Source organism: Schistocerca serialis, chromosome 4 (assembly GCF_023864345.2).
Source record: "Schistocerca serialis cubense isolate TAMUIC-IGC-003099 chromosome 4, iqSchSeri2.2, whole genome shotgun sequence".
Lineage (NCBI taxonomy): Eukaryota > Metazoa > Arthropoda > Insecta > Orthoptera > Acrididae > Schistocerca > Schistocerca serialis.
Genome location: NC_064641.1, coordinates 111,661,235 through 111,949,592, shown reverse-complemented (window position 1 = coordinate 111,949,592; position 288,358 = coordinate 111,661,235). Strand labels below are relative to the sequence as shown.

The 288,358-nt window shown below is 40.6% G+C and overlaps 2 protein-coding genes across 2 annotated transcripts; both read right to left on the bottom strand.

Annotated features, from left to right (window-relative positions):
- Nucleotides 1-111,307: 111,307 nt before the first annotated feature.
- LOC126474297 (piggyBac transposable element-derived protein 3-like) lies at nucleotides 111,308-112,408 on the bottom strand. Its single transcript, XM_050101762.1, has one exon. The coding sequence runs from the start codon at nucleotides 112,406-112,408 to the stop codon at nucleotides 111,308-111,310; it is 1,101 nt and encodes a 366-aa protein (XP_049957719.1).
- Nucleotides 112,409-148,610: 36,202 nt separating this feature from the next.
- Nucleotides 148,611-287,072, bottom strand: LOC126475105 (neprilysin-4-like). Its single transcript, XM_050102684.1, has 19 exons — nucleotides 286,926-287,072; nucleotides 266,957-267,057; nucleotides 266,782-266,853; nucleotides 263,133-263,294; nucleotides 262,895-262,978; nucleotides 257,140-257,345; nucleotides 240,421-240,618; nucleotides 235,249-235,362; nucleotides 228,812-228,953; nucleotides 224,492-224,609; nucleotides 210,224-210,320; nucleotides 193,053-193,229; nucleotides 187,951-188,051; nucleotides 187,768-187,826; nucleotides 187,389-187,440; nucleotides 169,590-169,657; nucleotides 169,027-169,175; nucleotides 154,885-155,049; nucleotides 148,611-149,056 (listed from the first exon to the last, which is right to left on the bottom strand). The coding sequence occupies exons 1-19, from the start codon at nucleotides 286,946-286,948 to the stop codon at nucleotides 148,880-148,882; spliced, it is 2,265 nt and encodes a 754-aa protein (XP_049958641.1). The 5' UTR covers nucleotides 286,949-287,072; the 3' UTR covers nucleotides 148,611-148,879.
- Nucleotides 287,073-288,358: the final 1,286 nt, after the last annotated feature.

Here is a 288,358-nt window from a genome sequence, read left to right as displayed (position 1 = left end):
CATTGTCTTGGGATCGATAATTAATTGCTGGGGCATAACAATATTTGCTTTTGACTTATTGCTGTAAATGAAGATGGGTAACGTCATTCATCATGAGTCAGCTGTATGTAGCAAGGTTATGAAACAAATAGAGTATATGTGATCACATTCATGAATGACACAGGTTTAATGACCAACAGCCTATAGCTCATTAATTTCATGACTAATTTCTCCTGCAAAAAATACAAAATGGATTATTAAGCTGAAAGAAGAAACGCATATTATGCTGAAAAGTAGTGGACTTCGAATTAACAGGTAATGAAATGTGTATTAAACATATATGCTCTCTAGCTGTCCTTTCCAAAACCTTCAGTCATCATACCAAGCGACATAAGACATACTGTCAAGACGAACTGCAACAAATACCTAAATAACTACATAGCATAAATACATAAACTTCAACATTATCCTCATCTGCAAAGAAAAACTTCATTATCATTACTATCATCACATGCAAAGAAAAACTTCTATATTAGCATATTCTTCATCACTATTCATCATCATTCATTATCATCTGCAAAAAAGTCACTTCATTATTCATTATACAACTATTCATAGTATAGAGTTCCTTATTTCTAGCATATTTCATCACTAAAACTAAGATGTGTAGTTTTGTCTGACAGCCTGCATCAATCGCCTCGTATTCTGAAAGAAAAAATTAGTTAAGACTGCTATCATACGATGTGTGTAGTATATTGTTGTTAATGCTTGTTAATTCTGATCCATTTACTCTTAGTGACGAGGTATTGCATCTTCTTTCGTTCATTCCGAAGGTGAAATTCCCATTTCATAGTAATCCACTGTGGTTTGTTTAATTTATTTCTTTTACACGTTATTTCTTTCTGAAAATGATAAACAATGATTAATGTCTTGCATTTAAATCATATACCCATTAAATAAAAGCTGGTTTATAGTGATATAATTGAGCATACAGCATAGCATGACAGAAAACGTAATATGTCAAAAACATAGACAGCGTGCAGGTGCAAAAATGTACACAGAGTATCACAATGTAGCAGCAAAAAAATGTAAAATAGTCATGATGTTGAGATATCATAAGGCAAAATGTCAAAATCAACTGGTGTTTGTTACATCTTAAATATTTCATAGTGCATACAAACAAAACAGGAAAACAATCATACATACATGAAAAATGGAAAATGTACACGGTCTGATGTGTAACGACAAGAAAAGCGACCTGTTAACCTTACCTTGCTGAGCACTTGCCAAGAAAAAATACGATAATCATAAGTAAGTGTTCATGTGAATATAATTTCATAAGTGGTCATAAAAAAAATCAGGAAATGGCATTACAGTGTGATAAATCATAAAGTATGTTCATTCAATAAAGGGTTTGATGTTGGAGATATGGTGATTGCCTTTGGTTTTTCTGGTTTTCAGAGTTTCAACGTGTCCTACATTGGGGTGAGGAATGCTGCGAATTCGATATGGACCTGCATATAGAAGCTCAAATTTACTACATCTACTTTTTCCTCTATTAGATAAATAATGTGTGCGTACTAATATTTTCTGTCCAATGTGAAAGTCGCGGCATGTACAAACCTGTTTTTGCTGTCTTCTCCGGCGCTCTGCGGCACGTTTGATGTTGTTCAACGCAATGTCAATTATTTCATAGTGTCGTAGTCGACGAGATGTAGGAAAGTTTACTAATTCTTTAATTTTGTTAGGTGGTTCAACATTTTTCAGTATAACAGACGGAGATAGCATAGTAGATTCATTTGGAATGGAATTAATTACATCCTGGAATGAGAGTATGTGTGTGTCCCAATCAATATGTTTTTTTATGGCAGTATATTCTGCACAGTTTACCAATTTCTTTCATTAATCGTTCACAAGGGTTCGAAGAAGCATGGTCCCTGGATATATAGATCGGAGAAATGTTTCTAGCTCGTAACATACGTGTCCATATAGCAGATCGAAACTGTGGTCCATTGTCGGAAATTACTTTCAATACATGCCCTACATGAAACAGAAAATGTTTTACAAATGCTTTCGAAACAGTTCTAGCAGTAGCTTTGCGTAATGGAGTGAAGGTAACAAATTTTGAAGTGAGTTCAACAGCGACAAAGATGTAGCAAAAATCTCTATTAGTTCTGGGAATCGGACCAAAAATGTCTACAGCTGCCATGTGTCTCAATTTAACAGGTACAATGGGATGTAATGGAGGAATATGTGAAGTCGTATCTGACTTAGCTTTCTGGCAGATTTTACATGACGCTAAAACTCGTCGAATACGTTTCTCCATGTTGGTAAAATAACAGTTCTGTCTCAGTATAAGAAAACATTTTCTGTCTCCGTAATGTACGTAACTTAAATGAGTATACCAGATTAATTTGATAACAAGTTCGTCAGGAATGCATAATAACCAATTGTTGCTGTCAGGGTGAGAGCGGCGAAACAGAATGTTATAGCGTACAGTGTAATGGTTTCTAATGGTACCATTATTCCTATCTTGCCAAAGGTGTTTAATTTCTTTCCATACGTTGTCTTTACTCTGCTCTTGCGCTATGTCTTGTAATGACGACGAAATGAAATTCTCAAATGCAACTTGTTGAATGTACATGACGCTGAAATTTGCTTTGCAGAAGTTGGTTGCGATGTCTTGCTGATTGTTGCTGAGAGAACGCGATAGTGCGTCTGCTACAATATTTTGTGTACCGGGAATGTGAACAATTGTAAAATTAAATTCCTGCAAATAAAGTTTCCATCTACTTAATCTGTCGTGAGTAAATTTTGCGGAAAGTAAAAACCGTATAGCTCTGTGATCTGTGTAAACGGTAGTGTGTCTTCCATAAAGAAAATGCCGAAATCTCGTAAATGCCCATACAACACATAATGTTTCAAGTTCTGTAACAGAATAATTGCGTTCAGCAGGTGACAGAATGCGACTTGCAAAGGCGATGTTTTTAATTACTGTAGTGCCATCTTCTTCGATTTCCTGAAAAATGTGTACGCCTAAAGCAGTGTTAGAACTGTCGGTGGCAATGGAAAAATTTCTAGTAACATCTGTGTATGATAAAAGAGGTGCATTCAACAAAGCATGTTTCAAATAACATTTTCGTGAACAAGATTCTGTGTATCTGAAGTATTGCTTGCGTTACTGGAACATGCAACCTGTACTGTATTTAGTCAAATTCTATCTGACGTGCTATTATTTTCGGGAGGATGCTGTGGCATTTCCACTATTTGTACTGTTCTGTTATTTCTTCCTGACGTATTTCGTTCGGGATGATACCTACTGTCTGGTTCATTCATGACAATATGTTGTTGCGGATGATTTTGCTGTTGGTAAGACCGACTGTTATTAAACGTACGCTGAAAATTGTGTTCATTACTTTTACGTCTGTCATGATAGTCATTTCTATACGGTGCATTGCGATAGGAATTGAAATAGTGTGTTTTCTGCACGTAGTTATTTCCTTGTTGCTGTGCGTTGCTATTTGGTGGAGTGACGCCATACGCGTAGGCGGCGAAACATTAAAGCTTGGTTGACCTTGTACATTACATTGTTGGTTAGGTATGCTAACCGGTTGGTTTTGTTGCTGTTGATGGGAAAAACCTCTATTGTTACCAAAATGCTTTCGCTGTTGCTGATAATTTTACACATACTGATGATTAAATTTTTGTCTGGTATTAAAGTTCTCGTGAATGCTATTTCTGGAGCGTCTAATGAAAACTGTCACTTTCGGTATAACTTGTCGTATCAGGTTTTCTTTTACACATTTATGATTGTAGATAGATCGATAGTTGAAGAGCTATTCTGATAGATATAAAGGATAGTAGAAGAGAAGGCAACAGTGCAGAAAACTAAAGATGAAACAGCACTACTACGGCTCGGGGCCCTGTGCACGCTACGGCACATATTCATTAAAGCGTAATGAATCCCCTGAGGTTAATTACGCGCTGCAAATAAATGTTAGTTTCTGCGTTACAGGCAATGCTGGTGAAAATAGAAAGGCAAGTTGTTGTATCCAATCCAATTCTAGTTTCTGCGTTACAGGCCAAGCTGATAAAAATACAAAAGCAAATTGTCGTATCCAGTCCAAAGCGTGTACCTGTGCTCTGTCATTTTTAAATACCTTAGATTTTTTTACGGATAAAAATTGCTCGTAGTCAACGTAATCGTCTCTGAATTTGTAAACAGATTTAGGTTTGCGTGAGAATCTGTTTGTCTGTGTCACTTCGTATTCTAAGTCACGTACTCTCTGTAAGTTACCTAAATTATACTGGCTATGTGAGTGTGAGAAATGTTCGGAATGTGCCGTATGCTGTGACGTGTTATTGACTGAAACATTTTTCGTCTCTGTTACTTCTTGCTGTAAAGTTGACAATTTTCTACGTTATGTATTATTGGACGAATCTATCTCACTGATCGTCTGCTGTAAATTTTGTAATTCAGGTGTTTGATTAAACGAAATCAGTGAAGTATCGTCTGATTTGCTGTCATTATTACTTTCAATAACGTCAATACGACTGGCCAATTCATCATATTTTTCAGTCAGTATTTTTACCTGATCATCGTTTTTAGTGTCACAAGCATTAATTTGTTTTTGTATCTTACGTGTGGTTTCGTTCAATTTTTTAACTTCTGCTTTCATGGCATCGGGATCCTGTATTCATTCTAATTCTTCAAGTCTGTCGGTCACTGACTGAAAGTCTACGGTGTGTGTATCTGTTTTTGATTTAAGATCGGAAATTTCATCACGCAATTCGGTGTTCAACTGTTTGATAGTATTAATTTCGTCTGATACTGTAGCAATATTGTTGTCTACGTATGTTTTTGCTTTCGTAAACAATTTACGTTTATCTTCCTGTCTCTGTGCGGTAATTGTTTCCATCACTTGTCGCTTTACTTTATTCTGTTCCTGCATAAATTTACGGTAACGCGTTTCACTGTTTTGTAGGTGGTGATTAAAGCGTTCGTCAATTTGGCTGTTCTGTTGTTCAAATTTCGCGTCTACTTTTGCATCCAGTGTGCGCGAAAGTTCTGCTGACATTAATTTAACTCGTCGCGTAACTGTGTTGCGTTTTCAGAGCATTGTTTACCGACTGCACTAATTTCGTCTCTAAGTGATTCTGTTGTAGCTGCTTGCGTATTCCTTAATTCTTGAGCAACAGATCTAATTTCTTCACTACTTTTCCTAGCACAAGCCTTAATTTCCTCACGTAATTGTTCTTTAGTATCATGACACTGCGCGGCAACGGCTGTAATCTGTTCACTAAGCTCTTTGGAATTGTTATCTAATTTTTCATTAAGTTGTTTGTTCTGTTCACTAAGTTGTTTGAAATTTTCATTAAGGTTGTCTTGTTTTTCACTACGTTGTTTGTGATTGTTGTCTTGTTTTTCATTAAGTTGTTTGAAATTTTCATTAAGGTTGTCTTGTTTTTCATTAAGTTGTTTGAAATTGTTGTCTTGTTTTTTATTATGTTCATTAATTTGTAATAACAGTGCCATAATTTGATCCGAGCCAAAATTAGCAACTCTATTCTCTGTCCAGTGTGTTGGTGTACCTGCAATTGTCACGTTTTGTGCAACCATTTGGTTATTCTGTGATTCATGACAATGTTTGCTAATCGGATGTGCACTGTTGGTCACTACAGGGAATTAAATAAATCTGACGTATTTTGACTACATTGTTCATCTTCGTGAAAAAAATTTATCTGTTCACAATTCAAATTTTGCAAATCGGGTGTGTCAAACTGCGCAGCGTTCATTGTATCGGAACATGCCGCGTCATCAATTGTCGTTAAATTGACAGAGGACATAATTGAATTTGTATGCTCATCATTAGCATTAAAATCATTACTAGTGGTCGGTACGCACTGATTGTCTGTAAATGGAGGATTACCATCATTACACTGAGTGTCGCAAGTATTATCGGTCAAATTTTTCGAGTCGGCTATTTCACTCATTACACATCGCGATGTACTGTTAACAGTTTTTCGCGGCATTTTTTACAAATCAAAATTAAGCACAAATGAAACAAGGACAATGCAAAATACAACAAACACAATTACAACAAAGAGCAATAAATTGCCGATGATCTGTGAAAGAAAGAGTGACAAATTAGTAAATGCGTTGCGCCAGATGCAAACTACGTTTAAGTAAATAAGAGCAGATATATGACTACTTCTCAGAAGATTCACAAAGAAATACGATCCTGGCCGGATGTCGCCAAGTGTAATCTCCCCACCGAAATAATTAAAAAAAATGAAAATGAACCATGTGTAACCTCTCAACAAAATTATTAATTAAAAATGAACCAAGAATAAACTCCCCACAAAAATAATGAAATGAACCATGAACCAAGTGTAACCTCCGCACAATAATAATAATTAAATGAATTTTAAATATTGTAACCTCTGAACAAAATTGGCTCCCATTTATAATCTCTGTGCAGAAATGCATTCACATTTAATGTTCCCACAAAATTCTTTTCTCATTTAATGTTAAGTTCGAAACAGAAAAATTCCTAAACACCAAGATAATAAAAAAAATTCAGTAACCTGGTAAATTTTATGACGACAGCAGCGCTGCGCCTCGGCCCTGTATTCTGAATAAAAAAAAGCAAAAATTCTTACCTCAATAAAAACTGCGAATATATCTGCTCTTACAAAAAATAGTCCTGGCACAGCTCCGTGCAATGCTGGCCTATGCTTTGTGATTCGTGAAAGGAATAATTATTCATAGGATAAAATCTTTAAATTGAAATGAATACTTTAAAAAAAATTACTTTATATTATAAAAATTATTATTTGGGCATTTTTTTAAGAAACTGATGACAGTTAATATACATTACTAGATATGCGCAAGGCTGCTTCTTTACCTTCTACAATAATACCCATCCTCCAGAGTCTCGACCAGAGCAGACTCCCGACACGCGCCGACACGCGCACACAACTGCCGACTACTGCCGACTCACGCAGACTACAGAAGACTACTGCCGACCAGCGACAAGCAACAACTAACTACATACTGCTCTCTGGTCAGAGACTCTCCTAAGTCTTGCCTGTTGCAGGCAGCGCATATAGCGCATACCTCTTACACCTTTCAACAACTGTATCATCTGAATTGGGAGGTCGGTAAAAGGATCCAATTATTATTTTATTCCAGTTGCCAGGAATGACCTCTGCCCATACTAACTCACAGGAACTATCTTCTTTAATTTCGCGACAAGATAAACTACTTCTAACAGCAACAAACTCGCCACCGCCAACCGTGTTTAGCCTGTCCTTTCGGAACACCGTTAGATTCTTCGCAAATATTTCGGCTGAGCTTATATCCGGCTTTAGCCAGCTGTCAGTGCCTATAACGATTTGAGCATAAGTGCTTTCTATTAGCGCTTGGAGCTCTGATACTTTCCCAAAACAGTTACAACAATTTACAACTGTTATACGCTCAGGTGACGTCGAATGTGCTACTACCGTTGAGTCATTATTGACGATAGGGTAAGTCAGGGAGAGGTGGCGAACATTAGCAAAATCGCATATGCCAAGTCCCATGGCGCACCTTTAGTAAGAATTTTTCTTCTAAAACTCAGCACATCAGTTGTCTATGACATTCAACTTTTTTTGGTTTTTTTTCAATGTAGCATTTAAACATAAACATAATATTTGACCATGAAAACATGTTTACATTGTGGCGTCTATCCCTTATTGTATCGGTGATAAGCTGCATCCTAAAAACTGTAAAACTCTCCTGTTTTTTAAGTCAAATCCTGCACATATATATATATATATGAAGAAAAAACGATGAAGTGTTAACAATAGCTTTTTAATAATATCTTATTTATATATCAAAGTAGTTCACTGGTTTAGATAACTAGTTTACTTACTGATAATTGAACATTAAAATTAAGCAGATAATCCATTTATCTTTAGTTACCAGACTCAATAATCCCTGGTGAGATATTGAATCAACGACAGAAGTAAGATTTGCAAACTTAGTTCGTTTGGTTTTCTTTCTACTTTCTGGGCCACAATCGACATAAAACATATCAAAAATTGTGCAATTTTCGTGTAACCAAAAACTTACAAGTTTCGCAAAGCGACCGACCACATTTTTTTGTAGTTTTTACGTACAGTTCTCCGTACTCCTTGCACACATCTAGAGGCACTTTGATTCGTTTATGTTGTCATCGTGTATTCTGGCAAAAGCCTCCTACAGTTTTCCTGGGTCCCAAACACCACGAGGTTTGGCCCTTGGTTTTCGTTTGTAAAGAAAGGCTTTTTTATTAAGTCTAAAATAAACCACATATAATTATTAATTTGATTAGGGGTTTTACTCTAAAAGATAAGGATATAATTTAATTTACAAAATGGGTAGACTTTTTTTGACAGTATAATAAGTAAATTTTAGGTAATTGGATACTGTATACATTCGGAATTATTGAATAATATTGTGCATGGATCTTCATGAGACTGTCTCTCAAGCCTCAGTAGTGTGTTTACATTTTGCGGCTTGCACTTAACGGGTATAAAGCTAAGTACTGACGAAGTTATTTGTGCACTGTTATAAAGTTATTAAATTTAAGTTTTCAGCGGCGTTTGGTGCCGTTTGTGGCAAAATATCAATTTAATAAACTTTTGGAAACGTTCGCTCGACGTGATTTTTAGAGTGTTCTGTGCGTTGAAATCGATTAGTAAATCTCGTCCTTTAGTCTTCAGCTGACGTTTCTTATTGTTTCTAGTGAAATATTTCAGTAAAACTTTCATTCAGTGTTTTAACTTCGTTGGGTGTTCGAGTGGACGCTTGAATTTGTGGTTTTAGCTAATAATTTTGTGAAGTTTTGTTGCTATTGGTATTAGCTGTGGTGTAGTAGTATTAATACAAGTAGTTGCTCTCTTAGTAGACAGAGAATTTCGAGACCGCTATTGTTAGTTCTATAAATAATTCTACTGGTGTAAAGTAGACGTACAGTTTTTTTTAGTTGTATTGTTTTTTATCAGTAACTGTTAAATTTTACCATGAGTGAGAAGTGTGGGCTCTGTCATAGGTTTGTGAGTAGTGGATTACGGTGTGGGATTTGTTCAAAGATTTTCATTGGGGGAATGCAGTGGGGAAGCCAGTGGGCATTCTAGCGAGATCCTCTCCTGGAAATGCAGAATGTGTAGCAGAAATAAGTTGATAGAGGAGCAGGAGTGTAAGATCTGTGCCCTTCAGGTGCAGTTACAACGCGCAAAGGAGGAACTAGATAGGTTGAGGACGGTGAAGGGTACTGGGGAATGGGAACGGCAGTTGGCAAGAAGGCAGCTAGGAGAAGTTGGTATTCAGACAGTTACACTTTGCGTATATGCAATAGATTTCAGCAGCTGCCAGAGTTGAGTGGAGAGGAGCCTCTTGTAGCTGTAGATGTAGGGAACGTGCAGCAGTCCTCAGCAGTCAGGAGGCCTAGGTTAGTTGCAAAGTCAAACAAAAAGAAGAAGGTTCTGCTGCTAGGTAGTTCGCACGGAGAGGTGTGGGCCAGCAGTTGCAGGAAGTGTTGGGGAGCGAGGACCAGGTCGCCAGCATTGTGAAGCCTAGCACGTGGTTGGATCAGGTTATTGACAGCATAGGGGAATTATGTAGGAATTTTAGAAGAGAAGATCAGGTAGTGATACTGGGTGGATCGGGGAACAGTCTTGATAGGGACGTGGAATATGATGGAGGTGGTGACCTGCTAAAGATAGCTACCCAAACTGGAGGTACTAATTTGCATTTCGTGCAACTGTTTCAGTGTCATGATCGGCCTCATCTTAATGTCGCTATTAGGAGCGTTAGCATGGGGCTGGAGAGGGCGCTGATGGCAGAGGGCATGGGTCACATTTCAGTGGTGCCAGTTGTGTCTATCAGCAGATCAGGTTTCACTAAGCATGGCATGCACCTCAATAGGTATGGGAAGGGGAGGAAGGCAAAGCTTATAGGTGACACTGTAGTGGATGGTGGTGGATCACTCATGGAAAAATTCCTGTAATAGTTGGAGTTAGAGGTACTCCTTTTTTAGATTGAAGCCAGCTTACAGGTATACCTGCTTAACAGAAGTCGCTTTAACTAAGGGCTCACATTCAGCGGATGTCATGTTTCCAAGCAGAGAATGAATTAACATGTTTCATCAAAATATAAGAGGTATTAGAAATAAAGTTAGTGAACTGCTTACAGATGTTGACTCTGAAATTATTGTTATGTCGGAGCACCACTTAAATAATTTGATAATTCAGAGGCTTCCTTTACCAGGATACAGATTAGCTGGCTGTTTTTCAAGGAGTTCCTTGCGGGGTGAGGGAGTGGCTATGTACGTAAAACACTGTATTCCATTTGAGTCCATAGACCTATCACGGCACTGCAGTGAGAAGATATTTGAACGGTGTGCAGGAGCAGTTGAATTTAATGAAACTAAACTTCCGATTGTTGTTGTTTATAGGCCCCTAACTCTGACTTCAGAGCATTTCTGCTTAAGCTCTTGATTCACTTTGTAAGAAGTACCAAAAATTAGTTACATGTGGTGACTTCAATATAAATTTTGTCTGTGATGGTGCAAGAAAAACGATGTTGGTAGATCTCCTAAATTCATATGACCTGATGCAGACTGTGTTTTTTTTCATTTAGGGTGCAGGGGAACAGCAGCACAGCCATAGACAATATTTTTATTCGTTCTTCATTACTAGATAGGCATTCTGTTAGTAAAAGCATGAATGGCCTTTCAGACCATGAGGCACAAATTTTAACACTAAAAGGCTTTTGTACTCAAACAAATGTCACATTTAATTACAAAATATGTAGGAAAGTTAATCCAACAGCAACAGAGAGTTTTTTAAAACTTGTCAAGGAACAAGAGTGGCAGGATGCTTGTAGTGCCGATAACATAGATGAAAAATATAATGATTTCCTTAACACATTTCCCATGCTCTTTAAGAGTATTGTAGGGTGCCTAAAAATTTTATTAGGAAGACAAAGAGTATGTCGTATGAAAATAGAAAAGCTAATTGACAGGATAAAATTAAAACCATATGGTCAGTTGTGATGGAAGTGTCTGGTCAGCAGCACAAGGTCGACGATATAAAGTCAGTTTGTAGTAAAAATATTTCTGTTACTGATAATTCAGGTATATGTACAGTATATAACAATCGTTTTCTGAGCATTGCTGGTGAATTAAATAAAAATTTATCTTCTATAGGGAATCATACCACTCTCTTGGCAAACGGCTTTCCGAGATTGATGTCTGAAATACTCCTCTGTGATACAGACAAGAGTGAGATTGAGTCAACAATTAAATTACTTAAGACTAAGGACTCATGGTTATGATGGGTGCGTAGCAGAATATGAAAGTACTGTGCTGCACATGTTAGCCCTCTATTTAGCCATATTTGTAATTTTTCCTTTATGAATGGTCAGTTTCCTGAATGATTAAAGTACTCAGTAGTAAACCCGCTTTATAAAAAGGAAGAAAGGGATAATGCAGACAATTTTAGACCTATTTCTATACCACCGAGGGTTTCATAAAGTTATTGAAAAGGCTGTGTATGTAAGGATAATTGATCATTTTATATCAGACGATTTGCTATCAAATGTACAGTCGGTCTTTAGAAGTCGCTTAACAACTGGAAATGCTATATTTTCTTTTCTCTGTGAGGTAGTGGATGGGTTAAACAAAAGGGATTGGACGCTAGGCATATTTTTTGATTTAACTAAGGCGTTTGATTGTGTTGATCACAAAATATTACTCCAGAAGTTGGACCATTACGGAATACAGGGAGTAGCTCACAGTTGATTCACCTCTTGCTTTAACAACAGACAGCAAAAGGTCATTATTCACAATGTTGATAACGGCTGTGATGTAGGATCTGAGTGGGGTACTGTCAAGTGGGGGGTGAGGGGTGGGGGGTGCCCCAGGGATCAGTGTTGGGGCCACTCCTCTTCCTTACTTATATAAATGATATGGCCTCTAGTATTACAGGTGACTCTAAAATATTTCTATTTGCTGATGACAGTAGCTTGGTAGTAAAGGATGTTGTGTGCAACATTGTCTCGGTTTCAAATAGTGCAGGTCATGACCTAAGTTCATGGCTTCTAGAAGATAAACTAACGCTAAATCACAATAAGATTCAGGGTATTTACAGTTTCTAACACACAATTCAACAAAACCTGACGTTCTAATTTCATAGAATGGGCATATGATTAGTCAAACAGAACAGTTCAAATTTCTAGGTGTTCAGATAGATAGTAAACTGTCGTGGAAGGACCACATTCAGGGCCATGCTGCCATTATTACTATTCGAACGGTATGTGAAGTGAGTGATCTTTCTACACGAAAATTAGTCTACTTTGTTTATTGTCATTCGCTTATGTCGTATGGTGTCATATTCTGGGGTAATTCTTCCCATTCTAAAAGGATATTTTTGACTCAGAAACGAGCTGTTCGGGAAATAAGTGGTGTAAGTCCACGAACCTCTTGTCGACCCCTGTTCACGAGTCTGGATATTTTGACATTGGCCTATATTTCCTTACTGTCATTTCTTGTTAGCAATATTAGTTTATTCCCAAGAATAAGCAGCTTTCACTCAGTTAATACTCGGCAGAAATCAAACCTGCATTTGGATGGGACTTCCTTAACTCTTGTGCAGAAAGGTGTGCAGTATACTGCTGCATACGTTTTCAACAAGCTACCACTCAAATTCAAAAATCTTAGCAGTAATCCACGCGTTTTCAAATCGAAACTGAAGAGTTTCCTAATGGATCACTCCTTCTTTCCTGTCGAGGAGTTCATTGAAAAATTAAGCTGATGCTTGTTGTATTGTTGATTGCGTTTACTTAAACTTATGGACAGACTTTTTTCGGGTTCATAAACATTTCATTTTTATCTGTTATTACTTTGATGTAGTAATTTCATGCACAGACACGTTCCATGACCTTGGAGATTTGCTCCTCAATGTGATCCTACGGAACTTGACGTATAAATAAATAAATACCCTATAAAATGCATGCTAAGCCATTTTAACGAAAATACAAACAAAACAGAAATGTTTTCACTTATTTCAAACTGTTATTTGATTTGTGCGGTAAGTATCACTAAAACAATGTGCGGCATATGTACCGGATTTTCTTGCGGCATGTATCCAGACCCGTAAGGGAAAAGACTCTTATAAATTTATTAGCTTTATAGCCAATGTAGCAGTACTAGAATCAAAAGTCCCCCAATAGAACTTGCTGTTAATACAATTATTGAAACATTTGGAAATATCTGACTATGGAGCATAGACTTAGAAATAATCGTGACACTGAAAAGGTTTTGAAGGGATATTTATCGACTTACCTCAATTATTCCTCCAGAGCTTATGTAAAACTTACTCGATCGAAACGCAGTCTACACCGCATACGGCGCATCTCGCGGATGTTCCCTGTCTATCTCGCTTGAATCGTCGTTTGGTCTCTCCAATTAAATAAGCAATAACTGCTGGATTTTTCGTATGTTCATGCTGAACTAGTAAATCTTTGCTACCTATTCAGTGCGATTACATTTGCCAGACAGAGAACTCCTTTGAGTTTGTAATTGAACATTCCAATACATCCGTTTTTTTGTGTCTAAATATTACTTTCATTTGGGTAGTGTTGTAAACTTTATTTTCTAATAGGATCTTTTATCCTGTTAATTTGCACTTAAGAGAAGTCTATAGTTAATTATGCTAGTCAGTTTGAACTGAAAGTTGATGATTAGGTCACGGTTAGGAGGCTATCAGGTAGATCTCCAGTTAAGCAGGATCTTAGAGCACAGGAGAGAAAGTAGTGGAGTTTAACGACCACAACTAACCCCGATTTTCTTACAATCCGTGGGGAATACTGAGGAAAGCTTTTGATTACGTCTTCACTTAGCCTAGGTCTTTCGGCGTATTCTCTCGCCGGATGTCGGAAGCATCCGCTATTGTGAAATTTTAATCTTTGCTTTGAAATTGCAGTGGCTGTCACGATGTCTCTTGCTGTTAGAGTCTGACTTCCTGTATGTCGGAGGGAGGATACGTATTGTGAAAGAACTACATGCATCGTAAACGGTATATGTCTGTCATCGAACGAAAAATCAGCTGCAGATGAACATTGTAATGAATAGACCACTGTGTGGATTACAGCATCACTGAAATGGTGACATCCAAAGCATCCTTCTTGGATTCAGTCATCAAATAATATATCGAAATCTGTGTGGTGAATGAATTGTTTAGCTGTAACGACGTCTTCAGTTTGGGTAACTCAGGGAAGTCAGTGTTCTTAACGACAGTAGTACAGTGGCCCCATAGATAATGACCAGAAATATGACCAGAGTTTGGGCACGAAGAGAGGACTATCATCCGAGAGGCTTTTGCTCGCATATTAACGTTTAAGCCGCAGGCAAGTTGACACAGCACACTGGGTTGTAAGGTGGAAAAAAATGGCTCTAAGCACTATGGAACATCTGCGGTCATCAGTCTCCTAGACTTAGAATTACTTAAACCTAACTAACCTAAGAACATCACACACATCCATGCCCGAGGCAGGATTCGAACCTGCGTCCGTAGCAGCAGCGCGGTTCCGGACTGAAGAGCCTAGAACCTCACGACCACAGCGACCGGCTGTAAGGTCGAACCAAGGACTGTACTGGAAGTCTTCGCTGGGACAGAAGTTGACTGGACGTTTCGCAGCTGAAATATGATGAGGTCGAATGCAATGATTATGACTGCCAAGAGGGAAAGGCCGACTGTCACATGGGCCTGGCCACAAACTTCAGGGTGAATATAAAAACCCGGACCCCGGGCCACTGGAAGACATTCCGAATCGTGCTGTACTAAATTCTCCACTCTGCTCACACTGCACTTTGGTGACTAGGTTGTCTACTGGATTTCATTTGAACTACGTTTGAATTATTAACGGATTTGCTTGACCCTGGATTATTTGAATTATTATCTTGATGCGCTGCACGATTTACGACAACCCTAAGCGGACTGGAATTGCGCACTATCGAGTGATAGCATATATATCACTAAGAAGAAGATAGATACTGCCTGCAGGAAAATTAAAAAGACCTATAGAGAAAAGACAACCACCTGTATGAATATCAAGAGCTCAGATGGAAACCCAGTTACAAGCAAAGAAGGGAAAGCAGAAAGGTGGAAGGAGTATATAGAGAGACACTCTATGTGGCAATGTACTTGAGGACAATATTATGGAAATGGAAGAGCAGGTACATGATGATGAAATGGGAGATATGATACTCCGTGAAGAGTTTGACAGAGCACTGAAAGATCTAAGTCGAAACAAGGCCCGGGAGTAGACAACATTCCATTAGAACTACTGATAGCCTTCGGAGAGCCAGACCTGACATAACTCTGCCATCTGGTGAGCAAGATGTATGAGACAGACGAAATGCCCCCAGACTTCAAGACGAATATAACAATACCAATTCCAAAGAAAGCAGGCGCTGACAGGTGTGAAAATTACCGAACTATCAGTTTAATAAGTCACAACTGCAAAATACCAACACGAATCCTTTACAGAAGAATGGAAAAACTAGTGGAAACCGCCTCGGGGAAGATCAGTTTGGATTACGGAGAAATGTAGGAATACGCGATGCAATACTGACCCTACGATTTCTCATACAAGATAGGTTCAGGAAAGACAAAACTACGTTTATAGCATTTGTAGACTTAGAGAAAGCTTTTGACAATATTGACTGGAATACTCTCTTTCAAATTCTAAAGATGACAGGGGTAAAATACAGGGAGCGAAATGTGTACAGAAACCGGATGGCAGTTCTAAAGAGTCGAGGGCCATGAAAGGGAAGCAGTGGTTGAGAAGGGAGAGTGACATGGTCGTAGCCTAAGCCCAATGTTATTCAAATGGTTCAAATGGCTCTGAGCACCATGGGACTTAACTTCTGAGGTCCTCAGTCCCTTAGAACTTAAAACTACTTAAACCTAACTAATCTAAGGATATCACATACATTCATGTCCGAGACAGGATTCTAACCTGTGACCGTAGCAGTCGCGCGGTTCCAGACTGAAGCTCCTAGAACCGCTCGTCCACCGCGGCCGGCCCAGTGTTATTCAATTTCAATGTTGAGCAAGCAGTAAAGGAAACAGAGGAAAAATTTGGGTATCAGAGTAACTCATGACTGTCGAAGTAATGAGGATATAAAATGTATACTGGCTATAGCAAGGAAAGTGTTTCTGAAGTGGAGAAATCTGTTAGCATCGAATATAGATTTAAGTGTCAGGAAGTCGTTTCTGAAAGTATTTGTATGGAGTGTAGCCATGTATGGAAGTGAAACGTCGATGATCAATAGTTTAGACAAGAAGAGAATAGAAGCTTTCGAAATGTGGTGCTACAGGAGAACGCTGAAGATTGGATGGGTAGATCACGTAACTAATGAGGAGGTGCTGAATAGAATTGGGCAGTAGAGGAATTTGTGGCACAACTTGACTATAAGAAGGGATTGGTTGGTAGGTCACGTTCTGAGGCATCAATGGATCACCAGTTTAGTATTGGAGGGATGCGTGGACAGTAAAAATCGTAGAGGAAGACCAAGAGATGAATACACTAAGCAGATTCAGAAGGATGTAATTTGCAATAGTTACTCGGAGATGAAGAGGCTGTACAGGATAGAGTAGCATGGAGAGCTGCATCTAAACAGTCTTTAGACTGAAGACCACAACAACAACAAGTGATCGCAGTGTATTTTTCTGTGTAATAAAGAGTGTGTTGCGCACTAGCGGCTGTAAACTTGATGACTAGGACTAGAACTTGGCCCATGTGTCAGGACAGCATGCTTATTTCAAGCACCATGGATCCGGAATTCACGAAAGTGTGACACCAACAGCTGCAACTTCAAATAAAACAACAACAGCAGCAACAGCTAACACTACAGCAGTGTATCAACCTAGAACAGTATCCACCACCACTGCTCGCACCATTTCATCCACAATATATCTGCAACTTCACTTCCAGAAAAGTAGCGCAAATGATGTCGCTAAACAGAGCACTTTACTGCTTCTTACTAATCACCAATGTACTGTGTCTCTACGAAAATTACGTCTTCCCTACAAACACAAGTGATCGTTTGTCTGACATCCGTAGCCGATCTCTAAACATTATGACCAGCAAACACATGTTGTAGCAGCTAACCTCACATTTTTTCGTTGGCGGTAGACGTCGTATCAATCAATCATCCGCTGCGTGGGCAGCTGGTTTCAAAGGTCTGAACCGTGTCAATTTTTGTGTGAAAATCAAAACTGAAAATAGTACTATGCTGAACAGCATATTGCGGTGCGTGATGCAATTATTATGTATGCATCCGATAGAGAAGTTTGTGCACAGAGACTGAAATTAACAATTCTTACTCTCAAAGGACTGTCAACATTAGCAAAAGCTTTTGAAATGTCAGATGCAGCACACCATTATTTCGTGCAAAAGAGCGTATCTTCTTTGAAACTGCTAAAAATATCGAATGAGCAGAGAAAACTTTTAATGAAAGTGAGGTAGATTCCTCGAAACGACGTCCCCAGTCACGCCACGGTAAGTGTGATTTCAGTCCATCACGTTCATCTCCCTCAACCGATTCGGGATTCAAACTGCAACGTTCATTTAAGGACAAAGACCAAACACTAGATCTGCAGTGGCACGTACTCCCCTCACAGTTGTCCCGTAGTGCCTCTAGCGCCTACCCTCGTCATACCAACAGCAGGAAGCGGTGTCCAGGGAACCCAGACTGTTTTGCTAAACACCCGTGCAGACAGCGCCCTTATAGGGAAACGTCCTGTAGGCAGTGCGGTAAACAAAGATATTTAGCGCAAATTTTGAAAACTTAACAGCGACCGCTGCTGCGTGAACAGGATACAGACAGCGCTGAACCCTTCCACAGAGCAACCGCAAAAGTTCTCTCAATAACCAGTTAAAAAAATTTCTTGTGCATAGCGGTTCATCGGTTTCTATTACAAATGAGGAAATGTATTCTCAGATTGGGTCTCTCTCTCTTCAGCCGAGAGCACAAAAGTTACAGCCCTACAGCAAGTAGGCATACTTTTGTGCTCTAAATGCACAGTAATGGCGTTCTACAGAACAGTCAGCCGTCCGATTACTTTCTTAGTTTTGTCATCACGTCAGGCACAAGGCTTTTTGGGATGAACGCTGTTTCCTCTTTGTGTTGTAAAGTAATGGACGACATCAACATTGTCTCAACAATTGTACCTTCGATAATCTTGATTCGCAGTACACCGAATTTTCAGATCAACGCTGTCCAGTCACCGCCTATATTTGACGTCAACGTGCAGTAGCCACACACTGATGACAGGTGGCAGCACTAGCAGTGGAGGGTATACACAGCGTGTCGGGGAGACGCAAAAAACAGCGCGGTCGTTCTCGTAATGCAAAAACTGGATACGGAAGTACTAAGGAATGAAGAGATACGCTTGAAGTTCTCTGAAGCTGTAGATACCACGATAGGGAATAGCTCAGTAGGCAGTTCAATTGAAGAGGAATGGACGTCTCTAAAAAGGGCCATCACAGAAGTTAGAAAGAAAAAGATAGGTACAAAGAGGGTAATGTGAAAAAATCACGGGTAACAGAAGAAATACTTGAGTTGATCGATGAAACAAGTAATTAAAACAATATTCAGGGAAATTCAGGAATATAGAAATAAAACTCACTTAGGAATGAAAAGCCATGGCGAAATGGCTACATGAAAAATGTGGTGAAATCGAAAATTAAATGTTTGTCGGAAGGATTTACACAGCATATAGAAAAGTCAAAATAACTTTTGGTGAAATTAAAACAAAGGTTGGCAACAGTAAGAGTGCAATGGGAATTTCCCTGTTAAAAGCAGAGGAGAGAGCAGATAGTTGGAAAAAGTATATTGAAGGCCTCTATGAGGAGGGATACTTGTCAAATGACGTGCCAGAAGAAGAAACATGAGTAACTACTGAAGAGATAGGGGATCCAGTACTAGAATCAGAGTGTAAAAGAGCTTTGGAGAACTTACGATCGAATAAGGCAGAAGGGATGGAAAACATTCATCAATATCTATAACATCATTGAGGGGAGTGGCAATAAAACTATTATTCACGTTGGTGTCTAGAATGTATGAGACTGGCGGTATATCATCAGACTTTCGGAAAAACATCATCCACACAACACCAAAGACACAATGAGCCGGAAATGAGAAAATTATCACACAATCAGCTTAACATCTCATGCATCCAAGTGACCAGAATAATAAACAGAAAATTTGGGATATGTTACATGACGATCAGTTTGGGTTAAGGAAAGCTACAGGTACCAGAGAGACAGTTCTAACGTTGCGGATGGGTATGGAAGCAAGACTAAAGTAAAACCAAGACACGATCATAGCATCTATGGAGCTGGAAAAAGCGTTCGACAATGTAAAATGATCCAATATGTTCGAAATTCTAAGAAAAATATGAGTATGCTTTAGGGAACTATGGGTAATATGCAGTAAGTACGACCCACGAGGGAATAATAAGAGTGAAGGACCAGCAACGAAGAGCTAGGACTAAAAATAATATAGGACAGGGATGTAGTTTTTCGCCACTACTGTTCAATCTAGACATCGAAGAAGCAATGACGGAATAAAAGAAAGATTCAAGAGTGGAATTAAAAGTCAAAGCGAAACGATACCAGTGTGAAGATTCGCTGATGACATTGCTATCCTCAGTGAAAGTGACGAAGAACTAAAGGATCTTCTGAATGGAATGAACAGTCTGAGTACAGAATATGGATTTAGAGTAAATCGAAGAAAGACGAAAGTAACGAGAAGTACCAGAAATGAGAATAATGAGAAAATAAACATCAAAATAGTGATCACGAAGTAGATGAAGTTAAGGAATTCTGCTGTCTAGCCAGCAAAATAACCCATGAATGGCGGAGCAAGGAGGACATAAAAAGCAGACTAGCCGTGGCAAAAGCGGCATTCCTGGCCAAGGGAGGTCTACCAGTATCAAATATAGCCCTTAATTTGAGGAAGAAATTTCAGAGAATGTACATTTAGAGCGCAGAATTGCATGTTAGTGAAACATGGACTGTGGGAAAACGAGAACAGGAGATAATCGAAGCATATGAGGTGTGGCGCTACAGAATAATGTTGAAAATTAGGTGGGCCTATAAGCTAAAGAATGAGGAGGTTCTCTGTAGAATCGGCGATCAAAGGAATGTATGGCAAGCACTAACAAGAAGAACGGACAGGATGGCAGGACATATTTTAAGACAACAGGGAATAACTTCCATGGTACTAAAGGGAGCTCTAACAGGTAAAAACTGTAGAAGAAGGCAGAGTTCGGAATCCATCCAGCAAATAATTGGGATGCAGGTTGCAAGTGCTACTCTGAGATGGTTCAAATGGTTCAAATGGGTCGAAGCAATAAGGGACTTAACATCTACATCTACGTGATTACTCTGCTATTCACAATAAAGTGCCTGGCAGAGGGTTCAATGAACTACCTGTAAGCTGTCTCTCTACCGTTCCACTCTCGAACGGCGCGCGGGAAAAACGAGCACTTAAATTTTTCTGTGTGAGCCCTGATTTCTCTTATTTTATCGTGATGATCATTTCTCCCTCTGTAGGTTGGTATCAACAGAACTTTTTCGCAATCGGAGGAGTAAACTGGCGATTGAAATTTCATGAGAAGATCCCGTCGCTGAGAAAAACGCCTTTGTTTTAGTGATTGCCACTCCAATTCACGTATCATGTCTGTGACGCTATTTACCCTACTTCGCGATAATACAAAACGAGCTACCCTTCTTTTTACTTTTTCGATGTCACCCGTCAATCCACCTGATGCGGATCCCACACCGCACAGCAATACTCCAGAATAGGGCGGACAAGCGTGGTGTAAGCAGTCTCTTTAGTAGACCTGTCGCACCTTCTAAATGTTCTGCCAATGAATCGCAGTCTTTGGTTTGCTTTACCCACAATACTATCTACGTGATCGTTGCAATTTAGGTTATTTGTAAGTTAATCCCTAATTTGTTGTTGTTGTTGGGGTCTTCAGTCCTGAGACTGGTTTGATGCAGCTCTCCATGCTACTCTATCCTGTGCAAGCTTCTTCATCTCCCAGTACTTACTGCAACCTACATCCTTCTGAATCTGTTTAGTGTATTCATCTCTTGGTCTCCCTCTAAGATTTTTACCCTCCAAGTTGCCCTCCAATACTAAATTGGTGATCCCTTGATGCCTCATAACATGTCCTCCCAACCGATCCCTTTTTATTGTCAAGTTGTGCCACGAACTCCTCTTATCCCCAATTCTATTCAATACCTCCTCATTAGTTATGTGATCTACCCATCTAATCTTCAGCATTCTTCTGTAGCACCACATTTCGAAAGCTTCTATTCTCTTCTTGTCTAAACTATTGATCATCCACGTTTCACTTCCATACATGGCTACATTCCATACAAATACTTTCAGAACCGACTTCCTGACACTTAAATCTATACTCGATGTTGACAAATTTCTCTTTTTCAGCACCGCTTTCCTTGCCATTTCCAGTCTACATTTTATATATATCCCTAATTATTTAGTTGAATTTACAGCCTTCAGATTTGTGTGACTTATCGCGTAATCGAAATTTAGCTGATTTCTTCTAGTACTCATGTGAATAACTTCACACTTTTCCTTATTCAGAGTCATCAGTCCCCTAGACATAGAACTGCGTAAACCTAACTAACCTAAAGACATCACACACATCCATGACCGAGGCAGGATTCGAACCTGCGACCGTAGCAGCCGCGTGGTTCGGGACTGAAGCGCCGTTTTTCTTTGAGATAAAAAGGTTGGCATAGGAGAGGAATTCATGATGGACCACAGCCAACCGGACAGAAACCGCAACAGGACTTTCATGAACGGTGACAGGTGGCCTTTTCAGATGAACCACATTTTGTCCTCCTTCGGACAGATCGCCGTTGGAGCGTGCGACGAGAAGCGTCTAAAAGCAAACACCCTGCAACAATTGCTGGAAATGTCCAGGTCGGAGGAGAGAGTGTTATGGTCTTTCGTTGCAGTCCCTGCATGATCTGGTCATTGTGGAAGGCACAATGGATCATGAACGGTGACAGGTGGCCTTTTCAGATGAACCACATTTTGTCCTCCTTCAGAGAGATCGCCGTTGGAGTGTGCGACGAGAAGCGTCTAAAAGCAAACACCCTGCAACAATTGCTGGAAATGTCCAGGTCGGAGGAGAGAGTGTTATGGTCTTTCGTTGCAGTCCCTGGATGATCTGGTCATTGTGTAAGTCACAATGGATCTTGAACGGTAACAGGTGGCCTTTTCAGATGAACCACATTTTGTCCTCCTTCGGACAGATCGCCGTTGGAGCGTGCGACGAGAAGCGTCTAAAAGCAAACACCCTGCAACAATTGCTGGAAATGTCCAGGTCGGAGGAGAGAGTGTTATGGTCTTTCGTTGCAGTCCCTGCATGATCTGGTCATTGTGGAAGGCACAATGGATCATGAACGGTGACAGGTGGCCTTTTCAGATGAACCACATTTTGTCCTCCTTCAGAGAGATCGCCGTTGGAGTGTGCGACGAGAAGCGTCTAAAAGCAAACACCCTGCAACAATTGCTGGAAATGTCCAGGTCGGAGGAGAGAGTGTTATGGTCTTTCGTTGCAGTCCCTGGATGATCTGGTCATTGTGGAAGGCACAATGGATCATGAACGGTGACAGGTGGCCTTTTCAGATGAACCACATTTTGTCCTCCTTCGGACAGATCGCCGTTGGAGCGTGCAACGAGAGGCGTCTAAAAGCAAACACCCTGCAACAATTGCTGGAAATGTCCAGGTCGGAGGAGAGAGTGTTATGGTCTTTCGTTGCAGTCCCTGGATGATCTGGTCATTGTGTAAGTCACAATGGATCTTGAACGGTGACAGGTGGCCTTTTCAGATGAACCACATTTTGTCCTCCTTCGGACAGATCGCCGTTGGAGCGTGCGACGAGAAGCGTCTAAAAGCAAACACCCTGCAACAATTGCTGGAAATGTCCAGGTCGGAGGAGAGAGTGTTATGGTCTTTCGTTGCAGTCCCTGGATGATCTGGTCATTGTGGAAGGCACAATGGATCAACACAAGTATGCATCTGTTCTTGGAGACCATGTCCACCTCTACATGCAGTTTGTTTTTTCTCGGCACGATGGCGTCTACCAGCAGGACAATGCAAAGTGTCACATGCCTGGAGCTAAGATCACTAGGATTAGTTACCTTACTCCTCTGGCCATCAAACTCCAGTCGAGATTTTGGGTGAACGCCTCGATCGGACTGTTCACGCTATCGATCCTCAACTCAGAAACCTAGGGGAGCTAGCCACGGCACTGGGCTCGGCATTGCTTTACATCCCTTTCGGAACCTACCATAACCAGACTGACTCTCTTCCTGCACGTCTTGCAGCGGTTCGCCCTGCACGAGCTGGTTGTTCAGGCTTTTGACAGGCGGTCACATTAATGTACCTGGATGGTGTATTTTCAAAAATATCCGAACAACTGTCACATCCAGTGAACCACTGGTAGTGTTACGAACACCAAATAACTCCCTATGTTATTGTGGCGACTTTAAATCAACTAAAAAGGTGTACAGTCAGAGACTGACGTCTATCCCAGGACAGAAGAGTTCATGTCAATGCTATCATGTATACAATACTTTCCCAAAATTGATCTATCCGAAGCTTATTTTCAATTGCCATTAGACGAATAGTCCCGCCAGTTCATGGTGATCGACACTCCATTTGGTCTGGTCAGGTACAATAGCTTACCTTTCAGCATTGCGAGTGCACCAGAAATTTTCCAACGTTCCTTAGATCAACCGACTCAAAACATTCCGAACAAAGTTAATTATATGGGTGATACATTATTATGTAGTGCTACAAGTGCTAAAGGAGAGAAACATCTTGCGAACTTACGGGCACAAGAAAATGGACTAATGTGCGACCTAAGAAAGTGCAAATTCAATCAAGAGGAAGAGGAGAACTTGGATGACATACTGAATCGTAAGGGACTTCAGCCCACTAAGCAACGCGTGGAAGCCATAAAAAACATTTCAGAAGTTCCTTAGAACTCAAAAGACCTTAGTTGTTTCTCGGCAAAGTAAATTATTATCCAGAATCTATACAAAACGCAGCCCAGATCTCAAGAAACCTTAATCTATGCAAGAAAGGTCCAAAACAGAAATGGTCACAGCTTTTTACGAGTTAATACATCATCTAAAGTCCGCTCCATTCCTATAACCCATCAAAACACCTTGTCCTGGTCACCAACACGTTTGAAAATGCCACCTGGACCGTTCTTTTTCACAAAAGCGATGACAAGGACGAAGAACCCGTCCGCATACGCGTCTGAAATGCTCGCTTCCCCCGAGATCAGTTACCCCTAAATCTGAAAAGAACAGCTGAGAGCCAAATGTGGCCTCCAAATATTTCATATATTTCCATACAACACAAAATTTCAGTTGATTACTGACCATAAACCATTAATGTTCTTGATCGGTCCCAAGAACCGACTTGCAAAAAATGGCACACCGTCTACAACGTTGGACCCTCTTCCTCAGCAATTAAAATTACTCAGTTCAGTATCAGCCGGCAGCACGGCATGCTAACGCCAGCGGTATATCCAGGCGACCTTTAAGATCAGACCCCACGTTTGACTCTCAGGAAACACTGTGCTTGCGAACAGATCACACCTTACAAAAGCATCTACATAAGTTTCCTGTCACTGTAGCCCTACTAGAAATGATACAACTGAGCACTGTACGCTCAAGAATGAAACGCATCCGGTTGCCCAGGTTGCCTCCAGCCCCACTCCTTTCCAGAACTCTGCACATATTACTCCGTAACTAATAGGAACCAGATGGTACAGGGAGCACTTATGCCGACATTGGACGACGACGGTGGCTGCCAGGTGATCACCCCTCTGCGACTGCGTCAGCATCTTCGTGCATGCTCACTACAGGCGGAATCACACGCGTTTAAGGCAGTGGCACGCCTACAGGCCCGGCGTTACGCTAGACTGAGGGGACAGCCCACTCCTGCGAGACCTGCTCATCGATCCAGCCTGACCATCACCACATCGCCCGTGGGAGCGCGTCCGTGTGGACTTCACCGGCCCCTTCCTCATTTTCCAGGCTTCCTTATGTCAATAGACTGTCAAACACTATAGCGAGGGAGACAATAAGCGCCTTGCAGGAAGTATTTGCTATTGAAGGGGCCCCAGAGACAATCGTTTCGGTCAGTGGCTCTCAATTTCAGCCAACATGTTGCAAAATTTCTGCTCTCGGGAAAGCGTAACGTACCTGACAATGGCGCCGTTCAACTTCGCCACCAACTCTCAAGCTTTCGTACTGCTGCGGCGCGGTTCTTTCCGTCCCTTAACGACGAACCTGCACCTACCTGTGAACAGTATCTCAGCAGATCATCAGTAGGGAAGCCGAGCGAAACCTACTGTGCTTCGACGTGACCCGGGCTGCAATTACAGTCACTAATCTACGTTTCGGGAGAGAGTTTTCATACGAAATGAAAGGTTGGAAATTTTGTGCTCAAATAATATATTCTGAAACTTAGGTGAACAAGTATCATTGCCAAGCCCTGCTAGCCTTAACACAGTCACTCACAATCCATTTCACTCACGTTAGCAAGTTTATGGTTTTGCATTTCCCGAAAACGTAATAGCTACAAAAATACGGATTGTTTTTGATTGAGAATGCTCGCCAAATATTAAGTCTGTCGGTACCTAATGCAGTCACAGTTTTTAGCCACCGACCTGCTCAATACGCCACGCGGAATTTATGTCTTTTCTCGTCACAAAATTCACTTAAAAATTCCGAAATTTCTACACGCCCATCGGAATAAGCATGCCGTCACTTTACCACACTTTTGATGTATGAAACACTGCTAGATCCGGCAACTTCTCATTTCCATCGGAACTATTACTACTACACACGTCCGAACTGTTTCATGGCTAGGCTCCGACTGCTCCCTAGAATACTCTAAGTCTGCTCTACCAGCAGAGAAAGGCACGCGAGAATATTGCTTTACCATTGATCAGTTTATTCAACAGCCAATAGCAAAACAACACTCTCCCGCGTCAGTCCGCGCTTTTCATCAATAACCAATCGCAAAATAGCAAACCTAACGACTGCAGTTTTTACCGACGTAATTATCTAATACGCTGAAGTTTTGTTTATGCATAAAGTTATTTACTATTGTTATTTATACCTGAATTAATTTTCCCTTTACCATAAACTTACTTTACAAATCTATTCTGCAAAAATCCCATTTGTCCATATCCATACTTCTTCGAAATGTACCCACACTAAATCCTACTAAATAACTCGTTAAAGAATTATCTTCATATTAACCTTAAACCACGCTCACGCATCATTCATACTGCTAAAACACATTTATAACATTTTACATACTGCTAAAACACATTTATAACATTTTACATACACAGAAAGACATAATAACACTTTGTGAAAATACTAGAACAGTTTATAAAAACATTCTATTACTTTAGTGCAGGGCTTCCCAACGTGTGGTCCGCGGACCCCTTAGGGGTCCGCCGGCTCTTTCTAGGGGGTCCGCGGCCACCCTTCACCAAATCGTGTAAAATAATGAGTAAAATTATTGAATAAAAATGTGAAAATCAAATTCATCACTTTTTTTCGTGCGAAAAACATGTGCACTTTTACTTCAGGTCGTATTCCCAAGCAGCCTTTGCGGTTCCTAAGTGAGAACGCATACACAATTTAGTGCCGGAGAATGCGGCTTCTCTGATCGACTGTTTCGCAACAATACAGGGGTCGTTTGTGCACCGGCTCACGGCGGTAGATGTGCTGATACCTTTTACGCATGCGCGGAGCGAGCTTTGACGACCAATCATAGCGCTTACTGACACGTATGCGGCCCCAGGCATCATTAAATGTTAAACTTGCTTTGTCAGTGCACTACCTATTTCATAAGTCGATTTTTGGCCTTCAAATTGTTTTCATTCATCTCTAAACCTAAGACTGTTGATACCTTGGTGGGGGGGGGGGGGAGAGGGGGGGTGTCATTGGGAACATGGAACTGGCATTAAGAAGCTTTCAGTTCCCATGGGTTTCGCTCTGAAATTTATTGTTACTGTGCTCTTGACTGACTAGGTGTCCGCCATGGATTTTCGACTGAAGAAGGGATCCACCAGCTGAAAAGGTTGGGATGCCATGCTTTAGTGCACTCTAGTGGGCACAATCGAAACTAAAATCACAGTCCCCCTATCCAATATTGTCCTCTATCGGCTGATACATAAACTACGTGCGCGTCCAGTCTCGCGTCACCATATGTCACTATTCAGCTCTGAGACACATTTCCCACTTAACCGCCTCCAAGGCAGGATCGTTATACGGCGCTACGCCTCAGTACCTTTAAGGTGCTGATGCGGAGTATGCTGTCAACTGCACACGAGGCCGCGGTCCTGTCCCACCTGCTGCCCTCCTACAGGACCACACCAGTGCAGGGGAACAGTCCAGCGTAAGCGCTTGACCACTGCCGACACCGGACGCTCTGGTACCTCCTGCAGCCTACAACCACCCACCGTTCGCCCACCTCTCTGCAACGCTACTCGATGGGCACGCAGCTTTGGACTCGCAACTTCGGGAGGCTCCCAGGGTAGATACTAGGCGTCATCAGAGCCGCCCTAGGACCACAAATGTTCACACTTTACTCCAATGGCGCTCGCACTTAACGGTTTCCACCTCGAGACAACCACCACTGCCACCTGAGACAGCTCACTACAACTTCAGACCCCTGGCAGGTCCACATCCCCAGGTTCAGAGCCATTGGAGCCGCTCCCCCGTGGAATAGGACCCTTTTAAACCTCCATCACAGACTTGTAGGCTGGAACACCAACTCCAGCATCAGCACAAGCCCCTGTCACAAGCAGAGAGCACAGCAACAAGGCACACAGAGATCGACAGCGATCCTTTACTTGGCTTGCCCTTCCGCGCCTCCTCCGTAACCAGTACGACGATCACGATACTGCTCCAACACTTCTGCCTCTATTCGCCAATTAAAGTGGGGTGAAATGCTATATCTTTCCAGATAGCGTGTCGAGTAGCGATTTCCGGTATCAACGACTCTTCCGGCGGCCGTAAGAGGCGACAGCGGGTCGTCTCATGCACCTCAAACACATCAAACCTGGCCGATGGGCCGCTGCGAGAAACTTCGAATTGGCCTGTGCTACACTCTCTACCGTGCTTACACGGTACTTTCGTGGCCTGGTTGTACACGGGATTCCAACTCAACTTAGTGTCCGCCCACGGTAGCTGAGTGGTGCCGGCACGGTAGCTCAGCGCGTTCGGTCAGAGAGCCGGTTGGCCTCTGTAATAAAAAACTGAGTGGCAGGATCAACCACCGAACTAGAGCAGTATGTCTTCCGACGTCCGCAACGACCCAACACAACCATCAACAAAAAAAAAAAAAAAAAAGAAACTGAGTGAACGGATCAACGAACAACCTACACTAGTGTCATCGGACGTCCGCCACACACAAATTCAACGAATAATATAAGACAAAATGAGATTAGAAAAGTACCAGTCTGGTACACATTTTGCCAGCACGCTAGCTCACCATGTTCGGTCAGAAAGCTGGTTGGCCTCTGTAATAAAAAAAAAAAAAACTGATTGGAAGGATCAATAAACGAACTTAAAAGGATGTCATGTGACGTCCACAAGGACCAAACACAACGGTCAACAAAAAACAAAATGAGTAAAGAAAAGAAAAAAAAGTGGTCAGCGCGACAGAATGTCAATCCTAAGGGCCTGGGTTCGATTCCCGGCTGGGTCGAAGATTTTCTCCACTCAGGGACTAGGTGTTGTGTTGCCCTAATCATCATCATTTCATCCCCATCGACACGCAAGTAGCCGAAATTGCGTCAAATCGAAAGATTTGCACCCGGCGAACGGTCTACCTGACGGGAGGTCCTAGTCGCACGACATTTACATTTAACTCAACTAAGTTATGGATTGCTGTTTTACGGATTATTGACAGATTTGCATGATCCTGGATTACCTGGTTTATTCTCTAGGACTATTCTACAATTTACGACGATCTACAGCGTACTGAAATTGTGAACTAGCAACTACCTGAAGTGTATCCACACTTCCCGTGTAATAAAGTGTGTGTTGCACAATAGCGGGAGTAACACCCAACATTCCCGAAAATACACTCACCTACAGCACCCACATATAATATCAAATGTCAAAGTGGAAACCGCCAGTTAGGCATAGACAAATACTCTCTGTACACTTCCCTGAAACGTCCGATGCTCTCTTTTTTAGATGGTGATATGATCATGTGCTTATGAAAAATAGTCGGAATTGCTGAAACGGCTTTTTAATGAATGTGTCGAGACAAACAAAACTCACATTGAACATTTGGCTTAGCAGACGATAATGAAAAGCAGTATATCTGCGTTCGAGGCTGGGTCTGACATTGATTTTGATTAGTCACTAAGTAGTTACTATATAGGAGTTGTAGCCTTTGTGAGGCGAACTGAGGAGCTACTTCCTTGAAAAATGGCGACTCCGGTCACGTAAACTGACGTACGGTCGGGAGAGCGGTGAGCTGACCACATGCCCCTCCACGTCCGCATCCAGTGACTCCTGTGGGTTGAGGATGACAAGGCGGCCGGTCGTTGCCGTTGGGCCTTCATGGCCTGCTAAGGCGGACGTTAGTTTTTTATAGGAGTTGAGGATTTTTGAGTGTTACATCAATGGTTCCATTGCATCTCCACAGCTTTCATCCATATTGACGTATTAAATTCATTTCAAGGAATGTGATTCATTTGGTACGTATGGCTTGTCGTAGGGTACGCCACATTCATCCACCAAACCCATTCCCCTAGGGGGTCGCTATTCCCACATACCCGTTGGAGGAATCCCAGGTGTAATTTGTTTAATGTTATTGGCTTTTCGCGTTTGCCATTTAGGCAGGGGAGTGAGTAGCTACGAATTGTTATTCAACATCACGTATACAACATACATATTCCATACTGCCCTCATACAATTTACGCTACATGATATATTTTGTACAGCTGAAAGATATTATTTCATTTCATTGCTTGGAATATCACAGTAACAATGAGGAATACACTGCCTAACTGAAAGTATGCTGAAACCCCTGTGTATTTTGCAATTGACCACTAGATGCCGCCAACGGTGGACCCGCCAGTGCAAAAGGAGGAGGAGAGCAGTAGCAGCAAAATGGGTGTCTCAAGAGGACACAGCGGACCTGTCTTTCGATGTCATATGAGTAACAACTGAAGAGGGGCATTTCATCCCATATAAACTGAAGCGCCGAAGAAACTGATACAGGCATACGTATTCAAATACAGAGTCGGTAGACAGGCAGAATATGGTGCTGCGGTCGGCAACGCCTACATAAGACAACAAGTGTCTGGCGCAGTTATTAGATCGGTTGCTGCTGCTACAATGGCAGGTTGTCAAGATTTAATGGAATTTGAATGTGCTGCTATGGTCAGCGCAAGAGCTATGGCACACAGCATCTACGAGGTACCGATGAAGTGGAAATTTTCCCATACGACAATGTAAGGAATATACCGTGAATATCAGGTATCCGGTAAAACATCAAATCTCCGACACCGCTGCGGTCGGAAAAAGATCCTGCAAGATCGGGACCAACGACGACTGAAGAGAATCGTTCAACGTGACAAAAGTGCAATCCTTTCGCAAATTGCTGCACATTTCACTGCTGGGCCATCAACAAGTGCCAGCGTGCGAACCATTCAACGAAACATAGTCGATGTGGCCTTTCGGAGCCAAAGACTCACCTGTATACCCTTCGTGAGTGCACGACACGAAGCTTTACGCCTAGCCTGGGCCCGTCAGCACCGCCGTTGGACTGTTGATGACTGTGTAAGGTGTCAGGCAAATCCAACACCTTCCATGAAAACACTGACATGATAAGCAAATCCAGTAATATGTCACATAGCTCTGAATAAATCGTGACATTAAATTAACCAAAGTAATACGAGTAACGAGTGAGCAAATATAATACCACAGACTAACACAAGAATGGCCAAATGCATGTCATACCTTCCCACCGTGAGACAGACGCAGTTCCGAGGGGAGAAACGAGAACAGAAGCCGAGAACAGAACCGTGTTATGCTGGAAGGCCCTACGATAAGGGACGGACACCCACGTCGCCAGCTAACCGCTAGGACCACACCCCAGCCGCAAGTTTTAGTGTGAGACTTTTTCGCGTCTCTGTTACGTCAGGATCACCCCCCAGCCCATGTTAAAAGCTACAGCTCTCCAGAAGAACAGTATAGATATTACGATAACACAAAAAGGGCCACCCCCAGCCGCAAGTTTTGGCGTGAGACTTTTTCGCGTCTCTGTTACGTCAGGACCACCCCCCAGCCCATGTTAAAAGATAGAGCCCTCCAGAAGAACAGTATAGATCTTACGATAACGCTAAAAGGACCACACCAGCTGCAAGTTTTAGCTAGAGACTTTTTCGCGTCTCTGTTACCTTGCAAACTTTAAAAACATTGCCCCACCACGAAAAGTATAACGTTTCTCGTTGGATAGACAGAATGTCTGTAGGCGGAGCTTATGGTTAACATTGAGACCCTGATTGGTCAGATTAAAACACAACCAAATAGTTTTTTTTAAACCAACTTCGGTAAATTGTAGCAAGGATAAGTTAGGAGAGAGTTGCTTCCGAGACGGCGAGGTGAGCAGAGCTGTGCTGCCCGCGCCCCCTGACGAACACCGACAAGGTAATGAACGCATGCGATGCCGCATAACAGCGCATAAAGCTTCACTCAGAACTGCAGAAGTCTCATCTGTTACACCCCCTTTTTGCGTAATACTAGTGTCGATCGTCAATTAAAGCTCATGGTGTTCACATTTGCCACTTGAAGTAAAAACCTGAAACGCGATGATTTTTCTGTTATATAGTTATTGAGAAGCCACATCAGCCACTGTAATTCACGACAAGTTAGATAAGTAATTAAAGATAATTGAGGGTCACTGTAGGCCATTTTGATAGTTTTCTCTCTTGTGAAACTTAATTTAAACCTAGATTATAGATGTGATATGGCATAGGTCATCCTTCGATCCATTGCAGAACTTGGAAACCCACTCAGTGAATATTCGTTCACATTTTTGTTGAACGCAGTTGGTTTTTATCATCCTGTATTAAAACATTTCCTCTTATCAATAGTGCAATTTGTAAACAATGTTTTGTGAGTAGAATAAAATTTCCAATGGTAAACTTAACTGCTTTTTCGACGTTATTTTACCAGCTAACTAAAAATAGGAAAGCCTTGAACCACTTCCACTAAATTTAGTTAGTATTAAGATTCTTTTACAGGGAGTGCAGTGTAGCTGACGCTGAAATCATTAAGTATTTGGTTATATTATCGCTAGTCTCACTGAACTCTTCTAAATTCTACATGTCATGTGTGGTCTGGCGTCTACTTACCAGCAACAGGTCCCAGGTTCAAACTAGTCAATTCCCTAAAAAACACGCTCAGAGCGTCGTTGCGCGAAAGTGGTAGGGAGACACGATATAGAACATACAGACAGCACGCAGAATGTTAGAACTGGAAACAAGTTGCCTGGTAGGACGAGTCTCGTTTCAAATTGTATCGAGCGGATGGATGTGTACGAGTATGGAGACAACCTCGGGAATCCATGGACCTGGTATGTCCGCAGGGGATTGTTCAAGCTGGTGGAGTCTCCGGAATTCTGTGGGGCGTGTGTAGTTCAGGTGATGTGGGACCCCTGATACATCTAGAAACGGCTCTGATAGGTGACACGTACGTAAGCATTCTGTCTGATCAGCTACATCCATTCAGGTCCATTGTGCATTCCGACGGACATGGGCAATTCCAGCGGGACAATGCGACATCCCACATATCTAGAATTGCTATAGAGTGGCCTCAGGAACACTCTTCTTTGTTTAAATACCTCCGGTAAGCACCAGAGTCCCCAAACACAAACATTATATCAGGAATTCCTTTCAACGTGCTGTACAGAAGAGATCTCGGCGTCCTCGTATTCTTACGGATTTAAGAACAACCCTGCAGGATTCATGATGTCAGTTCCCCCCAGGATTACTCCAGACATTAGTCGAGTCCACGCCACATCGTGTTGCCGCACTTCTAAGTGCTCGCAGGGGCGCTACACGATATTAGGCAGATGTACCAATTTTTTTGGCTTTTCAGTGTAAAGCCACTCAAGGTGACGGTTGGTAATGTGACTGTGAAGTGGAAACGCCAACTAATAGCTGGAGCTAAACCGAGGCCAGGCAGACCTCATGTACTCACAGACGGCTACCAGTGAACATTAGAGAGGGTGGTTGTAAAAAATCTCGTGAAATGAGCGGAAGGAAATACTCGTGACTTGTAACACGCTACCAGCAGTCCAGATAGAACAGTGACTGTGCGTAGGAGAATGGGGCACGATGGTCGAGCAGCTCCTCATGAGCCACTCATTTCAGTATTCATTGCTAAGGGAGGCTTGAAGTAACGTAAAGAACGTCGCGACTGGACACTGAATGGCTGGAAACGAGTGAGTTTGTGAAGCTTCGGATTTGCAGGCTGCCTGGATAACATTACCTGCCATCATGTGTAGTGAAAATGAAAATGAGCTTTTGGCGTCATTGGGCTGGAGGCCCCTTACGGGACAGGTCTGCCCGCCTTGGTGCCACATTGGCCGACCTGCGCGCCTGATGCGGATGAAATGATGAAGTCAACACAACACCCAGTCCCTGAACGGAGAAACTCCTCGACGAATCGAAACCGTGCCCGCAGGATGACAATCTGTCACGCTGACCACTCAGGTATCGGGGTGGACATCATGTGTAGTGCGAACAGTGAGGTACAGATGAGGAGGTGTTGCAGAATGGGAGTGCTTTTAGTGATTAGGGTGTGGTCGCCATATTGAGCTTAACAAAACACTAAATGCGGAAGGATATGAACACATTATACAAACTGTTTACTGCATACAGTAGAGGAACAGTTCAGAGACGATGACTGTATCAGCTTGAAAATGCGCCCTGTCACAAATCATAATCTGTGAGGGAGTGGTCTGTAGACAACAGTACTCCTGAAATGGACCGGCCTGCTACGAGTCCCGACTTGAACCCAAAGGAACACTTTCGAGATGAGTCAGAACGTCGATGTTGCTCCAGAACCCATCTTCCAACATCACTACCTCCTCTGGTTTCAGCTGTTGAGGAAGAAAGGACTGCCATTCCTCCACAGACATTCAGTCACCCCATTGGAAGTGTCCTGAGCAGAGTTCACGCCGTCATAATGACGAAGTCTGGACACACTCCATATTAATATCCATTAATAGGCGTCCGGATACTTTTGTAAATTTTGACAGGCCCTGTAGAGAGTCCTCTATATACACTGAAGCCCTGAAGAAACTGCTACACATGAATAATATCGTGTAGGGCCCGCACGAGCACGCAGAAGTGCCGCAACACAGATTAGCAAGGACTCCACTAATGTCTGAAGTAGTGCTGGAGGAAAATGACATCATGAATCCTGCAGGGCTGTCCATAAATTCGTAAGAGTACGAGGAGGTGGAGATCTCTTCTGAATAGCACGTTGCGAGGCATCCCAGATACGCTCAATAATGTTCATGTATGGAGAGGTTGGTGGCCAGCGGAAGTGTTTAAACTCAGAAAGGTGTTCCTGGAGCCACTCTGAAGCAATTCTGGACGTGTGGGGTGTCGCATTGTCCTCCTGGAATCGCCCAAGTCCGCCACAATGCGCAATGGACTTGAATGGATGCAGCTGATCAGACAGGATGCTGTCAGAGCCGTTTCTAGATGTATCGGGGTCCCATTACACTCCAACTGCACACGCCCCACACCCTCACAGAGCCTCCACCAGTTTGAACAGTCCTCTGCTGGCGTGAAGGGACCATGGACTCATGAGTTTATCTCCATACCCATACATGTCCATCTGCTCGATACAATTTGAAACGATATTCGTCCGACCAGGTAACATGTTTCTAGTCATAAACAGTCCAATGTCCGTGTCGATGGGCCCAGGCGAGGCGTAAAGGTTAGTGTCATGCAGTCATCAAGGGTACACGAGTGGTCCTTCGGCTCCAGACGCCCATATCGATGATGTTTCGCTGAATGGTTTGCAGGCTGACACTTGTTGACAGCCCAGCACTGAAATCTGCAGCAACCTGCGGAAGGATTGCATCTCTGTACATTGAAAGATTCTCTTCAGTCGTCGTTGGTCCGTTCTTGCACGATCTTTTTCCGGCCTCAGCGATGCCGGTGATTTGATGTTTTACCGGACTCCTGATCTTCACGGTACACTCGTGAATGGTCGTTTGGGAAAATGCCCACTTCATCGCTACCTGGGAGATGCTGTGTCCCATCGCTCGTGCGCCAACTATAACATCACGTTCAAACTGACTTTAATCTTGATATCCTGCCATTATAGCAGCAGCAACCGATCTAAGAACTTCGCCAGACACTTGTTGTCTTATGTAGGCGTTGCCGACCGCAGCACCATATTCTGCCTGTTTACGTATATTTGTTTCTGAATAAGTATACCTGTACCTGTTTCTTTGGCGCTTCAGTGTACATCGGGTCTGAGTAACTTGACACATGAAGTCCCATGGACACTGCACCGAAAGGTAGCCGCTCACCCGACATCAATAGTGTACTGCACCTCGCCAGTATCCGTCTTGCGTACCACTGAACTTCTCACCCTTTGTTCTAACTGGCGTCGCAACGATTTATCTTTTAGCATAGTGATATCATCTCTCTGCAGTCAATTTTCCTCTATTTTTGCGTCCGCATTATATCTGTATAACAGTTTCTCTCAGAAACTGTGCAGTACTGACATTTCCAGAAAGCTGCAGTACTGACATTGTTTGCCGTGGACACCTGTCACAGACTTGGATTGGAGACTTTCTGCTTTTATGAAGCTTTAGAGAATCATACGCCATTGTCTTTATATCGCGTACACCTTACAAGGGAACCTCCCCATCGCACCCCCCTCAGATTTAGTTATAACTTGGCACAGTGGATAGGCCTTGATAAACCGAACACAGATCAATTGAGAAAACAGGAAGAAGTTGTGTGAAACTGTGAAAAAATAAGCAAAATATACAAACTGAGTAGTCCATGGGCCACATATGCACATCAAAGAGCTCGTGAGCTCAGGAACGCCGTGGTCTCGTGGTAGCGTGAGCAGCTGCAGAAGGAGAGGTCCTTGGTTCAAGTCTTCGCACAAGTAAAAATTTTACTTTCTTTATTTTTGCGTAGTTATTATCTGTCCGTTCGTTCATTGACGTCTCTGTTAACTGTAATAAGTTTAGTGTCTGTGTTTTGCGACCGCATCGCAAAACCGTGCGATTAGTAGACGAAAGGACGTGCCTCTCCAATCGGAACCGAAAACATTTGATCGAAAGGTCATAGGTCAACCGATTCCTCCACAGGAAAACACATCTGATATATTCTATACGACACTGGTGACGGCATGTGCGTCACATGACAGGAATATGTTGTCGACCCACCTAACTTGTACACTTTGCGAATGGGTAAAAAGATTCTTCTACCTTGCCCGATTTAGGTTTTCTTGTGGATGTGATAATCACTCCCAAAAAAGTGATGAAAACATAAGAGTTTGTCACATAAACTGAAAAAAAAATGAAGGTTTCCACTCGATGGAAGATTTGAACCAAGGACCTTTCATTCCGCAGCTGCTCACGTTACCACGAGACCACGGCGCTGCTACAGTCCCAGTGTCCTTGATGTTGCCTATCTTCCCATGAACTACGTAGTTTGTATATTTTGCTTATTTTTTCACAGTTCCACACAACTTCTTCCTGTTTTCTCAATTGATCTGTGTTCAGTTTTTCAAGGCCTATCCAATGTGGCAACTTATAACTAAATCTGAGGGGGGTGCGATGGGGAGGTTGCCTTGTTAGTATCACACTGTTCCTCTGACGGTAGTACTCGGAGATCATAGATGAGAGCATCAGCGACAGCGGAAATTCCAGTGAGGCCTGGAGGCGCGCTCAGGTACCCTACAAGCGAAGGCGGCTACCTGCGAAAAGTGGGGAATGCTGGTTCGGGTTCCAGTCTGGCTGTATTTCCAGCTGTCGCGTCAGGTTCATTAAATTGGAAGTTCACAATTTTTGATTGGTTAGCACCGATGTAATTTCATATCAGTGCGTTTTCATTGATGTCATTTCCATCGATTCAATCACTTCATTTCAGTGGTTTTCTTTCTTTTTTTTTTTAATTTCGTGTACTAACATTCAGCGTTGATGAAAATGTGGTCCCTGTGATGTCGTCCAATAACTTGTAATCACCGAGTGTAATGCGATCGCCGTTACTTGTTTGTGGCGCTTTGTGGCCGCGGGTCCATTATCGGTTTTCCGTATCGGGTCACTGCACCTGTTTGCCTGCCCCGATTGTAAGGCTGGGCGGCGGGTTTTGTCCGCTGATGAAGAGAGCCGGCGATCCGGCACTGCGCTGGCCAAGTGTCGTGTGCGCGCGCGGACAATGGCGGCCGCCGGCATTATGAGCGCGCCGAAACTCATTGGGACGAAATTGATGAAAGAATGTGAGCCCCGCTCGCGCTAATGCTGAGTGCATTACCAGCGGGCACGAGACAACCGAGATGGAACGCAGTGGGATAGAAAGAGAGGAGGGGGTGGGAGTGGGGGGAGGCAACCGCGCGATGGGCGAGGAAGAGCGGGAAAAAAAGCGAGTGACGAACGGGGGAGAGGAGGCAGCGCAGCGGGCGCGCCCGTCTTTTGTTCGCGGCAGCGGCAGCACCGTCATGTGATTACTAGCGCTGCGCGCGGCCGCGGGCGGCACTAACAATGTGCGGCCCGCGGCGAGTTTTGACAGGCGCTGCGCCGCCGCTGCGCGCCCGCTGCCTGCATATTAAAAAAACTCGCTGCTCGGCAGAGACGGCAAACTGGCTGGCGCGGCGCCCCGCGGCCAGAGGTGCGCCGCTCGCTGCTCGCTCATCTTTGGCGCGGGACTTCCCCGCTGTGTCTGCCTGCCCGCCTACGTGCCTGCCTCGCGTTGCTGCCGCTGCAGAGATAATACCTGCCCTCGCGCCTGTGCGCAACACTCCTTATCGTAAACTACAGTCCGCGTCTATTCGCTGCTGCCTGCTACGCTATTCGCCTCCGTGTGGAGAGAGTCAAAAAATCCTAGTCGTGAGGCTATCATCCTTCACCTCTGTAACCAGTGAAGTACGTGAGCTTTTGCGTGACTCTCACACGCGGTCCTCAGTTAGGACGCAGAATATCTGAGCATATCCTTTTGCGAAAAATTTTCAGAAATTTCTTAACTCCAACCAACCAAACAAAAAGGACAACATTTCAGTATGAAAATCCAACATCACATTAGATAATATCTCAGTTAATACCAAGCGCGGATCCAAGGAAGTGGGCAGTGGTCATATACGGTTATGACCTCTTCATCCACAAAAAGTTTTTCTAGGCAGAATACACACAAATTACAAAAATATTTATAAGTACGTATGTATGTGTGTATGTATGTATGTATGCATGTTCTACATCTTCTCGTAAACCAATAGATCGATTACAGCCAAACTTTGTACACGTATTATTCACTGACTGAAGGAATCGCTGCGGGCGTAACAACTACCCACCTACCAAACGGGTGATGGAGCGGTAGATAAAGCACTGTAGCTAACGACGCGAGTATACCCATACTGTAGTTATTCAGTATTTGAGAATGTGAGCAATTAGAGACATGCAACAAACCTTAACTGCAATATCAAACCCTTAAGAAACTTTTTCTCAGTGACGATTCCACCAAACGATGAAAAAAGTTTGTCACTTACTACATTTTCGCTGTACATACAGTGAAACTGCCACATGAAACATGACGTTTTCATTTATTACTTCTTTACTACAAACTGTATTCGTGACACATTTTATAGACAGCATTCATACATACCACTGACTGTACCAGAAAAATTACATCATTGTCCGAAACTTAGTTCGAGGGAAGACAAGACGTCATAAACATTGAATGCATGAGAAACTACCGGATCATGGAAGGCGTTAAAATTTACTACTACGTTGCCATTAACTCTATTCACAACACTTTTTGCAGACAGCATACACATTTGCTGCTGAATGTACACTCTTTGACATAAAACTCGACCGGCGGCCTGCCGCTGCACAGGCTAAGTCCGCGCCGATCGCGACATGGGACAAATAAACTGACCAACTCGCTAATTCTCTAAGTCTGGCTATCTGCACAATCTGGCAACACTGTAGACTGCTGCACTTCCTGGAAGAAGTCTTGTCCGATGTTAGAGAAAACGTAGTCCGTTTACGCCCGTGGTCTAGTGGTAGCATGCGTTCTTGATGTCTATGGATGGAGACCAGCTGGGGTAAAACATTTTTATAGCCTCTTCTGTCTGAATGCTGAACACGCGAATTTAATGGTAGTGCAGATTCAATCTATTTTACTTTCTGACATACCGATAGCAAAATTTTATCCAGTAAGCATTTTGCGGCAGATTTCTCGCAGACTGTCCTCTGGACGCTGTATGCGGTAAAGCTCCGGGATCCACTTGCTGGCTACCGGCAGCGGCCGTGGCGACAGCAGCGGCGCTGCACTCCGCCGTTCTTTATCGAAAGCGCCTGCTACAGCTCATCGCTTTTGATAATTTAAAACCCTTTATTATTATTAAATGTTGCTCCACAGAAAATTTCTACGATTTCCATTCACACTCGAAAGCAACGGAGATTACTGTATTACATTAATCGGAAAGAGCTGAGTATAGCCCGAAATTAATTTTATAGACTGGGACGAAATTAAACCAACACACTACATTCGATGAATTTATAAATGTTTCATACCTCACTTCTTTTTCTTCCAAAGTCGATTATTTGTGCAACTTTCGTCAAGGCAGAGTGAGCTTCTGTGGTGTAAAGTGTATTACCGTTCCTGTTTCATTCCTAGTGGTATGTCTATGCGATAAACTGTGTGAATACCTTGCAATGCATGCTTTGTAGCAGTGCAGGAACACTGCATATTTCGAGTTCGATGCATGGATGCATGAAGTATTAAACGTTGATCGGAAGTGACATTTAATGTGATCAAATTTAAACCAGAAAGAGTTATTGTTTTTGAGGTTTCAGAGAACGGAAAGGAATTGCTAACGCCGGTGTCAGAAAATCTCTACAGTTAAATGCTATTGCAAAAATTTAGAAGAGAGGAAGTATATTAATCAACATGTTCACTTCATAAACAACCTCCTGACATGTTAGACCTATATGACAAACAAAGCTCAAATTCGTATCGTTGACAGTCGGTTTGAATCTGTTCCGAAACTATTTTAGAGAGAAGCACCTTGGCATTTGCAAAGTACACATCCGTGATATTAACATAATTTACTAAGTCGAAATTGCACAAAGATTTGTGTGTAAAGGCATTCCTCAGATTTCGTGTAAGGAATTTTTATAGCAGTTTCCAACTCCATTAATTAAAATGGAATATAAGGAGGTCGTATTCAGCGGCTTTCTCCCAAATTGGAACTGCCATCTGATGTAGCACTATCATCGCAATGCATAAGGAAACCACTGAGCTAACGACACACTGGCCGTAACAGCCGGACTATAGTCATTGCGATATTGCCTGAGCCTCAAAGCGCAACATTAAACACACAAACAAGTGTTACTTATGTGAAGAACGCCGTTCTTGGAGTCCAGAAATTATATATACTTTCTAAGTGTCTCGTCTTACAGTGGTATATATCGTATGAGTCTTCGATGTGAAATACGAACGCCATGTGAATTTAGCGAGGTAATACCGGGCTTCACCCGGAAGTAAATGCACTATCACAGTGTTGACAAATATTTGCTATGACGCAGCCTATTCTCAGCTCTCTTACGAGGCAGCTCTTCAGCGAAATGCTTGTCGTGATTGTCCGATACGTTTCTTCACATGGTGACGCGCGCGCATGTTTGGTTTTTATGCGACGTTCAAATGGTTCAAATGCCTCTGAGCACTATGGGACTTAACATCTGTGGTCATCAGTCCCCTAGCACTTAGAACTACTTAAACCTAACTAACCTAAGGACATCACACACATCCATGCCCGAGTCAGGATTCGAACCGGCGACCGTAGCAGTCGTGCGGTTCCGGACTGAGCGCCTAGAACCGCTAGACCACCTCGGCCGGCTATGCGGGGTTCTCTCCTAATAGTTTCTGAGGTCGCCTTGTGGTCTATGTATACATTTGAGGCATTCAGTTATCATTAATCCAGAATGATAGAAGTTTCAGCTTCCGGCGTGGGAAAAGGCTGTTGACAACTGACATTATATCATTTCAACGTAGGAAATCAAAACAGATGATTCAGTGTTTCTCATTCAGCATAAAGCATGTAAAATAATTTTCCGTAACGTTCATAATCATCTCAAACTACAGACGAAGTAAAAATACATCTTAAGCTTATTTCAATTGAGTATAATGTAAGATATCAAATGATCTGCACCTCGATGTCGAATGTGTCCACGTGCAATCTTTTGCAGCATACATATAGAATGTCACGATTAACACGAGAATGAAGAGATATTTTGGTAGGGATGGAAGCAAAAAGAGACACGGTCAACAAATATTCGATTCCTCATGGTATTCATTTCATTTGAGATTTAAGAAGAGGTAAAGCGGGATATTACTTTCGTTAACACGAAAGACATGTCGCACATATGTATAACGAGGAAGTCTGCGTCTTCATACGTTTCCTACTTGAAATCTGTATGCTCTCTTATATACTAAGTAGATTGACCATTGTTTCCATAATGTTTCCATAGCCTCTTGTTTGGCCCCTAAATGATCAATAGATTCCAAATGCATGTCTTTGCAAGAAAGTAGTTAATTTGAACCCTTCCTGTGTGTTTTTTTGCTTGTAATTCATGAAGCAGACCACTGTGCCTCAAACGCCCCTCACCCCCCCCCCCCCCCCCCCTCGATGGTTAGGTCTCAAAACTAAACCGTTTATTATCCAATGGCATAATTTACTCAGTCAACACAAAACTATCAAACAAAGTCTTCCATTTACAGTTGCAACACTCTAACCAGCAGCTGACCCAAGTGTGATCAACTGTCATGGTCTGAAATTAGGAGCTCTCTGCTACTGTGGCAAAGTCCGTACTTATTACATTTTCGATCCCGCAGCACTAGTTTTTCTGGTAACACTGTGTTAAATCAAAAGGAGTAGTTGCAGAGTTGTGCCAGCGTATCTGTGCTGCCATTGTCAACTTTATGTATCTCACTTCTCCTGTAGCGTTGACCACGAGGTGCCGAAGTATAGGAGTGTATTCTGCTTGACGTAACATTCAGTATTCCCATCTTTCATAGCCATTCTTCAAGTGCATCGATACCAAATAGGGATGTGAAAACTCTTGCGAGTGAGAAGATAACAATATAATCGTAATAAGATCGAGCAAATAATGAGTTGCAATGCAGAATGAGAATGGCTGTGAAAATATAAATCTATAAAGATAGGTTGATCGTTGAGTTGGCACAATGCAAATATCTTCTCAGCATTTTATTACTGAATTTAGTTCTGGATGTTTGCAGAGAAAAAGGAAAGTTCGGTACTTCTCGCTAGAGAGCACAACAGTCACGGACAACAACACCCGTCATGTCACACCCACATTCTCACCACACCAAGTAAGAAGGAGAAGCGCATTAAAAAAGCGCTAGAACTTCGTTCCCAGCTGAGGGTTCAGCCCTCCATCATGTGCGTCGTCGTCGTCTCGCTAGAGTAATATAATGTGAACCAGCAACTACGCTTTCCTTAGAACACGACTCAGGCATGTCCCCAAGTAGCTACCAAGGCATTGCTGCATTCTGACCCTGACATTGCTCTGATGATGGTTAATGCAGATAGTTCCGATTATGAAATACAAAACTTATTGCAGGTTAGTTCCTAGGATCGTAATATTAAATTTGTGATGTGAAGACTATCGAGATTACTCGTCAATATAAAAAGACAATATTATGGGAACTGAGCATAGTCCCTTTTCCACTTCCTCTTTTCCACCCGTTATAGCCCCTTTGCTGGTATTCTTTCCACCAGCGTCTAGCTATTCTTGCCAGTACTCCATACTTGACGCGACCACTCGCAGCATGTGGCGTGATTAGCAGTTTGCTCAGTCACGTGTTGTTTGTGTTGGCGAAACAGGAACGCTGCAGCAGCCACTGTGATGTAGAAATAGCAGTCGGTCTTGACCAACATCACATCACTCGACTACCCAAAAACTGGCTCCCATTCTCAAATCCAACGAAGCTAGTGAAATCTGTGCTACTCAACTTTTTAACATCACAAATCACCCTTCCCATACGTTACCAGACTCGAAAGCATTCATGAAATGAGTTTTTCGAAAAGCATAAATCACGTCTGCATCTTGTGACGTAATACATGGGCGTTGTTACTGCCCAGAGTGTTGTATTCCAGGACTTGCTGCCAGCAGGCCCTTATTCAGAAGTGGTCTTTTGTATTTTCGGATCGATGCTCAAATGATTTGATGTCCTACATCAAGTCAGAGCATTATGGTTGTCTAACTTACGATGTGACTAACACACGACATAACGCTTTAGGAAATCTCTAAGGTAGGAATCAATGAGAAAAGTTCGAAAACATTTTAGTGCGTCATCAAGGAATGGACTGAAATTAAAATTAGAGATGGCCGCAAACGGAACGCTACCTAACGTGACCAGGTATTCTATCAATTACACGTTGGAAATAGTTCTCACACGAGTACACTGATGTTTTTGTGTCAAGATCACATTTTGGTATATCAGGAACTAAATGCGACGGAAACTGGTCTAACTTCGCGGCACTACATCAAACCCTCCCCACCCTCGCTATGGTCAACTTGCTCCTCTTAATATTATTGTCTTTCATTCGGTCTGGAGTGTGCTGCAAATTGAAAGGCTCGTTCAGCTGTTCTGAGCGCTTTTATAAGCACAGTTTCCTGATTGCATCGCGGTAAACATTACACGTAGATGTTATTTCTCTTTCGTTGGTGTATAGCCTTTAATAAAAGGGTAATGAGCAGTAGTAAAATTAAGTAAGGCTAATCAGAGGAAATGAGACGATGGTAGTCGTAGGCGTGGTTTCCCATGTGGACAGCAAAATAACTGCTGCAGCAGAAGTAAGAAGAATATGAAATGTTGTCTGGAAATAGAAACAATAGCTTTACTGAAAACGAAAACCTGCTACATCCGAAAATTAATTCAAATATCAAGGTGTATACTCCGAAAGAATTTCTCTCATTTACTGCTATTATTTGATGATGTAGCTAATAAAAATGGTTCAAATGGCTCTGAGCACTATGGGACTTAACATCTATGGTCATCAGTTCCCTAGAACTTAGAACTACTTAAACCTAACTAACCTAAGGACATCACACGACACCCAGTCATCACGATGTAGCTAATAGTCGGTAAGCATGAACAGTGGTAATAAATGGGCTTTAACCATGATACGAGTCACAGACTTGGGAATATTACTCAGAGGGTTAACAATTAGGTTTTCTGCTCTTTTTAGACAGGTAGGCATACAGCCATATCTGTCATTCGGATTGCATTGTATCCCCATCCGTTCGCGAAGAATTCCTGCTGAGAAAACGGAATCTTCTTGCCACTAACATAGTCAAGGACTCACGACGTCGTACGCCTTATTTGGCAACTGTGTTAGTATGAGAATGATTTGAGGCTGTGGATCTGTGTTTTATCTGCTACATCCATTTAATATTTTCTTGTCATGTCGATCAAATATTGTGAATAATGACCACAGAAGGAGTGGTTCTGAGTTAGGAAACGTATTTCAGTTCAAAATGGTCGCTTCATGCAAGATGTGGTCCTACTCTCATGTTTCACGTTGCGAGCTGTATACGTCAGCAACGATTATGGTAAGGGCAGTATTTACTACTGTGAGAACAAGGCACTGCTACAGTAAAGTGCTCAATTTACATAACTATAGCTATTTTTTCATTAGTTCCAGTTTTTATGCAAAAGCTTTATCTTATCGATTCCTTCCGCTACTGCTCTTTTTTAAGTTCTAGCGCCTAAGGGACCAAACTGCTACGGTCAAAGTCCCTAGACGTAGAAACTACTTACACTAACTACCTTATTCTATGGGTAACACTCATTTCCATGCCCCGGGCAGGACTAGAAGCTCCGGCGGAAGCGGCCGCGAAATCTGTGACACGGCGCCCCAACCAGCACGGCCACTCCGCGCGGCAACTGCTATTCAAAAGGTCACAACTGCGAGACTGTTCCAAACCCTCCGATTCATATGTGTTCTGGAAACCTCTCTGGATTTGCGACAGTAGTATTCTTCGCGAATACCGATTTACATCAACAACAAAACAAGACTAACCCCCGGAAGAGACTAGAATTAACTACCAGTGACACGAATTTGTGTTGTTTAGACCGCGTGACCGCTACGGTCGCAGGTTCGAATCCTGCCTCGGGTATGGATGTGTGTGCTGTCCTTAGGTTAGTTAGGTTTAAGTAGTTCTAAGTCCTAGGAGACTGATGACCTTAGAAGTTGAGTCCCATAGTGCTAAGGGCCATTCTTTGTGTTTACATCATCTCGGTGTCAAACAAGAAGGTAACAGTTACTGAAGCAATAAACGAGGTTACCATTGATGTATTAAATATGGCAGCTATGATCATAAAAACGTATTAAACTACACATTAGCGCATTTCCCCCTTGTTTCCTTTCTTCTTCAGTAATCTATTACATTCATTGTGAATCCGCCAAATGATTTCGATGTGTTGGACTATTGTCCATAATAACACCCGATATTCTAGCCATGTATAACAAATTTCACTGAAGCTGATCAGTATCAGTACACAATTCATTCGTAGAATTCAGTGGTGTAATGTGCTATCGGGTTGGCGTCTGGCAGCGCAGCTCCGCCGCTCCACTAGGGCTGACACAAACAGTCTGTGGATAGCAGTGAGGCCTTTCTGATCTGTAAAATTATTCCTTCATATTGCTACTGTCTTTGGAACTTGGCAGACCTTTCGAAAGTGTTGGGCACGCCTGTGGTCATTCACTCTCTTTCAGCATTGGTGGCGTGGAACAATGCTCAATTCCCATAATTTTGTCTTTTTACTTTGACGAGTAATCTTGATACTCGTCACGTTCATGTGCCATCTACATCGCAAATATAACATTACGATCCTAGGAACTAACCTGCAATAACTTTTGTATTTCATAATCGGAACTATCTGCATTAACCATCATCAGAGCAATGTCAGGGTCAGAATGCAGCAGTGCCTTGGTAGCTACTTGGGGACCTGCCTGAGTCGTGTTCTAAGGAAAGCGTAGTTGCTGGTTCACATTATATTACTCCAGCGAGAAGTACCGAACTTTCCTTTTTCTCTGCAAACATCCAGAACTAAATTCAGTAATAAAATGCTAAGAAGATATTTGCATTGTGCCAACTCAACGATCAACCTATCTTTATAGATTTATATTTTCACAGCCATTCTCATTCTGCATTGCAATAAACTTCACTCATTATTTGCTCGATCTTATTACAATTATTATTGTTATTTTCTCACTCGCAAGAGTTTTCACATCCCTATTTGGTATCGATGCACATGAAGAGTGGCTATGAAAGATGGGAATACTGAATGTTACGTCAAGCAGAATACACTCCTATACTTCGGCACCTCGTGGTCAACGCTACAGGAGAAGTGAGATACATAAAGTTGACAATGGCAGCACAGATACGCTGGCACAACTTTGCAACTACTCCTGTTGATTTAACACAGTGTTACCAGAAAAACTAGTGCTGCGGGATCGAAAATGTAGTACGGACTTTGCCACAGTAGCAGAGAGCTCCTAATTTCAGACCATGACAGTTGATCACACTTGGGTCAGCTGCTGGTTAGAGTGTTGCAACTGTAAATGGAAGACTTTGTTTGATAGTTTTGTGTTGAAGCTGTCTGAGTAAATTATGCCATTGGATAATAAACGGTTTAGTTTTGAGACCTAACCATCGAGGGGGGGGGGGGGGGGGTGAGGGGCGTTTGAGGCACAGTGGTCTGCTTCATGAAGTACAAGCAAAAAAACACACAGGAAGGGTTCAAATTAACTACTTTCTTGCAAAGACATGCATTTGGAATCTATTGATCATTTAGGGGCCAAACAAGAGGCTATGGAAACATTATGGAAACAATGGTCAATCTACTTAGTATATAAGAGAGCATACAGATTTCAAGTAGGAAACGTATGAAGACGCAGACTTCCTCGTTATACATATGTGCGACATGTCTTTCGTGTTAACGAAAGTAATATCCCGCTTTACCTCTTCTTAAATCTCAAATGAAATGAATACCATGAGGAATCGAATATTTGTTGACCGTGTCTCTTTTTGCTTCCATCCCTACCAAAATATCTCTTCATTCTCGTGGTAATCGTGACATTCTATATGTATGCTACAAAAGATTGCACATGGACACATTCGACATCGAGGTGCAGATCGTTTGATATCTTACATTATACTCAATTCAAATAACCTTAAGATGTATTTTTACCTCGTCTGTAGTTTGAGATGATTATGAACGTTACGGAAAATTATTTTACATGCTTTATGCTGAATGAGAAACACTGAATCATCTATTTTGATTTCCTACGTTGAAATGATATAATGTCAGTTGTCAACAGCCTTTTCCCACGCCGGAAGCTGAAACTTCTATCATTCTGGATTAATGATAACTGAATGCCTCACATATATACATAGACCACAAGGCGACCTCAGAAACTATTAGGAGAGAACTCCGCATAGTCGGCCGAGGTGGTCTAGCGGTTCTAGGCGCTCAGTCCGGAACCGCACGACTGCTACGGTCGCCGGTTCGAATCCTGACTCGGGCATGGATGTGTGTGACGTCCTTAGGTTAGTTAGGTTTAAGTAGTTCTAAGTTCTAGGGGACTGATGACCACAGATGTTAAGTCCCATAGTGCTCAGAGGCATTTAAACCATTTGAACGCCGCATAAAAACCAAACATGCGCGCGCGTCACCCCTGTGAAGAAACGTATCGGACAATCACGACAAGCATTTCGCTGAAGATCTGCCTCGTAAGAGAGCTGAGAATAGGCTGCGTCGTAGCAAATATTTGTCAACACTGGGATATTGCAGTTACTTCCGGGTGAAGCCCGGTATTACCTCGTTAAATTCACATGGCGTTCGTATTTCACATCGAAGACTCAGACGTTATAACCCACTGTAAGACGAGACAGTTAGAAAGTATATTTAATTTCTAGACTCCAAGAACGGCGTTCTTCACATAAGTAACACTTGTTTTGTGTTTAATGTTGCGCTTTGAGGCTCAGGCAATATCGCAATGACTATAGTCCGGCTGTTACGGCCAGTGTGTCGTTAGCTCAGTGGTTCCCTTATGCGTTGCGATAATAGTGCTATTTGAGATGGCATTTGAATCTCGAAGAATGCCGCTGAACACAACCTTTCTATATTCCATTTTAATTAATGGAGTTGCAAACTACTATAAAAATTCCTTATACGAAATCTGAGGAATGCCTTTACACACAAATCTTTGTGCAATTTCGACTTAGTAAATTATGTTAATATCACAGATGTCTACTTTGCAAATGCCAAGGTGCTTCACTGTGAACTAGTTTCGGAAACGATACGAATTTGAGCTTCGTTCGTCATATAGGTCTAACATGTCATTCGGGAGGAGGACGGTTCAATCCCGTCTCCGGCCATCCTGATTTAGGTTTTCCGTGATTTCCCTAAATCGCTCCAGGCAAATGCCGGGATGGTTCCTTTGAAAGGGCACGGCCGATTTCCTTCCCCATCCTTCACTCACCCGAGCTTGCGATCCGTCTCTAATGACCTCGTTGTCGACGTGACGTTAAACACTAATATCCTCCTCCTCCTCTAACATTGTTGTTTATGAAATGAACATGTTGATTAATATACTTCCTCTCCTCTATATTTTTGCAATAGACTTTAACTAAATGGTTCAAATGGCTCTCAGCACTATGGGACTCAACTGCTGTGGTCATCAGTCCCCTAGAACTTAGAACTACTTAAACCTAACTAACCTAAGGACATCACACACATCCATGCCCGAGGCAGGATTCGAACCTGAGACCGCAGCAGTCGCACGGTTCCTGACTGCGCGCCTAGAACCGCGAGACCACCGCGGCCGGCAGAACTTTAACTGTAGAGTTTTCGTGACAGCAGCGTTATCAATTCCTTTCCGTTCTCTGAAACCTCAAAAACGATATCTTTTTCTGGTTTAAATCTGATGACCTTAACTATCACTTTCTTCCCAGTCTATAAAATTAATTTCAGGCCATACTCAGCTCTTGCCGATTAATGTAATACAGTAATTCTCCATTGCTTTCGAGCGTGAGTGGAAATCGTAGAAATTTTCTGTTTAGCAACATTTAATAATAATAAAGCGTATTAAATTACCAAAAGCGATGAGCGATAGCAGGCGCTTTCGATAAAGAACGGGGCAGTGCAGCGCCGCTGCTGTTGCCACGGCCGCTGCCGGTAGCCAGCAAGTGGATCCCGGAGCTTTACCGCATACAGCGTCCAGAGGACAGTCTTCGAGAAATCTGTCGCAAAGTGGTTACTGTATAAAATTTTGTTATCGGTGTGTCAGAAAGTGAATAGATTGAATCTGCGCTACCATTAAATTCGCGTGTTCACCATTCAGACAGAAGAGGCTATAAAAATGTTTTCTCCAGGTGGTCTCGATCATAGATAGAAAGAACGCGTGCTACCGCTAGACCACGGGCGCAAACAGGCTCTGCGTTCTCTAACATCGGACAAGACTTCCTCCAGGAAGTGCAGCAGTCTACAGAGTGGCCAGATTGTGCAGATAGCCGGACTTAGAGAATTAGCGAGTTGGTCAGTTTATTTGTCCCATGTCGCGATCGGCGCGGACTTAGCCTGTGCAGCGGCCGGCCGCCGGTCGAGTTTTATGTCAAAGAGTGTTCATAGAAAAATATCACCGTACGCCACATTGTTCAGGGGATATGACATGCTAAACACATAGATGCTTGGAAAACTAACACATGAGGTATGGCGTTTTAGTTTGTTACTTCTTTGCTACTAACTCATTTAGCAAAACATTTCGCAGACAGCACCCACATATGTCGCTGAATGTATCAAGAAAAATGTATCACTGTACGACACATAATTCGAGAGATATGACGTGATAAATACTGAGAGGTGTGAGAGATTGCTATATCATGCATGATGTTCAGCTGCTGTAAAGCTGCATGCCCTCGGGAAAAATTAGGGCTGTAGTTTCCCCTGGCTTGCTGACTGGAATACTGGAATACTCTTGACTGGAATACTCTCTTTCAAATTCTAAAGGTGTCAGGGGTAAAATACAGGGAGCGAAAGGCTATTTACAATTTGTACAGAAACCAGATGGCAGTTATAAGAGTCGAGGGGCACGAAAGGGAAGTAGTGTTTGGAAAGGGAGTGAGACAGGGTTGTAGCCTCTCTCCGATGTTATTCAATCTGTATATTGAGCAAGCAGTAAAGGAAACAAAAGAAAAATTCGGAGTAGGTATTAAAATCCATGGAGAAGAAATAAAAACTTTGAGGTTCGCCGATGACATTGTAATTCTGTCAGAGACAGAAAAGGACTTCGAAGAGCAGTTGAACGGAATGGACAGTGTCTTGAAAGGAGGATATAAGATGAACATCAACAAAAGCAAAACGAAGATCATGGAATGTAGTCGAATTAAGTCGGGTGATGCTGAGGGAATTAGATTAGGAAATGAGACACTTAAAGTAGTAAATGAGTTTTGCTATTTGGGGAGCAAAATAACTGATGATGGTCGAAGTAGAAGGATATAAAATGTAGACTGGCAATGGCAAGGAAAGCGTTTCTGAAGAAGAGAAATTTGTTGACATCGAATATAGATTTAAGTGTCAGGAAGTCGTTTCTGAAAGTATTAGTATGGAGTGTAGGCATGTATGCAAGTGAAACATGGACGATAAATAGTTTGGACAAGAAGAGAATAGAGGCTTTCGAAATGTGGTGCTACAGAAGAATGCTGAAGATTAGATGGGTAGATCACATAACTAATGAGGAGGTATTGAATAGAATTGGGGAGAAGAGGAGTTTGTGGCACAACTTGACAAGAAGAAGGGACCGGTTGGTAGGACATGTTCTGAGGCATCAGGGGATCACAAATTTAGCATTGGAGGGCAGCGTGGAGCGTAAAAATCGTAGAGGGAGACCAAGAGGTGAATACACTAAGCAGATTCAGAGGGACGTAGGTTGCTGTAAGTACTGGGAGATGAAGAAGCTTGCACAGGATAGAGTAGCACGGAGAGCTGCATCAGCTTTGTATCAACAATGGGTACAACTACAAGAATATACTGGAAGATGGTTGGAGGCTCATAAACGAAAACAATTATTTTAATAAAAATGAGTTTTTAATACACCACGTTTTTAAACAGGATTAAAAAGAGTAAAATAATTTCTCCTAGCCTCATACAGACTCCTAACCCAATACAAGCAATTCTGAAAGTTTCTGATTGTCATTTTAGTAGCTATGAATTATAAAATTTAAAACGAAAAACGTAGGGCACATGCAAAAGAAACTAGTAAAGAGGTGAACTGTTCGTGCACTAATTAGCAACTAATATGACATTAAGGGGATGAACTATTCATGCATCAATTATGCACTGGGTGCACCCCACGTTTGCCATTTTAAATCTTACGAACATTTTCATAGCTATTAAAAATACACAGACATAAATTTTACGACTGTATGTATGGTCTTAGAAATCTGTTTGGAGCTAGGAAAACTATCATATTGTTAGTCTCAGTTAAAAATGTAGTATTTCAATTATGTAAATAATTATTTTCTGCTTTTTCGTCTTGTGTGTGTCAAGCGGGAGCAGTTTCTCGTAGCACACTGATACCCGGAACTGTCTCACAGAAGCGTCTTGCTGCTCCTGAGGGGTGCTGATCGAGCAGGGCGATGTCCGACCGTGACCAGTGTGTGTTTCCTGTTGTGCTGTTCTCGGCTCCCAGGCTCTGCTGCTGTTCATCCCGTTACACTATTGATATACGTTGTAGCTGAAACAAACTAGCAAAATTAGCACAAAGAAAACATCGAGTTAGAAAAATGAGAGCCATCTTAGTGCTCTGCTAATGACGATTCACCTTCATAGCTGAGTCTTAGCTTGTATATACACCGTCGAGCAAAAACATTATGACCATCTCCCACTTAACAGCGTGTTGATGCATCTTTGGAACGCAGTACAGCAGCGACTGCGCGTGGCATTTCCGGAGCATTGTAGCACCAGGTGTGTACCAAGACACAGTACACGTAGTAAATTATGGGGCACTGGTTTGTAGGCGGGAAGCTGGCACCTGGTAGCGTCCCAGATGTGCTTCATCAGGTTCAGTGAAACCTGGTAGTCAAGGAAGGTAGGATTCGGTTACGATTGTGGACGGGGCCGCAATCAGTTACTATTGGTTGGCTCTTCTTTTAATCACACACAATTTATTTAAAATCAACAACAAATTAAAATAGTGGCAATAGCTTTTAAAAAAATGGTTCAAATGGCTCTAAGCTCTATGGGACTTAACATCTGAGGTCATCAGTGCCCTAGACTTAGAACTAACCTAAGGACATCACACACGTCCATGCCCGAGGCAGGATTCGAACCTGCGACCGTAGCAGCAGCGCGGTTCCTGACTGAAACGCCTAGAACCGCTCGACCACAGCGGCAGGCTGCAATAATTTAAGAATTGTTTCACGGCTGAAGGCCTTAATGGGAATAAATTAAGAATTGTTTAACTTGTCGTAAGGCCTTAAACGATAAGAATGGCAATTATTAAAAAAATTAACAAACATACATAAAATACAGACACAGCAAATAACGTTTTGAAAACAAGCCAATGTGGTCGCAATAAGAATTTTAAGGCAAGTAACCACAGTTACGGCTGAAGGCCTTTAACGCCAAGAATGGCAATTACTAAAAAAATTTAACAACATAAATAAAACAGCAAATATAATAAAAAAGGTTAATTCGAAGGACAAGCAACTGATCACCAAACAGGTGAGACAAATGACGTTAACTTGGTAATACAGTAATAAAATAATAACACAATAAAAAAACACAAGGGCCAGTCACAGACGGTGCTCCGGGAATCGACCTCTGGTTAGGACAGGCCAGAAACACTTTCGCGAGCGATGAGAAAGGCAGCCAAGAGTTGCATTCACTTCACAAGGTGGTAACTCCGACTAAGGACAATCTAACGAATGACTAACTATAATGTGCTGAAGCTACCTAAAGTCCAATAACCAATGCAATAATGGAACACTGCGCCAAAGCCGGAACAGGCTGTCAGCACTACGTCCTCAAGATGCTGTGTTTAGAACATCCGAAAGGAGAAATGAACCACTACAACCAGAGTAGAAGAAACACCAACCGACATACAAATCAAGGAAAATGTCAAAACTACACGCCTTACCATACAGCAGTGGCAAGGCGAGGAAACGTACACTGTCATTACATACACTAATTTCCAGGGCAGGTCTGCGGCCTTAGCGGCCACCAGACGGGATAAATACCGCTGGTTGAACTTAAAGTAACACATAAAATGGAGCAATTAGTAACAAGAATTCGAGAAAAGCTAATTAGCCCGCCGGGGTGGCCGAGCGGTTCTAGGCACTACAGTCTGGAACCGCGCGACCGCTACGTTTGCAGGTTCGAATCCTGCCTCGGGCATGGATGTGTGTGATGTCCTTAGGTTAGTTAGGTTTAAGTAGTTCTAAGTTCCAGGGGACTGATGACGTCAGAAGTTAAGTCCCATAGTGCTCAGAGCAATTTGAAAGCTAATTAGATCCGCCTTCCCCCAATCGCTCCACTCGCTGCTCTTCGTCTCGGCGACACTGCGAGCAGCAAAACGAACCCAAGTCACTGGAGATTCGCAAGATCTCGCAGTATTGGAGGTTTCACTGCTAGGATTAAAATCCACTAAACTTAAAGCTTGTTGGGTCCGGTTGACAACTAGGTCGTGTACCCTCGCGACCACAGAATTTCCATCCGGCAGTGCATGCGTGCTGCCAGCGGTCCCGGTGTGTCCCCGCACTGCCCTCTTGGCTCCACCAGAGTCCCCAACTGAACTCCGACTCACACGACCCGGAAGAACAACAACGTCACCCCAAAGATAGGGCCACAGTTACTACATATCGATAACGCCGCTGCTGCCACTAGCAGACAGGCGACGCTTGTGAAACCAAGTGGCGCCAGTCAACACAAGAAGAATACAAACAACCGCAACCATGTCAACTAAACGACACAGTCTGGCCTCCAGCAAAGGACGGAAACCTACAACAGCACCATCGTGAGCCGCAGCACGGCTCATTCAGATCAGGCGAATTTGGTAACCACGACAGCAAAGTGCCACTCAAACCACTCCAGCACACTACTGAGCGCGTGACACGGGCAGTTATCCTAATGGAAGATGCCAGCACTGTCAGCGAACGTATCAGGCATGGAATCGACGCACGGTACCTGCAGTAATGTTCACATAGCTGTCGTAGTACCTTCGATTACAATTACAGGTTCCTTAGATGCACAAGTAAATGTTCGCTACGGAACAGAGCTTTCCCTCCGGTCTGCGTCTGTGTTCGCGGTGTGTGTTTCGGCGAGCCTTTTTCCTGTCTGATGGCGTACCGACGACCAGATGTAATAAGAAACGTGATTCATCCGAGCAGGCGACTCGTCTCCACTGACCCACCTGCGCCCACTGCAGTCGTAACTGACGACGTCGTGGCAACATGGGAACACGTATGGGTGTTCTGCTGCGGAGACCATTGTTGAGCAACGTGCTCTGAGCGGTGTGTTCCCAGACACTTCTGCCTGCACCAGCTCTGTACTTCTGTACTCTGCCGTCAGATATGCCGCAGATCACGGCCTACCCTGCCTCACAGTGAGGGCAAGCCACCGACCTCAACGTCCTGTTATGAGGTGTCGACGTCCAACACCTTGTCGCTTACGCGTGATTTCGCCGTCTTTCAACCACTTTCTGTAGATGGCTGCGACAGTATCATGCGAAGAGCCGACCATCTTCGCCGTTTGTGCGATGCTCGTTCCCAATGCCGGGCCATAATAATCTGTCCTATGCCAAAGTCGCTTGTGTCAGTGAATTTTCCCATTTTCGGCCTTCTCCATTGGTCTCTGCTCTGGTTAAGTTCCCTCCTTAGTGCGTCATGTGCCCACTACGCCACCAGGCTGGGCAGCGGTCATAATGTTTTTCATCATCAGTTTGGGCTCAGCGCAACGTAGAGAGACGCAGTGCTGTGTTTGCACAGTGTAAGATTTGCGGTATTCTCAAGGAACGCGACAGCGCCGTCAGATGTTAAGGCAAAATCGCCGCCTCAGCCACCATCTGACGCTGCAAGTACAGGGGAACAATTACTGATATACATGAAATATAATCATCAGAACTTCTGAACGATTTGCGTTAGGACCTTCACACTGAACGGTTGGCCGCGGGACATTATGGGAATTAGTATGTGCGTGCATAGTTTCATTTAGCGATGAAGTTCACTTTGATTTGGATGGATTTATCAATAAGCAACGTTTGGGGGACTGAGAATCCGCATTTCGCGATCGAGAAGTCTCTTCACCCTCAACGGGCGATTGTGTGGTGTGGAAAGTCCAGTCACGGAATATTCGGAGTGAAATTCCTTGGTGTCACGGTGACTACCAAACGGTACATGGATATTTTGGAAGGTGATCCTATCGAAGCAGGAGAGTGTTTGATGTCCTGGAGGAGCACTTTAAAGATCCCATTCTTGCTCTGGGGTACCCAGAGACCACTGGCATGGGCCTAGATTGGCCACCATATTCTCCGGATCTGAACACGTGCGACTCTTTTTTGTGTGGGTTCAAAATGGTTCAAATGGTTCTGAGCACTATGCGACTTAACTTCTGAGGTCATCAGTCGCCTAGAACTTAGAACTAATTAAACCTAACTAATCTGACATCACACACATCCATGCCCGAGGCAGGATTCGAACCTGCGACCGTAGCGGTCGCTCGGCTCCAGACTGTAGCGCCTAGAACCGCACGGCCACTACAGCCGGCTTTTGTGTGGGTATATTAAAGACTAGGTCTACAAAAATAACCCCAAATCCGTTGGTTAGCTGAAAACAGCCATTCAGAAAGTTATCGACAGCGAGTCATGCAATATTTCGCTACTCGTCTGCGCCACATCATTGCCAATGATTGCAGGCATATCGAATATGTCATAATCTAAATCAGTATATCTGTAGTGACGTTTACATATTGATAAAGATAGTGAACGCTGTATTTTGTAACTAATTTACGCTTTCTTCCACATAGTTCAATAATTATGAATTCCCTGCGTCGTATAGACGGTGAACAAGCTAAGATCTTTACCTCAGATATTCCCTTCGACGTATAACATATGATCATTCTGTTTTCACCCAGATAAATTGTGAGAAATTCACCACTAAACCACGTATAGTATCTCTTCATTATGGAGATATACACTATGTGATCAAAAGTATCCGGACACCTGGCTGAAAATGACTTATAAGTTCGTGGCGCCCTCCATCGGTAACGCTGGAATTCAATACGGTGTTTGCCCATCCTTAGCCTTGATGACAGCTTCCACTCTCGCAGGCATACGTTCAATCAGTTGCTGGAAGGTTTCTTGGGGAGTGGCTGCCCATTCTTCTCGGAGTGTTGCACTAAGGAGAGGTGCTGATGTCGGTCGGTGAGGCCTGGCACGAAATCGGCGTTCCAAAACATCCCAGAGGTGTTCTATAGCATTCAGTTCAGTACTATGTGCAGGCCAGTCCATTAAAGGAATATTATTGTCGTGTAACCTCTCCGCCACAGGTCGTGCATTACGAACAGGTGCTCGATCGTGTTGAAAGATGCAGTCGCCATCCCCAAATTGCTCTTCAACAGTGGGAAGCAAGAAGGTGCTTAAAACATCAATGTAGGCCTGTGATGCGATAGTGCCACGCAAAACAATAATGGGTGCAAGCCCCTTCCATGAAAAACGCGATCACACCATAACACCACTACCTCTGAATTTTGCAGTTGGCACTAAACACGCTGGCAGATGACGTTCACCGGGCATCCGCCATACCCACACCCTGCCATCAGATCACCACATGTGTACCGTGATTCGTCATTCCACACGTTTTTCCACTGTTCAATCGTCCAATGTTTACGTCCCTTACACCAAGTGAGGCATCGTTTGGCATTTACCGGCGTGAAGTGTGGCTTATGAGCAGCCGCTCGACCATGAAATCCAACTTTTCTCACCTCCCGCTTAACTGTAACAGTGCGTGCCGTGGATCTTGATGCAGTTTGGAATTCCTGTGTGATTGTCTAGATAGATGTCTGCCTACATCTGCATCTATATACATACTCCGCAATCCACCATACGGTGCGTGGCGGAGGGTACCTCGTACCACAACTAGCATCCTATTCCACTCCCAAACAGAACGAGGGAAAAATGACTGCCTATATGCCTCTGTGTGAGCCCTAATCTATTTTATCTTATCTTTGTGGTCTTTCCGCGAAATGTAACTTGGCGGCAGTAAAATTGTACTGCAGTCAGCCTCAAATGCTGGTTCTCTAAATTTCCTCAGTAGCGATTCACGAAAAGAACGCCTCCTTTCCTCTAGAGACTCCCACCCGAGTTCCTGAAGCATTTCCGTAACACTCGCGTGATGATCAAACCTACCTGTAACAAATCTAGCAGCCCGCCTCTGAATTGCTTCTATGTCCTCCCTCAATCTGACCTGATAGGGATCCCAAACGCTCGAGCAGTACTCAAGAATAGGTCGTATTAGTGTTTTATAAGCGGTCTCCTTTACAGATGAACCACATCTTCCCTAAATTCTACCAACGAACCGAAGACGGCTATCCGCCTTCCCCACAACTGCCATTACATGATGTCCCACTTCATATCGCTCTGTAATGTTACGCCCAAATATTTAATCGACGTGACTGTGTCAAGCGCTACACTACTACTGGAGTATTCAAACATTACAGGATTCTTTTTCGTATTCATCTGCATTAATTTAAATTTATCTATATCTAGAGTTAGCTGCCATTCTTTACACCAATCATAAATCCTGTCCAAGTCATCTTGTATCCTCCTACAGTCACTCAACGACGACACCTTCCCGTACACCACAGCATCATCAGCAAACAGCCGCACATTGCTATCCACCCTATCCAAAAGATCGTTTATGTAGATAGAAAACAACAGCGGACCTACCACACTTCCTTGGGGCACTCCAGCTGATGCCCTCACCTCCGATGAACACTCACCATCGAGGACAACGTGCTGGGTTCTATTACTTAAGAAGTCTTCGAGCTACTCACATACTTGGGAACCAATCCCATATGCTCGTACCTTAGTTAGGAGTCTGCAGTGGGGCACCGAGTCAAACGCTTTCCGGAAGTCAAGTAATATGGCATCCGTCTGATACCCTTCATCCATGGTTCGCAAGATATCATGTGAAAAAAGGACGAGTTGCGTTTCGCAGGAGCGATGCTTTCTAAAGCCGTGCTGATGCGTGCATGGACAGCAACTTCTCTGTCTCAAGGAAACTGAGAATATGTTAGAGAATGCTGCAACAAACCGATGTTAAGGTTATTAGTCTGTAATTTTGAGGATCTGTCCTTCTACCCTTCTTATATACAGGCGTCACCTGCGCTTTTTTCCAGTCGCTCAGGACTTTACACATTACGACCCTCTTCAACTGTCGGCGGTCTCTGTCAGTCAACAGACGAGGTCGGCCTGTATGCTTTTGTGCTCTACGTGTCCCTTCACGTTTCCATTTCACTATCACATCGGAAACAATGGGCCTAGGGATGTTTAGGAGTGTGGATGTCTCGTGTACAGACGTATGACATAAGTGATACACAATCACCTGACCATCTTCGAAGTCTGTGAGTTCCACGGAGCGCCCCATTCTGCTAGCTCACGACGTCTAATGATTACTGAGGGCGCTGATATGGAGAACCTGGCAGTAGGTGTCAGCACAATGCACCTAATTTGAAGAACATATGTTTTTGGAGGTGTCCGGATACTTTTGATCAGATAGTGTAGATGTCAAGTTTGCCTTTTCAAATGGGTCTGTAGGAAGTTCGTTGTTATTATAGTTGTTATGAAAGAGACAACTCCAACGGCGTTTCAGTCTTTAAAATCGGATAACTAGTTTGTGAGAAATTACAACATTTATAACGTGGGCTTTACCTGTTTCGAACGTGAAACCGAGTGCTGTCTTATTTCCGAAGTTCGTGTTGTTATACCGAACTGTCACGTCAGGCTGATGAAGCACTCCAGTTCATGCAGCTAAGAGAGTCTGTTTAGGAAAACGGAGTAGTGCAGGAAAGTTTAATTTGAAACTGAGTACTAATCACACCTGGCTACAAAGTCGTTAAACCAGCGCACCAGTTGCATATCAAACGACGTGGCATCTAAGTATGATTCACCATTTAACTACGGTAAAAGTTCTGAGCAGTCTCTTCTACCAGAGCCTAGAAAGAAAGGTGTACTTAATAAGTTGAATGGTTTTGGAAACATTGAATTGAGGCATAAAGATTGTTAAATAATAACTTCGGGTTATAGGTTTAACGTCAAGAAACACTTACATTGTAAGAAATTACAAAAGGATATATTCAACAGCACTTCCTTAGAATTTCATCAAATGCTGTTAACATGCACAGTGAAGATACTGCTAATTATGATACATATTTTTTTTCTTTCCTACTTAATTTTTTTCTGCTTCATTTGCTCTGTACGTATGTTTCTGATGGCCTAGAACATTTTTTTTTATTTTGTTCTATTATATGAAATGTTACTATATTTTGTTTTATAGGTACTGCTACAAGAGCCTGTTTTACTGCCTATGCAAAAGTTTTTCCTTTGTGATGCTTGTGTGCAATGCGCTGTGTAAAGCGAAACGTAATTTGCAGCACTGTTGTATGAATTGCGATGCGAGAGCGATATCCATTCTGCAGTCGGATAGTGAAGACAGACAGAAGGTACGCAGCGACGTGACGAACGTGTGCGTTACGGTGTGTAATCGTGCTAGACAGAATCACACGAAAATCATGGCCGGTTCTTATTTTTCCGTCACTGCATAGACTAAATTTCAACGTCCGCGTTATGGGACAAAATGTTAGACTGTAGTGAATATTGTGGAGTACTATAAACGGCAGTGACAATGCTTGTGCGAACGGACTGATTGTCGTTGTGAGGACCGAACTGTTTGCAACTAAACGGACGGCACGTACTAATTACTTTGAATTTATTGTTTCGTGAAGAACTCAGTGAGCTGCCGCGCACACTAAAACATTAACTGACGCCATGGAGACCTGCAAACTGATTGTGACGTGTGGCACTGTTTTCGCCAGGACTGTAAGTTCGCGATCGTGATTGCTAAAAGTGTACGGACTGTAATATTGCCATCAGCGGGCTGAATTGAATACCGTACTGTTTTAAAACTGTGTACCGAACGTTACAAACAGAAATGTGTGTGAATGGAACGTCGTAATCGCACACACGCAAACGTGGAGTTACACGTAAACAATTACGTCGTACCGGCCTGTGACGTAGGGAATGCAACGAAGAATTGAATAATCGCCTGGAGGAATACAGTCCGAGAAAGAGATATGACTAATGACACTGCGCTAGTTACGTCGACTGCACCAACAAACTGCCACTGACGTCACGAGACATCATCTACAAGCAGATAAGCTGCAACGCCGAGCGCTCTCCCCCTGTATAAAGTCTCAAAACATTTCAAACTGTTCGATTGTAATTTCTTTTTCTTTTGTAACTAACTTTTCCCAGTATTTACTTTCCTTACAAATAAAGGCAGTTTCTGTAAATCGTGTGCGTAAATCAGTGTTGACATTGTTGTGCCCATCCTCAACAGTAGTTATCACTATTTATTTTCTCCGTCTTATTATTTTGTTTTGTTGTAGTTCTAATTGCATGTAAAACTTCCTGCCAGATTAAAACTACACTCCTGGAAATGGAAAAAAGAACACATTGACACCGGTGTGTCAGACCCACCATACTTGCTCCAGACACTGCGAGAGGGCTGTACAAGCAATGATCACACGCACGGCACAGCGGACACACCAGGAACCGCGGTGTTGGCCGTCGAATGGCGCTAGCTGCGCAGCATTTGTGCACCGCCGCCGTCAGTGTCAGCCAGTTTGCCGTGGCATACGGAGCTCCATCGCAGTATTTAACACTGGTAGCATGCCGCGACAGCGTGGACGTGAACCGTATGTGCAGTTGACGGACTTTGAGCGAGGGCGTATAGTGGGCATGCGGGAGGCTGGGTGGACGTACCGCCGAATTGCTCAACACGTGGGGCGTGAGGTCTCCACAGTACATCGATGTTGTCGCCAGTGGTCGGCGGAAGGTGCACGTGCCCGTCGACCTGGGACCGGACCGCAGCGACGCACGGATGCACGCCAAGACCGTAGGATCCTACGCAGTGCCGTAGGGGACCGCACCGCCACTTCCCAGCAAATTAGGGGCACTGTTGCTCCTGGGGTATCGGCGAGGACCATTCGCAACCGTCTCCATGAAGCTAGGCTACGGTCCCGCACACCGTTAGGCCGTCTTCCGCTCACGCCCCAACATCGTGCAGCCAGCCTCCAGTGGTGTCGCGACAGGCGTGAATGGAGGGACGAATGGAGACGTGTCGTCTTCAGCGATGAGAGTCGCTTCTGCCTTGGTGCCAATGATGGTCGTATGCGTGTTTGGCGCCGTGCAGGTGAGCGCCACAATCAGGACTGCATACGACCGAGGCACACAGGGCCAACACCCGGCATCATGGTGTGGGGAGCGATCTCCTACACTGGCCGTACACCACTGGTGATCGTCGAGGGGACACTGAATAGTGCACGGTACATCCAAATCGTCATCGAACACATCGTTCTACCATTCCTAGACCGGCAAGGGAACTTGCTGTTCCAACAGGACAATGCACGTCCGCATGTATCCCGTGCCACCCAACGTGCTCTAGAAGGTGTAAGTCAACTACCCTGGCCAGCAAGATCTCCGGATCTGTCCCCCATTGAGCATGTTTGGGACTGGATGAAGCGTCGTCTCACGCGGTCTGCACGTCCAGCACGAACGCTGGTCCAACTGAGGCGCCAGGTGGAAATGGCATGGCAAGCCGTTCCACAGGACTACATCCAGCATCTCTACGATCGTCTCCATGGGAGAATAGCAGCCTGCATTGCTGCGAAAGGTGGATATACACTGTACTAGTGCCGACATTGTGCATGCTCTGTTGCCTGTGTCTATGTGCCTGTGGTTCTGTCAGTGTGATCATGTGATGTATCTGACCCCAGGAATGTGTCAATAAAGTTTCCCCTTCCTGGGACAATGAATTCACGGTGTTCTTATTTCAATTTCCAGGAGTGTATGTGCCGGGCCGAGACTCGAACTCGGGACCTTTGCCCGTTCGCAGGAGAGCTTCTGTAAAGTTTGGAAGGTTGGAGACGAGGTACTGGCAGAAGTAAAGCTGTGAGGACGGGGTGTGAGTCGTGCTTGGGTAGCTCATTTGGTAGAGCACTTGCCCGCGAAGGCAAAGGTCCCGAGTTCGAGTCTCGGCCCGGCACACAGTTTTAATCTGCCAGGAAGTTTCATATCAGTGCACACTCCGCTGCTGAGTGAAAGTCTCATTCTAATTGCATGTGTTTTACATATCCTTTTCTAGCGTGTGTGTTCATGTAGGTGGACAGTATTTTGTCAGGCATATTTATATGTTCCGTTATGGTATAAGTGTCCGCCCCGATAGCTGAGTGGTCATACTATCAATCCTAAGGGCCCCGATTCGATTCCCGGCTGGGTCGGAGATTTTCTCCGCTCAGGGAATGGGTGTTGTGTTGTCCTACTCATCGTCATTTCATCCCCATCGACGAGCAAGTCGCCGAAGTGGCGTCAAACCGAAAGACTTGCACCCGGCGAACGGTCTACCCGACGGGAGGCTCTAGTCACTCGACATTTACATGGTATAAGTCAGCCTGCGTAAGCTGTGGTGTCCGCCATCAAATTCCGAGCTGCTCGCTCGCTATTGGTGCAAGGCACGCTACCGGCAAAATGTTTGATTTTGACAGTTGTCAACTACGTAAACAGTGTTTACATTCACTAAGAAGTCATATTACTGGCTTTTACAGTTACAACTAAACAAAATTATAGTCGTTTACTTAAATATTTACGAATTAACATACGGGAGTTTTCATGTTATATGTTCTTTTGCTGTTTGTTGCCAAATTATGACATGGCTACTTTCGTTACCTTTGGGGCGCAAAACGGGTTTCTTTTGAATTTAATAATCGAAATTCACAGCCGGCGCTTCAGATTGGAACCGCGCGACCACTACAGTCACAGGTTCGAATCCTGCCTCGGGCATGGATGTGTGTGATGTCCTTAGGTTAGTTAGGTTTAAGTAGTTCCAAGTTCTAGGGGACTGATGACCTCAGATGTTAAGTCACATAGTGCTCAGAGCCATTTTTTTGAAATTCACAGTCAAAATTACGCAAAGTAGATCTCTGGGAATCGTTTTCTTCACACCACGGTCTACTCAATCACGTTTAGAATCACTGGTGCAAGGACTTCTGCACAGACTGAAGTGATTACTTCGACAGCATGCTGCAACAGTGCAATGTTTCACGGTTTTGGGCCGTCAGAACTTGCGCATAGACCGTAGACCCCAGGGGAAAAAAATCGGGTGGCATCAAATCAGGCGAACGCGTAGTTTAGCTGTTCACGCCCACTCCGCGACCAGAAAAAAAATGCCTGAGAGATTAGCGAGCCGAGCACCATCCGTGCTCGTACCGCATGCATGCACGTACTTTCTCTAGCACAGCTAGTAGCACTTGAGACAAGCAACTACCCGTTAAGGTTTTTTACTGTGCTGTAAAGACCAATCCCGTAGTCTCCTATAATGAGGCACCAAATGCTTACCATCCGATTTTCAGCCTGTTTCGTCCAGTACAGATTGTCACCGATCCGGTATGCATGTCTTACATTCAGCTCTCCATGATTTGCAAAGGTAGCGTCATTGTGAAAGATAATTCTTTGCAGAAAGAACAACAAATTTGTGTGAATTTCTAAGGGACCTCCATTAGAACTACTGATAGCCTTGGCAGAGCCAGTCCTGACAAAACTCTACCATCTGGTGAGCAAGATGTATGAGACAGGCGAAATTCCCTCAGACTTCAAGAAGAATATAATAATTCTAATCCCAAAGAAAGCAGGTGTTGATAGTTGCGAAAATTACCGAACTGTCAGTTTAATAAGTCACAGCTGCAAAATACTAACGCGAATTCTTTATAGACGAATGGAAAAACTGGTAGAAGCCGACCTCGGGGAAGATCAGTTTGGATTCCGTAGACATGTTGGAACACGTGAAGCAATACTGACCCTACGACTTATCTTGGAACAAAAGATTAAGGAAAGGCAAACCTACGTTTCTAGCATTTGTAGACTTAGAGAAAGCTTTTGACAATGTTGACTGGAATACTCTCTTTCAAATTCTAAAGGTGGCAGGGGTAAAATACAGGGAGCGAAAGGCTATTTACAATTTGTACAGAAACCAGATGGCAGTTATAAGAGTCGAGGGACATGAGAGGGAAGCATTGGTTGGGAAGGGAGTGAGACAGGGTTGTAGCCTCTCCCCGATGCTATTCGATGTGTATACTGAACAAGCAGTAAAGGAAACAAAAGAAAAATTCGGAGCAGGTATTAAAATCCATGGAGAAGAAATAAAAACTCTGAGGTTCACCGATGACATTGTAATTCTGTAAGAGACAGCAAAGGACTTGGAAGAGCAGTTGAACGGAATGGACAGTGTCTTGAAAGGAGGATATAAGATGAACATCAACAAAAGCAAAACGAGGATAATGGAATGTAGTCGAATTAAGTCGGGCGATGCTGAGGGAATCAGATTAGGAAATGAGACACTTAAAGTAGTAAATGAGTTTTGCTATTTGAGGAGCAAAATAACTGATGATGGTCAAAGTAGAGAGGATATAAAATGTAGACTGGCAATGGCAAGGAAAGCCTTTCTGAAGAAGAGAAATTTGTCAACATCGAGTATAGATTTAAGTATCAGGAAGTCGTTTCTGAAAGTATTTGTATGGAGTGTAGCCATGTATGGAAGTGAAACATGGATGATAAATAGTTTAGACAAGAAGAGAATAGAAGCTTTCGAAATGTGGTGCTACAGAAGAATGCTGAAGATTAGGTGGGTAGATCACATAACTAATAAGGAGATATTGAATAGAATTGGGGAGAAGAGGAGTTTGTGGCACAACTTGACTAGAAGAAGGGATCGGTTGGTAGGACATGTTCTGAGGCATCAAGGGATCACCAATTTAGTACTGGAGGGCAGCGTGGAGGGTAAAAATCGTAGAGGGAGACCAAGAGATGAATACACTAAGCAGATTCAGAAGGATGTAGGTTGCAGTAGGTATTGGGAGATGAATAAGCTTGTACAGGATAGAGTAGCATGGAGAGCTGCATCAAACCAGTCTCAGGACTGAAGACCACAACAACAACAACAAACTGCTGAAGTCATCGGTCCCTTGACTTACACACAACTTAATCTAACTTATGCTAAGAACAACACACACATTGCCGGCCGTGGTGGCCGAGCGGTTCTAGGTTCTTCAGTCCGGAGCCGCGCGACTGCCACGGTGGCAGGATCGAATCCTGCCTCGGGCACGGATGTGTGTGAGTCCTTAAGTTAGTCAGGTTTAAGTAGTTCTGAGTTCTAGGGGACTGATGACCTCACATGTTTCGTGCCATAGTGCTCAGAGCCATTTGAGCCAACACACACATCGATGCCCGAGGGAATACTCGAACGTCCGGCGGGAGGGGCCGCGCAGACTGTGACATGGCGTCTCAAACCGCGTGGCTAGAAAGAACCTAATGGAGCGATGTCGCGCCAGACCATAGCGACACAATTCTGTGTGTCTTCTCTAATCCCGTTGGTTGTCCCGCTGGTGAAGTGACACAAGACAGGGATGGAAGCCGTTTCCACACACAACGCAGACAATAGTGGGCTGACTCATTCCAAAGGCATTCGCAGTTTCTCTGGCGCTAACATGTGGCCTACGAGCAACAGTTGCCAGAGCACCCACTCCGTTCGTATTGCTGTAGGACGCTTTTTCGTCAGTCTCTGCTTAGTATTCCAGCGTCCTTCCAATAACAATTTTTTGCACTTTCACTGACTTGTCATTCTTGATGGAGACCGTCTGTCGGAATACCTTTGTGGATACAACTCACTTATCCTTTACGTATCCCTTCTGCATTATCCGTAAATAAGTACCATGTGTAGTTTTTCTTGGCTTATGAAACACATTTATTTTTTCAAAGTAACCAGTACTCGATACACTGCATGACACAGACCGAATAAAAGCTAAATTTCCTCTGTGTCCCTTTTACACAGATATCTTAGCAATGCAGCACTGTTTCCTCCTTATCCGACGTGTCACATTTCATTACTCGGGTATGAAACCTTTTCTTTTATAGCTATGATACTAGCATTAGAAATAAGTATTGTTCCACCTGAAAAATTGAATTTTATACCGTTATCTATGATGTGAAAAGAGACTGTCATATGTCGGTTAGTGAGGACTTTCTCACAATTAATCTGGATGAAAATAAAACTACGATATTTCGATGGGTTCTGGAAATGTTTGAACTGAAGAGCTTTGCTGAATCTCCCCGTACTTTAAGATTGGAAAAAACACAGCAAATTCGTTGTTTTCGGTTCATAACTGGTTAAACGACTTTTCTGGTTTCTAGTGGGTCATTACAACAAAGCCACGTATACTACTGGCCTTTAAAACTGCTACACCAGGAAGAAATGCAGATGATAAACGGGTACTCATTGGACAGATATATTATACTAGAACTGACATTTGATTACATTTTCACGCAATTTGGCTGCATAGATCCTGAGAAATCAGTACCTAGAACAACCACCTCTGGCCGTAATAACGGCCTTGATAGGCCTGGGCATTGAGTCAAACAGAGCTTGGATGGCGTGAACAGGTACAGCTGCCCATGCACCTTCAACACGATACCACAGTTCATCAAGAGTAGTGACTGGCGTATTGTGACGAGCCAGTTGCTCCGCCACCATTGACCAGACGTTTTCAATTGGTGAGAGATATGGAGAATGTGCTGGCCAAGGCAGCAGTAGAACATTTTCTGTATCCAGAAAGGCCCGTACAGGACCTGCAACATGCGGTCGTGCATTATCCTGCTGAAATGTAGGGTTTCGCAGGGATCGAATGAAGGGTAGAGCCGCGGGTCGTACCACATCGGAAATGTAACGTCCACTGTTGAAAGTGCCGTCAATGTGACCAAGAGGTGACCGAGACGTGTAACCGATGGCACCCGATACCCTCACGCCGGGTGATACGCCAGTATGGCGATGACGAATACACGCTTCCAATGTGCGCTCACCGCGATGTCGCCAAACACGGATGCGACCATCATGATGCTGTAAACACAACCTGGATTCATCTGCAAAAATGACTTTTTGCCATTCGTGCACCCAGGTTCGTCGTTGAGTACACCATCTCCTGTCTGTGATAAAGCGTCGAGGGTAACCGCAGCCATGGTCTCCGAGCTGATAGTCCATGCTGCTGCAAACGTCGTCGAACTGTTCGTGCAGATGGTTGTTGTCTTGAAAACGTCCCCATTTGTTGACTCGGGGATCGAGACGTGGCTGCACGATCCGTTACAGCCATGCGGATAAGATGCCTGTCATCTCGACTGCTAGTGATACGAGGCCGTCGGGATCCAGCACGGCGTTCCGTATTACCCTCCTGAACCTACCGATTCCATATTCTGCTAACAGTCATTGGATCTCGACCAACGCGATCAGCAGTGTCGCGATACGATAAACCGCAATCGCGATAGGCTACAATTCGACCTTTATCAAAGTCGGAAACGTGATGGCACGCATTTCTCCTCCTTACACGAGGCATCACAACAACGTTTCACTAGGCAACACCGGTCAACTGCTGTTTGTGTATGAGAAATCGGTTGGAAACTTCGCTCATGTCAGCACGTTGTAGGTGTCGCCACCGGTGCCAACCTTGCGTGAATGCCCTGAAAAGCTAATCATTTGCATATCACAGCATCTTCTTCCTGTCGGTTAAATTTCGCGTCTGTAGTACGTCTTCTTCGTGGTGTAGCAATTTTAATGGCCTGTTGTGTACATATTCTATTTCATTACCTGCACTGAACAGGCCTTATCAAACGTTTTCGTAGGAAAGTAAATCGCTTTCCAACACAAATCAGTCGGCCGACATATTCTAGAATACTGTTCAAGTGTGTGGGACCTGCGCCAGAAAGTACTAACAGGGGGTTCTGAGCAAAGAAGGGCAGCATGAATGATCATAGGTTTGTTTGACCTGTAGAAGAGCGTCACGGAGATGCCAAAAGATCTAAACTGGCAGACGCCTGAAAATAGATGCACACTACCCCACCGAAGCCAACTTAGATAGTCTCCACAACCAAGTGTAACCGATGAATCTATGAATATGCTGCAACGCCCTGTGAATTGCTCCCATAGGGATAGCGAAGACAATATTCACAATGCCCACAAAGCCAACTTAAGCAATCATTCTTCTCATGCTGAATAAATGAGTGGAAAGGAAAAAAGCCTCAACAACTGGTACAATGGTGCTTACCCTCTGCCATGCACTTCACAGAGGTTCGCAGCGGATGGATATAGATTTTTACGTAGAATTATTTCTACACCTCTCTTTCCCCCAGTCCCATTGCATAAACTTAAAAGTGGATTCTACACCTCCATTTCCCATTCCATATCTAACCACCACAACACACAACTCCCTTTCGAACCCTCCCGCACAACCCACAGCAAGTTCATGTAAATACATTTCCCATGTACCCACACTCATCCAATATACTTGTTTATAACTGCTATTGCGTCTACATCCATCGTCGTGTCATCATCCTGCTCATCAAAAGCTCATCAAATTTTTTGACCCGTTATTTTGACCTTCTTTCCGTATTATAAATATTGGTATGGGTTTAAAAATCACGAAGGCTGACGAAATAGTGGTAGGTGACAACTCGCTCTCAGAATCAAATGATCAATGTTGTTGTTGTGCTATTTGCCTGAAGACTGGTTTGATGCAATTCTTACGCTAGTTCATCCTGTGCTAGTCTACCCATCTCTTTATAACTATGCAACCTAAGTTTGACTGAAGCTCATTAACTCCTTTTTTATCACGGAATTGTATGATTTCCAAATGTATCAAATATCAGCGATCACAGATAACAACTGTAACAGCAACTTGCAGCTGACATTTCTGGAACGAGGTTTTTACTGTGGTCGAACAATGATCCCCTGGGCAGGTAAGGCCGTACACTACTATTGAACAGGAATAATCAAAATAAAAGGTATTTTACGCTACTCGTTGTTTATTGATAATGAGACATTGTTTTACAAGTTATAAGCTATTAAGTAATCAAAAAAACATAATATAATTGTGCGCGAAACTCTGCAAAGCATTTTTCATACAAATACACCTTCCTTTTGCCGAACGATTTGACAGTTTCATTTTTACAAATTTCACATTTTGTTCTAACTTGACCCGTGATAATAATATGTTGAACTAAATGTTTTCTTAGAGAAAGACGTACTGTGATCCTCATTTGCGGCTGTGGCCGAGGCTGAGTTTTAGCATTGCCATATTTCTGGAGGCCTGCCGAGGGCTAGGTGCTATCCGACCGACATGTATGTTGCGCGTTCCAGCGCCTCGTCCGGTCGCAGCAGGGTCGTTTTGGGCATACTCATATATTGGTTAATACAATCAGACCTTGGTCTCTTATCTACAATTTTTTTCCCGCACACGTGCCTTCATTGCCAAGTTGACGATTTGTTGATGTTTCATAATGTGTGAGGTTGTAGCATAAGTCTTCTGTCTGACCATTAGATTTAGTGCCTCCTCATTACTCATCATGCCTACTCATCACATTATTCCTCTGCATCGTCACATTTCTTAAGTCTAAGACCTATTCTCGTCAGAACGGATTATTGTACACATTTGGCTCCCGTACAAGGCTACACTTCGTACAATTAAATGACATCAGAAAAGAATTCCTAGCGTTTTAGTTAACATTCAATGTTAACAAGTTCCTCTTTTTCAGAAATATTTTCTGGAGCCAGTAGAAATTTTATATCGTTTATTTCGACCATCATCAATAATTTTGTTCCCAGAATAAAAATCTCATTAACTACTTTTAGTGTCTCTTTTCCTAATACAATTTCCTCCGCAAAGCCTGATTTATTTCGAATAGATTTCGTTATCCTTGTTTTGCTTTTGTCGACATTCATTTTATAACCTCTTTTGAAGACGCTATCCATTCCATTGAACTGCTCTTCCCACGTCCTTTTCCATCTCTGCAAAAATTATGGTGTCTTTCGTAATCTAAGACGGTCCTAAATTTTTGGGATATTCGTGATTATAAACATCGCATCTAGTTACGTACTTAAAGAGACCTTGCGCACGGATATTATGTAATGCACAGTTTGTAATTGGTATTGTTTTAGGGTTTCGACGACAGGGAGGAAGTATAGAGCCAACGGTAACGTGCCGATGACCTCCGTACTTTGCAGAAGAAAATCGCTGTCTTACAGAAAGGTGGGGTCGGCCAAAGATTGAACAAGATGCGTCCGGTCGCCTTCTGCGGAAGTTACGATTGTTACGCAATTTGAATAATTTTAAGAAACAATAAAAGCCCTGTTCGTTTTGCAAGAAGCTGGTTTTAGTAAGTCGATACGGAGGACTCACGCTCAGTGGCTGAGGGTCTGTGTGTAACGTTTGAATTTAGTATCAAGAATTTGCACCTGACGCCTGAGTAGATAAGTGTCGGACGACTCTCTGGATTCCTCGTACATCTTCAGTAGGACTCTGGACTGCACAGAAGGTCTAGTAGTTATTTGGCTGCGACTGTAGAAACCGATACGATAGTAATATCATTCAGAAGAACGCTGTCATTAATTATCACTCTTGAACCGGTAATATACATCTTAAACAGGTCCTGAAATGGCTGTTTAGTGAGGAACTGTTTTAAGCAATTTTCTCAAAACATGAATAGCACTTTCATAGTTTCGTGACCTGCCTTGTGGAACTATCTACTAAATATTATATGACATAGGCTAGGAAGCTGTTTAGGTAGGAAGCTAACTCCTCAAATGGTGAACTTTATTTTTGTTTTACCAAAAGGATGACGGTAACGATTGGTGATTTTTGCCGAATTTTTTGTTATTATTACTGATCGGGTCAAGTGGGCAGGTAGCGAAGTTTTATAGATGACAATTCGCAAAAGTCCATATGCTGTAAACAAAATTTTAAATAAAACGATTTTATGTAGTTTCAGTCTGAAATCTTGTGTGTTCTCTTCATTATTGTATTCTACTTGAATTGATCCTATTTAAGGGAAGAAAACAGAAAAATACAGTCTAATCGTTTTTTAAAAAGAAAGGACAAATCAAAGATCGTAGTCATATTTTAAAAAGAATATTTGCAAAGAGACTTAAAAAGTAGGTGCGAAAGAAATTATTAGTTCCACAATTTACTCAATTTTCAGAGATATAATTTAACGCAACGTTAACTGCGGTAATACTCGATGAGATTTGATGAAATATCCACCGCTGATACCCGTTATTATAAAAATTTTCTTTCCTATTATGATGGAAATACACTCCTGGAAATTGAAATAAGAACACCGTGAATTCATTGTCCCAGGAAGGGGAAACTTTATTGACACATTCCTGGGGTCAGATACATCACATAATCACACTGACAGAACCACAGGCACATAGACACAGGCAACAGAGCATGCACAATGTCGGCACTAGTACAGTGTATATCCACCTTTCGCAGCAATGCAGGCTGCTATTCTCCCATGGAGACGACCGTAGAGATGCTGCATGTAGTCCTGTGGAACGGCTTGCCATGCCATTTCCACCTGGCGCCTCAGTTGGACCAGCGTTCGTGCTGGACGTGCAGACCGCGTGAGACGACGCTTCATCCAGTCCCAAACATGCTCAATGGGGGACAGATCCGGAGATCTTGCTGGCCAGGGTAGTTGACTTACACCTTTTGGAGCACGTTGGGTGGCACGGGATACATGCGGACGTGCATTGTCCTGTTGGAACAGCAAGTTCCCTTGCCAATCTAGGAATGGTAGAACGATGGGTTCGATGACGGTTTGGATGTACCGTGCACTATTCAGTGTCCCCTCGACGATCACCAGTGGTGTACGGCCAGTGTAGGAGATCGCTCCCCACACCATGATGCCGGGTGTTGGCCCTGTGTGCCTCGGTCGTATGCAGTCCTGATTGTGGCGCTCACCTGCACGGCGCCAAACACGCATACGACCATCATTGGCACCAAGGCAGAAGCGACTCTCATCGCTGGAGACGACACGTCTCCATTCGTCCCTCCATTCACGCCTGTCGCGACACCACTGGAGGCGGGCTGCACGATGTTAGGGCGTGAGCGGAAGACGGCCTAACGGAGTGCGGGACCGTAGCCCAGCTTCATGGAGACGGTTGCGAATGGTCCTCGCCGATACCCCAGGAGCAACAGTGTCCCTAATTTGCTGGGAAGTGGCGGTGCGGTCCCCTACGGCACTGCGTAGGATCCTACGGTCTTGGTGTGCATCCGTGCGTCGCTGCGGTCCGGTCCCAGGTCGACGGGCACGTGCACCTTCCGCCGACCACTGGCGACAACATCGATGTACTGTGGAGACCTCACGCCCCACGTGTTGAGCAATTCGGCGGTACGTCCACCCGGCCTCCCGCATGCTCACTATACGCCCTCGCTCAAAGTCCGTCAGCTGCACATACGGTTCACGTCCACGCTGTCGCGGCATGCTACCAGTGTTAAAGACTGCGATGGAGTTCCGTATGCCACGGCAAACTGGCTGACACTGACGGCGGCGGTGCACAAATGCTGCGCAGCTAGCGCCATTCGACGGCCAACACCGCGGTTCCTGGTGTGTCCGCTGTGCCGTGCGTGTGATCATTGCTTGTACAGCCCTCTCGCAGTGTCCGGAGCAAGTATGGTGGGTCTGACACACCGGTGTCAATGTGTTCTTTTTTCCATTTCCAGGAGTGTATCTCCAGAAAGAGTAGAAATTCGAATTCCCACTTACATACGTGGTCAGAAAATGATTATCTAAGCTACAAGTCGAAGTACATGAGTATTCGCTGTATTAGGCGTACACAACCTGCTACGTTTTCAGTGGAATGGAAAACTCCTGCCCATCAGTTGCTGGCTAAAACTTAATATAGTAACCTCAATTAATTATTTCTTTTGCTTGTGCCTTTTCCCACAGTTAGGCAGGGTCGGATTGGTTAATCGAATTTGGCAATGTTAGTGGAAGGGATGGCCGGATGCCCTTCCTGCCGCCACCCAGTAACCCCCCCCCCCCCCCCCCTGGTACGGAATTAGTGTACCCCAAGTGTCTGCAACTAGCGTAATCCATGGAATAGTACGAAAGTGTTCAAATGTCTGTGAGCCGTGTAACTGAGGCGGGATGTGGGGACCAGCCCGGTATTCACCGAGGGAGATGTGGAAAACCGCCTAAAAACCACATCCAGGCTGGGCGGCACACCGGCTGTCGTTGTTAATCCGCCGGGCAGATTCGATCCGGCGCCGGCGCGCCTACCCGAGTCCAGGAAGCAGCGCATTGACTCTCTCGGCTAACCTGGCGGGTCTAGTAACGCCAATTAATGCATGCTCTGAATACAAAAAATTAAAAAATATCTTTGGAAATATAGGAACATTATTCGGTATTTTATTGAATGAATTACCCAGTCTGGACTTAAAAATTAGTTAGCTACTAGACCAGAGGTAGTCAAGCAGTTCCAATCAAGTATTTATACGGCCAGCGGTTCTCATCCGTATTTTGTAATAATATACATCTAGCAACTAAGAGCCGAGTCCAAAAGTCACCTAACGTCAAGATCTTAAGAGTGTAGTTTTCCTCCTCAATAACGAACAAAAATACTTACAGATGCAGTAGTAGTTCAAAATCTGCTTAATTTTAAGTGACGTTGGTGAATTCGGCTGCTAACGTAATGGGAACAGCTCGGCCACTATGAGGTTGGAGGGTGTGAGAGGGAGAATGCTTTATTGTTTGTACCGAAACTCACGGGCTCGCGCGTCTCGTACCGATCACCTGCTATGGCATAAATTTCAAAGGGAAGTAACATGGATTTCAGAATGCACATTGTAAAGAGAGTCGTCTTCAAATGCGGTACATACAGGATGAATTCGTTATGATATTACAAACTTTCAAGGATGATGGAGAAGGGTTAATATATCCATTTGAGGTAAGAGACCCTGGTCCAGAAACGACCGACACGGAGGTCATAAGCGAAAATCATTTTCATACCTCTGACAGTGGAATACATGCACCGGTGCTGTAGCTGCTAAGATTGTAGGGTAGGCAACTTTCAGAGGTGGTCGTATGGACCAAAACAAGGGAAAGAAGTTCAATAAACATGGGCTCTAAAATGCATATGTTAAGAGCTATGGGCAGTTGTTAAGTAGAAGGAATATGTTTCACAGTAGCGAAGGTGAACACACATCCATGGCTCTTAAGGTATGCATTTGAGAACCCATGTTTACCACACTTTTTGAGCCGTGCGCGGCTCGTGTTCATGCCGGTTATTGCTTGTCATCTTGTCCTTACGCTTCGGTTGTCTCGTTTCTTATTCGATTTTCTGGCGTCACTAAGTTGCTGGCTTGCCTGCCCGTGAGTGGCAGCAGCAGCGCGAATCGCTAAGACCACTGTCGTACTATCTTTGTAGTGACCGTTAGTATTTCCGGGTCGCTGTGTGTCGTGAGTTCAGTCGGGACGGGAGCAGCAGTGAGTTTGGGACAGCTAGTACTCGCCGACAGCTGGGGACACTCATGTATTGTTCGACGGAAGGAGACTGGAGCGGGAACGACCGTTGGTTGGTCGTTCGGTCGGTCATCTCATCGGGTGACGTGTATTTGGTCTTTTGACCGTTTCTGGGCCTCGTAAGTTGGTCATCTTGCCGGGCGTGGGCAGGTTCCTTCCCTGTGCAGAGATGTAGGGTGGCCAATGGTCAAGAGTTACCTCTGCATGGTTGGGTCCGAGCCAGTGTGCCCGGGTCGCCGCGTCTCCGAGTTCCGAATGGTTATCAATGGAGTCGGGATGGAGCTGCAGTGAGCTCCGGACAGCCATAACTCCCCCGACCGTTGCCGACACACATAACTTGAGTGGGGATGACCCTGGTTGGTCGTTCGGTCGGTTCTCTCATCAGACGACGTGTATTTGGCCGCCTTTCGCTTATGAGTTATCTGTGTGTCTCGACTTCTGGTTCGTCCTTGTTGTTCCACAGTGGTTGCTTTTAGGATTGTTCGAGTTCTTGTGGAAGTGTTTTCGTGCAACTATGTCAAGCTTGTGTGATTTCGACTGAGCAGTTGTGTTAATGCTGCCCGCGGACTGCAGTTAAGGGTTGGTCGGTTGGGACAGGGTCCGGCACGGCGTCTAGTTCAAAATGGTTCAAATGGCTCTGAGCACTATGGGACTTAACATCTGTGGTCATCAGTCCCCTAGAACTTACAACAACTTAAACCTAACTGACCTAAGGACATCACACACATCCATGCCCGAGGCAGGATTCGAACCTGCGACCGTAGCGGTCACGCGGTTCCAAACTGAAGCGCCGAGAACAGCACGGCCACACCGGCCGGCACGGCGTCTAGTTCGGCAGCCTTTGGTGTTGTTCATATTTTTGAGTGGTTATTGCGCCTTGACTGTAATTAGACGTCAATATTTGAAGATGTAGTGCTGCTGGTATCTTCGTCCTCGGTGACATTTTCCGTTGCCGGCCGGAGTGGCCGAGCGGTCCTAGGCGCTACAGTCTGGAACCGCGCGACCACTACGATCGCAGGTTCGAATTCTGCCGTGGGCATGGATGTGTGTGATGTCCTTAGGTTAGTTAGGTTTAAGTAGTTCTACGTTCTAGGGGACTGATGACCTCAGATGTTAAGTCCCATAGTGCTCAGAGCCATTTGAACCATTTTGAACATTTTCCGCTTTCGTGCCGTTGGTCGGGCGGAAGGGAATTGGTTAGGTGGTTGGTCGGTCCTTCAGCCGTCCGTGGGTCAGGTAGCCATCCGATTATTTAATCATACTTTTGGCTGCCTGTCTCACCTAAACTGTTGTTAGAGTTTCCTCTCCAGGCCGACTCTTGGAACAGTTCTGAGCACCAGTGTTCTGTTGTTTGTGATTGTGATTTACTTTTGTCACAAGTACTGTGCTAGGCCTTTAGCGGTGTATTAATTTTGTCTGTTCTGTGTTCAGTATATGGCCTTTAGCCGAACCTTATGTGAATTATTTTAAGATTAGGCCTTCAGCCGCGTTTTATTTAAAAATTCTTGTTTGCTCTGTATCTAGGCCTTCAGCCGCGTTTGTTTTAAAATCTGTGGTTTTGAGCCGTAGTGTGTAAATTCCTATCTGTAAGGTTTCGCTTTAATTATCTTTAATTCTTAAAATGGCCTTCAGCCGTACTGTGTGAATCCTTATCTTAAGGTTTGTCTTTAATTATTTTGAATAATTGGTTGGGCCTTCAGCCTTGAAGATATTTCAAGTTTTCTTAAGATGGTTTTCTGTTGTACTGTGTAAATGCTTGTCTTTAAAGGTTGCTTTTATTATGTTGAAATATTATTGGGCTTTCAGCAGAGGAATTAATTTCAATTTTCCTTAATATGGCTTTTAGCCGAGATTTGTAAATGCTTGCCTTTTAAAGAATTTCCTTTGCTGATCTGAAATATTATTTGAGCCTTTAGTCGAGAAGATATTTTAATTTCACTTAAGTAAGGCCTTCATCGGTTTGTCTAAAGTCTTGTGTTTGTAAAAGGAATTATTTAAACTTTATTATTGGGAAGTTACTTGGGCCCTCAGCCGTGAATTGATCTTTGTTTTTTTAAAGAGAGAACTGTGCAATGGATTTCGAGGTGTTCTTGTGTAACTTACAGTAACTGGTCTTGGCCCCTTTCCACAACTTGATCCGCCCTGTCCTGCGAACCCAGATTTCACTTTTGTTGTTGTTTTGGTCCATACTGCCACCTCTGAAAGTTTCCTGCCTTATAGCCTTAGCAACAACAGTATCGGTACACGTATTCCAGTGGCAGAGGTATCAGAATGATTTTCGCTTATAATTTTGGACCTGGTCCTATCCGGACCAGGGTCCTTACCTCAAATTGATACATTTACCATTCTCCATCATCCTTGAAAGTTTGTAATATCACCATCCTGTGTTTGCAGCAAGGAATATACAATTAAATTAAGGCTCTTTTAATACTACGCAATGAACAGGAGGAAATTAACATTCAAAACATTAATTTTGGTAAACATTTGTGACCGTGTCTCATATTGCAAATGTATTTAAATATAATTACTGTTATTAATCAATTAATCATCCGCTTACGCAGACAACACAATAACACTTCGTCCGGACTTTCCAGTGTCACAACTTTGGTGTCGCTGAGGTTGGCAGGAATCTGAAACAGAACAGTTGACACGAAATGTTCCGAATGATGCCGACTTTTAATGACAAGTACTTGGTGGCCGGCCGCCAGCTTATCCCTTATCCCGTCCTTACTAGAGTTAGTTTATTAGGGGCCCGTAACATACTAATTTACATACGTTACCAATTAATAACAAGTTCGGTACATGTGCCGCCCGAGAGACCGCCACAGAATGCCAGTATTGGCTGCTCTCGAACAAAAAAGTCTGATGACCACCGTGCTCGACTGTCAGTTATAAAAGGCAGAGTGTTGTTTAGTGGGTACAGTCTGTATGTACGTAAGTCACATAGCGTACTACAGTACTCAGCGGGGGAAAGGCACGTACTGTGTCTTCCAGTCAATAACAGCAAGCGTACGGGGAGTTTAGGTGGATAAAATCCCAAACATCTCAAAAAACCGATTGTGGGAAAAACCCGCCATCTTGGAAAAACCGCCGCCATCTTGGAATTTTCGAGTTTTCACCATACCCACTGATGCAAGCGTCAAATTAGATCAATTTTTGCGGCAAATTAATGAGTTTACGCACCGCTATCGCCAAAAACGATAAAATTGTTTACTATAGTACATCTTTATTATTCAAGAAACATTAATATTTATTTTAACTCAACTAGTGTTGAAAAAAATGACCTACAATTTTTCAACTTTTGATTGTACGTTGTTGAAGGTTCAAATGGCTCTAAGCACTATGGGACTTAACATCTGAGGTCATCAGTCCCCTAGACTTAGAAATACTTAAGCAGGATTCGAACCTGCAGCCGTAGCAGCAGCGCGGTTCCGGATCGTTGTTGATTTTTCCGTTAGTTACGAGTAATGCTGCACCGTAAAATAAAAACAAATCCAATTTAAATAAATTGCACAAGATGGGAAAGAGGGGAGAGTTATAAGCTCGAATGGTTCACCGAAGCGATGCTCACTCAGGGGCCAAAAATTTATGACAGGAAGTCGTTAGCTGACGAAAAACTAACTTTAGATTTGCTTGTATAAAAATGAAAAAAAAAAAGAATGGACAGGACGTTTTTACATTTTGCGGTTATTTTCCGTTCTTATATAAACGCGTCAGTCGAAGTTTCGACGTCGTCTTAGATGTCAGAGTCTGCACCCGTGGCGAGCGCAGTAGCCGCACATACTTGTAGAACGAGAGCAGCTTGTCCTGTATACGCACTTGTTCTCGCAACCAGATCTGCAGTTGCAGAATGTGATGTGAAGTACGTGCTCCGGTCCTGGTTCGTCTTCAGTTGGAACTAGTTCAGGCTGGCCCGCATGCACACCCTATACCATTCTTTGCTCCGGAATGTGATTTCCCGTCCAATCTTGAACCTAAAAGTAAGGATGTAAATCGGTTAGAGATACGAGGGTTTGTGTTTACATTACACGAAATTAATGAAGTTACCGCCTTCCTCACCGGTGGCAAACTCTGTCAGGAGTCTCGATAACAGAGCGATAAAGCGCAATTTGTTTTAACCTCAGCCAAAAAGGCTCCTCGAGGACATGTTGATGGCGTATCATCGTCAGCTACAGTCTCTACCGCTGCTCTCCGCGTGTTTCTCTTTGTATGTTCTTCATCCTTGGTATTTTGAAAGTTATAGTTGTCGAAGACCACAATGGCGTGCTAACCGACGATATTATTGTCGTACTGGAAGCAGAGTTGGCTGAAATTTGCTGGACATCTCTTCAGGAACGTCGATTAATGCAGACTTCGTCAAGCAGCGTAGGGAGCCTTGCTGCTAGTTCGTATTTCAATATTCTCCAAGGTCATCACCACTGCAGACAACACACAGCAGTCGATGAAAAAGTTGATTTGATTTTATTTCGACGACAGCATGTTTTGTTTTGGCCATTGCAAACCCAGAGACAAGAGTGGTGACTTTTATTTTTTCTCTTTAAGTAGACGTCATTGAGTCGCTGAGCGAGAAAAATCACACCAGTAGACATGGGCACGGCAAGGTATGCCGAGTGTTCATTATTGCTTTTAATTACAAAACAAATATCTGCCAAAGATACGGTATATTAACTCTTTCTGATGCGATTTTGGATATAAACACATTAGAACCGATTACTTTAGCTTCTATATTTTTATATTTATTTTTCGTTACACTAGATGGCAAAACAAACAGCTTGGCGCAAAAATGAAGCCAGTTCGACGCTTGGTCAGTTAGTATGGTTCAAATTCGAAAATTCCAAGACGGCAGAGTTTTTCAAAGTTGATTTTTGAGCACTTCTGGGATTTTGATCTGCTCATCATCCTTAGCGTTTCTGCGAATTTTCAGCTTCTTTTTTAAATTGCCCTGACTGTAGTATTTTTTTTTTTAATTTGCCTCTACTAATATACCATCACCGGCTGTCAGTTCGAAGCGATGAATCGACGAGGTAGCGATGCCCAGACATCTCAAAAACCGAGAAAAAATAGTGTGTTTTAATAGCATTTTAATTATCAATTACCAGTAATAGATTTTAGTTGAGTGATCTGTGTGTAGCATTGTGGAGTAGTATTGCGTCTGACATTGGTATTGTAACATATTATTTAGTAGTCAGAAGGTGAGTTCAAGGACCAGAGGTGTGATCAGTTATTTGAAATTACTGTCCTAATGTCGGAATTATCAGCAAAAACGGATAAAACAGTTGTTGCTCCAGCTAACTACAAGTTGAGAACAATTAAAGGGTCTTGATGGAATCCCAGAGAGACAGGAGAGACATTTATAAAGACGTTATTAAAAATCACGAGCCAGTCAAAAGTGAGGTAGCAGCTTTAGAAGGAAAAGTAAACGAACTGAGTTCACTTCCTGGACATGTTACTGAATTAAAATAATCCCAGGATGTTACCATAGCGCTGTTGCTGAAGGATTTACAGAACAAATAGAGGAGAAATGTAGTAAACTAGATGAAAATATTAACGTATGATGGTCAACCAAATGGAAATAGACAGGTGGAGAAAAGCAAATAGATCGTTTATTGTTTCAAAAGTAATTGCCATGCATTTATCTCACTGTGAGAGAAGACGGTCAATGCCTTTATAGAAAAATGTTTTCCTTTACCTATAGAACCATGGTTGTATCCAGGAGTGCGCCTCTTCATCCGAAGCACATCGATGGTCACGAATGTCTTTCTTCACCGCTCCAAAATATGGAAATCGCATGATGAGAGATGGGGCTATCCAACGAAACTTCTGCAGCGTAGTCGAACTATCTTTGGCAACGTGTGTGAGTGCATTTTGTTTCTTTCCACTACGCTGCAGAAGTTTCGCTGGAAAGTCCTCATACTCGTACATCATACAGTCCCAATCTCTCCTGATGCGAATTCTGTGTTTTTGGAGCGCCGATGAAAGCCATTCATGGGCGTCGATTTCCCTGGGACAAAGGGGTCCACACCTGGACACAATCATGGTTCCGTGGGCAACCGTAAAAATTTTTCCATGAAGGCATTGACCGTCTTGTCTCACAGTGAGATAAATCTATTAACAGCTTTGGCGATTACTTTCAAATAATGAACAATTAATTAGTTTTTCCCACCTGTCTCGTTCTCATTCGAGTGGCCTTATGTATCAGAGTGAAATAGGTGGAATAGCGTCTTAACGAAGAACTTTATTTCGATAAACTGATCACGAAAATTCGCTTATTAGAAGTATTAACAACTAGGTTACTAGATCGGGTTAGGTAGCATCATGTGGGAGAAATCTGGACACATGCTCGACCATTATTAGAGCCTCTGGACAAATTAGACTATTTCAATATATCTATGGAGAGGACTGAAACAAAGGTCACCCACTGGACAGATGTTCAGAACAATGAAAATATAAATGACAAGGCAGAAGGTCGGTATCAAAAACAAAAGCTTACGCAGAATTGTGGCCTGCACAAGTATGATAATAACAGCAAAAGCAGTGAACACCAAGGAAAGAAATGGGGACCACCTAGGAATAACAATAATAATAATACCTGCAACAGTCATATATCTACACAGCAAGTTAATGATCAAAGAGGTTAGCAGGTACCTCAAAGGACCAGTGTGGTTACAAAAGTGAGATATCAGGAAAGAAAAGCTTGGAGTGATGAAATATTATTACAAAGGGAGAACCCAGAGCGAAAAATTTCAGCCTTAGTGGTGAAAGGTTCTATTTATTGAAAAAATTTACGAAAGTCCCTTCTGGGGAGCATGTGCTTCGGTAAGTGCCAATGGGATAAGAAATACCACTCAATCCATGATAAGAAGATTGCAGCACTGCATTGATACCAAAGTTTTTGGTCCTGTGATAAATCAGAAGGCACTTTGTCAGACCCAGAGAAAATAATAGCGACAGCTTTCAGTCCGAATCACTTTTGAGTGAATGGTATGTTTTTTGCAGGACATATATACTGAGTGTCAGTATGAACTGCCCGCTTATACACTGAAGAGTGAAAGAAACTGGTACACCTGCCTAATATCGTGTAGGGTCCCGGCGAGCACGCAGAAGTGCCGCAGCACGACGTGGCATCAACTCGAATAATGTCTGAAGTAGTGCTGGAGGAACTGACACCATGAATCCTGCAGGCCTGCCCATAAATCCGTAAGAGGGGGTGGAGATCTCTTACGTACAGCACGTTGCAAGGCATTCCAGATATGCTCAATAATGTTCATTTCTGGGCAGTTCAGTGGCCTGCGGAAGTGTTTAAACTCAGAAGGGTGTTCCTGGAGCCACTCTGTAGCCATTCTGGACGTATGGGGTATCGTATTGTCCTGCTGGAATTGCCCAAGTTTGTCGGTATCCACAATGGACGTGAATGGATGCAGGGGATCAGACAGGATGCTTATGTACATGACACCTGTCAGAGTTGTTTGTAAACGTATCAGGGGTCCCATATCACTCCAACTGCACGCGCCCCACACTATTACAGTGCCTCCACCAGCTTGAACAGTCACCTGCTGACTTGCAGGGTCCATGGATTCATGAGGTTGTTTCCATAGCCGTACACGTCCATCCGCTTCACACAATTTGAATGTATGATGTGGAATTCTGGAGGACAGAATTATAGGCCCCTGTTTTATCGAAGGAAATCTTAATGATAGTAGGTACACCACATTCCTGCAAGAAACATTAGGTCCGTTATTGGAATAAATACCTTTAGGAACAAGGAACAGAATGTGGTATCAACACGATGGGTGCCCGGCATATTTTTCGCTGATGGCTAGAAATGAGTTGCAGAGGCAATTTCCAAATCGTAGGATTGGACGCGGAGGAGATGTGTCGTGGCCGATTCGTCCGCCAGACTTGACGCCTCTGGATTTTTTCTTGTGGGGATTCGTAAAAGACATTGTTGATAAAGACGTTCCAACTACACCTGAAGATATGCGAGAGAGAATTGCCAGGGCATGTGCTTCGGTAAGTGCCAATGGGATAAGAAATACCACTCAATCCATGATAAGAAGATTGCAGCACTGCATTGATACCAATGGTCACCACTTCGAACACCTTCTGTAAATGGACGTTCATGCCACCTTTGTGACCTTCGACGACCTTCAAATAGCGTACTGTTACACATCATTGGTTTCGTCTCGATAGCCGCTATCAGAAGATAAGTACCAAACTATAGTACAACATTAAAAAAAAAAAGTTGTCCTTCATATATCTGACGCGACCCCACCTAGAAATAACAAAATCAACGTCATATTCTGGTTCCCGTTGTCGCGTGCATCTTTTGTCCCACAAACTTTTCAGCTCCTATCATACTCTCGGAGTTATTCTTGGTGGCAACAGTTAGTGACCCATCCTGCATAGTGTGCTGGTAAATTTTAAAATAATGTCAATTATAATTTTAACAATTAAATTCATCTAATATTTGTACTGTTACATGTGTTGACAATTGTAAAAATATAAATACAGGAGATGTATCACGGGTTACGACAAAATAATGAAAATTATGCGATTCTAGATCCTCGAACTCCCACAAAAGAAACAAGTAGCAGGACTGTGTCTGTGCGACAAGAGAGAAAGCACGTTAGGCAGTCAGTGGCCATCAGTCGCATGGTCAACACCGCAGGTGCCAAGTGAGGCGTTCTGATATCAAATCTATGATGGAACGGCGTCGGATGTTGTTCCAGCTGTAAAATGGTGCTCTCGCATTTGGAATTGCTCTAAAAATGATTAACTCGTCGCCAAGAAGAAATGAAATAGAGCATTAAACCGCCTGATGGAAGCAGATAGCCGCCACGTGCTTGCCACCACTATTGCGCAACTGTTTCAACGACTTTGGAGAACAGAGATGTATACTAGTATGAACCAGTGTGCTTGTGTGTGTTTTTGCAATAATAGTTGAAGTGGTGCAAAATTTGTGTTTCACCATTGAAATTGTCCTCTTCATAGTACCAAGCAGGGTCCTGTCCTAAAAGTGCTAAAGACCGAATATCCTGTTTATGGAGAAATTCTAATTTGTTTCTATTTCAGTGTGTCTAAGTTTCAGTTTTAAAGCATATAAAAGTTGCTGGTTAAATCATTTGAAAGTGGCAAAGTTTTAGTACTAACGAACATAAATGTGGTTACTTAAAATCACTTGCTTCACAAGTGGTGTTATAAGGCACTTAATTTTGACCCTATGTGAAATTTAGCTCTAACTTGAAATCATTTTGAAGCTAATTAAGCATATTGTCAGGGCATATGATTATAAAGCATTGCAAGATAATTAATATCAAATGGGATTGGAAATCAGTATTGTTGTAATGAAAAGTGTTTCTGTAAGGTGTGCATAGTTGATGATAAAGGAAGGAACAGTTTAAGGGCCCCCCACTTTAAAGTTTTGCCAGCAACAGAAAGTTAATTTGAATCTGGTTTTTGGTCATGAATCTGAAAAATTACCACTGTGGAATGAACATGAAATGTGTTACTTCAGTGATATATTATTGCCTTTGTGATGTGTTTATGTGTGTTAGTCAAACATGAATTCTTGTCAGGTGCCACTTAGTCTCGTCTTGTCTTTGGGAACATTTTTTGTGATGAATTAGTTAAAGGTTGAGGTGGTGATTGTAGTTAACAGTGAGAAAGTCTCTTTCACGTTTCTGTGATTGCTAACCTATACTGTTGATAATTACTGCTACTTACCGTGTACTTCGTCTGGTTGTTGTAGGTGTTCATTGCACATTATTATGCCCAATTAGGCTGGCGACCGTTTTTGATTCATTTACATGAACTTTATTTCTTTCATTTTTTACAAATTCGTAATATTTCTGCTTTCTACTAATTGCCACCCTGGCGAAATTCATGTTAGGTTCCCTCTGTCCGTTAGGTTAAAGCACGGTCAGACATTTCAAAATTCCTCCCAGAGGGTAACGCTTACTGCATGTTGAGGTTATATTTGGCACATTTAACAATCCGCGGTTGCGTTATACTTGGCTTTCCTATGACAGGACTAGAAGTTCGGTTATTGGGAAACAGGTAGCAAGCAACGCCAGAAGTGTTACAACCTCGGCGCCAGTTTTGGACAGTGCTATTTTGCCATGCACGTTGTACTTTAACCACGGCGGTACGCTAACAGTTTACGACCTTAGCCATTTCGGAAATTCTTCCACCCTTGGTCCAAAAGCCAATGATCATGCCCTTTTGGACGCCAGATAAATCGCTCTGTTTTCGCTTTACGACAACGACTGCACAGCTTTCCGCGACCCCCGACTCGCTCTGCATGCCCTCCACTGCTATTGCTGCCACCTGCCGTCTGTGAGTGGTTGACATCCAACACTGTCGGTTGTCACAACAATGTCAATGGACTCTCCATTTAGAAATTGTGTATTAGATTTCAGTAAAAACCAGAAAAGTGCTGAAAGCTACACAGTGTTATAATACTTTACCCAACTAATTGAACTGGATGAGACATCGGCTCAGCTATAACGTCTGTTTTACGACACTAGTTGGGTACTTATTTAGAACAGGCTAATCAACTTCTTCCCTGGCCTCTAACTTAGCATTCGGGAGGACGACGGTTCAATCCCGCGTCCGGCCATCCTGATTTAGGTTTTCCGTGATTTCCCTAAATCGCTCCAGGCAAATGCCGGGATGGTTCCTTTGAAAGGGCACGGCCGACTTCCTTCCCCGTCCTTCCCTTATCCGATGAGACCGATGACCCCGCTGTCTGGTCTCCTGCCCCAAACAACCTAATCCCAACCTCTCACTTACGAGGGCTGTTCGGAAAGTAAGGTCCGATCGGTCTAAAAATTAAAACCACAGTGAAAATCAAAAAATTTTTATTTGCAACAGTTAACCACACCTTGCAACTACCTCTCTAAATAGTCTCCGCTCCGACTTAGAACTCTGTTGTGGCCATGTACAAATTTTCCAGTACCCTCATTACAGAAAGCAGCCACCTGTGCTTTCCGCCAATTCTCTACGCTGGTCTGCCTTTCGTTGTTTGTGCCAAAATATTGTGTTCGCAGCCAGCGGTCCATGTGAGTAGAGATGAACAACGTAGGGAGCCAATTAAGGGCTGTAGTGCGGGTGATCAAACACTTCCCATCGAAAATACTGCAGGAGCGTCTTCATTGCCCCTGCAGAATGCGGCTGAAAATTGTCTTGAACAAAGAAACGCATGACATTTTTGTTACGTGCGATGCATAGCTTCAGGCGAAATCCCTCACCAGATCCACGTACACTATGTGATCAAAAGTATCCGGACACCTGGCTGAAAACGTCTTACAAGTTCGTGACACCCTCCTTCGGTAATGCTGGAATTCAGTATGGTGTTGGCCCGCTCTTAGCCTTGATAACAGTCAAGCGAGGGGTCCTTTGACATTTACCGGCGTGACGTGTGGCTTAAGAGCAGCCGCTCGACCATGAAATCCAGTTTTATCACCTCCCACCTAAATGTCATAGTACTTGCAGTAGATCCTCGTGCAGTTTCGAATTCCTGTGTGATGGTCTGGATAGGTGTCTGCCTATTACACATTAGACCCTCTTCAGTCAACAGACGAGGTCGGTCTATACTCATTTGTGCTGTACGTGCTCCTTCACGTTTCCACTTCACTATCACATCGGAAACAGTGGACCTAGGGATGTTTAGGAGTGTGGAAATCTCGCGTACAGACGTATGACACAAGTGACAGCCAATCACCTGACCATGTTCGAAGTCCGTGAGTTCCACGTAGCGCCCCGTTCTGCTCTCTCACGATGTCTAATGGTTACTGTGGTCGCTGTTATGGAGTACCTGGCAGTAGCTGGCAGCACAATGAACCTAATATGAAAAACGTATGTTTTTGGGGGGTATCCGGATACCTTTGATCACATAGTGTACTTGGAGAGAGACACTGTTCTTTTAGGCATTTTTATGTGATCACTTTGCGTTCTGAACTGAAAAGAGCGACGTGAAGAGATCAACAGCCACACTAAAGACACTGCCCAACACATCTGTGCAAAGTTCTATGGGATATTCACAGAGGTTTCCATTCCGCGCCTAATCGGATCTTACTTTCCGAATACGTATCTTAGAGAAAACAGATGTGCCACCAGAAGGAGTACAACGTGGGATTAAAACGTATAGTTAAATGTGAACAGGTGAGTTCTTCAAGTCGCTGATCTCATAGCTATCTCCATCAACCCGATGTGCGTAAGCTCGAGTGTTATCGTCCGTGCCTGATGCTAAAAGCCCTGCAAAAGTTCCCATTTTATAGAAGCATTTGAACTACAACTTCCCAAAGCTTGTAGAAACCGACATCTGATATTAAAAGCCGTTAAAACCTTTAAAAAATAATGTAGGAAGGAGGTTGCATCACGTAACTGCATAATACGGCGGCCCAAGTTAGCCCCCGGGGTGCACGTGCGCCTACCGAGCAGGCAACCCAAACGGCAGCCGTGCGGCGCGGCCGGCGTGCGGAGGGCGCACAGGCGCGCACAATGGCGCTGATTAGCCGCGGGGCCGGCCGAGGCGGGCTTCGATTAAACCGGTTAGGCGCCGGCCGGCGCACAATGGCGGCCGCAGGGCGCAGCTCATTACGGGGGCACACATCGATCCGCGGCCGTCCGCCGGCCACCGGTGGCCGCCCGCCGCTCGGCGCCGGCGTATGGCGGCTCACACACCGCCGAGCACTCTTAGTAATTTACTTCACTCCCACTACCGTAGACCGTGGCCTGGGTACTGTGTAACAGGACCAGGAAATATAACGACTCCCAGTATCGATAGAGTTTTTACATTAACTTTTTTACATCTTTATGGACAGTTATGGTACGCAAATGAACTTATTTCGCTGGTGAGCTTGCTTTCTTATTCTCCCAAAACCTACAGCTACATCTACATACATACTCTGCTAGCCACCAAGCGGTGTGTGGCGGAGGGCACAATTCGCGCCAAAGTCATATCCTCTCCCCCCCCCCCCCTCCCACTCTCTGTTCCACTCGCGGATCACGCGAAACGACTGTCTGAACGCCTCAGTACGAGTTCTAATTTCCGTTATCTTTGAATGATGATCATTACGCGATTTGAAAATTGGTGGTAATAATATATGCTCTATATCCTCGGTGATGATTGGATTTCGGAATTTAGTGAGCAGCCCCTTCTGTTTAGCGCGTCGTCTATCTGCAAGTGTGTCCCACTTCAAACTTTCTATGATATTTGTAACGTTCTCGCGATGGCTAAATGTACCAGTCACTAATCGTGCCGCTCTTCTTTGGACCTTCTCAATCTCTTGAATCAGACCCAACTGATAAGGGTCTCATACAGACGAACAATACTCTAAGACTGGACGAACTGACGTATTGTAAGCTATTTCCTGTGTTGAAGGACTGCATCGCTTGAGGATTCTACCAATAAACCGCAATCTAGAGTTCGCTTTACCCGTTACTTGTGTAATCTGATCATTCCATTTGACATCATTTCGAATAGTCACACCCAGATACTTGACTGATGTTACCGCTTCCAAAGACTGATCATTTGTTTTGTACTCATCCATTAATGGGGATTTTCGCCTTGTTATACGCAGTAGGTTACACTTACTAATATTGAGAGATAACTGCCACTCATTACACCACGCATTTATTTTCTGCAAATCCTCATTGATTTGTTCACAACTTTCGTGTGATACTACTTTCCTGTAGACTACAGCGTCATCGGCAAACAGTCTAAGGCCGCTGTCCATACCATCAATCAGATCGTTTATGTCAATCGTAAAAAGCAGAGGACCTATTACGCTGCCCTGGGGCACACCTGAAGTTACTCTTGTTTCTGTTGAAGTTACCCCGTTCAGGACGACATACTGCTCCCTGTCTGTTAGTAAACTTTCTATCCAACCGCATATGTCATTGGACAGATCGTAAGCGCGCACTCTTCATCTTCTCACTGTGGTTTCTCTTACGTTCTTCCGTCCAAACTGCAGCCCGCAGGCCGCATGCGACCTGAATCAAGTATTCGTGCAGCCCTCAGTTCTCAGTCGTATCTTATAGCGACATATAGCAACTAACAAGCGAAACCAAAGAGGTCAGCTAACGTAAAGAGCTTCTGAAGAGTGTGGTCTATCTGTTCAGTAACAAACAAAAACGCTAATAGCAGTAGTAATATTTTAAGATGTGCTTGTCTTTAGTTGACATTGATGGATTCAGCCATGAGTTACGTGAAGCTGGCCGCTTATCCCAGGGATGGAGGGATAAGTAGTGTGCTTACTGCGAGGTTAGGTGTGAGGGAGAATATTTTATTGTCACGGGCGTTCTCCACTCGTACCGATCAGCTGCTGCTGGGGTAAAAATTTTGACAGGGGAGTAACACGGATTCATGAAAGCGCCTTACAGAGACAGTCGTGTTCAAATATGGTCTTTACAGTGTGACAATTATTGAACTACATGAAATAAAATCGTCATAACTCCTGAACGGTTCGTGTTAGGACGTTCAAACTACAGGCTTGGCCGCGGGGCACGATGGGAATTAGTATGCGCGTGCGCGCGGGCGTTGTTGCTGAAGCCCACTTTCATTCGGATGAGTTCGTCAATAAGCAAAATTGGCGCATTTGGAGGACCGAGGATCAGCACTTCGTGATCGAGAAGTCTCTCCACCCTCAACGAGTGACTGTCTGGTGTGCAATGGCCAGTCACGGAATAATCGGTGCGATATTCCTTTATGGCACGCTGACTGCAGAACGGTACGTGAAGGTTTTGGAAGATTATTTCATCCCCAATATCCAAAGTGACCCTGATTTCGACAAGATGTGGTTCATGCAAGACGGAGCTCGACCCTATCGAAACAGACGAGTGCCTGATGTCCTGAAAGAGTACTTTGGGGACCGCATTCTACCTCTGGGTTACCCACATGCCTCAGGCATGGGCCTCGATTGTCCGCCATATTCTCCGGATCTGAATACGTGCGACTCCTTCTTATGGGGCTACATTAAAGACAAGGTATATAGCAATAACACCAAAACCATTAATGAGCTGAAAACAGCCGTTCAGGAGGTCATCGGCAGCATCGATGTTTCGACACTTCAACGGGTCGTGCAGAATTTCGCTATTCGTCTGCGCCACATCATCGCCAATGATGGCAGGCATATCTAATATGTCATAACCTAAATCCGAATATGTGTAGTGACATTTACACGTTGAATAAAGTGATTACACGCAGCAGTTTGCAAATAATTTACGTTTTTTTTTCATATAGTTCAGTAATTGTCATCCTGTATTTGCGGCAAAGAATATGAAATGACTGCTGTTGTAATGCAACGCAGTGAGTAGATGAAAAACGGCATTCAAAATATTTAGTAAATATTTGTGATCGTGTATTATATAATGCATTTAAATATAACTAAAATACTGTTATTAATGCCACACAGGCAACAACACTTCGTCACGCAATTACTGTGTCACAACTCTGGGGTGGCAGCAATCTGAAACTGTCGACACGAAAAGTTCCGAATAGTGCCGACTTCTAACGATCAGTTCTTGGAGGCCGACGGCCATTTTAGCGCTCCCTTGTTATAGCTACTCTGCTGTTGGCTCGTAACACATTACTTTATCAATAATAAGATAGGTGTATGTGCTGCCCGAGGTGCCGCCCCACGTCGTTATTGGCTCTTGAGCAGAAAGGTTTGACGACCACTGTCTTAGATCTGGCATTTGGTTCATTTTTAAACTGATGCTTGTCAGTCAAAGTTTCAAATGCAGCTCTGTCCCGGAGAATTTTGTTTGTAATTCCTGAAAGTGCCCAGTATATTCTTCAAATTTTGTTGTAACTCGTTACTCTTCCATCTCATTCAGATTCCTTCAACACAAGTGGGACCGATAATCTTCTTTAGTATTTTCCTTTCTTCTTTTCGGTGTCTTTAGTTAATGATCTGCCTATCTGCCTACCTCACTATAGTCTGTGGCGCGTATAACGCTTCATGATTGAATTACAGTATTTAATGTTTTAATTTTGCATTACGAAATATTCAATTTTATTGTAAGTATTCCATGTAATTCTGTAGCCTTTTTACAGTATAATGTTTCTCTGTTTTCTTCACGTTTCAGTCCAGAGCGTTCGGTGATTTCTCGTAGGTATTTAAATTTGGGCGCTTGAGATATTTTGCCAAACTGCATGAACGTGGGTTGCCTGTCTAGGTATCGAGGAGAACATTCCATGTATTGGGTTTCTTCAGAAGAAAGTTTCGGTGCACGTTTAGCTGCTACTTCACTCAGTTTTTCCAGGGATTTAGTCGCCTCTTCTCTGATGTTTGAAAGGGTGACTAGATCGTCTACATAAGCCAAACATCATAAATGTTTTTAGTTTCACGTAACCTGCCACTAGGTACTCCTTTTACTTCTTTCTTTTAATTACTTTTTGTAGTGCAATATTGTACAGTAAGGGGAACAGTCCGTCTCTCTGTCGGAACCATATTTTTATATCAAAAAAATCAGACAGAATTTAAATTTTGAGTGGGAAGCAGTTAATTTTGCTTTAATAAACTATCTTGTCTGTCCATCCACTTTAAATTCTTCTGGAACTAGTAGCTGGCACGTCACGAAGACGCGAACTAAACAGAATGGGAGCCAGGACTAATGCTTGAGGCAAGTCACTGTTAAGGGTTCATTGTTGTTGTGACACACAGCCCGAAGACTGATTTGATGGCGCTCTCTAAGGTAGTCTGTTTTACGTATTCATTGCAAACCACTGTGAAATGCGTGTCGGAGGGTACTTGGCATTGTACCAGGTGTTGGGGTTTTTCCCCGTTCCAGTCACGTGTCGAGCGCATTCACAGCGCTGGTACCTTCATGCGTGCTGCAGCTAGCCTATTCTTGTCTTCTCAGTCTCTACTGGAGCGAAACGGAGGGGGCTGAAGTGTACCTCCAAATTCTTCATTTGACCCTGGTTCTTGAAACTTCGTAAGTAGGTCGTCGCGGAACTTTGGCCGTCTCTTTTCAAGCGGCATTTCCGTAACGCTGCGCCATGAGCCAAGCAAACCTGAGACCATTCGAGCTGTCGTTCTTTGAATACCTTCAATATTTCCTGTTAGTCCTATTCGGTGTCGGTCCGACAAACGTGAGCAATATTCTAGGATGCGTCGCACAATCCATACATTTTATACAAAATGGACGCACTCGATTGTATACATGTTATAAATCTCTTCCTAAACCACTTGGCCGATTTCAACCAAGCTTGGTACTGTCTGGAGAGAACCGCTGTGGGGTTAAGAACCACTTATTTATCAAAGGGATGGGTACTGGGATGAAAAAGAAGTGTAGCGCACGACCTCGAGATTACCCGAATTTTATTCATCCAGTATTTGAGAATGTGAGCGCGTAGTGACTTGCAACAGACTTTACATTTCTTCGCTAACAACCCCTCTCATACATACATTCATACATACATACATACATAATTACATTAATCTTTGTTCCATAGATCATGAATACGAAATTTCGTATTGATGTGGGACGTGTCACTTTAACATAAGTTTTCTTTACATAAAATAATTAATCAATTTTCTTTGTTTTACAGCTACTACTTCATATCTAAGAATTCATCTATTGAGTAGAAGGAGTTGTCATTCAGAAATTCTTTTAGTTTCCTTTTAAATGTTGGTTGGCTATCTGTCAGACTTTTAATACCATTTGGCAAATGACCAAAGATTTTTGTGGCAGCATAATCCACCCCTTTCTGTGCCAAAGTGAGATTTAATCTGTGAACGCGGGGTTGATCTGCGATTCTGTTATTCTGCGCAACGGATTAATCTGAGATGTACCCTTTACCCTGTGGCTCCTGCAAGATGCAATTTCCACCCCCACACTACCACAGAAGTCAGACAGACGCTCCTAACGTTCTAAAGAGAAATGCCTGAAAAACTTTCGGCAATAAATATCTTCTGGAGTCGTCCGCTGTAAGGAAATGACACAAAAATTCACAAAATTTCTTACGTAACTAGTGGGATACTTGGGTACTGGAGTAGTGCTAGTTAGTGTAAGAAAAACATGAAACTAACGAAAGTTATTATTTATTTTGCAAAAATTCTGAGAAATCACAATGGCTCTATTAGTTATGAATTGAACAAGTTACACTCCTGGAAATGGAAAAAAGAACACATTGACACCGGTGTGTCAGACCCACCATACTTGCTCCGGACACTGCGAGAGGGCTGTGCAAGCAATGATCACACGCACGGCACAGCGGACACACCAGGAACCGCGGTGTTGGCCGTCGAATGGCGCTAGCTGCGCAGCATTTGTGCACCGCCGCCGTCAGTCTCAGCCAGTTTGCCGTGGCATACGGAGCTCCATCGCAGTCTTTAACACTGGTAGCATGCCGCGACAGCGTGGACGTGAACCGTATGTGCAGTTGACGGACTTTGAGCGAGGGCATATAGTGGGCATGCGGGAGGCCGGGTGGACGTACCGCCGAATTGCTCAACACGTGGGGCGTGAGGTCTCCACAGTACATCGATGTTGTCGCCAGTGGTCGGCGGAAGGTGCACGTGCCCGTCGACCTGGGACCGGACCGCAGCGACGCACGGATGCACGCCAAGACCGTAGGATCCTACGCAGTGCCGTAGGGGACCGCACCGCCACTTCCCAGCAAATTAGGGACACTGTTGCTCCTGGGGTATCGGCGAGGACCATTCGCAACCGTCTCCATGAAGCTGGGCTACGGTCCCGCACACCGTTAGGCCGTCTTCCGCTCACGCCCCAACATCGTGCAGCCCGCCTCCAGTGGTGTCGCGACAGGCGTGAATGGAGGGACGAATGGAGACGTGTCGTCTTCAGCGATGAGAGTCGCTTCTGCCTTGGTGCCAATGATGGTCGTATGCGTGTTTGGCGCCGTGCAGGTGAGCGCCACAATCAGGACTGCATACGACCGAGGCACACAGGGCCAACACCCGGCATCATGGTGTGGGGAGCGATCTCCTACACTGGCCGTACACCACTGGTGATCGTCGAGGGGACACTGAATAGTGCATGGTACATCCAAACCGTCATCGAACCCATCGTTCTACCATTCCTAGACCGGCAAGGGAACTTGCTGTTCCAACAGGACAATGCACGTCCGCATGTATGCCGTGCCACCCAACGTGCTCTAGAAAGTGTAAGTCAACTACCCTGGCCAGCAAGATCTCCGGATCTGTCCCCCATTGAGCATGTTTGGGACTGGATGAAGCGTCGTCTCGCGCGGTCTGCACGTCCAGCACGAACGCTGGTCCAACTGAGGCGCCAGGTGGAAATGGCATGGCAAGCCGTTCCACAGGACTACATCCAGCATCTCTACGATCGTCTCCATGGGAGAATAGCTGCCTGCATTGCTGCGAAAGGTGGATATACACTGTACTAGTGCCGACATTGTGCATGCTCTGTTGCCTGTGTCTATGTGCCTGTGGTTCTGTCAGTGTGATCATGTGATGTATCTGACCCCAGGAATGTGTCAATAAAGTTTCCCCTTCCTGGGACAATGAATTCACGGTGTTCTTATTTCAATTTCCAGGAGTGTATATCCTGGTTCTTTTCGGAATGTGAAGTTACCTCTCAAGGATAGGATTCGCTAATGAAATTTCTATACAAAGTTTAAGATTGTTTTTGACTTGGCAGAATGGCTGAGAGGCACGCCTACTCAACTTGAATGATTATCCTTCAGAATGTTGCTAGGTACAGTCGAGGCCGTCGTGTGTGAAATGCAGTGAAGTGTACTGTTGTGGAGGAAATATGGGGCTCGCAATAGCTGTAGCGCACAATACCGTAAGCTGCGATGACTGCTGTCTGCGCCGCTCGCTGCTGACAAATAAGATAACTCTCGTTCTATCTGGATTGACCTTCGCCATTCAAAAAGTCAATGATTCCTATTCGCCCCTAGTCTAACTATTGGCGTGGTACACCGTCATATAACCAGTCCCACCGCGATGCCACTCAAAAATTCGCTCGCATGCGTTTAACTATAACTCTGTCCGTTCACTCCGCACAATAAGTGTGTCGGCCAACACAGTGAACAATGCTTAATCGCAAGGACTCAATATAGAGTCGCACTTCGATTCGCTCTCGACAGAGGTGCTCTCCCAGTGAAGCACTGAGGAGAGACTTGTTCCTCGCTCCAAGAGCGACAATGGAACGGCGCCTCTCCACGCCAGACGTGAAGGGGTATATCTTTCAGTCTCTTCCATTACTCCTTCAGCTCAAGGCGTCATAAATATCGTCTGCCAATCAGCATTGCTCTTCTAAAACGGGAGAATGACGTTTCGTTTAAGGCGACCAATCCGGAAATCTGTAATATCGGCGTTTGGCGTTTGCTGTCTCCCTGAGAAAATCTCTGAAACTGCGTGCTATGTGTAAAGAATGCGTAGGCTGGCCGCTCCCACACAATGTAGCGGAATTTGCTTTTAAGCCGAACACGGGGTGTTCCTCCTTTCCCTCGGGCGAACGCTGTCCGCTCCACGGGCAGCCACCAACCGACGTAGATGGGTTGGAACTGACCTCCTGGTGTGCGGTTGCCTCTCTCGAACTAAAAGCTCCTGTGACCGTCATGTCTGGAATGTATGTGTGTACGCCAGCCTCGAGTATTTCAACCACAGTGCGCGCTTGCGATTTATTAGTTATTTGCAAATCGTTTACATGAATTCATACAAGATTGACTTTATCTTATCGAGTTTGGGTTCGAATGAAGCGTCTTGATGTGAGGGCGGAATATGTAAGCAATGAAGGTCAGGAGACCACGACGTCTTACAAATCCAGAATAGTGAATATCATCCTTTCTTCTAGTGTTGTAGCTATGCACTTCGCTGTTATTTTTTAATTGGGATGGGTTATTAATGACAAATTTCGTAAGTGAATTTATGTATTGCAAAGGTACTGTGAATATCCCGAATTCCTTAAATAAATGTCTGCAAGGTGATCTTGGGTGGGCTCTGGCTATTATTCTGATTACACGCTTTTGTGCAATGAATACTTTCTCTCTTAATGACGAACTGTCCCAAAATATGATGCCATATGAAAGCAGTGAATGAAAATAAGCATAGTAGGCTAATTTACTGATATGTTTATCACCAAAATTTTCAATAACCCTAATAGCATAAGTAGCTGAACCTAACCGTTTCAGCAGATCATCGATGTGTTTCTTCCAATTCAATTTCTCATCAATGCACACACACCCAGAAATTTTGAGTATTCTATCTTAGTAACAGACTTCCATTCATAGTCTATATTTATCAATGGTTTTATGCCATATACTGTACAGAATTGTAAAACTGTGTTTTCCCAAAATTTAGTGAGAGTCCATTTGCAGAGAACCACTTAATAATTTTCTGAAAGACATTATTTGCAATTTCCTCAGCTGATTCTTGCTTCTTGGGTGTGATTACTATACTTGTATCATCAGAAAAAAGAACTAACTTTGCATCTTCATGAATACAGAGTGGCAAGTTGTTAATATATACTAAGAACAATAAGGGACCCAAGACTGAACCCCATAGGACACCATTCTTGATACCTCCCCAGTTAGAGGAATCTGCTGGTTTTTGTAGACTATCTGTACTGTTAACTTCAACCTTCTGCATTCTTCCAGTTAAGTATGAATTAAACCATTTGTGCACTGTCCCACTCATACCACAATACTTAAGCTTATCTAGAAGAATTTCATGATTCACACAATCAAAAGCCTTTGAGAGATCACAAAATACCCCAATGGGTGATGTTTGGTTATTCATTGCATTTAATATTTGATCAGTGAAAGCATATATATCATTTTCTGTCGAAAAGCCTTTCTGAAAACCAAACTGACATTTTGTTAGTACTTCATTTTTAAAATATGTGAAGCTACTGTTGAATAATTAGATGAAACAGACGGAGCGTGAGAGGACGGGAGGTGGGGTGGTTCATGCGAAAATTGCAGAAGTTGAGAGGTGGGTTGGATGGATGGGGGGGGGGGTGCTGCTGTCAGCGAAATATGACATCAAAGGTCATTTAAAGATTGTCTTGTTCTCTCCTTGCCCTACTACTGAGATGAACAGAGGGGAAAGGAAGAGATGGACATAGAAACGAAGGAGGAGGAGAGGGAGAGAGGGGTGGAAGAGAAGGAGAGGGACAGGGAAAGGAAAGGGGAGGAGATGAACAGAGAGAGGAGGAGAAGCAGATAGATAGATAGATAGAGGGGAAGGAGGGGGATATGGACAGCGAGGGAAGGAGCAAATGGACATGGGGGGAAGAGCAGGTGGACACAGGGAGGGAAGAAAAGGAAATGGATGGAGAGGGTGAGAGGTGGAGATCGACTAGCAGAAGACTGCAATAAATCCACACCAGGCCAACGCCAGGTACTCAGTTGTTTCATAAGCTGTCTCCTTTGTTCACTAACTGCCTTCTCTTAGCGTCCTAGCGGTGAACAGAATTCTGCTACCTGATTTATCCCAAACTGACAAGGGAACAGTACAATCTGATATGTTGAATATGCCCTGAAATATTTAATACAGGCAGAATGCAACGAAAGAAAGGCCCTGTCAAAATTTTAGCTGCTAAGACGCACTGTTGAAAATGGCCAAGTTCTTAACTCACCAGGTGCCTGGAGAATTACACACCGCTCCGAAGCTGCAGCAGATTGTGCATACGCAACATGGCAGGTGATACCCATATCCTTTGATGACGACGCATCGGTAAACGGATAACACGATACGGCGCGATCGTAATTTGTAAAGCGAATTTCAGTTTTCGTGGATAGTTTCTCTGAAACAATTGTCCGCAGTTACTCTTCACTCAAATTTGCAACTCATTTAATATCCCTAATAATTACCAGTTCCTTTTGTGGTAGCGTAATAAGTTTCCTTTAATTTATGTCTATCGTCACAAACATTTTTTTAACAGATTACCGGTTTCGGATTTTATAAAACAGATCTGATGATGGTCATTATAGACCGAAACCGGTAATCTGTTAACAATAAGTTTGTGACCATAGACGTAAATTAAAGGAAACTTATTATATACGGGTCACTGTTTTATTCGCGACAATGTCGCAGCTCATGAGCGTAATAAGTGTTGACAATGGAGATAAAACTGAATTAATATTCATTGTGTTTAACGTTAAAATCAAGCAGTGTACAAACCCGATTTTACTTCGTAAAATCTGACCGTGATCTGTATAAATGCAAGAATGACTTATGCAAAGTGATAAATACGCGCCAAAATGAAACTCGCAGAACTGTGAAAGAAAACGTATCTGAGAGACTAACTATACAGGGTGGCCACAAAGTCCTGTTATCCCTCATTAATAACCAACATACACCACTGAATAAATAACATGAACAACAGTTCTTTAGGAGTCTTCTTGAGATATGAACCATGTAGCGCTTCTCGTGAGAGGCAATGCACCTTTACCGGTGGAGATGTACGAGACTGGGCCCTCCGAATAGCAAATGAAATGAACATTCCTGATTACAAGTCTTCTTCGACCTGGTTAAGCAGATTCAAGAAATCATGCAGTATAGGAAGTCGCAAACAACCAAGTTTACTTCAACTAAGGATGTTCACAGTTGATGCAAAAACGAAGCTTGCTGTTATTCCCGTATCTGCTGTGTCTAACGCCAATCAGTCAGCTTTCGTAAAAGAACTGTGAGTAAATTGCGAGGTGAAGAAGGGGAGAGGCTGTTGTGCAATACATTAACGCTACAGCACATTCATATACAACAATGACAGTGGTAAGTATGAGTGGATGACTACGTCCACAGCTTTATATCTGTCTTCAGGGACCTCAAGACACATAAAAACCAAAAACAAAAGTAGAACTAGAATGAGATTTTCACTCTGCAGCGGAGTGTGCGCTGATATGAAACTTCCTGGCAGATTAAAACTGTGTGCCCGACCCAGACTCGAACTCGGGACCTTTGCCTTTCGCGGGCAACTGCTCTACCATCTGAGCTACCGAAGCACAACTCACGCCCAGTCCTCACAGCATTACTTCTGCCAGTATCTCATCCCCTACCTTCCAAACTTTACAGAAGCTCTCCTGCGAACCTTGCAGAACTAGCACTCCTGAAACAAAGGATACGCGGAGACGTGGCTTAGCCACAGCCTAGGGGATGTTTCCAGAATGAGATTTTCACTCTGCAGCGGAGTGTGCGATGATATGAAACTTCCTGGCAGATTAATAATGTGTGCCCGACCGAGACTCGAACTCTGGACCTTTGCCTTTCGCGGGCAAGAAGTAAAGCTGGCAGAAGTAAAGCTGTGAGGACTGGGCGTGAGTCGTGCTTCGGTAGCTCAGATGGTAGAGCACTTGCCCGCGGAAGGCAAAGGTCGCGAGTTCGAGTCTCGGGCGGGCACACAGTTTTAATCTGCCAGGAAGTTTCAAAAGTAGAACTGTTTAGTGGCAAAAATCTTGTGATCGATCTATCAAAACCTGGAAAATATAGGAAAGAATAGTTTTTAACAGCTCATTCGAAACGGTTCCTAATCAATTGTAGAAATTAATTCCATGCTTTTGTTGAACTCTTGGCCTGGACATAGCTATACCTTTGTTTTTCAGGAGGACTATCGAAAGACTGTTGATGTGATTCAGATTCCACCAGGAACAACCAATGTGACTCTCGATAAAGAATTTTTTCGATTGTGGAAAGTATTTTAAAGTAATTGTCAGACAGTATAATTCCCAGCTGCTCCGTGTCATTTGAAGTTTGGCAGGAGAACAGTAATATTAGATTTCAGTCATTTGCGCACAATAAGCAGAACGACGGCCAGCACCGTTTCTTACTCCATTGCCATTCGGTCTAAATAAAGCTATTAATTACTTTCACATGCCTGAGACCACTAATTTTTCTTTCCTCAGGTGTGCCTTGTATAAGGAAAATGTTTGTTTTTGTGCAATCCTGCCCACTCGTCTCTTATAGGGTACCTAGGAAGCTGTTTTCTCGGATAGCTAAACAACACACAACACAATCATATTAATGGAGTTCATTGCAGTGATTGACTTGACAATACTCAACTTTGTATTTACAACGAATTCTCGGAAGCAATTGGCGACATGCAAATAATCAATGTCTTCGCTATATATACTACTGGCCATTAAAATTACTACACCACGAAGATGACGTGCTACCGACGCGAAATTTAACCGACAGGAAGAAGATGCTGTGATATGCAAATGATTAGCTTTTCAGAGCATTCACACAAGGTTGGCGCCGGTGGCGACACCTACAACGTGCTGACGTGAGGAAAGTTTCCAACCGATTACTCATGCACAAACAGCAGTTGACCGCCGTTGCTTGGTGAAACGCTGTTGTGATGCCTCGTGTAAGGAAGAGAAATGCGTACCATCACGTTTCCGACTTTGATAAATGTCGGATTGTAGCCTATCGCGATCGCGGTTTATTGTATCACGATATTGCTGCTCGCGTTGATCGAGATCCAATGACTGTTAGCAGAATATGGTATCGGTGGGTTCAGGAGGGTAATACGGGACGCCGTGCTGGATCCCAACGGCCTCGTATCACTAGCAGTCGAGATGACAGACATCTTATCCGCATGGCTGTAACGGATCGTGCTGCCACGTCTCGATCCCTGAGGCAATAGTTGGGGACGTTTGCAAGACAACAACAATCTGCACGAACAGTTCGACAGCATTTACAGCAGCATGGACTATCAGCTCGGAGACCATGGCTGCGGTTACCCTTGACGCTGCATCACAGACAGGAGCGCCTGCGATGGTGTACTCAACGACGAACCTGGGTGCACGAATGGCAAAACGTCATTTTTTCGGATGAATCCAGGTTCTGTTTACAGCATCATGATGGTCGCATCCGTGTTTGGCGACATCGCGGTGAACGCACATTGGAAGCGCGTATTCGTCATCGCCATACTGGCGTATCACCCGGCGTGATGGTGTGGGGTGCCACTGGTTACACGTCGCATTGACTGGACTTTGAACAGTGGACGCTACATTTCAGATGTCTTACGACCCGTGACTCTACCCTTCATTCGATCCCTGCGAAAACCTACATTTCAGCAGGATAATGCACGACCGCATGTTGCAGGTCCTGTACTGGCCTTTCTGGATACAGAAAATGTTCGACTGCTGCCCTGGCCAGCACATTCTCCAGATCACTCACCAATTGAAAACGTCTGGTCAATGGTGGCGGAGCAACTGGCTTGTCACAATACGCCAGTCACTACTCTTGATGAACTGTGGTATCGTGTTGAAGCTGCATGGGCAGCTGTACCTGTATACGCCATCCAAGCTCTGTTTGACTCAATGCCCAGGCGTATCAAGGCCGTTATTACGGCAGAGGTGGTTGTTCTGGGTACTGATTTCTCAGGATCTATGCACCCAAATTGCGTGTAAATGTAATCACATGTCAGTTCTAGTATACTATATTTGTCCAATGAATACCCATTTATCATCTGCATTTCTTCTTGGTGTAGCAATTTTAATGGCCAGTAGTGTACAATGTCGATGTAAATTAATCACACAAGTTGATATGGATCACAAGTCACGGCCCTTCTAGTCCGGGCCTACTAGTGTGCGTCTTCTACTGTCCAGCCGAGGCTAATTTTTTTTTTCTTTATTGTGATTTCATTCCCCTGCCCCATATGGGCAGGGCAGGGCTGTCAGCGGCACAATCCGCCGCTCTTCAGCCGAGTGACATGACAACTAAAACAAGAATAAAATGATACACACATAAGGAGATAAAAAAGGGGAACATAAAACAGAGTAAGGGGAGAAAATGGAGGTAAAAAAACACTGACTTGTAGATGCTCATGGGGGACAGTTAAAAAAGTCACCAGAAAGTTAAAAAACACAGTTGGCGATTCTTGAAACGCAGAGAAGACACTGAATGCTCATGCACAGGTTAAAAGTTGGCCACAGTATTAAAAACACTCTGAAACAACACACTTAAAACCCACTTGGAGCACACACGATGAAGAATAAAACTACCAGGTGGGTCCTGCCGAGGGAAAGGTCAGAGAGGATGGAAAAGGAGGGGAGAGCATGCGGCAGCTGGGGAAGTGGCGGGATGAAGAGAGGAGGGGCAACAGTGGGTTCACGAAGAGGCAGGAGACACATGGGGCGGGAGAGGAAAAGGGAAGACAGGGCAGGAGGGATTGCAGAGACACTGAAAGGAGGCACAAGAGATGGAGGGGAAGTAGGAGGGGAAAGCCGCTCAGAAGGAGGGAGGGGGAGGAGAGGGAGCACTGAGGAAGAGGCAGAAAGAGGGGGTTAGAGTTGGTAGGAAGGGTAGATGTCAGGACAAAGCTCATCATCCGGGAGGGATAGACGGTGAAAGTTGTGTTGGGAATGGAGATGGAGGGTGTGGAGATGGAGAGAGGGAGGGACAAAATGGTAAAGTCGCGGCAACTGGTTGGGGTGGAGAGGAAGGGAGACACCAGGGGGTGAGGGGGATCAAGGCGGCGGACAATATATAGTGTGCGGATGTGTTCAAGGAAAAGGAGAAGGTGGGGGAAGGGGATGAGGTCATAGAGGATGCGCGTGGTGGAGGGAAGGCGGATACAGAAGGCGAGGCGGAGTGCATGGCGTTCGAGGATTTGGAGGGCTTTATAGAACCGGGGAGGGACAGAAATCCAAGCTACGCTGGCATAAGAAAGGATGGGGCGGATCATGGATTTGTAGGTGTGAAGGATGGTGGAAGGATGCAGACCCCACGTCCAGCCGGACAGGAGTTTCAGGAGGTGGAGGCGGTTGTGAGCTTTGTTTTGGATGGTAAGGAGATGGGGAATCCAGGTGAGGTGGCGGTTGAGTGGTAGGCCAAGATATTTGAGGGTAGGAGTGAGGTGGATAGGACGGCCATAAATGGTGAGTTAGAAATCATGGAGGCAGAAGGAGCGGGTGCTGGGGCCTATGATGACCACCTGGGTCTTGGAGGGATTAACACGGAGGAACCACTGGTTGCACTAAGCGGTGAATTGGTCAAGGTGGGTTTGGAGGGTACGTTGGGACCGTTGAAGGGTAGGATAAAGGGCTAGGAAGGCGGTGTCATCAGCGAACTGGAGAAGATGAACAGGAGGGGGAGGTGGCCAAGGCTAAGCACGGGCAGCGCTTATATTCTCTTCGGCTAGAGGCCGCTCTTGTCATGGTGCGGTCCGAGTCAGCGTGTTATTGGCTGACTCACCCTTCTCTGCGGTTACGTTCTTAATCTTCGTGTCAGTGCTTGTCGTTAAACCGGAACAGTTCCCTTCGTTCAAATGACACCTCGCTTTACTGTGATCACAATGAGTAACAAACAAAGAACTCTTTCATTGAAACTTCTTGGCAGATTAAAACTGTATGCCGCACCGAGATTCGAACTCGGGACCTTTGTTTTTCGCGGGCAAGTACTCTGCCATCTGAGCTACCCAAGTACGACTCACGCCCCGTCCTCACAGCTTTAATTCTGCCAATACTTCGTCTCCTACCTTCCAAAGGTCCCGAGTTCGAGTCTCGGTCCAGCACACAGTTTTAATCTGCCAGGAAGTTTCATATCAGCTCACACTCCGCTGCAGAGTGAAAATCTCATTCTGGAAACTCTCTCATTGTTACTAAAATATACGTTATTCAAAAATTATCAAAAGAATTGTGCTACAGGAACTGTTATAAAATGATGTACGTGCAAGAAATATTTCATTTCAATAAATTAAAGTCCTGATTGATGGAAATCGTCTGTAATGTAACATCAAATATTGCCGTAATTTATTTTCCTCTGCTAGTCACCTTTGTAAAAACTGCATATGCAAGAATTTAGCTGTCGACACGAACTGCCCCTTGCTCAAAACAAGTGCTTCAGATTTGCTTGTTTCACTCCGGATATGTGCATTATGCGGCACTGCGCTTCCTTGTCACAGCCGACCGCGAGCTAGGCAGGAAGAGCTGTCCAAACCGTTTTCATAAGCGGCTCTTCGTGAGACAAAAACGAGTAACTTCAATAATTTTTAAACAATACTTGCAGTGCATCTTAGCGTAACACTACCGGCCCTTGCCAAATTGGCAAATTTTAACCTTCTGTGAAGGGTTTAGCCTGACCCCGACTGTACCTAATAACAAGGAATCTGACTATAATTTCGTAACCGCGAAGTAAGTGAAACAGTAACAACAGCAAAGCTCAGTAGAGAGGCGAGATGTATCGCTAAATCGTACGTGGGGGCGTCAATATTACTGACGATCGGCCGTAACGGAACCTCTTTTTTATGGATCTTCGGAAGACCGTATAACCTGGTCGCCCTCACGTATGATTTGGCGATACATCTCGCCTCTCTACGGAGACCTTTTGTGTGGAAGTGCGCGTATCATGTTCGGAACTCGGCTGACTTTATCAATAGACCGAAGTCACTTCAACTTGGTGAAACTGACTTACTAGTCCGCTTCGATGTCATCTCACTTTTCACTAAGGTTCCTCTTATGGATTCTTTGTCGCTCATCAGCAATACGTTCACGGCCGACATAACAGCACTTTTCCATCACGTCCTTTCCTCAACCTATTTTTTATTTAACAACGAATATTCTGAGCAGACTGACGGTGTTGCCATGGGCAGACCTCTCTCGCCTTTGGTAGCAAACTTTTTCATGGACGACTTTGAGGAAAGGGCACTAGATTCGGCAGAACTTAAACCGAGAATTTTCTGGCGATATGTAGATGACACTTTTGTAGTGTGGCCCCATGGTGAAGAAGAACTGTCACGGTTCTTGCAACATCTGAATACAATCCACCAACACATCCAGTTTACGATGAAAATAGAGAAGGATGGTTGCTTGCCGTTTTTGGACGTCTTCGTTACTGAGAGAGTGGGTGGGTCATTAGGGCATTCTGTCTACCGTAAGCCAACACATACGGACCTTTACCTGCGAGCGTCGAGTTGTCATCATCTTGCACAAACTACCGGCGTCCTCAGAACGTCAGATTAGAAGGAAGATACGTGACCACCCACAACATCAAGAAGATAAGGAGCTATTCAAGTCCAGGGTGTTCCTTCCATACGCCGGCATCGTTTCATCTCAAATAGGCACGACCCCTCCCTACACACACACAAACACACACACACACACACACACACACACACACACACACACACACAATTCTCTCGATTTTTTTAAACTAATTTGTCCTCGATGCCATACAATATATCAGACGGACGTATGTCTTTCTCAGCAAATATGTACTATAAAGCCCTTTTACCACCGAGTCGATGTAGTAACTATTAATTAGTTCATCAGGTTACCCTCCACTCAGAGGCTGTTGCACGCACGTACCGTTATTTTGATTTGTAAATAATATATTTCAGCTATCAGTCGTCCTTTGGAATATTTATTGGCAGATCTAGATTTCGGCTAGCAACTAGCCATTCTCAATGCATTGTCCTTTTTTTGGTCAATGCATGTAATGCCTGTCGGTCTGGCTTTGTACACAGTTCCAGCAATTGTACATCAATAACCCCAAAACCATTGCTGAGCTGAAATAGCCGTCCAGGAGGTCGTCGACAGCATCGATATTCCGACACTTGAGTGGGTCTTGCAGAATTTCGCTATTCGTCTGCACCACATCATCGCCAATGATGGCAGACATATCGAATATGTCATAAGCTACATCCAAATATCTGTAGTGATGAAACTTCAAAAAATGGTTCAAATGGCTCTGAGCACTATGGGACTTAACATCTATGGTCATCAGTCCCCTAGAACTTAGAACTACTTAAACCTAACGAACCTAAGGACATCACACACATCCATGCCCGAGGCAGGATTCGAACCTGCGACCGTAGCAGTCGCGCGGTTCCGGACTGAGCGCCTGAACCGCGAGACCACCGCGGCCGGCGATGAAACTTCCTGGCAGATCAGATAGAGCACTTGCCCGTGAAAGGCAAATGTTTCGAGTTCGAGTCTCGGTCTGGAACACAGTTTTGATCTGACAGGAAGTTTCATATCAGCGCACACTCCGCTGCAGAGTGAAAATTTCGATCTGTAGTGATGTTTACATGCTGAATAAAGTGTGTGCAAGCTGTAGTTTGTAACTAATTTACTTTTTTCATATAGTTCCGTAATTATCACCCGGTATGCTCAAGCATTTATTTGTCTAGAAGTTTCCTTAACTTTATCCAAACCCTGTGGATGGCTCCATCACTCAGTTACAGGAAACTCGTACCTGAATATGTTGGAGATCCGGGTTTCTTCCGCGTTTACGGGTACATGCCTAAAATTTCATTTTCCAAGTAGACGGCACATCACCATGCAGGTACCTGTATGATGAACATTGATTAACAATGAGCTGCTTCGGCGATGCATTGGCCGTAAGGGGATGCATCGCACCGCTGGCCTGCAGCGTCGCCTCGCGTCACGGTTTGTGATCCTCTCCTGAGGAGGCTCGTGAGAGACTGCTCTATGTGCCTCCTAACAACTTTGCGTCAAATGTGACGTCCCATAGCAACAGCGATGAACGTAACATCAGGCACGCCCGCGAAAGTGTGGGACGAGTTTGCGTATCGCCTTCACGTTTGCCGTGCATCCAGCGGACAGCACACTGGACATTTGTGAGAAAAAAAAACACTCCGTCTTCAGGCCACGAGAGGCCTACCAGGACCATCCGACCGCCGTGTCATCCTTAGTGGAGGATGCGGATACGAGGGGCGTGGGGTCGTTATGATGGAATTCTTGACCGAAGCCGCTACTATTCGGTCGAGTAGCTCCTCAATTGATATCACGAGGCTGAGTGCACCCCGAAAAAATGGCAACAGTGCACGGCGGCCTGGATGGTCACCCATCCTAGTGCCGACCACGCCCGGCAGCGCTTAACTTCGGTGATCTCCCGGGAACCGGTGTACCCACTGCAGAAAGGCCGTTGCCCGAACATTTCTGAAAGGCAAACAAAATCTTTAATCCTACAACTGTGAAAAGTAGCGTGAAGTTGTACAAATATGTGCATGCATGCAAAATATATAAAACGAGCTACTCGTCCAAACTTTGCAGGCCCAAGGGATGTCGGTGGCCACCTTCGCATCCTCAGCCTAAAGGCATCACGAGCGTGTGGCTGGGGGGATGTAGGCAGCGTACCACATCTCCTGGCCATTTTGCCCACTTCCCAAATCGTTGAGCGGCTACTTCAGCTTGTCAGCTGGTGTCACGAACTTGATTGCACCCCGTACCAGTCCTCCCACCAAGTAAAAATCCTTGTAGATACCGGGAATCGAGCCAGAGTCCTCTTCATGGCAACTGTCTGTGCTGACCACTCAGCTACGGATTCGGATTGTAGAAGATATGCCCTTGTAATATTGTATAGTTCTTTGGAAATTGATAATGCATGTAGAAAATGCAGTCTTGTGAGATCGGAACAGTGTTTTTGAAACACCCTGTACTTGCAGAAAAGACTTCCTAACACTTTCATATTCGTTGTTAACAAATTTATCAAGAGCTTTCCTTCCTAATCCAATTTCCTCCGAATCAACTGATTTGCACTCTAACCTTGTTTCACTTTTATTCTTATTCATACCGTAACCTATTTCAAGACATTATAATTACGCTCATTTTATCTTCTCTGACATTTTATCTTCTGTCATCCGCAAACTTCAAAATTTCAGGGAGTGTGTTCCGATCAACGTCGTCGAAAGTCGAACGGGTTTGCAGTAAAGTAAAACTGTCCTCGACCCGAATGTTAGTGTAAAAACGGCAGCGCTATGAATGCGGTGTGCGCTTGTCTTCCTCCGCCATTTGAACTGACACGCAGCCAGCTACAGGGGGAACAACAGTTTGATGTTTACCCCGAACTATGGAACAACTTGACATTTTTCTGCAAAGCAAAAACTGTGCCACTTCATGCGGGCACCAAACGTTCTGCAAAAAATGAAGGAAAGAGCACTTGTATAGGCAGGTCACGTGGCTCACATGCCTTCGGGTTGGCAGACAAGGGAAAACGTGAATGGACGAAATTATGAAAAACCTAGTACAGAGAAAAGGGTGGGACTAATCAAATTGGACACAAGCAGCTCAGCAGAGCTGTCACTGAGAGCAGACTGTAAGGTCAGCACATGACCTCCAATATCGACAAGTAAGTGTAATTTTCTGTATCGATTCCAGCAACATTTGCTTTCCATATCAGTCTTTTGACCTTCAGTAATTTTGTGCTGTATTTCCCGAGGATATGCCACTTTACTGTATGGTTAAATTATGATGCAATTCTGTTAGGTAAAATTGAACCCCATTCGGATCCACAAGTGATATTTCCATTATCAAAAACAAATCACACATTCTATGAGGTGAGGCTTGGAAAGCTTGATCCCTTGATTGGATAGGTAGGTTGGACAATGTATAAAGATAAACAGTGAGACGTGGGACAGGGGAAACAGGATTTCTGGTCAGGCCGGTAGAGAATTATCAACAGAAAATCAGCTATGGGTAATGCAGTACAGCGAACTCATTATCATACTCAATACAGCTACATCGCCAACAACGAACACAATAGTACAAGTGTATATGCCCACAAACTTTGCAGGTGACAGCGACGTGGAAAGAATGTATGATGAGGCAAAATAAATCATTCAGGTAGTTAAGGGACATGTAAATTTAGTTGTATAATTCAATTGAAAGAAGCAATCGTATGTGGTTTTCCTGCTGGATTACGTTTTTGCAGTGTCTGTTTTTCTTTACAGTTTGTCATCTGCAACCACATACAACTTAGTGTAGAAAAAATATTTACGCAAAAACTATAATTTGTAAACTGTTATGGCTATGCCGGAAATTAATTAATTTTATGTGAAAGGTTATGAGTGTGTGTGTGTGTGTGTGTGTGTGTGTGTGTGTGCCTTTTTACATTATGTTTCACTTACGTTCTCTCTTTTCCTCATCTTCTTCACTGTCAAGTTCTGTGTGTTGAGTTGTCGCTGCCACTGTTTACCCACTGTAAAAACGAGATGGCGGACGGTAGAACAGTTGTAAGTGCGGTTACAAGATGGCTGACAGTGGTACAGTTGAAGATGTCATTGGCGGTTGTTTTGAATCTCTCAAAAGTGTGTGTGTGTGTGTGTGTGTGTGTGTGTGTGTGTGTGTGTGTGCAAAAAAGAGAGAGGGAGAGTAGGTTTGAGAATTTATCATTATTTCTATAATTTAGTTTTATGAGTGTGTATGTATGTATGTGTCTGTGTGGGGGGATCTATGGGTTGGTGTTACCAAATAATTCCCTGAGAGCAGAGAAGATAGTTCCATTGCATTTATTACTTGCTTTTCTTCAACTATGGCTTTTTGTATTTGATAACTTTCTTCAATTATTAGTTTTTGCGGGGGGCTGTTGCTGCATTTGAGAATTTTAAAATCAGTATTGAAGTCTGTTGGGCTATGTTTTTTGTCCATAAGGTGTTCAGCAAATGTGGAATGACAGCTGTTACTTTTTAATGCTCTTCTGTGTTCTGTCTCTGGTATTAAAGTTCCTGCTTGTCTGTCCTATATAAACTGATTTATTTATTTATTTTGATCCAACATCAACTGATAACTAAAAAAGTTTTTTTTTGTTCCAGTCTTCTGGATAAGTCAGAGCCTTACTAACTAGAGTTACATATTACTGCCTGGCTTTATTGTCTGTACAACGTTTTCTAAATTTCGCTGAGAGAACAATGTTACATACATGGACTACACATAAAAACAATTTGCTATTGCAATACATGGGTTAAGAAATTTAGAGTTTGTGACACAGTCTTCAGATCTGAGATTCAAATATTTACTGTTTGTGACACAGTCTAAGATCTGAGATTCATATATTTTTAGATAGATGGTCTTCCATCATATGAGTGTACTAAATCTAGAAACTCACCTATTGAATACACAGGATTGTTTAGGAGTCATAATTTTAATTTCATTTTTAGTTCTGAAATGGGCAATTTGGAGATATTAGGATGGAAGCAATTCAGTAGTTTTATGCCTGCATAGTGAGGGCTTTTCTCACAAAGTGTTGTTCCATGAGATATGTTGTGGGGTCTCTCTCTACCTCTAATATTGCTATCGTGTATTTCTTTGTTAATTGTTTTGTTACTGTTTACTGCCATAATGAATATCTTAAGTACATACGGGTTATGAACAGTTAGTATTTTAAATTTCCAAGATGTTACTCCAGGCAGGCGTAAACTGAATGGGCACAATGGAGAATAATAAACGCTAAAATGAAGATTTGGCTCTGTCTGACTACCCCCTGAAGCAGATCTTAGGATCTCTTAATTATATAAATTACAATCTAAACATAAATTAATGATGAAGGCAACTAATCCTAGTAAATGATAAATGTTGTTCCTGCTTATATATTTATTGCAGATTAAAAATACCCTTATATTACAAAGTTTACAGTTCCTAAGTAAAATTACTAATCAATTGCCCAACTCTGCCCCTTTTTATGACTGCGCAATCTAATATCAATAACGCGAAATGACTAACATCATCTATGTACCAAACACTAGAAGACACTACTTTCAAAGATGGTCTACGGTGGTGTGGAACCTCAGTGGGAATAAACTAACATGATCACAGCTGTTTAGCTTTATAGCTCTAATAAGCCGAAGCAATTTGTGATATCACCAAACATACTGTGTCTGGTGTGTCAGCGTGCTGGTCTCGTACACGTCTGCGTCGATGGAAGAACTCCAGCCACAAAAATAAAAACTCTTTCAAACAGTAGGACGGCAGAAGGCGGTCCTCTGACTAATATACTCTAATACTGTCTTCTCCTCTCTGTGTTCTACAGGCGAGAAACGCGAGCTCCCAGTCACAAGGATGGAGTTCACATAACGTCTCAACATATTTATAGACTGAGGAAGTGCTCTCAATTACTGAACGCTGTGTACTCAACGACGACTTCCAACCCAGAGATGAAGTCCAGAATCGTATAGCCCTTTCAGACCCCCACACAAACTTGAAATGAAAATTTTGAAATAAATGCATTTTCGTAACTAAAAAAATATATAGAATCGTGAACCAATTGCTTAGAAAATTTTATTTCTTAATTTTGATACAAATTTTTAACCCACACGATTGTGTGGGTCAGGATTATCTTACATATTTATGTCATTTCTTGCAGTGATATTCCCGAAAGCAAATACTGTCTTTTGGCATAAATAAATATTACACTTCAGACATCTTGTTCTAGTCCTCTTCTTGCATTTTTTTTTTTTTTCCTACAGCAACGAGCTTAAGGCAAATCATCAACAGTTGGCCAGTGATGATATCCGTCTAGCCGCTTCTCATCACATGTTGTGTTTGCTGGTTTGAACATTTTATTTGGTGGCTCTTCAACGGATTCACTTTCATGTTCCTGTCCTGAAGAAGAAGAAATTAGCGCTTCCCCAAGCACTTGTCGTAATCCAAGAACATCTAAAGTGCTTTTCTTTTGTACTTTATTGGCTTCGCATTCAACTTTGTATTGTAACCAGGAATTGACGCAAGCCAAATCAAGTAAATGAATCAAAACTTTTAAAATCCACTTTTTTGTCTTCAAGAAAGTCCTGTAGGTCTCCATCATTTGGTCGCAGAGGTCCACTCCTCCCATACACAGGTTGTACTTCACTATGACTGCAGGATATGGCACTAAGATGTACTTCTTTTCTAGTTTACTCCATCTCTCAACATTGCTTACAGGTTCACATCCTGTACAAGTAGAGGCAAGGGTCACAGCTTTTGAATCTTTCCACTGGACAATGACTGTTTTATCACCGTCCCTGCAGAATTCTTCCATATCTCCTCTATTCAGTCTTTTTTCTTCTGTCAGGTGAACTGGTTTTACTCTGTTTTTCATTATGGTTACTGTTCCTTCCAGCCCTAGGTCAAGTAACTGTTGCAATAATGGCAAAGCTATAAAATGTCTGTCAAAATATAGTCTTGAACCTTGAGGTAATGTTTGAGCAAGGCGAAGTATTACAGATGGCCCAAGACCGAGGCCAACATCTGGCAGAGGTGTTGATTTACCTTGATAAAATTCAAAATCAAGTACTAAACCTTTCGTTGTTGCCAAAACAAAGTTATTAATTCCCAAAGGGCGCGGTTTGTTTGGAAAATACTGAGACAATGTGCAGCGTCCAGTAAATGGTACCATTTGCTCATCAGTAGAATAATCATTTTCAGAGGGGCGTGGAGGTCTCAAACAAGCACTGCGTACAACATTAATTGCAGGTTGTACTTTCCACAATCTATTAGTTTCTGATTCACGTGGAATGTTGTTAGCGTCCACAACATACAGTGTTGTTCTGAGAGTGAAGAACCTGTCTCTAGGCATACAATCTGCAATAGTTGGCATACGCAATGACTTCTGCAGTACATACAAGTACGAGGATATCTAAAGCAGCCCATAAGTACATGCATGCCATACAGCTTTTTTATCTCTTGAGGATTTGTATGAAACAACTTCCCTTTCTTCGAAAAGTAATAACTGATAGTGCAGTCAGATGCTAACTGAAAAAATCTTCTGGGTAGTACTCGCTGAAATAGCTCATTGGAGTTTTAATTTCCTGTCCTACCTCACTCTCTGAGTGCGCAAAAGTTTTGGAGGTGAATGGTCCTTTCTCTAAGTGGACAAACGACGATGTGTTTCCAATGTTTTTTTTTTTTTTTTTGACCAAGTTGCATGCGAAGATCAGAAGAACGCGAAATCCCGAAAGATTGGCTAAAATTTGCAGACGCGCGGGATTTGGCACGGACTTCAATGCGAGATGCCTCTAATAGGTTCCACAACGAAACATTGTCTCGAAATTTGGTAGAAAATCCAAACAAATTCTGGTCGTGTGTAAAGTGCACAAGCGGCAAGACGCAGTCAATACCTTCGCTGCGCAGTGCCGATGGTACTGTTACCGACGACTGTGCCGCTAAAGCGGAGTTACTGAACGCAGTTTTCCGAAATTCCTTCACCAGGGAAGACGAATGGAATATTCCAGAATTTGAAACACGAACAGCTGCTAGCATGAGTTTCTTAGAAGTAGATACCTTAGGGGTTGCGAAGCAACTCAAATCGCTTGATACGGGCAAGTCTTCAGGTCCAGATTGTATACCGATTAGGTTCCTTTCAGATTACGCTGATACAATAGCTCCCTACTTAGCAACCATATACGACCGCTCGCTCACCGATAGATCTGCACCATACAGACTGGAAAATTGCGCAGGTCGCACCAGTGTTTAAGAAGGGTATTAGGAGTAATCCATCGAACTACAGACTGTATCACTGACGTCGTTTTGCAGTAGGGTTTTGGAGCATATACTGTATTCAAACATTATGAATCACCTCGAAGGGAACGATCTATTGATACATAATCAGCATGGTTTCAGAAAACATCGTTCTTGTACAACGCAGCTAGCTCTTTATTCGCACGAAGTAATGGCCGCTATTGACAGGGGATCTCAAGTTTATTCCGTATTTCTAGATTTCCGGAAAGCTTTTGACACCGTTCCTCACAAGCGACAACTAATCAAGCTGCAGGCCTATGGGGTATCGTCTCAGTTGTGCGACTGGATTCGTGATTTCCTGTCTGGAAGGTCGCAGTTCGTAGTAATAGACGGCAAATCATCGAGTAAAACTGAAGTGATATCAGGTGTTCCCCAGGGAAGCGTCCTGGGACCTCTGCTGTTCCTGATCTATATAAATGACCTGGGTGACAATCTGAGCGGTTCTCTTTGGTTGTTCGCAGATGATGCTGTAATTTACCGTTAGTAAGGTCATCCAAAGACCAGTATCAGTTGCAAAGCGATTTAGAAAAGATTGCTGTATGGTGTGGCAGGTGGCAGTTGAAGCTAAATAACGAAAAGTGTGAGGTGAACCACATGAGTTCCAAAAGAAATCCGTTGGAATTCGATTACTCGATAAATAGTACAATTCTCAAGGCTGTCAATTCAACTAAGTTGGTTGGTTTTGGGGAAAGAGACCAAACAGCAAGGTCATCGGTCTCATCGGATTAGGGAAGGACAGGGAAGGAAGTCGGCCGTGCCCTTTCAGAGGAACCATCCCGGCATTTGCCTGGAGCGATTTAGGGAAATCACGGAAAACCTAAATCAGGATGGCCGGACGCGGGATTGAACCGTCGTCCTCCCGAATGCGAGTCCAGTGTGCTAACCACTGCGCCACCTCGCTCGGTTAATTCAACTAAGTACCTGTGTGTTAAAATTACGAACAACTTCAGTTGGAAAGACCACATAGATAATATTGTGGGGAAGGCGAGCCAAAGGCTGCGTTTCATTGGCAGGATACTTAGAAGATGCAACAAGTCCACTAAAGAGACAGCTTACACTACACTCGTGCGTCCACTGTTAGAATATTGCTGCGCGGTGTGGAATCCTTACCAGGTGGGATTGACGGTGGACTTCAAAAGGGTGCAAAAAAGGGCAGCTCATTTTGCATTATCACGTAATAGGGGAGAGAGTGTGGCAGATATGATACGCGAGTTGGGATGGAAGTCATTAAAGCAAAGACGTTTCTCGTCGCAGCGAAATATATTTACGAAATTTCAGTCACCAACTTTCTCTTCCAAATGCGAAAATATTTTGTTGAGCCCAACCTACATAGGTAGGAATGATCATCAAAATAAAATAAAAGAAATCAGAGCTCGAAGAGAAAGGTTTAGGTGTTCGTTTCTCCCACGCGCTGTTCGGGACTGGAATAGTGGAGAGATAGTATGATTGTGGTTCGATGAACCCTCTGCCAAGCCCTTAAATGTGAATTGCAGAGTAATCATGTAGATGTAGATGTATCTAACAATTCGTCATCACTACTGAAGACTTCCACTTCAGAGTCATCTAATATGGTTAGAATTTCCTCATCAGTAAGCCCTAAAACGAAACAAACAAACGAACTGTGAAAATAATGCCTAAATACAATAGTAAAATGACTTATCTATTCCGTAATCTGTTCCGAATCGTAACCACAAACATCGACCGAAAACGACCATATGCCGGTAAAATAGTCCCAACACGCACAATTATGCGTGTGGATGTTACAATCATTGTAGCTGTGAAAGTATTCAAATAATTGTGGCGTACATATTTTTATTTACTTCTGTACACCTTTCGGAATCTCAAACACATTTTTCCACATGTCAAAACGCAATAAATAAAGCACAATAAACATTTGTACCCGTGGTCTAGGGGTAGCGTCTTTGATTCGTAATCAAAACGTCTTTGGTCCCGGGTTAGATCCCCGCCACTGCCTACATATTGATAAATAATCAGCATTGGCGGCCGGAGACTTCCGGCATAAGAAGTCAGCCTCATTCTGCCAACGGCCTTGTCAAAGAGGGCGGAGGAGCGGATAGAGGTTTAGGGCACTCTCTTGTCCTAGGGGTGGGAAATTGCCCCTAAAGGCGGAAGAATCAGCAATGATCAACGACATGAGGATGCAGAAGGCAATGGAAACCACTGCATTAAAGACACGTAACGTGTATCCACAGGGCATGTGGCCTGTATTTGAAGAAGTGTCATGATGATCTCTCCATTGGCAAAAGATTCCGGAATAGTCCCCCATTCGGATCTCCGGGAGGGGACTGCCAAGGGGGAGGTAACCATGAGAAAAAGATTGAATAATCAACGGAAGGATAACGTTCTACGAGTCGGGGCGTGGAATGTCAGAAGCTTGAACGTGGTAGGGAAACTAGAAAATCTGAGAAGCGAAATGCAAAGGCTCAATCTAGATATAGTAGGGGTCAGTGAAGTGAAGTGGAAGGAAGACAAGGATTTCTGGTCAGATGAGTATCGGGTAATATCAACAGCAGCAGAAAATGGCATAACAGGTGTAGGATTCGTTATGAATAGGAAGTTGTGGCAGAGGGTGTGTTACTGTAAACAGTTCAGTGACCGGGTTGTTCTAATCAGAATCGACAGCAGACCAACACCGACAACGATAGTTCAGGTATACATGCCGACGTCGCAAGCTGAAGATGAACAGATAGAGAAAGTGTATGAGGATATTGAAAGGGTAATGCAGTATGTAAAGGGGGACGAAAATCTAATAGTCATGGGCGACTGGAATGCAGTTGTAGGGGAAGGAGTAGAAGATAAGGTTACAGGAGAATATGGGCTTGGGACAAGGAATGATAGAGGAGAAAGACTAATTGAGTTCTGTAACAAGTTTCAGCTAGTAATAGCGAATACCCTGTTCAAGAATCACAAGAGGAGGAGGTATACTTGGAAAAGGCCGGGAGATACGGGAAGATTTCAATTAGATTACATCACGGTCAGACAGAGATTCCGAAATCAGATACTGGATTGTAAGGCGTACCCAGGAGCAGATATAGACTCAGATCACACTATAGTAGTGATGAAGAGTAGGCTGAAGTTCAAGACACTAGTCAGGAAGAAACAATACGCAAATAAGTGGGATACGGAAGTACTAAGGAATAACGAGATACGTTTGAAGTTCTCTAACGCTACAGATACAGCAATAAGGAATAGCGCAGTAGGCAGTACAGTTGAAGAGGAATGGACATCTCTAAAAAGGGCCATCACAGAAGTTGGGAAGGAAAACATAGGTACAAAGAAGGTAGCTGCGAAGAAACCATGGGTAACAGAAGAAATACTTCAGTTGATTGATGAAAGGAGGAAGTACAAACATGTTCCGGGAAAATCAGGAATACAGAAATACAAGTCGCTGAGGAATGAAATAAATAGGAAGTGCAGGGAAGCTAAGACGAAATGGCTGCAGGAAAAATGTGAAGACATCGAAAAAGATATGATTGTCGGAAGGACAGACTCAGCATACAGGAAAGTCAAAACAACCTTTGGTGACATTAAAAGCAACGGTGGTAACATTAAGAGTGCAACGGGAATTCCACTGTTAAATGCAGAGGAGAGAGCAGATAGGTGGAAAGAATACATTGAAAGCCTCTATGAGAGTGAAGATTTGTCTGATGTGATAGAAGAAGAAACAGGAGTCGATTTAGAAGAGATAGGGGCGAAAGGCTACAGCCTTGTCTTACACCCTTCTTAATACGAGCACTTCGTTCTTGATCGTCCACTCTTATTATTCCCTCTTGGTTGTTGTACATGTTGTATATGACCCGTCTCTCCTTATAGCTTATCCCTACTTTTTTCAGAATCTCGAACAGCTTGCACCATTTTATATTGTCGAACGCTTTTTCCAGGTCGACAAATCCTATGAAAGTGTCTTGATTTTTCTTTAGCCTTGCTTCCATTATTAGCCGTAACGTCAGAATTGCCTCCGTAGCAGTCGCGCGGTTCCGGACTGAGCGCCTTAACCGCGAGACCACCGCGGCCGGCGCTATAAGGAGAGACGGGTCACATACAATATGTACAACAACCAAGAGGGAATAATAAGAGTGGACGATCAAGAACGAAGTGCTCGTATTAAGAAGGGTGTAAGACAAGGCTGTAGCCTTTCGCCCCTACTCTTCAATCTGTACATCGAGGAAGCAATGATAGAAATAAAAGAAAGGTTCAGGAGTGGAATTAAAATACAAGGTGAAAGGATATCAATGATACGATTCGCTGATGACATTGCTATCCTGAGTGAAAGTGAAGAAGAATTAAATGATCTGCTGAACGGAATGAACAGTCTAATGAGTACACAGTATGGTTTGAGAGTAAATCAGAGAAAGACGAAGGTAATGAGAAGTAGTAGAAATGAAAACAGTGAGAAACTTAACATCAGGATTGATGGTCACAAAGTCAATGAAGTTAAGGAATTCTGCTACCTAGGCAGTAAAATAACCAATGACGGACGGAGCAAGGAGGACATCAAAAGCAGACTCGCTATGGCAAAAAAGGCATTTCTGGCCAAGAGAAGTCTACTAATATCAAATAACGGCCTTAATTTGAGGAAGAAATTTCTGAGGATGTACGTCTGGAGTACAGCATTGTATGGTAGTAAAACATGGACTGTGAGAAAACCGGAACAGAAGAGAATCGAAGCATTTGAGATGTTGTGCTATAGACGAATGTTGAAAATTAGGTGGACTGATAAGGTAAGGAATGAGGAGGTTCTATGCAGAATCGGAGAGGAAAGCAATATGTGGAAAACACTGATAAGGAGAAGGGACAGGGTGATAGGACATCTGCTAAGACATGAGGGAATGACTTCCATGGTACTAGAGGTAGCGGTAGAGGGCAAAAACTGTAGAGGAAGACAGAGATTGGAATACGTCAAGCAAATAATTGAGGGCGTAGGTTGCAACAAGTGCTACTCTGAGATGAAGAGGTTAGCACAGGAAAGGAATTCGTGGTGGGCCGCATCAAACCAGTCAGTAGACTGACGACAAAAAAAAATAAAAATAAATAAATAAATAAATAAATAAATAAAAAAAATTACCTCGACAGACATGCTTCCGACCCGCCATCTTGAAAATTACCAAAGATTAAGACACAATATCTCGCGTCTGTAACGAGATATCGATATAAATCGAGTTGTATGTGAAACAGCGATTCCTGCACACTCGTGTGACTTGGGACTCAACTGCATAGCGGAATAATGTTATGCTGCAACGCAAATAAACTGCGCCCACACAATTGTGCGTATCGTGTCTGAAAGGGATAGGGTCGCAACAGTACAGTGCCTAACTGTTCTAACTATAAACTCTCCTGAGAGCAAAGACACCAAGTCCGTCTGTCCCAACAAAGCTGATATCGAGCGACCGTCACAAACGGATGCTCACAACGGAAGACGTCTCTCTAGCGCTGGCTTCCCAGCTAGGCTAGGCTCCACACCACTGTAATTCCGAAAACGAATCATATTCCCGAAACCACGGAATATTCTCCCTCTCTACGGATTCTTCCGAATGCCGACCAACCACATCTTAGTCTTTCGGCGTCCAGCACAGAAAGTTTGCGGGAAGAACCTATACTCGTACAATGGTATGCTGCTGAGTAAAAATCCTTGGAAATAACCCGGCCTGTGAGGTTTCCGAGGTGTCGCTTCTTCGTTCCTCTCACTTGCGTCCTAGATTTTCAGCGTTCGGAAGTATTATCCGGTTATCCTTCCGGCCCCTACTACATAGCGGCCAGCCATCACCCTATTGTGCTCCTGAGCTTAGGTGTCACGGCGCCTGTCTAGCTACTTCCTGTGTTTAAGCAGGACCAACACCTGTCACCCAGAGCTTGAGTTCTGCCTGCGTTTCATGTCCACTGGCGTTCCAACATCTACTAGTAAAGCAATCATTCGTTACGCCATTTTTGTAATAAAGCCACTCTGTCACCTTCCATGCAATAAGCATTAACAATTATTTACAAGACGTATGTGACAATGTCAGTCTCCTTTATATATTCATATATACGATGTACAACCTGTCACATGATACCGAATTGTGTTTGTAGATCACAGCAAAGTATGTGGATGAGTTCTTGTAAGGTGTGAAATTATAGCCACCTTACAAATTCTTTAAACAAATTTCTGCAGGACTCCCTGACTCCCTGGCACATTTATTTCCCATAATTCTAAGTCCCTTCTTTTATAGGGCAAGGACACTTTTCGTATTACACAGGTCTGCGACATAAAAATTGTTTCATATTTATTAAGTGATTTTTATAGTGTTTTCAACGCTGATGTCGGGAAAAATAGAGGAAAAAGTCCATCATGTACAGTTATTTTCCAAACTGCTTGTCTAGTTTTAGCTTTTTTCGATATTTCAGCACTCTAGTGAACTTGAATTTTGGTTTTTAGCATCTCCATAAACTGTTATTTAGACGTTTTTATATTAGATATGCGTAAAATAAAGAGTAATTAGGAGAAACCAGCAGTATTTTAGGTCAGTACCTCTCTGTCGCACTGCCCCTTACCCCCTCTATCACCAAGCAGTGAGCCTCTGCTTCAGTCCATAGTACCTCTTCACTCTCTGCTGTTCACGTGTTGTTGTTACTAATGCTTTAAAGTAGTGACATTTCTTGTGTTGTGAAGTTGTTTTATGGACAATGGACAATGGCGACCAGAAAATGTATAAACTCACCTGATTGTTTTTGCTACATTTGTGGTAAGTATACAGGTAAAAAGCAACAAAGAAACATTTCCGATTTTGTTGAATTGTATATTTCGCCCACTTTTCCTATAAAGTTAAGTGATCAAGATAAGCCTTGGGTCCCACACAAAGTTTATTCAATGTATGTTGAAGAACTGAGGCAATGGTTTCAACGTAAAAAGCAGTCCTTACGTATTGGAATACCTATGGTTTGGAGGGAGCCCAAAAATCTTAGTGATGACTGCTATTTTTGTTCTTGCAATGTACGAGGTTTCAATTTGAAAAACAAAGCATTCAATTAGCCATTCACCCCATTCCTCATGAACCTGAAGTACCAATACTCTCTGCTCCAGATTCTTTGGATGATATAGATGATCACGAACCGTTTGCTCAGGAAGGTGATAGTGAAGAAAGAGATTGCTACGATGCTGGCACAACCGATCCCATTCCATTCTCACAATTTGAACTGAACGACTTCGTTAGAGATTCTAAAGAATCGGAAGAGGTTTTAGGATCTAGATTGAAAGATAAACATATATTGGCTCTGGGTACATCCTTTTTTTGGTATCGATCGAGGGAAAAAGAGTTTGTATCTTTCTTCTCTCAAGAAGGTGACCTGGTGTTTTGCAGTGATGTTCCTGGACTTATGGCACGTTTCAAAATAGAATATGCTCCTGATGAGTGGAGACTTTTTATTGATTCTTCAAAAAGAAGCCTTAAAATGGGACTTCTACACAATGGCAATAAGTACGCTTCTATACCAGTTGGACACTCGGTTCACTTAAAAGAATGGTACAAAAATCTTGAACTGGTTTTAATAAAACTGCTATTCAGACCACAAATGGACACTATGTGGTGATTTAAAAGTGATTTCAATGCTGCTTGGTCAACAAAGTGGCTATACAAAGTTCCCCTGCTTTCTCTGTGAATGGGACAGTAAGAGACAGAAAGAAACACTACATAAAAAAGCTTGGCCCTTGAGAAAAACCTTACAGGTAGGGGTTAAAAATGTTGAGAGGAAAAGCCTTGTGGATCCCAAAAAGGTGTTACTTCCACTACTCCACATTAAGTTGGGGCTGATGAAACAATTTGTTAAGGCATTGCCAAAAGAAGGGGAGTTTTTCAAATATCTTCGTGGACAGTTTCCTGGTTTATCCAAGGCAAAAAAATCTTTGTCAGACCAGACATTAGAAAGCTAATGACAGATTCCAACTTTGTGGACCAAATGGAAACAAAACAAAGGCAGCATGGACATCTTTTAAATTAGTTGTTACTGGTTTCCTAGGAAACAAACAAGATCCAAACTACAAGACAATTGTCGCAGACATGCTTAACAACTTTAAGTAGCTGGGCTGTAACATGAGCATTAAAGTTCATTTTCTCCACTCACATCTTCACTACTTCCCTGCATACCTTGGTGATGTAAGTGAAGATTTTACCAAGACATCAAAGAAATGGAAATAAGATATCATCGAAGATGGAACATCAACATGATAGCGGACTACTGCTGGATGATAAAAAGAGATGATCCTCAATGAGTCCACACCCAGAAAAGCAATTAAAGAAGTTTCAACAGAAGGCGTTATTATAAGGACTTATGAGTTTAAAGAGAAATGGAAGTGTATTGGAAATGTAGTTTAGAACATGATTTATAAATAAAATAAAATTTTATAACGTTGGAAAAAATGAGATAAATTGCTTAAATTTTGTTATTATACCCAAAAATACTCCCTTTTTGTGAGGAAACCTGACGCATTAGAAAAAAATGTATTGCATTTTTTAAATCAGCGCTGAAAAGTACACGGAAGCCAATTATCAAATTTCAAACAACTTTCAAAAAATATTTTTTTGGAGACTTGTGTTACCGTTACTGCTGGATCCCCACACTTCTATCCCATAACTTAGATGGGACTCAGATAGTGCAAAAAATATTAGCCTCCAAGTGATGATTTTACAAAAAGGTGTCACTTTCCTTAGGGAATGTATATAGCTTTTCACAAATATCATTTACATGATCAGACCAGTTTAACTCTGCATCAAGTGTCAGGAGAAGAAATTTGGTCGAGTATTGTTTTTCAATGTATTCATCGCCCATTAAAATTTGGGAGCTTTTTGCCTCCCAAGATCAAATTAAATATTTTTGTTTGTTTTCATTGAAATACTACAGAATTATGCCAGCTGCAGTATTGGGTTCCACTTCAAGCTGCAAATATCTTGGATTGCGGCATATTAATGAGGTATCATCTGCATATAAGACAGTTGTAGCAGGGTTTGTTATAGACTGGACATCATTAACATAATAAGAAGAAGTGGTCCTAATATTGACCCTTGTGGAATACCAAAATTAATGTCAGCGGTGTCTGATTTGTATGCTCCCTCTGTAGTACTAAAAGACACAAACTGCTTCCTATTTGTCAAGTAGGATCTAATCAGATTATGGGCTGTGCCTCAAATGTCATAGTTCCACAATTTATCCAGTGATATAGTCATATCAAGACAGTCAAATTCTTTTTGCAAGTCTAGAAATATGCCGTAAATATATTCTTTACTATCTATTGCTTGAGTGACATCTTTGATTAATTTGGATGCTGCTGTAATGGTGGATGACCCCTTGACAAACCCATACTGCCCCTTAGAAATCACTTCTTTGCTTACCAAGAAGTTCCAGATTCGTATGTGTATTACTTTCTCAAAGATTTTGGCTATTATTGGAACAACAGATATGGATCGAAAGTTTTCTACTAGATTTCTGTTTCCTTTTTTAAAAGTAGGCACAACTCAAGCAATTTTCAACTTATCTGGAAGTAGACCATCTTCCATATGAAAGTCGATAATCGCTGAGACAGGTGTTGCAATTTTATGAATAAAATTCTTAAGAGTGTCTAGACTAAGACCATCATATACTGCTGCATGAGAATTCTTCAAGCTACTGACTATTTTAATTATTTCTTCTTCACTTGTTGGTATCAAAAATATAGTTCCTGACACTGCTGTTCCTCTGAACTTGTATTTGTGATTTTTAAGCTGATTGTTTATGCAGAAGTCAACAGAAGCAAAGTAATTGTTAAATAGATCTGCTGCCTTATTCTGATCAGTTTCTATTGTGCCATTTATCAGCAAGTGATTTTCATTGTATGTTTCCCAGATTTTCTTATTTCTCCATTTACTAGTGACTGTGATGTTCTGGAAATATTATTTGAGTTTTGAATGATATTTTCAAAATATTTCTGTTTTTCAGAAGTTAGGAGGTCTATACAGTATTTCTGATTTGTAGTCCTGACATGTTAGTTGGTAAATACTAGATGTGTTGTGTTTGTATGTGCTTGTGTTGGTTGTCCTTAGTTTATTAATTAATTAATTTAAGTGCATTTGGTAATAGTTTACTTACATATTAGTTTCCAAAACATATTTAGTGTCCTTTTGCATCTGTATTTAATACATTAGCGCTATCACTTAGTAAATCTCTCAACTAATTTCCAAACTACAATGGATACTAAGTGTGTGGGCTGCAGTAGGAAAGTTAGTTCAGGGGTTTTGTGCAGCTGTTGTGACAGGTGGTTGCATTGGGGAAATTGTAGCGGCATGGGGATTGGGGAAGCAAATGAGACTCTTCCATTCTTTTGCAGGGTTTGCTCAAGAGATATGATTATAGCTGAACAGGAGGAGAAAATTAGAGCCCTTCAGGCTGATTTGGACAGAGCAAGGGGGGAACTGATGAGGTTAAGGGGGGAGGAGTGTAAAGAGCGGTGGGAAGTGATAGCTGGGAACAGGGGCCACAGAAAGAGGACAGTGTCTGACAGTTTCCCAATTGGCACAACCAATAGATTTGCCTTGCTACCACAGTTAAGTAAGGAAGAGGCTCCAGTAGCTGTAGATGTAGTTAAGATGCAACAGAATCTCACTAGGAAACCAACTGTTTCAAAAAGAAAAGTAGAAAGTAAGAGGGAAGTTCAGTTGCTAGGTAGCAGCCATAGAAGAGGTGTGGGCCAGATTTTGCAGGAAAAATTAGGTGACAGGTACCAGGTCACAAACTTTTTCAAGCCAAGTGCAAGTCTTCGCCAGGTGGTAGAGGATATAGGTTCTTTGCGCGAGGGTTTCACAAAGCAGGATCATGCGATGATAGTGGGTAGAGTTGGAAACAGTATTGATAGGGATCAGGGCTACGGTATTGAGTGTGACCTGGTGAAAACAGCCTCGGCAATGACCCATACCAACATTGGGCTGATGCTTGCTTTCGTACGGCATGATCAGCCCCAGTTGAACCGCTCTGCCAGGAGGGTAAGTATGGAATTGGATCGGTTGCGTAGGGCGGCCACTCTGGCAGACATTGGATTGGTTCCTGTCGAGGTTATTGATAGGGGGGGTTTCACAAGGCATGGCCTACACCTCAATAAGAAAGGGAAGGGTAAACTGACAGGGTTGTTAGCGAAATCCATAAGGGGGAACACTAGTACTCATGGATATACCTCTTTTTTAGACTAATATCGGTGTCCAGTGAGAAGTTCAGGTAGGCAGGTGCTAAAGAGGTCCAAAACTCACAAAATTCTCACAACAGGAAAGTAAATAATAATGTTATCATATTTAACTGAAATACTGGTGGATTAAAGAAAAGTAAAGTAAAAAATAATGTTACCATTTTTCATCAAAATATTCCGGCATTGAAGAATAAACTAGACGAGCTCCTGGTTTGTTTGGATGACATTGAATCTGATAATGTAATAGATATACTATGCCTGACTGGGCATCACATTGTGTCTTATATGGAAAAGGTAAATATCAGTGGTTATAAACTAGTTGCACATATGTGTAGAGAGAATAAGGTGAGAGGAGGAGTTGCCATATATGTCAAAAGTTATCACGGCATAGAAAGCTTACATACAAAAATGTTTTGTGTACAGCAACATATAGAAGCATGTCCTGTCAACTTAAACTGAAGGAGGGCTCTTTTACAATTGTAACAGTATATAGGTCCCCTTCAGGAAACTTTCATTTATTCCTGGAAAACTGGGATGCCTTGTTGTGCTATCTGTCAGATAGCAGAAAGCAAATTATTATTTGTGGGGACTTCAATGTTGATTCACTGAAAGAGTGTAATAGGTAGAATGACCTGGAAGTCTTGCTTGGTTCTTTCAATTTGACATCTGTCATTAATTTTCCTACTTGGGTAGTAAAGGACAGCAGCACATTGATAGATAACACTTTTATAGACCAAGATAGGTTTAAAAACATAAATTCTTGCCCTGTTGGAATGGGCTTTCTGATCATGATGCTCAGCCAGTTACAGGGTATGTCATAGCTCCATTCAGTAATTCAAAACTACCCTCCAAAGTTGTGCATTCAATTAATGACTCAACAATTAGAAATTTCAGAGAAAATCTTCAGCAGTTAGACTGGAATGAGGTGTACAAGGAACCCAATGCTAATTCAAAATAAAACTTATTTCATGATACACCTGTAAGAGAATTTAAAAACTGTTTCCCCAAGAAAGTAGTTAAATCTAATTATAAGAAACCATGCAAAAAAAACTTGGCTTACTAAAGGAAGAAAAATATCTTGTAACCATAAAAGGGAACTGTATCTAACAACAAGAAAGAGTAATGACCCAGAAACAGCCAAATATTATAAAAACTACTGTGCTACATTAAGAAAGGTTATTAAAAAGTCCAGAGGCATGTGCATCATGTCTGGGATTAATACCTCTGATAACAAAATTAAAACAATTTGGAATATTATTACAAGGGAGATAGGGCAACCAAGAGTACAGGATGATGGCATCACCATCAAAGTGAATGGAAACTTCATAAACAACAATTCAGAAGTCGAAAACATTTTGAATAATCATTTTTTAAATGTTGTAGAGAAAATAGGATCTAAATGTTCATTAGAAGAAGCAAGGCAGTTAATGGAAGAGGCCTTACCCACACCATTTGATACAATTGAAATTCCACCCACCTCTCCTACTGAAATTAGGAAGATAATAAACTCTCTCAAGAATAAAAGCTCACATGGAATTGATGGCATTTCCAGCAGGATAATAAAAGCTTGTTCCCAAGAAATAAGTGGGATTCTTAGCCACATATGTAATAGTTCTCTGAAGCAGGGTATTTTCCCAGATAGACTGAAGTATGCCATTGTTAAACCACTGCATAAAAAGGGGAACACGTCTGATGTCAACAACTACCGCCCAATCTCTCTTCTGACTGCCTTATCCAAAACTCTTGAAAAAGTAATGTATTGTAGAGTAGCTTCACACCTTTGTAAAAATAAAGTTTTAACAAAATGTCAGTTTGGTTTCCAGAAGGGTTTTTCAGCGGAAAATGATATATATACTTTCACTAATGAAATATTAAATGCTCTGAGTAACCGGAAGTCACTCGTTGGGATTTTTTGTGATCTATCAAAGGCTTGTGATTGTGTAAATCATGGAATACTTCTAGATAAGCTCAAGTACTGTGGTATGAATGGGACAGTGCTCAAATGGTTTAAATCATACCTAACTGGAAGAGTGCAGAAAGTTGAAGTAAGCAGTTCACATAATATGCAAAAAAACTGGTGATTCCTCAAACTGGGGAACAATCAAGAATGGGGTGCCACAAGGTTCTGTCTTGGGTCCTCTGCTGTTCTTAATATATATTAATGACTTGCCATTCCGTATTCACGAAGATGCAAAGCTGGTACTTTTTGCCGATGATACAAGTATAGCTATCACACCCAACAGACAAGAATTAACTGGTGAAATTGTAAATGATGTTTTTCAGAAAATCATTAAGTGGTTCTCTGCAAATGGGCTCTCATTAAACTTTGACAAAACACAGTACATACAGTTCCACACAGTAAATGGAATGATACCATTAATAAATATAGACTTCGATCAGAAATTGGTAGCTAAGGTAGAATATTCAAAATTTCTAGGTGTATGCATTAATGAGGGGTTGAACTGGAAAAAAAAGACACTGAGGATCTGCTGAAACGTTTGAGTTCAGCTACTTATGCTATTAGGGTCATTGCAAATTTTGGTGATATACATCTGAGTAAATTAGCTTACCATGCCTATTTTCATTCTCTGCTTTCGTATTGCATCATATTCTGGGGTAACTCATCATTGAGTAAAAGTGTGTTCATTGCCCATAACGTGTAATCAGAATAATTGCTGGAGATCATCCAAGATCATCCTGCAAACACTTATTTAAAAAGCTAGAGATCTTCACTGTAGTCTCACAATATATATATTCACTTATGAAATTTGTTATTAACAATCCGATCGAATTCAAAAGTAATAGCAGTGTACTTGGCTACAACACTAGGAGAAAGGATGAGCTTCACTACTCAAGGTTAAATCTAACTTTGGCTCAGAAGGGGGTAAATTATGCTGCCACAAAAGTCTATGGTCACTTACCTAATAGCATCAAAAGTCTGACAGATAGCCATATAGAATTTAAAAGGAAATTAAAAGAATTTCTTAATGGCAACTCCTTCTACTCATTAGATGAATTTTTGGATGTAGTAAGTAAGTAATTTCCCCAACCTCCATAAAAAAATTAAAAATATTAAGTGTCATGCAATATTTTGTGTAATGTAATATCTTGTACAGACACCTTTTATTAACGTGACACATTCCACATCATTACGAAGTGTCGCATTCATGATCTATGGAACAAGTACTAATCTAATCTAATATTTTCTCTATGTTGAGTTGTCTGTCCTGTAGGCTATTTTTAGCCCTTGTTTCCTGAGTATGTTGCCTATTCTGTGGGCTGCTTCAACTGTTCTGCCATCTGCCATCATGTTTTTACACTTGTTAAACAATGATAGTCACAACTCAATTCACAGAACTTGACGGTAAGAAGATGAGGAAAAGAGAACGTAAGTGAAACATAATGTAAATACACACACACACACACACAAGCTTTCATATAAAATTAATTAATTTCAGGCATAGCCATAACAGTTTCGAAATCATAATTTTTGCGTAAATATTTTATCTACATTATGTTGCATATGGTTGCAGATGACAAACTGTAAGGAAAAACAGACACTGTAAAAACATAATATAGTAGGGAAACCACACCATGTGGTAAGAAGGTATGATTACACAATTTTAAATGCTCTTCAAAAACCTGTAATTACGATTTAAAAACTAATATTCACATGTATATGAACAGTAAAGAACATTCCTTATGTTTAACAGCCATAAAATAGAAAACCCGCTGATGATGCTGCAGCTGCAGTGGAACATGTCTGGTACAAAAAACAAAATTGTGTTTTGCTAAAGCTGGACCCCACCCAAAATATATGCATTGTTAAAGCAAAGGCAGACAAAAGAGCTTCAACCTCAAGGTGATTATATGACTGTAGTCTCTGGCAATCGAAGCCATGTTGAACGAATAATCTAATCTAATCTAACACTCTGCCACTTGCTTGAGACAACAGTCATATGTGTGTGAGTTGCATTTGCATCAGAGTGAATGATTTGTGTGTGTGTGTGTGTGTGTGTGTGTGTGTGTGTGTGTGTGTGTGTGTGTGTGTGTGTGTTTTTTTAATGAAGGCCTTGCTGGCCGAAAGTTTATTTGCAACAATATTTTTGTTGTGCCTATCAGAGACTAAGCATCTCCACTGCACAATGAGTTGTAACTTTCCTTTTCATAATATTGTTACATTCGATCCTGGAATAGGCAGAAAAGTGGAGAAAGGAAGACACTAGAACATGAACTGAGGAACAAGAATTAAAGAGGAAGTCGCTTGGTAGAATTTTGGGCTTAGGCCTTTTAATCAAGGCTAGCACTTGGTTTACCACCAGTAGAAGATATCTAGGGTCACCGAGTGTTTTCAGAAAGATTTCAAATGGGAAGGCAGGATTTCGAAACCAGATTTTAAACTGTAAGACATTTCCAATGGGTATGTGTGGCCTCTAACCACAGTTTATTGGATATGAACTGTAAGTTAAAATTTGAGAAATTGCAAAATGGTATAAAATTAAGGAGCTGGATCTTGGATAAGTTGAAAGAACCAGAGATTGCTGAGCATTTCAGACGGAGCATGAGGCAATGTTTGGCTGTTGCAGGGGGAGGGAAGACGAATGGGTAGCTTTGAGAACTGAAATAGTGAAGGCAGCAGATCAGACAGGCAATACGACAAGGTTCAGTAGAAATGTGAGGTTAATATGCAAGATATTGAATTTAATTGACCAAAGGTAAAATATAAAATTGCAGCAAATGAAGCAAGTGAAAGATAAAGCAGACATCTAAAAAATGAGACTGACTGAAAATGCAAAATAGCTAGGCAGGAATAGCTACAGCAAATATGTAAGCTGTTTAAACATGCATGTCTAGCAGAAAGATAGATGCTGCCTATAGAAAATTAAAAAACACCTTTGGACCAAAGGGAAGCAGCTGCATTAATATCAACAGCTCATATGGCAGTTAAATGGGCATATGAACGTCTAAAAAATGAGAATTGCACAAAATATAAAATCGAAAACTACGAATGGCTAGAGAAGAAATGCAAAGAATAGAAGCACCTGTATGAATGATTAGAGCTTGGGCAGCAAGCCAGTACTTCACAAGGATGGATAAAAGTGAAAGGTGGAAGGAATATGCAGATGGGTCATACAAAGGAGAGAAACTGGAAGACAATATTACAGAAAGTGAAGATAAAGTGGATGAGAGATGTGATGCTCCAAGAAGAATTTCACAAATGACTGAAAGACCTAAGTCAAAACAAGACACCTGAAGTAGATGAGATTTTCTAAGAATTATTGTGATGCTTCTTGCGAAAACCAACCACAACAGGACTATTCCACATCGTGTTTATGTTATACCTGACAGGGGAAATAGGCTGAGACTTCAAGAAGAAAGTAATAATTTCAAAGAAAAGAGGTGCTGGCAGATGTGAATATTACCAAACTATCAGTCTAGTACATCATAGTTGCAAAATGCTGACAAATTATTTACATAAGAACGATGCATCTGGTAGGAGCCAGCCTTGGGGAAGATCAGATTGGGTTCCAGAGAAATGTAGGAACATGAATGGGAATACCATCTTCATTCACACAATGAAGAAAAGCAAACCTGCATTCATAGCTTTTGTAGATTCAGAGAAAGCCTTTGATAGATTTAACTGGAATACACTCCCTGAAATTCTGAAGGTAGTAAGGATAAAATACAGGGAGCAGAAGACTATTTACGACTTGCTCAAATGGTTCTGAGCACTATGGGACTTAACATCTATGGTCATCAGTCTCCTAGAACTTAGAACTACTTAAACCTAACTAACCTAAGGACATCACACAACACCCAGTCATCACGACGCAGAGAAAATCCCTGACCCCGCCAGGAATCGAACCCTGGAACCCGGGCGTGGTAAGCGAGAATGCTACTGCACGACCACGAGCTGCAGACTTTATGACATGTACAGAAACCAGACTGCAGTTATAAAAGTCAAAGGATGAGAAAGGAAAGCAGTGGTTGAGAAGAGAGTGCGACAGGGTTGTAGGCTTTTATTAAATATGTATGCTGAGTCAGTTGCGTAGGAAACCAAAGAGAAATTCATAAAACGAATTAAAGTTAAGGAAGAACAAATAAATTCCACGAGTGACAGCAGAGGATTTGGTATATCAGCTGAACAAACCGAATACTGTCTTGGAAAAAGGTTATAACATGAACATCAAAACTAGTAAAACAAGGTTAACCCTGTGGTGCATGGTCTCCACTCTAGTGGACGGCTGTTATTGGCCACTTTTACCTACACTGCGACCGTGTTTTTATGTCATCAATGCATGCAGTCCACTCCAGTGGACACTCTCCACCTGGTGCTGCCATCAGCAGGGCGGTAGTGGAACTATAAGAGCATCTGTTTGCGAGCAAACATGACAAGTCACAACTCACAATTGATCAAGATGGCGTCTAGGAAGCGTGGCTATGGACCAGCATGTAGTATTTCAGCGAAAGACTTCTATGGGCGTTCAAGATGCAGGGTAAGAAAATTTGTAGTGAATCTGCTCCATTTCTAAATAATCAAAGATCGCCGAAACATATTTTTACGACTACTATGAACCAAAACTATGTGTCCACTGCAGTGGTCATCATGCAGTAATGGCATTGGGGATGAGCTGTCTTACAACATGACATAATAACTCGAAACATTTAGTTTGTTTCTTATTTTACAGTTTGTAGTATAGTTCCTTAGTTTAGCACAGATCTTATAATTTACTGCACAAGAAATCCTATAATTAGTCCCAAAATTCCGAATTTCAGGAAGATTTCGAAGATTTGCCATCTCATTCAGATTGCACACTGGCAGCAAAACTGAAGATGAATTCGGGGAACCACAGTCATCGAGAAACTTAATTGTGGAAACAAGTTCCAGCTCTGATGACAATGGTTCTGATTCTGATGATAGTGAGAGTGAAATTCCATGTGATACTACAAGTTCCCAGCCAGTGAAAAGAACACAGTTGTCAAAAAGTGGCAGCAGATCAACAGTAATTCTGTATCAGTATCAAAATATACAGGTGAGGAAAAAAATAAATGTAACTGGAGACAGTCCTGTTGATTTCTTCACAGAAATAATTTCTAACGAAATGTTGGAACACATTGTGATTCAAACTAATCTGTATGCTCTTCAGAATGGCAAATTGAATCTTGGACTGACAGTTCCTGAACTGAAAACATTTCTAGGTGTGAACATAGTGATCAAGTACCCTTGTACCCAATCATACTGGTCATCAGATGAAGGTCTAAGGATTGATTTAGTAGCCAAGCCGAAGAAATGGGGACTGAAAGTCTGGGTGAGAGCTGGTTCTTCTGGTTATGTGTACCGTTTTGAAATATACCAAGGTGGATCTGGTGGGAGGTGGCCCGTTAGTGAGTTTGGAGCTTTTGCTAATGAGGTTCTATTACTTTGTGGTGATATCAAGTACAAGAACCACAAAGTAGAATGAGATTTTCACTCTGCAGCGGAGTGTGTGCTGATATGAAACTTCCTGGCAGATTAAAACTGTGTGCCAGACTGAGACTCGAACTCAGGACCTTTGCCTTTCGCAGGCAAGTGCTCTACCATCTGAGCTACCCAAGCGCGACTCACGCCCTGTCCTCACATCTTTACTTCTGCCAGTACCTCGTCTCCTACTTTCCAAACTTCACAGAAGCTCTCGGTCCGGCACACAGTTTTAATCTGCCAGAAAGTTTCAACCATAAAGTATTTTTCAACAACTTATTTACAAGTGTCTCACCACTCCAGGAGCTAAAAAAAATGGCATTTGGGGCACTGGGACATGCCGAGCAAACCGGCTTCGAGGTGCTCAGTCAGTGCTTCCTTCAGACAAAGGGTGTACAAGGGGACTGTGCATCTGTTGTGTGTAAAGTGGGCATAACCTTTACAAAATGGTTTGACAATAAGTGTGTTCATATTGTTCCTTCCTCTGCTGTTGCACAGCCCATATCACAAGTTCAGTGCTGGAGCAAAAAGGAGAACAAGACCATCAGCATACCTCAACCATTCAGTGTCACTTGTTACAGTTGTCATAAGGGAGGTATAGACAACATGGACCAGTTTCTAGCATTATATTCACCTTGTTGACAAAGCAGGCAGTGGTACCTGCATGTCTTTTTTCATTTTATTGATGTGACCAATGTGAACTCTTGGTTGCTATATAGGCAGGCAAGTAATGACATCCATCTCCTTGATTTCAAGGTGTCAGTGGCATGATCACTCATAAACCTGGGAAAACATGAACAGTCACCAGTAAGGAGAGGAAGACCTGTTTCTACTCAAAGATTCCAGAAAAAGAGACCAGTTTGTAAAGCAGCAGATAAGGTGAGATATCATCAAGGAGGTCACTGGCCGAAACTTTTGGACATAAAAAATGCAAACAGATGTCATAGTCAATTGTGCAAAAGGAAAACAAAGTATGTTTGCACTAGGCCTAAATGTAAGGAACCTCTATGTCTCTATTTGTTTTGAGAGTTTCCATACAAAAAGAAATAATTAACAGACACAGACCTGGGAGTTCTTAAGTACATACTGTCCACTCCACTTTTTTATAGCGAATTTGAATAAAACTTTGTATTTTGTGATAATGGGCATTGTTCTTTAGATATAAACCCCATTTCAAAAATTTTGTCTCATGTGCTAATAATTCATACATCACAGGGTTAATGGTTTAATCAAATTAAGTCAGGCGATACTGAAGTAATTAAGTTAAAAAATGGGACGCTGAAAGCAGTAGACGAGTTTTGTTTTTTGGGCAGCAAAATAAATGATAGATGTCGAAGTACAGCAGTTATAAAATGTAAACTGGCAAGAGCAAGAAAACAATTTCAGGATAAGATAAATGTGTTAACATTGAACACAAAATTAAGTTCTATGAAAACTTTTCTGGAGGTATTTGTCTGGGGTATACCCTTGTGCAGAACTGAAAACACAGACTTAAGAGAAAAAGAGAATAGAAGTTTTTGAAATGCGTTGCTATAGGACAGTGGTTGCCAACCTTTCTGCAACCACTACCCCTGAGTGTAAAGAGGTATTAGCTAGTAACCTCCTCTATATTCAATGTTTCGACATTAGCACCTAACTAAACTTCAGAATAAAAAAGAATTTTCTTCAAACATTTTAAATTTTGAGATAGCGAAAGGTAAATTATACTTAGTTTTCGTAGACTATTTACAGAACCATCAACAAGTCAATGAGACAACTAGTACAGCTTATTTCCAACAGCCTTTTTAACAGAATGATGAAACAATTGTCAGTCACTGTGAGCGCTCCCCACAGCTGGCTGGTCCTCAGAAGAGAAAGCTGACTGTCTACATTGAGGGCCGACATTTCGTAATAAACATGCTTCCTCTGAACCACATCTTTCCTTAGTGACACTTGTTTCGAAAATACTCTGCATCCCCGTTTAAAATTGAACAAGTTAAACTGTGTGTACTTGTCTGTAAATCACTTGATTGCTGGACCTTTTACTCCTGGACTAAGAGAAATTGGATAAACTTCATACTGCCATTGTTTTGTTTCTGATCACTGCCACTAATAATAATAATAATAATAATAATAATAATAATACTATCCAACATGCTAAATAATTATGGATATAATATTACTGGAACATACCCACACAAAATCACACATTTGCTATACATAGATGATCTAAAACTACTGGCAGCAACCAATCAACAACTCAACCAATTACTAAAGATAACAGAAGTATTCATCAATGATATAAATATGGCTTTTGGAACAGACAAATGTAAGAAAAATAGCATAGTCAAGGGAAAACACACTAAACAAGAAGATTACATATTGAATAACCACAGTGACTCCACAGAAGCGATGGAAAAACAGATGCCTATAAATATCTAGGACACAGACAAAAAATAGGAATAGATAACACAAATATTAAAGAAGAACTAAAAGAAAAATATAGACAAAGACTAACAAAAATACTGAAAACAGAATTGACAGCAAGAAACAAGACAAAAGCTATAAATACTTATGCTATACCAATATTGGCCTACTCATTTGGAGTAGTGAAATGGAGTAATACAGACCTAGAAGCACTCAATACACTTACACGCTCACAATGCCACAAATATAGAATACATCACATACATTCAGCAACAGAAAGATTCACATTAAGCAGAAAGGAAGGAGGAAGGGGATTCATCGACATAAAAAACCTACATTATGGACAGGTAGACAATTTAAGAAAATTCTTTCTAGAACGAGCAGAAACTAGCAAAATACACAAAGCAATCACTCATATAAATACATCGGCTACACCACTGCAATTTCATAACCACTTCTACAACCCTTTAGATCACATAACATCAACAGATACGAAGAAAGTAAATTGGATAAAGAAAACACTACATGGCAAGCACCCATATCATCTAACACAGCCACACATCGATCAAGATGCATCCAACACATGGCTAAGAAAAGGCAATATATACAGTGAGACGGAAGGATTCATGATTGCAATACAGGATCAAACAATAAACACCAGATATTACAGCAAGCATATTATTAAAGATCCCAATACCACAACAGATAAATGCAGACTTTGCAAACAACAAATAGAAACAGTAGATCACATCACAAGTGGATGTACAATACTAGCAAATACAGAATACCCCAGAAGACATGACAATGTAGCAAAAATAATACATCAACGACTTGCCATAAAACATAAACTAATAAAACAACACGTTCCCACATACAAGTATGCACCACAAAATGTACTGGAGAATGATGAATACAAATTATACTGGAACAGAACCATTATAACAGATAAAACAACACCACATAACAAACCTGACATCATACCCTCCAATAAAAAGAAGAAATTAACACAACTAATCGAAATATCCATACCCAATACAACAAATATACAGAAGAAAACAGGAGAAAAAATTGAAAAATACATCCAACTGGCTGAGGAAGTCAAGGACATGTGGCATCAGGATAAAGTTGACGTTATACCGATTATACTATCAACTACAGGAGTCATACCACACAATATCCACCAGTACATCAATGCAATACAGCTGCATCCAAACGTATATATACAACTACAGAAATCCGTAATTATTGATACGTGTTCAATAACCCGAAAGTTCCTAAATACAATGTAACATACACCATACAGTTAAAAGGAAGTCACGCTTGATGAAGGTCCGCGTCACTTTCCATTTTTAACCAGACCTAAGGTCTGAGAAAAATAGAAATAATAATAATAATGTATTGAAGACTTGGTGTAGTATCAAGACTCCTGAGAATGCATGCATGGTGTCACAGTCGTTTGCATATAGTTCACAAAAAAGAGACCAGATCATGCCACATTCACTATAATTTAATAGACTCTGTGAAGTGGATACTCAATGCTCAGAACATCAGACCACGAGGGGTGAGTGCTGAATAATGTTGCCCTGAAGTATGGTATCCCTCTCACCTACTAGTTCTCCATAGACACTGTGGGACTGTGCAATGCTGTTCACATCATAAGCATACAAAACCACCCCACAATTGGTGTCTTCATAGATCATGTGCCCATCTGGTAGCACTATGCCAACCTGTTAAGTTCTGATACTGAAATAGCTTGAATGTAAACTTAACACCAAGGGGAGTTGGGGACTTTCCTGTAGCATGCTTTAGGGAAAAACCTTACATGCGGCAGCAAAGAGGTGCATAGTAGAAATGACTCTTGATCTTGATGCAGACAGTTTATGACGCAGTTTTTTGCTGGGCAGTGTGTCGTCTGCTACAGCACAAGATTGTCTGCCGGGAGGGGGGGGGGGGGGGGTAGATGAGAGACATGCATAAATGCATAGTAGTGTTTTGCCACCTGGGCTTTTCAATGAGCTATATCAACAAAGCAAAAAACATCTATTAGCTCTCTATAAATTTCATCTCCATGTGCTATTGATAGGTCTTAAATTATGAAAATTTCTTTACACAAATTATTTCCAGGTAAATTAACTGAAATATTGACATCAGTGATTGAGAAACTGTATTGTGTATTATTAATTTTAGTGGATATGATGTTAAGTATTTTGTACAATTGTTCTACATGTGTTCTCTATAAATATGATCGAATAAATATGGAAAATGAGCCACTGAAACATATCAGGTAGCGGCGGTACTCCATGTTAGGGGCGGCTACCAAAGGTGTCTGTGTCCCCATGTCAGGGGCGGCCTGAACGCGTCTTCTGGGGCTAACAACCTCAGTCGTATAACTGGACGGACATGAGCCGTCCCATCAAGCATGTTTTTAGCTCATGGAATGGATCGCACTACGGAATCAAGATTACCGCAGGGAGACAATCTGCCATTGACCAAGGTCGACGCAAGCAGGCATTCGGATTCTGGGGGACCTGCCAAAAAGTGCATAAGGGAAGAATCGGAGCTCCCAAGAACCTCAAAGAAGATTAAAACTAAAAAGACTTTCAGAATTGGAACCATAAATGTACAGACAATGATTAAGGCTGGTAAACTTAAACAGGTAATAGATGAGATGAAAGAGAGAAGCACTGGAATATTAGCGATGCAAGAAACAAGATACACTGACAAAGACACAGTGGAGTCAGAAGGCTTCATAATACTGAAGGGGAAACCAGGAGTTAAAGTGGGAAAGGAAAGACATGCACCTAGATGCTTTGGTACAGGGTTCATAGTAGACAAGAGATATGAGGATGCCATAACAGAAATGAAGAGCAAGTCAGAAAGGATATCAACGCTGACTTTTCAAGCAGGGAACAAAAAGTATACAATAATAAATGGACATGCACCTACAAATGACAAGGACAGGAAAGACAAGAAAGTTGCTGATAGTTTCTGGGAAGAGCTAGATGATACACTGAAAAACATACCATATAAACATGTAAAGATACTAGTAGGAGATTATAATGCGCAGATTGGAAGAGAGAAGCAACATAAAGGAGTAGTGGGCGAGTACCCTGCACACCAGTGGACAAACAAAAATGGAAAAGACTAATTGAACTATGTCAAGAACACAAAATGAGATTGATGACAACACACTTCAGGGCCAAACCATGCAACAAAAAGATGTGGGCAAACCCATGCACCCACCTTGGGGAATTCCAAGTTGACCACATAGCAATCAGCTGGACAAATGCTAAAGAGATCATGAACACAAAGGTCAGAAAGAACACAAGAATAGAATCAGATCACTATCTTACAGAAGTTAAGTGTCTTTGGATTCCAAACAGGGACAGACTGCCACAGACAAATAGAAGAACAGAAAACATAAAGGTAGACAGAGACAAATTAAGACACAATCGATCCAGATATGAAGGAGGAATTGAATCATTCAATGAATGGGATGACATGAAGCGAAATATGGCGAAACAGGCTGAACTATGGGGAAAGAAAGAAAAGAAATGGAAGCACTGGTGGTGGAACAAGGAATGTGAGGAAGCAGTAGAGACTCGCAGGAAAGCCTGGAGAGACTGGAGCAGCGGAGGACCCAGAAAACTGGGAAGTTTTCTTAGGAGCAAGAAAGGAAGCGACCCAAACAATAAGATGGACCAGAAGACAGAAGATTTATTTATTTATTTATTATCATCCCAATGATCACATTTGTGATATAGGATTTGTCAGGGTACATTTTAACAACTATATAATATCTTTACAAAATTTGTATCTGTGCTGAATTCATACCAATCTATCTTATGTTTAATACAATATACAACTAATAAGTGTTTTTATAACATAATTTATTATGCACTGATGTAATTTCATTTGTCACATTAACTTAAACATATATTTTATACAGTTGCGCAGAGATATTCACTTATGCTGTAATAGCATTTGTCAAGCGTGTGGTTCTTTAGTACAGTTTTAAATTTATCCTCATTTTCCAGCTCTTTGATACGTTTTGGTAGTGCATTAAAAAGTTTGATGCCTTGATTACATACATGTTTCTGGCTTCGGGTCCTTGTTACAGCTTGTATGTGGAGATCTTTACATTGCCGTGTATCATAATTATGGAAGTCTGTATTGGTTTTCATTTTGTCCTGATTTCTTTTGATCACCAACAGACATTTCAGAATGTATAATGATGGAATTGTTAAAATTTTCAATGCTTTAAAAAGGGGCCTACAATGTGTTTGAGGTGGGCTGTGGGTCATTATCCGAATAGCACGTTTTTGCAATTTGAAAATCTCATTTAGACGACAATTTGTTTTTCCCCAAAATACTATCCCATAGGATGCAATGGACTGAAAATAGCCAAAATATACTAATCTGGTACAGTCATTACTACAAACTCTTGAAATTATTCTAAGCACAAAACATGCTGAATTTAGTTTTAGTGCTAAGTTCACCACATGGTCCTTCCAATTAATCTTCTCATCAATGTGCATACCCAGGAATTTTGCACACTGTACTCTTTCAAGTTGTTTGCCCTCCATGGTGGGATTTAGGTCGTCCTGTTCACTTATTTTTCCATATTGCACATAATTAGTTTTTTTTGCATTCAGTGTTAGCTTGTTAGCACTAAACCATTTTTGTATATCTTGTAGAACATGGTCCACAGTACTGTGCAATGACTGCTTCATATCACTAACTATTAAACTAGTATCATCAGCAAATAACATGATTCTAGCTTTTCTCTCTGACACCTGAATATCATTAACGTAAATGAGGAACAGCAAGGGGCCTAATACACTTCCTTGAGGTACTCCTACTGTGACCTCCCTTGGATCTGATCTTAGTTTAATTTTTTGATTAATATTTGGTGCTGTAATTTCAACCACCTGCATCCTCTTTTCCAGATAAGACTCAAACCACTTTTTTACCGGTCCTCTGATACCTATAGCTTCAAGCTTTTTCAAAAGTATGCTGTGGTCAACAGTGTCAAAGGCTTTTGACAAATCTAGATTTATCCCAACTACACTATTTCCCTCTTCCAATTTAGTGATTATTTCTTTTGTGTATTCTAGTACAGCTGTTTCGGTACTTCTCCCAGCTTGAAATCCATGCTGATTACTGTTTATCAGATTGTGCATATTAAGATAATGTGTGACTCTATATTTCATAAGTATCTCTAAAACTCTAGAGAAAGTTGGGAGGAGTGAGACAGGTCTGTAGTTTTCTATTTTAAGTTTATCACCCTTTTTCAACAGGGGAATGACTTTAGAAATTTTCAGTTTTTGTGGAAACACGCCCTCAGCCATTGACAAGTTTGCTATGTGCGTCAATGGTTTCGCTATCTGATTAGCTGTTTTCTTTACTAATATTATTGGCACCTCATCTACTCCAGCTGACATCTTGGACTTCAGACTTTTAATCACTTTTAAAACTTCTTTTTCGTTTGTTGGAACTGCCATCATACTGCTGGCTGCCTTGGGTGCTTCCATCTTAATCTGCTCCCCAAGATTCCTGCTTAATGTCTGGGGCACATTTAAAAAGTAATTATTTATATAATTAGGCATGGCATATTTATCTACCATTTTATTTTCCTCATCTTTTAGAATAATTTCCTTGTCTTTGGTAGGTACCCCGGTTTCTTTTCTCACAATTTCCCATGCTATTTTAGTTTTATTTCTGGACTGTTTTATTTCCATATTATTACTTAATAACTTTGCATTTGCAATTACTCTGCAGTATATTTTCCTATACCTCTTTACATATTCTATAAAATCAATATTTGTACACTCCCTCAACTCTGAATTCAGTTTTTTCATGTTTTCACATGATTTCTTAATTCCAAGAGTCATCCAAGAACTTGACTTTATGTATCCAGTAGACTTGACTCTGGTCAGTTTCTTTGGAAAACACATCTCAAAGTTCATCATATAAATCGATGCAAATACACTATATGCCTCATCTGTACTTGACTGTTTCAAAACATCTAACCAATTTTCATTTTCTAAGATACTTATGAACTGATGACAGCTGTCCACAGAGAAGTTTCTTTTGTAAATATTATTTACACCTTTATCTTCCTTTGACTTTAAACGGATTTCAATGGTGAGAGCATTGTGGTCAGACAATCCTAAATCTATGTTTGCTACCTCTATGTCAGTTTCTGACATATTTGAGAAAATGTTATCTATGAGGCTATTGGAGGTGTTTGTTATTCTAGTTGAATTGTTTATGTGTGGTGACATGTTGAAACTCTTTAAAATGTCCAAAAATTGCCTTTTTTGTTGACTTTCAACTAGAAGATTAATATTGAAATCACCACAAAGAATAATCACAGTTTCTTTTTTGTAAATAGTATTTAGCAACAATTCTAATTTATCAAAAAAGACTTCTATGTTTCCACATGGTGACCTATACACTGTTATGACTATGACTTTTTTCATCAGGCCATATAGCTGGGCAGCACCTGCTTCAAAAAACTTTTCAGTACTTAAGTTCTCTGCTTCACATCTCTTTTTAAATTCTAACTCTTGTCTAAGGTAAATACCGACTCCACCACCTTTTGCAATTTTCCTACTATAATTATTTGCCAGTTTAAATGGATTAATATGAATACTACCAATTTCTTGGTCCTTACACCAATGTTCTGTAATACACAAGACATCAGGTTGGGTGTTACTTACTGCTATTTCAAGTTCACAATATTTGTTCTTGAGGCACTGCACATTTAGAGTCATAATCTTCAGAACAGGGGAGTGAGCACTGGTGGTATTTCTCCTTTCGTTTAACACTGTTATCTTGGAGTTTTCATTATGGCTGGATGCCAAAAATCCTGTTGTACCACAGGTTTCTTGTTTCTGTTGCTTTTCCTACTTGAAGTTGATGATGCTGATTGATTGTTTATACTAGCTGTGGCAGCTGATGACATTTTAATATTTACAATAGCAGATGATGATGTGTTTAGTGCTTCAGCAAATGTTGCTCTTGTTAAGGTTTTCTTTTCTTCTGCTTCTGTCCTCATTTGGAGTGGGATTTTAGGGAACTTTTCTACTGTTATGCGGCTTATTTCTTCTAGTATCTTTTCACCCATCATCTTTTTTCCATAATAGTTCCTGTGCTGTCCATGCCTCGTGAAATGATTTCTCACTGAGCTGTTTGCATCCACAAAAGTTGCACTCTTAAAAGCACAGCAGATCTTCCTGAATTTATTATTTGTTGACTTTATTTCTTTGTTTACACATGATTCCTCGATTAGATCATGTCTATGTGGCACACTTACAATGAGAACCTTTAAATTTAGATCTGACAGCTTTTTTAGAGCTGTTTGTAGTGCCCTTGTCGCTAGTTGGCTTTCATTTTTGTATATGTCATTTGCTCCACCTATTAGCACACAGCATGTTCCAGTCTTAACTAAGTTTTCACAATGATTTACTATTTCATTAAGGGGAGCACCAGGTTTGACAATGGCTGTTACTCTGAATTGCGACTGCCGATCATTTATTATTTGTGCCACACCCTTTGCATGACTATCACCTAATACACAGACTTGATATTTGTTGTTCTCCAGGTGCCCTCGTTCCGTCGTTTTTATAGTACACTTTGGAGAAACATTTCTCTCGTTAGAACACACAGATGATCTAGATTCACTTTCACGTGTCTTATTTTTTGAGTTCACATTTCGTCCTGTCGTGTCTTTATTACCCGTTTTTCTTTGCACTCTATTTACTGACGATGTCATACCGCCAGAAAGATTTTGTTTACTACTAGCAGAAGTTTTGTTTGAAACGAAAATTGCCGGTATGTTTTCATTACACTCGTTTTTTAAATCGTCATAATTCCGCCGCTTTATCAGTTCCTCTAACTTATTTACGTAACGATTTGCAAGCACAAGGTCTTGCTGAAGCGATGTAGTGACACTTTCTTCTATGCAGTTATCGTATCTTGACAAAGCTACCGTTAGTAGATCGCAGCATTCCATGCCACAGTCACATTTCGCGTCCCATTCTTCCGTTCCCGCGAAACACTTTGTATGAATCCATTTTTGCGACACTGCACATAACTTGATACCTTTCGCGATGTAGTTATTGCACTTTATACAATTTATACTCGATATGTAGCCGTTTACCGTGGAACTATTTATACACACTTCTACACGCGACGCCATCTTGCAATAGATGAAGCAGGAACTGGACGAGATTGAGACCAACTTAAGGAAAAACAACAGCAGACACTTTTTAGGGAAATTCAAAAAGAGTCTGATTGGATAAAAGGGTAGAGAACTATTTATAAGAGATAAGAAAGGGGAGATGGTTGTCAGTGCAAAGGAGAACTCTCAGATTTTTGTAGAGCACTTTCATGACCTGCTGAACTGTGAACCACCTGAAGAAGAGCTGGAACTGGGGACTGACACAGAAAAGAGAGAGCCACGCCCTCCAACCAGGGATGAAGTCGCACACACCATAAGCGACCTGAAGAATAATAAGGCAACTGGAGAAGATGGTATAGCAGCCGAGATGATAAAATGGGGAGGCAACAAAGCAATAGACAACATGACCAACATAATTCACCAGATCTGGAGAACAAAGAAGTTGCCAGAAGGATGGAAGAATGCAATTGTAGTACCAATACACAAGAAGGAGGACAAGAGAGATGCAAACAACTACAGAGGAATATCGCTACTAGAGGTCCGATACAAGGTGCTGTCAAAACTATTGCTCAAGAGAGTAGAACAGGTAGGAAGTATAGTTGGCGACTACCAAGCGGGATATTTATCCTGAAGCAACTGATAGAACATAGGGCCTTAAAAAACAAAAAGACAGTAATAACCTTCATGGACTTCACAAAGGCATATGACTCCATCGACAGACTCTTGTTAGGATCCTGAAGAACAGAGGACTTGATGGAACTACACAAGAACTCATAAAAGAAATTCTGATAGACACAAAAGCAAGGGTGAGATTCAGAGGAGCACTGTCAGAAGAATTTGAGATCAAGACTGGTGTTAAACAGGGAGATGGATTGTCACCATTGTTGTTCATTATAGCACTGGACGAAGTGATCAGGTAGTGGAGAGCAATAAACAAGGAAATGGAAATACCATAGACCCATGTGGGGGACAAAAAGGACAACAGGGCTCAAGCGGACTGCCTAGCCTTTGCAGATGACATAGCAATAGTAAGTGAGACAGAAGAAGACGCAAAGACACAACTCGACAATTTAAGTAAGGTAGCCAGAAAGGTGGGACTGAGGATAGACTATAACAAGACAAAGACATTAAACACCACTGCAGACTGGGAAACGCCGGAAGGCATTGTGCAAATGGAGGACAAATTTAAGTACCTGGGAGAATTTATAACAGGAAGGAACAGGAGCAAGGAGGGAATAACAGAGAGGATAAAGAAGATGAGGTCAGCCTTCTGCATGATGAGAGAGATACACAATAAAAAGAGTATATCCACAGAGGCAAAGATAAGTCACTACAAGGCAACAGTGAGGAATGCAGTATTGTATGTTGCTGAGACGATGACACCAAGGAAGAAATGGGGGAGAACAACTAGAGAAAGAATAGAGAAAAATACTAGGTCCCAAGAGAGGTGGAGAGAAGTGGATGCGAAGACCTAAGGAAATTCTGTACCAGAACATGAGAACAATATCCGGGGAAATCAGGGCAAGTCATGTGACGAAAATATTTACCTGTCAAAATAACAAAGTGTCACATGGTTGACAAAGACAAGTACATTTCACTGGTATCACAATCATGGTGCAGTTCTGTTAGGCATTATCATCTAAGAAAGTTATATTGTAGTGCATTATGCATCATGATAAAAATAACTGTCAGTATATTGTATATACTTATTGGAATATTTATCTTGATGTAAATGAATAGGTAAAAAATCTACTAACCCAGTGTTGGCAGGGCAAAACACACACAAAAGGATTTAACGTTTATAAGCCTTCAGAGCCAGTGGCTCCTTCTTCTGGCAGAAGAGTTGAAGAGGAAGGAATAGGGATGAAGAAAAGGACTTGAGAGTTTTAGGGAAAGTAGTACAGTTCAGAAAAGGCACCCAGAACCCCATGTCAGAGGAGACTTACTGGACAGGATGAGAAGGAAAGACTGGTTATTGGGGACTGCACCAAATGAGATTTGAAATCCTGAGAGCTTAAAGGTGAAAGACTGGGTAGTATGCAAGACAAAGACTACTACTAAAACATTGTGCACAAGTTAATAAGAGTATAAACCTGAGTGCATTGTATGTAACAGAGGTGGGAGGGGGGATGGCAAAAAGTAGACAAGTCAGAAAATGAAAGATGTATAAAACTAAAATGGAATGAAGAAAGGGGTAGATATTGTCAATAAATGCTGATACAGAAGGAATTAACGTAAATTAAGGCCATGTGGGTGGCGAGAACAAAGGACATGTTGTAGTGCTAGTTCCCACCTGCAGAGTTCTGAGAAACTGGTGTCTGGGGGAATAATCCAGATGGTGCACCTACTGAAACAGCACCGAGGTCATGACTGTCATGTTGTACAGCATGCTCTCCAACATAATATTGTGTGAAACTTCCTGGCAGATTAAAACTGTGTGCCTGACCAAGACTCGAACTCGGGACCTTTGCCTTACGCGGGCAAGTGCTCTACCAACTGAGCTACCGAAGCACGACTCACGCCCGGTACTCACAGCTTTACTTCTGCCAGTACCTCGTCTCCTACCTTCCAAAGGTCCTGAGTTCGAGTCTCGGTCGGGCACACAGTTTTAATCTGCCAGGAAGTTTCATATCAGTGCACACTCCGCTGCAGAGTGAAAATCTCATTCTGGAGAATATTGTGTGTTGCCTGTATACATCCTATGCCTATGCCAATTCACCATGACTGATAACTGGGTGGTAGTCATTCCGATGTAAAAGGCCGAACAGCCTTTACATAATAGGTGGTATGTGACACGTCATTTCACAAGTGGCTCTCCCTTTGATAATATATGTTTTGTCAGTTACAGGGTTGGAATAGGTGGTGGTAGGAGGGTGCACAGAGCAAGACTTGTAGCAGGGACGGTCACAGGGGTAGCAACCGTAGAATAGGGACATGGGTGCGGAAGAAGCATAGGGTCTGACAAGGATACGGGGAAGATTGGGAGGGCGACATAAAGCTATTCTAGGTGTGGTGGGCAAAATCTCATGCAGAATGGGTCTCATTACAGAACATGATTTTAGGAAGTCATGACCTTGTCGAAGTACCTGATTGATACATTCAAGACCAGGATAACACTGGGTGACAAGTGTTGTGCTCCGAAGCTGTTTTTTGGAGGGATCAGCAGTACCAGGATTGGAAGTGATGGCCCAGGAAATCTGCTTTTGAACTAGGCTATTGGGATAGTTACATCCAGTGAAGGCTGAAGTGAGAGCGGTGGTGTATGGCTGTAAAGAGTCTGCAACAAAACAAATATGTTTGCCTCAAATTCCAAGGCTGTATGGGAGGGAATGTTTGATATGGAAAGGATGGCAGCTGTCAGAATGTCAGTACTGTTGTTTGTTAGTAGGTTTGATGTGGACAGGAGTGTGTAACTGGCCTTCAGTGAGGATGAGGTCAACGTCAAGGAAAGTGGCATAGAATTCGAAATAGGTTCATATGAAATTTAATTAGGAGAAGGTGTTTAGAGAATCCAGGAATTTTAACAGGTCAACCTCACCACGAGTCCATGTGGCAATCAATGTATCTAAACCCAACCAGTGGCTGAAGGCTTATGGATTCCAGAAACGCCTCCTCCAAGTGACCCATGAAAGCGGTGGCATAGGAAGGAGTCATCCTGGTTCCCATAGCTGTACCCCTGATCTGTTAGTATGTCTGCTCCTCAAAAGTGAGGTAATTGTTGGTAAATATAAAGTTGATTAAAGTGAGGAAGAAGAATGTCATAGGCTCGGAATCAGTTGGACTTTGACTGAGAAAATGTTCAGCAGCAGACATACCATGGACGTGGGGGATGTTGGTATAGAGGGAGATTTCATCAGCGGTGACAAATAAGGTTTGAGGTTGGAGTGGGATGGGCATGGATTTCAGAGAGTCTAAGAAATCTTTAAGATAAGAGGAAAATCTTTGTACTATGTGTTACAGGTGCTGATCAACTAAGGCAGATATACGTTTGGTGGGTGGATGGCCAGGATGATTGGGTTTGTGGATCCTAGGAAGAAGGTAAAAGGTGGGACTGAGTGGTTTGGGTGGGGTAAGAAGTTCTGTGGATTGTGGTGTAAATCCTTGTGAGGGGTCTGAGGTTTTTAGGAGGGACTGCAGGACAGTTTGAAACACAGGGATGGGATCTCGATGGCAGATGCTGTATGTAGAGGTGTCAGACAACTGGAGTAGACCTTCACTAACATACTCATGTCAATCAAGTACCACAGTGGTAGATCCTTTGTCTGCTGGGAGCATAATGATGGAGTCATCAGCTTTTAGGGAATGTAGAGCCTGGAGTACTGCAGAGGACAGGTTAGGGTCATTTTGTAGGGACCTGAGGAAAGGTTGTGAAACAGTGCTGGATATGAAGAACTCTTGGAAGGCTTGGAAGGAACGATTCTGAGATAGTGATGGTGCATCAAGTTGGGATCATGGTCAGAACTGTTCAAGGTAGGGTTCAGCGTCTGGTTTGCTGTCGGAAGGGTTTTGGGATATGGTTGCAAAGTGATATTTCCAGTTGACATTATGTGTAAAGGAAAGTATGTGACTGTGTCAAGCAGGACACTACTAACGCTGTATCCAAACATTATGGGCTTGTTTTTCCTGCTCATTTGCATTAACTTACATGTTTCTACATTTAGAGCTAACTACCATTCATCACACCAACTAGTAATTTTGTCTAAGTCATCTTCTATCTGCCTACAGTCACTCAACTTCGACACCTTACTGTACACCACCGCATCATCAGCGAGCAACCACAAACTGCTGCTTACCCTGTCTGCCAAATCATTTATGAATATAGAGAATAATAGCGGTACTATCACACTTCCATGGGGTATTCCTGACAATGCCCTTGTCTCTGATGAACTCTTGCCTTCAAGGAGAACATTTTGGGTTCTATAACTCAAGAAGTCTTTGAGCCACTCACATATCTGGGAACCTATTCCATATGCTTGTACCTCGTTAACAGCATGCAGTGGGGCACTGTGTTAAATGCTTACTGGAAATATAGAAATATGGAATCCGCTTCTTGCCCCCCATTCATAGTTCACAGTGTATCATGTGAGAAAAGACCAACCTGAGTTTCACAAGTGTGATGCTTTCTAAAACCATGCTGATTTGTGGATGTAAATTCTTGGTCTCCAGAAAATTTATTGTATTCGAACTGAGGGTATATTCAAGGATTCTGCAGCAGACTGATGTTAGAGCTATTGGTCTGTAAGTTTGCCAGTCCATTCTTGTGCCCCTCTTGCATACACTTTTTTCAGTCATTTTGGACTTTTCAGTTGGTGAGAGGTTCGTGATACACACAAGTTAGGTAAGGAGCCAAGGCTGTAGAGTAGTCATTGTAAAACTGAATTGGGATTGCATCTGCACCTGGGGTTTGAGTGACCTCCCACTCCTTTCTAATCTACCCAATTTTATCCCTCTTTCCTCCATGATTAAGGAACTAACAGTTCCAGGAACTAGGACTAACTTACAATTTTATTTGTATCTACTGAAACTGTTGGAATTTCACATCCAGAAGGTCATACAGCTGTCCGTCTGTAATTTTGTGGTTTTATGAGTGAATTACCTTTTTGCTACAATTAAACATCTCATAATAATTTTGGTAAGTGGCACCATGACTTTTTATGAAATCATGTCAGGGCAAATGTTAAGTGTAACTTACACAAAACCGTCAATCATCAACAATTTGATGACTTTGAACTCAAAAATGGAGGTTAGCACTTGTGTCAAAAGGCTAGAAGAGGTGCACACATTTAACCAGTTGTTGAAACATTGCTGCCAACAACATACATGTAAAGTAACACATCAGATGGAAGCATATATACTTTCTTTGTCGAGAAAAGAAAGATTAAACAAATATTGACATTTACAGATGTATTGTTATAAAACAACAGACAAGGGAAAAAATAACATGGAATAGGTGCTTATTGTTTATAGGATGACAGAAATTGAGAAAATTATATTTATATAAAAAAGTAACTTTATTAAAAATTGTTTATATATACACACAATATAATAATGCTGTTGATCATTTCAACAGACTAATGTCGATGTCTCTGTGAATTTGTACAAGTGTGCGTGGAACTGTGCCAATACTGATACAGGTTATTAATCGATTGTGTCTGTACAGTCAAGAATCATATTTTGTCACTTCTGTAGATTTTCATTTACAGATTTTGACAGACTGTACAATATACAAGCAAACTAGCACTAGTGATTCATGACAATATGCAACAAATCGTAAGCCCATGACAAGTGTGCTATAAAGTTACCATAAAAGACATTTATCTTTGGGATTCATCGGTGAGCCTTGTGGGCATTTCCAAACTCTAGAAAAATCTTCAGAATTAGCTAAGGTACCTCTGACTCGATACTTGTGTGGGCTGTGTGGGTCTGACAACACTTCTTGAAGGAGAGACTCGCTAGTTGTAGATTCACACCATACCTAGAAAGAAAATGCATACAATATGTTAGAGTTCTGTCTCAATGACTTACAACATTCATGTTTACAGTATGAAACTAATGAAACTGCAGCATTTCTTTGCCTTTTGTAATTCTCTCGTCTCCAATGTAAGACATATAAAAATCAGTAAAACAAACTGGAAAGTCTCATATAAGTCTCAAATATAAAGTATTTACAATTTGTACACAGTATTTATACTTTTTAAACATGTAAATAAAATAAATATGTTTTAATACGATACACACATTCATTCCTTTTGCTATCTAGTATAAGACTGGGATTAATATGTAATCAGATGATGTCAGGCAAAGAACCAGTCAATAAAAATATACAGTATTTCTGATATTCCTCCTAATTTAAATGAAGGGGGCATTCTGCAGCTAGACAGCATTGTAAGTGGAAATCTGGTCCAACACTCAACAGTCCAATTACTACCAACTTTTTATTCTCTCTTGCCAGTGAAGGAACCTCTGGTTCTGAGAGCTGTAATTAAATCTCTTTTTTACTTATGCCTGTATCAAATCTCCAGTGAGACAATACAAGTATTTCAAGTATATGTATGCATGAAAAAGCCTTTTACAAGAGAAGATTGGAAAGTAACACACAATAATTTTACTACCAAAAAGTTTAATAGGTAACAAAACAAAAAAATCACAAATGAATTCACATCTTTTACCTCCTTTTCTAGTCATCAACATTCTCCACACATTTCTCCCATCATGGTACCAGTTTCAACATGCCCTGTTTGTAGAAGTCCATTTGGTTGGAGTCTAGCTATCTGTGGACTGCTGATTTCATTTCCTCATCTGTTGCAAAGTGTTGGCTGGGCAGGAATTTCTTCATGGGACCAAATAGATGAAAATCCAGTGGTGCAATGTCTGGACCATATGGTGGAGGTGGGAGCAACTCTCACCCAAATTCTACAATTTTCTCATGAACGAGAACAGGAACATGGGGCGAGCATTGTGATTAAGAAGTTTCACATCATGGGCATTAATGTTGTGGAGTTTGTCACAAAGTGTGTGACTCAGCTGAACCAAAGTTTACGTGGGGGCTGTAACATTCAGTGTTCTTGTGTTCAGCAAAGTCCACCAGTAACACACCAGGCATATCTCAAAACACTGTCACAAACAATTTTGTAGCAGATTTGGTCACTTTGAATTTTTTTCATATTGTGAAATCAGTATATTCCTACTCCATAGAGTCCTGCTTGGTTTTGTGTGTGTAGTGGTATGCTCGTGCCTCATCACCAGTGATGAATCCTTTCATAAAATGTTGCCCTTCTGTGGCTGAATGCATAAAGTGATACAAGCTTGCCATCGTTTGTTGGCCCTTGTCATTGTCTGTCAGGTTCTTAGGCATCCAGTGAGCACTAACTTTATTAAATTCCAATGCATAATGAATGATACTGTACACCACACCATAGGAAATGTTGAACAACTGTGATAAGGTTTGCAACTGCACACTTATTATTCAAAGTTGTTGCCTCAATGGCTCAAACATCCTGCATGGTTGCAGCTGTTACCCACCGCCCAGAGTGTGATGGATCACTCAGGTTCACATGGCTCACTTGGAAGAATGCACACCACTTGCAGACATTGCTACAGTCCATACAGTCATTCTGATACATACCACACGTCTCTGTGATTTTCGCACAGTTTGTGCCCTTTGGCCCACATATCTTGAACTACACTTCACCACTCTTCATGAGTTAATGACAGCAACATGCACATCATGTTTTCTTTGTAGTTCAGACTTCTCTTGCTAGATCTGCATATGAAAACAAAATACCCCCTGCAGTGCAAACTTCAAGCTGTATCGTTGTAAAAGTTCAACATTCCAGCTGCGATAACAGGCGAGAAAAAAAATATTGTAAGTTACATTTCAATCCTCCCTCATACACAGTTCTATGAAATTTGCTGGTACTTTTCATGTTTCAACCATTTTAATAATTCCTATTTCATATTCAGAGTGTGGAATGTCAGATCCCTTAATCGGGCAGGTAGGTTAGAAAATTTAAAAAGAGAAAGGGAAAGGTTAAAGTTAGATATAGTGGGAATTAGCGAAGTTCGGTGGCAGGAGGAACAAGACGTTTGGTCAGGTGAATACGGGGTTATAAATACAAAATCAAATAGGGGTAATGCAGGAGTAGGTTTAATAATGAATAAAAAAAATAGGAGTTCGGGTAAGCTACTACAAACAACATAGTGAATGCATTATTGTGGCCAAGATAGACACAAAACCCACGCCTACCACAGTAGTACAAGTCTATATGCCAACTAGCTCTGCAGATGACGAAGAAATTGAAGAAATGTATGATGAGATAAAAGAAATTATTCAGATAGTGAAGGGAGACGAAAACTTAATAGTCATGGGTGACTGGAATTCGATAGTAGGAAAAGGGAGAGAAGGAAACGTAGTAGGTGAATATGGATTGGGGGGGAAGAAATGAAAGAGGAAGCCGCCTGGTAGAATTTTGCACAGAGCATAACTTAATCATAGCTAACACTTGGTTCAAGAATCATGAAAGAAGCCTGGAGATACTGACAGGTTTCTGATAGATTATATAATGGTAAGACAGAGATTTAGGAACCAGGTTTTAAATTGTAAGACATTTCCAGGGGCAGATGTGGACTCTGACCACAATCTGTTGGTTATGAACTGTAGATTAAAACTGAAGAAACTGCAAAAAGGTGGGAAATTAAGGATATGGGACCTGGATAAACTGAAAGAACCAGAGGTTGTAGAGAGTTTCAGGGAGAGCATAAGGGAACAATTGACAGGAATGGGGAAAGGAAATACAGAGGATCAAATAGGTAAAAAGACGAGGGCTAGTAGAAACCCTTGGGTAACAGAAGAGATACAGAATTTAATTGATGAAAGGAGAAAATATAAAAATGCAGTACATGAAGCAGGCAAAAAGGAATACAAACGTCTCAAAAATGAGATCGACAGGAAGTGCAAAATGGCTAAGCAGGCATGGCTAGAGGACAAATGTAAGGATGTAGAGGCTTATCTCACTAGGAGTAAGATAGATACTCCCTACAGGAAAATTAAAGAGATGTTTGGAGAAAAGAGAACCACTTGTATGGATATCAAGAGTTCACATGGAATCCCTGTTCTAAGCAAAGAAGGGAAAGCAGAAAGGTGGAAGGAGTACATAGAGGGACTATACAAGGCTGATGTACTTGAGGGCAATGTTATAGAAAGGGAAGAGAATGTAGATAAAAATGAAATGGGAGATACAATACTGCGTGAAGAGTTTGACAGAGCACTGAAAGACCTGAGTCGAAACAAGGCCCCAGGAGTAGACAATATTCCATTAGAACTACTGACGGCCTTGGGAGAGCCAGTCCTTACAAAACTCTACCATCTGGTGAGCAAAATGTATGAGACAGGCGAAATACTCTAAGACTCCAAGAAGAATACAATAATTCCAATCCCAAAGAAAGCAGGCGTTGACAGATGTGAAAATTACCGAACTATCTGTTTAATAAATCAAGGCTGCAAAATACTAAAGCGAATTCTTTACAGACGAATGGAAAAACTGGTAGAAGCTGACCTCGGGGAAGATCAGTTTGGATTCAGTAGAAATATGGGATCACGAGAGGCAATACTGACCCTACGACTTATCTTAGAAGCTAGACTAAGAAAAGGCAAACCTACTTTTCTAGCATTTGTAGACTTAGAGAAAGCTTTTGACAATGTTGACTGGAATACTCTCTTTCAAATTCTAAAGGTGGCAGGGAGTGAAAGGTTATTTACAATTTGTACAGAAACCAGATGGCAATTATAAGAGTCGAGGGGCATGAAAGGGAAGCAGTGGTTGGGAAGGGAGTGAGACAGGGCTGTAGCCTCTCTCTGATGCTATTCAATCTGTATATTGAGCAAGCAGTAACGGAAACAAAAGAAAAGTTCAGAGTAGGTATGAAAACCCATGGAGAAGAAATAAAAACTTTGAGGTTCGCCGATGACATTGTAATTCTGTCAGAGACAGCAAAGGACTTGGAAGAGCAGTTGAACGGAATGGATAGTGTCTTGAAAGGAGGATATAAGATGAACATCAACAAAAGCAAAATGAGGCGTAATGGAATTTAGTCGAATTAAGTTGGGTGATGCTGAGGGAATTAGATTAGGAAATGAGACACTTAAAGTAGTAAAGGAGTTTTGCTATTTGGGGAGCAAAATAACTGACGAAGTAGAGAGGATATAAAATGTAGACTGACAATGGCAAGGAAAGCGTTTCTGAAGAAGAGGAATTTGTTAACATCAAGTATAAATTTAAGTGTCAGGAAGTCATTTCTGAAAGTATTTGTATGGAGTGTAGCCATGTATGGAAGTGAAATGTGGACGATAAACAGTTTGGACAAGAAGAGAATGGAAGATTTCGAAATGTGGTGCTACAGAAGAATGCTGAAGATTAGATGGGTAGATCACATAACTAATGAGGAGGTATTTAATAGGATTGGGGAGAAGAGGAGTTTGTGGTACAACTTTACTAGAAGAAGGGATCGGTTGGTAGGACATGTTCTGAGGCATCACGGGATCACCAATTTAGTATTGGAGGGCAGCGTGGAGGGTAAAAATCATAGAGGGAGACCAAGAGAAGAATACACTAAGCAGATTCAGAAGGATGTAGGCTGCAGTAGGTACTGGGAGATGAAGAAGCTTGCACAGGATAGAGTAGCATGGAGAGCTGCATCAAACCAGTCTCAGGACTGAAGACCACAACAACATTAAACAATGATAAATCCAGGATGGAATGTAACAATATTATGAAAAGGGTAGTTGCTGCTCACCATATAGTGGAGATGATGTGTCACAGATAGGTACAAGAAAAAGACTGTCACAAAATAATTCAGCCAACACAGCACATGATGGGACAGGCGGCTGGGTGGGGGTAAGGAGGAGGCTGAGGCGGGGAGGGGTAGGGATAGCAGCGTAGGGGTGTGGCACGATAAAGTGCTGCTGGGGAGCATGCAAGTATCAGGTGGGGAGAGGGTAGGACAGCTATGTGCAGTCAGGAGGTTAGACGGAGGGCAGGGGTGAGGGGAAAGGGGGGGGGGGGGGTAGTGGGAAAGGGGAGAAGTAAAAAGACTAGGATCATTGGTGGAGTAGAAGGCTGTGTAGTGCTGGAATGGGAGCAGGGAATGACTAATAAAAGTTGAGGACAGGAGGGTTATGGGAACATAGAATATATTGCAGCGAGAATTCTCACCTGTGCAATTCAGAAAAGCTGGTGTTGGTGGGAAGGAATCATATGGCACAGATTGTGAAGCAGTCATTGAAATGAAGAATGTCACGTTGGGTTGCATGCACAGCAACATGGTGGTCCAGCTGTTTCTTGGCTACAGTTTGTCGGTGGCTGTTCATGCGGACAGACAGCTTGTTGGTTGTTACACCCACATAGAATTCAGTACAGTGGTTGCAGCTTAGCTTGTAGATCACATGACTGGTTTCACAGGTAGCCCTGCCTTTGATGGAATAGGTAATGTTTGTGATCAGAGTGGAGTAGGTGGTGGTGGTAGTGGTGGTGGTGGTGGTGGTGGAGGAGGAGGAGTAGGAGTAGGAGGAGGATGTATGGGAGAAGTCTTGCAGCTAGGCCTATTACAAGGATATGAGCCATGAGACAAGAGTTTGGGAGCATCAGTTGTGCAGAGATAGACGAGGATATTGTGTAGGTTTGGTGCAAGGCAGAATACCACTGTGGGATGGGTGGCAGGACATTTCTCATTATGGTGCATAATGAGAGGTTACAACTTTATATGAGCTTAAAACATATTATAATACCTTTTTTTTTTTTTACTTACTGTTGCAAATCCAAGAAAGAACAGTTGGTCTGGAGTGAATTGCTCGAGGCCAGGTAGCCGTGGCTCAGGTCCGTTCCTTTCCACATAACTGCGATACGCATGATATGCTTGACGGAGGCCTCCATTGTCAGCTATATTTTCACCTAATGTGGTCACACCATTCATCTGTGAAGAAACGGGGATAAGTGGAGAACTTTCCTTTAGGTGAAAAAAATATTAACATTTATTTTCTTTTGTTCCTTGTCTGTAGACATTTACAGCTCTTTGATTATAGGTTTTCTATGTTATGTATCATTACCCACTAATTAGAATACAGAAACTTATTTTAAAAAATTAACAGCTATGACAACACATCTTCATACTTTATTTTTGTGATCTATTTGTTTCACTTAGTTATAATCCATCCTTAGAATTGAATCACAGTGTGAAAAGGATATGATAAGAGCCACATAGCAATAGGCCATTACTATTTTCAATCAAAATACAATTTGTCCACCATAGACCACATGATGGATGTTCATTACACAAAACACACACACAGAACAAAATTAGAACTTAAGATCCTCTGTAGGGTGAATTTTGAACTTTCGCATTGTGCAGAATGCCTTTACATATTCATAGATCTTCGTCTCCCCTCATTTTCACACCACATACATACTATTTCCTCAAACTCATTTACAGAGCTATAGAGTAGGAGTTGTCTAGTAGAAATGGTTTCAGTTCGCTCTTAAAACTTTTACTATCTGCCAGCACCTTTAATTCGCAAGAGAGTTGGGCAAATATTTCTATGGTTACATTCTTCACTCCTTTCTATGCAAGAGCAAGGTCAGGTTCTGGATAATGGAGGTTATTTTTGTTCATAGTGCTTTATTTATGAACACTGATATTATTTTCAAACAGTGCCTGATTCATAAGACAGTAAATTTATTGTAAAGTTTTTTTAAATTTTTTAAACATTTTTGCACAAATGTTGAGGATGGACAACATACATCCTAACAGCACATTTCTGTGCTGTGAATAGTTAGAAGCTGTATGTGGAACTGACCCAGAAAATTATTCCATATGTTGTCACCAAAAGCACCAGTTAAACATAGAGCAGATTCCAGATAGCTCTGCTCTATATAAAAAAAAAAAAACAAAGATGATGAGACTTACCAAACAAAAGCGCTGGCAGGTCGATAGACACACAAACAAACACAAACATACACACAACATTCTAGCTTTCGCAACCAACAGTTGCTTCGACAGGAAAGAGGGAAGGAGAGGGAAAGACAAAAGGATGTGGGTTTTAAGGGAGAGGGTAAGGAGTCATTCCAATCCCGGGAGTGGAAAGACTTACCTTAGGGGGAGAAAAGGACGGGTATACACTCGCACACACACACACACACACACACACACACACATATCCATCCGCACATACACAGACACAAGCAGACATTTGTAAAGGCAAAGAGTTTGGGCCGAGATGTCAGTCGAGGCGGAAGTAAAGAGGCAAAGATGATTTTGAAAGACAGGTGAGGTATGAGCGGCGGCAACTTGAAATTAGCGGAGGTTGAGGCCTGACGGATAACGAGAAGAGAGGATATACTGAAGGGCAAGTTCCCATCTCCGGAGTTCTGACAGGTTGGTGTTAGTGGGAAGTATCCAGATAACCCGGACGGTGTAACACTGTGCCAAGATGTGCTGGCCATGCACCAAGGCATGTTTAGCCACAGGGTGATCCTCATTACCAACCAACACTGTCTGCCTGTGTCCATTCATGTGAATGGACAGCATGTTGCTGGTCATTCCCACATAGAAAGCTTCACAGTGTAGGCAGGTTAGTTGGTAAATCACGTGGGTGCTTTCACACGTGGCTCTGCCTTTGATCGTGTACACCTTCCAGGTTACAGGACTGGAGTAGGTGGTGGTGGGAGGGTGCATGGGACAGGTTTTACACCGGGGGCAGTTACAAGGGTAGGAGCCAGAGGGTAGGGAAGGTGGTTTGGGGATTTCATAGGGATGAACTAAGAGGTTACGAAGGTTAGGTGGACGGCGGAAAGACACTCTTGGTGGAGTGGGGAGAATTTCATGAAGGATGGATCTCATTTCAGGGCAGGATTTGAGGAAGTCGTATCCCTGCTGGAGAGCCACATTCAGAGTCTGATCCAGTCCCGGAAAGTATCCTGTCACAAGTGGGGCACTTTTGTGGTTCTTCTGTGGGAGGTTCTGGGTTTGAGGGGATGAGGAAGTGGCTCTGGTTATTTGCTTCTGTACCAGGTCGGGAGGGTAGTTGCGGGATGCGAAAGCTGTTTTCAGGTTGTTGGTGTAATGGTTCAGGGATTCCGGACTGGAGCAGATTCGTTTGCCACGAAGACCTAGGCTGTAGGGAAGGGACCGTTTGATGTGGAATGGGTGGCAGCTGTCATAATGGAGGTACTGTTGCTTGTTGGTGGGTTTGATGTGGACGGACGTGTGAAGCTGGCAATTGGACAGGTGGAGGTCAACATCAAGGAAAGTAGCATGGGATTTGGAGTAGGACCAGGTGAATCTGATGGAACCAAAGGAGTTGAGGTTGGAGAGGAAGTTCTGGAGTTCTTCTTCATTGTGAGCCCAGATCATGAAGATGTCATCAATAAATCTGTACCAAACTTTGGGTTGGCAGGCCTGGGTGACCAAGAAGGCTTCCTCTAAGTGACCCATGAATAGGTTGGCGTATGAGGGGGCCATCCTGGTACCCATGGCTGTTCCCTTTAATTGTTGGTATGTCTGGCCTTCAAAAGTGAAGAAGTTGTGGGTCAGGATGAAGCTGGCTAAGGTAATGAGGAAAGAGGTTTTAGGTAGGGTGGCAGGTGATCGGCGTGAAAGGAATTGCTCCATCGCAGCGAGGCCCTGGACTTGCAGAATATTTGTGTATAAAGAAGTGGCATCAATGGTTACAAGGATGGTTTCCGGGGGTAACAGACTCGGTAAGGATTCCAGGCGTTCGAGAAAGTGGTTGGTGTCTTTGATGAAGGACTCCACCAAGAGTGTCTTTCCGCCGTCCACCTAACCTTCGTAACCTCTTAGTTCATCCCTATGAAATCCCCAAACCACCTTCCCTACCCTCTGGCTCCTACCCTTGTAACTGCCCCCGGTGTAAAACCTGTCCCATGCACCCTCCCACCACCACCTACTCCAGTCCTGTAACCCGGAAGGTGTACACGATCAAAGGCAGAGCCACGTGTGAAAGCACCCACGTGATTTACCAACTAACCTGCCTACACTGTGAAGCTTTCTATGTGGGAATGACCAGCAACATGCTGTCCATTCACATGAATGGACACAGGCAGACAGTGTTGGTTGGTAATGAGGATCACCCTGTGGCTAAACATGCCTTGGTGCATGGCCAGCACATCTTGGCACAGTGTTACACCGTCCGGGTTATCTGGATACTTCCCACTAACACCAACCTGTCAGAACTCCGGAGATGGGAACTTGCCCTTCAGTATATCCTCTCTTCTCGTTATCCGTCAGGCCTCAACCTCCGCTAATTTCAAGTTGCCGCCGCTCATACCTCACGTGTCTTTCAAAAACATCTTTGCCTCTTTACTTCCGCCTCGACTGACATCTCGGCCCAAACTCTTTGCCTTTACAAATGTCTGCTTGTGTCTGTGTATGTGCGGATGGATATGTGTGTGTGTGTGTGTGAGGGTATACCCGTCCTTTTTTCCCCCTAATGTAAGTCTTTCCGCTCCCGGGATTGGAATGACTCCTTACCCTCTCCCTTAAAACCCACATCCTTTCGTCTTTCCCTCTCCTTCCCTCTTTCCTGACGAAGCAACCGTTGGTTGCGAAAGCTAGAATTTTGTGTGTATGTTTGTGTTTGTTTGTGTGTCTATCGACCTGCCAGCGCTTTTGTTTGGTAAGTCTCATCATCTTTGTTTTTAGATATATTTTTCCCACGTGGAATGTTACCTTAAATAACAGAAGGTAACATTCCACGTGGGAAAAATATATCTAAAAACAAAGATGATGAGACTTACCTGTTTGACCTGCACATTGACTGCAAGATCAATCACAAGCCCAAGTAATTATGTATGAATGCGAAAGTACAGAGATCAAAACAAAGATCATCATATACACATTGCTGTAACATAGTACATGTGAACAGTATAGGAGCTGACGCTCATTAGAGTGTTCAAGAAGCGCTTTTGTTTGGTAAGTCTCATCATCTTTGTTTTTAGATATATTTTTCCCACATGGAATGTTTCCCTCTATTATATATATCTATATATATCTAAAAACAAAGGTGATGTGACTTACCTAACGAAAGCGCTGGCAGTTCGATAGACACACAAACAAACACAAACATACACACAAAATTCTAGCTTTCGCAACCAACGGTTGCTTCATCAGGAAAGAGGGAAGGAGAGGGAAAGACGAAAGGATGTGGGTTTTAAGGGAGAGGGTAAGGAGTCATCCCAATCCCGGGAGCGGAAAGACTTACCTTAGGGGGAAAAAAGGACAGGTATACACTCGCACACACACACACACACACACACACATATCCATCCACACATATACAGACACAAGCAGACATATTCCATATTGAATATAGCCTGTATACACAGCACCTATAACAACTCCACCTATGAGAGAAAGGAATATGACTGTGGAGAGTGTGAAGTCATCATACATAAATTTGTATTTGCAGTACTAAGGGTTCAGAACTGAAGGTGTTCTATGCTGTCCACCAGAGAGGTTAGCTAGCAGATCCCTTCTGTGGCAGTACATCAATAGAACTGCAGACTCAACTGAAGGACACTTGTATTCTGAAGTTTTCCTTGTGCTGCACATTGACTGCAAGATCAATCACAAGCCCAAGTAATTATGTATGAATGTGAAAGTACAGAGATCAAAACAAAGATCATCATATACACATTGCTGTAACATAGTACATGTGAACAGTATAGGAGCTGACGCTCATTAGAGTGTTCAAGAAATGCACCATTTAACATACACATAGCCTCAAGCTTTACATAGCCTCAAGCAATGCATCAAAACCTAGGGGCCACTGGTCCCCATTTCACCACAGTACTGACCACACTTGTGAATTCTATGTACATGCAGAATGATGCATTTCTTGAACATTGTAATGGGCATCAGTTGTTGTTGCTACTGTAACATGGTACATGTGAACACATATATTATGATCTCTGTTATGAAATGTTGTAAAAACTGATTGTGTCAGTTAATGACAATATTATGAAAAGTATAGATTGCCAATCACCGTGTAATGGAGATGAGTTGCTGATAGGCACAACAAAAATATTGCTAAATAAGTAAGCTTTTGGCCAAAGGCCTTGAGGCCTTGTAAAGTAAGAAACACACACACACACACACACACACACACACACACACACAAACACACACACGTGAAACTTGAGTATGGCCTCAGCTGCTGGTGATGGTGGTCATGTGCTTGTGGGTTGTGTTTGGGTAAGAAAGAAAGAAAGAAAGAGAGAGAGAGAGAGAGAGAGAGAGAGAGAGAGAGAGGGGGGGGGGGGGGGGGAGGGTATCTACTGTAGAACAAAGCCTTTTGGCTGAAAGCTTACTTATGTAGCAGTGTTTTAGTTGTGCCTGTCAATGACTCAATATCTCCACTATACAGTGAGTACAATCTATCCTTTTTGTAACATTATCATAATTACATCATGGATTTTCCATGGTTTTATTGTGTCAGTTACCAGTTTTTAATGGTATAATGTGGTATAATGCCTTTGGTAAGACAATAGCTTTTACATTTAGTTATTTTAGTAGGCAGTTTCTTATGCAAATATTGTTCTTTTATTTTTACTGCCTTTTCTCTATTTAAATGTATATTTTCAGTTTTGTGGCAATTGTTCAATTACACTAGGCACAAATGATGAAAAACTGTTTTTTTATTTTTTATTTTAAACATCTAATTCCATAGGACCAAAACTGAGGTGCAAGTCACCGAGGTCATGGAATGTCTCAGTGCATGAAATTACAACATAAAAGCAATAACAGATAAAAATAAAATGTTTATGAACCCAAAAAAAGACAAGCTATAAGTTTATCTAAATGCAATCAACAATACAACACAGGAATCAGTTTAATTTTTCAAGGAACTCCTTGACAGAATAGAAGAAACTCTTCAGTTTTCGATTTGAAAGTGCCTGGATTATTGCTAAGATTTATGAATTCTTGTGGTAGCTTATTGAAAATGGATGTATCAGTATACTGCATACCTTTCTTTCACAAGAGTCAAGTGTACTGAAATCATGCGCTAGCCTGAAAACAGTAACCAGTGCATACTACACTTACATACAAGCCCAACTAAAATATGATGTGATATTCTGGGGAAATTCTCCAACTACCCTGAGCACACTCAAAATCCAGAAGAGAGCAATGAGGATTATTACTGGGAGCAAACCCAGAGACTCCAGCAAACCCATCTTCAGAAAGTTGGAAATCCTTACACTGCCTTGCCTACACATTCTCAAGACTCTTAAAATTATTCAGAAACCATATAGTGCCAACTGACTCCATAGTCATAAAAAATAATGAAATACATAAACACAATACCAGGAAAAACTCAAATCTGCATGTCTTATGTAAAAACACTCAACTGTGTAAAAAGGGAGCTTTCCACATGGGCCTCCAACTGTTCAACAATCTTCCCACTCCATCGAAGACAACATAAAATTTAGCAAAGCCGTGAAGTCATATTTGTTTTGTCACTGTTTTTACTCTACAAATGAATACCTAGAACAATAATCTTGCTATTTATGTTCAATTGAAAACATGGAGCAATGGAGTGAAGTAAACTTAACCAATTTTTGCAATATCATACATTAGGATACTATATGTTAATATATATTAACAATGTTAACTGATATTTTCTGACATCTGTAACACACTGTGCACCATCAGATCACATGGAATAAATAAATAAAGGAAGTGTGATCCAGATGCATATTGGATTTCTGCCATCATATTTTAGGTGGGCTAACTATGTCACATGTGAAAGTTGTCATTTCAAGAAAGATGTTAATGATTTGTGAAGCCGTAATGGCACCAGCACTAATCAAGAATGTTTTATGGTATGTATTCTGTAATACATTCAAGTATATCATGCAATAATATTTTGTGCAGTTCTGTAAGGTACTGTATGTTGCTAAAATGAGGAAAAGATGTTTTATATTGTAGGTATGTGAAGATAGCTACATTGTTAGCTAAAACTAGTAATCCATCCAAGTCAGTAAGATTCCACGTGCAACTTCACTTCATGAGTTTTCAATCCCTAATATAAATATTACATTTGATTATTTTGAGGATCAACAGCCAGTCCCCGTACCAAGTGTAAATCCTCTGCAGGTCTTCTTGAATGTCAGTACTATTTTCTGCATTTTTTGTCCCTATTCTCAACAGCATCATCTATGAGCAGCCTCATAGAGCTTCTGGCATTATATGCTTGATTATTTATATACATTGTGAACAGTAATAGTTTTCCAAAGCTACTTTTACATTTGCAGTTTTCTCTCTGTTAATGAAATGAAATATTCTCTTTGCTAAGACTGCTTCAAAGCAAATACAAAGCTGGACTGATATTCTGTTTGCTTGTAATTTTGTTACTGGGAAACAGTCTCGAACTGTAATAACAAATGATTTCTAGAAGACAAGGAACATGGTGTCAAACGGAGTGCAAGCATCTTCTGCCATCTCAGTGTCATGGATGAACAGAATGTTACATGAGATCGTTGTTTGTGGAATCCATATTTATTCCTATGGATGACACGTTCTGTTTCCAGAAAGATCATAATATGTGAGCATCAAATGCGTTCCAAAATTCTACAACAGATTCATGTCAGTAATAAAAATAAATGTAGTGTGACTAGGGCCTCCTGTCAGGTAGACCATTTGCCTGGTGCAAGTCTATCGATTTGATGCCACTTCGGTGACTTGTGCATCGAATGTCAGTAATATAGGCCTATGATTTTGCACATCTGCTGAGGAACTGTTGTATGACCTTCCTCAGTGAAACAGTTCCAGTAAATTGGATTTGGTATCTTGGCCTTCTTTTTCTCACCCACATGGTGTCATTATGGTCACAGCCAGTAGTCACAGCCAGTCCCAGTACCAAGTGTAAATCCTCTGCAGGTCTTCTTGAATGTCAGTACTATTTTCTAGCATTTTTTGTCCTTATGCTCAACAGCATCATCTATGAGCAGCCTCGTAGAGCTTCTGGCATTATATGCTAGTCAGACAGTGACAGTAGTCACTTTGATGCATTTACTGACTTAATGTAACATCAAATCAGTAAACAGAATCTTACTTTCAAATTCATTGAATACTTCAAATGTGGGTCTCCTTACACTCCTTTTGGTGTTATCAATCTTTGTTTGTCAGCAAGGCTTTGACTAAATCTAAATATGAAGTGAAATTCTCTTTTTTTGTGGAGTACTTTTCTAACAAAGACATTGAGCTACAGTGGGTCTGACTGGCCCCTCACAACTTTGTTCAGCACATTTATGTCTAAGGCAGTATAGTAAAATACTCTTGAAATTTTTCTTTTATACTCTCCATATTCTGAATAAGAAATGAATGATTGATGTAGGCTGCTCAGATAATCTAAAATCTGAATATTACAACAGTGATGTTATAACAGACTTACAATCATTGATTCCCTGTTCTGTATCAATGGAATCAAAAATTTTTGTCTGTTTGCAACTAGGAGGATCTAGGAAATTACCTCTTAAGTTTGATTTTTGATTAACTGCTCATAATAATTTTCAAATAAGGCATTGAGAACAATACCACATGAGTTCCTGTCACAATTAAGTGCCCAAATTACATGACTCTCCGTGTCTTTAGCCAGCGAGTTGAAATTTTGTCCTAATGTAACAACATACCCACAACCTTCTCCAAGTTTTCCCAGACATGTTCTGCCTCTACTGTTTCTGAGGCAGGGGTCTATAAAAGCATATTATTACCAGTTTGACCCTCTTTTAGCACTTACTTCATCAATAGAATTCCTTGGCATTCATCATTCATAATAATCTCAATAGATATTATTGTGTTACTACCATTTTCCCCACATCATCGCCTGCAGAGCATTTCACACATAGACTGAACATACTTCCATCTCCACATCTCTGTGTCCACCTCTTCCTCCCTCTCTCTCTACACGTCATCCTCCCATCTCTGCCTGTCAGTCTCCTCCTCCCCAATCTCTCTGTCTCTTCGTCTACTCCTTCCCCTCTATTTGTCCATTTCCTCCACCATGTTTTCATCTCCCCTCCCTCTAATCATATCCTCCTCCCCATCTAGCTTTCCATTTCCACCTCCCCTCCACCTTTTCCACCTACCCTCTACCTCTCTAAACCTTCGACCTGCCCTCACGCATCGCCCCCACCTTCCCTCTCTGTGTCCAGTTCTGCCTCCCCCTCACTCTGTCCATCCCTCCTCCGTCCCTCTCAACCTGTCTCCAGTCATGTTCATCGGCATGTGTAGCCCCTGCATTACAGGTCCATAAAGAAAGCCAGTACTACTCCCACAACACACCTGCCATGCAGGGCAGGCTACCAGACTACACATCAGTGGCTTGAAAAGCATTTATTTGCCCCTGACATACAGTCTGCCATACAAAGCATGCCGATAAAGCAGGCCGGTACTACTATAACACAATACGCATGTTGGGGTCTGAAAAACCATTTCTTGACACTGACATGTAGACTGCTCTCACACAACATGCCTGTCGTGCATGGCAGTCTATATGCCTGGAGCCCATATATGTGCTCCTATTGGAGCTAGGACATTATAAACCCTTTAGTGCTGATATTCACAAGGCCTGCTGTTTCTGTGCCAAAATTTGATTGAAATCAGTCCAGGAGAGATCACAGACATACACATTTACACTCTGCTTTACATATATATACTTTACATACAGGCTGTTACAAAAAGGTATGGCCAAACTTTCAGGAAACATTCCTCACACACAAAGAAAGAAAATATGTTATGTGGACATGTGTCTGGAAACGCTTACTTTCCATGTTAGAGCTCATTTTATTACTTCTCTTTAAATCACATTAATCATGGAATGGAAACACACAGCAACAGAACGTACCAGCATGACTTCAAACACTTTGTTACAGGAAATGTTCAAAATGTCCTCCATTAGCGAGGATACATGCATCCACCCTCCATCGCATGGAATCCCTGATGCGCTGATGCAGCCCTGGAGAATGGCGTATTGTATCACAGCCGTCCACAATACGAGCACGAAGAGTCTCTACATTTGGTACCGGGGTTGTGTAGACAAGAGTTTTCAAATGCCCCCATAAATGAAAGTCAAGAGGGTTGAGGTCAGGAGAGCGTGGAGGCCATGGAATTGGTCCACCTCTACCAATCCATCGGTCACCAAATCTGTTGTTGAGAAGCATACGAACACTTCGACTGAAATGTGCAGGAGCTCCATCGCGCATGAACCACATGTTGTGTCGTATTTGTAAAGGCACATGTTCTAGCAGCACAGGTAGAGTATCCTGTATGAAATCATGATAACGTGCTCCATTGAGCGTAGGTGGAAGAACATGGGGCCCAATCAAGACATCACCAACAATGCCTGCCCAAACGTTCACAGAAAATCTGTGTTGATGACGTGATTGCACAATTGAGTGCGGATTCTTGTCAGCCCACACATGCTGATTGTGAAAATTTACAATTTGATCACGTTGGAATGAAGCCTCATCCATAAAGAGAACATTTGCAATGAAATGAGGATTGACACATTGTTGGATGAACTATTCACAGAAGTGTACCCGTGGAGGCCAATCAGCTGCTGATAGTGCCTGCACACTCTGTACATGGTACGGAAACAACTGGTTCTCCCGTAGCACTCTCCATACAGTGACGTGGTCAATGTTACCTTGTACAGCAGCAACTTCTCTGACGCTGACATTAGGGTTATCGTCAACTGCACAAAGAATTGCCTCGTCCATTGCAGGTGTCGTCATTCTAGGTCTTCCCCAGTCGTGAGTCGTAGGCTGGAATGTTCCGTGCTCCCTAAGACGCTGATCATATGCTTCGGGATACCTTCGTTCTGGAAATCTGTCTCGATACGAACATACCACGCCATGGCTATTACCCCAAGCTAATCCACACATCAAATGGGCATCTGCCAACTCTGCATTTGTAAACATTGCACTGACTGCAAAACCACATTCGTGATGAACACTAACCTGTTAATGCTACGTACTGACGTGCTTGATGCTAGTACTGTAGAGCAATGAGTTGCATGTCAACACAAGCACTGAAGTCAACATTACCTTCCTCCAATTGGGCCAATTGGTGGTGAATCGAGGAAGTACAGTACATACTGACGAAACTAAAATGAGCTCAAACGTGGAAATTAAGCGTTTCCGGACACATGTCCACATAACATCTTTTCTTTATTTGTGTGTGAGGAATGTTTCCTGAAAGTTTTGCCGTACCTTTTTGTAACACCCTGTATACTAGTGGAGAAACCCGCTTTTGCCCAGGTTTATAGCTGTACATCCATATGTCATCTCATCTCATGCTTAATGTTTATGACATTACATCTCCTGAACTATGTGTCATCATTGCTATGATTTGTGGGTACATTCAGCAGCATATGTGGATACTGTCTGCATGATGCAGCAGTTTTTCATTCATCTCTCTGTTTATGATGCCACATCTCCTTAACTACGTGTCGTACAATAGGTATCATAGGTACATTCAGCAATATTTGTGGATGTTGTCTGAAAAATTTATTGTGAATAGAGTTAGTAGCACAGAAACAATAAATTTACATGTCGTGCATGAAGTGGCAGTTTTTCATGGGTGGCATTGTTTATCATGTCATATCTCATGAACTATATATTGTAAAATGATATAATTTTTCAGTTATAATCAGTGGTGTATAAGGATACTATCTACAAAATGTGTCACAAATACAGTTGGTAGTAAAGAAGTAATGACTTATGATGTCATGCCTCATGCTGTACTTTTACTGAATGAACAGCAGAAGAGTAATAGGTGATAAACCATTTTTTTTTTTCATCATTTTGTAGAGGCTGTCAGTTGGAAAATTTTTTTTAAAGGTTTGAAATTACAGACAAAGTTTGTAGAAAGTCACTAAGTGCTCTCATTCTTAATTACTGGGTGAGTAAAATCTGGAAATTCGCACATCATGGGCTATGCATCTTTTCCAGCCCCATCCCCACCCCTTTGATGGGTAGGTGGTCCTTATCCCAACAGCAATTGTTGCCTGACAGTGAGGTATATGTGTACCAAGTGTGGTTGAAATTGGTCCAGTGGTTTAGGAGGATAAGTGGAACACACATACACACAAACAGTTTTATAATATGTTTAGATAAGAGATTTATGGCTATAAACAAACTTTCACGACCAGTGTCCACCCCATCATTGTGATACAAAGTCCCATTAGAAATGAATTTTTTGTGTTATTCACTTCTTCTTTCAGCCAGCTTTTTGTTTCTAGCACTACATGATCATTATTACTATTTATAAGTAAGACTAGTTCTGGAATCTTTCCATAGTTACTCCAGCAGTTAACTAATACTACATTATCATTTCCAACAATGTAAGGAAAAGGTAGATTGTTACTTAATGTAAAGATGACACAATTAAGTTACAAGCTGGCACTACTGAAAGACACTTGCAAATTAGCTGCCAGCCACATCCTTTGTCAGAAAAGGAAACACACACACATTCATTCACACAAGCAAGTACCCTCACACACACTTGACTGCCACCTCCGCCAGCTTGGGCCTGGTCAAAGTTGCCCTCAGTGTTTTGGTATGATGCTTGTTTTTAGCAAACATAGGTGCAACTTGTTCATCTGAACACCTAATTAGAAAGCTCACTGTACTGAGAAGTTGACTCTCTTCTGGTGGACCTTATCCAACTTGTGTATGAACGAAGTTATGTGAAATCTCAGGTTTTCTCAGCATGATGAATAAATGGTGTGCTTCTAGATGTTCTGACAAGTTTTTGTTTCCATTTTATGCACCATATTTTGATGATCGACACAGCTATCTGGTTTAATGTCACTGTGTATAGCCACGATCAATTCCTGACACCAGCTATGTCCTTTGACACTCTTTTGTTTTTCAGTGGTTTCACTAATATTCCACAAAATGCAGATTTCCTCAGTGCTATGCAGATTTGGTCGCTGTGATTGCTGGTGATATCTTAATAAACTGAGAAAGTGGTTGAGATTGGGGTTAAGGAAGAGAATCCAAAAATCACTTATCTGTCTTACACTGGACCAGTATCCAGAAAGGTCAGTAGTCTCCTAAGGAAGATGGCATCCATTGTCTTTCACTCCCTTCTGCTAAGATAAAAAGCATTTTTGTAATGTCAAAAATGATCTATATCTCCAAAAGCCAAGTGTGTATCACATTCCATGTGAATGTGGTATGTCTTATGTCAAGCAGACTGTCAGAACAGTCAAGGAGAGATACATCCAACTAAAACAACCAAACAAATCAATTATTGGCCATCATTCCCTCAAATATAATAATTAAGGAGTCTATCAAAATAAAGGTTTCAGAAAACTTAATAAACAGGGATGAGGTTTCAATTTAAATAATGCTTGGGGTCTGGCCATTACAGCCACTGTATATGGAAAATGCTAAGAACTTGGAGTTTCATGGAACATCTGTGCAAGCCACAAAAAACAAAAGAGCATCAAAGGGAGTAATTGGCTTCAGGAATTTTTTAAGACTGCACCAGCCATCGTGTCCCACACATCTAGAAAATGCTGACAGAATTTGTGCTTCCAAGAAACAAAAGAGCATCAAAGAGTGTAGTGGGCATCATGAATTGAACCTGGCTACACATAGCAGCATGAGGCCAACAGTAGTTCATAGTCTGACTGAAGTCCAGCCAGTCAGTACACACAACAGCAAAACTCACAGCACCTGAAGAAGATGGCTGTGTTGTTTACTGAAATAATGTGCATAAAATGGAAACATCAACTTGGCAGAACACCTGGAAGCACCTCACATATCAGATTCTTTGTAAAGAAAAAGAGTTTCAAGATTATAAAGCTTCACACTACTGCAGAACTGCAGTAATGCAATTAATGGAAATGATTTCCTTCCCACGTACCCGAACGATGGTATGGAGCAAGTCATCTAGCTCAGGCACACGGTAGGCATCATACTGATCCATGAAGCACTGTGACTTTTTTATATATGTCTGTATTGTAGCCTCTGTCCACCATTGTGCAAGATTTCCATATTTATCACTCTGGCGACCTGCAGAATTAAATCATTTGAAGAAATTTAATAATTATTTCTAATTATTTAACCAGAATGTCTAATTTGGTCTGTTCGTATTGTAGAGTATCATTAGCATGCACAACTTAAATTAGAGACTATGAACAAGTTATTGGTAATATTACTGCAAGATCATGAATCTCCCAGGTACTTTTCATGAAGAAGAAAATTTTTCTCCACAGGTCTTTGTAGGTGCCAAGAAACAAATAACTTTGCATCTGTCACAGTTACCTCATACAAATAGTCAAGACCTTTACACAATCATAAATACATGTGGAATATTACATAAAATACTTATTATGCAATTATGAAATAAAAATGTTAATATCAGTGACTAGAAGCTAAACCAATATAAACATTAAGGACATCCTCTTAACGTACTATGTAACTTACCAACATCATCAAAACCGTGTGTGATCTCATGTCCTATGACAACACCAATGCTTCCATAGTTCAGAGCTCTGTAAAAAATAATTATTTATTGATTTACATTTTTTATGCAATTATATATAAGTAATTTAAATTGATTAGTTTCATTTGTTGTAAAATTAATATGAATTGTTAAGTTTCAGTTCTACATTTAGAAGGCAATGAGGGAAGTAAAGAACTGCCTCAGTGTGCAGGTCATTTATCATGGATAGAAAATCAGAATGACACACATCACTGATGACCTATCAGTTGTCACTGAAAGACAACAGGAGCTGAGTTGGGTTTTTAATGAAATGGAATGACTCCTAGCTTTGGATGGCTGAAACAATAAGTTTTAGAAAGTGGTGAAGTTTGGTGGGTGGGTATATGAACACCTGAGTGTTGGTATGGTGATTTAAATTTGCTACTTACTTCATTCATCTGAAGTATAAATATTTGAAGGAGGTAAAACTGCATTCCTCAAATGGTATCTTCAGTCGATATTTGTGTCTAACATCATTTGAAGTCCTTACAGAAATAGTTGCATTTTTATAAAAACAAAGTTTTTTTCCCCCAAAAAGAATCTGTCTACATATCAGTATGTTGCAAAAGAAATGCTGTGTCATGAACAATGGAAGTAAATGAAGGCTGGCAACCACTGGTAAACAGATTATAGAAACTGAACACATACCCAGCAACAACTTAGACTTAATTTCTGTTTTGTGGCACATCCCCAGCTGTTATTAATGGAACAGGCAGACACATGAAAGCAGCTAACATTATTGCACATACAACAGCTTACTTACTCACAATCCCTCATCATAACAAAACCACTGATATGCAAGTGCAGATGTAGGTAACAGCAAGTAGCAGATTAAAAGTGGCTCCAGTAAACAAAACCATATTTTAAAAATTGAGCTTCCATTGTGTCTGGGAAGGAAGGCTTACAGTCAGTGTGTACTGCCAGTTTCTGTTCACGGCAGTGAGCAATGTGGGCTTTAAATGCAAAAACCATTCAATACTTGAATATTACTCACCAGTGTGGGATCCGTACCAGATAAGGTTGATAGAAGAGATAGAGAAGATCCAATGGAGAGCAGCACGCTTCATTACAGGATCATTTAGTAATCGCGAAAGCATTACGGAGATGATAGATAAACCCCAGTGGAAGACTCTGCAGGAGAGACGCTCAGTAGCTCAGTACGGGCTTTTGTTGAAGTTTTGAGAACATACCTTCACCGAGGAGTCAAGCAGTATATTGCTTCCTCCTATGTATATCTCACGAAGAGACCATGAGGATAAAATCAGAGAGATTAGAGCCCACACAGAGGCATACCAACAATCTCTCTTTCCATGAACATTACGAGACTGGAATAGAAGGGAGAACTGATAGAGGTACTCAAAGAACCCTCTGCCACACACCCTCTGCCACACACCATCAGGTGGCTTGCAGAGTATGAATGTATATGTGAGTATGAATGTATATGTAGATGTAGAGAGTCTCACTTTAATCTTTGGGGGAAAAATGAAAAAATCCTTGAGAAAGATGCAGGTTCTCTGAAAAGACCCCATACCCTCCTGACTATGTATCATTGGGAAAATAAATAATTGCTTTGCCATTATCCTTGCTTTGAATCCAATGAAAAGTATTGTTGTCAGTATTGTATAAAGGGATTTAGATCAATGTTTGTCAATAAATTATCTGATTGTGACACAGAGCAGTGAGACACCTGCTATGTGTTATTGGCATAATTTCTAAATACTGTGACTCACTCAAGAGTTTTACACTCTCCAGTCCCCTTGAAATGGGCACCATGAAGCCCAGACTTTACAGAGCTCAACAGCTCATTATGTGGAAAAATTAAGTCCCACGCGGCTCAATATCAGTACAACATTAATGAATGAAGTGCAATTAATGAATAATTCCTAAAATGTGTTGAGGAATTCTTTCAAAGCATAGTTTCTGAGATGTTCAACAAGATATCAAGGAGGACATGTAGATGCATAGAACTCTGTGTATGGCGTAATGATGTCATACAGATCCACTGGATACATATTTTTTATATGCAATTATTCCAATATACACTATTTTGACCTAGGAGTATGTTGACTTCCCAGACATGCCATATATCCCACAAAAAGGTATTTCATATTAAACATATTGCAGATGGAAGGGGTCACAAGATAACTGTACTGGTTTCATACTAGATGGTGCTGCAATGGGTGGGAATGGGAACAGCTAAATTTTTAAATAGTAACCACATTTTAATTGCATATTGTGATTCTACACAAAAAAAGAACTTTTATGGAACTGTACTCTTTTAAAAGTGGAGACCATCAGAATTGTCTTTACTAGACATTTGCACAAACAGACTTTGCAGATAATGTGGCTTTGATAAAGGCTACTAGTATTTGACTGAATAAGCCTTTGTCTGCACACTACAGCAATTCACAACAACCTTATTAAAAACTTCCACAGAAAGATTGTTCTCTGGTTTCAGCAAAATGATTGTAGCTTTGTACAGCTTTGGAACACTTAGTGTGCATACAAAAACCACACATAGTTAAAAACTCTAGGCCTTTAACAAGATTATGTTATGTGAAGAATCTGTCATGAAATATCCCTGTGGCACACATTGGATAAAACTAATGCCGCCCATGTGCACTTTTGAAAAAGTACAGTTCTATAAACGTTTATGAACTTATTTTTCATGTAGGCTCATCATACCAAATTAAAATGGAGCATTCTGTTTTTCTTATAGTCTTTTCGCATATCACAGGGTAATGAAAAGAAGTGTCAGTCTAAAGTAAAATTATAATATCCAATAAAAAGTGGGGACAACAAATTAAAAAAAAAATAAAGTTAACTTCTAAGATGAAGCTAATATGGTTACTTTGTGAACCTCTTTGCTGTCAACTACATTTATGTTACACATTACTGCTACAGAATGTGTATTTATCAGGATTTTCTTCCAGAAAGATTGAAGTGGGACACCCCAATGACCTGGCAGATGAATCAATAATCATAAATAGCAGGTGCCCTTGAGTGTTCATGTATTCACACACTGTGCTCCACAAATTCCATAATAAAGGAGAATGCTATGTACAGTCATGGACAAAACGAGCGAGACCCCTCGCCTTTTCGTTATGCTGATCCACACAGCTTTAAAGTCTGGTACACAGCATAACAGGCAAGGCGACAAAGTGCTACCAACATACTATGCGCAGGCGTGAAATTGAAAAACTATCCGAACTTTACAATGAAATGAATACCCTTAGCTGCATACAGGCCTTAATATAAGTCAAACGGAACGGTTGACTTATATTAACGCCTGTATGCAGCTAAGGGTACTCATTTCATTGTAATTTCATTCTAACGAGCTGCATGGTCGTCGATGGTAACTGTTCTTTCGGACACGTCCGATACCATCTTCATATGTGTATACTAACTTTGTCACACTGTTTTCAATCATGTGTGCATATTAAATGCTCACTGTAGTGTTAAACACAACTCGTAAATATAAGATATAAGTGAAAGAAGAAACGCTAATTAGTATGAACTGTACTAATAAAAATGAATTTTAGCTTATCCAGATAACATAACTGTTTTAGTAAGACAAAGTACCCCAGGTCGTTACGAATTAGCAAAATATTATGCGCATTCGGCCGCGAAACGGTCTGTGTCAACGTTCAGACGAGTCATACTGGATTACCGTTGCTGACTCACCATGAAAGTGTGCAAATTTAGCAATGCGTGAAGATTCATAACGAAATTCAGTTAAAAATCATTCACTGCCACACTTAAGTCAGTTCAATTATTGACACAAGCGGAAAAAGTAGGCAGTAACAACTATGAAATTCTACAAGATTTTCACATTTACATCCACAGGACGCCGGTACAGAATAAAGGCAGCAATAAAACGTATTGGCGGCGCGAGAATTTCTTAAAATTTCTTTACTGATAGTCTAGCTGCCTCCATCAAGATTAGAACCGAAAATAAACCAGACCTCCCTTGCAGTAGCAAACACCCTTCGCTACGCTAGCAGACAAACCAGGAAAACAGCCCTCTATTATTACCCGAGACATGAATAAGCCGGAAATTTCGCAATGAAAATGTCAAAATGATCTTCAGTTTCCGTTGCATAGAGCTTTCTGGACTCAAAAAATGAATTTTCTACCTTTATGTCACTGCTTATCTGACAATCATTCGGGATGTTTATCGAAAGAACAAAATACTGTTATTAGCGAGTAAAATTAGTAGCTTGCCGGCGCGGGTTAGCCGAGCGTTCAACTGCGTCACATCGCGGACCGCGCGGCTGCTTGCGGCGTCAGTTCGAATCCTTCTCCGGGCATGGATGTGTGTTGTAAGGTTCGGTAGGTTTAAGTAGTTCTACGTCTAGGGGACTGATGACCTAAGCAGTTTGGTCGCATAGGTCTTAGAGCCATTTTTTGACCTTACGCGTAAATTTTCTTTACATAAACGGCCGTATCTTAAGATTGCGTCGACATAGAAGCTCACTTTTTTACGCCACCAAGGGACAGTATACTGCAGGGAGTGCGATACATTTCCGCTTATTATGTCTACCTGTTCTCGAGGTAAACAGGTTTTAAGGATTGGGTAGACAGGTAAACGGTCAAGAAAGTGAGACTAGTAGGGTTTCATTTCTACCGATTTAGGTGACGAAATCCTAACAACGAAAATAGCTACGACAGTTACTGAAGACGAGGGCCGCATAAATAATTCTCCCTACCCTTATTTGAAATGTTCTAGTTGCAGTCGATACATCAGCATATTACTCGTAGCTACCCTTTAGATCCAAATCACGTTTACAGGAATGCAAATAAAATCCATTTGCCTATACACGTGGTAATTCAGATCCTAGTATTAATGCCACAGCGTTTTAGAAGTGAGGGAATTCCCACTGCTAGCTAGCCTAAGAAACACTTCGGCTAATGAACGTTTTCTGGCTGTGGCGAGTCTAATGGAAAATTCTAAACATTGTAGAATACGTTTGGCAGCTATGTAGCCATTTATTTCCTGGGCTGGTGCAGAATTATCCTACTAAATTTACTCGCTAATAACAGTATTTGTTCTTTCGATAAACATCCCGAATGATTGTCACATAAACGGTGACATAAAGGTAGAAAATTCATTTTTTGAGTCCAGAAAGCTCTATGCAACAGAAACTGAAGATCATTTTGACATTTTCATTGCAAAATTGCCAGCTTATTCATGTCTGGGTAATAATAGAGGGCTGTTTTCCTGGTTTCTCTGCTAGCGTAGTGAAAGGTGTTTGCTACTGCAAGGGAGGTCTGGTTTATTTTCGGTTCTAATCTTGATGGAGGCAGCTAGACTATCAGTAAAGAAATTTTAAGAAATTCTCGCGCCGCCAATACGTTTTATTGCTGCCTTTATTCTGTACCGGCGCCCTGTGGATGTAAATATGAAAATCTTGTAGAATTTCATAGTTGTTACTGCCTACCTTTTCCGCTTGTGTCAATAATTGAACTGACTTAAGTGTGGCACTGAATGATTTTTAACTGAATTTCGTTATGAATCTTCACGCATTGCTAAATTTGCACACTTTCATGGTAGGTCAGCAATGGTAATCCAGTATGACTCGTCTGAACATTGACACAGACCGTTTCGCGGCCGAATGCGCATAATATTTTGCTAATTCGTAACGACCTGGGGTACTTTGTCTTACTAAAACAGTTATGTTATCTGGATAAGCTAAAATTCATTTTTATTAGTACAGTTCATACTAATTAGCGTTTCTTCTTTCACTTATATCTTATATTTGCTGAGTTGTGTTTAATACACTAATCAGCATTAATATAGTCTTACATATGATTGAAAACAGTGTGACAAAGTTTGGATAGTTTTTCAATTTCACGCCTGCGCATAGTATGTTGATAGCACTTCGTCGCCTTGCCTGTTATGCTGTGTAGCAGACTTTAAAGCTGTGCGGATCAGCATAACGAAACGGCGAGGGGTCTCGTTCGTTTTGTTCACGACTGTACACAGAGCTGCCACAGGTTGCACATTATTTGAATTATTTTGACCAGTTTCACTTACCAGATGTGAGCATCTTTAGGTATTCATTCTCCCTGTGGCAACACTTTGTGCTGATGATTTTAGATTATAATGTAGTGGCACCAGGACCAGGGCAGTGAATATTTTAGGACGCTCATGTCGAATGAGTGAACCCAGTGAAAATAAATCGAATAATACATAAGATACAAAGGAATTAAAAGACATTTGCTGCCGGTGGGCACTGATTTGTATTAACAGGGCAAGTGGAAAATTTATACCGGAGCAGGATTCAAATCTGGGTCTCCTACTTATTATGCAGATGCACTGACCACTACACCTTCTGGACACAGTGGTCATCGCAACTGCCTGGATTACCATACCACAACTCCCATTAGGCCAAAATTCTCAACTTGTACCACATATTTTTGATGTAGTGCCCCTGCTCATCAGCCTCTCTACTCACAGTATCTTGCCGATTCCTGCAAAAGTTAAAGCATTATGTGCATCTGCACTGAGGGGATCATCAGCCATCATCTCCATAATTATGCCCGAAACAGCTTAAACTCTTACAGGAATTGGCAAGATGCCACGTGTAATGAGGGTAATGAGCAGGGGAAATACATCAGTAGTGTGTGGTATAAATTGAGAATTTGGATCTTATAGGAGGCATGCTAGTGTAGTCCTTGAAGCTGTGTGTCCGGATGGCCTAGTGGTCAGCACATCTGCCTAGTAAGCAGGAGATCTGGGTTCGAATCCCAGTCCAGCACAAATTTTCAAGTTGCCCCATTGGTTTAAATCAGTGCCCACTGGCAGCCAATGTCTTTGAGTCCTTTGTGTCTTGATCAATAGTGGCTGTAGGATTAAAATGATGCCCGTTCTTTCAGAGTTGTTCGAAACAAAATACACCACATATAAAATAATGCACAAACTGTGGTTGAGGAAGGAAAATTCAACAAGTGTTTCTGGTATTGTGTACATATAGATCATATCTCATGTTGAATTTTTCTAGATTTTCTCTAGTGTATGTCATAGAGTTACAGATGTGAAGGCTAGGCACTGTCATTATGCCAAGGTATTTAAAGTTGTCCACTGAGGAAGAGTATTTTAATGGTGTCAGTGCCTCATGTAGCTCTCTTTTCAGTGGACCTAATTGCAACTGCATTTATTTATTGAGGAGCCTGAGCGTGCTGTTTGAGGCAGTGGGTGGGACACACAAACTTTCCTTTGTCTTGTGTTGTGTCTGTGAACAAAATAATATGACTCATTAATTCCTATTCGATATACAAAAGGATAGTAATTTTATAAATATAGAACGATAGGAGAGCTAATATTTGTCAGTTTCTAAACAGTGGGCAACAGAGTTTCCACAAAATGCAATACCAACCTAATAAGACTTCAAATTGTATTATATATGACACTTTGTGAGTGTCCATGTCAATTATAGTTAATAATATTTGCACTGCAAAATTCAAAGCTGCTTACTCTGTTATCTAAGTACTCAATGTGTGCCTGGCAGAGCAAATTTTTATTCAAATTTGATCTTGAGAATTCAAATGGGTCAGTTTCTTGTGTATTGGTTTTTCAAACATCAAACATACATTATTTAAATTTTGATAACAAACTAGATCTAATAATTACAATTTTTTAAAATACTGTATATTTTTAACTTATTTCTCCAATTAAAGATACAAATTACATTTTTTCTTGCATGAGGTACTGTGAAATTGAAAAGTAGCAGTTTTTCAAAAGGTAAGCTGTCACAGACTTTTTAAAGCTCTGTCGTTCAGGAGGAGATTTTATACATCTTGGTAATCTGTTGTATAGTTTTTTCCTACATGATTACACCTTTTTGGCATAGTGTGGTGTTACAATCATTATCATGTATGTCGCTGTCTGACCTGGTACTGCAATCTTGGACACTTTTGTTTTGAGGAAAAGGTTTTCTTTTCTCAGTATACTTTTTTTGACATGCATGACTACTTCCAGTATATAAACGCAGGGAAGGGGTAAGATCTTTAGATCTTTAAAGAAAGGTTTGCATGGTTTTCTGCTGCTCACTTGTTTCATTATTCTTATAATTGCCTTTTTTCCTGAAAACTGTTACGGCCTGGTGTACATTTCCCCAGAAAATGATACCGTACTTCAGTATTGAATGTACACAAGCAACGTATACAGCCCTAGCCATTTCTGCACTAGTACTGTTGCAAAGAATACTTACTACATGTCTGATTTTTGGTAGTTTTGAATTTAGGGGTGTGATATAAAGTGCTCCATTTAAGATTTTCCTGGATACGAATCCCAAGAAATCTTGTTTCATTGATAGCACTAATGATTTGTTTATTTGCACAAATTAGGGATGTGCTGCATTTTTATTTTGATCTGTGTGGAAATTATGGAGTATCATTTTTTGGGGATTAACTATTTACCTGTTTCTGGTAAACTACTCAGACACTTCTTTTGTAATGTCTTGTTCAGATGCACTGATATTTTCTTCTATATTTCCTTCAATCAACAGACTAGTGTCATCTGCAAACAGTACAGGTTCAGAATCCCTAACATGTAATGGGAAATCATTAATGTATACCAAAAAAAGAAGGGGACCAAAAGTAGAGCCCCGCGGAACACCATGACTTAGTCCACATGGTTCTGAAATATGTACCTGAACTTCATTTCCTTCTATGAACTTAATTTCAGTTACCTGAGAACAATATTCCAAATGTGATTTAATCCACTGATTTGGTACACCACTTACACCATACCATTCAAGCTTCCTCGGGAGCACAGAATGATCAATCACACGAAAAGCTTTTGTTAGGTCCAGGAATAAACCTGAGATATTTCTGTGGTTGTCCACTGCATTTAAGACATAGTTTATCAGGTTGAAAGTGGTTGTTTCAGTTGATCACTGTGGTCTGAAGCCATGTTTACATCCATAAATAATATTATTCTAGTTGAAGAATGTAGTTAGTTGTGAGAGGAAAACTTTTTCAAAAATTTTCAGAAACCCTGACAGTAGAGACACAGGCCTATAGTTACCCATACATTGCTAATCACCTTTTTTTATATAGGGTATTACTTTTGCCATTTTCAGTTTCTGTGGGAAGACACCACACGATAAATAAGAATTGCATATGTCTAATAAAGGAGAGAGTATTTGTCTTGATGTTATTTTCATAATATAATCTGGAATATCATCAGTACCAGTTGAATAATTACTTTTCAATGAGTTAATGGTATTTAGGAGCTCTGTTGGGCCTACTGGACTGAGAATCACTTCTACACCAACTTAGATAACTGCAGAGTTGACATAATAAACCTACACTTCTCTGATCATCTTTGCCAGACAAAGGAAATACTGAATATTCACAAAGTACATATGATTGAAATAAGATGTACAAATGAAAAATGTTTAGAGAAGTTGGGGTCTGCATTGCAGTATGAGACATGAAATGACATATATTGTGCAGAAAATGTTGCAGACAAATGGAATAACTTTTATAACACTTTCTTTGCCCATTTCAATGTAACATGCACAGTTACTTTCAAAAAGAAATATACTCAAAACCATATAAGACTTCCTTCAGAAGTAAAACAGCTGAAGAAGAAAATGTTTATTGCTTGGAAATTATATAAAGAGTTCCAGGACACATCAACTGGAGACAACTGCCAAACATGTCGAAAAGCCTATAAACAAGCACTGAATGTATACACAAAGGAAACTATACAGCAAAAAATTGCTACCTCAGATAACATAAGCAAATCAGTATGGAACTGTGTAAATGAGAGAATCAGCAGAAAACCAAAGCCTAGTGTCAACAATATCCAACTAACGACTGATAATGTAAATATTTCAGATCCATATATGGTCAACAATGTTTATAATACCCACTTTATAAATTCAGGTAACATGTGTGTAACCTCTGACACTGATGACTACAGAACTCCTTACCAGGTACAAAAATCAGTGTTTATGTATGAAACAGATACAACTGTAGTAGAGGGAACAATAAATAAAATGCAAAACAAATTCTCTACGGGATGGGAAGAAATCTCCTCCACTATATTAAAATGATGCAAACGTTCACTCATACATGTTCTGGTCCACCTCTTCAATGAAAGTTTGAATAAAGATGTGTTTCCATCTGAATTAAAATATACAATAGTCAAGTAACTGCACGAAAAAGGTAGTATCGACAAAGTCTAAAACTACTGTCCCATTAGCTTAATTCCAATCCTAAGCAAAGTATTAGAAAAGATTATTTCACTGTGGTTAGAAAACTTTCTTGTCAAAGAAAAAGTGCTACAAGAAACCCAACATGGTTTTAGGAAAGGCTGTTCAACATCATCTGCCATATGTGATGTAGTAGATACGATACTTATGAAATTAGATGAAAAAGAAAGGGTGGCATGTTTGTTCCTCGATTTATTGCATGCATTTGACACAGTATCTCATGAGCTGCTACTTGAGAAACTGGAAACTTATGGTATTAGAGGAATAGCCAAAAGTCTCATGGAGGCATACCTACAAGACAGGTATCAGGTAATGCAAGTCACACACAAAGTGGGCATGTTATTAAGAAGTACAGCTCCAGTCCAGCTATAGTAAAATATGGTGTGCCCCAAGGGTCAGTTCTGGGTCCTTTATTGTTCATACTATATGTTAATGATCTGCCCACAGAGCACAACAACAAGATACTTAACTATGCGGATGACACATCCATTGTTAACTGGGGAACCAATGAGAATGATTTGGCCCAAAATTGTTCTGATGTCTTATTTGTATTGAAGAACTACTTCCAAAACAATCACTTAGGCTTAAACATCAATAAAACAAATCCAATGGAATTTCAAATACACCACAAACAAGATGAAATGCAATGGAGTGTTGTGTCTGATGATGGTTCAGAAATAAAATTGAAAGATAAAACTTCCTTCCTTGGCATAATGTTAGATCAGCATCTCTCTTGGGAGCATCATATTGATTTCTTATGCCAAAAACTTAGCAAATCAATTTATGCAATGTGGACAATCACAATTTCTTAAATATGAGCAAATGAGTATAATCTACAATGCTTTAGTGTATCCATACCTCACATAGATTAGATTAGATTAGATTTACTTTCATTCCAATTGATCCGTAGTGAGGAGGTCCTCCAGGATGTGGAACATGTCAGAAAAACAACAATACATGACAAATATTTAAACTAAAACAAATAAGCTAATGTACCATTCCACAGGTCCCAAGTGGAATGATCGTCATTTTTTAATGAACACTAAGAGTCATTTTACAAATACTATTGCACTGAATTTAAAATAAAAAAGTTTTATATTTATTTATAAGGTAAGAAACATGTAATACAACTACTGTAATACTTATTTACAATGAACACATTACTGCACTGAAATGGTGCAGAAGTTAGATTATACTTACACACACACACACACACACACACACACAAATTTTCAGTGAACACATTACTGCACTGAAATTGTGCAGAAGTTATGTTGTACTTATATACAAATCAGTTGGTTTTCCTCAGAAATTCATCAATGGAGTAGAAGGAGTTGGCCACCAATAAATCCTTTAGGCTTCTCTTAAACTGAATTTCATTGGTTGTTAAGCTTTTTATGGCTGCTGGCAAGTTATTGAAAATGTGTGTTCCTGAATAATGCACACCTTTTTGTACAAGACTAAGTGACTTTAAATCCTTGTGAAGATTATTCTTATTTCTAGTATTGATTCCATGAATTGAGCTGTTGGTTTGAAAAAGTGATATATTTTTAATGACAAATTTCATTAAGGAATAAATATATTGGGAAGCTGTAGTTAGTATCCCTAGTTCCCTAAACAGGCTTCTGCAGGATGTTCTTGAGTTCACACCACATATAATTCTTACTGCACGTTTTTGTGCCCGGAAAACTTTAGCTTGGCTTGATGAATTACCCCAGAAAATAATCCCATATGACATTATGGAATGAAAGTAAGCATAGTATGCCAGCTTTTTCATTTTTATATCCCCTATGTCTGACAAAATTCGCATTGCAAACAGAGATTTGTTAAGACGCTTCAGCAGTTCTGTGGTGTGCTCCTCCCAGTTGAATTTATTATCAAGCTGTAATCCCAAGAATTTAACACCGTCCACTTCTTCTATCTTCTTGTCATCATATGTTAGACATATACTCTTGGGACACCCCTTACAAGTTCTGAACTGCATGTAGTGTGTTTTTTTCAAAGTTTAGTGACAAAGAATTGGCTAGGAACCAGTGATTAATGTCTACAAATATTTTATTGGCTGATCTTTCTAAGACTACACTTGATTTGCTATTTATTGCAATGTTTGTATCATCAGCAAACAAAACAAACTTGGCATCTGGTAATGTTACTGATGAAAGGTCATTGATATACACAAGAAAAAGTAAGGGCCCCAAAATGGAACCTTGTGGGACCCCACATGTAATTAGTTCCCAGTTGGATGATGCCTGATAGCTTGATACATGTCTCTTTCCTAATAACACCCTTTGTTTCCTGCCAGAGATATAAGATTTGAACCATTTTGCAGCATTTCCTGTTACACTATAATATTCTAGTTTACTTAAAAGGATATTGTGATTTACACAGTCAAATGCCTTTGACAGATCACAAAATATACCAGTTGCCTGCAATTTTTTGTCTAATGAATTAAGTACATTTTCACTGTAAGTGTAGATAGCCTTCTCAATATCAGAACCTTTTAGAAATCCAAACTGTGACTTTGACAGTATGTTATTTGAGATAAGATGGTTATAAAGACGACTGTACATTACTTTTTCGAAAATTTTTGAGAATGCTGGCAACAGTCAAATTGGACGGAAATTTGATGCTATTTCTTTATCTCCCTTCTTAAACAGTGGCTTAACTTCAGCATATTTCAGCCATTCGGGAAATATTCCACTGATAAACGACTGGTTACACAGATAGCTTAATATGTTACTTAAAGTATGGAGATGTGCTGCTGCCAGGCACGTAAATAGGGTATTCATCCTTCAAAAAAAGGCAGTTAGGATCGTGTGTAAGCTTAGATATAATGAGTCTTGTAAAGCAATTTTTAAAATTAAGAAACTACTAACACTCCCATCACTATATATTTATAAAACTGTTCAGCTGATGCTAAAATACAAGCAGTACAATCATCTAAATGGAGAAGTGCACATGTACAATACTAGGAAGGACGATAATTGTCACCTGGAAAGAAATAATACAAAAAGTGCAGACAAGAACCCCTATTAGATGGGGATCAAATTTTATAACAAACTTCCAAAAAAATTAAATAGCTTAAGTGGAAGCTGCCTTGAAATTGCCTTGAAGGAGTTCCTCAGCAATAAGTGTTTTTATGGTAGAAGAATACTTTCATTTGTATAAATAGTATTTACATGTACAAAAAAATAGCAACATAACTTTTTATCTGTTAGACCTATTGTATATAATTGTTTCCCACAATGTTATAAGGGCAAATGATCAATATGTAAACTATCCAAGACAAATCCTTGTATTTATCCATGGAGAATAGATAAATAAATAAATAAATTTCAATAGATGAAAGTTCTTTCCATGTCATATTAGGTGGATTTCCAAATTTTTCCTTCACAAATTTTCCAGAAACAGTTGCATAATAAGAACTGAAGATGTTTGCAACTGCCCTAGGGTCAGTGACAGTCTTGCCATTGTGCGATATCACAATATTTTTGTGAGCTGTCTTCTTCCCCGTAAGATCCTGCAGAGCCTTCCACATGGACTTAGGTTTATTGGACGACTTCATAATATATTTGTCATTTTCCTTAATTTTTGCCTCTTTTATGACATGTTTAACAACTAGCTTGTATTTTTTGAAATAACTAAGAAATTCTGGACTGCTGTCAGTTTTTGACTGCAGAAAAAGTTCCCACTTCCTTTTACGAGATACTCTAATGCCTGTTGTAATCCAGTTTTTGAATCTATCTGTGCTTCTGGAAATCACTTTCTTTCATGTAAAAGCTATGTCAAAGTTATACTTGAAAATGTTCAAAAAATTTTCCATCTTTTCGTTGGTAACAGAGGTATCATATACTTTTCTCCAAGATTGTTCGCTGATTAGATACTGGAAGTATTCAATATTTTTCTGACTATAAATCCTTTTATGGATAATATTCTGTACACTGGACAAAATGTGATTTACAGGTATGTTTAGTAATCACGGAAGGTGGTCACTATAGCCGGTATCAAAGTTTTCTGATGTACACTTGTCCATGTTCATACATACCTGATCAAGGAAAGTGACACTAGTTTTTGTTATATGTGTTGGAGAGCTAACAGTCAGACAAATATCGTAGGTTTTTATAATATTTAAGAACTTTTCCCAGTGAAGGCTATGGCTCAGAAAGTCTGCATAGTACCACTGTTTTCCCAGTTATCTTGAGTTTGCCTAAAGCAAGGTCCAGTTTTTTGTATTTAAAAAAAAAAAGTGTTGCTAACAGGAGATATATAGACACATAAAATTATAGTTTTTTCAGACATTAACTCAACAGCTGAGATTTAAAAGTCTCTTTCACACCATAGTTTGCAAACAGAGACTGTACTCTTATAATCTACATTATGTTTTACATATACACAAGTTCCCCCACGTTTTGATTCCATTCTATAAAAGCAGTTTGCAAAGTTAAAATGCAGAACTTTTTAGGATTGAAAATACTCATGTTGTAACCAGTGCTCACAAAACATGAAACTGAAACATCTTTCCATTCACTATTAAGGAGTATATTTATTTCATCCACTTTGTTTGTTAATGACTGCACATTCTGGTGCACAATCTTCAGTGTGTATTTGCAATTTCATTCTGCTTCACATTTTTTGTGATACAGTCTACTTCCCTAAAAAAAGTCTTTTTATAAGCCATTGCATCTTTATGACCCATTCGTCCAAGGTACTTTGGACTGCTTCTATACTATGCCTGTTGTAACTCAAATTTGCTAAATGACCGGTTTCTTCAACCAAAAATTGTTTTCCACTGTGATTTAAATGAAGGCCATAGCTGGTATGCATGGATCTGTGTAACGTGCTTACATTTATTAAGTTCACATAGAGAAATTTTTTGCATGCTTCATCTATCTCTTTATTTACTCTTCCTATTAATTTATTTACACATGACCAAGGAGGTAGGTCACATCTGTGTGGTTGATTTACAACAGTGACATTTGTGTTGCCTAATTTGGATAGCACACTTTCAAGAACAGTGATGAGTTCACTACCTTTATCTCTAGCAATATCATTTGCACCTGCACAAATTATGACACAGTCTTTTGATTCAAGGCTTTCACACAATTTCAGCACTGTTTTTGTCACTTCTGCAATGCCTGCTCCTGGTTTGACAAAGGCATGGACACTTGCATTAGTATTTGTATGTGCCACCTTTTCCGCTATCTAATGTCTATGATTATCGGCAAAAATTAAGACTTCTCATTCTTTCCTGCACACTTGAGGCCAGTCAACTGATTCTTTAATCACATTACTTTGTTTATGATGTGAAATGTGCAAAAAATTTACAGAAAACTGTTGTTGTTGTTTGTAATTATTATCTGGACTCATATTTCTGAGTGACATTGTTTGCAGAATCACGTTTGTCATTATAGCTATATAATGTGAATGTAAAATGACTTATTCTCCGTCATTATGATTTATTGTGCAAATAATCCATGGAACTTGAAACTAACATGTGAGTCTGCAGTATGCTTAGATTCAACTAGGTTGCTGAAATGAAGTTGCTAAGCAACTGAGGAGCAATAATTCATAAGCTAATGAGGAGACAATGATTCAGCAATTCTTCTGCATCCTGTCTTCATCTAACACAGAATTATTGTCTGCAAGCAGAACTGATAGGTAACTGATATTTAATGTTAAATCATTCCTATAAAACAGAAATGGAATGGACTTAGTATGGAGTCATGTAGGCCAGACACCTTGACATATTTTTTTCCAGAAAGAATAATAATTTACCCAATTTAAGGTAATGATAACTCTTTTTAATGTAGAAGTAATTTCCTGAAGTAGTAGATCACCACTAGTCATGTTTGTTTTTAGTATAATATACAGAAGTAGCCTTCAATGGCATTTCACATCACTGGAGGCTCTCCTTTAAGGTGGGATTAAGGAGCATGACATGTGAACGAATGAACAAATTTCAATAGAATTCTCCTCAAAGAATTTAAAATGCCAGATTCCTAAAATTCAGAAAATCTTTTAAGACCACTCCAAACAAAGATGTGCCACAGCATTGCAAATAGGCCTTAAAAGAAGAATGTGTCAACTGCTGACTTAGAATCCGAGGTCAATGATATCCTTAAAGAAGTTCTGGGTTGGTTTAGTATTAACTCCCTTTCAATAAACCTGAAAAAACCCAATTTTATCCAGTTCCAGACAACCCACAAAAACCCAAAAGAAATAGTTATCACACAGAATGATCAGATGATAAAGCAAGTGTACTTATCAAAATTCCTAGGCGTATACGTGGACAGTAAGCTGAACTGGGAACATCACGTTCTACAAACACTAAAATGGCTGACGTCGGCAACATTTGCTTTACGAATTTTGTCACGCTTCAATGACATTACCATCTCAAAGTCAGCTTACTTTGGTTATTTTCATTCAGTCATGTGTTATGGCATCATCTTCTGCCGCAAAGAAAATCCTCACAGCACAAAAAAGAGCAATAAGAATCATTTGTGGTGTACCCCCACGAACCTCATGTCGAAATCTTTTTAAACGACTTGAAATACTGACAGCAACATCTCAGTACATATATTCACTGATGTGCTTCATAATAAATAACCCCACTCTGTATGAAACGAATTGCCTACATCATGAACATAACACCAGAAGAAAAGAGGATTTCCACTGTGAGTTAAAGAACTTGACACTTATTCAGAAAGGGGTAAAGTACGCTGGAACGAAAATTTTCAATTCCCTACCCAACAGCATCAAAAGTATAAGGAGTAGTACATCAGTATTTAAACGTAGCTTGAAAAATTATTTACTTGAGACCTCACTTTATTCACTAGAGGAATTCTTTCAGAGAAATAAGTAAAACCCAGATTGGAAAGATGTTTTCAAATTTTTTGACACTGTTTACTGTTAAACTAATGTAATAATGCCCTAATGTAAAAATTCCTGTTTTTCTCATTTCCATTTTTGGGTCACTTTTAAACCCAAAGTGGGAAGTTTTGATTACTGTTCAAGGTTAAAATAGATGCAATAATGCCCTAAATATGAAACTGCTATCTTCACATCTATGTTGACTAGTTTTTAAGCTAATAAGTATGACTTTTGTGCACTGTTATTAATACTATAACAATGTCTTTATTCTATGTATTTTATTATGTACACTGACATGTTCCACATCTGAGTGACTTGCTCACATGTACAGATCTATGGAACAAGTATATAAATAAATAAATAAATAACAGGTGTGTAATAGAAGATGAGACCAATGTGTGCAAAACTGCAGTGATATTGTAGCAATTACAGAAAACTTGAAAGACTCTCAAGGACTTTCAGGACATTATGTGTACATAACACATTGCAAGTACTATGAGCTATTACACACCAAAGTTCCTGTTACCTTTTTATTATTGGTCATTATGAAGTGCCTCGATTCTATTTGTAAAATTCTGTAAAAGGAACCAAAATATTACATTCAAAGCTATCATAAGGAATACATTTTATTAACTATTTACTTACTCAATTCTGCCTTTGCTGAAAAATGGTTGCTGTAGTATTCCTGCGGGAAAAACTAGAAGAAAAAAATTGAAATCTCACATCAATTATTTGCTGTAAATAGTGCAGCTGCAACACAAAAATTTTACAAAAACACTATTTACTTTAGAGTTTCTAATAAAGCTATTTTATTGGATATATAATAATTTATCTATCCAATTAAATAATTTTTTCAATAATTGATTGTTTTTTTGTTATAATAAAGCTATTTGATATTCAAATGTCACTTCATTGGAATGCATAGAACAAAATTTACATTCATAAATACAAAAAGCATGTGGCTCACAGAGTAAGTGTTACATTTGAAACTGCTATTATCAAAAGAGATTTTACAATTACTTACTGATAGAATTTGTTTGTGGGTTGTAATAAGCATTTACAACATCAGGGCTTGTGTGCCACCTGTTACACAAAAATATGACATTTATCAGAAAAGTTTTAGTTTCATGATAATAGACATGATATCCAGGTAATATCTTCATGCATGTAAATCCAACAAATTAATATGTGGTTTAAGTTTACATACTCTGTCCGATCTGTTGGTTTCCTCAATTTTGACATAATACGCCGCACCATGATGGTCTTACACCTAACAACATTCAGAAGGTGGTGTGGCCCAATTTCTACCTGAAACCAAACACCTCATCCATTTAAATACACCTGTATTACTTGATTTTAATATTTAGAGTTCATACAAAAGAACAGAAATGTACATTTAGCTGTAAAATGCCTTAAACATAAAAATTCACTTTCAGGTATAAAATTAGAATGATCCTTGTTTGAATCCCGTTCCACCTTCCTCTTAAACTTGACTTTAGTTTAATTTTGTTGATGGGTAGCTCCAAACTTTATAAGTTAACTCAGCCCCACTCTCACCAGTGTGCAGAAGACATATAACTTCATCAATAACAAAAATGACCATTATGGTAAAATAAATGAACATGTCTTGATGATCTAGAAACATCATCAAATCTTGCATGGGTGAAGAAAAACAAGAAATTGTGATTTTGTCAAGGCAGAAACTTTCAAAATATCATATACCCTGCGACAACCTATTTAGAAAACTGCAAAAATGGTGTGTCCTGGCAGAACTATGAATATTCTTCAGCTACATGTGAACTACACTCCAAAGGGATTGCACACAGAAAATTACACAAATAAGAGCTCACATGAAGGTGTAAAGCAGTAATAGAATGGAAGAAATCTGAATGTACCCTCTACCAACACTTCACAGTGATCTGTAAAATATTGATATAAATATAAAATGTCAGGAAAAAGTGAGATCTTCAACATTCCATTGTAAGTCGTCTCCATAAATGGTACAAAATAATTTTTGAAAACTCACTAACTGTGGAAGTAAAATCTTACATTATACTGACATCACTGATAATAATTAATTGAGTGTAGATGCAGAAACAAATAGGCTCCAAGATGCATAAAAAATTATTTAAAATAAAGCAAACACGTTGTTATGCCAAAATGAAACTGACAAGAGAACATATTTTGAGGATCCAAAAAAACTGCATAAGAACAACCATTAATTAGTGCCTAATATGCATGTTTTCAGGTATATCTAAAAATGATCTCATATTCTGGAAAAACTCTCCAATGGCTTAAAGGATTTTCAGTTATCAAAAGAGAACACTGTGAAACAACTTAATAAGTCATTATTAAAATAATAAAAATATAAACAAAAAAGTCATTATTAAAATAATAAAAATATAAACAAAAGCCAGGTCTAACTTTTTTGCAAACAGTAACCTAAGTCAAATATCTAATGTTACGGGGCACATTGTAGAGCATTTGAACAAACAAGCAAAATGACATAAATCCAAGAGTGACCTGCAATGCAGCTCATGTCCTGTATCACACAATATATGTGTAACTAATATCAACTTTTTTGCTAACAGTAACCTAAGTCAAATATCTAATGTTACGTGGCACATTGTAGTGCATGTGAACAAACAAACAAAATAACATAAATCCAACAGTGATCAGCAATACAGCTCATATCCTATATCACACAATGTATGTATAACTAATATCAAGTATTCTATGCTGATATGACAGGCAACAAATTGTCAGTAAGCATGAATTGACATGAGCTGAGAGATTATTTTAGTGTTGTCTTCAGTCCAAAGACTCGTTTGCTACAGCTCTCCATGCTTGTATCATCATAAGCAAGCCTCTTCATCTTCGCATAGCTACAGCAACCTACATCCATTTGAATCTACTTACTGGAGTCAAGATTTGACCTCCCTCTACAATTCTTATCTCCCAAATGCTTCCTCTCATTACCAAACTGGCAATCCCTTGATGTCTCTGAATGTATCATATCAGTCTATCTCTTCTTCTAGTCAAGCTGTGCCATAAATTTCCTATTCATCACCTCCTCATTAGTTTTCAATCTGTCCATCTAATTTTCAGTATTCTGCTGTGGCACCACAGTTCAGAAACCTCAACCCTCTTCTTGTGTGAACTGCTTAACATCCACATTTCACTGCCATGCAACGCTACACTCCATACAAATACCGTCAGAAAAGATTTCTTAACACTTAAGTCTCTATTTGATGTTAACAAATCTATCTTCTTCAGAATGATTTTCTTGCTATTGTCAGTCTACATTTTACATTCTCTCTACTTCAGCCACTGTCAATTATTTTGCTGCCCAAGTAGCAAAGCACAAAAACTATTATTAGTCTAGAAGTCTTGTGCATCCTGTCACAACAAGCCACTAATTCCCTATAAATCTAACTTCAGTCTATTGACCTTTGATTTTAAATTCTCTAATCAACCTCTCCAACTGAGGAATCTAACATTACAAGCTCTGACCCATAAAATGCTAGTTCTGTTTCTCCTGATGACAACATCCTCCTGGCTAGTCTTCACTTGACGATTCAAACTGGGGACTATTTTACCTCCAGAATATTTTACCCAATAGGATTCCTTCATCATTAGGCCACACATAACAGATACCCCTAACAAGGTGGTTGTACTCACAGTATGGCTATCTGTACCATACAGGTGTGCAACCCACTCCACCTCAGTGAGGTCCATGGTTCTAATAATATTCAATATTTTGTCATAGCAAACATGTTGCAATTCATCTGTCATGGCCTTAATGTTTATGCAACCAACTGTGTGGCTAGGACTCCAAAAGCAGTGCCTCAAATGTTTGCAGGACAGAAAGTTTTCTACAACATGAGCATAGTTAACACTACCCATCTCCCATAAAATTATACAGTTGCTATTAGTTCCTGACCTGGTCCTTTCTTCCTAAATTCACATTCCAACTCTTTAACATTTGTATTAGGTTTTCTTTTTTATACACATCATTTTCTGTTGTTGTCATTGTATATTTTTTGTTCAAACAGTGGAAAATCCAGGATGGAATGTAATAACATTATGAAAAGAAAAGTTGCTACCCCCCCATATATAAACCAGTACCATCCAGGACTGGAGCAACTGAATTACATTCTCGCCAGGGTTTTGATTACCTCTTGTCGTGCCCTGAAATGAGAAATGCCTTGCCCACTATCCTTCCCACCCCTCCCAAAGTGGTATTCTGTTGGCCACCAAACCTACACAATATATCTCATGGCTCATAGACCTAGACCCAAGACCTGTCCCTTATATCATCCCACCACCGCCTACTCCAGTCCAGTCAAACATCACCTATTCCATCAAAGGCAGGGCTACTTGTGAAACCAATCATGTGATACACAAGCTCAGCGCAACCACTTTGCTGTATTCTAAGTGGACATGACAACCAACAGACTGTCTGTCTGCACGAATGGCCACCAACAAACTGTGGTCAAGAAACAAGTGGACCACCCTGTTGCTGAGCACACTGGCACATGGCAAACTGCTGCAAATGGTGAAGTACGCTATATTATTAATGACTGAAGTGACTGTTATGGCCGGCCGGAGTGGCCGAGCGGTTCTAGGCGCTACAGTCTGGAACCGCGCGACCGCTACAGTCGCAGGTTCGAATCCTGCCTCAAGCATGGATGTGTGTGATGTCCTTCGGTTAGTTAGGTTTAAGTAGTTCTAACTTCTCGGGAACTCATGACCTCAGAAGTTAAGTCCCATAGTGCTCAGAGCCATTTGAACCATTTTGTCAGTTATGTGTATCTGTTGAGCTTATTAAACTTATGGAAAAACACTACAGATTTTGCACCAACTCAGTACTTTTAGTCTATGTTTATCTTATCTCTAGCTCGTTGACCTTATTCTATCTCTCAGGCTTTCACATCTCAGCTGTTCCTGGTATTTTTTCTTAATATCTCTTTCACATTGTCCTGTTATTTACTCACCTAGACTTGGGTTAATTCCTCAATTTCCAAGTGAGGTAGCACAATGATAACACATGGACTAGCACTCAGGTGGTCTAGGATTCAAACCTTCATCCAGCCATCCACATTTAGATTTTATGTGATTTCCTTAAATCACTTAAGGCAAATGCTGAGATGGTTCATTTTAAATGGAGAAGAGCAACTTCCTTTACCACATTTCTACATATCGGAGCTAGTGCTCCGCCTCTGATGATATTGTCATTGAAAGGACATTTAACAGAAATTTATTTATTTATTTATTTTTGCCTTGAGGATCAAAACCTAGCATTTTTGTCATTTTTCATCAGTTTGTCTCACTTCCGTTACATGGTAAGTAGAAGTATGGCTGTTTTTACTTGAGTATGGTCTCATTGTAACAACCATTCTGTTCACAATAATATCAGAAGGATAGGTTGCTATTCAGCATGTAGAGTTGGTGTTGAGTTACAGACACAATGAAAAAGAATGCAAGATATATTCAGCTATAAGACAAAGTCCTTCATCAGACACATAAAAAACACAAATATTCACACGAGCACAACTCATGGTCACTGTTATCTCTGGGCACTAAGGCTTGACTGTATGTGTTTTTTCTATGTCTGATGAAGGACTTAGTCTGATAGCTGAATATATCTGATACTCTTTTTCATTGTGCCTTTCTGTGGCTTAAGACCTCCTTTGTGTGGTAATTAGCGATCTATCCTTTCCATAGTGTTGTTATAACCATCCTAGATTTTACAGTGTTTCATTCTGTTTACAATTATTCCACACTGTGTGTTACTGACAAGGAACATCTTAGTAACAACTGGAACAAGGCTGACAAATTTGCACATTTAAAAAACTAAGATCAAATTCTACAGTTTAAAATGGTTTCTTGTTCTTCAGTCTCTGTTCATATAGAACTCTGAGTGACTTTCCCTCAGATTCTTCATCTGTACATATTTTTTACCTACCTCATCCTCCTGAGAAAATATCTTCAGAATCCCAAAAATTACAGATGTTAGCAATATTTTTTTCCTTTGGGTACCTCACAGCCTTGCTCCATTTGTTTCCCTTTTTAGCAAACAGTAATTAAGACTTAATCTTATTTTAAATTTCTTTCATAGTAACATTTACAATAAATATTAAAAGCAAATTTAACTTCACAAAAAAATTACTAAACAGAGTGATCTTTTCAATAGGTGCTTTATATTTTATTATTGGATTTATTTTCTGTTTTGAAGTTTAAAGGAATTTTAGTAATATCATTTAATTTTGTAAATTCAAATGCTTGTCACTAAATATTCTTACTAACTTCTGTGTAGAAATGTTCCAGTGCTGTCTTGTTTGAAAACCAGTCCGGGTAACCAATAAGCTCTGTCATGGCATCTGCTTTCTCACTTGCTACCTTCCGAGTCTGTTTATCCATCCAGTCTACTTCACGCACTTGCAGCTTAAATGCCTCACGAATATTTGTAACCATCTCCAAAGCCTGGTTGTGCAAAAATTACAGTTATTTTTCCTTACAAAACCAGTAATTTGCAATTCAGTAAAGGTGCCTCCTTCTGAGGCAGCCTCTCAATCAGAGTAAAATTAAAAATGTATCATGAATAATAACACAAATCCAAAATCAATTTTTTGCAATTCAGTGAAGGTGTTTCAACTTAATATAATACCCAATATGTGCTTTGAGTGACACTCCTACTTCTCATACAGTGACATTTAATTACATCAAATGCAATTTTTATCTGAGAGTATTAGTTTTGTGGAAAATACTTATTGGATTTTCATAAGAGGTTCTTACAAATGTTTAGAAATTTACAAAGATACCTTTAGTGACAAGATATAGTCTACAGGAATAGCTGTCATGTCATGTATCAACTGCACAATCAGATAAGAAGCTGGCACTGAATATTGGTGTGTGTGGGGGGGGGGGGGGGGGGGGATGTGGATGTGGGGGCAGTTATTTGTGTTGAAAGTTATGCAGTTGCTAGTTTTGAATCATTTATTTTGCAGTACAGAAGACATGTCAAGAATTGCAATGAGCCATTACCTATAAGAGCAACAAAGAACTTTGACATTATTTTATATACATTACTGTTATACTCACTATAGTTTTCACATGTTCAACCTGCAAAAATCTCATCCATGAATTCTTCAATAAAATAATAGCTCTTTTTCACTAGAAAGATAAAGAGCAATCTTTTCATTAAACCGAGTTCAATGTTGAATATTTTTCTGTCATTTAGTTTATTGCAGATTTATATCTCATGAATGCTGATATTTGGCCACAGAGTTTCAAATAGCATTGAGTCATGTAACATCAAAAGCTACTGTCAACTGAAATAAAGCTATTTCTAATATACTCCTCATACAATATAATATTACACCAATTAAATAAGTGATTGTAGATGATTTGGTGCTCATGTTTTAAATTTTATGTAATACTTTTTAATGTGCAATCATGATAAGAAAACCCAGTTTTAGTACATGTATATGTTTTGGGTTAATAACAGCAAACTTTTTACGGAGCAACACAAGCAACTTAATTGGACACCATATGCATTGCTGTAGGCTTTTAAAACCCGGAGAATACTCAGAAAGGAAAAGTGTATGAATCATAGTTCTTCAGCTACACCACACCAGGTCACTGTTGCTAGTCAGAGAGTTTCCTCTCTATGGCAGCTACCATTATTGGCAGAGTCCCCACAGAGCCACTGCCCCCTCTCACAACCTCATGCCACCCCCCCCCCCCCCCCCCTCCCACTGGGCCTGCGGAGCATTAGAGGAAGAGATAGCCAGGGAGTGGCGCTGTTGTAATCCTCTTCAGTCCTGTGTGCGTGACCACCTGCGCCATTGCAGGGTGCAGTTGGGACATTTCTTGTTGAACATGGGTGAAGGGTATGATGATGTCCATCCCACTCAGCACAATTTAGATGGTATATGTTGAGATGAGGTGGAGGTCGGCCATAATGAGAGTGACTGACAGTGACTGTTGACATTATGGGGCTAGAGTGTGTGCGCAGCGAACCAATGGGATAGGTAGCACCGGGATCTGCAGGATTGGTTGCAGGTCGTCATGATCTCCTGCAGACCGTGATGGATGGAAATCCATCAGGCGAGAGCAGTTATGTGACTGCAGCTGTGTCCACATTGTTGAGAATTTTGTAACTATGGGAGAAATCTCAAGTGATAAATCCGTTTTCACATTTACATTCCTCATGCCACCCCTCAACTGCGAGGAAATCATTGGCTAGTGTGATGTGAATGTTGTCCAGCAGAAAGTTCTGCACATCTACCTGGAACACAAAGGTGTTGTCAGTGTTCGAGGTGGGTGATGTGTTGTAGGGCTGAGAAAGGACTGGAGGAACCATGTCAATTGGAGCATTCTGTACATAATCGGTAAGGGTGACTTCTTGTAAGATCCAAACTAGTTTTTAGTGGTTGACTACCATAGTGGTAGCCTTACCATGAAGCAATACCGTATGTTGAAAGTGTCAGTGCCTCATCTGATGACTCTACGAGGGCCAGTGTAAGGTAACTGCAGAGCAAAGCAGATGGTGTCATCCTGGAGCATGACATAGTTGCAGTCTGCTAGTTCCTTATGGATGAATATTTTCGGAGAAATGTGCATCTTTGGAAGTGGTGTCCTGATTCATAGGTTGTGTTGCTTGACTCATGTGACAAGAGTGGGGGGTCTGAGGTCTCTGTTGGTGGTACTTAGAGCAAAAAGTCTACAGGCAGAGTGAGCAACTTACTGTACAGGACTTCTGTAAGGGAGGCACAGAGATCATCTTCATGAGTGATGCATACATCTAATAGCACCCAAGATAATTCTTCCATTGTGTGACCACCTTGACTCATAAGGGCAGCTTTAAGTGTCAATTGCCATCATGCTTTGTGGATGGTAGGTCATTGTGCAGTTACCTCATACACTTCAGAGGTTCCATAGTTTGTTAAATAGGACTGATTCAAACTGTCAAACTTGATCAGTGGTTATAGAGATCAGGAGCCAAAACATGATATCCATGTGTCGACAGATTTTCATGTTTTTGTTTCTGTAGTAATGTCTTGAGCAGAATGACTTCCACCTGGTTGGTCATGTGGTCAATGACAGTGAGCATATGTAACAACAGCCTTTGGACTTAGGAAGGTGCCCTATCAGGTCGAAATGAACATGTTGAAACTGACCTTTTGGAATCTCAAAACGACTGAGTGGTGGCTGTGTGTGACGATCCACTTCTCTGCACTGGTAAGCCATGCACATAAATGTTCATACTCAGCAATCCTTGTTGACATTAGGCCATACACATTAGTCTGTGATGTGTCCTGTTGACAGGTGTATGCTGGGGTGTGACAGATAGTGGATTGGTCAAATATGATCTTTCTCACTGATGTGGGCACAAGAGGTCAAATTTGACTTAGTAAAACATCACACCACACAATACTTGCTTGGTGGACCCAGGAATGGGACAATGTTCTGCATGTAAATTGGTTTTAGAATTGTGAAGGAGGCCCTAATTCGTCAGTCTTGCAACTGTGCCTCTACTAATTTGTTGTAGTCAACATGTTTGATGATGGCATTTATTCTTGACAGATGGTCTGTGATGACATTGTTTGCTCCGTGGAGCTGTCTGTGATCAGTAGTGAATTGTGATATATAGTCTATATGATGTAACTGTTGAGGGTTGCATATCAAATCAGCGAAAGATCGGTAGTCTGTGTAAATGATGAATAGTGTGCCCTCCATGTCAGTTTTAAACTATCTGACTGCCTCATATGCTGCCAATAATTCACAATCACAGGCAGACCACTTGACTGAAACAAAGTGGCATTATGATGTCTGTCTTTTCAATTTCCTCCTCATTCATAAATATCTGCAGGTATGCCTTTTTGCAATTTTAAGATGCTGGGAACTGAGGCACCTGCGAGGCAGTGGGTGAAGCCTTGAATGTTTGGGATTAGATAGCTAACAATGATTGTGTTGGCATTCAAGGGCCCTATAGTCTCCACATAGCCTAACCCTAACTGTACCTTATTTCTTGGACACTTATTTGATACAGCAAGATCTGCAGATGGTAATAGAGGAGTCATTCACTGTCCAGAAATGGATGGCAGGTATGACGCTCTTCACTGGAAAAAGTTTAAGGTGTGAGGTACTCATATCCAAATCCACGTCAATGAGAAAATATTATCTTTGTATGTGGTCAAAGGTGTTTAAGACATTTCATCCATATGTAGCAAGGTGAGGTGATCCAATGTGCCTACTGCGGATCACACTTTGCTTTTGAGTGACCACACAGCACCCAGCAGTTGAGCACTGTATCACCAAACTGCATGTGGGATCAGCTGAGCCAACCTCATGCAGGAATGTCAATGTGTGGAGCGTGGTTGCTGGTCATGTGAACATTTGTTGTTGTCAGCTGAAAGCCCCTGTCCACTGTGTCAGAGTAGCCTAGGTGGCTGGTGCAGCGTACCCGAGTCAAAGCCAGATATGTTCTGTGGTGTTTATACATTGTTGGTGCTGCAAATCAGTAAAAACCTGGGCTACCAATATTAATTTGCTTTCCAGTAATAAGCACAGGGGATGTTGGTGTATAGGGAGGTGGCATCTACAGTGACAGGTAATGGTATGGGGATGGGGAAGGGTTAATGAAGGAAGTGGTTTGTATCTTAAATATTAGAGACTAGGCAGTTGGCTGCAGGTGTTGTTCGACAAGAGTGGAGATTCTTTCCCTGGGAGTAAAGTAACCAACTAAAATGGGGCATCCAGGATTGTAGGGTTTTGGGAAGCATTTATAAGATGGGTGTGCAAGAAGTCAGTGGGGTGAGGAAGGAGATGGGTTGGGGAGACAGCTTCCTAGATGGGCTTAAGGATTTCAGTGGGAATTGAAGGTTACTTTGGACTTCTGGGATGAGAGCACTGTGACACATCTTGTAAGTGGAGGAGACAAACAGTTGGCAGATGCTTTCTGTCAGGTTGTCACTGCAATTTATCATGTCAGTGATGAAGCCTTTGTCTGCAGGGAAGGTCAGTCTTTAGGCTGTAGATGGCTGCCCTTTCTTCTGTTGAGTGGTTAGTGTTATTGGGAAGGAACCTAGGGAAGTTTAGTGACTGAAAGCATGAGCACTAAGAACAAAATTGATAAGGCAGGGCAGAACAGCATATCAGCTTTAATATTGCTTTCTGTGTTGTAAAGGGTTTGTATAAAAATTATCAGGAAAAGTCTCAGAATAATAGACTTATTCAAGATATTCCTACTATGCTTCAAAGTATAGCCCTTGAGCATTGACACACTTCTTTCAGCAACTTTTCCATGACTCAAGGCTCCCTGGTAGGCAGATTCTGGAGGGTCCTTAGAGGTATGTGTGCAAGCTTCTTTGATGACACATTTGGCATTCTTTGAGAAAGGATTTCACTTTTGGGATTAGGAAGTAGTCTGCTGGTGCCAAGTCTGGCCTGTAAAGGGTTGGGGAATTGTCATGTTGCCGTTGTTTATCGTCAAGTAGTCGGTGATCTTGGAGCAGGTTGGGTGCATTGTCATGATGCAGTTTCCAGTTTCTGACAATAGTTGGACTGATGGTTGGCTGGTACGAACTTTAATCTTAATCACCAAAACTGACTGAGTCATTTGTTTCTCAGGTTGGAGTAAGCCAGCACGATGATTCCTAGTAAAAAGTGTTACAGTGATGCATACTACCTCAAGGTTGATGGTTGATTTGAGAAGTTTCTCAGAAGGAATACCAGAGAACAGTTTAAGGGCAGGAAAAATTGAAGGACATTGAAATTAAAGAACAGAAAGAAAGGTGAGGGGAAGGAGAGAGGTAGGAGAGAGATAGAAAGGAAAGCTTTAATTTATTAGACTGCTTGCTTTTCATTTTCTTGTACTCTTCTAGTGCATCTCTGCTTCTCACTTTGTCCCTTCAGTGATCTCTGAAATGAATCTGGCTCGGTGCTTACTGACTTACTGTCTTTGACCTCCTACTGATTATGAACCCTTCACCTCCACTCCTCCCTCTTCCTTCTTGAAACTGGTGTACTCCTCTTAGATGGGGATCTGAGTGACCCATGAACACCACCCACTTTCTAGCATGCCCACTCTCCCTCTTTACACTCTCTGAGGAGGAATCTATCATTCCAATAGCTACAAGTTCTGTATTCATTTTAATGTAATACTTGAAGTCCTGATTGAAATACAGATAACTGTAAGAGTAAATTTAAACACACCACACGCACGTGCACGCCTGGCTACATTTTTTGCAGATGACTAAACTGTGCCAGTACTGCAGCATGACTGTGTGTTGAGGGCAAGCTGGGATATTTTTACCTCCCCTCTTGTTTTTCCATCTGCCTCCTTAAATTCATTTGTTCAGTTTTAACTAATTACCATTAACATATATGATGTAGTGCTTCAAGAATTTCCGCATAAATTCTAGATCAACTTGGCCTTCCTCCATCTTGAGCTCATGATATTTTAAATAGAAGTGTGAGAGAGATGAATCCGATCTGCTGCGCATTGCATGTTTGTGTGTGCAGGTCTAAAAACAGTCACGAGCAAAATGTGGATGTGGCGGCCGAACGGTGGCCGACAAATACCTGCTGTACAATCCATAGAGTTTCAGTGTAGAGAAAAGCCTGTGTTATTCTTTACGGGTTTAGTGACTGTAGTGACTGTTAAGGACAAATGAAGAAATGAGATCAGACTTTTAAGTAATTCATGAGTTGGATTTGCTAGAAGCAAGATGTGTTCGTAAATTATGTGGTTGTTAAACCAACGCTATTGTAAATGTATTTAATGAAGTCTAATGCGAGACGAATTGGTTGACTTGCAAACTTTCGAATATTTATGTGAGAAATGGTGAATTTGTGCTTTGTGGAAGTTGAAATATACCAAGACTAAATTAAAAGTATTCTGTGAGTATCCACTTATTTCATGAGTAGAGAGAGAGAGAGAGAGAGAGAGAGAGGGGGGGGGGGAAGGGGGGGGGGTGAGAGAGAGAGAGAGAGAGAGAGAGAGACTGATAAATTCCATTAACCGGCAGGATTCTTCAGAGAAGAAGTTTTTGGAGATTGACATAGCCGACAATCCAGAGATCGGCAGTGCTTCCCAAATAAGTCAGCTGAGGTGAGAGAGGTGTGAATTTTGCAATCCAACTTCACATCAATTCTTGTCATCTAAAGCGTTAGAGTGAGTGTAATCTGCATTTTCATGAAAGAGATCAGTTGGTCCTCAGTTTTAAAGAATATAGCACAAGATCTAATTTTGTGCTTAGTTTTATGTATGTAATTGATTTCCTAATTTATTTTGACTATTCGTAGTTATTACTTTCATTATACGGTGAAATCAGTGATCGTTTTGTAACTTAAATTCTATTGTTGATGTATAAACAAATGTAAATTCTATACTAATTATAAACATTTGGAGGAACAACTAATAATATTTTTAAAGGCTCTATTTAGCTCTATTCGAAAACATGTTAGCAAAGCCAGCCCTTAATTAATTCCCAAGTACTTTTCTGTTTTGTCAGAAGTATTTTTGCATACTTATATTCATTAATTTCATGATTTAAACAAATAATTCAGCCCAAACCTTGTAGTAGATGAAACTGTTAAATGGAATGAATTTTTTGATGTGTTCAGTTAATTTAATGAGTGAAGTTTCAATTGTAATTTCAATGAATTAAATTTCAAACAATGTGTAGTTTCGGTACCTATTATTGTGAGGCTGTCTAAGGGACAAATTTTTGGTCCATGGCCGAGTTTCAGATGAGGAACCTGTATTGGTTAGATCAACTACAACGCAACCGTAAAATAAGTGTAACTCAATTAGGCCATGTGTTAAACAATGACATTTTCTGTTCCATATGTACTTTATTATTCTACAAGATCTGTGAACCATGTGATTAAGCTTTTGCTGCTCGTAGATGATCAACAGTCAACTACTGAAGCAGTACGTGTATGTTCGCCTGAAACCTATTAATGAGACTTATCAAAAGTTAAACAATAGAGCACTGGCTACATATAACTGTGTAATATTGGGGGGTTGTGAACAGTGAAAGTAAAAAACTGTTATACGCAAATACGCATCTGTCGGCCACATCATTTAAAGAAGTCAGTGTTGTACTTCCACACCCCACTTTTCAGCCAGTGTAGCAATGCAGTACATTGGCACCGAGGACAAGAAACAAAGAAATAAAGTAGGCGAACCATCACATGTGGTGCCCCTGCTGAGGAATATTGTATGTAGCCACAATAAAATAGGACTCGTGAACTTTGAACAGTGAACTCAACAGCAGTTTACAGTGCAGTGGTGTAACAACCAATCAGCCCATGGGTTTCATGGCCATAGTATAACAGCAACCAATCATCGAGTGGGTTCTATGAAAGCAGACACTGAGTACAGGAGCAGCCAATCAGCACACAGGTGGACACAGCTGACCAGAGATAAACAAGATGCCTCGCCGAGAGAATTACAAGTTGCCGCAGCTGTACAGATCGAGATGACACCTACAGAGCAGCAGAAGAAGAGTGAATGAGAATAAGGTAATTTCATAGCAAAAGTTGTTTTATGTGATACATAATGAGTGACCTTAACGAACAAGATAGTGTGACTGAGAACAAAGCTGTGGAGGTTATGTTGTTAAATGAATAGAAAGACTTAAGTGGGACTGATTCTGCAGACAATAGTGATTATAAATCAAACATGAATGTAATTTGGGATGATAGGGATGAAACTCCTATTTTAGATGGAATGATAAAAGTGTCATATACATTGTATGGTGATGTGGGCGAAATGGACGAAAACAGTACTGAATTGGATGAAATATTTAAGGTTAAGAGGGAGGAACCTAGTAGCAAAAGTCAGCAAGGGTAAAAGTTTATGGCAGACGAAAATTTGGAAGTGATGTTAAGGTAAATTGTGAGTAGTTTGTGTTGTTTGAGTAATATGAGTACGAAAGAAGACATTAGTAGGCTGGAAAAAGTATGAAAAAGGACATTAGTAGGTTGGGAAATAGTATAAAGAAAGTAGTACATAACACTGATGAGAAATTAGCAGTGATAAGTAGTAAATGAGTAGAAAAGAGAGAGAAACTTTGTGATGACTATAGTAGGAGGGTGGAGGCTTCCGAGAAATTTTGTGCTAAAAGTAGAGTTAAACTTGAGAAACAAATTGATCAGATTAAAAATGATTTTGAAATGAAGGTAGAGGAAAAACTGGTAACAGTAAATGAAAATGTAGATTCAAAATTGACTGAAATGGAGAAAAACATGGAAGGGGTACAAAATCTAAAGCATAGAGAAAGTGACAGTGAGTCTGATTCTGACAGTAGTTGTAACAATGAAAGCAATGACAAATCCAGTAGTGATAATGATGGCAAAGTGGTAAGAAAAAAGGAAGTGTGGCACCCTGTAATAACAAAAAGCGTACAAGTATACATGTTAAGTATTTACTGGAAAGTGTTAGTGATTTGAGCATCATTTCACAGGCATCTTTTGAATCTATTAAGAACACAGAGGATACAGTGATAATGCATGTTTCTGGAATAAAAATTCTTGGTGCTACTGGTAAGCTATCAAAGAGGATGAAACAAGAGGTACTATTAACTGTGGAATTGGCAGGACAGCTGTTGGATTGCAGTTTGTTGGTGATTCAAAATCTCAGCATCGGTGTAACATTTAAGACTAATTTCTTGTGCAAATAGCAAGCAGGGAGTTCAACCATCTGTGTTGGATTCATTACGTGATGATAATGCTTACCCCAGATGTATGTCTCATTTTTTGTGTTTCCTGAGGCAGTCAAACTCTTCCTCTATCCTATCTGTAGTTTATAAGTGAATCAGAAACATTCTTTCTTTGACTGTCATGTGATTTGGTGCAGCAGCATACTTTAGTACAGAAATATTATACGAAAGGTTTCTCTAGTATTATTTGTGTGTGTATATAAAGATTATGTTGTGTTAGTTATAATTAATGGAGTCATAAGAGGAGGAAGAAAGTAAATTGGTACCACAATCAAAGAAGTCCTCTCAAACAAAGAGGTAAGGTAAACAGAAAATGGAAGGTATCAGCATATGTGAAGGAGAAGGTGCAGATTATCAAAAAACCATAATTAACATCTGAAGTAATCAGCTCACGTGTGAAGTTAGTATAATTTGGTGCAGCAACAGAGGAAATATGCAGTAAAAACCATCTTGAATACTAAGGTATTAATATTAACTGTGGTATAATAGAAGTTTTTGTGTTCAGTGCAATCAGTATATGGAGATAACTATCTATCTGTGCCCTGGTACAGCCTTTTCTAGCAGTAAGGAATTCCAACTTAAAACATAGTTGCTTGGAGTAATGTGTGTGGAAACAGTAAGCTATATTTGTATGTATATCAATCTTCGGACCAGAATCTCAAGCAATTTGATGGAGTATAGTGAAGTAATAGTTTTTCTAAGTGATAATTTTTGCCTGATCGGTAATGAGAGTTAAGTTCGCCTTAGCATAAGGATCTGTTACTGTGGAGTATTTCTCAGTAGAGTCAATTTTGCATTGGATAAGCAGAGCAGGAGTTCATTTATTAGATATGAAGCAATAATGAAATAATAACATAATGAATAATGTTAGGGTCTTAATGGTTAGGAAGCCTGTCTCTGCAGTAGGGATATTTTTTGAGAATGCACTCCACTGGTTAACAAGGTAAGAAATGTAAGTAAAATAATGGAGCTGACAGACATGATTAATGCAAAAGATAACTGTGTACAAACAAATGTTATGTGACTATACTGAGGACATAAATTTTGAACTAGGCAACCATGGGTACTGTGGACATTGTGAAATTCATGACACTGCAGCAGGGAACCAGAGCTTAATAGAAAGAGCAATATTTTAGTGAGGTACCAGTAATATAACTCTGCATCATTGGATCTATACAGTATCTGAAAACTTCTGTTTGTGTTCTGAGGAATTACGAGCTTAAAGTGGAAATACTGGAACGAAGAACAATAAGTTTGCTGATTAACTGATAACTGTGGCACTGTGAATATTCTGACAGGTCAACTACTGGGTAATCTTTTGTGGTTTTGTGAGGGTTTAATTTTCTTTTTGAATGAAAGTAGTGCAGAGAGTTGAGTAGAGAAGTGGGGCAATGATTTGGTATAACGTCCATCCCCTTAATTTTGATTTAAATAGTAATTAAGTTATGTGGTGGTGACTTTTTTTTTTTTTTTTAAATAACATAATGATTAGTAAATCTATGCTACTGCACATCTTGAGTTTTGCTATTTTTAAAATGGAAGACAGACCCAAATCTTTCAAGTTTAAGCAGTTTCAGACAGTTATGACTTAGAGTAATGTTTTGTAGTGTAATGTGTACTTGATTTTAATTTTTTATAGTCACCACTTTTCATACTACAGTTAATTTTAATACTAATTATTGTAATGTTAGAACTTTGTAGTACATAATATTGTTTTTTGGTGAGAAACATTTTTTTCTTAGACTTAGTTAGATGTAAAAGCGAGTGTACTTAAGCACAGTATTTTGTCTCATAGGAGAACCACCTCCAAGGGAACTGATAGCAATGCATATCCTTACTAACTGCCACTTGGACTGTTGAAGGTGTGGACAACTTGGTGAGAAAATGTGTAAAAGCTCATTAAAAGTGCAAAAATTCTTCTGAAAAATACTAAACATTGAGCAAGTGAAATTTTCTGTCTATTGTAACCCATGAGGATTTATTATTTGAAGTACGACAGGGCTTGTATCAAATGATATGTACCTTTAAATGTAATCTTTGCCAAAAAAAAAAAAAGGACATCACTTATGTTGAAGATACCGAATTTTTTGCTAAAAGTATAACTCGTAGATATTTTGTGCAATTCTGCAATACAGTGTATGTAAATATGTTGTATGGGGATTTCGTATGACCAGTTCATATAAGTATAAATTTGAAAAAAAAAACAACATATGTACTGTAGTTTTGATAAGATTTCTTATGTACTATTTTTTGTGTGTAGATTTTAAACCAATTTCTGGTGTTACTTGTGGTCATTGAACTGCCCAGTTAGCTATTTGCAATATCTATCTGGTCAGTCCAATGAAGGGGTGATGTGACGAAGCAAGTTGGGATACTCTTATTTCCCCTATTGTTTTGCCATCTTAAAATTCATTTTTTCATGTCTGACTAATTACCATTAACATACGTGAGTATAATCTGCATTTTCAAAAAAGAGAGGGTTGGCCTGCAGTTTTAAAGAATATATCACAAGATATATGAACCATGGACCTTGCCGTTGGTGGGGAGGCTTGCGTGCCTCAACGACACAGATAGCCGTACCGTAGGTGCAACCACAACAGAGAGGTATCTGTTGAGAGGCCATACAAACATGTGGTTCCTGAAGAGAGGCAGCAGCTTTTTCAGTAGTTGCAGGGGCAGCAGTCTGGATGATTGACTGATCTGGCCCTGTAACGTTAACCAAAACGGCCTTGCTGTTGTGGTACTGCGAACGGCTGAAAGCAAGGGGAAACTACAGCCATAATTTTTCCCGAGGGCATGCAGCTTTACTGTATGATTAAATGATGATGGTGTCCTCTTGGGTAAAATATTCCGGAGGTAAAATAGTCCCCCATTTGGATCCCCGAGCGGGGACTACTCAGGAGGATGTCGTTATCAGGAGAAAGAAAACTGGCGTTCTACGGATCGGAGCGTGGAATGTCAGATCCCTTAATCAGGCATGTAGGTTGGAAAATTTAAAAAGGGAAATGGATAGGTTAAAGTTAGATATAGTGGGAATTAGTGAAGTTTGGTGGCAGGAGGAACAATACTCTTGGTCATGTGAATACAGGGTTATAAATATAACATCAATTAGGGGTAATGCAGGAGTAGGTTTAATACTGATTAAAAAAATAGGAGTGCGGGTAAGCTACTGCAAAGAGCATAGTGAATGCATTATTGTGGCCAGGATAGACACGAAGCCCACGCCTACTACAGTAGTACAAGTTTATATGTCGACTAGCTCTGCAGATGATGAAGAAATTGATGAAATGTATGATGAGATAAAAGAAATTATTCAGGTAGTGAAGGGAGACGAAAATTTAATAGTCATGGGTGACTGGAATTCGACAGTAGGAAAAGGAAGAGAAGGAAACGCAGTAGGTGAATATGGATTGGGGGAAAGAAATGAAAGAAGAAGCCGCCCGGTAGAGTTTTGCACAGAGCATAACTTAATCATAGCTAACACTTGGTTCAAGAATCATGAAAGAAGGTTGTATACATGGAAGAACCCTGGAGATACTAGAAGGTTTCAGAGAGATTATACAATGGTAAGACAGAGATTTAGGAACCAGGTTTTAAATTGTAAGACATTTCCAGGGGCAGATGTGGACTCTGACCACAATCTGTTGGTTATGAACTGTAGATAAAAACTGAAGAAACTGCAAAAAGGTGGGAATTTAAGGAGATGGGACCTGGATAAACTGAAAAAACCAGAGGCTGTACAGAGTTTCAGGGAGAGCATAATGGAAGAATTGACATCAATGGGGGAAAGAAATACAGTAGAAGAAGAATGGGTAGCTTTGAGGAATGAAATAGTGAAGGCAGCAGAGGATCAAGTAGGTAAAAAGACAAGGGCTAGTAGAAATCCTTGGGTAACCGAAGAGGTACTGAATTTAATTGATGAAAGGAGAAAATACAAAAATGCAGTAAGTGAAGCAGGCAAAAAGGAATACAAACGTCTCAAAAATGAGATCGACAGGAAGTGCAATATGGCTAAGCAGGGATGGCTAGAGGAAAAATGTAAGGATGTAGAGGCTTGTCCCACTAGGGGTAAGATAGATACTGCCTACAGGAAAATTAAAGAGACCTTTGGAGAGAAGAGAACCACTTGTATGAATATCAAGAGCTCAGATGGAAACCCAGTTCTAAGCAAAGAAGGGAAGGCAGAAAGGTGGAAGGAGTGTATAGAGGGTTTATACAAGGGCGATGTACTTGAGGACAATATTATGGAAATGGAAGAGGATGTAGATGAAGATCAAATGGGAGATACGATACTGCGTGAAGAGTTTGATAGAGCACTGAAAGACCTGAGTCGAAACAAGGCCCCGGGAGTAGACAACATTCCATTAGAACTACTGATGGCCTTGGGAGAGCCAGTCCTGACAAAACTCTACCATCTGGTGAGCAAGATGTATGAAACAGGTGAAATTCCTTCAGACTTCAAGAAGAATATAATAATTCCAATCCCAAAGAAAGCGAATTCTTTACAGACGAATGGAAAAACTGGTAGAAGCCGACCTCGGGGAAGATCAGTTTGGATTCCATAGAAATGTTGGAACGTGAGGCAATACTGACTCTATGACTTATCTTAGAAGAAAGATTAAGGAAAGGCAAACCTATGTTTCTAGCATTTGTAGACTTAGAGAAAGCTTTTGACAATGTTGACTGGAATACTCTCTTTCAAATTCTGAAGGTGGCAGGGGTAACATACAGGGAGCATAAGGCTATTTACAATTTGTACAGGAAGCAGATGGCAGTTATAAGAGTCGAGGGGTATGAAAGGGAATCAGTTGTTGGGAAGGGAGTCAGACAGGGTTGTAGCCTCTCCCCAATGCTATTAAATCTGTATATTGAGCAAGCAGTGAAGGAAACGAAAGAAAAGTTCGGAGTAGGTATTAAAATCAATGGAGAAGAAATAAAAACTTTGAGGTTCGCCGATGACATTGTAATTCTGTCAGAGACAGCAAAAGACTTGGAAGAGCAGTTGAACGGAATGGACAGTGCCTTGAAAGGAGGGTATAAGATGAACGTCAACAAAGGCAAAACGAGGATAATGGAATGTAGTGGAATTAAGTCGGGTGATGCTGAGGGAATTAGATTAGGAAATGAGACACTTAAAGTAGTAAAGGAGGTTTCTATTTGGGGAGAAAATAACTGATGGTGGTCAAAGTAGAGAGGATATAAAATGTAGACTGACAATGGCTAGGAAAGCGTTTCTGAAGAAGAGAAATTTGTTAACATCGAGTATTGATGTTAATGAGGAGGTATTGAATAGGATTGGGGAGAAGAGGAGTTTGTAGCACAACTTGACTAGAAGAAGGGATCGGTTGGTAGGACATGTTCTGAAGCATCAAGGGGTCAACAATTTAGTACTGGAGGGCAGCGTGGAGGGTAAAATTCGTAGAGGGAGACCAAGAGATGAATACACTAAGCAGATTCAGAAAGATGTAGGCTGCAGTAGGTACTGGGAGATGAAGAAGCTTGCACAGGATAGAGCAGCATGGAGAGCTGCATCAATCCAGTCTCAGGATTGAAGATCACAACAACAACAACATCACAAGATCTAATTTTGTGCTTAGTTTTATGTATGTAACTGATTTCCTAATTTATTTTGACTATTCCTAATTAAAACTTTCATTATACAGTGAAATCAGTGATCGTTTGTTGATGTATAAACAAATATAAATTCAGTACTAATTATAAACATCTGAAGGAACAAATAATATTATTCTTAAAGAATCTATTTAGCTCTGTTTGATAACATGTTAGCAAAGCCAGCCCTTAATTAATTCCCAAGTACTTTTCAGTTTTGTCAAAAGTATTTTTTGCATACTTACATTTGTTAATTTCATGATTTAAACAAATAATAATTCAGTCTAAACCTTGTAGTATAAGAAACTGTTAAAAGGAATGAATTTTTCGATGTATTCAGTTAGTTTAATGAGTTAAGTTTTAATTGTAACTTCTGTAACTTTAACTTTGAACAGTGTGTAGTTTCGGTACCTATTATTGTGAGGACATGTAAAGGACACAAGACAATCAATCCACAGCTGGTTAGAACAACAACAATGCTTCAACTCAACTGTGAAATAATTGTTACACAAAACAATGACAGTGTCTGCTCCATATGTACCTTTCTATTCTTCAAGAACTGTGAACTTTGTGGTTAGGTTTTTACTGCTCATAGGTATTCAATAGTAAACTATTGTAGCAATATGTGGAAGTTTGCCTGCAAACTATTAATGAGGCTTATCAAAAGTTAAACAACAGTGCACTGGCAATCTAACTGTGTATTATTGGGGGGTTGTAGACAGTGAAATTTACGTACTGTGAAACGCAATGGTGCACCTGTTGGCTACATAATTTACAGTAGTCAGTGTTGAAATTACAAACCCAATTTTTCAGCTAGTGTAGCAACACAGTACATCAACACCGCAGACAATCAGTGAAGAAATAAAGAAGGCAAACCATCACGATTGGGGTGAAGGATTGTGTTAATTGAAGTGGATGAAGGGAGAAAGGAGGTGGGAGGGTGACTGAAGATTTGGGGGGGGGGGGGGGGGGGAGGAGGGTAGAATAGAATGGTTTCTGATGGCTGGAAAGGAGGGGCAGTGAGGCAACATAACAGGAATGTGACATCAGTGACACCAGAGAAGAAAGAAGGGGCTAGGACAATTGCAGGATCAAGAGATGTGTCATAAGGACAAGTCTCATCCAAGTAATTCAAAGAAGCTGGTAATGGGGAAAATGGAGGGGGGCTGCTGGTAAGGCCCAGTTGTGAAGTAGGCACCACTGAAGTCAGATATCTTGTGCTCTGCAGCATTTTCTTCCAGTGAATAGTCTGCTTTTCTCCATGGCACAGCACAGTCTGGCAGCAGGCATTCATTTAGTTGGGCAGTAAAAGTCTGTGCAAATGTTACAGCAGAACCAGATATTATACAACTGCTTTCAGAGGTGGCCCTTCCTCATATAGTGCACAGTGTACCCTGTGACAGGACGGGAACAGGATGTCGTGGGCAGGTGGATTGGCCAGGTCCTGTCCTGTGTCTTTCAGTGGGACATGGCAAGGGGTGGCATAAGGATATTTTGTAGATTTGGTAGGTAGAAACATCACTTTGGAAGATATGGGAAGCATTAGGAACACACTCTCACACCATTCCTCCACATTCGATTAGATTCGTTTTTCGTTCCATAGATCTGTGCTGAGGAGATCCTCGTGGATGTGGAACACGTCAATCTGTTTAGCTCCTTGTGTAGCAGACACAACCCTCCATGCTTGTGCTGGGGTGAGCTCACCAGTGCCACATTCCCATCCTGTCCCCTGGCTGACTCATATTCAGGCTCAGTATCGAGGCAATGTGTGTGTGTGTGTGTGTGTGTGTGTGTGTGTGTGTGTGTGTGTGTGCGCGCGCGCGCGCGCGCACGCATGTTGTCCAAAATCTCAGCAATGTTTTCAGTCTTGTTTATGTGTCTGTTGACTGCTCAGTGCCCCAACTACATACTGAATGTTTACCTTCATTCCTATTATTTTTATTCCATTTGAATTTTTTTTATCAGCCAATACTCTGAATTGTCTTTAAGAAGGTGACTTTTCTGTGACATTGTGATTACAGCTATCTTACAAAGTACAGAAGACATATAAACTAAATTTTAAAAAATAATCACCAAACAAACATGTAATGAGCAAACATTTTACTAGGAAGAAGATTAAAATCACATACTTACACTTTTCTTTGCTTCATCGTCAAAAAATTGTTTTACATATTCATACCCAACAGCGAAATTCAGTGAGCTGCTAGTTGTAAATACGCAGTCACGCCACCTGCAAAGTTATATATATTGTTATAATGTAACAAGTAACTAAAGAAAAAAGGCGATATAGATATGGTATTGCAATCATCAATTACATAGATTTTTATAGGGCAATTTTGTAAGGAGACGGAGGATAGCAAAGACTAATAGTTGGCTAAGTTTCTGAATACAGTCCCAAGACACACTTAGTATGTTTTATTCACTGGATTCACTCTTTAAATGAGCAAGAGCATCATCAGAATATACACTGTAAAAGATACAAATTGAGAGAATACAGAGAATTTGCATTGACATTATGTATAGTGTATTCTATTTCCACTGTGGTGACTGACATTTGAAGTTGGCTTAAAGCAGTAAAGATTTAATTGTCTGTACTATAGTACTTAAACTTATGCTTAAAGTACAGTAGTAAATGATGACATTGACAGTGCCAAAGATTAAACTGACTGTACAACAGTACTTATAATGTCCATGGTATAGTAAAGCTACTGCTGAATTAAAGAAGTTTTTAAGACGCTTGACTCATGTAAATGTCCTGTTAATGATTATTCCATACCGATATGACCTACCACCATGGTCCTGTGTAAACAAAGAGATAAGTGCTGCAAACGTGTTACTCTCGAAAATATGCACACAATATGAAAACATAGAAGCCATTGATCTGAGTAGTATAGGACACAGATTCCACACTAGACATGGACTACACTTAAATTGGCTAGGGAAGCAGCTTGTTGTGGAAAAAATAAACATATGTTTTGTCAAGAAATTGGAGATAAAACATACAGCATCAAAGAAAACTGATAAATCATCACATCTTCTCTGTTCGCCAAAACAGCAATCATCTCCCAGTTATACAGAAGTGGTGCACAGCACATTGAAAGAAAAGAAGCAGACACCATCAATACAGAAGAAGACTCTAGGCTCCCAGACAGATGATTTTCAATGGACACATCCTTACCAAGCAAGAATGAGGTCAGTGATATAATAAAAATGCCCTTATGAGTCTCAAATGTTAATCTAAATCCCAGTACTAGTAATCAAATAAATTACAGCAACAAACATCTTCCTGTTTGCCATCAAAATAACAAACAAAGTTTTAGATATAGATATCTTGCTAAATACAGAACAGAACTTAACATTATTAATGTTCTGTGCATTACAGAACACTGGCTAAATAATGATCAAATTGACTTTTGTTCTATACCAGGATACACACTAGCCACTTATTTCTGTAGAAACAGCTATAAAAATGAAGGTACCACAATTTTCATCAAGTATGGGCTAAAATATGAATCAGCCAATAAGTTTCAAAATCTCAGTGCAGTAAGAGACTTTCAGCTGGCACTCTTTGAAGTCAGAGAGGCAAATACAGTTGCAGCATGTATTTATTGCTCCCCAGATGGAAATTTTGACTCATTTCTAAATAAGCTTGAATATGTACTAAACAAAAAATCAATAATGCTTTGTGGGGTATTGAACACTGATTTTCTTGGAACCAGCAAAAGAAAAAACTCATGCTCAACCTCACAGATAATTTCAACTTAAATCAGACTATAACAATCCCAACAAGAATCACAAAAACTACTTCTACTGCTTTGGATAAGATGTTTGTGAATATAAATTGTACTGCAAAATGTATAAATACAAGCCTTAATGATCACGAAGCTCAAGTTGTCACCATTCAAAGTCACTTACTGCCCAGCCAGAACTATAAAATAACTAGAACAGCAAGACAGTTTAATACACACAATATGGAAACATTAAACTCCTTGTTATCAGGAGAAAGGTGGGAAGAAGTTTTGCAAATAGATGACACCAGCAAAAAGTTTGAGAAATTCTCTAGCATCTTCATTGATTACATTGAAATTGCATTCCCCTCAACACACAAGAAATAAGAGACACAACTAAAAAAGCAAAGCTATGGATAACAATAGGATCAAAATATCAAATGCGAGGAAAAGAGAATTACTCAAATATAGGAAAAACAATAGCTTGCCCCTCTTGTAAACAGTTACATACAGGAATACATTCAAATCTACAGATGAGTGATATGACAGGCAAAAAAATGGCCAGGTCTAAGTTCATAACAGACTCAGCAAATAAAAGCAAAGCAGCATGTTGTTGTGGTCTTCAGTCCTGAGACTGGTTTGATGCAGCTCTCCATGCTACTCCATCCTGTGCAAGCTTCTTCATCTCCCAGTACCTACTGCAACCTATATCCTTCTGAATCTGCTTAGTGTATTGATCTCTTGGTCTCCCTCTACGATTTTTACCCTCCACGCTGCCCTCCAATGCTAAATTTGTGATCCCTTGATGCCTCAAAACATGTCCTACCAACCGATCCCTTCTTCTAGTCAAGTTGTGCCACAAACTTCTCTTCTCCCCAATCCTATTCAATACCTCCTCATTAGTTACGTGATCTACCCACCTTATCTTCAGCATTCTTCTGTAGCACCACATTTCGAATGCTTCTATTCTCTTCTTGTCCAAACTGGTTATCGTCCATGTTTCACTTCCATACATGGCTACACTCCATACAAATACTTTCAGAAACGACTTCCTGACACTTAAATCTATACTCGATGTTAACAAATTTCTCTTCTTCAGAAAGACTTCCTTGCCATTGCCAGTCTACATTTTATATCCTCTCTACTTCGACCATCATCAGTTATTTTACTCCCTAAATAGCAAAACTCCTTTACTACTTTAAGTGTCTCATTTCCTAATCTAATCCCCTCAGCATCACCCAATTTAATTTGACTACATTCCATTATCCTCATTTTGCTTTTGTTGATGTTCATCTTATATCCTCCTTTCAAGACACTGTCCATTCCGTTCAACTGCTCTTCCAAGTCCTTTGCTGTCTCTGACAGAATTACAATGTCATCGGCGAACCTCAAACTTTTTACTTCTTCTCCATGAATTTTAATACCTACTCCGAATTTTTCTTTTGTTTCCTTTACTGCTTGCTCAATATACAGATTGAGTAACATCGGGGAGAGGCTACAACCCTGTCTCACTCCTTCCCAACCACTGCTTCCCTTTCATGCCCCTCGACTCTTATAACTGCCATCTGGTTTCTGTACAAATTGTAAATAGCCTTTCGCTCCCTGTATTTTACCCCTGCCACCTTCAGAATTTGAAAGAGAGTATCCCAGTTAACGTTGTCAAAAGCTTTCTCTAAGTCTACAAATGCTAGAAACGTAGGTTTGCCTTTTCTTAATCTTTCTTCTAAGATAAGTCGTAAGGTTAGTATTGCCTCACGTGTTCCAACATTTCTACGGAATCCAAACTGATCTTCCCCGAGGTCCGCTTCTACCAGTTTTTCCATTCGTCTGTAAAGAATTCGCGTTAGTATTTTGCAGCTGTGACTTATTAAACTGATAGTTCGGTAATTTTCACATCTGTCAACACCTACTTTCTTTGGGATTGGAATTATTATATTCTTCTTGAAGTCTGTGGGTATTTCGCCTGTCTCATACATCTTGCTCGCCAGATGGTAGAGTTTTGTCAGGACTGGCTCTCCCAAGGCCATCAGTAGTTCTAATGGAATGTTGTCTACTCCCGGGGCCTTGTTTCGACTCAGGTCTTTCAGTGCTCTGTCAAAATCTTCACGTAGTATCCTATCTCCCATTTCATGTTCATCTACATCCTCTTCCATTTCCATAATATTGTCCTCAAGTACATCGCCCTTGTATAAACCCTCTATACACTCCTTCCACCTTTCTGCCTTCCCTTCTTTGCTTAGAACTGGGTTTCCATCTGAGCTCTTGATATTCATACAAGTGGTTCTCTTCTCTCCAAAGGTCTCTTTAATTTTCCTGTAGGCAGTATCTATCTTACCCCTAGTGGGACAAGCCTCTACATCCTTACATTTTTCCTCTAGCCATCCCTGCTTAGCCATTTTGCACTTCCTGTCGATCTCATTTTTGAGACGTTTGTATTCCTTTTTGCCTGCTTCATTTACTGCATTTTTATATTTTCTCCTTTCATCAATTAAATTCAATATTTCTTCTGTTACCCAAGGATTTCTACACTCCTGGAAATTGAAATAAGAACACCGTGAATTCATTGTCCCAGGAAGGGGAAACTTTATTGACACATTCCTGGGGTCAGATACATCACATGATCACACTGACAGAACCACAGGCACATAGACACAGGCAACAGAGCATGCACAATGTCGGCACTAGTACAGTGTATATCCACCTTTCGCAGCAATGCAGGCTGCTATTCTCCCATGGAGACGATCGTAGAGATGCTGGATGTAGTCCTGTGGAACGGCTTGCCATGCCATTTCCACCTGGCGCCTCAGTTGGACCAGCGTTCGTGCTGGACGTGCAGACCGCGTGAGACGACGCTTCATCCAGTCCCAAACGTGCTCAATGGGGGACAGATCCGGAGATCTTGCTGGCCAGGGTAGTTGACTTACACCTTCTAGAGCACGTTGGGTGGCATGGGATACATGCGGACGTGCATTGTCCTGTTGGAACAGCAAGTACCCTTGCCGGTCTAGGAATGGTAGAACGATGGGTTCGATGACGGTTTGGATGTACCGTGCACTATTCAGTGTCCCCTCGACAATCACCAGTGGTGTACGGCCAGTGTAGGAGATCGCTCCCCACACCATGATGCCGGGTGTTGGCCCTGTGTGCCTCGGTCGTATGCAGTCCTGATTGTGGCGCTCACCTGCACGGTGCCAAACACGCATACGACCATCATTGGCACCAAGGCAGAAGCGACTCTCATCGCTGAAGACGACACGTCTCCATTCGTCCCTCCATTCACGCCTGTCGCGACACCACTGGAGGCGGGCTGCACGATGTTGGGGCGTGAGCGGAAGACGGCCTAACGGTGTGCGGGACCGTAGCCCAGCTTCATGGAGACGGTTGCGAATGGTCCTCGCCGATACCCCAGGAGCAACAGTGTCCCTAATTTGCTGGGAAGTGGCGGTGCGGTCCCCTACGGCACTGCGTAGGATCCTACGGTCTTGGCGTGCATCCGTGCGTCGCTGCGGTCCGGTCCCAGGTCGACGGGCACGTGCACCTTCCGCCGACCACTGGCGACAACATCGATGTACTGTGGAGACCTCACGCCCCACGTGTTGAGCAATTCGGCGGTACGTCCACCCGGCCTCCCGCATGCCCACTATACGCCCTCACTCAAAGTCCGTCAACTGCACATACGGTTCACGTCCACGCTGTCGCGGCATGCTACCAGTGTTAAAGACTGTGATGGAGCTCCGTATGCCACGGCAAACTGGCTGACACTGACGGCGGCGGTGCACAAATGCTGCGCAGCTAGCGCCATTCGACGGCCAACACCGCGGTTCCTGGTGTGTCCGCTGTGCCGTGCGTGTGATCATTGCTTGTACAGCCCTCTCGCAGTGTCCGGAGCAAGTATGGTGGGTCTGACACACCGGTGTCAATGTGTTCTTTTTTCCATTTCCAGGAGTGTATTAGCCCTCGTCTTTTTACCTACTTGATCCTCTGCTGCCTCACTACTTCATCCCTCAGAGCTACCCATTCTTCTTCTACTGTATTTCTTTCCCCCATTCCTGTCAATTGTTCCCTTATGCTCTCCCTGAAACTCTGTACAACCTCTGGTTCTTTCAGTTTATCCAGGTCCCATCTCCTTAAATTCCCCGCCTTTTTGCAGTTTCTTCAGTTTCAATCTGCAGTTCATAACCAATAGATTGTGGTCAGAATCCACATCTGCCCCAGGAAATGTCTTACAATTTAAAACCTGGTTCCTAAATCTCTGTCTTACCATTATGTAATCTATCTGATACCTTTTAGTATCTCCAGGATTCTTCAGCATGGAAAGCCATAAAGAAGGAAGCAAATAAAGTGTCCCATAAACTGGAAAATATCACTCTTAACCACGATTTCAGCGACAAAACAGATATTAGAAAGAAACAAAAAAAACGAAGTGCAATCATGTTCCTCTTCAATGTACACTGATGGAACAACCCCAGATGAAACCATCGTTGCTGCATCAGCTCATAGGAAAATGTCATCAGGGCTTAATAGTATTCCTGATTACATCATAAAGCAATGCATTAAACCATTTCACTTCCTCTGGCAGATATAGTAAATTCATCTTTTCTGACAGGCACATTTCCATACAGTTTAAAAATTGCTAAAGTGGTCCCTATCCATAAGGAGGAGAGAAAACAAATATAGAAAGCTATAGACCAGCTTTAGTAAAATAGTAGAAAAAGTAAAGTATAATAGGTTAATGGAATTCTACGAGAAAAACAAAATTCTCACTGATTCTCAGCATGCATGCGGTAAAAATAAATAAACAACCAGTGCAGTCTATGATTTTATAGAAAATGCCCTGCAAGCAATTGACAAAAAACAAAGAGCCACTGGTATTTTTTAGACTTAAGTAAAGCCTTTGACATACTGTACCGCAACATACTGTCGGAGAAGTTCCAAGTGTATGGCATTAGAGGCACTGCACTAAAATGGTTCACTTTGTACTTGACAAACAGGAAACAAATAAAACAAGAACTAAAGGAAAACACCAGGACCTGGTTCTCAGATGCAGAAGTTCTAAATAAAGGAGTCCCTCAGGGATCCATTCTTGGGCCAATCCCCTTTCTCCTGTATGTAAATGATCTACACCTGAACATTGAGTCACAAAGAAAGGCTTATTTTGCAGATGACACAAGCATCCTAATTACAGGAAATACCCCACGTCAGCTACAGGCAGCTGTTACTAAGACTACAGAACAGATAAATAGATTGTTTTTGGGGAATAAACTTATGATAAACACAAAAAAAATCAAAATTTCTGTTTAACACTAGAAGGACCGAGGGGCCATATTGGCCCCTTTTCGATCTTTTCACTTGTTTTCTGAGCAAATCGTAAGTTCGGCTGACTTGATATTTTGTGTCTTCTAATCAGTCATATGAAATATTAACCACCGCATTTTGGAGTGTCCTATTTTTATCAGGTTGTGAAATATGAAGCTTACCACCGAGAAGGACAGCGGGGCCAATTTGGCCCCTCCAACATTTCTCTGTATTTAGAGGCTACTTCTTTGCAATACTGCATATGAAATCACATCAACTGTTGTACCTTTGTTGTTCAAATATGAGACAGCAATGTCATTCAATCCAGCACTGATTGTTGGTTAGTTGACGCAAGGATTTCAGTTATTGTCTGTTGTGACAGTATCTGAGAGTCGTCCCTGCAGTTATGAGCTACAAATACAAGAAGTGGCTAACAGACGCTGCAATACTAGCAGAACGGAGCAAAAAAGATGGAAGTTCTCCGACAGCGATCAGGACAATGAAGAAAGTGTAGTAGTTCCAGTGTGTGCAGATGAAGAATGTGATTCGTGCAACGAATGTGATGATGTAAACACAGCCCAGGACAGTTTTCCGCTAAATTTAGGGGAAAATGAAGCTTCTACATCCAGCATGCCTTCTGATGTTCCAAATTGTAGCTCTATAAGATCAACAACGCAGACATCATTTGCTTCCGCCGGAAGTCAGTCAAAAACAGATACTGGGCAACCTACTGAAGAAAAAGAAATAGCAAAAGAGGGGACTTTGTGGAAAATTGTACTAGTGGGTTCTAATGCAGGTCAGTAATATTTCTGCACTTTGTGTAGAGTTTTAGTTTGTAAAATTACAAGAACAGATATACTCATATAATATCAGTACATTACACATTGTAAAAATACTGTTCATTTTTCATGTGTTTTCAGATGGTCTACAAAGTCATAACATTTTGCAGGAGAGCTCAGGACCAACATCATGTGCTAAAAGGAAAATTCAAAGTGGGAAACTTCTTAGTGCTTCGCGGTTAATTTTCAGATCTTGCATGATGCCCCACATCAAGCACTGTACTGAAGCTGAGGCTCGTCGTCGAACACAAGGCGATTCCTGGACAATAGACACTGAAGAACTGGATGCTTTTGTCGCCATAATGCATGCAAGAGGAGTGTATGGGACAAAGAATTTTCCTCTCAAAAGCCCATGCTCAATAGTATGGGGTCCTCCATTTTTCAGACAAACTATGGTATGAAACAGAGTTATCGAAATAATGAAATATATGAGGTTTGACTCCAAGTCCACTAGATCTGAACGCCTCAAGGCTGACAAATTTGCTCTTGTCTCAGATACTTGGAATGCTTTCATAGAAAACAGTGTGTCATGCTATAAAGCAGAACCTTATCTTACAGTTGATGAACAACTTTTGTCGTCTAAAACAAGATGCCCATTCACACAATATATTGCAAGCAAGTCAGATAAACTTGGCATAAAATTCTGGTTACTTGTAGGTGTTTCTAGTAAATACATACTGAATGGATTCCCATACACTGGTGCTGATCCCCTTCAACCAACTGACCAAGGTGTAGGTGAAAATGTTCTTAGGCTTACGGGACCATACTTAGGCAAAAGTTTGAATGTCACTACTGACAGTTACTTTACTTTGCTAAGCCTTGCAAACCATCTTAGGGCATCCACAACTTTAGTAGGTACTTTGAACCGTAATCGAAGGGAAGTGCCTTCTGCTGCAAAGACCAGAAAACAACCACTCCACTCGACTATTGTGTTTAAAAATGATGATGGAACAACACTAACAGTTTATCAAGGGAAAACAAATAAGATTGTTTTGTCACTGAGTTCACTTCACTCTCATGTATCCCTGTCCAATAGTCAGAAGAAGACTCCTGAAACAGTGCAGTTCTACAATGAAACAAAATTTGGGGTCGACGTTGTCAATCAAATGACGAGGATGTACTCCACAAAAGTCGGTACGAGATGTTGGCCAGTGCATGTATTTTACAACATTCTTGATTTGGCTGCCATAAATTTCTGGGTGTTGTGACTGGTACGCGACTTAGCAGGCGGAAGTATATTTTTGATTTGTGTGAACAGCTTCGAGTGCAGTGTATATCATCAAGAAATAAAGAGCCAGACCAGAATCATGAAGACACTAAAGGCGGACCACAGAGGGCAACTAAGAGACAGAAGTGTAAAATTCGTACCTCATGTAAAGGAAACCATACTGCTACTCTCTGTTCAGGTTATGAGAAAGCAGTATGTGGCAAATGTGAGAAGAGAAGACGAATGTGGTGCGACAAGTGCAGCAGTAAACATCAGTGAACTACGGAGGTGTGTGTGTGTGTGTGTGTGTGTGTGTGTGTGTGTGTGTGTGTGTAAGATGTATTTGTTTTGTTAATAAAAATCAACAAAAGTTATATATGTGTGTTACATTTCATTACCTGTCACAATCTGATCAAATAAACAAAAATAAACATGGGGCCAATTTGGTCCTGTCGGTCATTGTAGGTAGTAGCCTGCTTGTGGTCCTCCTAATGTTAAAAGGTGACGCATGCTGTATCAGTGTGACAATAAACTCCAACAAAATTTCATCTTCTCCAGAAACAAAGTTTTTAGGCCTATGGCTTCAAAATAACTTCAAATGGCACACACATAAAAAAATTAATGGAACACAAAATAAAATATGTTACAGTCTGCATTTCCTCTCTGTCAAAGCAAATTATAGCACTGTCCGAACTGCCTACTTTGCCCAATTCCACAGCATCCTACTGTACGGAATTATATTCTGGGGTAATACACCACCTAGTTCAGTCATCTTCTTAACTCAAAAAAGAACCGTTAAGAGCAATGCAACATGCTCGACAAACAGATCCTTGCAAGCCCCTCTTTCAAAAGTAATCAATTCTTCCTCTTCTCTGTATGTATATACTAGAAATCTGTAAATGTATTAGAAAGAATTTCAAAGGTGTAAATGAAAATTTTAGTATCCATGAACATGATACAAGACAAAAGGAAAAGTTTCATGTCCAGTCAATAAGCACATCAGCCTAAAACCTCCACAGTAAGCCGCACTATACAAATTTACAAAAGTCTTCTGCATAAAGTGAAAGACATATCATCATTCTTTCTCTTTTGTAAAACCCTAAGGGCATTCTTATTGGATCATTGCTTCTGTTCAGTAGCAAAATTTCTAGATCACTTAAGATACAAAATACTTGAAACAAGACAGTGCAGCTACTGCAAGAACCTTTGCGGATAAAGCTAAAATTCATTATTTTAATTACTGTGGTCTTGTGTGTGTGTGTGTGTGTGTGTGTGTGTGTGTGTGTTTTCTGTATCCCACAACCCCACAATCTGGAAAGATTTGTAGGATGAATCAATAAATCAATATCTGTACATATCGGCTTATCATTCAAAATACATTATAAAAAGTACATATTTAAAAAGGCTTTGGAAATATATGAAATATATAAAAACTACCATTTTTAAAAATATGTCTCTTAAAATAATGTGGCAGGTATTATATTTTGATGAAATGCTGTAGATAAGCAACCAAAATAAAACACCTGCCATATTATCATAACATAAATATTTTGAAAATGGTAATTTTGAGTGGATATTTGTAAACATACTTTTTATAAGTATGTATTTTTATAATGTATTTTGAAAGATATTGTAATTTTTACAGGTGTATTTTGAGAGATAAGCAGATATTTACAGATATGAGATGTCTATACACACACCCATAAAGGAGATGATTAAAATGTAAATTTTGTTTCCTGTAATAGTAAATTATCTTTGGATACTCTGTACCACGAATGTCACAATTAGGCTACTGTTGTTCAGTCAATTTAATCTTTTGTGCTGTCAATGTCATCATTTCCTACTGTACTTTAAAAGTAAGTTTAGGTACTATAGCACAGCCAGTTTAATCTTTACTGCTGTCATCCAACATTAAATGCAATCTTTAGTGCTGTCGGCCAACTTTAAACATAAATCTCTATACTTAAAATAGAATGTGTAAATTTTGTAACATTGATGTAAGTTCTCTGTATTCTCTCAATTTGTGTGTTTTACTATATATACTCTGATGATGCTCTTGTTCATTTGAAGAGTGAAACTTGTAAACAAAAAATATTAAGTGCGACTTGTGGCAGCTTTGTAAACTTAGTTTTAACAGTTGCTTCCCCTGCTGGCAATATCTGCTCTTGCTAATGGATAGGCAATTGGAGCAGAAATTAAATTATTGAAGGGTAAGAATTCATATGGTTATTATCAAATATTAAGGAGGATACTGAAAATTCATGCACAGTACATTATTCGTGTATTTACTGTGATTTAAAAAATTTTCCCAGCAAACTGAGTACTCAAAGAAGTTCTGGGTTTGCAGACACTTGCCATTTACTCCACACCATGGTATTTCAACTGAGCTATCTCATACAGACAAAGACTTCTTCATCAACTTTTTTGAAAAGAACTTTGAGGGGGGAGTCCTGGGATCAGTGGCTCTTAAATCAACTGTATTTTGGAGGAATGTGGATGCTACTTCTCATGGAGAAGATAAATTAAAGGAGTTTTTACATCACTTCAGCTCTGTTCATAAGAACATCCAAATTACTACAGAAACAGAGAAAGATGGTTGTCTGTCTGTCCTGGAACTTTTAGTTGGATGGAAGAATGATAGCTTTTTAGGGCATTCAATTTATCATAAACCCACTCATACCAGTTTGTATTTACAATCTTTGAGTTGTCATCGTCTGTCACAAATTATCAGTGTGCTGAAAACACTTTCGCACCAAGCTTACAGTTCACCTAAAGAGATACACTATCAGTTCCAGCTAAAACTCAGGGAGTGAATAAAGAGGAGAGCACACCAGCAAAATCTATAGCTTTTCTTCCTGTTGTTGGCAATATTATGTTCAAGATAGCTAGAATCATTCAGAAATTTCAGGTATCCCACCTTCCATCAAAGGTGGCAGACCTTCTGAGGTTAATGAAGAATGATTTGTCATTGTGGAAGACTGGAATTTACAAAATACCTTGCCAGTGTGAAATTGTGTACATAGGATGGAGCACATGCACTGTTGCACTGAACATCAACACTGCACTCATCTTTTTCAGCCAACAATATTTGCTTTTGCTGAACACTGTATGCCCAGAACATTCAGTGAAGGTAATTTTGGACACATATATATCGTTTCAGGACTCCATTATTAAAGAACCCTCGTAAATGGGCATGGTGGAGAATCTGGTGAATTTGATAGCAGTTACCAGCTGAATAATGCATGGAACCCCATCATTTCCACTATTTGCTCCAGATGAACGACAGATTACACTGATGGCCACAGAAAGCAGCAACCCTGAGGACAGCCAAGTTCCACAGTTTCACCACTGATGGCACTGTCCACTGGGTAGTGCAGTCAGTCAGTCACGACAGTCTTTTAACTCATGGGTGGAATACACACAGTGCACTAGTCAATTGCAGGATAAGGGAAGTGTTTTTCAGTCTTCAGTGGCTTACCTGAAGATGACTGGGTGGTGCCCAGTCAAAATATTATAGAGTGTAGTGAATGATGACCAGCTGCAAGCTCAAAACTACAGACCTTCAGTCTTCAGTGGCTTACCTGAAGATGACTGGGTGGTGCCCAGTCAAAATATTATAGAGTGTAGTGAATGATGACCAGCTGCAAGCTCAAAACTCAGACCTCATCCTGAGGTCTGAGTGACTGGCTTTCCTTTTTAACCTTTCCTGTCACAACCCCCTCTCCTCACCAAGGAAGGAACTACTAGCTCCAAAAGTTAGTATAATGCCATTGCTTTTATATGTGTCTATCAGAAATGCTAAACATTTTGCCTCTTGAAGGTAAATGCTGGCCACCTATCCTGTCTCATAATTTATTAGTGTTCTCAGTCAAATTTTCCTTTTATATAAGATACTATCAGCCTCGATTGTGCAACCCAGGCTGATAGTTTCTTATATTTTAGATTATCATGATTGCTGAATGGGCTGCAATGTTGAAAGTACCAAAATTTTCCTTTGATATAATTTTCTACATCACTTGCTGATAAGTAAATGCTTCCTTGTCACAAATACCACTATTTCCCCATCATGTGGACAAACCTGAATGAACTGAGATGAAAGGGAAACTTTTCATAACTGATGTTGTCCTTCCTTTTGCTTTTACTTAAATAGCACACGTTTTCTCAGATGAATAACTAAGGTTGCACCCACATGTGGATAAGTTAACTAAAGAACTCAGTTCTTTTCCCATATTGCTTGAAAATATCTCTCACTGTGTTGCCCAATGGATGAGATTGCAAAAGCTTCTTCAGTGATATTGGGATTCTTACACTTATGTGCCAATACATGTAATCCATAATGATATTTAGGGTGGTTAATGATAAGACTGAATTTATAATCAACTGTGAAATTCACAACAATTATATTAGAAGTAAAAATAATTCCCATGTAGACATGCCTAACCTTCAGAATGAAGTTTTGTATTCAAATGCAAGACATCAGGTGGGAAATTTTAAATCCCCAAATAATTGAAAAAAAAGTAATAGGTTATCTAATTAGTGACTCCTTCTATAATTTATCGTAATATGTGGATTCTGTAATGTAAATTCTGCTTGACTTTAATTTTCACATTATACCTACATTAATAATACCAATTATGTAGACAGCTGTTTAAAGTTACATACACACTAAGAACAACAATACACTTAGCTTGAAATAGCAGATAAAAACAGAAGGTGTGTGTAAAATCCTGGGAGACCAGTGGAGATTTTACCCTCTTCCTTCCACTTGTTGGAGGAAGGCGAAGGCATCTCTGCTAGGACCTTGCCTAGAATGGTGATGCAAGAGTCCTGTGTCTGGTCCCCTATGCTCATTTCCCTGACTATGTGACTACTTTGACTTTGACCTTTACTCCTGTTGTTACACATTCTTCTACGATAGGAAACTTTAAGATGTCATTAATTTCTGTGATGAATAAAGAGCTGGAAACATTAAGAACTATAAACCAGTGAAAGAATCATGATTTTGTGCCTCACAGTATCAAGATTCCACAGTGAAGCTGCTCACACTTATACCCATCATCAAAATCAGTCCTCTCTCTCGAAGCCAAGTTTTAGTTCAAAACCATCAACAGAGTACTTATGAACTTACTTATTTGCAGCTCATTATTTATCCACACCTCATGATAGTAAATAGTTCCTTTTTCTAGGAAATTCTACAAGAAAATAAAGGTCGAATATTTACAAGTCTAATGTCACTTAATCTGAGAGGTGTTTATATTATACCGCCAGAATAAAAATCCTGACACTGAAATTAACTTTAATATTATGAAGTAAAACAAAAACTAGCTTTTACCTTGGCTGATCTTCTTTTGTTCCACTGAGAACTTTTTCAAACAGAAAAGCAAGCTCACGCATTTTCTGTGTTGTGTCCCTGCTGACTGTCTTCACCAGTCGCCAGTTCAGGTAATTAGCTACAAAAGAATGAATGGATGTTATGTAGCTATGTTACCTATTGTAAATGACAGGCTATCACATAGTGACATGTTAATCTTACTGCTCAGTTATGACAAAGTGACATACCCTGACATACAATAAACAGATGACAGGTGTTTGCTTTTCAACAGTGAAAGTTATTATTGGTGACTAGTTTCGAATGCAATGTTTATTCTCAAACTATAATCCGAGTCTTCTTCATATGAATAAGCCTAGAGTTATTAATAGACCAGAAAAGACTGTTGTCAGATTGCTAAGTGCAAACCAGCACGTAAGCTAAATATATGAGTTGTATAAATATTAAGTGTTTTATTAAATTACATATAACTATTCACATGATTAAATCTCAGGTAATGGTTTAAAACGAACATTTCACTCAAAAGTATTCATCAATAAATTTGAGTGTGAGCACAACTACAACAGAAAATAAAAACAGTTAAATCAAAACAACTGACTGATTCTTCCAACAACACCACGCTAGAATTTTCTAAGTAACCAGTTTTCTTATGATCAACTACTGTTTGCTGATAAAAGCCCGTATGCTAGAAAATGTATCAAACGTAAACAGTGTGTTGTAAATGTACAATTCCTGTGAATAAAATATAAGTCATGTCAAAAATAGGCAAATACAACTAAAGAATTAAATTTTTTTACATAATCAAATAATAGAATAAATAATATCTGGAATGTGAAATATCAGCTTACTTGAAAAAAACATACAAAAATACAACTGCTCGTCATATACAGGAGGGTCCCACAGCACACAAAGATGACAGTGGCCATGTGTGTGTGTGTGTGTGTGTGTGTGTGTGTGTGTGTGTGTGTGTGTGTAGTTCATGTTGTTATTAATATGGTAAATGTATGCTCAAAAATATATTTGGGACAAACTACAAGGAAAGAATTAGGATTAAGCATACACAATTTGGTATCCTGTAATCCTACCAGTGAAATATAAATTCTGAGCAAAAATTCGAAAGAAAACCTGAAGAAGTAGAGCTGATGTTTCTGCAATATGTGCTAGATGTATATTTAAAAGACAGAACTCAAAGTGTCAACACATGGAAATCACTTGGATTTACAAACAGTCTATCAGAAAATGTGAAAGATTGTCAACAAAAATAAATGGCCTCTAATGAGAACTCCATCAGGGATTCCATCATTGAAAGCTTTCTGATACTCACCAACAGGATGACAAGATTGGAAGCGACACACAACATGGAGGAGCAATGTGTAGAAATATGAAACAGAATACAAGGGCTATCCACAAAGTACATTACGTTTTGGAATTAAAAATAAATAAAGTATTGGAAATTTTTTTTATTATATACAGATGAAAGCCACACTTAAATACTACTTTTCTACATAGTTGCCATTTAAATTAAGGCACTTATCGTAGCGATGGACGAGCTTGGAAATTCCTTCGTCGTAAAATTCGGCCGCCTGCGCCTTCAACCACGTGGTTACCTCTTCTTGAAGCTGTGCGTCATCATCAAAACGCTGCATATCCAACCACTTCTTCATTGCTGGGAATAAGTGGAATTCGCTCGGTGCCAGGTCGGGACTGTACCGCGGATGAGGAAACAACTCCCACTTAAAAGATTCGAGAACTTCGCAAGTGGCATTTGCCGTGTGGGCCCGGGCGTTGTCGTGAATCAGCAAGATCTTTGAGCCCAACTTTCCCCTGCGCTTGTTTTGTATTGCTCTTCTGAGGTTGTGCAGAGTTTGGCAATACCTTTGAGAGTTTATTGTAGTGCCTCTTTCCAGGAAATCCACAAAAATTGTATTTCTATTGGGTTACTGATTAACCATGTGGTTGAAGGCGCAGGCGGCCGAATTTTACGACGAAGGAATTTCCAAGCTCGTCCATCGCTACGATAAGTGCCTTAATTTAAATGGCAACTATGTAGAAAGGTAGTATTTAAGTGTGGCTTTCATCTGTATACAATTAAAAAAAATTTCCAATACTTTATTTATTTTTAATTCCAAAACGTAATGTACTTCGTGGATAGCCCTCGTATTTGTCAGTGAATGACATAAAATCATTAAAAGAGTCTGTAAGCTGCACTAGATATTTACTTGATCTTGACCATGCATGTGCCAAGGTGAGCTCACTGGAACCACGTTCCTATCCAGTTCCCCTTTCTTCAGTTGTCCATGCCTGCATTCCCCCCTCACCCCACCCCCCACCCCTTCCCTAACTCCTTTCTCCTCTCCCCCACACTACCTGATACAACAGCTATTTCTGAAGGAAGATACTGTTCAAAACTCAGCAACATTTTCAATCCTGATTTACAAGCTTTTAAGTTTGCAGCTGACATATCTCTTTACACAACATTTCAAAAAGTTCCTTCATTGTCCTCATCAGGTGCTGAGCTAAGATTTTGTAGCTCACTGTTTAGACTACAGCCAAACAGTGAATGGTACACACTGCACATTACCCTTGTGATTGTTTCCCAGTACTGGTAACTAACAGAATAGTCTATGGAAATTCAAAACCAATGGAAAGCATATGCAAATAAGTGAAAACTTATAAGTAACAAGAATTCTATCAGACAACACCTTTTACTAAAAATGTCTTAATAGATACTCATCTATGACCGGAGAGAGATTACTGAGATGCTTTATGACACTATTTAAGCAAATTGAATACCAGATCCCACTCTTAACATCAACCAATGCCTCTGTTCATATTGATAAAACTATTCACCCCATTAATTTTTATTTCCATCTCTATTACACTGTCTCAAAAATTTGTTGCCTCTGCTACAATGCTGGTATCTTCATATTTCACCCCTGTTCACAGATGCAGTGTTTGACAGTGTTTAGTTAACTGCTTGAGTGGGTGTAAAACTTGAGTTTTTCACATCTTTGTTCAACAGTTACACAATAGCAACAAAATCTGCACTAAATAGCTGACAATGACAATTCAGGAATCGCTTGAAATATTGTGTAAATATACAATGACAACTTGGTACAAACCCAAAAATGTGTATAAACCAGCTGTTTCACCAAAATAGCCTAAAGTATCATTTATAATCTTGTTTATGCATCTTTCAGCTGTTCAGTGCCTCAACTAAGAGGTGAGTGGTTATCTTTAAATACTCCTTCCATTATTTGTATTACACACAGAAATTGCTAATATCATATTAACACCATTAAAAAGTGTGGCCTCCCTTGTGATATGAGAAATTTTATGGAAACACCCTTCACAACTGTTCTCTCTCTTTTATCAAGTAGATGTAAAAGCAGTGATCCTGAGTTAAGACAGAGACTCAGCTTTGAATGAAAAGTTATCTAAGACGTTTCATGAATATTTTCCCATTTAGTTGGTAAAAGTTAATGAGATTAATATTATGGGATATGCTGGAAACAAGTGATGCCGGGAAAGTCATAATAAATAGAAATTTTGACTGATTAGTAGTAGTAATAATAATACTACTAATAATAATAATATATCTCTTACAGTTAATACACAGTAAAGGGGCAGTCAAATGAAAACTGAACACCTGTCACAATGGAATGGACTGGTTCCATTAAAAAATAATCACCACACACATTAAGACACTTATCCCTTTGGGAAATGAGATGATAATTCCTGTTTCTTAGAATAGAGTTGGTCCCTTATGGATCCACAACTGCACCCACCTCCTCATGTGACTGAAACAGACATCCATGCTTGTGTTTCTTCAAGTCAGCGAAGATGTGCAAATCACATGGTGAAAGATCTCAGCTGTATGGAGGATGTTGCAGTGTTCCTCAACCAAATTGCTGAAGTATAGCTTCATCCAAATGGCAGCATACAGGTGGGCATTATCATGGAGCAGGATGATTCCATGTGTCAGCATTCCTGGGAGTTTTGAATTCATGGCATGTCATAACACACAGTTAAAATGACAGGTGTCCCCATTGTTGTTACATTTCAATACTGTTACCACTGAAGAAAGATATGCATGGATGTCAGTTCCAGTCAGACGAGGTGATGCAACAGTGGGAGTGGTTGTGAATCCATCAGCAGCTAACTGCATTCTACGAAACAGAAATTGATCATCTCATCTCACATTGGGATAAATGTTTCAATGTGTGTTGAATAGAACCATTCCATGGTTCCATTGTGATAGGTATTCAATTTTCATTTGACTGCCACTCATAGATCATGAGTGTTATGACAACATTTACTCACCAATCACCCTTACAGGTGTGTTATCAAGAAGTTCGACTAGCTTAAATAAATAGTCCATCTCCTTAACCACAACTGTCTCATCATAACCTATCTTCACATCAATGTCATCAAATAAATCTTCCATGAGCTGCAACCACTGGATCTGGAACCATGAGGAATCTTGACTAAAAGCATGAACCAAATTTGAAATCCTTTCCAATACACAGTGACAATTAACTTTTATATTTACAGTTTACAAGAAATACAGACATTTTCACATAAATTGGATCCCATCCATTCAAAATATGGAAGTTAAGAGATGAATGTGTACATTATGCCTTGTCAACTGTATGTTGAAATTCAAACAACAAGAGCAGGAGTGAAAGAATAAATATAAGGAAAACACACATTAAATCTCAAGAAGAGTTCAAACAGAAAAAAAGAAAGTAATACTGTGCATTTATTCTGGAATAGAACAGGACACTCCAAACTGTGACTTGTGAACAATACTCAAAAACAACCAAACAAAGGTTTTGTAAGCTGCTTGCTTTAAGGATGAATTACATTCTCTTAGGAGTCTTCCAATGAATCTCAGCCTGGCATCTGTCTACCCTAGAGCTAGCTTTACACAGCTGTTCCACTGTAGGTTGCCCTGGACACATACTCTGAGACAGTTAATGGTTGTGACTGTTTCCAGTGCGCCACTACAAATTGTATAATCAAATAATAATGGAGTGTTCATACATATTGTAAACCGCAACAGCCTTATAACACTCCTTCAGGTATACGTAAAGCTACTTTCACATCTGACAGTTTTTTCCTATTAACAATGGCCCATTCTCAAGTGTTCTCAGCATAGTTCGTTATTGATGCACCTATCAGCGTACAGCTAAGTAGTCAATTCCATTTTGCCACACAATATTTTGAAGACCAACCCACCAGTCTTCTTTAGGTGCTGTGGGCAGTGTTACTACGCATATTCACTTCCTACACTCCAGACAGACTATAAACTGTTGTTGGTGCTGCATGCTGTTTATAGCTGGGTTTGACTCCTAGCACGCACCACATCCTTTGAACTTGATTTATTTCTCACAGTCCTCACTGTTACCCATTGAAACACAAATTCTCTTGGTGTTTTTCTGCTCCAATAGCTGAGATGGGCAGATGAGAACTTAATAAATTGAGTGCCATATCCCAAGCCTTCCCTAACTTGAAACTCCTGTTCTGGTTTAGTACAATGGTGAATACAATATAAACTGGAATTATTGTTTTACATGCCTGTTTGTAAATGGAGAGCAGCACAATCCAAGCTAATTGTTGCTTTTTTTCCAGTGATTGTTCTCCATAGGTAGAGTGATGCAGTACCATTTTTTTTAGTCAGAATCACAATGTCAGAGCAAGAGATACCGCTATCTGTTGTAGAACACATTATAATGGAATCTCCCACAACAGAGAGTGTGAAATCATCTGAAATTTTGAAAATACTTGCGGCACATTTCAGGGACTACATCCTAAAAATCACTCAAACAGTTTTTATGAGGACAGGAAACAGTTGAGAAATCTCACTGTTGTCACCCGAGGGCCAGCATGACTGAGGAAAATATTCGCTTCTTAGTCAGCTTATTGAAGGTGACTGCCAAATCACAATTGATGAAATTGTTACTAAGGTTGGCAGAAGCTATGGTACTCTTCATGTGATCTTTATTTAAAACCTTGGATTTCGGAAAGCATCTGCAAGTGGGTGCCTTGTCTTCTCACTACAGAGCAGAAATTTCATTGTCTTATGGAGTGCAAATCGCTACTTACACACAACCAAACTGAAGCAGAACAGTTCTTGCCCTGGATTATTACCTGCGATGAAACATAGGCCTGAACTTTAAAAAAAAAAAAAAAAAAAAAAAAAAAAAAAAAAAAAAAAAAAACGAGAATTATAACATCCTTTCTACAGTCCAGACTTATAGATGAAGATGGTGCTCCCGAACAGTTCTTGTGCACAGCCATGTTCATTATATGAAAATGATATCAAGAAACTGCCTGTCTGCTTAGAAAAAATAAGTTTTCTATTCAGGAGACTGAATAGAAAAAATAAGTTTGTGTGGATGAATTTTTCCGAAGGTTAAATTAAAAAATAAAATAAAATAAGATAAAAATGAATCTGGTTTATATTTCATTCACCCTCATAGGTTTCTTAAATTTTTATTTCAATCAACTCCTTAGTTATACTGTGATAGAAACTTGACATGTGCGCCATGGTACTGGTCTCACTGTACTTCATTTCATTAATATACTTGAGGCTGTGGTCAGCGGCAACTAATTAACATGGTTGTTTTAGTCCAGTGTGTTCCTGAAGTTCCTTTTGCCCTCCATGACTGTTATAATAATGTGTCCCACAGGACATTCCTGTCACTTGAAATACAGTATACACCTGGATTTCAGAGGTCTAGATTATCTTTAATATTACAAACAAGACTTTTTATCTTTGATGGAGTCCAGACAGTGAGTACACATACTAACACTGCCAGCAGCACTTGAAGAAGATAATTGGGTCAGTTGTCAAAATACCGTGCATAAAATGGAATCATCAACTCATCTTTATATCTGAAAGTACATCATTAGTGTTGAATCATATCTGATATTAAGTCCTGAATCCTGTAGCAATGTTAGCACAATAGACTGTAAGCTCATATTTAGTTCAACTGACAACATTGCACAACTATCTTGTAGGATTCTCAGGTGTCCATCTGTGTCTCATCCTAATTACTCTGTGGTATTTCAGCAATGTCTAATTGCAGTCTTCAGAAATCCCTAATGTCAGTCACCAGGGATCACATGAAGATGGCAACGAGTCTGTTTGACAAAATATCATGGAGTAATTACAATGTGACCCAAACAGAGATCCAAGAATTCTACATGTTAGAAACATGCCGGAAAAAAATAAGACCATGTAATTACACAACTGTACTGAATGCCTCCTGGGATTCAAGGAACATGACATAAGTTGGCCTCTGCTATCTTATGTTTTCTGGATCTCAAGGTCAGACAGAGGGAACTGAGTTTCACAAGTTCATTGTTTGCAGAATCAATGTTGATTTCTACAGAGGTTTTTTGTCTCCAAAATGATCGTAATACATTATCGTGTTACATACGTCTAAGCAGTTTGTCATAATTGATATGGCCTGTAGCTTTTTCCAATTCTTTGTAATGTTTTGCTGCCCCAGAAAGCTATGATAAACTGCCAGTAGAAAGGATGCAATTTATTTTGGACAATCTGTTTGCATTATATGTCAGTGATCTAGTGGATGGCATCAAAAGCTCAATGAGGTTGTTTACAGATGATGCTTTTGCGTATGTCAAGCTGCAATGCCAGAATATTGTAGCAAAATGCAGGCATATCTCTTGATGCAAAATGCAGCAATATCTGTAGAGCATCAGCAGCCATATCAGTACAGGAAGTAGACCCCCTATGTACATAAGTACTGCAGATGCGAGACTGAAATTTATTGGAAGACTGCTTAGGAAATGTAACTCATCCTTCAAAGAAGTTGCTAAAAAACACAGATTTGACTGATTCTTGAGTACTGATCCTCATTTAGTGAACATGGGAGTGTTACAGAGATGCTCATAAAATACCAGGCACTAGTATAGAGAGTCTGCCTCACAGAGAAGATTACTATTAAAATTCTGAGGTCATATAGTCCAAGAAGAGACAGGAAACATGATACTTCCTCCCACATCAATTTCATGAAATGACCACTTCAAGAAAATCAGAGGAATTAGAATTCATATAGAGGCTTACCAATAGTTCTTCTAGCCAGGAATGGAACTGGAAAGCAAAGACATGATAAGGATACCAGAAGAATCCTCCACCATACACTGTAAGGTGGCTTACAAAGTACAGATGCAGATTTTGATGTATCGAAAAGTGCAGGTATTCCATTAAGTCTAGGTCTCTCTCTTCTGTTGACCAATTGTCTTTAATTTGCTATTCTACAACTGCTTATCTCAATAGCTGTTGTTTTTAGCATTTTTATGATGACCAAAACTTCTCAGTGAAACAATTTTTAAAGACAGCCTTCTCTGTGTCATCCTATATTTTTATCCTAAAAAGATTATTGAGTGACTAAATAAGCAACCTGGAGTAGTCTGTGCACGTTATATGAGACTAAAACCTATTAGGATGTTTTGTTACATCAGTAGCTAGAATTTTACATTTGAATTTATTGTGCACGTGTCATACTATTTCCTTTAAGCTCACTGTGGCTTCATTTAAATCTGTGACGTTGGTCTTAAAGTAAGTTTATTCCGTTAACTTCAGATCATCGGTAACCACAGCAGCTGTTGATACACTTCCCTGCCTCATTCATTCTAACAATGTGAATGGCTGTGTTGTAAACCTGCCAGTGAACATACCCATCATAGAAGAATCTGTGAAACCAGTACAAGGGTGATCTGCCACGCCACTGATCATTCAAAGAACAAACTTTCTGGCCCAAACTGCTGGAGTTGGCAATTATGTGTGAGTGAGGCATTCTTGCTTTTGTGAATAAATGGTGTGTGTTTCTCTTTTTCTGATGAAGGCTTTGGCCAAAAGTTTCATGTAAGTGTCTTTTTAACTGTGCCTGTTTGCAACTTTATGTGTCATCTTTATTGTAACTAGCCATCTATCTTTTCCTTCATTGTTAAACTTTCTCCAGATATGTGTAAAGAATGAACTTTCATCGGCAAATATCTTTAATGATAACAGTCAGCATTTCTTTGCTAAACATGTCCTGGAACCTAAAGCAGTGTTTCTGCCCTTCCATCTTGCAGTCTACCTACTCTTAACTTCACTGATTTCTTCTCCTTTTGCTCTTCTTAGGTATCTTTCATTTCTTTCTACTGTTCCCCATTTTCTGCTTGCATGCTGGAGCTTCTCTCTGCATTTAACAAGCATTTCCTGCCCCTCCCCCTTTTATAAATACACTGCTATTATTATTCAAGATTTATATGTATTCAATCCATTTCCTCTATATTTTCTCTGTCCTTTCCTGTGTCTGCTTTATTTACCTTTTGTTTCCATCTGCCCTCTGAGGTATATTTCAATTTTTACTTTTCAGCTTTGATGTATTAGTTGCCTGCATTTCACTGTTAGTCCCTTCCAATTTGACGTTCAGCATCTTAAAAAACATACTTTTATGTCTAACTCCTCTTTAAAAATGTATGTTGCTCTTAACCTTACCACCAAAGTTAAGTGTTGTCAGATTTGGCTAGCCCTTGGATGGGTTACTGTTCTGATCTCCTGAGCACTGTTGGCAAGCGGGTAGCAGCTCTGGTCATGAAAACTGAAAATGGCTGGGAGGGCGGTACGCTGACCACACACCCCTTCAAATCTGCATCCAGTGACCCCTATTGGCTTAGGATGACACAGCAGTCAGTTGGTATTGTTGGGCTGTTTGAGGCATTTTATGGATAGTCTTGATCTTACATTTAGAGCCATGTTTCTCACCCTCCTGTACCTGATGCTATTCTCTTTAATCTGACCTGTTGCTGTTTGCTCATTTCTCTTGGTGAAGAAACTACCACAGAGCTGGAAGAGTTAGAAATCCAATGTTTAGTTTTCGTCTGCAAGTCTACTCCATTAGTTCCAAATTTTGAAGTTGACAGGTAACTGGCCAAATTTTGTGACACAGGTTCCTTTATCTGGCTACATCTGTGATAAGCCTACAACTCAGCTTTTTGTGACATTATGCAAAGTTGATCAGAAAATAGTATCTTTTCTGCAAAACTCACAGCAGAACACTATGATAAATTTGAGAGTTATAATAGCGCACATTCTGTTGGAACAGGACCCACAACATGAACTTTGTCTTTTGTGAGCATTGCTCTTACTGACTGAAGTACCCAAGTATGACTTCTTTCTGGCAATCCAAACTTCTCAGAAGTTCTCCTGCTTACCTCACTGGATCAGAGAGACAATGGTGTTTCTACAGTCATTAAATACATGACTATTTTGCAATTAGTTTCCTAGTTTCCACACCCTCTACGGGACTCCTGAAGGTCAAAACCATTTTTTCCCGACTGTTTAATTTACTGGAACAAGTTGAACTTTTACTTCAATGTTTATTGTGGGTTATCAGCCAGTTTCAGTCCGCAGCCATTTTCAGATGTAGACGTAGATTGGTAGCACAACATTGATGTACATCTGCATTTGAAAATGGCTGCAGATCAAAACTGACCAGTTGTACACAGTAAATGTTCAAGTAAAGGTTAGCTTGGTACAATAAATTGTATGGTTTATGGTGAGATAATGGTTTTTACCTTCAGAAATATGTTTTTTCAATTCTTTTCTGTGCTAATGTGATGTTTGGTTAACTGAAACAAGAAATAAATGTGAATTTGACTGCATCCATTTGTTTGATCGAATAGGTTATATTTTCCATATTTTCCTAGGTAAAGAAAAAAGTGAAAAAAATACCAACCCGTGAATGAGTATTTATTGCTTCACTGTTGTCAGTCCATTTTTGTAACTCCCTTAGCGTCATTGCATTATACATCCTATAGGCATTACGGCGCATTTCATTAGGTGACATCAACTAGAAAGAAAAAAATAAAGTTTATCTTACCAAATACAATGAAAAAATTTGCCAAATGCATGGGACATTCCATTTCAGAAATCACTGGGTGACAGGTAATGCCTAAAATTTGGTATAGTTGGTACACTCTTGACATTGTGGATCTCGGAATTTTGAAATCCCCAATGATTTCTGAAATGGAATGTCCCATGCATCTAGCTCCAACTACCCTTTTTGCATTCGAAGTCTATTACTTCTTGTTGTGTGGCCATAATCATGTTGGAAACCATTTCACGTGAATCATCTGAGTACAAATGACAGCTCCACCAATGCACTGCCCTGTTATATCTTGTGTGCATTACAGTACCGCCAACAACAATGTCAGAAAAGATAGATTACTACTTACTACAAAGATGACACATTAAGTTACAGATAGGCACATTTAAAAGACACTTACACATAAGCTTTCAGCCACAGGGTTCATCAGGAAGAGAAAGAGAAACACACACCATTCATTCACATAATCAAGCACACCTTAGGCACACATGACCAGCAGACCATTTGTATTTGCTTGTGTGAATGAATGGTGTGTGTGTCTCTTTCTTTTTCTGATGAAGGCTGTGGCCAAAACTTACGTGTAAGTGTCTTTTATTTCTGCCTACCTGCAAATTAACATCTTAATGGTAAGTAGTGATCTATCTTTTTCTACATTTTTGGTATTCCAAGCTGGAGTTTCCATTGTTTGATACTACTGCCATCTATATATGTGCATATCAGTATCCCCTGACTTTTATCATATCAATGTATCAGTCAAACCAAGGACAAATTTTACATATGGGGAAGTATTTATCGAACAAAGACAACACCTACTGAAGGAAACACAATAGACCCATACCATTCAAAACTCCCCTTATCCACAGTTACTTTAAATTAAGCAGATATGGTCAAGGAGGACGATTAATCCCCAGTATTCCACACATGGTAGGGATGCCCTCTAACTGGTGACACCCCTTTCCAAGACTCAGAAGGAAAAATATGCCAAAAAGTGCCTTAAAATGGGCCGAGTGGTTGTGTGAGCAGGGTATAAGGGAGAGAAAAGTCTTGAAGTAATCAGTCTACAGCAGGCTGTACAGACCCTGCCCTGCCATTGATCTGCTAGCAGCTCAATGCTCAACATTTGTTCTTGTAATTTCCCCTTCCCCATCACGCATTCGCTACCAGAAAGGAGAGGGTAGGTCCTTGTAAAACTTAGTTCTTTTGAACCATGCCAGTCCAGGTGGCATTGGAAACAGGGGAATCCCAATTAGGAATAATAATTTGTTCATGGTACATTAATTGACCTTCCTCCACAACAATGCAGTTGCATTTGCAAGAGCTGCATGTTGACCTACAGGGAATGACATTGTTGAGTCACAGTGTTTTGTGTATTTTGCAGTAAATACTCCGCATTAGAGAGCTTTGCCAGCCTACTCATTAGTGCACTGAACTTTTTATGATGAAAGTAAACAACAATTTTACATATTTATGTGTACCTGTAACCAATTACTGCACAGTCATTGGTCAGTAATAATATAAGACAAGTTTATACAGTAATATTTTTTTGCATAGTAACATTTTTGTTTTTCTCATCAGTGATGATACTGCAAAGATTCAGGGATGATATTGCAAAGATTCAATGTCCCCACTTGGGGAAGGTCTGAAATTAAACCTAGAATGGGCAAAACAGCACCAAGGAGGACGCGTAAATTACATGACAAGAAATTGCAGTTTCAGGGTAGCTGGACCATAAACTACTTCTGTTTTTCCCTTCTTCATTGGTTGAATAATATCGTTCATCTTATTTGCAAAAGTGTTGTAGCTGTGCTAAAGGAATACAGCTTAAGGAGAGATTGCAGAAGTGTACATACTGCATTTTCTGAATTTCTGGAAGAACTACAAAAAATTTGTTTGGAGAATTGGGGAATCTAATTGTACCACATAAGTATATTTATTAATCCATTATTGACATGAATAAAAAACATTAGGAATTTATGAATGCATGATTTTGCAGCAATATATTTTGTAAAAAAATTCTCTCAGGCATCCAGCTGTGTCAAGTGGTTTAAAATCCAAGAGCTTTCTCTGGTTACTCTTCAGCCATTGTCAGGTGGTGACTATCGTGTTGTTGCTGTGACACAACCACCTGTGATGTCACTGACACCCAGTAACACCATGCAAGGGAATATTTTGGTCACACAACCATTGTGGCCACTTCAACTTTCCCATGCCCAGGTCCCAAGCTGTGCTTAACAGCAGACCACTGTTTTTACTGAGAGTACTTTCAGAAATTTTTGATCTCTGTCACCTCTTTTATGATAAAATCCCAGAAACCACATTTCTTTTTAATAGTAGATGTTTCATTAATGCAATTCAGTGCCAGTTTTCAAAACATGATGTGCTACTGCTGATTTCTCAGGATAAAGTTGGTGGGAACAAATCACATGTTCTATATGGCAGTGTTCAATAGTGCACACAGTCTGTCCAACATAAAGTTGTCTGCACCCACATGGTATTCTGTATATTCCTGGCTTTTTCATGATCATGGAACAAGAGATAGACGTACCTTACATGTACCAATAAAAATTAAACAAAACATGAAAAATATTTTCTACCTTGGAATTAAACTGTGTAATTAACTGCCAAAGCAAATGATAGACATAAGTAAAACTGACATGTTAAAAATGGCAGTTAAAGTATGCATCTTAAATAACATATATCATACAGTCAAGGATTACTTACATGTTACAAAGCAGAGGTTGGTAAAAAAATATTAGGGTTTGTAAAAATTAATAAATAAAACATTTGTCTCATTTCACAGTATACTTTCAGTGAATAATGCATGTTACTAGAAAATTGTAGGCAAGAAATCTGTGATTGAAATTGCCAAGTTCCTTTTATATTCGTGAAATTCAATATCTCCTTCAGCGATGGTTTACAATTTCTGTATTTATACAATGTCCGTATTTCCTTCCTTATCAAGGAATACTGATTCAGGATTTCAGACCAATAAATGAGAACACACAAAGAATAGAACGAAGAGACATGGATATAATCAAGGTCCTGATGCCAACTAAGGCTATGTATACTTGCTGTGCTGGTTAAGTGTTCAAGGAGACCAAACAATGAAGGTCATCAGTCTCCTATTGACCCCCCAGGACTGAAGCAGTGTACCCAATCTGTCTGCACATAGAGTAAATTCTGTGTGCAAGTGTGAGAAACTGTTCTAAATTTTTGTGTAGCACATATCTGAGGCAGAACATGTGAACCAGTTCAGTATTCACCAAGTGGGATGTGGGAAATTGGCTAGAAACTGCATCCAGGTTGGCCAGCACACTGACCCCTCATCATTAATCCACAAAACAGATTTGATTCAGGACCAGCATATCTCCTCATACTAGAAGCGGTTGCATTAACACACACAGGTACCTGGATGGGTCATACGTATATGTAATTACTCTGATAAGATGTAACTAAGTAGTCTAACAATATTGTGAAATCATTCTGGAATTAAGTAGATCTGTAAGTAATTGTAAATCAGTATTTTGCAAACTTTTATTTATTTTTATTTTTATTTTAACCTAACATGTCTAATACATTTGTAAAATGATCTACAGATGAATAAACAAATAAATAACTGACTGACTGCACAAACTTTCCAAGTTTTTCATATACATGGGGCCAGGTAAATGAATGCACAGCCAACTTAACAATAAACAAAACTATGTTTTGTGAGAGGTGTGTCCAATCCATTGCCGAAACAGGTCATCTGTAGATGCAGCAAATGAGTCTCCCACTGGAATATCATCTGCCTGGTCAGATTATTCATAAAGAACTGGAAGAGCAGTTCTGTAGAGGTTTTGAAGGGGAAATGTGTAAATAGATTCACAGAAGGCTGACCTTGAGATCACATTCACCAAGATGGAGTCATTTAATCTGATTGACAAAAGCACCTGTACTTTTTATGCTATAGGGAAGTTCTGGTAAAATGTAAATGTTTTTAGATTAAAGAGACCATTGACCAAAAAGCAGAAGCAAGATCGTCAAGAGGCACACACAAAAAGGAAAAAAACTTGCTAGCTTTTGGAGTAATCCTTTTGTTGAGCTGAGCTAGAGTAAAAACACACACACACACACACACACACACACACACACACACACACACACACACACGTATACACATGTCTATGCCCTACATGATCCCTGCTTTTTTATGTACTGGGCCAATATTTTGATGGTGTATAACTCAGGAATGCAATGGCATTCACAATGGCCTGTCCCCTTCTGGTACTTTTGGGCAGCCCATAAAGTGTAGGTTGTCAGGGCATCGTAAGTAGTAAATGCTTGTAATACCTTCTTCCAGTGACCCTTTCATCTCCTTCATTACTTTCACAAGCTGCGACAATTGAAGATGGCGACTCTTGAAGATGGGAATTTTTGTTAGGTTTGCTCCTCAAAAGAAATATATCCTCTTGCATTGTAGTCAGTGCATTCCAACTGACAGCTCTTTTGTCTTTGTTAGATTGTAGAACCAGGCTGAGAGAATGACTGTTGATCACAAAGTTTGCTTAAAATTCAGAATGTCTCTCAATTATTTTCATCTGCAGTCTGAGGAACTGAGTGCATCAAGTGAAAACTGTCTCCGACACCAAGCATTTGTCACAAGAACTGAGCCAACAACCAAAAATCTTCCAGAAAAAGGACTACAGCCACCACTAGATTTCACAAGTCTTTCAGAGGGGGCACGTGTGAAATGGTAGCACAGTAGTGTCACAATAAAACCACTATTCACTTGACAGTCAGTACCTCTTGACAAAGGCATTGCCAAGAAAATCATGGAAATTTAACCACTGCATATCAAGGATGTTTAATTGCGTCATTGACATGGTCAAGTTATACGAATGTAACTGAATATCAACATCAGAAACCAATGTGATAAAAATGCAACATATTTCCAATAATTGGCAGTGATATAATGGACTACCATGTACAGAAACCTAATTCAATGTGAAATTATTTCTTGGTAAACAAATACTAACTTACGCGTGCTAGTTGAATCTCAAACTCAACAACATTGTATGAATCAACACTGATACTTGAGCGAAAAATTGAAGCATTATTGTATGTGGCCAACTCTATTGCAGAAGCCATAATCCAGCGGCGATAAGCTTCGAGTTGCTGCCCGTACATATCTGGGGCTATTAACATTGAACGGTGCATTCCAAGAGATGGCTGATCTATCTGAAACACACAGTATCAACATAAAATATGAATCTCTTTTATTAATTTTATCTGAAGAGAAAACAAAATTTTTAAAAGACCAAATCAACATTCAATCAATAACAATGTAAAAGTATATATATTACTGTGATGTATCTGTTTGAGTAGATTATCACCAGTCACACTTTGTTGTTAGGGTAATATGCAGAAGTTCCCTGGAGTGGAATTGAATTCATGAATTGAAATCATGTATACTTCACAACTCCTCCTGTACAGGATAAAACACACACACACACACACACACACACACACACACACACACACACACACACACACACACACACACATTATATATAGTGTCTCACCTAACTCTGCCACCTCAAATATCTCTGGAACAACAATAGATATTAAAAAATGGTTTTCACCAGCATGAACATATGGCAGGGGCTTAGGAATCCAAATACTATGCGAAATTTTAAAACATAAACAAATACTATTTTCAGCACAAACTTCTGTATTTTTAAATGGACACCCCCTATAATTTTGTATGCAATCAATAGCATGAAAAAATCACAAAAATAATGGTGTTGTTTGCATCACAATACGTCAGTTGCATCTCAAGAAATTGTGAAGTGAAGCTTATGCTTGAAATAAATGAAGCGCACAGCTAGCACATGTCCTGAGACTCAAGTGTGCACTTCATGCTGCCAGTAATCGTGATGTGATAGATGTACTACATCAGTGGAGTGTTAATGTATGGTGTGGTACTGTATGACAACACATCACTGGCCAATATTTCATTGATGGTACTCCTAAAGAGGGATAGTTTTAGCCACTTCTTGAGCTGTACCTTACTTGAACCGGTCCACCTCTTATGATGTGTCAAATAATGCGGTATCAGAATGATGGGTGTCCTGCGCATAATGTTTATTGTTGCGAAATGAAAACTAGAGGTACAATTAGTGGTAATGTACTTGGTTTCACATTTTTAAGCCTCATAAGTTCTGAAATATGTGGCTTGTAAAGAATAGCAACGGCGTCAGTTTCTGAAGTAATGCATCGTGTGTAGTACTGTGCTCAGAGTAGGGGTTGCCTGCACTGGCGCCTGTATCCTGCAGTAAACATACCAATATCACCATGGCATTCTCTGCCTTCAGTGTACAAGTGTCTTCTAATCTGGTCTGCTGAACTGCTCTCATATTGTAATGTAATTCACATACATTGCCACATTAAAACCTGTTTTCTTGTGGCTTGTTAAATTTGCCGTCATCTATTCAATATGCCGGCCTTAAGTAATGAAGAAAAGCTAGATATTATTTTAATTTATGGTGAGTATCACAGGAATTGAACCACAGCTGTGACATTTTATGCTGAACTCTACCCAGATCAGCAGTGTCTGTCACGTCGAACCATTGGCAACATCTGCAAGACACTCACGGAAACAGGAAGCTGGGCTCCCACAAAACATCGACATACAATGCCAGCAACTGGCAATGGAAATGAAATTGCTGTTCTGGCTGCTGTAGTGCACAATCCGCAGGTGAGTGTGCGAGAAATTGCACAAGGTGTAGGAATAAGCCACAGTAGTGTGTGCAGAATCTTGCATCAGCATTGGTTTCATCTGTTCCATATCTCACTGCACCAAGAACTGTATGGGAATGACTTTGAATCCTGCATTGCTTTCTGTCATTTTACACTTCAGCAGTTGCAATGTAATCCAGTATTCCTAAGCAATACATTGTTTATGGACAAGGCTTCATTTACAAACCATGGTAATGTGTGGAAAATGCACTACTGGTCTGTGCAAAATCCCCAAGTAGGTGGATGGGGTGGGGAGCCACTGAGAGATGGCCAGCACGGTCCCCCGATTTGACGCCATTAGACTTCTTTCTCTGGGGTGCAGTGAGATACAGAGTGTATCAAGAACCACCAACGACAGTAGAGGATATGCAACATCGTATTACTGCAGCGTGTGCGGCAATATCTGTAGAAACTCTACAATCTGTGCAACACTCTCTAGTTACCCATCTGCAAACATGTATTGACGCAAACGGAGGGCAATTTGAACATATGTTGACATGACACAGTTTCATTGGTCAAGATGTGGGTGTATTTTTAATGCTGGATGTAATGCACAACAATACAGTTTCTGTGGGTGACAGGGGACTAGTAAATGTGTTTAGCAAAGTGAATTCAAGTGCATTATCTGTAGTTGTAGCTCTAGTTGTCATTTCGCTAGAATAAACATACATTTGCAATTTGAAAAATGTAACTTTGCATTGGACATGTTACTTGTTTATTTTTGTGGATTGTGCATACCTTCCCATTGTGTGAGCCCCTGACACAGGCAGTGTGAGGTGCACGCTCGAGTCACAGGACGTGCGCTAGCTCTGCACTTCATTTATTTCAAGTGTCAACTTTGCTTCCCAATTTCTCGAGATGTAACTGACAAATTGCGATGCAACCAATGCCATTATTTTTGTGATTTTTCACGCTATTGATTGCATACAAAATAATAGGGGTGTCATTTTAAAAATACACAAGTTTGTGTTGAAAATAGTATTTGTTTATGTTTTAAAACTTCACATAGTATTTGGTTTCCTAAGCCCCTGCCGTACATTCATGTTGGTGAAAACTGTTTTTGAATATCTATTGTTGTTCCAGAGATATTTGTAGCGGCAGAGTTAGGTGATCTATTTTTCATACCCCTAAGTGATAAGAGTGGTCCACCCCAAAAAAATTTTTCTTATTTTTTGGACAGAACTTTTTATTTTTATTTTTTTATGATGTGGCATTACAAAATACATGCAACCCTTAATTTTCATCCTTCTACCACCAGCTCCTATTTTTTAATAGCAATTTTAATAATTTAATAATTTTCAATTATCACTTGATCAGTTATCCCCGCCAGGTGTCTACCGGTGATAGTCTTTCACTATTCGATAGATAGGTAACTGAATAAAGCATACCAAAAGCAACGACTCGAATATCCCTCCTTGAATCAACGTAACTAGACCCAGAAGTTTAACTAGGTAGCACGCGTCATTCGCCAAACCGACATTTAGGCCTAGTGCACACAAATCAATTTTTATCTTAAGGAAATATATTGTATAAGCAAATTCTTTTAGTGGAACAAAGAAGTTCCCATGCTCTCCTTTGTTCCTCTTAAAGAATTTAATCGTACAATATTTTTACATACGATAAAAATCAATGTTTGTGCACTTGGCCTTATTCATTCATAATGCTGGCGAACATGTTTCGACACGAAATTGCCGCTATGTTTGTATGCTCATGGACGAGCCATGTATCGGCTGCGATTGTTAAATCCGTGCGATCTACCGTAGAAACGCTAGAACTAATAGTGGCCAATACTGCCAGACTTCCCCCTCAGCCTTTTGTCACTCTCTACACAGTTTTCGGCCATTATATATATATGTGTGTGTGTGTGTGTGTGTGTGTGTGTGTGTGTGTGTGTGTCAAACAGCACACATGGAAAAAAAAAACTCGTCACAAAAACTGACAACGGCAGGGAGAGTGGTGTGTCAACTACGTGGCCCTCCATATCCGCATCCGGTGATACCTAAAGACTGAGGATGATATGGTAGCTGATTGGTACCATTGGGCCTTGAAGGCCTGTTCAGACAATGTTTGTTTGTGTTTGGATTATGATGATCATATCTCCCTATGTAAACTGGTATTAACAAAATATGTTCACACACTGAGGAGAAAGTTGGTAATTGAAATTTCATGAGGAAGTCCTGCCACAGTGAAAAATGCCTTTATCTTTGGTGTTACAAATATGAAAGCAATCCCAGAGGTACAAAGCACCTATTGAAACTAAATCTAACTAAAGCAGAGAGCTCATACAATACTAGGTACTGAAAGCTGGATAAAACCTGAAATTGACAACAATGAGATTTTTAGGATAAATCTAAGTGCATATCGAAAGGATAGGCAATTGAAAAGTGAAGGGGGTATATTGGACACAGCAGATAAATAACTCAAATCCATTGAGATGGAAACTAAAGCTGCTTCCAAGATGGTTTGGGCAAGACTCAGTATCAAAATTGAGCATGAATGAGTAACTGGACCTTTGTGTCGACCATCAGACTCATTCCTAGATGTAACTGAAAACTGTATGGAAAACCTCATTATGTTAGAACAATTTTCACCAATCATGCTGTCATTGAAGGAGACTTTAACTATCAATCATTTGGGAAAATTACAGTTTTGTAAGTGGTCGGTGTGAAAAGAGATTCTGTCAAGTATTACTTTTGATGAAAATATATTAGACCTAATGGTAACAGATAGATCTGACCTCTTAGAGGATGTCCATGTTGAAACTGGTATTAGTGGTCATGAGACAGTTGTAGCAACAATGATTACAATGGTGACTAAAATAAGTAGTAAGATTTACATGTTTAGTAAGCCAGATAAAGAGACAGTGTTGTAATATCTCAAAGAGGAACTAAAAACATTTACATCTGGGCGGAACATGCAGGACAACTGTGGTTTAAACTTAAAAGAATAGCTGACCATGCACTGGATTGATACGTACCTAGTAGAATAGTACACGATGAAAGGCATCTTCCATGGTATGAAGTCACTGTAAAGAAAATTCTAAAGAAAATAGAATCATAGATAGAGAGATGTGAATGAAACATTTGGCTGTCAAGAGGGCAATGCATAAAGCATTCGATGACTACCTTAGCAAAATCTTATTGAAAGATATCGCCCAAAACCCTAAAGACTGGTCACACGTAAAAGCTGCCAATGCCATCAAAGTTTGTGGCAGGTGCACCTGAATGATACAGGAACTAAAATTGAGGGTAGCAAAACAAAAGCAGAAATGATGAATTCCATTTTCAAATGTTTCTTTCCTAAGAAAGATACAGAAGTACTACCTCAGTTTACTTGTCACACCATTGCAAAGATGAGTGATGTAGATATTATGTAGATATTATTAGTGTCAGAAACATTGAGAAGCAGCTAAAATTTCTGAAACTGAACAAGTCTCCAAGGTCTGCTGGCGTGTCTGTCAGCTGAGTTGTATCTCATTTTAATCACAGTGTACCACAGATCCTTTGAACAAAGAACTGTGCCTAATAATTGGAAGAAAGCAAATATCACACACATATACAGGAAAGGTAGTAGAAGTGATCTCACTGACATCCATCTTTTGTAGAATGCTAGTACATATTCTGAGCTCAAACATAATGAGGTATTGCAAATGAGATGACCTTCTCCATACATACTGTGGATTCCAAAAACATCAATGATGCAAAGCCCAACTTTCATGTTTCTCACTTGACACTGTGAAAGCTATGGATGAAGGCAATCAGGTGAGTGCAGTATTTCTTGACTTCCATAAAACATACACAGAAACATAAACATACACAGAAACTTGCATGTTTCTCGCTTGACACTGTGAAAGCTATGGATGATGACAATCAGGCGCGTGCAGCATTTCTTGACTTCTATAAACCATTTGACTCAGTGCCACACTAACAATTATTAACAAAAGAATGACTGTATGGAAAGATTTCTTGGTAGGGAGGATGCTGCATGTTATCCTGGATGGAGGGTCAACAAAAATTGAAGTATTTCAGGTGTGCCCAAGGGAAGTGTGTTGCGTTGGGACATACTGTTGCTGAGCCAGTCACCTGGTCACTGCAGCCCCTGGTATGTATACTCATGGCCATCATGTCATCGTACTCCTGGCATCATCCACTTAAGCCAGCCACACTTGGTCAAACACATTGTGTGCTTACTTACATTGGTGGACTGCAGTGACAACCCGGCAATCTGTGTACATAACAGCATGTAACTCTGTGTACATTCCCAACTCCACTGGGCTCCATGAGAGGCATTAGCATCACCTGCCAGCAGAATGCGCGTTCATAACTGTGGTGCCGTGAGCATGACACAATGATGTGCCCACATGTTATGTGACATCTCAAAGAAATCCTACCACCATATTATTAAGATCCTGTGTGACTACCAGACAACAGTGTTAGCTCACACTCCAGGCTCAATGTCAGCTGTGCCCAGCAGTCCATCTACTGGTATCATTCACCTCCAGCAGTTCCCGTGCGGCCCAGGACTCCAACTGGACATCAACCCAATGCGGCTTAGGACTCCAACTCTATTCTAACATAGACACCATACAGGCATTTCCTAGGCTGAATAACCTGGCCAAGCCTGTCGGCCTCACATACCAGCCAGCCTGAACCTGACCAAGCTGGACACCAACCCTGACACCACCACTGTTTAGGACATTGACTCGACACTGACCATGTGACCAAGGACTCGTAGCTGGATACCAGTGGAGAGAATCTATCATCCTACCTGAAGTGGATATTATTTTCTGTTTCATGTCAGAACTGCGAACCATTCATTTATGTGTTTCTTAATAAATGTGTTTCTTTCATTGTACCCTTGGAGCCAGCATTATTATAAGGACAAAGGACATAAAATGACCCTTTTTCATGTTCTCCATTCATTACCTAGCTGACAGTATTAACAGAACCTCAGATCTGTCACAGGTGATGGAGATACCTATGATGAATTACTGTCTGAAAAAATCTGCACAAATATTCAGTCAGATCTGGATAAGTTTTCAAAGGGTTTCAAACAGTGGCAGCTTGCTTTGAACATACAAAAATATAAAATTATTCATGACATAAAAAGAAAAATGTAGCATACTATGACTACAGTATCAATGATTCAGTATTAGAATCAATCAACTCTTACAAATAACTGGGTGTAACAATTTGTGGGGATGTGAAATTGAATGAGCACATAGGCTCAGCTGTAGGAATGACAGAAGATAGACTTTGATTCATTGGCACGATACTGGGAAAATGCAGTCAGTTTACAAAGGAGACTGCTTGGAAGTGACTTGCATGTACTATCTTAGAAAACTGCTCAACTGCATGAGACCCATACCAAATATGTAATACTAACAGGCAACATTTAAACAAATACAAAGAAGAGTGGCACAGATGGTCACAGGTTTGACTGATTCACAGGAGAGTGTCAGAGAAATGTTGAAAAACCTGAACTGCCACATTCAGGAAGGCAGATGCAAATAATCCCACAAAAGCCTGCTTACTAAATTTCAAGAACCAGTATCAGGTGAAAGATCTAGAGATACTGGAGTATTTATCACACCCATAGTGACTTTGAAGACAAAACTAGTATAATTATAGCACCCAAAGAGGCATTTCAGTAGTCATTCTTTCCATTCTTCTTATGCAGTTGTAACAGGAAGAAATAGTGACATCTGGTTCCATGCTAACAAGGGAACCTCCCCATCGCACCCCCTTCACATTTAGGTACAAGTTGGCACAGTGGATAGGCCTTGAAAAACTGAACACAGATCAATCGAGAAAACAGGAAGAAGTTGTGTGGAACTATGAAAAAAATAAGCAAAATATACAAACTGAGTAGTCCATGTGCAAGATAGGCAACATCAAGGATAATGTCAGTTCAGGAACGCCGTGATCCCGTGGTTAGTGTGAGAAGCTGTGGAACGAGAGGTCCTTGGTTCAAGTCTTCTATCGAGTGAAAAGTTTAATTTTTTATATAATCAACTTCGCTCTCCAAAATTCCAGGACATGTTCAGATTTGCTTGGACATATGCAGGATTTGACAGTCTACACACGGAAAAATTTGAAAACCTTAAAAACATATGTTTTGACAGAGTACAGGGAAAACTGTGCGACTGTGAAACTGTTGCATTCATTTGTTGCAGTTTATGTGACAAACTCTTATGTTTTCATCACTTTTTTGGGAGTGATTGTCACATCCACAAGAAAACCTAAATAGGGCAAGGTAGAAGAATCTTTTTACCTATTCGCCAAGTGTGTAAGTTAGGTGGGTCGACAACATATTCCTGTCATGTGACGTACATGCCGTCACCAGTGTCGTGTAGAATATATCAGACGTGTTTTCCTGTGGAGGAATCTGTTGACCTATGACCTTGCGATCAAATATTTTCGGTTCCCACTGGAGAGGCACGTCCTTTCGTCTACTAATCGCACGGCTTTGCGGTGAGGTCGCAAAAACAGACACTAAACTTATTACAGTGAACAGAGACGTCAATGAACGAACGGACAGATCATAACTTTCTGAAAATAAACTTTTCACTCGAAGGAAGACTTGAACCAAGGTCCTCTTGTTCCGCAGCTGCTCACGCTAACCACGGGACCACAGTGCCCAGAAGCTCACAGCTTCCTTTATGTTGTCTATCTTGCAGATGGACTACTCAGTTTGTATATTTTGCTTATTTTTTCATAGTTTCACACAATTTCTTCCTGTTTTCTCGATTGCTCTGTGTTCAGTTTTTCAAGGCCTATCCACTGTGCCAACTTATAACTAAATATGAGGGGTGTGCGATGGGGAGGTTCCCTTGCAAGTACCCTTTGTCATGCATTTCACAGTGCTTTGCAGAGCATGTATGTAGACATAAATGTAACTTCTGTAATATGTCATTTTAGCATAAAAATTAGCAGAGATGCTGGCTACTATCTGATCCTGAAATTTCAGTTAGTTGGTAGAAGTTTTCAGCCAATTAGAGTGAATAAAGTAGAAGTATCTCTTGAGCCTGTTGTGCTTCAAGAGATGAACACAGCTGAGCTGGGGTGTATTATAATCAAGAGTAAGTGAAATTTATTTCTGCTAAAGTCAATATTTATTTACTCTAGCTGTTGGTACAGCTGAAAGGAAATTGTTTAGCTAATTTTAAGAAGTCTATTTGAGGTTAATCAGATCTATGATTGAAAATGTGTAAGGGACTAAGGTATTGCTCCAGGACTGATAAATAGAAAAGGTGAGAGGAACTTCATTTATCTGCTGCCAAATCTCTGAAGCAGTACTTGTGATACAACAACAACAATTACAACTACTACTAGTAGTAGCAGTAGTAGTTTATGTTGTTAATAGTCCAAAGACTGACTTGTATGAATTTGCGCAAGGTTTTTTTTTTTTAATATCTTTGCTACTACTGGAACTCACATCCATTCAAACTTGCTCAATGTATTCTAGTGTTGATCTCCATCCCTCACACCTCCCTCCATTACCAAAATATTTATTTCTTGATCCTTCAGAATACATCTTGTCAATGGAACCCTCCATTTAACGAAGTTGTTCTGTAAAGCTCTTTATCAGCCAAGTTTCACTATTTGAGGCTACACTCCAAACAAAAGATGTTTTTAGTATCACCACCGGTGAACATTGAGATGGATGGAGCCAAGCTGGTGTTGATATCACAGCTGAATAGAACAGAATGCTGCCACAGAGGGTACACATGAAATGTGGCATGGGCAGAGCCACTGACTCACCTGTCTACCTGTCAGTAGTGGTAGGCCTGGCCTGGGAGTTCTTATGTTGATTTCAACTACCTCAGACCTGGCTTTCACCTCACACTTTGCTTTGTTTCAGCATGGTAGTGTCAGTCACTGGAACTGGTCATATTTCTGTTTGTCTCCATGCTCATCTCTACATGGAGTTCAGACTCTCTGCTCCCCCACAGATTGATTTGCACATTGAGGTTCATCTCCTCATCCAGGGTTCAGTTCCTGGGCTCTGTCATCAAGACATTGTTGGCTCATATAGTTACATTTGTGCTGACAGTGACAGTTCATAGCGTTATCACACACTATGCAGATATAAAAAATTTCCAGCACATAAATTTGTATCAGAGATTAATATTTTTTTCTGAATGAAAAAACATACGACAGTGGTGCCATACCCTTATGCTAGACTTGTTACCTGTAGGTCTGATCAGTACATGAGTATTACAGAGATGCTTCGTGAACTCAAATGGGAGTCCTTCAAGTGAAGATGAGATTCTTTTCATGAAACACTGCGGAGAAAGTTTAGAGAACAGGCATTTGAAGCTGACTGCTGAACTGCCACCAACTTACATTTAGAACAAGGACCATGAAGACAAGATATGAAAACCAGGGCTTGCACAGAGTTGTACAGGCAGTTGTTTTTTCTCTTGCTCTTTATGGAAGTGGAACATGAAAGCAATTGATTAGTAGCAGTACAAGGTACCCTCCACCATGCACTATATGGTGGCTTGCAGAGTTTGTGTGTATGTAGAGTAAGATATTCTGAAATGTTGCAAAATTTGTTATTTTACAACCTGGTTTTCATTTGTCATATCATTATCAGGTACAAAAATAAATATGCGTGACTGTGAAATTTTTGCAGTATCAAAGATTTTTATATAGTGCAATTGCAGAGAATCTCAGTTGGTTACCAACGAGAACATTTGCTAAGATTTTATTTAGAGCTAAAATGAGATGAATTTTTTCAATAAAGAAGACAGTGTGAAAATTATTAGGTTACATATAATACGCAAGACATTAAATAGTGACCCACATGAAAAATTACAATTTTTTGGAGAGGAAAAGTAAGTTGAACAATATGTAATAAAATTTGGTGACATGTTCCAAGGGGGTGACTGAAGAAGATAACCTTGCCATTAAAATGTCCATTATTGCAAACAGGTACAATATAAAAAGTGAGACTAAAGATGTAAATGAAACAACTGTAATTATACAAAATAAAATTTTAACGGGGCAAGTGAAACTACAGGAACTGAAATGAAGGAAAAAAATGGGGCATTTGAGAAAGAGGGGTAATTTACAAACTGATCTGGATGGGCTGATACCAGTATCTGCAGTCAGAAGTGCCAAGAAAGGGAACTGTGTCTGATCATCCAGTAGTAGCCTTAAGGAAGTGGACACATGTACATGAATTTCCATTATTTCATGGAAGTACATCTTTCTTCCCTTGCGTGCCTTATGTAAGACTTCATCTTGTAACTTGTAATTGTAACTTTCTTTACGCATGTGGTCTCCAAAAGCAGTCTCATTTTCTAAGTCTCCAACTTCCATGGCATCCCTTCAAGTGGGTGGATATTACCCTGCCAGACTGACCTACATAGAATTTGGCATATTTACAACTGATCTAATATATTTCCATCATGAATTGGGTTCTGAACTATCTATTCTAGATAGTTTTTGGAGAATGCATTTAGTAACATTTCACAGTATGTCTTGTCATGCCCATCATAAATAAAACTATAATTATCCCAGTTTATTATTGGATGATTAAAGTCTCCTGCAATGATTACAGTGTGATTAGGGAACTTACATACATGTGAACTGAGGTTTTCTATAAAGTTTTCAGTTACGTCGAGAGGAAAACCTGGTGGTTGACAGAAGGGGCCTATTCTAATTTTTTGCCCACACTTGATTCTGAGTCTTGCCCAAACATTTTCACATGCAGCTTCAATTTCTAAATTGGTGGATTTGAGTTTCTTGTCTATTGTGAGAAATACACCACCTTCTTTTCTCACTTCCCTATTCTTTTGGTATACATTTAAATTTTCTCCAAAGGTCTCACTACTGTCAACTTTAGGTTTTAACCAGCTTTCTGTGCCCAATGTTATGTGAGCTTCAGTGCGTTTTAGCAGTGCTTCAAAAACTGGCACTTTGTTCCCAGTGCTTTGGCAGTTAACCACTAGGATTTTGATATTTTCATCTGCCGGAGACATTTTTTGGGTCTTACACTGATGCTTCTGGGTTCCTCATGGCTGTCATCATCTGGATTGGAGGGAGAGTCATCTAATCTAAAACAACTCTTGTGTACACTTCACACACAGTCAACTACTTGGGTTGGTGCACACCTGACCTATTTAGGGTGACCCTACAACTCTCAACCCAATGGCACAAGTGTAGGAAGTCATAGCCTAGCTTGTTACAGAACTCTCAGAGTCTCTGGTTCAAGCCTTCCCCTTGACTCAGAACAAGGGGCCCATGATCTGTTGTAAAGACAATGCTGCAGACTGTGAACTTTAGTGAAACTCTGTGAGCAATGCTGTAATTCTCAACCCCCTCTGACAGTCACTGGAATGATCCAAGTATGACCTTGAAGCCCAGATCACAGGCATCATTTGTTCCAATATGTGCTGCAATCTGTAGTTCATTGCACCCTGTTCCCTCAATGTCTGCTAGCATAGCCTCTTCAACATGCGGTATGGGTTCTCCAGGCCAACACACTGAGTGAACCTGGTGTTTCTTCCCATTCCTTATTGCCATTTCCCTAATGGGTACCATTATTCACCGAATGTTTGAACTACAAATAATTAATAGACCCCCTACCCTTTTGTGTTTTCCTCCTCCTGATGTGGGAAAAACGACATTTCCCTAGAACAGGTGAAGTCAGTCCCACTGTCTCATTTCAGTTTCAGTGAAAGGCAGCACCAAGAACTTGTTTGTTAAAGGGATCAGTAGCAGTCCTCCGTGGTCTGTGTCTACCTTGTACAGGATGCCTACATGCACCATTGCCACACCAGTCACAGTCAAGTGGATGGGTGATGATGTGGCTTGAATTTCTTACAGAGGAGACAGTATCCACAGAAAACAATAGTACTTCAGGTATTTGTGGTACCTCTGGTACACAACTCTTGACAGCCCTCCCAAAACACCCATTCACAGCAGGTTCCAATTTCTTGACATTAGTCATGGTTATTTCCATGTGCTTCTAAGTACAACAACTCACCCTCTCCCCAAGAGTAGTAAACACAATGGGGCTGCATTATGCTTGGTTCAATATTTAACAGAACTGTAAACAACTTACACCTGGAGCAGTATTTTACAGAATAGCATATAAATCACATTATGCTAAATTTGCTCATTCCCTTTTAATTTGTGAGTTTGATATGCATCAAATATTACAAGTAGTCTTTTGACATTTAAGTAATTTATAACAATAAACAAGGTATCTGTTGCAGCAACAGAAAACTGTGTACAAGTTTTACTTCTTCTCTGAAGTGTTTTCCAGGTTTTTCACATTGACAGTAGCATTATCCTAGGACAACTGTGGGCAATATACACTCCTGTTAAAAGAAACAACTAACGTAACACAATACGTTACTTATTCACAATAACTATACATCACAAACACCGATTTATTATGAAACAGGTTATACAAAACACTCATAAATTGCAAAAATCTTTGCAACTGTCCAAAATTTCTCAAAATATACCTTTTCCAGACAAAAATATAATGAAATTTGGGAACTGTCAGTTGTGGAATTCAACCTTTTATATTCTGCAAAGAATAGCTGATGTCAAAAATTTCATGATGTCACTTATAATTTTCAGTTATCCAGATATTCCAAATTTTATTGCAGATGAGTCTGTAAGTATAACACAAGCCAATGAAGAGTTGAAAGTTTTCAAAGACTGTACTGAGGAAGTGAGAGTGAAAGGGTGGTCACTGCATCAAAAGTTATACTTCTCAGTTAGTCATTGAAAATGTGGTATTACAGATTTGTCAATAACACTGAATTTACGGTGATGTGCAGCAGAGGGATGAGAAATTAACTAAAGAACTAAGAACAGTCTGAGGAAGATTCAATTTTTGGAGAAGTGACATTATTGTCTCCCTGTATCAAATTATTTCTGATAAAAATTCTGGTGAGAAAGGAGAATTAAACCTGGTCAGGCATTGTGAAAAATATGTGATGAATGCATCCACTGCTATTTCAAAAATACCAGTTCCAGTCACTGAAGCTACTTCTGGTCTCTGGGTTGAATTTAATAAGATGTTTCCCAGGCTGCAGAGTAATCCACACCTAAGAGCAGCTGCAGTAGTGGCAGTGGATAAATATTTGTGAGAATCCCTGCTACAGAGGCAAGGCAACCCACTTTCGTGGTGGTCTGAATGGCTGTCAGTATACCACTCACTGTCTGAACTTGCAAAAATGTGATATATATTGTTGCAACCTCCACATCATGTGAAAGAGTATTCTCAAAAGCAAGACACCTTACAACACACAGAAGAAATTATCTGACAGAAATGGGAGGAACAAATCATATTTTTAAGTTGAAGTGTCTAAGCATTCACTTCAGAAGTGATTCCAAGTCTGCTTATTTTTATTCATGTAAGTATCTGATTCTCGGAGTGTTTGTTTATATCTTTAATGGTATAAGACCACAGCTGATGGATAGGATGCTGATTGTGAAGAGAAGGGGGGGGGGGCTGGGGGAGGGGGGGGGGGGGGATGAGTGATGCAACGCTGATATAGAGGGAGAGGGAAAGAGTGCAAGTGAGTGAATCAAAGCCAAGTCTAGTAGTTGTGGATGTCTTGAAGTGTTGGAACTGCGAAATGTTTGAAATACCAGTTCATTGAAATTGAGTGGTAAGTTCACATTCCATGGGAGTGAAACATAAATTTTGAATGACTCATTCATGAGCACCCATTGCTAGCCTTATGGAGGTTGCCAAAATCACCTGTGAATGAATTCTTTCAGGGTAAGGATAGGTCATGTATGAGATGCCCCCAGGCCACAAGTGTGAGAAATTTTTATTATTTGAATTTTCCAATGGTCTGCTGCTACTGGACCTACCTTCTCTCATTCACCTGGCAATTCTCAATATGTAATCCCTATGTGCAATTTAACTGATAGGATTTCTTTTTTTGAACATGAATACCATACATTAATTACAAGCTCAGACCACTTTCCAGTCTTGACTACACCTGCAAATGGGCGTACACTTTGTATCTGATGATGGCATAATATACAAGACCCAGTTCATTATATAATAAATTTTGTAGAATATAACACCAGTGTTGTGCGTTTATCATTTGTAATGTATAAAATATTCTACCAAGAACCAAAGGAACAGACGATTAATAGAATGTTTTTCTCTTATTAGTGTGCTTCCAGATCCTGAAACCAAGTTGTTGATTCCATTTAATGCACAATATGTTGACAACTGACCAAGTCCTCTCCTTCATATGATGTGATTTTTGTTGTATTACATATTTGTGGCCTGGTTTCCAACCATGGTATTAACTGTTTATAGCCTTGATCAACTCCTGGTGCCCCCTCTGCCATTTGATGCTCATTCGTTTTCCCATACTTTCATGGACATGCATCAAAATGCACTCTCTCTCAGTGTTTTCCAGTTCTAGTGGACGATATGGCTTCCAAGGTTTCATAAACTGAATGCTGGACACAAATCCTCATTGAAGTTGAAAGCTCCATCCTGGTTTCTTAGGTTTTCTGATATTTTTATTTCTATAGACTCCATAACTATACAGCTCAAATAACTTGTCATTTGCTCTAAAATAACAGTCTCACTGGATTCAGTTTCATAATTATACTTAAGGTAGTGCTGGGTAACAGCTAATTTGTCTGGTTGTCTTAAACATCAAGCCACTGATGTTTCTTGGAGTTCTCCTTGACTGAATAGTCTGTCCCACATAAGACGTGCTGCATTTGCTTGGCATGCACTACACACATCCCTTTCAAGGACCAAGATTGTCTTTAACATAACAAAGAAGGCTATTTATCTTTGCTGACAGCAGCAAAATACAATGGATGTCATATTTCCTTAGGAGTCTATTAAATTTCCCAGAGATTTGGCCAGAATAAGGAAGATAAGCAATTCTTGGCATCACTTTCCCTGTCTCAGGCTCAAACTCTTTCTCAAGCATAGTTGATTTTGAGTGCAACACCACCTCAGTTTGGTGACCTGAGTACCCATTCCTTCAGAACACTGTTCATAGCTGTTGTAATTCTTCAACAAGGCTCATATTGCCTGACAGCATTCAAGCTCTATGGACCACAATGTTTAATCTGGAATAAGTTTTTGATGGATTTTGATAGCTTCAGGCATGAAGGTAAAGGTCAGTGTGCATGGGTTTTCTATGTACCCTGTGACCAGCAGGTCCCTGTAGTCTTCTTTTAACTAACATGTCAAGGAAAGATAACTGGCCTTCTTTTTCAGTTTCCATCAGGAATTTTATATTATGATGGATAGAGTTTAAATGTTCCCGCATTTCTTCAAATTTTTATGTTCCATCTGGCCACACCACAAGTGTGTTCTACACATATCAACAGAAACACATTATTTGAAGTGGCAAATTATAGTGCTTTCACTTCAAATTGTTCTATATATAGGCTTGCCATGGCAGTTGATACCAGACTATCCATTGACCATTGGTTTATTTGCAATGTTTTACAATAAATACAAGGACATGAGAATGTGACTAAAGAACTGAGTAAACAAACATTGAACATTTCTGAGATCAACTCTAAGGATTTTCTGATACAACTTTTTTTATGTCCAGAAACAGTCGGCTGTTATGATCTTAAAATGAGAGTTTCTGACATATGAACAGGTTACTTTGCAAGAAAGATAACCCTGTTCTGGAATTTTTGCACATTCAGAATTCTCAGCTAAATGCATCACACACAGTTATTGATGTGACTTATGTCAGTATTGTTTAGCAAACTTTCAAACACTTGTTGAGTCATTTTTTTGTATTTTTTAAATACTGTGAAAATTCCATGATATACATGCATCACATCACTTTCGTTGTATTAAAGAAAATATGAAGCTCAAAGATTTTATGTCTGTATAACACTTTACTGATGCAAATGCTGAAATAATTTTATGTAATTACTAACTTCTAAAGAAACAGTCACCTCAAGAAAGTTTAAGACTTACAGTTATGACACTCCGGCTAGAATTTTTACGATCCAAGTAAACATAGACCAGGATGAGAGGGGAAACAGCAAGCTTCTTTGTCAAAAATGCCACCGCTTTCTGCCAGTCAAATGTGAGTTCATCCCAGTCATCATGTGCCATGGGCCACCCTCCAAGTTCCTCCAACATCTTGCTTAGCAGTTCGAGGCCATCAGCTTCCACAGTGTCTGTGAAATATCTTCAGTTCATAATTTAAAAAATCGATTAACAGTAATATTAAATAGCACTTTTTAACATATAAGGCTAAAAACGCACCAAATAGCAGAGAAAGGAAGGACAGACAAATTCAGGGTGTGTGAGGAGGGGGCGCATTGAGCAGGGGGCTGCACGAGCTATGGTATGTATGTATGTCTACGTATACTCTACAGCTCAAACCAGGATTCACCCAAAAGGGTGGCAAAGATTTCAGTGATATGAAATAAGGGAAAGACGACCACTCATCTAGATAGGATCGATGTACGGTGCGCAGAAATTCATAATAGAAAACAGTTGACACTAGCTTTCTAGCTTGTGCTCTTTTTCAGATAAGAGTACACACAATCACACACATGACCACACAGACACCCAAACACATGCGCTCATGTGGCAGCAGGCATATATGTTTGTATGTGTGAATGTGTGTACTCTAACTAGAAAAAGAACGAGACCTCAAAAGCTAGTGTTAACTGTTTTCTATTACATGTTTGTGTGTGTGCCATGCACAAATCCTTCATAGGTAACTGGTTGCCTTTCTCTTATTTTATATATTTTTCCATCCATGAATTTCCATTATAGTTTTCAATCATGCTTTTGACAACTCAACACATATACATCTACATGCATACTCCGCAAACCACTGTATGAAGCATGGCGAAGGGTGTCTTGTACCACTTTTTCCTGACCCATTCACAAATAGATAGAGCAAGGGAAAAATGACTGACTGTGTGTCTCTGCACGTGCCCTAATTTCTCTTAGCTTGTCTCCATGATTCCCCCCCCCCCCCCAACCAGGTCAAGATCCCAAACACCTGAGCAGTACTGAAGAATGTGTCACATTAGTGTCCTATATGCAATCTCCTTTATAAGTGAGCCATGTTGTTGTTGTTGTGGTCTTCAGTCCTGAGACTGGTTTGATGCAGCTCTCCATGCTACTCAATCCTGTGCAAGCTGTTTCATCTCCCAGTACCTACTGCAACCTACATCCTTCTGAATCTGCTTAGTGTATTCATCTCTTGGTCTCCCTCTACGATTTTTACCCTCCACGCTGCCCTCCAATACAAAAATTGGTGATCCCTTGATGCCTCAGAACATGTCTTACCACCCGATCCCTTCTTCTGGTCAAGTTGTGCCACAAACTTCTCTTCTCCCCAATCCTATTCAATACTTCCTCATTAGTTATGTGATCTACCCATCTAATCTTCAGCATTCTTCTGTAGCACCACATTTCGAAAGCTTCTATTCTCTTCTTGTCCAAACTATTTATCGTCCATGTTTCACTTCCATACATGGCTACACTCCGTACAAATATTTTCAGAAATGACTTCCTGACACTTAAATCTATACTCGATGATAACAAATTTCTCTTCTTCAGAAACGTTTTCCTTGCCATTGCCAGTCTACATTTTATATCCTCTCTACTTCGACCATCATCAGTTATTTTGCTCCCCAAATAGCAAAACTCCTTTACTACTTTAAGTGTCTCATTTCCTAATCTAATTCCCTCAGCATCACCCGACTTAATTCGACTAAATTCCATTATCCTTGTTTTGCCTTTGTTGATGTTCATCTTATATCCTCCTTTCAAGACACTGTCCATTCCATTCAACTGCTCTTCCAAGTCCTTTGCTGTCTCTGACAGAATTACAATGTCATCGGCGAACCTCAAAGTTTTTATTTCTTCTCCATGAATTTTAATACCTACTCCGAATTTTTCTTTTGTTTCCTTTACTGCTTGCTCAATATACAGATTGAACAACATTGGGGAGAGGCTACAACCCTGTCTTACTCCCTTCCCAACCACTGCTTCCCTTTCATGTCCCTCGACTCTTATAACTGTCATCTGGTTTCTGTACAAATTGTAAATAGCCTTTCGCTCCCTGTATTTTACCCCTGCCACCTTTAGAATTTGAAAGAGAGTATTCCAGTCAACATTGTCAAAAGCTTTCTCTAAGTCTACAAATGCTAGAAACGTAGGTTTGCCTTTCCTTAATCTTTCTTCTAAGATAAGTCGCAAGGTCAGTATTGCCTCACGTGTTCCAGTGTTTCTACGGAATCCAAACTGATCTTCCCCGAGGTTGGCTTCTACTAGTTTTTCCATTCGTTTGTAAGGAATTCATGTTAGTATTTTGCAGCTGTGACTTATTAAACTGATTGTTCGGTAATTTTCACATCTGTCAACACCTGCTTTCTTTGGGATTGGAATTATTATATTCTTCTTGAAGTCTGAGGGTATTTCACCTGTTTCATACATCTTGCTCACCAGATGGTAGAGTTTTGTCAGGACTGGCTCTCCCAAGGCCGTCAGTAGTCCCAATGGAATGTTGTCTACTCCGGGGGCCTTGTTTCGACTCAGGTCTTTCAGTGCTCTGTCAAACTCTTCACGCAGTATCATATCTCCCATTTCATCTTCATCTACATCCTCTTCCATTTCCATAATATTGTCCTCAAGTACGTCGCCCTTGTATAGACCCTCTATATACTCCTTCCACCTTTCTGCTTTCCCTTCTTTGCTTAGAACTGGGTTTCCATCTGAGCTCTTGATATTCATACAAGTCGTTCTCTTCTCTCCAAAGGTCTCTTTAATTTTCCTGTAGGCAGTATCTATCTTACCCCTAGTGAGAAAGGCCTCTACATTCTTACATTTTTCCTCTAGCCATCCCTGCTTAGCCATTTTGCACTTCCTGTCGATCTCATTTTTGAGACGTTTGTATTCCGTTTTGCCTGCTTCATTTACTGCATTTTTATATTTTCTCCTTTCATCAATTAAATTCAATATTTCTTCTGTTACCCAAGGATTTCTACTAGCCCTCATCTTTTTACCTACTTGATCCTCTGCTGCCTTTGCTACTTCATCCCTCAAAGCCACCCATTCTTCTTCTACTGTATTTCTTTCCCCCATTCCTGTCAATTGTTCCCTTATACTCTCCCTGAAACTCTGTACAACCTCTGGTTCTTTCAGTTTATCCAGGTCCCACCTCCTTAAATTCCCACCTTTTTGCAGTTTCTTCAGTTTTAATCCACAGGTCATAACCAATAGATTGTGGTCAGAGTCCACATCTGCCCCTGGAAATGTCTTACAATTTAAAACCTGGTTCCTAAATCTCTGTCTTACCATTATATAATCTATCTGATACCTTTTAGTATCTCCAGGGTTCTTCCATGTATACAACCTTCATTCATGATTCTTAAACCAAGTGTTAGCTATGATTATGTTGTGCTCTGTGCAAAATTCTACAAGGCGGCTTCCTCTTTCATTTCTTAGTCCCAATCCATATTCACCTACTATGTTTCCTTCTCTCCCTTTTCCTACACTCGAATTCCAGTCACCCATGACTATTAAATTTTCGTCTCCCTTCACAATCTGAATAATTTCTTTTATTTCATCATACATTTCTTCAATTTCTTCGTCATCTGCAGAGCTAGTTGGCATATAAACTTGTACTACTGTAGTAGGTGTGGGCTTCGTATCTATCTTGGCCACAATAATGCGTTCACTATGCTGTTTGTAGCAGCTTACCCGCATTCCTATTTTCCTATTCATTGTTAAACCTACTCCCGCATTACCCCTATTTGATTTTGTGTTTATAACCCCGTAGTCACCTGACCAGAAGTCTTGTTCCTCCTGCCACCGAACTTCACTAATTCCCACTATATCTAACTTCAACCTATCCATTTCCCTTTTTAAATTTTCTAACCTATCTGCCTGATTAAGGGATCTGACATTCCACGCTCCGATCCGTAGAACGCCAGTTTTCTTTCTCCTGATAACGACATCCTCTTGAGTAGTCCCCGCCCGGAGATCCGAATGGGGGACTATTTTACCTCCGGAATATTTTACCCAAGAGGACGCCATCATCATTTAATCATACAGTAAAGCTGCATGCCCTCGGGAAAAATTACGGCTGTAGTTTCCCCTTGCTTTCAGCCGTTCGCAGTACCAACACAGCAAGGCCGTTTTGGTTATTGTTACAAGGCCAGATCAGTCAATCATCCAGACTGTTGCCCTTGCAACTACTGAAAAGGCTGCTGCCCCTCTTCAGGAACCACACGTTTGTCTGGCCTCTCAACAGATACCCCTCCATTGTGGTTGCACCTACGGTACGGCTATCTGTATCGCTGAGGCACGCAAGCCTCCCCACCAACGGCAAGGTCCATGGTTCATGGGGGGAAGTGAGCCATAATTCCCAGTAAACTGAAGTCAATGATTCACCTTCCCTGCTGCTGTCCTTACATGATGTGACTGTGACAAGCAGCACACCACTACAATATTTTAACTAAAGTTCAGTTATTGAGACATAAGTGTTGTGATCAAGACTGAACTTTAGTTAAAATATAATACTCTATTGATCACTCTTTCCAAAAATGTTTACCAAAATTGTACACCACTACTATATTTGAATGCCACAGGATTGTAGTTCCCAGTTATCTGCATTAACTTACATTGTTCTATATTTAGAGAAAACCTCTACTATTTGGTGAGTTGTTATCGTAACTCCTTAAATTATTTACATTTCACTAGAACTTTCATCATATTTATAACTTCACATTTTGTATCAATAGAAAAATTCAAACTGTAAAATTATAAGAAGACAGAATGGCTGGTGAATGCTTACCTTCAGGAGGAAAAATTTCAAGTACTTGCCCACAGAACTGCTTAAAAAAAAAACCTAAGTCATACATTCTTTTCTTCAGGTGTGAATGAACGATGTGTCAGAACAGAGGGGAAAGTCACTCAGATTCCAGGTTGAGGAGACTCATCTGATGTGAAGATGAGGGGAGACATTGTGCTTGTCCCAGCCAAGAGATGTTAGAAACACAGAGAGCAAAGTAAAGTGAATTAATGAGAAGTTGGATGATTAGTACACTCAAGAGCCAGGAGAAAGAGAGAGGTAACAAGTAATAGAGGAATAATTGAGCACAATAATAAAGAAATAGTTAGAAAATGTGTGTGTGTGAGGGGGGGACTGTTTGTTGCAGAGGTTAGGTCTAAGAGTGTGTAGGGATGCAATGATATGCTGAAGAGCAGTAGGGAAACTATTATTGGTTGGGAGGATCCAAATGGCTCATATAGTGTAGCAGGCACTGAGGTCCATTGAGTCATGCTGCAGGGCTTGTTCAGCAACTGGGTTTTGGGTGCCACAAGGCAGACTGTTCTTCTGTGTCCATTTATGCACTCAGCCACTTTAGTGGTGCTCATTCCTGTATAAAATTCCATGTAATGAACAGGTTATATGGTAAACAAAATGTCTTACTCTGTTTTTAGGATCTTCCAGTGGTGGTGCTAGAGTATGCCTAAATGGTAATAAGTGCTGCATGGGGCAGGTTTTATGATGAGAGCAGTTGTATGCGTAAAGACCTTGGGGAGTGGGGATAATGCTATTGGAAGATCACTTCCTCAATACATGTATTAGACAGCCATTCTGCTGCCTCGTATTTCTACAGTTTACTTCAAGTATTTCTATATACTCATCATAGAAATTACATAGAGGTACCCTATATATTAAACATAAGAATATTACCCAAATCCATGCAAGATTTATAAAACTTCTTGGCAGAATTCACTGGAGGTGGATCATTTTGGTCCTCAGGAGATTCTAAAATTCCTATTAAAAAAAGGCAGGAAGATAGTACACTGATTAACATAATTATCAGAAACAGGACACAAAAATATGAATCAGATCATCAAACATATTCAAGTTGTTTGTTTTTTTGCTTTTTCTTTTTCTTCGTGTCAGCAAATGAGTTTTTGTACCATACCTTTGAGTTGTAGATCCAACTTCTCTGTCACTACATCAAACTGATTCATGTGGGACTCAGTTGGAGGTACAGGATGCTTTTTGACCCAGCCACCACAAGCAAATTCGTAGAAATCTTCACAAGGATTGACATTAATATCAATTGTATCCAATAACACAGATGCTGTAAGTAAAACAAAGTCATTTTAACTAAACACTATGCCAATATGATATAGAGGTCAATGTGGTGGATCATGCATATACGTGAAGGAGGGAATTATGTATAAAATTAGAAATGACGTTATGGCATTAAGTGAGGATAAACACATAGAAATATCAGCTTTAGAGATAAAAAATCTAGATGTAATCCAAAGACTAACTGTACTATGTATTTATCGTGCTCCCAGTGGTGACATGGACACATTCACTACAAAGTTAACCCGAGCATTAGATATGGTTTCCAAACGCAAAATCATCATTTGTGGAGATCTGAAAATTAACACGATGAACCCAGATATGTTGTGCAATAGTTTTCTGAACATTATGTACACCTATGGTATATCACCATTAATTAACACTGCCACTAGGATAACCAGACATTCAGCATTACGTACTGACCATATGCTAACGGACATAGAGAAAGATAGGTGTGACATTGTCATAGATGACCTTGGCATCTCAGACCATTCCAGTCAGTTATTAAAATTAGGCATAGAATTAGATAATAACACTAAAATACACAACTACAGTAGGGTTTTCTCTAAGTCAGCAAGAGCTCTAGTTGCCTCAATAATTAACAGTGAAACATGGGAGGAAGTGTACAGAGAAACTACTATAAATGGGAAGTTTTCAAAGTTTATGTCAATATTTAAATTCAGATTTGAAGTAGTGTGTTCTAAAAATCACTAAATCATGCAACAATAACAGCTGGGCAACCAATGGGATAAGGAAATCCTCTGAAACCCTCAAGCACCTTAGCTCAATAAAAAAAAAATACTGGAATGATTCAGTATTTCATAACTATTATTACACATACAGAAAGACCTATAGAAAAGTGATGTTAGTGACTAAAAGGTACCAAAATGACAAATTTATAAAAAAAGCTAATATTAACATCAAAGCAGCATGGAAAATCACCAAACAAGAAACTAATAGGAAAAAAATTAAAGCCAATAAACATTCAATTTCAACACAATGATACCAAAATAAATGACCCCAAAAAATTAGCAAACTTTGCCAGTCAGTATTTCAGCAACATAGCAACCAAACTACAACAGAAGTTCAGCAAAACAAAGCATTTACAAACGCTGAACAAAATACCACACACACAATGATGCAACGACCAACCACATCAGAAGTAGTACACAATGTTGTGAGTAACTTAAAATGTAAAAATTAAGCATGTGTCGATGAAGTACCTGTGTGCTTACTGAAGGACTCCATAGACAACATCAAAGACCCTTTAGTGCACATAATCAATGAATCCTTCTCCACAGGCTGCTTCCCAGACATACTGAAGCATGCAAAAATCCTACCTTTATGTACGAAAGGTGGCCCGGAAATCATAGAAAATTACAGATGAATCTCATTACTGTCATCCTTTTCATAAGTCATATAGACCATAACAAAAAACAGGCTCGTGGGGTACTTAACAAAGTTCAATCTTCTGAGTAAAGAGCAACTTGGTTTCCAGGCTGGCAAAAGCATAAATTCAGCGGAAGCTCATTTCTCAAATGTTATCCTCAAAGCACTAGACAAAGGAGACGGCATAACAGTGATCTTCCTTGATTTGACCAAAGCATTTCACACTGTAGACCACACAATTTTGTTAAACAAACTAAATGCACTAACAGGGGTTTCACTCATACCTGCAAAACAGGGTCCAACAGGCGGAGATCACTCAAACTAACTCCAATCATACCTTTTCATATATTTCAAACCCAGAATACATCAATATAGGAGTCCCCCAAGGAAGTGTGCTGGGCCCAATCCTCTTTTTAATATACATCAACAATTTTGCATAAAGAGTCAAACATGGCGAATCAGTACTGTTTGCAGATGACTGTAACTTCTTAATCAAAGCTGATTCACCAAGTGTACTCAATGGAAAAGCTGAAGAAACACTTGAGCATGTATGCCAGTGGATAGAGGCTAATAAATTAACCCTAAATGTAAAAAAATCACCAGTATTAATTTCCACTTAAACAGAAAACCAAACAGTACCAAGCTAAAATTTACTGATGAGCACATAGAATGTAACCATCAACAAAATTTTTAGGAATGCATGTTGACTCTCAACTAAATTGGACCAAGCACACTGCAGTACTTGGAAAGCAAATAGCTTCAGCATGCTATGCACTTAGGATAATAAATTCAGCGTACAGTAGCTCATGTACTAGAACTGCATATTTTGCGGATGTCCACTCTATAATCAGTTATGGCATATCCTTCTGGGGATCAACAGAGCACAACAGACAAACAAATTGCAAAAAAGCACCGTATGAATCATAAAGAAAAGTAGCAATAGATCCCACTGCACGGAGTTATTCAAATCTTCGGGTATATTGACAGTTCTGTGTGAATATATTTTGCAGACAGTAACATATATAAAAAAACACATTGACCAGTTCCCAATAAACAGTTCCATACATGCACATGAAACCAGACACAGACAACACTTACACCTCTATAGGAAAAACAAATCAAAAACTCAAAATAGCACGTTATATAATGGAATTAAATTCTACAACAATCTTCCACAAGGGATCAAAGACATAAGCAAAATAGATAACTTCAGGAAATCACTAAAGAAATATCTCTTGTAAAAGTGTTTTCATACTGTCAAGGATTACTTACAATGATGTAAATATATAGTTATACGCAAAAATTATCAACTGTGTTATTAAGTGGTTTAACAATGTATCTTTATGTTAGAAAAAATATATCTAAAAAGAGGGAAAAAAGGACGGGTATACACTCGCGCACATATTTAAATATGTCTGCTTGTGTCTGTATATGTGTGGATGGATATGTGTGTGTGTGTGTGCGCGAGTGTATACCCGTCCTTTTTTCCCCCTAAGGTAAGTCTTTCCGCTCCCGGGATTGGAATGACTCCTTACCCTCTCCCTTAAAACCCACATCCTTTCGTCTTTCCCTCTCCTTCCCTCTTTCCTGATGAGGCAACAGTTTGTTGTGAAAGCTTGAATTTTGTGTGTATGTTTGTGTTCGTTTGTGTGTCTGTCGACCTGCCAGCACTTTCATTTGGTAAGTCACATCATCTTTGTTTTTAGATATATTTTTCCTACGTGGAATGTTTCCCTCTATTATAACCATATCTTTATGTTAGAATATTCATAAATTCCAATTGTGATAATTATAAATTTGTGTACCTACTGTATACACTTATGTTGACAACATCCATACAATCCTGATTGTCTACAGATGGATAAATAAATAAATAAAAACATGTGCAGCTGTAGCCTGTACATTTTTTCTGTTTAAAACAAAAAATAAAGAGAAGGATAGTTGTATATCTATTGCACTATTTCCCTTGATCTGCATAAAGATATGTGATTGCAGATTTTAATGCTGGTTTGCCTCAAAATAGTTAACACTAATTCAAATAAATTATGTGTATGTTGGAGAGGTTGATACGTGTCAGCAATAATTACCTGCTTGTTTACATTCTTCTGTTAAACACACCTTATTTCCTTTTGTCAGTCCATTTAGTTCTGTTGCTGACACTAAAAAATAAAGTATTTTGTAATATTAGGTGTTGTAAAATTTTGCATGTTTGATGTATAAAGCACACTTAACTCATTTTTAATTAAAACAACATGTAATTACCTTTTGGATGTAACAAAAAGTACTGCAGATCAGCAGAGATAGTGAGTGATGGCGAGGTTATACACGTAATGAATACCGTTATTTGCAGGATATTTTTCTTACTGGAATAAAATTTAAAAATCAGTAGTTGAAGTCACTCATTTTTAAACACTTTGTTTCACTTAAGTATGCACTACACAAACAAAGACCACTCACAGTGATGTACACATTTAGCCCCATAAGGCACAATGTCACACTGGTACATTTCTAACACAATGACATACTGAATAGCATCTTGTATTTACTATTTTGTTATCAGAATGTTTATTTAAAGGATCAAAGAACTTCTATTATTATATTCACTCAAAGATGATTTATTATGGTAAGAACTATTTGTCTTTGATTTATTGATGCAACCAGTGGTCACATGTGTTCACAGATATCTACAAATTAATGTATGTATCATATATTCGCTGGAAAAACAAAAGTAGTAGTAATAATAATAATAATAACAATAATAATAATAATAATTTTGCTAATACAACTTCGTATGAAAAAGTTAACACTAGGAGAAAATCCAGTGTTACTGTTTTATGTGCATTTTACGACAATATGTATTACATACCCACAGATTCCAGTTATTCAGGTTTTTTAAACTTTTCTTGCTCTTCAAAAATTAACTGTGGAACTTAAAAATTATATTTAATATTCCGTACTATTACAAAAACTGTGATACTATAAATAATATGCTTAAATTAAGAAACAGAATCCATATTTGTGAATTAAATTAATTGATTAGGAGTGACAGTTACACTCTAAAGTCAGACTGATAATATGCCATACTCTAGATAGCACTTTATTTGCTAGAGAAAAAATCAAATCACCGAGAAGAATATAGTTTTTTTGGTTGACACATATTCAACCATTTTGGAAAAAAAGTGTACCAGACTCCATCAGAATAGAATGTTTTGACAAATAAAATGCAGAGTTTAGACTATTATTGTTCCAAAGTAATTAGTTTGGTACAGAACTGATATTCACAACAAAAAATAAAAACAAGGAAAGTTTTTTCTTTTCTCTCCTCACCTCAAACTACTGAAGAAAATCTACCTACCATACTCACATCTGCCCTTCATTGTGCAGTTTCTTATGCACACAATTACAGTGATATTAGTTCGGCTGCTCAATATGTAAGCATGGGACTAGAAATGTGAATATTTTGATTTTAACCCATAGGTCATTTTCGGATTTTTTTCTGGAAATTAAATTGATTTTCAACATTGAAATATCGGAGAAAGGCCAAATTTTATCATAGTTCAGAAAAAATGTTAAACTACTGGTGTCCCCATTTCTCAATGGTTAATCAGTATGAAAGGTTAAAGGGAGCAAGTCCAGAAAAACACAATATTGTTCAACTTAATATTTGGGAACATGGAAGTAATAGTTGACTGTTCCTTCTCAATGACACAGACTATACCAAAGGATGAGCTTTCCAGCATATGTGGTATTTTCTTACATCAAATGTCATAGAAAAAAATTATAATAATTGCAAAAAATATATATTTACATCAAATGATAAAGAGGGGTGTTAAATTATTTTCATAGTTACTAATATAAGAATATAAAAATAAATGACTGCATATTTACAGTCATAATCCTATACTGAATTTGTGGCTGAGCTAGCCCCTCGTCTAACTATAATCTACCATACAATGGAAAATCCAGGATGGAATGTAACAATATTATGAAAAGGAAAGTTATAATGTATCATAGATCCACTGAACAAAAAACTGTGCCCAGTTCTTGGAAAAAAGCACAGGTCACACCTATCTACAATAAGGGTAGTAGAAGCGATCCACAAAACTACCATCCAATATCTGCAACAGTAATTTGTTGTAGGATCTTAGAACATATTCCTAGCTCAGACATAATGAGGTATCTTGAACTGAATGACCTCCTCAATGCCAGCCATAGAGTAGTTTTCTCACATGACATACTGAAAGCTTTGGATCAAGGCAATCAGGTAGAAGCAGTATTTTTTGATTCCAAAAAACCATTTGACTCAGTACCACCTCTATATTTATTGTCAAAACTTCAATCAAATTGGGTATCATGTGAAATTTGTGACTGTATTGAAGAATTTTTGGCAGGGAGGATGCAGCAAGTTATCTTGGATGGAGAGTCATCGTCAGACGTAGATGTAACTTTGGGTGTACCCAGGGAAGCGTGCCATTCATATTGTATATTAATGCCTTTGCAGACAATATTAACAGTAACATCAGCCTTTTTTTAGATGATGCAGTTATCTATAATGAATTACTATGTGAAAAATGCTGCATAAATATTCAGCCAGATCTTGATAAGATTTCAAAGTGGTGCAAAGGTTGGCAAAGTTCTTTAAATGTTTTGAAATGTAAAATTGTCCACTTCACAAAATGAAAAAACATAGTATCCTATGATTATTATATCAGTGAGTCACTTTTGGAATTGGTCAACTCGTACAGATACCTAGCTGTAACACTCTGTAGGGATATGAAATGGAATGATCACACACGTTCTGTTGTGGGTAAAGCAGGTGGTAGATTTCGCTTTATTGGTAGAATACTGGGGAAGTGCAATCAATCTAAAAAGGAGATTGCTTACAAATCACTCATGCAACCCATCCTAGAATACTGCTCAAGTGTATGGAGCCCACAGCAAATAGGACTAACAGGGGATATTGAACATACGCAGAGAAGGGCAGCGTGAATAGTCACAAATTTGTTTAAGCTGTGGGATAGAGTCACAGAGATAATGAAGTAACTGAAATGAAAGATTCTTGAAGATAGTCTTAAATATTCTGAGAAAGTCTGTTAAAAAGTTTTAAGAACCGGCTTTCAATGGTGGCTCTAGGAATATACTACAATTGCTTGTGTACCACTCACATAAGGATCATGAGAATAAGATTAAAATAATTACTGTATGCACAGAGGTATTCAAACAATCATCCTTACGCTCTCCATGCGTGAGTGGAACAGGAAGAAACCCTAATAACAGGTACAATGGGACATACCCTCGGCCATGCACCTCATGGTAGTTTGCAGAGTATGGATGTACATCTAGATGTCTGGAGTTTTTAGAGTGATTACAACAAAGTAAGTGGACATATTCCTCACCGTGTGACTGAGTGGAGTGACACCATGGTCAGCACACTGGATTCGTATTGGGGAGGGTGACAGTTCAAATCTGCATCAGGCCATGCAGATTTAGGTTTCCTGTGATTTCCCTAAATTGCAACAGGCAAATACCAGGATGGTTCCTGTGACAGGGCATAGGTGATTTCCTTCCCCATCACTGTCAAAGTCTGATCTTGTGCTCCATCTCTATTGATCTCATTCTCGATAGGGCATTATACCCCAATTTTCATTCCTTTTTTTCTTACTGCGTAAAGAAAAATTCAATGCAGTAAGGCATCCCTTGTAAACTTGGAGCTGAAAAGTATTGTGGAATAAAACACACTTATGAGTTGAGGTATGGATGGAAAGATAGTGATGAAAAACAATTGATGTTAGGAGCAAACAGTCAGTTTCCAGGGTCATGGCTGGTGATAGTCCTGGTGACATCCAAGTCCACATTTTGTTAAACAGATTAAAATAGATTTCTGCAAAACCTTCTAAAGGGAATTAAATATACAACAAATTATTTTCCCTGTTCTTTATGTTGTGAGAAATCATTCCTCTTCCCATAACCTCAAATATACACATGCATACATAAACAGGCATTTATGAAGCAAAATATCATGAATAAGAAAATGGCACAGAGTTGTCATCAGTTGACACAGTTAATTAGTTGTTTAGAATCAAGTTGTGTGTTAAATTAATGTAATAGTTAATTATCATGTGAAATATTTTACTTCATAATTTCAGTATGAAAAGCATACATTTCTATCTACAATATAAAGAAGGCAGTGAGTGGCAGATAGGCACACTGAAAAATAGCTGCTGGAGCAATTGAATCACATTCTCTACCAGGGTATCAGCTACCTCTTGCCATGCCCTGAAAGGAGAAATATCCTCCCCACACTTTCCACGGTTGTATTCCACCTTCTGCCCAACCTGTGAAATATCCTTGTCCACTCCTATTCCATACCTGTTCCCAATCCCTTGCCCTGTGACCCATATCCCTGAAATGACCTAGATGTGAGACTTATCCCATACATCCTCCTGCTATCACCTAATTGAGTCCTGTTGCAGTTATCTCCTACCCCATCAAAGGCAGGGCTGCCTGTGAAAGCAGCAATGTGATCTACAAATTTAATTGCAGCCACTGTACTACATTCTAGATGGGTGTGACCACTAACAAACTGTCTGGCCACATGAATGGCCACCTCTAAATTATGCCCAAGAGACAGCTGGACCACCCAGTTACTGAGTTCAGCATGCTGTACTTGACTTCAACAAGCCTATGTCATCTGGATTCTCCCCACCAATACTATTTTTTCTGAATTGCACAGTGGGAACTCTCCCTGCCACATATCCTTCATTCTTGTAACCCTCTGGTCTCAATCTTCACTAGTCCCTGTTCTCCCTCTGCCTATTGCAATCCCTGCTCAGTAATGCAATAAGATGTATCCAGTTGTAATTACTTCATCCTGCATGATTTAATCCACTGAGCAACAGCATTTCAGTGTCAGAATAACTAATAAAATGGAAACAAACAAAAAAATCACTGTACGCGAAATAGCTGATAAAATTTTAAAACTGACAGTATAGAGCACAACTTTGAGATCATCACTACTAGGAATTTACTATAGTAGATTGTTGGAGGAGCAGAAGATTAGTGTTTAATGCCCCATCAAGAATGAGGTCATTAGAGATGGAGCACAAGCTTGGATTAAAGATGGATAGAGCAGGAAAGCAGCCATGCTCTTTCAAAGGAACCATCCTGACATTTGCCTTAAGTGATTTAGGGAAATCATGTAAACCTAAATCAGAATGGCCGGACACAAGTTTGAGTCGTCATCCTCCTGACTGCGAATCCAGTGTGCTAACCATTGCGCCATCCCACTCAGTTAGTAGATTAGCAATCAATGCATTGTTTATACTTACTTACATATAAGCCATTCCCCCAGCCAATGCAATCTTCTCCAACAATGGAAGATAATAATTATGGAGAAATTTATGAAAAACTGGCAAGACTAAAAATATCTAAATCTGAGATGTATTCATGTACATTATACTGGGTGGAGAACATTCGAGTTTGTCTGTTTAGGCATTCATGTAACGTAGGCTGACTGGATGAGAAGAATGTACAATCATACCTTCCACATTATTGAATAAATTAACAGTTAAAGTCCAAAGCTGTAATGCCCAGGCTATTGTATCTTGCTGTCGAGGTAAGTTTAAAAACAGATACTGATTGCACTTTCACGATTTAATATCTCTTTTCCATCATTAGCATGTGGTGCTGTGACATTAGTAAAAGATAGCAGAGCTGCACCAGATTTTTGTAACAAAGTTCTCATCATTATTTATGGATAAATCTGATCAGAAGGAAATGTTAAACCATCCAGAATTAAATAATGCATTCTGTCTCTCAAGAAATATTCAATCCAGTGACAAACATATCAACAACAATAATCAATTTTTGAAAATATGTAATTGGATAGATAAAAAAACCGGTCATCAAGCAGTGGCAAGAGAAAATAATAATAATAATAATAATAATAATAATATAAAGTTACTGAAATCTGCAAGCCTTAGGAGCCAGGAGCTCTTTCTTCTGGCAGAAGGTTTGAAGCAGAAAGAAGGGGGTGACGAAAAAGGACTAGTGAGGTGTAGGAAATGAAGAGAGTTTGGAGAAGTTGCCCAGAACCCCAGGCCAGGGGAAACATACCGGATGGGATGAGAAGCATACCATCTGGGGTGTCTCCTCTGACCAGGGCTTGTGGGAAACTTTTTCGGACTCTCCCAGTTTCCTAAATGTCACCAGTTAACCTCCTTCACCCCTCTTCCTTGCCATTCAACCCTTTTGCCAGAAGAAGAAGCCACTGGCTCTGAAAGCTTGAGGATTTCAGTACCTTTCTATGTGTGTTCTCCTGCCACCACTAGATGAGTAATTTTTTTTAATCTATCCCAGGTTTGATTTTCTAAATGAAAATAAGGTCCTCAGTAAATATCAGTGTAATGTCAAATCAAAAGTTTTAAGGAAGTCTAGAAATACTAACTCCAAATGGTTATCTGTATCCACGGGTCTTTAGATATCATGTTTAAAGAGTGTAATATTGGCTTCACCTGATATGCAAAATGTTTTCAGAATCCATTCTGTTTTCTGCTAAGATGCAGAGAGGTCATTTGATTCAACCACAATTTGCGTGTTTGATATGTAACAAAAATGTAAATTTCTGGGTGTAAAAATACATAAAATGAGGGAAAGACAATGACATACCTATAGAGAACTGGTGTGTGCACACAGAAACACATAATGGAAAACAGTAAACACTAGCTTTCAGGCTCTTGCTCTTTTTCTAGTAAGAGTACACACTTTCAAACGCTCATAGTTGGTCTCGTAGCTATCACGAGTGTGTGCATTTGGATGTCTGTGTAGCTGCATATGTGATTGTGTCCACTCTTACTAGAAATAGAGCAAGAGCTTGAAAGCAAGTGTTCACTCAGGGTTGCCACAAGTTTCCCCAAGTGAAATCCCCTGATATTTTCCCAATTTCCAGATACACTTTAGCATTTTCCCTGTCAAATTTTGAGATTGATTGATTAATTGAGAGGCTTTATGGGGCCAAATGGTGAGACCGTAAGTCTCGCAATTCCAGAGTTACTCACAGAAGAAATAGGGTCAGCTAAAAGTGGATGGATCCAGTCAGGGGAGTCAAACTATAAAACAAGGAAGTTAAAACACACATAGTAAAAGGCATAAAAGGTTAGGCCAAATCTAAAAACGGGAAAAAAGAGTGATCTTTCCACAGGGGAGCGGTCACGGGGCCCCAGACAGAGAAAATGTGAAGAGAGGCCCCAACCACAACCACCCTGCCTCTGCTCCAGGAGTAATGCAAAATCTTATATACGGATATAACCACTTTCACAGAGGAAACTGAGGACCAGTTCAACCATCCATGAACTGTCTGCTAATATTAAAATTAAGGAAGACTACATTTAGCACGAAGGGAACATTCTACCATTATGTGGGATATTGTCAGTCTGGCTCCACAACCGTACTGTGGCGGTGGTTCATTACACAGGACACAATTGGTGAGCCTGGTATGACCAATGCATAGACGGCATAAAACAATGGACTCCTTCCAAGAGGAGCGGAAGGAAGAGCACCAAAATGCAACAGTGGACTCCTTCCAAGAGGAGTGGAAGGAAGAACACCAAAGTGCAGCAGTCTCCTTGATTGTGTGGAGTTTATTACTGAGAGCAACAGCGCACCAGATGTCATATTTGTAGGAGGGGGGGATATCTGTTTCTGTGAGATGACTGTTAATGGAACTCGTGTGAATGGCACCACCAATAGCCAGACGCACCCCACAATGGTGAGGAGGATCAAGTATTTTCAGACTGGAAGGAGCCACTGAGCCATAAACTTGACTTCCATAATCTAGTCTGGACAAGACCATAGCACTGTACAGACGGAGACGAGTAGCAGGGTCTGCACCCCAAGATGTGTGGGCCAGAAGACAGAGAGCATTAAGCTTCTGCTTGCATGTAGTCTTCAGGTGGTGAATACGGGGCCACATCAGCCTTTCATAGGAAAAAAAGAGCCAAGAAATGGGGCTGTGCTGTAACATCTAGGAGCTGGTCGCCTAAACCAAGTTTTGGATCAGGGTGTAGTGTGAATTGATGACAAAAATGCATAACCCACTTTTGCAGGGAGAAAACTGGAAGCCATGGAAGATAGCCCACTCAGAGGTCTGTCGGATGGCACCTTGAGCCGGCACTCAGCAGACGCTACCGAGTGGGAGCTTCACCAGATGCAAAAATTGTCGACATCAACACCGGGGTAACTGAGGTTACAAGCCCATTGATCACTATGAGGAAGAACATGACACTTAATAGAGAACCCTGTGAGATAGAATTCTCCTGAATCTGAAGGGTGCCGAGTGAAGTGCCAACTGAAATCCGGAAAAGCTGGTGGGATAAAAAATTGTGAATAAAACTTGGAAGGGGGCCGCGAAAGCCTCAGTCATGGAGGGTAACTAAATGCGATGGCACCAAGCCATGTCGTATGCCTTATGTAGGTCAAAGAAGACCGTGACAAGGCATCAACAGTTAGTAATAGTCAGTCAGATTGCAGATTCAAATCTGAGTAAATGGTCAGTTGGAGATCATCCTTCCCGGAAGTCACACTGCTACAGGGACAAAAGTCCCTGAGATTCTAGTGCCCAACATAATCGGAAGCTAATCATCATCTCAAGCAGTTTACAAAGTACATTCATGATGCTAATTGGGCAGTAGGTGTCAATAGACATTGGGTTCCTCCCAGGCTTAAGGATGGGGGTAACTATACTGTCTCACCACTGTGAGGGGAAGGCATCTGCGAGCCAAATGTGGTTGAAGACCCCAAGTAGATATTGCCTCTGTGTAATGTCCAAGTGTTGGATGATCTGGTTGTGAATGGAATCTGGGCCTGGGGCTGTCTCATGTGAAGAGATAAGAGCCTCCAAGAATTCCCATTCAGTGAACGGATCACTATAGGGTTCAGCTTAGTGAGGAAGGGAACAGAAAAAGGCCTGTTCAACTTCACGTTTCTGCCAGAGAAAGGTGGCAGGATAGGAAGAGAATACCAATGCTGTTACGGAGTGTTTCACGAGGTGCTCTGCAAGGATCAATGGATCAGTAGACAGAACACCTTGGAAAATAAGTTCCTGAACAGTTGACTGTCACTGGTGGCCCAGAAGGCTACAGAGCTTGGACCAAACCTGCGATGAAGAGCCATACATTCCCAGGGAGGAAAAATACCGCTCCCAGCATTTCTTTTTACTCTGCTTAATAAGGTAACAAGCCTTAGCATGGAGAGACTTAAAAGCAAGGAGGTAGGTCTGTGAAGGATGTTGATTAAATCGTTGCAGTGTCCACTGGCGGTACTGTATAGTGACTGCTATGTCCTTGGTCCACCATGGTACTGGTTGACGATGAGAGGGATCTGTGGATAACGGGACAGCAGTGCCAGCAGCACGAAGAATAGTGGTAGAAATACCCTGTATGATCGCATCAATGCAGTTCGAGAGAGAAGTGTCAAAGTGCAAGGCAGACATGTATTAAGACCAATTGGCCGTGCTGAATGCCCAACATGAGGGCCTGTCTGCCTGGCAGAGGCAGGGGAATGACAGAATCACCGGAAAGTGGTCACTGTCACAAAGATCATCACGGAATGACCAATGTAGAAGAGCCATGAGAGCAGCGGAAGAGGTTGTGAGTTCGAGAGCAGCAAAGATTCCATGAGTGGCACTGAAGTGCATAGGAGAACTGTCACTGAGGAGACACAAATCAAAGTCTATAGTAAGCTGGTCAAGTAGAAGGCCCTACCCAGCAAAGTGGCACTCCCCCCACAGGGATAGTGCATATTGAAGTCCCCAAGGAGGAGACATGGGAGCAGGAGTTGCTGTATTAAGGTAGACAGTTCAATATAAGGAAGCAGCCTACCTAGAGGGAGGTAGCCTATTAAATGGTGATAGTCACAGTCATCTGCACTCTAACTGCTATCAATTCCTCATCTTTCTTAATGACTCAACTTCACCAAACTTGTCCTCAGTATGTTCCACAAAGAAAAGTCTTCCTGTCAGTTCTGGCACAGATTAGGAACCGTGGAAAGGGTCTCGCACCAAGCCGGCACATCTGGCTCTCCTCCAAGGGTGTATCCAAAGAGGGTAAGGCTAGAAAGGCAGAAACAGCAACTGAGACAGAACTACATTAAGGAAGAGCTTCAGTAGAGCGGCCAGAGAGTTTTACGTGTTCCATGTGCCAAATGTCTGGCCTGGAACCACCCACTCCAAACAGAGGCTCGCCTTGCGGGCAGGACAGTCGTTGGTGGGAGTTCCAATGCCCCGGAAAGATGGACAACCACTCCGAGCCTTGCACAAGTCATTCACAGCACAGGTACCAGCAGTGTGATTCCTGAGGTATCGGGTCTCAGCCAGCTGGGTACATAACAGCCCCATCACACGGACTGGCTTCCGAGCTGGTGACCTAGCAAGGAGGTGACGAGGCTTTGGCATGGAGAGACGGAAAGAGGGAAAAGGGGGAGGAAGAGGAGGAGAAGGGGGAGAGGAATTGACACAAAAGATGCTAGGGAGGAAGTTCTTCCTCACCTGGCTCACACCACAGATTTCAAATTTAGTGATGGAGGTCAAAAGCCTGTGGGGACCAAAAAGGAAAGGCCAAAAAGGAGGAGGAAAAGCAACCAACCAAAACTGCAAGATGAAGCAAAGTCATGAGGATACCCAGGCCGACAAAAAGGAGGAGGAAAAGGAAGGAGGACAGGGAAAGAGAAGGAAGGGGAGGGGAAAGCAGCCCAGAGGGCTGCAATAGCCCCCCATGTGCGCCACACTCGTACCCACCAAAGAGCTGTTGGCCCCCTGGGAAACAAATTTCGAGATCTCGAGGGTAAGTAAATACATATGTTGACAAAAAAAATGCAAGGTCTTCTGTATTTCTAAACATGTGAGCAAAATTCTTAAGTAATAACATCAACATCTTTTGCAATGAGCTGTTTTAGGTGGAGAAAGCAAGTCAAATGTTATACATGTTTCATTAAGATCACAGATGTTATTTTATTTCAATAAAATGAACCACATTTGGTGACAAAAATAAGTATTTCATTGGAATCGCAAGACAGATTTAAAATATCTTCACTGATTTCAGAAATATTGTCAGAAAAAAAAAACAGGCCTCTTGAAAGAAGTGGATAAGGCAGGGAAGACTTGGGTAAACCAACACTATAGGTGACTGCCAATAAAATGTTGGTTCTACTATGTTTGATATTGTCGGTTATTGCCCACTGTGTTATGTCTATTATATTACAGGTATTGTGTGGTTTTTCTTTCACAAAATATGTGAGTATATAGTGTACAAACTGTCAGTGACTACCACTATTTTCTTCCTCCTAGCAACCATACTTTCCAATATATAAACTACTTTCAAACTGCCAAAATGTACTAGAATAAATAAATTGTCTATAACATGCCGCACTGAACAATGTTCTTGCGGTGAGACAGTTGCAATTCCTGAAATCCATTGCCCGCGGCCTCTGACCTGCCGAGAAGCATAGCAGCCCTGAGTCCATGGATAAACCATGAAAATCTGCCACATTACACAACACAGAAACAGACCTGGCCTGCTGACAGATCAGTGAGACTAGATCTGATGAGCAGGGCCTGCACATTAGTGGGAAATGATGGGCTTCAGATTGGCAGGCCTGATCTGTTAGAGATACCCACAGAAAGGGCCTGTGGTTTTGGCTCTTCATGGAAGTCCACTGGTGTCGCCAGCTATTTACATGTCACGGACACAATGTTGATGAAACGAGACTGCAGTGATCAATCCATGCAACAGATAACTTGCCGTGAAGACTCTGAAAATCAAAACTAATGAGGATAGGTACCAACTCACTATACAGATGATCACTGAGCTTCAGACAGACACGTAGAAAAGGCAATCACACTCTCACTACTAAGTTTTTTGCCATAGCCTTTGTCAGAACATGAGAGCACACACACATTCACACAATCATTCAGACACAACACATGCACACATGACCACTGCCTCTGGCCACTGCATGAACAGTCTCTGAGAATCAGATCCAAATAAACCTTTCCTCAAGCCACCCTGTCTCTTGTCGGCAGCTGCTAGGCTAGCGGCAAGAAGTGGTGGCAGCACTGACTGAAAGCTGAGGGGAGTGGCAGAAAGGGAAGAAGCAAAAAGAATGAGGGAGTAGGGAAGTGGTTCACCTACTCAGCTGCACCCAGCCAGCGATGATGCATGACATCTAAGAAAACAAACCATTTCATCTACTGAAACAAAAACTAGATTTTTGCAGTGGTTTCCCCCCCCCCCCCCCCCCCTTAAATCTCCCTGACGTGTTTGAAATTCCGTGATTTCCCCAATTGCCAGAACTTGTGGCAACCCTGTAAGTGTTTCTGTGCACCACGCACCAGTCCTCTATAGGTTGTGTGTATAAATTACTATTAACTGTTAATAACTGAATTTCTTTTAAATAAATGAGACTTCGGTGTTTGGCCATTTTTTATTTATTTAAACATATTAACAGTTTGGGCTGACTTGATAGGACTATCCCTGACCTATCTTTGTAAATGTTCAATGAATCAAGGCGAAATTGGTGACCTAATTTGGTAATATGAAGTAATAACACTCACCAGAAGAAGTAGAAATTAGCAAGGATCTTCTATATCAGAGTGAAATCTACAAGATAATAATGACGCATTTTTCCAAACAGAAATTAACTGCCTGTCAGTTAGTTTGTGGAAAGGATTCACTACAGTGGAAACCACATATCACCTCATAATGGAAATAATGGCAAGAACAAGTATTATGTTGTTATTTTAAGCTGTAGCCCAAAGCTTTTGATTGCAAAGAGTATAAAATTAAACTGGGGAAACCACAATCTTACTGTATCAATAGCTCCATATTGCACAGATAAAGACTTACCTTCTTAACAGAAGCAGCCACAATGATAAACATTATCATGCGAGTAAAACCAAACACAGATTGGAATAACACAATATATGGAGTCCAAAAAGATTTATTTGAATCCTTTAAAGAACTATTCTACAAAATTGATAATGTTTGCAGGTGACACAAGTATATTAATCAAGTCTCTAAAGTCTGATACAATACGCTATGCCTATAGAACTTAAGCTGAAGAAACTGTAGTATTTATCCAGAGCGTTTTGAAAAGGTATTAAAGTTCACAGAGAAGAAATAAAAGTTTAAGGTTTGCCAATAACATTATAATTCTGTCAAGAGACAACAAAGAATTTAGAAGATTTGTTAAATGCAGTGGGCAGTGTCACGGAAACAGTTCATAAAACGAACATCAACAAATGTAAAACAGGGGCAATCGAGTGAAGCTGAGTTTAATCAGGAGATGCTGTGGAAATTATATTGTGAAACAAGACATTAAATGCGGCAGATGATTTGGGCAGCAAAATAATGTATGGTGGCTGAGGTAGAGAGGATATAAAATGCAGACTGCCAACAGCAACGGAAGTGTTTCTGAAAAAGAGAAATTTACTAAAATTGAATATAAATTTAAGTCTTTTTTAAAGTATTTGTCTGGAGTGTAGACTTGTACAGCAGTGAAATTTGGATGATATACTAAAAAAAGACTAAACTCCACCCGAACAGGTCATGAAGACCCCAGCGGTACCAACCGGCTGCCACGTCAACCTCAGCCCACAGGCGTCACCGGATGCAGATATGAATGGGGCGTGTGGTCAGCACACCATTCTCCCAGCTGTATGTCAGTTTGCGAGACCAGAGCTGCTACTTTTCAATCAAGTAGCTCCTTAGTTTGCCTCACAAGGGCTGAGTGCACCCCACTTGCCAACAGTGTTCGGCAGGCCAGATGGTCACCCATCCAAGTGCTAGCCCAGTCCGACAATGCTTAACTTTGGTGATTGATGGGAACTGGTATTACCAGTGTGGCAAAGTCATTGGATTGGATGATATACAGAGCAGACAAAAAGGGAATACAAGCTTTTGAAATGTGATATACAGAAGAATCCTAAATATGTGAATAGAAATATCAACTATATAGGAAAAGATAAAACTGCTACTTACTGTAAAGAAAACACGTTAAGTTGCAAACAAGCATAATTAAAAGACACTTGTACAAGCTTTTGCCCACAGCCTTCATCAGCAAAAGAGAAACACACACTATTCATATACACAAGCAAAAACATCTCACAAGCACAACCGGTAGCTCAGGTCAGAATGGCTAAGTAGCTATTTATGTTTTCCTGCATTATTGATATTCCTCCCTGGAGTTTCTATTATGTGGATAGATCTGGTATCTTATTTATTTATTAAGTTCTACTTCATTCTCTCGGATCTCATACTTCCTTCTTCACCTATTGTATGTTTGTTGATTCTCATTTGTAGTGTGGTTTGTTTGTCTGTGAGTTCCCTGATTCTGTCAGTTTTGTTTCTTAGGTCTTCCAACGTAATCTGTAGCTCATCCATATCTTCCTTGATTTCTGCAACCCACTTAATGTTGCACTTACTATTCCACAAATTTTCTATTATTCTCCTGCTGATCTTAATCTCTGGTGTTCTGATTAGATGTCCGAAAAATGAAATGCATTTCTTCCTGATTGTACCGGTTCTATTTCCCCGTAGACTTTTTCATTTGTAGCTACTGTCCAGTTTTCATCTTTCTGGTACAATTTGTTGATGCACGTTCTGATGATTCTTCTGTCTATTTTGAGTAATTTGTCTATTTGTGCAGTGTTAGTTGTTTTGAAGATGGCTTCACTTGCGTATGTTATTTCTGGTTGAGTGGCTGTATCGTAGTGTTTTAATTTTGTTGCTATTGGCAGGTTCTTTTTGTTGTAGTTGTTCTTGGTGATATATTGTGCTCTAGTCAATTTGTTTATTCTGTTATGCCAGGTTGGCTTTTCATTGAGGTTATATGGTAAGATTTCTCCCAGATACACTACTGGCCATTAAAATTGCTACACCAAGAAGAAATGCAGATGATAAACGGGTATTCATTGGACAAATATATTATACTAGAACTGACATGTGATTACATTTTCATGCAATTTGGGTGCATAGATCATGAGGAATCAGTACCCAGAACAACCACCTCTGGCCATAATAACAGCCTTGCTATGCCTGGGCATCGAGTCAAACAGAGCTTGGATGGAGTGTACAGGTACAGCTGCCCATGCAGCTTCAACACGATACCACAGTTCATCAAAAGTAGTGACTGGCGTGTTGTGACGAGCCAGTTGCTCGGCCACCATTGACCAGATGTTTTCAATTGGTGATAGATCTGGAGAATGTGTTGGCCAGGGCAGCAGTGAATATTTTCTGTATCCAGAAAGGCCCATACAGGACCTGCAACATGCGGTTGTGCATTATCCTGCTGAAATGTAGGGTTTCGCAGGGATCAAACGAAGGGTAGAGCCATGGGTCATAACACATCTGAAATGTAACGTCCACTATTCAAAGTGATGTCAATGCGAACAAGAGGTGCCCGAGATGTGTAACCAATGACACCCCATACCATCACGCTGGGTGATGTGCCAGTATAGCGATGACGAATACACGCTTCCAATGTGGACTCACCGCGATGTCGCCAAACACAGATGCAACCATCATGATGCTGTAAACAGAACCTGGATTCATCTGAAGAAATGACGTTTTGCCATTCGTGCACCCAGGTTCGACGTTGAGTACACCATCCCAGGCACTCCTGTCTGTGATGCAGTGTCAAGGGTAACCGCAGGCATGGTCTCCAAGCTGATATTCTGTGCTGCTGCAAATGTCGTCGAACTGTTCATGCAGATGGTTGTTGGCTTGCAAACGTCCCCATCTGTTGACTCAAGGATTGAGACGTGGCTGCACGATACATTACACCCATGCGGATAAGATGCCTGTCATCTCGACTGCTAGTGATACGAGGCCGTTGGGATCCAGCACGGCATTCCGTATTACCCTCCTGAACCCACCGCTTCCATATTCTGCTAACAGTCATTAGATATCGACCAATGCAAGCAGAAATGTCGCGATACGATAAACCGCAATCGCGATAGGCTACAATCCGACCTTTATCAAAGTCGGAAATGTGGTGGTACGTATTCCTCCTCCTTACACAAGGTATCACAACAACGTTTCACCAGGCAACGCCGGTCAACTGCTGTTTGTGTATGGGAAATCGGTTGGAAACTTTCCTCATGTCAGCATGTTGTAGGTGTTGCCACCGGCACCAACCTTTTGTGAATGCTCTGAGAAGCTAATCATTTGCATATCACAGCATCTTCTTCCTGTCGGTTAAATTTTGCGTCTGTAGCACGCATCTGCATGGTGTAGCAATTTCAATGGCCAGTAGAGTATTTAAATTTATCTACAATTTTGTTTATGAGTGGTGGGTCAGTTAACATGATGACTGTTTTTTCAAACAATATTCCAAGACCAATTTTCTGTGCTATTTCCTGTAGTGAGATACTTGTTGTTTGGTTTCCTGAATACTGTTGGACGAGAGAGTAAGGTCATCAGCAAATCCCAGACAATTTAAACTATGTTGCCTTTGGGTCTTCCAATTTGGATGTTCTTCGGGTTAGACTTCTACCGTTCCCTCATTATGTATTGTAAAGCACAGTTGAATAGTAGGGGTGTCTAGCAATGTCCCTGTCTTAAACTATGTTGTCTTTGGGTCTTCCAACTTGGATGTTCTTTGGGTTAGACTTGTACCGTTCCCTCATTATGCATTCTAAAGCACAGTTGAACAGTAGGGATGTCTAGCAATGTCCTTGTCTTAAACCTGTTTTTATGATGAATGGCTCAGAGAGTTCCCCCCTGAACTTGACTTTTGATACATTGTTGGTTAAGGTGAGTTCTATCTGTTTGACTAATTTTGTATGGAGCCCAAAATTTCTTAAGATTTCTAACATTGAAGGTCTATGGATACAATCATATGCTTTTATAAGGCCACGAAGGTTGTTACAAGAGGTTTATTTTATTTCTTGTAATACGCTATGGATAATTTTAAAGTGATGATCTGTTCTGCACAGCTTCTCCAAGGTCTGAAGCCTCCTTGGTATTCACCTAATTCTTCCTCTAGTTGGTCTTTGATCCTCTTGTATAGGATTCTGGAGAAAATCTGGTATCTAATGAAGAAATACTGAATTTAATCAGGGAGAAAGAGAATTTATGACATACAGTGCCTACAGAGGAGACATGTTGATAGAACACAGCTTGATGCATCAAGGTGAAGTTAAATTACTAACAAAAGGAAGTGTGAGAAGTAAATAGGTTCAGGTGAATGTAGATTGTGGTAGTTATGCGTAGATGAAGAGACTTTCACATGATAGACTAGCACAGAAAGCTGCATCAACGCAATCACAACAAGTGACAAATTTGAATATTCGGTAAATTAGATAACCTCAAATGTTGCAGAGGCTCTTCAGTGTCTTATGATTGCTGTAGTGATTTCCGTGTACCATTATGCCTTAGTTCGAGAAATTCCCTTTCATGAAAGTGTTTCAGAAGATTATGTTTTCAATTCGTGTTGCATGTGCGTGGCAGGTAAGAAAGAGATAGGAGAGTTTGGGGGCAGGGAGGGGAGGGGCGAGGTCAATGATGTGATGTTTACATCTACATCTATACTCTGCAAACCACTGTAAGGTGCACGGCACAGGATACCTCCCATTCTGCCAGTTATTAGGGTTTCTTCCTGTTCCATTCACATATGGAGTGCAAGAAAAATGATTGTTTGAACTCCTCTTTGTAAGCAGTACTTATTCTAATCTTATCCTCACGATCCCTGTGTGAGCGATACATAAGAGTTTTTAATACATACGTAGAATAATTATTTAAAGCATACTTGTCACAGGGAGTTATACATGATCCTTATTTACACAAAACAGGCTGATTTTCTGTCTGTCATATTAGAATAAAAAAACTGCATCTGACAACAAATAAGCCTATTTCGTGCTCTATTTTTGTTATTAATTTAGCACACTCTCACAGTAAATTTGCAATTCTATTTATATTACAACATACATACATAAGACAGTGCCTGGACTATCAAAATAGATTTTAATGTTGCTGACTCAAAGTGAAAAAAGAAGTAAAACTGTCCACAACTCAAAGACTGGTATGAACACCACAGTGCTTTACCAGGCTCAGTTCTATTGGAGGTGGTACATCTTTACCTTTGTTTGACACATTAACTGAATTTCCAAGCCAGCTGTACATGAACTTACAGTTAACGTGGATTCCGAGCCACAGTGCATGTTGTTATCGGTGTTGTTGTTGTTGTTGTTGTTGTTGCTGCTGCTGCACCCCCCCCCCCCCCCCCCTGCGTTAACAAATCACTACTAGAAATGAAATAACTGATAAACAACACAAAAAATCCTGAAACTGACAAACGATTGAACCTTGAGACTTACCCACTTTGTGACTGTTGTTAAAAATTTGTATGGACATTAACTGCAAAATTCTACCACTTAGTTTCCAAGGAAAACATGCTTTCAATGGGCAAGCTCTCATCTTCACATTTCATGCACAAAATTACACCACTAAAATCTTTCTCTTGCCATCACAACATAAAATCTACAACATAGCCAATCAATAAGAAAAATTTAACACATCTGAGGTATAAGATACAATGCATGTCATGGGACACAAAATACTGGACAGACTGGTAAACTCTTAAAGAGATATAATGAGCATAAGGTGATACTTTGGTCATTAATTGTGACAACTTCACTGTGGATAAGCACAAGTGTACAAAACAAAGTACTTTCAAAGGAATTGAGGAAGTTATGGATTGTTCCAAATGAACAAAGGTAACAGACTCCTGAATTGATTTGTCTATAGATACTTCATGCTCTTGGATTATCGGTGACAGATAACTCTGGACAGTGAGTTCGAGAACAGACAACGAAATTTCTGTTAAGATACAGTAAACAGATGTGTGGGCTTGGTCACGATGAATGACAGCACACTGGGGCTCAACAGACGGCAACTACAGTCTTGGCATGTAGTGGGTGGATGTAGGTGTGTTTGGCGTATAAGATGTGGAGTTTGTGTCTGCAATGTGAACAGTGGACAGCAATTTTATACAATAAGAGAAAGACAAACTGCTGGCTATGTTTTAGATTTTGTTGTGTGACAGCAGGAGAAAGTTTTTAATGGTGTAAAATTTGGAGTAAACGAGAAGATAAGAACTTGCACTCTGAAAATGTGTTGTTATTGTATGTGAATGACAATTTATGTGATTGAGTACTATGGATTAATATACATATGAACCAGTAAGTTTGATGATGATTGGGTCCATGGCTTTCATGGAATTTTTAAATGAAACCATTCCACTGAAGGCTGTTAAAAAATTATTTTACCTTACCGGGTGATGAATCCAGAAGTTTGATAATGACTGGGCCCACAGTATAAATCGTCCTACAATCCTTATTTGGACTCAATAATTTTATGAATAAACAAGATAAACAAATAGCTAGCCCCTTCTACTGAAAATGGTGAAGCTTGCACTTCCTTTACATTTCAAATAAACACTTTAGTCTGTATTTATATTGTTTCCATAGCACCATGTCACAAAGTATTCCTTTCCCTGGCTGATAAAAATGTCTTTTAAAAATAAGTAACTGTATGTGCAAAAAAAGGCATTCTCTCTGTAACTGAATGGTAATACCATAAAATATTTGGACAGAAAGGCTTGCAGTACTTACCTTCAGCAGGTGAAGTTCTTAGTACTATCAATAAACTATGTAACAGTACTTTTACTTTCATTTTCATACGCGTCTGTTGGTTAAGAATGACAGCTCCCAAAGATAAGTACGAGCTACCCATTCTATCTCATAATTTTATAGTTTTCTCAAGTTACTTCCCCTATTGATAATACAGATAAATAGGCAACAAATGAGAAAATAGCTAAGGACCTATAGTGATCACATATGAAGTGGTGACAGAAACTTGACAACAACAATAATAATAATTTACAAGACAATAGTGAAGTGAAAAAGCTTCACTGATATAATAGCAGGTTTCCTTAATGTGCCAAAACAGTAATACTAAATTCATATTTCACACTGAAAGCTCTAAAGGATGAATGTCATACACATTAGTATAACACTCGTGGTTCTGCAAATTTAGTTTCAAATCAATGCATGTTAACACTAAGCTAGAGTGACCACTTCCTCATTCCAGAATTATGAGCTGTAACTCATTCGTAACAACCACAACTCAGATTTACTCCAGCAGTTACTGAATTACACTTAGTATGAGCAACCACTCACCAGAGAGCCTCAGTGATGTCCATTGCAGTGGGACTTGGTTTAAAGCACTATCTCTTGCTGTCACAGCTTTTATATCACAATGTGGGGGGATGTGGGAGGGATACAGCAGCCTGAGCTGATAATTCCACATCAGCAACATGTGCCATTTAGATGAGGTCCCAAGGCTTTCAGGTTACAACCACAGCCGAAAATGAAACACTGCCCTGTTTGAAAGAAGGTGCTAGAGTGGAATTTAAAAATATGGTATCTGTCAGACACAAACAGCAAAAGCAATTTTCCAAAACATTCAGTCACTGCGCCACAAAATATCACCAACCTCCACACAAATATATTTTATGGAATTAACTGACAACAATATTCTATAGTATCTACACAGAGCTATTGATAATCAGTAGCTAGGAAACCAGTTTGGCAAGTGTCAATATTCTTGTGCAAACTATGTTAGTTTCTGAAACAAGATTGTAAGGTTTTGCATCCTACAAGTAATTTTACAAACTGTTTCCAAAACAGAAAGGTAATAAATGGCTGCATGTGTTATTATGAATAGAAGCTGCTTTCATTTCAAGACTGCAGCAGTTTTGTGCTGCTGATATAAAAACTATGGCTCCCTTTTCTTCAGCAAGTAACGTTCATAATAAACATGTGTACCTTTAAGTGATGTTAAACACTGACTCTGAAACAAAAATTTTGTGCCGTAATGTTTTTTAATTGTTTCTGTCTGTTGACAGGACACAAAATTAACTTAATTACACAGTTATGGCAAATAAAGAAAAGTATGCAGTAAGGAGCTATTAAACATGGATTAATTATGAAAATTTGGTATTTTTCATTAAGCTATTTTGCACAATGGACTGCCTGTTAACTATTTCATAACAGCCTCTTATCTTGCCTGTCAGTTTAAGCTAACAATGTACAGGAAATTCTCTATCTGGACTGCAAAGCCAACTACTGATAGTAATTTACTATCACTTGTACTCAGATAGCAGCAGATTGGAGTCACGGAAGACCCCCTTTTTTTTCCAGCACGATATATTATTTATCACCACATGTCAGCACCGTCCATACTAAACCCCAAGCATTACAAACCCACCTGTGATTTTACACTTAAAAGTATAATGGCTGTAACAAAAAATGTAATTTCACAAATCAAGTCAAAAGTATTATGCTTCCTTATACTTGAAAGTAGCTTTCAACGTTCTGAAATAGTTGTGGTTAACACAAGTTCCACTTTCGTTGGAATATGAAAATGTAGCAACCAGGACACATGGTACTAATCTCACACCGAGTTAAAGGCAGGCACAACAAAATGACAGCTATACCACAACGGAGAGGTATCTGTTGAGAGGCCAGACAAACATGTGGTTCCTGAAGAGGGGCAGCAGCCTTTTCAGTAGTTGCAGGGGCAACAGTCTGGATGATTGACTGATCTGGCC

What these genes read in the sequence shown, in the direction of transcription:
- LOC126474297 (XM_050101762.1), bottom strand. Translation starts at nt 112,408, where the DNA reads ATGCCAACTATTGCAGATTGTATGCCTAGAGACAGGTTCTTCACTCTC.
- LOC126475105 (XM_050102684.1), bottom strand. Translation starts at nt 286,948, where the DNA reads ATGGACATCACTGAGGCTCTCTG. An exon ending in TTCAGCAAAGGCAGAATTGA is followed by an intron (nt 169,658 to 187,388) that starts GTAAGTAAATAG and finishes TATTTTTTACAG; the next exon opens with AGCTCTGAACTATGGAAGCA. An exon ending in TCTTTCTTGGATTTGCAACA is followed by an intron (nt 149,057 to 154,884) that starts GTAAGTAAAAAA and finishes TTTTCTTTCTAG; the next exon opens with GTATGGTGTGAATCTACAAC.